The sequence below is a fragment of the Saccoglossus kowalevskii genome, chromosome 9 (assembly GCF_978046115.1).
Source record: "Saccoglossus kowalevskii chromosome 9, keSacKowa6.1, whole genome shotgun sequence".
Classification (NCBI taxonomy): Eukaryota; Metazoa; Hemichordata; class Enteropneusta; family Harrimaniidae; genus Saccoglossus; species Saccoglossus kowalevskii.
In genome coordinates this window covers 36,912,621-37,200,978 of record NC_140649.1, presented here as the reverse complement: position 1 = coordinate 37,200,978, position 288,358 = coordinate 36,912,621, and the positions used below count along the sequence as shown (strand labels likewise).

Below are 288,358 nucleotides of genomic sequence, written 5' to 3'. Positions count from 1 at the left end.
TAAAACTCCATATTGGTAAGTCGATGTGCATGACATGTCCAGTCATGTAAAACTCCATATTAGTAAGTCGATGTACTTGACATGTCCAGTCACGTGAAACTCCATATTGGTAAGTCGATGTGCGTGACATGTTCAGTCATGTAGAACTCCACATTGGTAAGTCGCTGTGCGTGACATGTCCAGTCATGTAAAACTTCACATTGGTGTTGATGTGCGTGACATGTTCAGTCATGTAAAACCCAATATTGTTAAGTCGATGTACGTGACATGTTCAGTCATGTAAAACTCCATATTGTTAAGTGGATGTACGTGACATGTCCAGTCATGTAAAACTCCACATTGGTAAGTCAATGTGCATGACATGTCCAGTCATGTAAAACTCCATATTGGTAAGTCGATGTGCGTGACATGTCCAGTCACGTAAAACTCCATATTGGTAAGTCGATGTGCATGACATGTTCAGTCATGTAGAACTCCACATTGGTAAGTCGATGTGCGTGACATGTTCAGTCATGTAAAACCCAATATTGTTAAGTCGATGTACGTGACATGTTCAGTCATGTAAAACTCCATATTGTTAAGTGGATGTACGTGACATGTCCAGTCATGTAAAACTCCACATTGGTAAGTCAATGTGCATGACATGTCCAGTCATGTAAAACTCCATATTGGTAAGTCGATGTACGTGACATGTTCAGTCATGTAAAACTCCACATTGGTAAGTCGATGTACGTGACATGTCCAGTCATGTAAACTCCACATTAGTAAGTCGATGTACGTGACATGTCCAGTCATGTAAACTCCACATTGGTAAGTCGATGTGCATGACATGTCCAGTCATGTAAACTCCACATTGGTAAGTCGATGTACGTGACATTTCCAGTCATGCAAACTCCACATTGGTAAGTCGATGTACATGACATGTCCAGTCATGTTAAACTCCACATTTGTAAGTCGATGTGCATGACATGTCCAGTCATGTAAAACTCCATATTGGTAAGTCGATGTACGTGACATATCCAGTCATGTAAAACTCCACATTGGCAAGTCCATGTACGTGACATGTTCAGTCATGTAAAACTCCACATTGGTAAGTCGATGTACGTGACATGTCCAGTCATGTAAACTCCACATTGGTAAGTCGATGTACGTGACATGTCCAGTCATGTAAACTCCACATTGGTAAGTCGATGTGTATGACATGTCCAGTCATGTAAACTCCACATTGGTAAGTCTATGTACGTGACATGTCCAGTCATGTTAAACTCCACATTGGTAAGCCGATGTACGTGACATGTTCAGTCATGTAAACTCCACATTGGTAAGTCGATGTAAGTGACATTTCCAGTCATGCAAACTCCACATTGTTAAGTCGATGTACATGACATGTCCAGTCATGTTAAACTCCACATTTGTAAGTCGATGTGCATGACATGTCCAGTCATGTAAAACTCCATATTGGTAAGTCGATGTACGTGACAAGTCTAGTCATGTAAAACTTTATATTGGTAAGTCGATGTACGTGACATGTCCAGTCATGTAAAACTCCACATTGGTAAGTCAATGTGCATGACATGTCCAGTCATGTAAAACTCCATATTGGTAAGTCGATGTACGTGACATGTTCAGTCATGTAAAACTCCACATTGGTAAGTCGATGTACGTGACATGTCCAGTCATGTAAACTCCACATTGGTAAGTCGATGTACGTGACATGTCCAGTCATGTAAACTCCACATTGGTAAGTCGATGTGCATGACATGTCCAGTCATGTAAACTCCACATTGGTAAGTCGATGTACGTGACATGTCCAGTCATGTAAACTCCACATCGGTAAGTCGATGTACGTGACATGTCCAGTCATGTAAACTCCACATTTGTAAGTCGATGTGCATGACATGTCCAGTCATGTAAAACTCCATATTGGTAAGTCGATGTACGTGACATGTCCAGTCATGTAAAACTCCACATTGGCAAGTCCATGTACGTGACATGTTCAGTCATGTAAAACTCCACATTGGTAAGTCGATGTACGTGACATGTCCAGTCATGTAAACTCCACATTGGTAAGTCGATGTACGTGACATGTCCAGTCATGTAAACTCCACATTGGTAAGTCGATGTGTATGACATGTCCAGTCATGTAAACTCCACATTGGTAAGCCGATGTACGTGACATGTTCAGTCATGTAAACTCCACATTGGTAAGTCGATGTACGTGACATTTCCAGTCATGCAAACTCCACATTGGTAGGTCGATGTACATGACATGTCCAGTCATGTTAAACTCCACATTTGTAAGTCGATGTGCATGACATGTCCAGTCATGTAAACTCCACATTGGTAAGTCGATGTACGTGACATGTCCAGTCATTTAAACTCCACATTGGTAAGTCGATGTACATGACATGTCCAGTCATGTAAACTCCACATTGGTAAGTCGATGTACGTGACAAGTCCAGTCATGTAAACTCCACATTGGTAAGTCGATGTACATGACATGTCCAGTCATGTTAAACTCCACATTGGTAAGTCGATGTACGTGACATGTCCAGTCATGTAAAACTTCATGTTGGTAAGTCGATGTACGTGGCATGTCCAGTCATGTAAAACTTCACATTGGTATATTGATGTGCGTGATATGTCCAGTCACGTAAAGCTCCATATTGGTAAGTCGATGTACGTGACATGTCCAGTTATGTAAAACTCCACATTGGTAAGTCGATGTGCATGACATGTCCAGTCATGTAAAACTCCATATTAGTAAGTCGATGTACGTGACATGTCCAGTCACGTGAAACTCCATATTGGTAAGTCGATGTGCGTGACATGTTCAGTCATGTAAAACTTCACATTGGTGTTGATGTGCGTGACATGTTCAGTCATGTAAATCCCAATATTGTTAAGTCGATGTACGTGACATGTTCAGTCATGTAACACTCCATATTGTTAAGTGGATGTACGTGACATGTCCAGTCATGTAAAACTCCACATTGGTAAGTCGATGTGCATGACATGTTCAGTCATGTAGAACTCCACATTGGTAAGTCGATGTGCGTGACATGTGCAGTCATGTAAAACCCAATATTTTTAAATCGATGTACGTGACATGTTCAGTCATGTAAAACTCCATATTGTTAAGTGGATGTACGTGACATGTCCAGTCATGTAAAACTCCACATTGGTAAGTCGATGTGCGTGACATGTTCAGTCATGTAAAACTTCACATTGGTGTTGATGTGCGTGACATGTTCAGTCATGTAAATCCCAATATTGTTAAGTCGATGTACGTGACATGTTCAGTCATGTAAAACTCCATATCGGTAAGTCGATGTGCGTGACATGTTCAGTCATGTAAACTCAACATTGGTAAGTCGATGTACATGACATGTCCAGTCATGTAAACTCCACATTGGTAAGTCGATGTGCGTGACATGTTCAGTCACGTAAAACTCCACATTGGTAAGTCGATGTGCGTGACATGTCCAGTCATGTAAACTCCTTATTGGTAAGTCGATGTACATGACATGTCCAGTCATGTAAACTCCACATTGGTAAGTCGATGTACGTGACATGTACAGTCATGTAAACTCCACATTGGTAAGTCGATGTACATGACATGTCCAGTCATGTAAACTCCATATTGGTAAGTCGATGTACATGACATGTCCAGTCATGTAAACTCAACATTGGTAAGTCGATGTACATGACATGTCCAGTCATGTAAACTCCACATTGGTAAGTCGATGTACGTGACATGTTCAGTCATGTAAAACTCCACATTGGTAAGTCGATGTACGTGACATGTTCAGTCATGTAAAACTTTATACTGGTAAGTCGATGTACGTGACATGTCCAGTTATGTAAAACTCCACATTGGCAAGTCGATGTACGTGACATGTTCAGTCATGTAAAACTCCACATTGGTAAGTCGATGTACGTGACATGTCCAGTCATGTAAACTCCACATTGGTAAGTCGATGTACGTGACATGTCCAGTCATGTAAACTCCACATTGGTAAGTCGATGTACGTGACATGTCCAGTCATGTAAACTCCACATTGGTAAGTCGATGTACATGACATGTCCAGTCATGTTAAACTCCACATTGGTAAGTCGATGTACGTGACATGTCCAGTCATGTAAAACTTCATTTTGGTAAGTCGATGTACGTGACATGTCCAGTCATGTAAAACTTCACATTGGTATATTGATGTGCGTGATATGTCCAGTCACGTAAAGCTCCATATTGGTAAGTCGATGTACCTGACATGTCCAGTTATGTAAAACTCCACATTGGTAAGTCGATGTGCATGACATGTCCAGTCATGTAAAACTCCATATTGGTAAGTCGATGTGCATGACATCTCCAGTCATGTAAAACTCCATATTAGTAAGTCAATGTACTTGACATGTCCAGTCACGTGAAACTCCATATTGGTAAGTCGATGTGCGAGACATGTTCAGTCATGTAGAACTCCACATTGGTAAGTCGATGTGCGTGACATGTCCAGTCATGTAAAACTTCACATTGGTGTTGATGTGCGTGACATGTTCAGTCATGTAAAACCCAATATTGTTAAGTCGATGTACGTGACATGTTCAGTCATGTAAAACTCCATATTGTTAAGTGGATGTACGTGACATGTCCAGTCATGTAAAACTCCACATTGGTAAGTCAATGTGCATGACATGTCCAGTCATGTAAAACTCCATATTGGTAAGTCGATGTGCGTGACATGTCCAGTCATGTAAAACTCCATATTGGTAAGTCGATGTACGTGACATGTCCAGTCACGTATAACTCCACATTGGTAGGTCGATGTACGTGACATGTTCAGTCATGTAAAACTCCATATTGGTAAGTCGATGTACGTGACATTTCCAGTCATGCAAACTCCACATTGGTAAGTCGATGTACATGACATGTCCAGTCATGTTAAACTCCACATTTGTAAGTCGATGTGCATGACATGTCCAGTCATGTAAAACTCCATATTGGTAAGTCGATGTACGTGACATGTCTAGTCATGTAAAACTTTATATTGGTAAGTCGATGTACGTGACATGTCCAGTCATGTAAAACTCCACATTGGCAAGTCCAGGTACGTGACATGTTCAGTCATGTAAAACTCCACATTGGTAAGTCGATGTACGTGACATGTCCAGTCATGTAAACTCCACATTGGTAAGTCGATGTACGTGACATGTCCAGTCATTTAAACTCCACATTGGTTAGTCGATGTACATGACATGTCCAGTCATGTAAACTCCACATTGGTAAGTCGATGTACGTGACATGTCCAGTCATGTAAAACTTCATTTTGGTAAGTCGATGTACGTGACATGTCCAGTCACGTAAAACTTCACATTGGTATATTGATGTGCGCGATATGTCCAGTCACGTAAAGCTCCATATTGGTAAGTCGATGTACCTGACATGTCCAGTTATGTAAAACTCCACATTGGTAAGTCGATGTGCATGACATCTCCAGTCATGTAAAACTCCATATTAGTAAGTCGATGAACTTGACATGTCCAGTCACGTGAAACTCCATATTGGTAAGTCGATGTGCGTGACATGTTCAGTCATGTAGAACTCCACATTGGTAAGTCGATGTGCGTGACATGTCCAGTCATGTAAAACTTCACATTGGTGTTGATGTGCGTGACATGTTCAGTCATGTAAAACCCAATATTGTTAAGTCGATGTACGTGACATGTTCAGTCATGTAAAACTCCATATTGTTAAGTGGATGTACGTGACATGTCCAGTCATGTAAAACTCCACATTGGTAAGTCAATGTGCATGACATGTCCAGTCATGTAAAACTCCATATTGGTAAGTCGATGTGCGTGACATGTCCAGTCATGTAAAACTCCATATTGGAAAGTCGATGTACGTGACATGTCCAGTCACGTATAACTCCACATTGGTAGGTCGATGTACGTGACATGTTCAGTCATGTAAAACTCCATATTGGTAAGTCGATGTACATGACATGTTCAGTCATGTAAACTCCACATTGGTAAGTCGATGTACGTGACATTTCCAGTCATGCAAACTCCACATTGGTAAGTCGATGTACATGACATGTCCAGTCATGTTAAACTCCTCATTTGTATGTCGATGTGCATGACATGTCCAGTCATGTAAAACTCCATATTGGTAAGTCGATGTACGTGACATGTCCAGTCATGTAAAACTCCACATTGGCAAGTCCATGTACGTGACATGTTCAGTCATGTAAAACTCCACATTGGTAAGTCGATGTATGTGACATGTCCAGTCATGTAAACTCCACATTGGTAAGTCGATGTACGTGACATGTCCAGTCATGTAAACTCCACATTTGTAAGTCGATGTGCATGACATGTCCAGTCATGTAAAACTCCATATTGGTAAGTCGATGTACGTGACATGTCCAGTCATGTAAAATTCCACATTGGCAAGTCCATGTACGTGACATGTTCAGTCATGTAAAACTCCATATTGGTAAGTCGATGTGCGTGACATGTTCAGTCATGTAGAACTCCACATTGGTAAGTCGATGTGCGTGACATGTCCAGTCATGTAAAACTTCACATTGGTGTTGATGTGCGTGACATGTTCAGTCATGTAAAACCCAATATTGTTAAGTCGATGTACGTGACATGTTCAGTCATGTAAAACTCCATATTGTTAAGTGGATGTACGTGACATGTCCAGTCATGTAAAACTCCACATTGGTAAGTCAATGTGCATGACATGTCCAGTCATGTAAAACTCCATATTGGTAAGTCGATGTGCGTGACATGTCCAGTCATGTAAAACTCCATATTGGTAAGTCGATGTACGTGACATGTCCAGTCACGTATAACTCCACATTGGTAGGTCGATGTACGTGACATGTTCAGTCATGTAAAACTCCATATTGGTAAGTCGATGTACATGACATGTTCAGTCATGTAAACTCCACATTGGTAAGTCGATGTACGTGACATTTCCAGTCATGCAAACTCCACATTGGTAAGTCGATGTACATGACATGTCCAGTCATGTTAAACTCCTCATTTGTATGTCGATGTGCATGACATGTCCAGTCATGTAAAACTCCATATTGGTAAGTCGATGTACGTGACATGTCCAGTCATGTAAAACTCCACATTGGCAAGTCCATGTACGTGACATGTTCAGTCATGTAAAACTCCACATTGGTAAGTCGATGTATGTGACATGTCCAGTCATGTAAACTCCACATTGGTAAGTCGATGTACGTGACATGTCCAGTCATGTAAACTCCACATTTGTAAGTCGATGTGCATGACATGTCCAGTCATGTAAAACTCCATATTGGTAAGTCGATGTACGTGACATGTCCAGTCATGTAAAATTCCACATTGGCAAGTCCATGTACGTGACATGTTCAGTCATGTAAAACTCCACATTGGTAAGTCGATGTACGTGACATGTCCAGTCATGTAAACTCCACATTGGTAAGTCGATGTACGTGACATGTCCAGTCATGTAAACTCCACATTGGTAAGTCGATGTGTATGACATGTCCAGTCATGTAAACTCCACATTGGTAAGCCGATGTACGTGACATGTTCAGTCATGTAAACTCCACATTGGTAAGTCGATGTACGTGACATTTCCAGTCATGCAAACTCCACATTGGTAGGTCGATGTACATGACATGTCCAGTCATGTTAAACTCCACATTTGTAAGTCGATGTGCATGACATGTCCAGTCATGTAAAACTCCATATTGGTAAGTCGATGTACGTGACATGTCTAGTCATGTAAAACTTTATATTGGTAAGTCGATGTACGTGACATGTCCAGTCATGTAAAACTCCACATTGGCAAGTCCAGGTACGTGACATGTTCAGTCATGTAAAACTCCACATTGGTAAGTCGATGTACGTGACATGTCCAGTCATGTAAACTCCACATTGGTAAGTCGATGTACGTGACATGTCCAGTCATTTAAACTCCACATTGGTAAGTCGATGTACATGACATGTCCAGTCATGTAAACTCCACATTGGTAAGTCGATGTACGTGACAAGTCCAGTCATGTAAACTCCACATTGGTAAGTCGATGTACATGACATGTCCAGTCATGTTAAACTCCACATTGGTAAGTCGATGTACGTGACATGTCCAGTCATGTAAAACTTCATGTTGGTAAGTCGATGTACGTGGCATGTCCAGTCATGTAAAACTTCACATTGGTATATTGATGTGCGTGATATGTCCAGTCACGTAAAGCTCCATATTTGTAAGTCGATGTACGTGACATGTCCAGTTATGTAAAACTCCACATTGGTAAGTCGATGTGCATGACATGTTCAGTCATGTAAAACTCCATATTGGTAAGCCGATGTGCATGACATGTCCAGTCATGTAAAACTCCATATTAGTAAGTCGATGTACGTGACATGTCCAGTCACGTGAAACTCCATATTGGTAAGTCGATGTGCGTGACATGTTCAGTCATGTAAAACTCCATATTGGTAAGTCAATGTGCATGACATGTCCAGTCATGTAAAACTCCATATTGGTAAGTCGATGTGCGTGACATGTCCAGTCATGTAAAACTCCATATTGGTAAGTCGATGTACGTGACATGTCCAGTCACGTGAAACTCCATATTGGTAAGTCGATGTGCGTGACATGTTCAGTCATGTAAAACTTCACATTGGTGTTGATGTGCGTGACATGTTCAGTCATGTAAAACCCAATATTGTTAAGTCGATGTACGTGACATGTTCAGTCATGTAAAACTCCATATTGTTAAGTGGATGTACGTGACATGTCCAGTCATGTAAAACTCCACATTGGTAAGTCGATGTGCATGCCATGTGCAGTCATGTAGAACTCCACATTGGTAAGTCGATGTGCGTGACATGTGCAGTCATGTAAAACCCAATATTTTTAAGTCGATGTACGTGACATGTTCAGTCATGTAAAACTCCATATTGTTAAGTGGATGTACGTGACATGTCCAGTCATGTAAAACTCCACATTGGTAAGTCAATGTGCAAGACATGTCCAGTCATGTAAAACTCCATATTGGTAAGTCGATGTGCGTGACATGTTCAGTCATGTAAACTCAACATTGGTAAGTCGATGTACATGACATGTCCAGTCATGTAAACTCCACATTGGTAAGTCGATGTGCGTGACATGTTCAGTCACGTAAAACTCCACATTGGTAAGTCGATGTGCGTGAAATTTCCAGTCATGTAAACTCCTTATTGGTAAGTCGATGTACATGACATGTCCAGTCATGTAAACTCCACATTGGTAAGTCGATGTACGTGACCTGTACAGTCATGTAAACTCCACATTGGTAAGTCGATGTACGTGAAATGTCCAGTCATGTAAACTCCATATTGTTAAGTCGATGTACATGACATGTCCAGTCATGTAAACTCAACATTGGTAAGTCGATGTACATGACATGTCCAGTCATGTAAACTCCACATTGGTAAGTCGATGTACGTGACATGTTCAGTCATGTAAAACTCCACATTGGTAAGTCGATGTACGTGACATGTTCAGTCATGTAAAACTTCATGTTGGTAAGTCGATGTACGTGGCATGTCCAGTCATGTAAAACTTCACATTGGTATATTGATGTGCGTGATATGTCCAGTCACGTAAAGCTCCATATTTGTAAGTCGATGTACGTGACATGTCCAGTTATGTAAAACCCCACATTGGTAAGTCGATGTGCATGACATGTTCAGTCATGTAAAACTCCATATTGGTAAGCCGATGTGCATGACATGTCCAGTCATGTAAAACTCCATATTAGTAAGTCGATGTACGTGACATGTCCAGTCACGTGAAACTCCATATTGGTAAGTCGATGTGCGTGACATGTTCAGTCATGTAAAACTCCATATTGGTAAGTCAATGTGCATGACATGTCCAGTCATGTAAAACTCCATATTGGTAAGTCGATGTGCGTGACATGTCCAGTCATGTAAAACTCCATATTGGTAAGTCGATGTACGTGACATGTCCAGTCACGTGAAACTCCATATTGGTAAGTCGATGTGCGTGACATGTTCAGTCATGTAAAACTTCACATTGGTGTTGATGTGCGTGACATGTTCAGTCATGTAAAACCCAATATTGTTAAGTCGATGTACGTGACATGTTCAGTCATGTAAAACTCCATATTGTTAAGTGGATGTACGTGACATGTCCAGTCATGTAAAACTCCACATTGGTAAGTCGATGTGCATGCCATGTTCAGTCATGTAGAACTCCACATTGGTAAGTCGATGTGCGTGACATGTGCAGTCATGTAAAACCCAATATTTTTAAGTCGATGTACGTGACATGTTCAGTCATGTAAAACTCCATATTGTTAAGTGGATGTACGTGACATGTCCAGTCATGTAAAACTCCACATTGGTAAGTCAATGTGCAAGACATGTCCAGTCATGTAAAACTCCATATTGGTAAGTCGATGTGCGTGACATGATCAGTCATGTAAACTCAACATTGGTAAGTCGATGTACATGACATGTCCAGTCATGTAAACTCCACATTGGTAAGTCGATGTGCGTGACATGTTCAGTCACGTAAAACTCCACATTGGTAAGTCGATGTGCGTGAAATTTCCAGTCATGTAAACTCCTTATTGGTAAGTCGATGTACATGACATGTCCAGTCATGTAAACTCCACATTGGTAAGTCGATGTACGTGACCTGTACAGTCATGTAAACTCCACATTGGTAAGTCGATGTACGTGAAATGTCCAGTCATGTAAACTCCATATTGTTAAGTCGATGTACATGACATGTCCAGTCATGTAAACTCAACATTGGTAAGTCGATGTACATGACATGTCCAGTCATGTAAACTCCACATTGGTAAGTCGATGTACGTGACATGTTCAGTCATGTAAAACTCCACATTGGTAAGTCGATGAACGTGACATGTTCAGTCATGTAAAACTTTATACTGGTAAGTCGATGTACGTGACATGTCCAGTTATGTAAAACTCCACATTGGCAAGTCCATGTACGTGACATGTTCAGTCATGTAAAACTCCACATTGGTAAGTCGATGTACGTGACATGTCCAGTCATGTAAACTCCACATTGGTAAGTCGATGTACGTGACATGTCCAGTCATGTAAACTCCACATTGGTAAGTCGATGTACGTGACATGTCCAGTCATGTAAACTCCACATTGGTAAGTCGATGTACATGACATGTCCAGTCATGTTAAACTCCACATTGGTAAGTCGATGTACGTGACATGTCCAGTCATGTAAAACTTCATTTTGGTAAGTCGATGTACGTGACATGTCCAGTCACGTAAAACTTCACATTGGTATATTGATGTGCGTGATATGTCCAGTCACGTAAAGCTCCATATTGGTAAGTCGATGTACCTGACATGTCCAGTTATGTAAAACTCCACATTGGTAAGTCGATGTGCATGACATCTCCAGTCATGTAAAACTCCATATTAGTAAGTCGATGTACTTGACATGTCCAGTCACGTGAAACTCCATATTGGTAAGTCGATGTGCGTGACATGTTCAGTCATGTAGAACTCCACATTGGTAAGTCGATGTGCGTGACATGTCCAGTCATGTAAAACTTCACATTGGTGTTGATGTGCGTGACATGTTCAGTCATGTAAAACCCAATATTGTTAAGTCGATGTACGTGACATGTTCAGTCATGTAAAACTCCATATTGTTAAGTGGATGTACGTGACATGTCCAGTCATGTAAAACTCCACATTGGTAAGTCAATGTGCATGACATGTCCAGTCATGTAAAACTCCATATTGGTAAGTCGATGTGCGTGACATGTCCAGTCATGTAAAACTCCATATTGGTAAGTCGATGTACGTGACATGTCCAGTCACGTATAACTCCACATTGGTAGGTCGATGTACGTGACATGTTCAGTCATGTAAAACTCCATATTGGTAAGTCGATGTACATGACATGTTCAGTCATGTAAACTCCACATTGGTAAGTCGATGTACGTGACATTTCCAGTCATGCAAACTCCACATTGGTAAGTCGATGTACATGACATGTCCAGTCATGTTAAACTCCTCATTTGTATGTCGATGTGCATGACATGTCCAGTCATGTAAAACTCCATATTGGTAAGTCGATGTACGTGACATGTCCAGTCATGTAAAACTCCACATTGGCAAGTCCATGTACGTGACATGTTCAGTCATGTAAAACTCCACATTGGTAAGTCGATGTATGTGACATGTCCAGTCATGTAAACTCCACATTGGTAAGTCGATGTACGTGACATGTCCAGTCATGTAAACTCCACATTTGTAAGTCGATGTGCATGACATGTCCAGTCATGTAAAACTCCATATTGGTAAGTCGATGTACGTGACATGTCCAGTCATGTAAAACTCCACATTGGCAAGTCCATGTACGTGACATGTTCAGTCATGTAAAACTCCACATTGGTAAGTCGATGTACGTGACATGTCCAGTCATGTAAACTCCACATTGGTAAGTCGATGTACGTGACATGTCCAGTCATGTAAACTCCACATTGGTAAGTCGATGTGTATGACATGTCCAGTCATGTAAACTCCACATTGGTAAGCCGATGTACGTGACATGTTCAGTCATGTAAACTCCACATTGGTAAGTCGATGTACGTGACATTTCCAGTCATGCAAACTCCACATTGGTAGGTCGATGTACATGACATGTCCAGTCATGTTAAACTCCACATTTGTAAGTCGATGTGCATGACATGTCCAGTCATGTAAAACTCCACATTGGTAAGTCGATGTACGTGACATGTCCAGTCATGTAAACTCCACATTGGTAAGTCGATGTACGTGACATGTCCAGTCATTTAAACTCCACATTGGTAAGTCGATGTACATGACATGTCCAGTCATGTAAACTCCACATTGGTAAGTCGATGTACGTGACAAGTCCAGTCATGTAAACTCCACATTGGTAAGTCGATGTACATGACATGTCCAGTCATGTTAAACTCCACATTGGTAAGTCGATGTACGTGACATGTCCAGTCATGTAAAACTTCATGTTGGTAAGTCGATGTACGTGGCATGTCCAGTCATGTAAAACTTCACATTGGTATATTGATGTGCGTGATATGTCCAGTCACGTAAAGCTCCATATTGGTAAGTCGATGTACGTGACATGTCCAGTTATGTAAAACTCCACATTGGTAAGTCGATGTGCATGACATGTCCAGTCATGTAAAACTCCATATTGGTAAGCCGATGTGCATGACATGTCCAGTCATGTAAAACTCCATATTAGTAAGTCGATGTACGTGACATGTCCAGTCACGTGAAACTCCATATTGGTAAGTCGATGTGCGTGACATGTTCAGTCATGTAAAACTTCACATTGGTGTTGATGTGCGTGACATGTTCAGTCATGTAAATCCCAATATTGTTAAGTCGATGTACGTGACATGTTCAGTCATGTAAAACTCCATATTGTTAAGTGGATGTACGTGACATGTCCAGTCATGTAAAACTCCGCATTGGTAAGTCGATGTGCATGACATGTTCAGTCATGTAGAACTCCACATTGGTAAGTCGATGTGCGTGACATGTGCAGTCATGTAAAACCCAATATTTTTAAGTCGATGTACGTGACATGTTCAGTCATGTAAAACTCCATATTGTTAAGTGGATGTACGTGACATGTCCAGTCATGTAAAACTCCACATTGGTAAGTCGATGTGCGTGACATGTTCAGTCATGTAAAACTTCACATTGGTGTTGATGTGCGTGACATGTTCAGTCATGTAAATCCCAATATTGTTAAGTCGATGTACGTGACATGTTCAGTCATGTAAAACTCCATATCGGTAAGTCGATGTGCGTGACATGTTCAGTCATGTAAACTCAACATTGGTAAGTCGATGTACATGACATGTCCAGTCATGTAAACTCCACATTGGTAAGTCGATGTGCGTGACATGTTCAGTCACGTAAAACTCCACATTGGTAAGTCGATGTACGTGACATGTTCAGTCATGTAAAACTTTATACTGGTAAGTCGATGTACGTGACATGTCCAGTTATGTAAAACTCCACATTGGCAAGTCCATGTACGTGACATGTTCAGTCATGTAAAACTCCACATTGGTAAGTCGATGTACGTGACATGTCCAGTCATGTAAACTCCACATTGGTAAGTCGATGTACGTGACATGTCCAGTCATGTAAACTCCACATTGGTAAGTCGATGTACGTGACATGTCCAGTCATGTAAACTCCACATTGGTAAGTCGATGTACATGACATGTCCAGTCATGTTAAACTCCACATTGGTAAGTCGATGTACGTGACATGTCCAGTCATGTAAAACTTCATTTTGGTAAGTCGATGTACGTGACATGTCCAGTCACGTAAAACTTCACATTGGTATATTGATGTGCGTGATATGTCCAGTCACGTAAAGCTCCATATTGGTAAGTCGATGTACCTGACATGTCCAGTTATGTAAAACTCCACATTGGTAAGTCGATGTGCATGACATCTCCAGTCATGTAAAACTCCATATTAGTAAGTCGATGTACTTGACATGTCCAGTCACGTGAAACTCCATATTGGTAAGTCGATGTGCGTGACATGTTCAGTCATGTAGAACTCCACATTGGTAAGTCGATGTGCGTGACATGTCCAGTCATGTAAAACTTCACATTGGTGTTGATGTGCGTGACATGTTCAGTCATGTAAAACCCAATATTGTTAAGTCGATGTACGTGACATGTTCAGTCATGTAAAACTCCATATTGTTAAGTGGATGTACGTGACATGTCCAGTCATGTAAAACTCCACATTGGTAAGTCAATGTGCATGACATGTCCAGTCATGTAAAACTCCATATTGGTAAGTCGATGTGCGTGACATGTCCAGTCATGTAAAACTCCATATTGGTAAGTCGATGTACGTGACATGTCCAGTCACGTATAACTCCACATTGGTAGGTCGATGTACGTGACATGTTCAGTCATGTAAAACTCCATATTGGTAAGTCGATGTACATGACATGTTCAGTCATGTAAACTCCACATTGGTAAGTCGATGTACGTGACATTTCCAGTCATGCAAACTCCACATTGGTAAGTCGATGTACATGACATGTCCAGTCATGTTAAACTCCTCATTTGTATGTCGATGTGCATGACATGTCCAGTCATGTAAAACTCCATATTGGTAAGTCGATGTACGTGACATGTCCAGTCATGTAAAACTCCACATTGGCAAGTCCATGTACGTGACATGTTCAGTCATGTAAAACTCCACATTGGTAAGTCGATGTATGTGACATGTCCAGTCATGTAAACTCCACATTGGTAAGTCGATGTACGTGACATGTCCAGTCATGTAAACTCCACATTTGTAAGTCGATGTGCATGACATGTCCAGTCATGTAAAACTCCATATTGGTAAGTCGATGTACGTGACATGTCCAGTCATGTAAAACTCCACATTGGCAAGTCCATGTACGTGACATGTTCAGTCATGTAAAACTCCACATTGGTAAGTCGATGTACGTGACATGTCCAGTCATGTAAACTCCACATTGGTAAGTCGATGTACGTGACATGTCCAGTCATGTAAACTCCACATTGGTAAGTCGATGTGTATGACATGTCCAGTCATGTAAACTCCACATTGGTAAGCCGATGTACGTGACATGTTCAGTCATGTAAACTCCACATTGGTAAGTCGATGTACGTGACATTTCCAGTCATGCAAACTCCACATTGGTAGGTCGATGTACATGACATGTCCAGTCATGTTAAACTCCACATTTGTAAGTCGATGTGCATGACATGTCCAGTCATGTAAAACTCCACATTGGTAAGTCGATGTACGTGACATGTCCAGTCATGTAAACTCCACATTGGTAAGTCGATGTACGTGACATGTCCAGTCATTTAAACTCCACATTGGTAAGTCGATGTACATGACATGTCCAGTCATGTAAACTCCACATTGGTAAGTCGATGTACGTGACAAGTCCAGTCATGTAAACTCCACATTGGTAAGTCGATGTACATGACATGTCCAGTCATGTTAAACTCCACATTGGTAAGTCGATGTACGTGACATGTCCAGTCATGTAAAACTTCATGTTGGTAAGTCGATGTACGTGGCATGTCCAGTCATGTAAAACTTCACATTGGTATATTGATGTGCGTGATATGTCCAGTCACGTAAAGCTCCATATTGGTAAGTCGATGTACGTGACATGTCCAGTTATGTAAAACTCCACATTGGTAAGTCGATGTGCATGACATGTCCAGTCATGTAAAACTCCATATTGGTAAGCCGATGTGCATGACATGTCCAGTCATGTAAAACTCCATATTAGTAAGTCGATGTACGTGACATGTCCAGTCACGTGAAACTCCATATTGGTAAGTCGATGTGCGTGACATGTTCAGTCATGTAAAACTTCACATTGGTGTTGATGTGCGTGACATGTTCAGTCATGTAAATCCCAATATTGTTAAGTCGATGTACGTGACATGTTCAGTCATGTAAAACTCCATATTGTTAAGTGGATGTACGTGACATGTCCAGTCATGTAAAACTCCGCATTGGTAAGTCGATGTGCATGACATGTTCAGTCATGTAGAACTCCACATTGGTAAGTCGATGTGCGTGACATGTGCAGTCATGTAAAACCCAATATTTTTAAGTCGATGTACGTGACATGTTCAGTCATGTAAAACTCCATATTGTTAAGTGGATGTACGTGACATGTCCAGTCATGTAAAACTCCACATTGGTAAGTCGATGTGCGTGACATGTTCAGTCATGTAAAACTTCACATTGGTGTTGATGTGCGTGACATGTTCAGTCATGTAAATCCCAATATTGTTAAGTCGATGTACGTGACATGTTCAGTCATGTAAAACTCCATATCGGTAAGTCGATGTGCGTGACATGTTCAGTCATGTAAACTCAACATTGGTAAGTCGATGTACATGACATGTCCAGTCATGTAAACTCCACATTGGTAAGTCGATGTGCGTGACATGTTCAGTCACGTAAAACTCCACATTGGTAAGTCGATGTGCGTGACATGTCCAGTCATGTAAACTCCTTATTGGTAAGTCGATGTACATGACATGTCCAGTCATGTAAACTCCACATTGGTAAGTCGATGTACGTGACATGTACAGTCATGTAAACTCCACATTGGTAAGTCGATGTACATGACATGTCCAGTCATGTAAACTCCATATTGGTAAGTCGATGTACATGACATGTCCAGTCATGTAAACTCAACATTGGTAAGTCAATGTACATGACATGTCCAGTCATGTAAACTCCACATTGGTAAGTCGATGTACGTGACATGTTCAGTCATGTAAAACTCCACATTGGTAAGTCGATGTACGTGACATGTTCAGTCATGTAAAACTTTATACTGGTAAGTCGATGTACGTGACATGTCCAGTTATGTAAAACTCCACATTGGCAAGTCGATGTACGTGACATGTTCAGTCATGTAAAACTCCACATTGGTAAGTCGATGTACGTGACATGTCCAGTCATGTAAACTCCACATTGGTAAGTCGATGTACGTGACATGTCCAGTCATGTAAACTCCACATTGGTAAGTCGATGTACGTGACATGTCCAGTCATGTAAACTCCACATTGGTAAGTCGATGTACATGACATGTCCAGTCATGTTAAACTCCACATTGGTAAGTCGATGTACGTGACATGTCCAGTCATGTAAAACTTCATTTTGGTAAGTCGATGTACGTGACATGTCCAGTCATGTAAAACTTCACATTGGTATATTGATGTGCGTGATATGTCCAGTCACGTAAAGCTCCATATTGGTAAGTCGATGTACCTGACATGTCCAGTTATGTAAAACTCCACATTGGTAAGTCGATGTGCATGACATGTCCAGTCATGTAAAACTCCATATTGGTAAGTCGATGTGCATGACATCTCCAGTCATGTAAAACTCCATATTAGTAAGTCAATGTACTTGACATGTCCAGTCACGTGAAACTCCATATTGGTAAGTCGATGTGCGTGACATGTTCAGTCATGTAGAACTCCACATTGGTAAGTCGATGTGCGTGACATGTCCAGTCATGTAAAACTTCACATTGGTGTTGATGTGCGTGACATGTTCAGTCATGTAAAACCCAATATTGTTAAGTCGATGTACGTGACATGTTCAGTCATGTAAAACTCCATATTGTTAAGTGGATGTACGTGACATGTCCAGTCATGTAAAACTCCACATTGGTAAGTCAATGTGCATGACATGTCCAGTCATGTAAAACTCCATATTGGTAAGTCGATGTGCGTGACATGTCCAGTCATGTAAAACTCCATATTGGTAAGTCGATGTACGTGACATGTCCAGTCACGTATAACTCCACATTGGTAGGTCGATGTACGTGACATGTTCAGTCATGTAAAACTCCATATTGGTAAGTCGATGTACGTGACATTTCCAGTCATGCAAACTCCACATTGGTAAGTCGATGTACATGACATGTCCAGTCATGTTAAACTCCACATTTGTAAGTCGATGTGCATGACATGTCCAGTCATGTAAAACTCCATATTGGTAAGTCGATGTACGTGACATGTCTAGTCATGTAAAACTTTATATTGGTAAGTCGATGTACGTGACATGTCCAGTCATGTAAAACTCCACATTGGCAAGTCCAGGTACGTGACATGTTCAGTCATGTAAAACTCCACATTGGTAAGTCGATGTACGTGACATGTCCAGTCATGTAAACTCCACATTGGTAAGTCGATGTACGTGACATGTCCAGTCATTTAAACTCCACATTGGTAAGTCGATGTACATGACATGTCCAGTCATGTAAACTCCACATTGGTAAGTCGATGTACGTGACATGTCCAGTCATGTAAACTCCACATTGGTAAGTCGATGTACATGACATGTCCAGTCATGTTAAACTCCACATTGGTAAGTCGATGTACGTGACATGTCCAGTCATGTAAAACTTCATGTTGGTAAGTCGATGTACGTGGCATGTCCAGTCATGTAAAACTTCACATTGGTATATTGATGTGCGTGATATGTCCAGTCACGTAAAGCTCCATATTGGTAAGTCGATGTACGTGACATGTCCAGTTATGTAAAACTCCACATTGGTAAGTCGATGTGCATGACATGTCCAGTCATGTAAAACTCCATATTGGTAAGTCGATGTGCATGACATGTCCAGTCATGTAAAACTCCATATTAGTAAGTCGATGTACGTGACATGTCCAGTCACGTGAAACTCCATATTGGTAAGTCGATGTGCGTGACATGTTCAGTCATGTAAAACTTCACATTGGTGTTGATGTGCGTGACATGTTCAGTCATGTAAAACCCAATATTGTTAAGTCGATGTACGTGACATGTTCAGTCATGTAAAACTCCATATTGTTAAGTGGATGTACGTGACATGTCCAGTCATGTAAAACTCCACATTGGTAAGTCGATGTGCATGCCATGTCCAGTCATGTAGAACTCCACATTGGTAAGTCGATGTGCATGCCATGTTCAGTCATGTAGAACTCCACATTGGTAAGTCGATGTGCGTGACATGTGCAGTCATGTAAAACCCAATATTTTTAAGTCGATGTACGTGACATGTTCAGTCATGTAAAACTCCATATTGTTAAGTGGATGTACGTGACATGTCCAGTCATGTAAAACTCCACATTGGTAAGTCAATGTGCAAGACATGTCCAGTCATGTAAAACTCCATATTGGTAAGTCGATGTGCGTGACATGTTCAGTCATGTAAACTCAACATTGGTAAGTCGATGTACATGACATGTCCAGTCATGTAAACTCCACATTGGTAAGTCGATGTGCGTGACATGTTCAGTCACGTAAAACTCCACATTGGTAAGTCGATGTGCGTGAAATGTCCAGTCATGTAAACTCCTTATTGGTAAGTCGATGTACATGACATGTCCAGTCATGTAAACTCCACATTGGTAAGTCGATGTACGTGACATGTACAGTCATGTAAACTCCACATTGGTAAGTCGATGTACGTGACATGTCCAGTCATGTAAACTCCATATTGGTAAGTCGATGTACATGACATGTCCAGTCATGTAAACTCAACATTGGTAAGTCGATGTACATGACATGTCCAGTCATGTAAACTCCACATTGGTAAGTCGATGTACGTGACATGTTCAGTCATGTAAAACTCCACATTGGTAAGTCGATGTACGTGACATGTTCAGTCATGTAAAACTTTATACTGGTAAGTCGATGTACGTGACATGTCCAGTTATGTAAAACTCCACATTGGCAAGTCCATGTACGTGACATGTTCAGTCATGTAAAACTCCACATTGGTAAGTCGATGTACGTGACATGTCCAGTCATGTAAACTCCACATTGGTAAGTCGATGTACGTGACATGTCCAGTCATGTAAACTCCACATTGGTAAGTCGATGTACGTGACATGTCCAGTCATGTAAACTCCACATTGGTAAGTCGATGTACATGACATGTCCAGTCATGTTAAACTCCACATTGGTAAGTCGATGTACGTGACATGTCCAGTCATGTAAAACTTCATTTTGGTAAGTCGATGTACGTGACATGTCCAGTCACGTAAAACTTCACATTGGTATATTGATGTGCGTGATATGTCCAGTCACGTAAAGCTCCATATTGGTAAGTCGATGTACCTGACATGTCCAGTTATGTAAAACTCCACATTGGTAAGTCGATGTGCATGACATCTCCAGTCATGTAAAACTCCATATTAGTAAGTCGATGTACTTGACATGTCCAGTCACGTGAAACTCCATATTGGTAAGTCGATGTGCGTGACATGTTCAGTCATGTAGAACTCCACATTGGTAAGTCGATGTGCGTGACATGTCCAGTCATGTAAAACTTCACATTGGTGTTGATGTGCGTGACATGTTCAGTCATGTAAAACCCAATATTGTTAAGTCGATGTACGTGACATGTTCAGTCATGTAAAACTCCATATTGTTAAGTGGATGTACGTGACATGTCCAGTCATGTAAAACTCCACATTGGTAAGTCAATGTGCATGACATGTCCAGTCATGTAAAACTCCATATTGGTACGTCGATGTGCGTGACATGTCCAGTCATGTAAAACTCCATATTGGTAAGTCGATGTACGTGACATGTCCAGTCACGTATAACTCCACATTGGTAGGTCGATGTACGTGACATGTTCAGTCATGTAAAACTCCATATTGGTAAGTCGATGTACATGACATGTTCAGTCATGTAAACTCCACATTGGTAAGTCGATGTACGTGACATTTCCAGTCATGCAAACTCCACATTGGTAAGTCGATGTACATGACATGTCCAGTCATGTTAAACTCCTCATTTGTATGTCGATGTGCATGACATGTCCAGTCATGTAAAACTCCATATTGGTAAGTCGATGTACGTGACATGTCCAGTCATGTAAAACTCCACATTGGCAAGTCCATGTACGTGACATGTTCAGTCATGTAAAACTCCACATTGGTAAGTCGATGTATGTGACATGTCCAGTCATGTAAACTCCACATTGGTAAGTCGATGTACGTGACATGTCCAGTCATGTAAACTCCACATTGGTAAGTCGATGTGCATGAGATGTCCAGTCATGTAAACTCCACATTGGTAAGTCGATGTACGTGACATGTCCAGTCATGTTAAACTCCACATTGGTAAGTCGATGTACATGACATGTTCAGTCATGTAAACTCCACATTGGTAAGTCGATGTACGTGACATTTCCAGTCATGCAAACTCCACATTGGTAAGTCGATGTACATGACATGTCCAGTCATGTTAAACTCCACATTTGTAAGTCGATGTGCAGGACATGTCCAGTCATGTAAAACTCCACATTGGTAAGTCGATGTACGTGACATGTTCAGTCATGTAAAACTTTATACTGGTAAGTCGATGTACGTGACATGTCCAGTTATGTAAAACTCCACATTGGCAAGTCCATGTACGTGACATGTTCAGTCATGTAAAACTCCACATTGGTAAGTCGATGTACGTGACATGTCCAGTCATGTAAACTCCACATTGGTAAGTCGATGTACGTGACATGTCCAGTCATGTAAACTCCACATTGGTAAGTCGATGTACGTGACATGTCCAGTCATGTAAACTCCACATTGGTAAGTCGATGTACATGACATGTCCAGTCATGTTAAACTCCACATTGGTAAGTCGATGTACGTGACATGTCCAGTCATGTAAAACTTCATTTTGGTAAGTCGATGTACGTGACATGTCCAGTCACGTAAAACTTCACATTGGTATATTGATGTGCGTGATATGTCCAGTCACGTAAAGCTCCATATTGGTAAGTCGATGTACCTGACATGTCCAGTTATGTAAAACTCCACATTGGTAAGTCGATGTGCATGACATCTCCAGTCATGTAAAACTCCATATTAGTAAGTCGATGTACTTGACATGTCCAGTCACGTGAAACTCCATATTGGTAAGTCGATGTGCGTGACATGTTCAGTCATGTAGAACTCCACATTGGTAAGTCGATGTGCGTGACATGTCCAGTCATGTAAAACTTCACATTGGTGTTGATGTGCGTGACATGTTCAGTCATGTAAAACCCAATATTGTTAAGTCGATGTACGTGACATGTTCAGTCATGTAAAACTCCATATTGTTAAGTGGATGTACGTGACATGTCCAGTCATGTAAAACTCCACATTGGTAAGTCAATGTGCATGACATGTCCAGTCATGTAAAACTCCATATTGGTACGTCGATGTGCGTGACATGTCCAGTCATGTAAAACTCCATATTGGTAAGTCGATGTACGTGACATGTCCAGTCACGTATAACTCCACATTGGTAGGTCGATGTACGTGACATGTTCAGTCATGTAAAACTCCATATTGGTAAGTCGATGTACATGACATGTTCAGTCATGTAAACTCCACATTGGTAAGTCGATGTACGTGACATTTCCAGTCATGCAAACTCCACATTGGTAAGTCGATGTACATGACATGTCCAGTCATGTTAAACTCCTCATTTGTATGTCGATGTGCATGACATGTCCAGTCATGTAAAACTCCATATTGGTAAGTCGATGTACGTGACATGTCCAGTCATGTAAAACTCCACATTGGCAAGTCCATGTACGTGACATGTTCAGTCATGTAAAACTCCACATTGGTAAGTCGATGTATGTGACATGTCCAGTCATGTAAACTCCACATTGGTAAGTCGATGTACGTGACATGTCCAGTCATGTAAACTCCACATTGGTAAGTCGATGTGCATGAGATGTCCAGTCATGTAAACTCCACATTGGTAAGTCGATGTACGTGACATGTCCAGTCATGTTAAACTCCACATTGGTAAGTCGATGTACATGACATGTTCAGTCATGTAAACTCCACATTGGTAAGTCGATGTACGTGACATTTCCAGTCATGCAAACTCCACATTGGTAAGTCGATGTACATGACATGTCCAGTCATGTTAAACTCCACATTTGTAAGTCGATGTGCAGGACATGTCCAGTCATGTAAAACTCCATATTGGTAAGTCGATGTACGTGACATGTCCAGTCATGTAAAACTTTATATTGGTAAGTTGATGTACGTGACATGTCCAGTCATGTAAAACTCCACATTGGCAAGTCCATGTACGTGACATGTTCAGTCATGTAAAACTCCACATTGGTAAGTCGATGTACGTGACATGTCCAGTCATGTAAACTCCACTATGGTAAGTCGATGTACGTGACATGTCCAGTCATTAAAACTCCACATTGGTAAGTCGATGTACATGACATATCCAGTCATGTAAACTCCACATTGGTAAGTCGATGTACGTGACATGTCCAGTCATGTAAACTCCACATTGGTAAGTCGATGTACATGACATGTCCAGTCATGTTAAACTCCACATTGGTAAGTCGATGTACGTGACATGTCCAGTCATGTAAAACTTCATGTTGGTAAGTCGATGTACGTGGCATGTCCAGTCATGTAAAACTTCACATTGGTATATTGATGTGCGTGATATGTCCAGTCACGTAAAGCTCCATATTGGTAAGTCGATGTACGTGACATGTCCAGTTATGTAAAACTCCACATTGGTAAGTCGATGTGCATGACATGTCCAGTCATGTAAAACTTCATGTTGGTACGTCGATGTACGTGACATGTCCAGTCATGTAAAACTTCACATTGGTATATTGATGTGCGTGATATGTCCAGTCACGTAAAGCTCCATATTGGTAAGTCGATGTACGTGACATGTCCAGTCATGTAAAACTTCATGTTGGTAAGTCGATGTACGTGACATGTTCAGTCATGTAAAACCCAATATTGTTAAGTCGATGTACGTGACATGTTCAGTCATGTAAAACTCCATATTGTTAAGTGGATGTACGTGACATGTCCAGTCATGTAAAACTCCACATTGGTAAGTCAATGTGCATGACATGTCCAGTCATGTAAAACTCCATATTGGTAAGTCGATGTCCGTGACATTTTCAGTCATGTAAAACTCCATATTGGTAAGTCGATGTACGTGACATGTCCAGTCACGTATAACTCCACATTGGTAGGTCGATGTACGTGACATGTTCAGTCATGTAAAACTCCATATTGGTAAGTCGATGTACATGACATGTTCAGTCATGTAAACTCCACATTGGTAAGTCGATGTACGTGACATTTCCAGTCATGCAAACTCCACATTGGTAAGTCGATGTACATGACATGTCCAGTCATGTTAAACTCCTCATTTGTAAGTCGATGTGCATGACATGTCCAGTCATGTAAAACTCCATATTGGTAAGTCGATGTACGTGACATGTCCAGTCATGTAAAACTCCACATTGGCAAGTCCATGTACGTGACATGTTCAGTCATGTAAAACTCCACATTGGTAAGTCGATGTATGTGACATGTCCAGTCATGTAAACTCCACATTGGTAAGTCGATGTACGTGACATGTCCAGTCATGTAAACTCCACATTGGTAAGTCGATGTGCATGACATGTCCAGTCATGTAAACTCCACATTGGTAAGTCGATGTACGTGACATGTCCAGTCATGTTAAACTCCACATTGGTAAGTCGATGTACATGACATGTTCAGTCATGTAAACTCCACATTGGTAAGTCGATGTACGTGACATTTCCAGTCATGCAAACTCCACATTGGTAAGTCGATGTACATGACATGTCCAGTCATGTTAAACTCCACATTTGTAAGTCGATGTGCATGACATGTCCAGTCATGTAAAACTCCATATTGGTAAGTCGATGTACGTGACATGTCCAGTCATGTAAAACTTTATATTGGTAAGTCGATGTACGTGACATGTCCAGTCATGTAAACTCCACATTGGTAAGTCGATGTACATGACATGTCCAGTCATGTTAAACTCCACATTGGTAAGTCGATGTACGTGACATGTCCAGTCATTTAAACTCCACACTGGTAAGTCGATGTACATGACATATCCAGTCATGTAAACTCCACATTGGTAAGTCGATGTACGTGACATGTCCAGTCATGTAAACTCCACATTGGTAAGTCGATGTACATGACATGTCCAGTCATGTTAAACTCCACATTGGTAAGTCGATGTACGTGACATGTCCAGTCATGTAAAACTTCATGTTGGTAAGTCGATGTACGTGGCATGTCCAGTCATGTAAAACTTCACATTGGTATATTGATGTGCGTGATATGTCCAGTCACGTAAAGCTCCATATTGGTAAGTCGATGTACGTGACATGTCCAGTTATGTAAAACTCCACATTGGTAAGTCGATGTGCATGACATGTCCAGTCATGTAAAACTTCATGTTGGTAAGTCGATGTACGTGACATGTCCAGTCATGTAAAACTTCACATTGGTATATTGATGTGCGTGATATGTCCAGTCACGTAAAGCTCCATATTGGTAAGTCGATGTACGTGACATGTCCAGTCATGTAAAACTTCATGTTGGTAAGTCGATGTACGTGGCATGTCCAGTCATGTAAAACTTCACATTGGTATATTGATGTGCGTGATATGTCCAGTCACGTAAAGCTCCATATTGGTAAGTCGATGTACGTGACATGTCCAGTCATGTAAAACTCCACATTGGTAAGTCGATGTGCATGACATGTCCAGTCATGTAAAACTCCATATTGGTAAGTCGATGTGCATGACATGTCCAGTCATGTAAAACTCCATATTAGTAAGTCGATGTGCATGACATGTCCAGTCACGTAAAGCTCCATATTGGTAAGTCGATGTACGTGACATGTCCAGTTATGTAAAACTCCACATTGGTAAGTCGATGTGCATGACATGTCCAGTCATGTAAAACTTCATGTTGGTAAGTCGATGTACGTGACATGTCCAGTCATGTAAAACTTCACATTGGTGTTGATGTGCGTGACATGTTCAGTCATGTAAAACCCAATATTGTTAAGTCCATGTACGTGAAATGTTCAATCATGTAAAACTCCATATTGTTAAGTGGATGTACGTGACATGTCCAGTCATGTAAAACTCCACATTGGTAAGTCGATGTGCGTGACATGTTCAGTCATGTAGAACTCCACATTGGTAAGTCGATGTGCGTGACATTTTCAGTCATGTAAAACCCAATATTTTTAAGTCGATGTACGTGACATGTTCAGTCATGTAAAACTCCATATTGTTAAGTGGATGTACGTGACATGTCCAGTCATGTAAAACTCCACATTGGTAAGTCAATGTGCTAGACATGTCCAGTCATGTAAAACTCCATATTGGTAAGTCGATGTGCGTGACATGTTCAGTCATGTAAAACTCCACATTGGTATGTCGATGCGCGTGACATGTTCAGTCACATAAAACTCCACATTGGTAAGTCGATGTGCGTGACATGTCCAGTCATGTAAACTCCATATTGGTAAGTCGATGTACATGACATGTCCAGTCATGTAAACTCCATATTGGTAAGTCGATGTACGTGACATGTCCAGTCATGTAAATCTTCATGTTGGTAAGTCGATGTACGTGACATGTCCAGTCATGTAAAACTTCACATTGGTATATTGATGTGCGTGATATGTCCAGTCACGTAAAGCTCCATATTGGTAAGTCGATGTACGTGACATGTCCAGTCACGTAAAACTACACATTGGTAAGTCAATGTACGTGACATGTTCAGTCATGTAAAACTCCATATTGGTAAGTCGATGTACGTGACATGTCCAGTCATGTAAAACTTTATATTGGTAAGTCGATGTACGTGACATGTCCATTCATGTAAAACTACACATTGGCAAGTCCATGGACGTGACATGTTCAGTCATGTAAAACTCCACATTGGTAAGTCGATGTACGTGACAAGTCCAGTCATGTAAAACTCCACATTGGTAAGTCGATGTACGTGAAATGTCCAGTCATGTAAACTCCACATTGGTAAGTCGATGTACGTGACATGTCCAGTCATGTAAACTCCACATTGGTAAGTCGATGTACATGACATGTCCAGTCATGTTAAACTCCACATTGGTAAGTCGATGTACGTGACATGTCCAGTTATGTAAAACTTCACATTGGTATATTGATGTGCGTGATATGTCCAGTCACGTAAAACTCCATATTGGTAAGTCGATGTGCATGACATGTCCAGTCATGTAAAACTCCATATTAGTAAGTCGATGTACGTGACATGTCCAGTCACGTGAAACTCCATATTGGTAAGTCGATGTGCGTGACATGTTCAGTCATGTAGAACTCCACATTGGTAAGTCGATGTGCGTGACATGTCCAGTCATGTAAAACTTCACATTGGTGTTGATGTGCGTGACATGTTCAGTCATGTAAAACCCAATATTGTTAAGTCGATGTACGTGACATGTTCAGTCATGTAAAACTCCATATTGTTAAGTCGATGTACGTGACATGTCCAGTCATGTAAAACTCCACATTGGTAAGTCGATGTACGTGACATGTTCAGTCATGTAAAACTCCATATTGGTAAGTCGATGTGCGTGACATGTCCAGTCACGTAAAACTCCATATTGGTAAGTCGATGTGCGTGACATGTTCAGTCATGTAGAACTCCACATTGGTAAGTCGATGTGCGTGACATGTTCAGTCATGTAAAACCCAATATTGTTAAGTCGATGTACGTGACATGTTCAGTCATGTAAAACTCCATATTGTTAAGTGGATGTACGTGACATGTCCAGTCATGTAAAACTCCACATTGGTAAGTCAATGTGCATGACATGTCCAGTCATGTAAAACTCCATATTGGTAAGTCGATGTGCGTGACATGTCCAGTCACGTAAAACATCATATTGGTAAGTCGTTGTACGTGATATGTTCAGTCACGTAAAACTCCAAATTGGTCAGTCGATGTGCGTGACATGTTCAGTCACGTAAAACTCCATATTGGTAAGTCGATGTGCGTGACATGTTCAGTCATGTAAAACTTCACATTGGTAAATCGATGTGCGTGACATGTTCAGTCACGTAAAACTCCATATGGGTAAGTCGATGTACGTGACATGTTCAGTCATGTAAAACTCCATATTGGTAAGTCGATGTACGTGACATGTCCAGTCACGTAAAACTCCACATTGGTAAGTCGATGTACGTGACATGTTCAGTCATGTAAAACTCCATATTGGTAAGTCGATGTGCATGACATGTCCAGTCATGTAAAACTCCATATTAGTAAGTCGATGTGCATGACATGTCCAGTCACGTAAAGCTCCATATTGGTAAGTCGATGTACGTGACATGTCCAGTTATGTAAAACTCCACATTGGTAAGTCGATGTGCATGACATGTCCAGTCATGTAAAACTTCATGTTGGTAAGTCGATGTACGTGACATGTCCAGTCATGTAAAACTTCACATTGGTGTTGATGTGCGTGACATGTTCAGTCATGTAAAACCCAATATTGTTAAGTCCATGTACGTGAAATGTTCAATCATGTAAAACTCCATATTGTTAAGTGGATGTACGTGACATGTCCAGTCATGTAAAACTCCACATTGGTAAGTCGATGTGCGTGACATGTTCAGTCATGTAGAACTCCACATTGGTAAGTCGATGTGCGTGACATTTTCAGTCATGTAAAACCCAATATTTTTAAGTCGATGTACGTGACATGTTCAGTCATGTAAAACTCCATATTGTTAAGTGGATGTACGTGACATGTCCAGTCATGTAAAACTCCACATTGGTAAGTCAATGTGCTAGACATGTCCAGTCATGTAAAACTCCATATTGGTAAGTCGATGTGCGTGACATGTTCAGTCATGTAAAACTCCACATTGGTATGTCGATGCGCGTGACATGTTCAGTCACATAAAACTCCACATTGGTAAGTCGATGTGCGTGACATGTCCAGTCATGTAAACTCCATATTGGTAAGTCGATGTACATGACATGTCCAGTCATGTAAACTCCACATTGGTAAGTCGATGTACGTGACATGTCCAGTCATGTAAACTCCACATTGGTAAGTCGATGTACATGACATGTCCAGTCATGTTAAACTCCACATTGGTAAGTCGATGTACGTGACATGTCCAGTTATGTAAAACTTCACATTGGTATATTGATGTGCGTGATATGTCCAGTCACGTAAAACTCCATATTGGTAAGTCGATGTGCATGACATGTCCAGTCATGTAAAACTCCATATTAGTAAGTCGATGTACGTGACATGTCCAGTCACGTGAAACTCCATATTGGTAAGTCGATGTGCGTGACATGTTCAGTCATGTAGAACTCCACATTGGTAAGTCGATGTGCGTGACATGTCCAGTCATGTAAAACTTCACATTGGTGTTGATGTGCGTGACATGTTCAGTCATGTAAAACCCAATATTGTTAAGTCGATGTACGTGACATGTTCAGTCATGTAAAACTCCATATTGTTAAGTCGATGTACGTGACATGTCCAGTCATGTAAAACTCCACATTGGTAAGTCGATGTACGTGACATGTTCAGTCATGTAAAACTCCATATTGGTAAGTCGATGTGCGTGACATGTCCAGTCACGTAAAACTCCATATTGGTAAGTCGATGTGCGTGACATGTTCAGTCATGTAGAACTCCACATTGGTAAGTCGATGTGCGTGACATGTTCAGTCATGTAAAACCCAATATTGTTAAGTCGATGTACGTGACATGTTCAGTCATGTAAAACTCCATATTGTTTAGTGGATGTACGTGACATGTCCAGTCATGTAAAACTCCACATTGGTAAGTCAATGTGCATGACATGTCCAGTCATGTAAAACTCCATATTGGTAAGTCGATGTGCGTGACATGTCCAGTCACGTAAAACATCATATTGGTAAGTCGTTGTACGTGATATGTTCAGTCACGTAAAACTCCAAATTGGTCAGTCGATGTGCGTGACATGTTCAGTCACGTAAAACTCCATATTGGTAAGTCGATGTGCGTGACATGTTCAGTCATGTAAAACTTCACATTGGTAAATCGATGTGCGTGACATGTTCAGTCACGTAAAACTCCATATGGGTAAGTCGATGTACGTGACATGTTCAGTCATGTAAAACTCCATATTGGTAAGTCGATGTACGTGACATGTCCAGTCACGTAAAACTCCACATTGGTAAGTCGATGTACGTGACATGTTCAGTCATGTAAAACTCCATATTGGTAAGTCGATGTACATGACATGTTCAGTCATGTAAACACCACATTGGTAAGTCGATGTACGTGACATGTCCAGTCATGCAAACTCCACATTAGTAAGTCGATGTACATGACATGTCCAGTCATGTTAAACTCCACATTGGTAAGTCGATGTACGTGACATGTCCAGTCATGTAAAACTTCACATTGGTATATTGATGTGCGTGATATGTCCAGTCACGTAAAGCTCCATATTGGTAAGTCGATGTACGTGACATGTCCAGTTATGTAAAACTCCACATTGGTAAGTCGATGTACGTGACATGTCCAGTCATGTAAAACTCCATATTGGTAAGTCGATGTGCATGACATGTCCAGTCATGTAAAACTCCATATTAGTAAGTCGATGTACGTGACATGTCCAGTCACGTGAAACTCCATATTGGGAAGTCGATGTGCGTGACATGTCCAGTCATGTAAAACTTCACATTGGTGTTGATGTGCGTGACATGTTCAGTCATGTAAATCCCAATATTGTTAAGTCGATGTACGTGACATGTTCAGTCATGTAAAACTCCATATTGTTAAGTGGATGTACGTGACATGTCCAGTCATGTAAAACTCCACATTGGTAAGTTAATGTGCATGACATGTCCAGTCATGTAAAACTCCATATTGGTAAGTCGATGTGCGTGACATGTCCAGTCACGTAAAACTCCACATTGGTAAGTCGATGTACGTGACATATCCAGTCATGTAAAACTTCATGTTGGTAAGTCGATGTACGTGACATGTCCAGTCATGTAAAACTTCACATTGGTATATTGATGTGCGTGATATGTCCAGTCACATAAAGCACCATATTGGTAAGTCGATGTACGTGACATGTCCAGTTAAGTAAAACTCCACATTGGTAAGTCGATGTGCATGACATGTCCAGTCATGTAAAACTCCATATTGGTAAGTCGATGTGCATGACATGTCCAGTCAAGTAAAACTCCATATTAGTAAGTCGATGTACGTGACATGTCCAGTCACGTGAAACTCCATATTGGTAAGTCGATGTGCGTGACATGTTCAGTCATGTAGAACTCCACATTGGTAAGTCGATGTGCGTGACATGTCCAGTCATGTAAAACTTCACATTGGTGTTGATGTGCGTGACATGTTCAGTCATGTAAAACCCAATATTGTTAAGTCGATGTACGTGACATGTTCAGTCATGTAAAACTCCATATTGTTAAGTGGATGTACGTGACATGTCCAGTCATGTAAAACTCCACATTGGTAAGTCGATGTGCGTGACATGTTCAGTCATGTAGAACTCCACATTGGTAAGTCGATGTGCGTGACATGTTCAGTCATGTAAAACTCCATATTGTTAAGTGGATGTACGTGACATGTCCAGTCATGTAAAACTCCACATTGGTAAGTCGATGTGCGTGACATGTTCAGTCATGTAGAACTCCACATTGGTAAGTCGATGTACGTGACATGTCCAGTCATGTAAAACTTCACATTGGTATATTGATGTGCGTGATATGTCCAGTCACGTAAAGCTCCATATTGGTAAGTCGATGTACCTGACATGTCCAGTTATGTAAAACTCCACATTGGTAAGTCGATGTGCATGACATGTCCAGTCATGTAAAATTCCATATTGGTAAGTCGATGTGCATGACATGTCCAGTCATGTAAAACTCCATATTAGTAAGTCGATGTACTTGACATGTTCAGTCATGTAAAACTCCATATTGGTAAGTCGATGTACGTGACATGTCCAGTTATGTAAAACTCCACATTGGTAAGTCGATGTACGTGACATGTCCAGTCATGTAAAACTCCATATTGGTAAGTCGATGTGCATGACATGTCCAGTCATGTAAAACTCCATATTAGTAAGTCGATGTACGTGACATGTCCAGTCACGTGAAACTCCATATTGGGAAGTCGATGTGCGTGACATGTCCAGTCATGTAAAACTTCACATTAGTGTTGATGTGCGTGACATGTTCAGTCATGTAAATCCCAATATTGTTAAGTCGATGTACGTGACATGTTCAGTCATGTAAAACTCCATATTGTTAAGTGGATGTACGTGACATGTCCAGTCATGTAAAACTCCACATTGGTAAGTTAATGTGCATGACATGTCCAGTCATGTAAAACTCCATATTGGCAAGTCGATGTGCGTGACATGTCCAGTCACGTAAAACTCCACATTGGTAAGTCGATGTACGTGACATATCCAGTCATGTAAAACTTCATGTTGGTAAGTCGATGTACGTGACATGTCCAGTCATGTAAAACTTCACATTGGTATATTGATGTGCGTGATATGTCCAGTCACATAAAGCTCCATATTGGTAAGTCGATGTACGTGACATGTCCAGTTAAGTAAAACTCCACATTGGTAAGTCGATGTGCATGACATGTCCAGTCATGTAAAACTCCATATTGGTAAGTCGATGTGCATGACATGTCCAGTCACGTGAAACTCCATATTGGTAAGTCGATGTGCGTGACATGTTCAGTCATGTAGAACTCCACATTGGTAAGTCGATGTGCGTGACATGTCCAGTCATGTAAAACTTCACATTGGTGTTGATGTGCGTGACATGTTCAGTCATGTAGAACTTCACATTGGTAAGTCGATGTGCGTGACATGTTCAGTCATGTAAAACTTCACATTGGTGTTGATGTGCGTGACATGTTCAGTCATGTAAATCCCAATATTGTTAAGTCGATGTACGTGACATGTTCAGTCATGTAAAACTCCATATTGTTAAGTGGATGTACGTGACATGTCCAGTCATGTAAAACTCCACATTGGTAAGTCGATGTGCGTGACATGTTCAGTCATGTAGAACTTCACATTGGTAAGTCGATGTGCGTGACATGTTCAGTCATGTAAAACTTCACATTGGTGTTGATGTGCGTGACATGTTCAGTCATGTAAATCCCAATATTGTTAAGTCGATGTACGTGACATGTTCAGTCATGTAAAACTCCATATTGTTAAGTGGATGTACGTGACATGTCCAGTCATGTAAAACTCCACATTGGTAAGTCGATGTGCATGACATGTTCAGTCATGTAGAACTCCACATTGGTAAGTCGATGTGCGTGACATGTGCAGTCATGTAAAACCCAATATTTTTAAGTCGATGTACGTGACATGTTCAGTCATGTAAAACTCCATATTGTTAAGTGGATGTACGTGACATGTCCAGTCATGTAAAACTCCACATTGGTAAGTCGATGTGCGTGACATGTTCAGTCATGTAAAACTTCACATTGGTGTTGATGTGCGTGACATGTTCAGTCATGTAAATCCCAATATTGTTAAGTCGATGTACGTGACATGTTCAGTCATGTAAAACTCCATATCGGTAAGTCGATGTGCGTGACATGTTCAGTCATGTAAACTCAACATTGGTAAGTCGATGTACATGACATGTCCAGTCATGTAAACTCCACATTGGTAAGTCGATGTGCGTGACATGTTCAGTCACGTAAAACTCCACATTGGTAAGTCGATGTGCGTGACATGTCCAGTTATGTAAAACTCCACATTGGTAAGTCGATGTACGTGACATGTCCAGTCATGTAAAACTCCATATTGGTAAGTCGATGTGCATGACATGTCCAGTCATGTAAAACTCCATATTAGTAAGTCGATGTACGTGACATGTCCAGTCACGTGAAACTCCATATTGGGAAGTCGATGTGCGTGACATGTCCAGTCATGTAAAACTTCACATTGGTGTTGATGTGCGTGACATGTTCAGTCATGTAAATCCCAATATTGTTAAGTCGATGTACGTGACATGTTCAGTCATGTAAAACTCCATATTGTTAAGTGGATGTACGTGACATGTCCAGTCATGTAAAACTCCACATTGGTAAGTTAATGTGCATGACATGTCCAGTCATGTAAAACTCCATATTGGTAAGTCGATGTGCGTGACATGTCCAGTCACGTAAAACTCCACATTGGTAAGTCGATGTACGTGACATATCCAGTCATGTAAAACTTCATGTTGGTAAGTCGATGTACGTGACATGTCCAGTCATGTAAAACTTCACATTGGTATATTGATGTGCGTGATATGTCCAGTCACATAAAGCTCCATATTGGTAAGTCGATGTACGTGACATGTCCAGTTAAGTAAAACTCCACATTGGTAAGTCGATGTGCATGACATGTCCAGTCATGTAAAACTCCATATTGGTAAGTCGATGTGCATGACATGTCCAGTCACGTGAAACTCCATATTGGTAAGTCGATGTGCGTGACATGTTCAGTCATGTAGAACTCCACATTGGTAAGTCGATGTGCGTGACATGTCCAGTCATGTAAAACTTCACATTGGTGTTGATGTGCGTGACATGTTCAGTCATGTAAAACCCAATATTGTTAAGTCGATGTACGTGACATGTTCAGTCATGTAAAACTCCATATTGTTAAGTGGATGTACGTGACATGTCCAGTCATGTAAAACTCCACATTGGTAAGTCGATGTGCGTGACATGTTCAGTCATGTAGAACTTCACATTGGTAAGTCGATGTGCGTGACATGTTCAGTCATGTAAAACCCAATATTTTTAAGTCGATGTACGTGACATGTTCAGTCATGTAAAACTCAATATTGTTAAGTCGATGTACGTGACATGTCCATTCATGTAAACTCCATATTGGTAAGTCGATGTACGTGACATGTCCAGTCATGTAAAACTTCATGTTGGTAAGTCGATGTACGTGACATGTCCAGTCATGTAAAACTTCACATTGGTATATTGATGTGCGTGATATGTCCAGTCACGTAAAGCTCCATATTGGTAAGTCGATGTACGTGACATGTCCAGTCACGTAAAACTACACATTGGTAAGTCAATGTACGTGAAATGTTCAGTCATGTAAAACTCCATATTGGTAAGTCGATGTACGTGACATGTCAGGTCATGTAAAACTTTATATTGGTAAGTCGATGTACGTGACATGTCCAGTCATGTAAAACTCCACATTGGTGTTGATGTGCGTGACATGTTCAGTCATGTAAAACCCAATATTGTTAAGTCGATGTACGTGACATGTTCAGTCATGTAAAACTCCATATTGTTAAGTGGATGTACGTGACATGTCCAGTCATGTAAAATTCCACATTGGTAAGTCGATGTGCGTGACATGTTCAGTCATGTAGAACTCCACATTGGTAAGTCGATGTGCGTGACATGTTCAGTCATGTAAAACCCAATATTTTTAAGTCGATGTACGTGACATGTTCAGTCATGTAAAACTCCATATTGTTAAGTCGATGTACGTGACATGTCCATTCATGTAAACTCCATATTGGTAAGTCGATGTACGTGACATGTCCAGTCATGTAAAACTTCATGTTGGTAAGTCGATGTACGTGACATGTCCAGTCATGTAAAACTTCACATTGGTATATTGATGTGCGTGATATGTCCAGTCACGTAAAGCTCCATATTGGTAAGTCGATGTACGTGACATGTCCAGTCACGTAAAACTACACATTGGTAAGTCAATGTACGTGACATGTTCAGTCATGTAAAACTCCATATTGGTAAGTCGATGTACGTGACATGTCAGGTCATGTAAAACTTTATATTGGTAAGTCGATGTACGTGACATGTCCAGTCATGTAAAACTCCACATTGGCAAGTCCATGGACGTGACATGTTCAGTCATGTAAAACTCCACATTGGTAAGTCGATGTACGTGACATGTCCAGTCATGTAAACTCCACATTGGTAAGTCGATGTACGTGACATGTCCAGTCATGCAAACTCCACATTAGTAAGTCGATGTACATGACATGTCCAGTCATGTTAAACTCCACATTGGTAAGTCGATGTACGTGACATGTCCAGTCATGTAAAACTTCATGTTGGTAAGTCGATGTACGTGACATGTCCAGTCATGTAAAACTTCACATTGGTATATTGATGTGCGTGATATGTCCAGTCACGTAAAGCTCCATATTGGTAAGTCGATGTACGTGACATGTCCAGTTATGTAAAACTCCACATTGGTAAGTGGATGTACGTGACATGTCCAGTCATGTAAAACTCCACATTGATAAGTTAATGTGCATGACATGTCCAGTCATGTAAAACTCCATATTGGTAAGTCGATGTGCGTGACATGTCCAGTCACGTATACTCCACATTGGTAAGTCGATGTACGTGACATGTCCAGTCATGTAAAACTTCATGTTGGTAAGTCGATGTACGTGACATGTCCAGTCATGTAAAACTTCACATTGGTATATTGATGTGCGTGATATGTCCAGTCACATAAAGCTCCATATTGGTAAGCCGATGTACGTGACATGTCCAGTTATGTAAAACTCCACATTGGTAAGTCGATGTGCATGACATGTCCAGTCATGTAAAACTCCATATTGGTAAGTCGATGTGCATGACATGTCCAGTCATGTAAAACTCTATATTAGTAAGTCGATGTACGTGACATGTCCAGTCACGTGAAACTCCATATTGGTAAGTCGATGTGCGTGACATGTTCAGTCATGTTGAACTCCACATTGGTAAGTCGATGTGCGTGACATGTCCAGTCATGTAAAACTTCATGTTCGTAAGTCGATGTACGTGACATGTCCAGTCACGTAAAACTACACATTGGTAAGTCAATGTACGTGACATGTTCAGTCATGTAAAACTCCATATTGGTAAGTCGATGTACGTGACATGTCCAGTCATGTAAAACTTTATATTGGTAAGTCGATGTACGTGACATGTCCAGTCATGTAAAACTCCACATTGGCAAGTCCATGGACGTGACATGTTCAGTCATGTAAAACTCCACATTGGTAAGTCGATGTACGTGACATGTCCAGTCATGTAAACTCCACATTGGTAAGTCGATGTACATGACATGTCCAGTCATGTTAAACTCCACATTGGTAAGTCGATGTACGTGACATGTCCAGTCATGTAAAACTTCATGTTGGTAAGTCGATGTACGTGACATGTCCAGTCATGTAAAACTTCACATTGGGATATTGATGTGCGTGATATGTCCAGTCACGTAAAGCTTCATATTGGTAAGTCGATGTACGTGACATGTCCAGTTATGTAAAACTCCACATTGGTAAGTCGATGTGCATGATATGTCCAGTCACGTAAAACTCCACATTGGTAAGTCGATGTACGTGACATGTCCAGTCATGTAAAACTTCATGTTGGTAAGTCGATGTACGTGACATGTCCAGTCATGTGAAACTTCACATTGGTATATTGATGTGCGTGATATGTCCAGTCACGTAAAGCTCCATATTGGTAAGTCGATGTACGTGACATGTCCAGTCACGTAAAACTACACATTGGTAAGTCAATGTACGTGAAATGTTCAGTCATGTAAAACTCCATATTGGTAAGTCGATGTACGTGACATGTCAGGTCATGTAAAACTTTATATTGGTAAGTCGATGTACGTGACATGTCCAGTCATGTAAAACTCCACATTGGTGTTGATGTGCGTGACATGTTCAGTCATGTAAAACCCAATATTGTTAAGTCGATGTACGTGACATGTTCAGTCATGTAAAACTCCATATTGTTAAGTGGATGTACGTGACATGTCCAGTCATGTAAAACTCCACATTGGTAAGTCGATGTGCGTGACATGTTCAGTCATGTAGAACTCCACATTGGTAAGTCGATGTGCGTGACATGTTCAGTCATGTAAAACCCAATATTTTTAAGTCGATGTACGTGACATGTTCAGTCATGTAAAACTCCATATTGTTAAGTCGATGTACGTGACATGTCCATTCATGTAAACTCCATATTGGTAAGTCGATGTACGTGACATGTCCAGTCATGTAAAACTTCATGTTGGTAAGTCGATGTACGTGACATGTCCAGTCATGTAAAACTTCACATTGGTATATTGATGTGCGTGATATGTCCAGTCACGTAAAGCTCCATATTGGTAAGTCGATGTACGTGACATGTCCAGTCACGTAAAACTACACATTGGTAAGTCAATGTACGTGACATGTTCAGTCATGTAAAACTCCATATTGGTAAGTCGATGTACGTGACATGTCAGGTCATGTAAAACTTTGTATTGGTAAGTCGATGTACGTGACATGTCCAGTCATGTAAAACTCCACATTGGCAAGTCCATGGACGTGACATGTTCAGTCATGTAAAACTCCACATTGGTAAGTCGATGTACGTGACATGTCCAGTCATGTAAACTCCACATTGGTAAGTCGATGTACGTGACATGTCCAGTCATGCAAACTCCACATTAGTAAGTCGATGTACATGACATGTCCAGTCATGTTAAACTCCACATTGGTAAGTCGATGTACGTGACATGTCCAGTCATGTAAAACTTCATGTTGGTAAGTCGATGTACGTGACATGTCCAGTCATGTAAAACTTCACATTGGTATATTGATGTGCGTGATATGTCCAGTCACGTAAAGCTCCATATTGGTAAGTCGATGTACGTGACATGTCCAGTTATGTAAAACTCCACATTGGTAAGTGGATGTACGTGACATGTCCAGTCATGTAAAACTCCACATTGATAAGTTAATGTGCATGACATGTCCAGTCATGTAAAACTCCATATTGGTAAGTCGATGTGCGTGACATGTCCAGTCACGTATACTCCACATTGGTAAGTCGATGTACGTGACATGTCCAGTCATGTAAAACTTCATGTTGGTAAGTCGATGTACGTGACATGTCCAGTCATGTAAAACTTCACATTGGTATATTGATGTGCGTGATATGTCCAGTCACATAAAGCTCCATATTGGTAAGCCGATGTACGTGACATGTCCAGTTATGTAAAACTCCACATTGGTAAGTCGATGTGCATGACATGTCCAGTCATGTAAAACTCCATATTGGTAAGTCGATGTGCATGACATGTCCAGTCATGTAAAACTCCATATTAGTAAGTCGATGTACGTGACATGTCCAGTCACGTGAAACTCCATATTGGTAAGTCGATGTGCGTGACATGTTCAGTCATGTAGAACTCCACATTGGTAAGTCGATGTGCGTGACATGTCCAGTCATGTAAAACTTCATGTTCGTAAGTCGATGTACGTGACATGTCCAGTCACGTAAAACTACACATTGGTAAGTCAATGTACGTGACATGTTCAGTCATGTAAAACTCCATATTGGTAAGTCGATGTACGTGACATGTCCAGTCATGTAAAACTTTATATTGGTAAGTCGATGTACGTGACATGTCCAGTCATGTAAAACTCCACATTGGCAAGTCCATGGACGTGACATGTTCAGTCATGTAAAACTCCACATTGGTAAGTCGATGTACGTGACATGTCCAGTCATGTAAACTCCACATTGGTAAGTCAATGTACATGACATGTCCAGTCATGTAAACTCCACATTGGTAAGTTGATGTACGTGACATGTCCAGTCATGTAAACTCCACATTGGTAAGTCGATGTACATGACATGTCCAGTCATGTTAAACTCCACATTGGTAAGTCGATGTACGTGACATGTCCAGTCATGTAAAACTTCATGTTGGTAAGTCGATGTACGTGACATGTCCAGTCATGTAAAACTTCACATTGGGATATTGATGTGCGTGATATGTCCAGTCACGTAAAGCTTCATATTGGTAAGTCGATGTACGTGACATGTCCAGTTATGTAAAACTCCACATTGGTAAGTCGATGTGCATGATATGTCCAGTCACGTAAAACTCCACATTGGTAAGTCGATGTACGTGACATGTCCAGTCACGTGAAACTCCATATTAGTAAGTCGATGTACGTGACATGTTCAGTCATGTAGAACTCCACATTGGTAAGTCGATGTGCGTGACATGTCCAGTCATGTAAAACTTCACATTGGTATTGATGTGCGTGACATGTTCAGTCATGTAAAACCCAATATTGTTAAGTCGATGTACGTGACATGTTCAGTCATGTAAAACTCCATATTGGTAAGTCGATGTGCATGACATGTCCAGTCATGTAAAACTCCATATTAGTAAGTCGATGTACGTGACATGTCCAGTCACGTGAAACTCCATATTGGTAAGTCGATGTGCGTGACATGTTCAGTCATGTAGAACTCCACATTGGTAAGTCGATGTGCGTGACATGTCCAGTCATGTAAAACTTCATGTTCGTAAGTCGATGTACGTGACATGTCCAGTCACGTAAAACTACACATTGGTAAGTCAATGTACGTGACATGTTCAGTCATGTAAAACTCCATATTGGTAAGTCGATGTACGTGACATGTCCAGTCATGTAAAACTTTATATTGGTAAGTCGATGTACGTGACATGTCCAGTCATGTAAAACTCCACATTGGCAAGTCCATGGACGTGACATGTTCAGTCATGTAAAACTCCACATTGGTAAGTCGATGTACGTGACATGTCCAGTCATGTAAACTCCACATTGGTAAGTCAATGTACATGACATGTCCAGTCATGTAAACTCCACATTGGTAAGTTAATGTGCATGACATGTCCAGTCATGTAAAACTCCATATTGGTAAGTCGATGTGCGTGACATGTCCAGTCACGTCAAACTCCATATTGGTAAGTCGATGTGCGTGACATGTTCAGTCATGTAGAACTCCACATTGGTAAGTCGATGTGCGTGACATGTTCAGTCATGTAAAACCCAATATTGTTAAGTCGATGTACGTGACATGTTCAGTCATGTAAAACTCCATATTGTTAAGTGGATGTACGTGACATGTCCAGTCATGTAAAACTCCACGTTGGTAAGTCAATGTGCATTACATGTCCAGTCATGTAAAACTCCATATTGGTAAGTCGATGTGCGTGACATGTCCAGTCACGTAAAACTCCATATTGGTAAGTCGATGTACGTGACATGTTCAGTCATGTAAAACTCCACATTGGTAAGTCGATGTGCGTGACATGTTCAGTCACGTAAAACTCCATATTGGTAAGTCGATGTGCGTGACATGTTCAGTCATGTAAAACTCCACATTGGTAAGTCGATGTGCGTGACATGTTCAGTCACGTAAAACTCCATATTGGCAAGTCGATGTACATGACATGTTCAGTCATGTAAACTCCACATTGGTAAGTCGATGTACGTGACATGTCCAGTCATGCAAACTCCACATTGGTAAGTCGATGTACATGACATGTCCAGTCATGTTAAACTCCACATTGGTAAGTCGATGTACGTGACATGTCCAGTCATGTAAAACTTCATGTTGGTAAGTCGACGTACGTGACATGTCCAGTCATGTAAAACTTCACATTGGTATATTGATGTGCGTGATATGTCCAGTCACGTAAAGCTCCATATTGGTAAGTCGATGTACGTGACATGTCAAGTTATGTAAAACTCCACATTCGTAAGTCGATGTACGTGACATGTCCAGTCATGTAAAACTCCATATTGGTAAGTCGATGTGCATGACATGTCCAGTCATGTAAAACTCCATATTAGTAAGTCGATGTACGTGACATGTCCAGTCACGTGAAACTCCATATTGGTAAGTCGATGTACGTGACATGTTCAGTTATGTAAAACTCCACATTGGTAAGTCGATGTGCATGACATGTCCAGTCATGTAAAACTCCATATTGGTAAGTCGATGTGCATGACATGTCCAGTCATGTAAAACTCCATATTAGTAAGTCGATGTACGTGACATGTCCAGTCACGTGAAACTCCATATTGGTAAGTCGATGTGCGTGACATGTTCAGTCATGTAGAACTCCACATTGGTAAGTCGATGTGCGTGACATGTCCAGTCATGTAAAACTTCACATTGGTATTGATGTGCGTGACATGTTCAGTCATGTAAAACTCCACATTGGTAAGTCGATGTGCGTGACATGTTCAGTCACGTAAAACTCCATATTGGTAAGTCGATGTACGTGACATGTTCAGTCATGTAAAACTCCATATTGGCAAGTCGATGTACATGACATGTTCAGTCATGTAAACTCCACATTGGTAAGTCGATGTACGTGACATGTCCAGTCATGCAAACTCCACATTGGTAAGTCGATGTACATGACATGTCCAGTCATGTTAAACTCCACATTGGTAAGTCGATGTACGTGACATGTCCAGTCATGTAAAACTTCATGTTGGTAAGTCGACGTACGTGACATGTCCAGTCATGTAAAACTTCACATTGGTATATTGATGTGCGTGATATGTCCAGTCACGTAAAGCTCCATATTGGTAAGTCGATGTACGTGACATGTCAAGTTATGTAAAACTCCACATTCGTAAGTCGATGTACGTGACATGTCCAGTCATGTAAAACTCCATATTGGTAAGTCGATGTGCATGACATGTCCAGTCATGTAAAACTCCATATTAGTAAGTCGATGTACGTGACATGTCCAGTCACGTGAAACTCCATATTGGTAAGTCGATGTACGTGACATGTTCAGTTATGTAAAACTCCACATTGGTAAGTCGATGTGCATGACATGTCCAGTCATGTAAAACTCCATATTGGTAAGTCGATGTGCATGACATGTCCAGTCATGTAAAACTCCATATTAGTAAGTCGATGTACGTGACATGTCCAGTCACGTGAAACTCCATATTGGTAAGTCGATGTGCGTGACATGTTCAGTCATGTAGAACTCCACATTGGTAAGTCGATGTGCGTGACATGTCCAGTCATGTAAAACTTCACATTGGTATTGATGTGCGTGACATGTTCAGTCATGTAAAACCCAATATTGTTAAGTCGATGTACGTGACATGTTCAGTCATGTAAAACCCCATATTGTTAAGTCGATGTACGTGACATGTCCAGTCATGTAAAACTCCACATTGGTAAGTTAATGTGCATGACATGTCCAGTCATGTAAAACTCCATATTGGTAAGTCGATGTGCGTGACATGTCCAGTCACGTCAAACTCCATATCGGTAAGTCGATGTGCGTGACATGTTCAGTCATGTAGAACTCCACATTGGTAAGTCGATGTGCGTGACATGTTCAGTCATGTAAAACCCAATATAGTTAAGTCGATGTACGTGACATGTTCAGTCATGTAAAACTCCATATTGTTAAGTCAATGTGCATGACATGTCCAGTCATGTAAAACTCCATATTGGTAAGTCGATGTGCGTGACATGTCCAGTCACGTAAAACTCCATATTGGTAAGTCGATGTACGTGACATGTTCAGTCATGTAAAACTCCACATTGGTAAGTCGATGTGCGTGACATGTTCAGTCACGTAAAACTCCATTTTGGTAAGTCGATGTGCGTGACATGTTCATTCATGTAAAACTCCACATTGGCAAGTCGATGTGCGTGACATGTTCAGTCACGTAAAACTCCATATTGGTAAGTCGATGTACGTGACATGTTCAGTCATGTAAAACTCCATATTGGTAAGTCGATGTACATGACATGTTCAGTCATGTAAACTCCACATTGGTAAGTCGATGTACGTGACATGTCCAGTCATGCAAACTCCACATTGGTAAGTCGATGTACATGACATGTCCAGTCATGTTAAACTCCACATTGGTAAGTCGATGTACGTGACATGTCCAGTCATGTAAAACTTCATGTTGGTAAGTCGACGTACGTGACATGTCCAGTCATGTAAAACTTCACATTGGTATATTGATGTGCGTGATATGTCCAGTCACGTAAAGCTCCATATTGGTAAGTCGATGTACGTGACATGTCCAGTTATGTAAAACTCCACATTCGTAAGTCGATGTACGTGACATGTCCAGTCATGTAAAACTCCATATTGGTAAGTCGATGTGCATGACATGTCCAGTCATGTAAAACCCCATATTAGTAAGTCGATGTACGTGACATGTCCAGTCACGTGAAACTCCATATTGGTAAGTCGATGTACGTGACATGTTCAGTTATGTAAAACTCCACATTGGTAAGTCGATGTGCATGACATGTCCAGTCATGTAAAACTCCATATTGGTAAGTCGATGTGCATGACATGTCCAGTCATGTAAAACTCCATATTAGTAAGTCGATGTACGTGACATGTCCAGTCACGTGAAACTCCATATTGGTAAGTCGATGTGCGTGACATGTTCAGTCATGTAGAACTCCACATTGGTAAGTCGATGTGCGTGACATGTCCAGTCATGTAAAACTTCACATTGGTATTGATGTGCGTGACATGTTCAGTCATGTAAAACCCAATATTGTTAAGTCGATGTACGTGACATGTTCAGTCATGTAAAACTCCATATTGTTAAGTCGATGTACGTGACATGTCCAGTCATGTAAAACTCCACATTGGTAAGTCGATGTGCGTGACATGTTCATTCATGTAAAACTTCACATTGGCAAGTCGATGTGCGTGACATGTTCAGTCACGTAAAACTCCATATTGGTAAGTCGATGTACGTGACATGTTCAGTCATGTAAAACTCCATATTGGTAAGTCGATGTACATGACATGTTCAGTCATGTTAAACTCCACATTGGTAAGTCGATGTACGTGACATGTCCAGTCATGTAAAACTTCATGTTGGTAAGTCGACGTACGTGACATGTCCAGTCATGTAAAACTTCACATTGGTATATTGATGTGCGTGATATGTCCAGTCACGTAAAGCTCCATATTGGTAAGTCGATGTACGTGACATGTCCAGTTATGTAAAACTCCACATTCGTAAGTCGATGTACGTGACATGTCCAGTCATGTAAAACTCCATATTAGTAAGTCGATGTATGTGACATGTCCAGTCACGTGAAACTCCATATTGGTAAGTCGATGTACGTGACATGTTCAGTCATGTAGAACTCCACATTGGTAAGTCGATGTACGTGACATGTCCAGTCATGTAAACTCCATATTGGTAAGTCGATGTACGCGACATGTCCAGTCATGTAAAACTTCATGTTGGTAAGTCGATGTACGTGACATGTCCAGTCATGTAAAACTTCACATTGGTATATTGATGTGCGTGATATGTCCAGTCATGTAAAACTCCATATTGGTAAGTCGATGTACGTTACATGTCCAGTCATGTAAAACTTCACATTGGTATATTGATGTGCGTGATATGTCCAGTCACGTAAAGCTCCATATTGGTAAGTCGATGTACGTAACATGTCCAGTCACGTAAAACTACACATTGGTAAGTCGATGTACGTGACATGTCCAGTCATGTAAAACTCAACATTGGCAAGTCCATGGACGTGACACGTTCAGTCATGTAAAACTCCACATTGGTAAGTCGATGTACGTGACATGTCCAGTCATGTAAACTCCACATTGGTAAGTCGATGTACGTGACATGTCCAGTCATGTAAACTCCACATTGTTAAGTCAATGTACATGACATGTCCAGTCATGTAAACTCCACATCGGTAAGTCGATGTACGTGACATGTCCAGTCATGTAAACTCCACATTGGTAAGTCGATGTACATGACATGTCCAGTCATGTTAAACTCCACATTGGTAAGTCGATGTACGTGACATATCCAGTCATGTAAAACTTCATGTTGGTAAGTCGATGTACGTGACATGTCCAGTCATGTAAAACTTCACATTGGTATATTGATGTGCGTGATATGTCCAGTCACGTAAAGCTTCATATTGGTAAGTCGATTACGTGACATGTCCAGTTATGTAAAACTCCACATTGGTAAGTCGATGTGCATGACATGTCCAGTCATGTAAAACTCCATATTGGTAAGTCGATGTGCATGACATGTCCAGTCATGTAAAACTCCATATTAGTAAGTCGATGTACGTGACATGTCCAGTCACGTGAAACTCCATATTGGTAAGTCGATGTGCGTGACATGTTCAGTCATGTAGAACTCCACATTGGTAAGTCGATGTGCGTGACATGTCCAGTCATGTAAAACTTCACATTGGTGTTGATGTGCGTGACATGTTCAGTCATGTAAAACCCAATATTGTTAAGTCGATGTACGTGACATGTTCAGTAATGTAAAACTCCATATTTTTAAGTCGATGTACGTGACATGTCCAGTCATGTAAAACTCCACATTGGTAAGTTAATGTGCATGACATGTCCAGTCATGTAAAACTCCATATTGGTAAGTCGATGTGCATGACATGTTTAGTCACGTAAAACTCCGTATTGGTAAGTCGATGTGCGTGACATGTTCAGTCATGTAGAACTCCACATTGGTAAGTCGATGTGCGTGACATGTTCAGTCATGTAAAACCCAATATTGTTAAGTCGATGTACGTGACATGTTCAGTCATGTAAAACTCCATATTGGTAAGTCGATGTGCATGACATTTCCAGTCACGTAAAACTCCATATTGGTAAGTCGATGTACGTGACATGTTCAGTCATGTAAAACTCCACATTGGTAAGTCGATGTGCGTGACATGTTCAGTCACGTAAAACTCCATATTGGTAAGTCGATGTGCGTGACATGTTCAGTCATGTAAAACTCCACATTGGTAAGTCGATGTGCGTGACATGTTCAGTCACGTAAAACTCCATATTGGTAAGTCGATGTACGTGACATGTTCAGTCATGTAAAACTCCATATTGGTAAGTCGATGTACATGACATGTTCAGTCATGTTAAACTCCACATTGGTAAGTCGATGTACGTGACATGTCCAGTCATGTAAATCTTCATGTTGGTAAGTCGATGTACGTGACATGTCCAGTCATGTAAAACTTCACATTGGTATATTGATGTGCGTGATATGTCCAGTCACGTAAAGCTCCATATTGTTAAGTCGATGTACGTGACATGTCCAGTTATGTAAAACTCCACATTGGTAAGTCGATGTACGTGACATGTCCAGTCATGTAAAACTCCATATTGGTAAGTCGATGTGCATGACATGTCCAGTCATGTAAAACTCCATATTAGTAAGTCGATGTACGTGACATGTCCAGTCACGTGAAACTCCATATTGGTAAGTCGATGTGCGTGACATGTTCAGTCATGTAGAACTCCACATTGGTAAGTCGATGTGCGTGACATGTCCAGTCATGTAAAACTTCACATTGGTGTTGATGTGCGTGACATGTTCAGTCATGTAAAACCCAATATTGTTAAGTCGATGTACGTGACATGTTCAGTCATGTAAAACTCCATATTGTTAAGTGGATGTACGTGACATGTCCAGTCATGTAAAACTCTACATTGATAAGTTAATGTGCATGACATGTCCAGTCATGTAAAACTCCATATTGGTAAGTCGATGTGCGTGACATGTCCAGTCACGTAAAACTCCATATTGGTAAGTCGATGTGCGCGACATGTTCAGTCATGTAGAACTCCACATTGGTAAGTCGATGTGCGTGACATGTTCAGTCATGTAAAACCCAATATTGTTAAGTCGATGTACGTGACATGTTCAGTCATGTAAAACTCCATATTGTTAAGTAGATGTACGTGACATGTCCAGTCATGTAAAACTCCACATTGGTAAGTCAATGTGCATGACATGTCCAGTCATGTAAAACTCCATATTGGTAAGTCGATGTGCGTGACATGTCCAGTCACGTAAAACCCCATATTGGTAAGTCGATGTACGTGACATGTTCAGTCACGTAAAACTCCATATTGGTAAGTCGATGTGCGTGACATGTTCAGTCATGTAAAACTCCACATTGGTAAGTCGATGTGCGTGACATGTTCAGTCACGTAAAACTCCATATTGGTAAGTCGATGTTCATGACATGTTCAGTCATGTAAACTCCACATTGGTAAGTCGATGTACGTGACATGTCCAGTCATGCAAACTCCACATTGGTAAGTCGATGTACATGACATGTCCAGTCATGTTAAATTCCACATTGGTAAGTCGATGTACGTGACATGTCCAGTCATGTAAAACTTCACATTGGTATATTGATGTGCGTGATATGTCCAGTCACGTAAAGCTCCATATTGGTAAGTCGATGTACGTGACATGTCCAGTCACGTAAAACTCCACATTGGTAAGTCGATGTACGTGACATGTCCAGTCACGTAAAACTCCATATTTGTAAGTCGATGTGTGTGACATGTTCAGTCATGTAAAACTCCACATTGCTAAGTCGATGTGTGTGACATGTTCAGTCATGTAAAACTCCACATTGGTAAGTCGATGTGCCTGACATGTTCAGTCATGCAAACTCCACATTGGTAAGTCGATGTACGTGACATGTCCAGTCATGTAAAACTTCATGTTGGTAAGTCGATGTACGTGACATGTCCAGTCATGTGAAACTTCACATTGGTATATTGATGTGCGTGATATGTCCTGTCACGTAAAGCTCCATATTGGTAAGTCGATGTACGTGACATGTCCAGTCACGTAAAACTCCACATTGGTAAGTCGATGTACGTGACATGTCCAGCCACGTAAAACTCCATATTGGTAAATCGATGTGTGTGACATGTTCAGTCATGTAAAACTCCACATTGGTAAGTCGATGTGCCTGACATGTTCAGTCATGTAAAACTCCACATTGGTAAGTCGATGTACATGACCTGTCCAGTCATGTAAAACTTTATATTGGTAAGTCGATGTACGTGACATGTCCAGTCATGTAAAACTCCACATTGGCAAGTCCATTTACGTGACATGTTCAGTCATGTAAAACTCCACATTGGCAAGTCCATGTACGTGACATGTCCAGTCATGTAAACTCCACATTGGTAAGTCGATGTACATGACATGTCCAGTCATGTTAAACTCCACATCGGTAAGTCGATGTACGTGACATGTCCAGTCATGTAAAACTTCATATTGGTAAGTCGATGTACGTGACATGTCCAGTTATGTAAAACTCCACATTGGTAAGTGGATGTGCATAACATGTCCAGTCATGTAAAACTCCATATTGGTAAGTCGATGTGCATGACATGTCCAGTCATGTAAAACTCCATATTAGTAAGTCGATGTACGTGACATGTCCAGTCACTTGAAACTCCATATTGGTAAGTCGATGTGCGTGACATGTCCAGTCATGTAAAACTTCACATTGGTGTTGATGTGCGTGACATGTTCAGTCATGTAAAACCCAATATTGTTAAGTCGATGTACGTGACATGTTCAGTCATGTAAAACTCCATATTGGTAAGTCGATGTGCGTGACATGTCCAGTCACGTAAAACTCCATATTGGTAAGTCGATGTGCGTGACATGTTCAGTCATGTAGAACTCCACATTGGTAAGTCGATGTGCGTGACATGTTCAGTCATGTAAAACCCAATATTGTTAAGTCGATGTACGTGACATGTTCAGTCATGTAAAACTCCATATTGTTAAGTGGATGTACGTGACATGTCCAGTCATGTAAAACTCCACATTGGTAAGTCAATGTGCATGACATGTCCAGTCATGTAAAACTCCATATTGGTAAGTCGATGTGCGTGACATGTCCAGTCACGTAAAACTCCATATTGGTAAGTCGATGTACGTGACATGTTCAGTCATGTAAAACTCCACATTGGTAAGTCGATGTGCGTGACATGTCCAGTCACTTAAAACTCCATATTGGTAAGTCGATGTGCGTGACATGTTCTGTCATGTAGAACTCCACATTGGTAAATCGATGTGCGTGACATGTTCTGTCATGTAGAACTCCACATTGGTAAATCGATGTGCGTGACATGTTCAGTCATGTAAAACTTCACATTGGTGCTGATGTGCGTGACATGTTCAGTCATGTAAAACCCAATATTGTTAAGTCGATGTACGTGACATGTTCAGTCATGTAAAACTCCATATTGGTAAGTCGATGTGCGTGAGATGTCCAGTACAAAAGCATTTTCCATAGGAATCCATGATAAACACATTATTCCATGGATAACTGGTACTAATACTCAAAATTCTCAATTTCTCATGACAGCCATATTTATCCGCCATGACACTAAATATAATCGTTTTAACATAGGTCACAGACGAGGTTTTTGAGATATGACAGACAGAATGTTTCTGTCATAGCAACAAATTGTAAATTGCTTGAAACACGCATTGTTGGTAAATTTGTGAAGTTGTTTTGTGGAAAAATTTATAATTTTGAACAACACAGTAACTCAACGCCACTTGCTGGGTTTCTGAGGGTGTTATTTTTTTGTGGCAGCGAACTTACTGTCGTTCATGAGATCACACACTAACGTTGATGTTGGCTTAAATCAAAATACGGAGATCGGAAATAAACAATTGTTTTTACTAGTGGGAAAAGTATAATCTCAACAATTTGTTAAATTTGTAATGTACGACTTTGGAATGTACGTTTTATTTCAAAACATGTATTTCATATGTTTAAAAAAGTCCCCATACTAGTATGGTCGACATCAATATTTGTCACTTTGCTGACGCAGTATGCCACAAGCAGCCTGCAAAGTTGGCATAACAAAATGTGGGAAAACTGGGTGAAAAAAAAACAGCGCCGTTTTTGGGGTTTGGCAAACAACCTAAACACACTCTACACGCATATTGTTATCAGAAGAATTTAGAAGTAACCGTGCTACATGTCGCCGTTTCCGACATTTTGTTCTTTAGCTTACCGCGCAATGTTACACAGCGTCTGATTAGCCGCCTATCAAACAGGCGCAAACAATCAAACTTTGTCATTTGTTTAACATAAAATACTAGTATATTGAGCAGATGTTATTGATTAAGACGATGTCTTACTGGTGGTCAAATAATTGTTGCGGTGAGAAACTGGTAGTACGAATGGAAAATAATTTTGATGCCCTTGTTCATTAGCAAACTTTGTCAGTGGTTAATATATCCTAAGACATTATTTGTGGTGACGCGACAGAAATATTGAACTCTATTGATCGCATGATTGACCGCTAAAAAATGTTCTTGATTAGTATAGATTCTTCCATGTAATTACTGTCTTTCTTCTCCATTAGGCCGTACGCTGATTCATCCATTATTTCCAGCACCAGATGCTTTGGAAGAAGACCCCGTGTTCGTACACATCACTTCCTTAGAACGTTCAGATGAATTCAAAACAATCCTGTCTAAATCTATTGCCGATGGGTAAGGAATTAAACATAGTGAATATCAAGCATTCTTTGGGCGCATTGATTTGTATAAACTGATGACAATCATTTGTTCATTTCAGAAAAAATTTTGAAATTATGGCGGTTTCATTCATTTCTACGAGGTCAATAGCACGAGGTGATTCTGCTACAGAGGGCGTGCTAACTACCAAATTGCCTTCAAAATATTACTGCAAAGCGGTAGGTTTGACATTGATTCGTTACGCCGACAAAATTAAAAAGCATTATCTTCTAGCAACGAAGTGCTTCGGTGAAAGGAATAAAATAATGGGTGAATAAATGCCGTAAATGGGTGTAAAATGTCTTAAATTGGTGAAAGCAACGTTGTTGAAACCAGTAATTAATTCGACAAATGTATTCGATGACAAGTACATTTTATCTACAGGTTGGAGGTGGAATACCGTATGTTGTATGCGCAGTGATTGCTGATGAAGATAGACAAACTAAATTGGGTTCATATACGCCAACAGGTACGTACATTCAGGTTTTCGAATTTGAAATATTAAGCGCAAATACGATGTGATTGATGATTTGCATATGATTCTCAAACGTAACCACATTATATTACGATACAGGGTTCATCATTATCTGTGGTCCTTAAAACATCGTACACAAATGTATACAAGATTATATTTGTTTGCAAATAAACGGGCTAAGATTTAATGATGAAATCAGTATACGTGTCTAGATATAATATGATATATATAAGTAGTGTAAAATAATTAAGTTTAACCCTGGTTATTTTGTTCAGTCTTGTTTTATGGAAATGTTAGTTAATCTTTGCTACTCTTCTAGTCAACGGGGCGCTTATTTGCATATGTAACAACTCGACCGTTCCATCTCATTGGCAAATGATATAACAAACCGATGATAAAATAGTTAACCAAGTAATCCTATTTTTAAAGAAAGTAAAATTTTCAAAACAGAACGTAGTCTGTGACGAGAACCGCTTAGTCACCATAAGCCCGCTGAACGTTTACTGTCCTGGTATTGTATTGATAGCACAAACACATAAATAACAAATATTCAATGTGTAGTAATTTTAATTTTAAAATGAGGGTATCGTCTCAATATGTTCTATGTGGGTTTGGAGTATCCATTCACCAGTGGCGGATCCAGAAGGGGGGCAAGGGGGCATGGCCCCCTTCAAACGCATGAAAATGCATATGGATTACGCATAGCATCGTCCCAATCGCACGGTCCCGTGTATTCGACCTATAGGCCTGGACCCCCTCCCCCAATACATTTTACTGGATCCGCCCCTGCCATTCACACATACACAAACGGGTTCACCAAATGTGCGATTCGTAGTTTTAACACATATCTTCATTTTCACGTTTGTAAAAACTCACAAAAAATAACAATTATTTACAGGAAATGACTTTATGTATCACAGAATTGACATTCTTGCACCTGAAAGTCGCTGTAGAATTAGGAACAAGACAGCTACTACAGGTTTGTAGTCGTGAGTTTGTGGGCACACAGCTATGCCCATGTGCTCATAAGACTGTGCCGATGATTAAACATTATATTATTCCGTCTTAAATTATTTATTATCAGTCAACAATTCTCTCTAAAGTGTATCAAAATTGTTTATATTCCTTATTAAAGTATTACATATGGCATCAACAAATAACTATACAAAAATACAAAATTGTATCTTTTTTGAGTAATTAGCAAAGCAATTTATGTTGTGTTTTTTTAAATGGTATGCATCAGAATATGCTAATTATCCGTGATAATACTGCGTACCCGTCTTATACCCACACAGCATGTGTAACCAGACACAGATTTGAGATATGCTGAGAGCTTACATCGTAGAAACCAACAGTAAACCACAATTGTCATGTTTGACTATTATAGTTCGGTGACCACTGTTGTGTTTATAAACAAATCATACTGTACACGTCAAGTTTTGGTGGTAGACAACTGCTTTACTATTACCTGCTGATATTTCAAAAAGGCGACACATCCGGATTACAAAATATAATGGTGTTTTGGCTTTTCCTCTACAGACCATTCTACAGTGAAGTTCAGCCCTGACGCCTTTAGAGACCCCAAGTATTATATATCAAATGAAGAAGACATAAATATAGTCCAGCTTTATACACAGTATATGAATGATATTACTGGTCATATTCCATCAGATTTGTTCAAGGTAAATAAGTATGGTTGTTTACAGGATGTGACTAATTTCGTGTTAAATTATTCGATAATAAAGAGCATTTTTATCCCGTTGTTACAATATAAAGGAATCCGTGCGAGCCGCAGTAGTTGCTACAGCCATAACCGAAGAAATATGGAAAAATGCATCCCAGTATGACTCAAGACAATTCATAACTGCGTATTTCATCGGCACAGATAATGGTGTTTTCCGAATATTCCCTGGTCAACAATTGGGCAATAGTTATGACCACGCAACAAGACCATGGTATAGTGCATTTCGATCGAATACTTTGTAATCAACACGAATAAATACATTGTTCTGTGGATTGATTATATGCAAAAATGATTATGAATATCGATGAACTATACTAACCATATTTCATATCCATAGGTATAAACGAGTGAAAGGAAACGTCAATAAACACACATTATCGATTCCATATAATGACGATTTCGAAAATGATTACGTTATCACTCTAAGCCACACAATCGTTGAAAGGTAAGAGTATTAATAGTTCAGATAAGTCACTAGAAACAATAAAGATGACTTATGCAAAACAGTGCACAACAAAATCAAAGTAGGAAAATGAGACGAAGCGATCGGCCTGCAAATTAATGAAATATATTTAAAATTACATATTATTATTGTAAAAAATTCTATACCACTTTACCAGTCATACTTGTAAATTGTACTATTATTATTATTTGCAGCTCAATATCAGATCAAGCAACATCAGATGAAATAAGGGCTGTTGTGGGTATAGATTTCACAGTGGAATATTTTCATCTTTTAGTAACTGACGGATATCCACAATGCGTCGAAAATCAGTACAGGTTTGCATTAATTAAATAGTTGTCATTAATACAGCATCCGAAGAACAAACCTTCTTTAGCCTTTCAACTCTCTGTAGAGCAGAGGCCACCGACAGTCTATTTCCACTCTCTTCTGCTCTGGGCTAGTCTGGTGATGGTTTGCCAGTTGAGCACAATCTTCTTCATTTTCTGTTCTCACGTTCTACGCCAGGTGTTTCTTGTCCTTCCTCTATTTTTCTTCCCCTGTGGATTCCATTGCAATTCCTTTCTAGTGATGGTTTCTGGCTCTTTTCTTAGTGTATGATCAATTCAAGTCCATTTTCTTTTCTTCAGCTGATTTGTGGGAGATATCTGGTTTGTTTGTTTCCAGAGCTCTTGGTTACTATTCCGGTTTGCCCACCATATTCCCAGTATTTTTCTTAGGCAAGAGTTTATAAAGGCTTGAATTTTTCTGTTGCATTCTGAAATTGTCTTCCATGTCTCTGATCCATATAACAATATTCTTTTCACATCTGTATTGAAAATCTTTATCTTTGTTTTCGTGGCTATCTCTCTTGACCTCAAAACTTTCTTAAGCAAATTGAATGCTGTCCTTGCCTTTCCAATCCGGTTTCTAATGTCTTGCTCTGTCCCTCCAGCTGTGTCGACAATGCTGCCTAGATATGTAAATGATGTTACTTCTTCTATCACCCCACATCCTAGTGTGATACTGTTTTCACTGGTGATTTTCACTTTCATCACATTTGTCTTGTTTGCATTGCAAATTTTTATAGCTTCTTCCACTAAACTTGATGTTTTCTTCTGCATTTGCTTGTGGGTATGTGACAACAATGATAAATCATTGGCAAAATATTTGAGTTGTTCTAAGAGTGTCCACTGTATTCCATTTCTCTTCTCTACTGTTGTTTTCCTCATGATTCAATCAATTGCTAACACTGTAAGAAACGGATATTTATGTGAAACTCCCCCTCCATGTAATCTGACATTGCATTCCTGTGTATGTGTTCTTGATGTGCTTGTTGTACTTGTCTGGAATTCCATAATGTTTCATAAGTTGCCATAGTGACTCCCTGTCTAGAAAGTCAAAAGACTTCTCAAAGTCTATAACATTGATGTAGAGAGAGAGCTTTTCCATTCAACTGACCGCTCTATGATGATTTTCAAGGTGGCTATTTGGTCTGTGCGTGATCTTTCTTTCCTGAAGCCTGCTTGCTGGTCTCTTAAAAGTTTATCCACCGCTGCCTTCATCCTGTCCAAAATAATTCTATTTAGCACTTTTCCCGAAATTGAGAGCAACATTATTCCTCTGTACTTCTTGCACTGGTTTAAGTCTCCTTTTTTAGGGCTGTGTATTCTTCCTTCCAATCAACTCCTCCAAGATTCTTGTAAAAAGTTGGTTAAGCATGTCAACAGATGTTTGTAAATACGCCTTGAGTGCTTCAGGTGGTATCCCATCAGATCCTGCTGACTTCCCATTTTTCAGCAACATGATTGCTTTCTTAATTTCCTCTTTGGTCGGTGGATCCAATGTAATAGGTAGGGATTCCTCTGCTGGTGGTATTTCTGTTGTTTCTGTAAGGAATGGTCTGTTTAACAATTCTTCAAAGTGTTCTACCCATCTTGTCATTTGGTCTTCTACTGTGGTGAGCGTGTCTCCATCTTTGTTTTTAATTTTTCAGGTGGTAATGTCTTGACAGCTAGAAGTTTTGTGATGTTGTATAACTTCATATCTTTTTGGTTAGCAGCTTCTTCCGTTCTAATTTCTAGTTTCTCGAAGTAATTTCTTTATCACTCTTTACATTTATCTTGACCTCTCTGTGCTTGTCCTATTCCTACTGAAACCATGCTTTAGAAGCTCTGGTTTTTGCAAATGTTAAGATGATTCTTGATTTTCTTCCTTTCCTCCATCCTATTCAGTGAAATCAAACTTTTATTCTGTTTCTGCTGTCTGCCTAGTTTCTCCTCACAGGTTTTGATCCATGTCTCTTTTAACTGACCCCATTGACCGTCTACTGTATCCTCTGTGTCTAAGTCTAAGAGCCTTGTACCTATTTCTAATTGAAATTTGGTATTGTTGCTGCCAATCTCTTGTCAATTTGAGTTTGTTTACATCACCATGGATTGCTGTTGGTGGTAAAAAGCCGCCAAGTAGGTCGCCACAAAGTATCCAAACTTACAGGACACAAATCGCCCTATCGCTAATAAAATGACATTTCATGTTCCAAATTTAATAGACTCTTGGTATTCAGGATATTCCACTGACCAGGTCAGCCAGTTTCATCTGAGGCTCTATTACCTCGAGTCCTAGTTCTGAATTCAACTGTCTGTGTTTCTGAAATCCAAGTTATCCAGCGGAGGATTAGCATACCAAGCTACACCAGAGCCCTGTTAGCCAGAATTATCTGTTTCCACCTCCCATGACGAGGACATAGGGCTTGGCTTTTGGAAGGACCAAAGAACAAACCTACCCAAATATTTATGTATGTGTGTGTGTGGTGGTGGTATTTTATTAACATTAATATAGTATCCCAGGGACAAACCTACCTAACATTGATATAGTATCCCAGGGACAAACCTACCTAACATTAATATAGTATCCCAGGGACAAACCTACCTAACATTAATATAGTATCCCAGGAACAAACCTACCTAACATTAATATAGTATCTCAGGCACAAACACAAACATATATATGTGTGTTATAATTAAGTGCGAAACTACACTATTGTTACCGGGTTGCCATATATTTTCCAGCATTGCAAAGTAACTTAAGAACTATTTTTAAATTGGACTGCTCCTGAAACAGAGGCCAATTGATAATATTTTGGAAAAGAACTGACTATAGTTACCATAGCATAATACAATAAGGAGAAATATTAATGATGATAATCAATGTAGGGCAGTTTTGCCTTTTAATTTTATTTGTTATGAATAATTGGGCATATCTAATCATGCATATACATTTTATTGAAGCAAACGTAGCTCACTGACAAGTACATTGTTTGACACAAAGGATTTTGATTTATATTTTTAGTTGTTTTGTGATGGATAGCAGTGGATACCTTGTGATACATAACGATTTCATTGAAGCAAATGGCGATATCAACATTGAAAACTTGCATATCACAGAGATTGAACCAGACATCGCACGGGATTTGATATCTAAAGGGGTCCTTATAAAATCACAGTGCGTCAACTTTCAAACAATCAAGCAACAAAACTATTACATAGTGAGTTGATTTCATACATAAATGTAAAACTAACTAAAACAAAACTATCACATGGTGAGTACTATAGTACTTTTGTACCAGAGTTTAACATCTATGCAATTATGTTCGGGCATAGGCGGAAAGACGGAGTGACATTGACAATTTGGCAGATAGTGATTCTTGTATGCGTTACCAACTATCGTACATATCGGGGACAAATGTATATCTTGGTATCATCAACAAAGATGACTGTCCAGAGACAAGGGAAACAAAGTGCATATGTGAAGTAAGTATTTATATGGTGATATGAAAGTTATATCATTTGAACGTGTTCAAAACATGTGGATACCATCCTTGTTTATTTCCAACATATCGAGAAACAAAGGTTACCTAGCAACGTATTGTACAGGTAATTTATATATGTATACTGCTATTAGAACCAACGAAAATTATTCAAAGATTATAGAATGATACGGAATCAACAAATAATATCGTGATTGACTTTCAGAGCCAGTGCCGGGATACAGAAAATACTGAATGTGAATGTCCCTGCCTGTCAGATGCTGTTTACGACTATTGTAATGACGAATTCCACTATACAAGGTATAGAGGGCAGGGTTGTCTGGTACTTATGCATGTATTACGCGAATCGGAGACTACTCAATACTGTTATTCGCCGTCGTGTCTCATTTATTATGTGATGATTTCGAATCCAAGATGCCTATTAGAAGTTATTGTGTACACGCTTGCATGACAGGCATTTCTACATTTTGCATGTGCAAGAAAGATATTCAGTCCTGCTTTCTGGTCATCCTAACTCTGTTATTGTTTGTGTTCTAGTGATAGCCATCCAGCTTGTACACCTAAAATTCGAGATTTGAATATTATTACACAAGCTGAATCGGATGTTTCTCACCTATCACAGTGTTTCGAAACACATTGTTCTGAGAAGCAAAATGCAGTGTAAGTATTCTATAAAAGGATTGGAATTTTTTTTATAAAAAAAACAAATGAAAACTATTATTATATTATACTAAATGTGCTGAAGCAATTATCACAGCTCTGATGCTTTGTGACACCGACAACAGGAAATAAATAAATACATTTTAAATAAATTGGACAGAGTATAATAAATACATATATTTTACTACAGAGTATAGTATAATCTATCTTTCAGAGAATGCAATGCTGCAGTTAACTGTGAGTGGTGCATGGATGGTAGTCCACGCTGCGAGGATAGTGTATACCATTGCAAACCACGTAAGTTATTTTGCATGATTTAAGTAATCGTTCTATTAGGATTTGTACAAAATAGTAAAAATGTCAATGTATCCCTGGATAAAGCTGTACTATAACAGACAATATTCTGTTTTACATTACTGATTACTGCACATACATTAAATGCACTTCAGTGTGATACAAAGATTGACCACGGCCAATGTTGACATACATATTTGCCGATCCGAAAACAGCATTGTTGGCTGGGGTGAAGCCCGGGTCAACAACTCGCTCTTCGGTAGCCCAATAAGGCCACTAAGATCGAAATAAAACGTGTGTTGTAAATAAGAAGTCATATAATTATTTTGAGGAAATAAATAGAAACAAAATGTTAAATGCCGTGCGCATTTGTAGTGCGGCGCCCAGGGACCAGTAGGAGCATTGAGTCGTGTTGTTCAATGCATAGATCAAGGTTTCAAGTAATTATATTTCCATTGAAAACTGGCATACAAATGTTAATAATAAACCCAAACTACGTACTTTTATTAAATTTAAATCTGAATTTTGAGAAAACATTACTTATCAAAAAATATGTCTAGGGATGAACATTCGTTTTTAGCACAGCTCCGTTTCGGTATACTTCCTTTGCGTATCGAAACGGGACGATATAGACATGAAACCGTTTGTAAATTATGTTTTTTAAATTTAACAGAAGATGGAATACACATAATTACTTGAGCATCTATTTAATGTACTTAGTATTTCCAGAAACCAATTTAATTTGTTAACTGATACAGAAAAAATAAGTTACTTTATGGTGAACCATGTTAGAGGGATAGTAAAATATATTACAAGATCATTTCAGAAGAGACGAGATATCCTGTTTGTGTAGTACATTAGTTGATATTATATTTTACAAGAAATAATACATACACTATCTTTATTTGACATACACTCTCTATATGTGAGTATATACATTCAAGCTATGTATTTATTTTCTTATTGTCACACGTCACTTTAATAAGCAATACTACTATATAAAATATACGCCTTTCAAAGCAATGAACGATACCTTGTTTAGCAGAACCTGTTTACATATTAAATGGAACCTATTGAATATAAACACAGAGTGAAAGCAACCATTTATAATATTTATATATTTAGATCACTATGCGTCTACGCAATGCCTGAACAAGTATTACGTGAGTATATTGACGGCAAATTTTGATGGCTGGCAGGGCTAATACTATTACTGAGGTTAAAAATATATATGTATATTATCATTATTATTCAAATAACTGGATACTGGAAAATATCACTAAACCAAGGTGTGAAATATAAATGACTGAAAATGTAAACATTTAACATAAACATAAATTGGTAGTTAAACATGAAGCTCTTTTTTTAATTTGAAATTTTGAATTTATGGACAAGTATTTTTCACTGTTTATATGCATGTGTTTTTTAAACATCATACGTGATTTACATTAAATTTGAAGTTCTGATTGAAGCAAACATAAAAGCAAATTGGACAGATTTATCAGGGTTAGGGAGTTTACTGACCATAACGCAAGGATAACAAGCTGGGGGAATATACAGGTATTACACTCTCATGAATAATATGTGAATCATCACGTAATAGTTAATTACTTATTAATAATATTGCATTTTTTGAACGTACATATCATTGTATTTTGCAGCTCATGTGAGCTCAGGACTATCTACTGGGATAAAAACAGGAATCGCCATCAGTGTGCTCGCAGCAATTGGGATTATTATTGTTGTAATAGTATTCATAGTCGTGAGACATCACAGGGAAGCTAATGTCTTGGATTATATAGACAAATACACGGATAACGAGTATGACGTCCCATCGGCGCCCCCGAAGCCTTCTGACGCCACCCCAGCAGAAGAGGATACTTTAAATTACGAGTTAGCCGAGGACTATATTCTACCCGATACTCATGATTCAAACTATGTCTATCATAACCATGAACACGATTCAGATTAAAATATAACACTTACCACGATGTTAAAGTGGGGAGTCGTCACCTGCGCATGCGTCAGATGGTCATAGCGTGTCATTGTTTACAAACAAGCTTCTACCCATGAGCCTTTGCGATTTTAGCGTGTGTTGTTATCGTCGTTTGGGACTCAATTCCCACGCGTGCGCAGGTGACGACACTCCCGCTTTAAACATCATGCTTAACAATATGGACAAAATGCAAAACCAATACTGTGCCTATAACGCAAACGATGTATTGTGTAATACCTTTAAATAAACATTCATTCGCAAAATCAAAGTAAAAAATATCTAAAAAACAAATATATATTCAGATACGTTTTTAATTAATTTATCACATGTATTAAAATACTCACTGATACAATAATATATGCTATTTTTGTTTTAAAAGTTTATCTGTAGCAGTTTTTCACTAAATCACACGTCAGTCTCTGTACAATGTAAATATAATAATGTATACGTATTTTAAAAGCTTCTGAAAACAGTCATTCTTAAATTATTGGGCATTTAAGCTATTTAAATTCACATGATATATTACAAGTGTAATTAAACAATGATTAATTAGTAATACAAATCCCAGATGTAATAAATGGTGTGACCAGCAATAATTATATAGTCAAATGTAAATGTACATAAATGTAACTATCTGTCATTGCTAATTAAATTTCACTTGACGGCACCACATAGCTGTACGCTACACTGCGTTCCTAATCACATTAGAAAACTGAAACACATTGAGTTGCACTCTGCTTATTGCAACACCATTCTCTTTCAACAATTATGCTATACATAAGGGACTGGACAGAAATTACGCGGGGAGGGTACATATTTTTCATGTAAGCGTTTGGGGGAGGGTAACTTTATTTTGTGCACACATAAAACCAGGGTCACTGTTTTCTGTGCATTAAATATAATGATTATAATATCCAAAAAATACAATAGAAACATTGTGTAAATTTACCAATTATAATGAAACAAACATTCATGTAAGTATTGTTGCTATATAACAGTCATGAACTCAACAAACATATTACTTAAATAAGCGGTGTTGACTAATACCCATGCAAACAGTAAGTGGTACAGCAAAATTAAAAGAAAAGCAATGTAAATTACACCTCAGCAACCACTGCTTAAAAATAGAGACAGGCAGACATGCAAAGCCAAGAACGACAGTCAGTGATGGGATTCATAACGAAACATGCAAAGTTGTTGAGCTTGCTAATTTCCTCAAAATATTAGTCTAAATGCAAGACAAATATTTTGCTGTTTTTTTGTATTGAATAGTGAAATTTTGTTATTATTATTTTTTTTATTTTTTCTCACTTTATTTTATAAGCATGCGTTCTAGCCATAAAATAGATGTTTTATATTAGACATAAACTTTTAGTTCTTACATGAACTTTTTTTAGAACAATTTGTTTTGCGTTTTAGTCATATATTTCATTTTTAGTTCTTTGTTGGCATTTTAGTGATTATGTGTATTCTTGTGACCATTTTCTTTCTATTTGGGATTGAGTTAGAGTCAATAAAGTTATTGTTAATCAGAATCCTCCTCTTCCTCTCGGTTACTGTTTCCAGTATCGCCCTCTGTGCCATTATTAACTGACTGTTTTTTCCATATCAAGTTAGCCATTTGTCACAGTTCTTCCATGAAGAAACTGGTGAGCAGCCACTAGGTTGCTACAAATCACAGTTACTCAATGGAAGGATATCCTAATTGTGATTAGCATAGCATAATGTTACCATTATTCCACAATACTTCCATGCAAGGACTGGGATGAGCATAACCCTAGTGTGTCGTAAATCACAGTTGGTCTTCCATCAAGGGAGTGTTTTGAGCATGACACTAGCTTGCCACAAATCACAGTTTCACAATGGATGGACTGTGATGAGCATATGCTAAGGATATGCATAAGCATGGTACTAGGTCGTCATAAGTCGCAGTTCTTCCATGGTGGGTCTGTGTTGAGCATGACACTAGTAAGTATCTATCAGGGGTAAATTCTCTTTCTCTCGGGGTTCTCCACACTGTCAGGGGGGAATCTCGTCTCGTCTCTCTATCTCGTCCCCTTGAGGTACGGGATCGGGAAAGTCACTTTAACTTTACAGTCAAATAAGGCACACACAACGAAATACGTTTCAACTCTCGTCTTAGTCGATCTTTTGGAGCACTCTATAAGACACAGCGCCCTGGGGAAAAGTCCCCAAGACTCTCACAAGGCCGAACCAAGACTCGCCCAAGACTGGACTCTCTCAAGGCTCGCCCCTGGACTGGACTCTCGGACTCAGACTGGACTCGACTCCCCAAAGCTGCGTCTGTCGTGGAGTATTCGCCAAGACCAACTCAAACTCTTTTTATTCATTTTCAAAACTCTAACCAATTACAAAGCAGTAAAAAGACTCTAAGGCGTAAACTTCAATCATAAAGCCAATCAAACTAAGTACTGAATACGTCATATCTTTTGATTAATCGTTCACTACATTAATAACTATGAATATAAACTGTCAGAATGAGTAGTCTAAAAAGCGGTGGTTATCTGGTAATTAGTTCCAAATCACTGAGCCAAGTTCCGTCCAAAACTTCAAATAGGCCTACACGATGACAGACATAACACAGCAATTCGCTAATAATCAGTTAATTAACTCGGTCAACAGATACGCGAAAACAAATTCATGACAATCACAAGCCCTTCGCGGGAAAACTGTGATAATCGTGATGGTACTATGTCACCATGTGTCACATATCGTTCATGGAGGAACCTTGATAACAATGACACTGTGAATCATAATTCAACCTTGGAGGGACTATGTTGAGCAAGGCAATACATCGCCCTGAATCAGAGCTCCTTCATAGAGAGACTAAGACAGGTGCGTTACTAGGTGGTCAAATCACAATTCTTCCAGAAAAAGATGTGATAAGCATGGCATGTAGTCGCCATTGATCATGGTTAAATCATGGAGGACCTCTTGAAGACTCAGATAAGTGTGGCATTAGGTTCATGTGAATCATTGTTATTCCATGAAAGGTCTATTATCAGCATGGAATGGGATCGCCATAAATCATAGCTTCTCAATGATGGGACTGTAATGAGCATATTACTAGGTCGCAATGACTCATGAGCATAGCACAAGATCACTTTAAATCTCCTCAAAGGAGAGACTGAGATAAGCCAGAAGCAGGGTCATGAATCACAGTTCTTTTGCACAATGTTGACATGAATTACATTGGTTTGCTGTGAATCGCAGTTCCTTCATGATAGAGCTGTGAGAAGCATGTCGTGGTCACAGTTCTTCCATGGAGATACTGTAATGAGTGTGAAACTCGTGCACAGTGAATCGCTATACCTCCATGGGGCGATTGGGAAGAGCATGGCAATTATGTTGCCATGCAATACAGTTCTTCCTTAGAACTATAGCTATGAATAGAACTGTAGCTATGAATCACTATTTCAATGAGTCAATATAGATCACAGTTGTTTCGTGTACTGGAACTGTAATGGGCTTGGCACTATAATCCTCCATAATTTTACTGTGATGAGCAACGGAATAGGTTGGCATGAATCTCAGTTCATCCGTAATGGAACTAATGTCATGAGGGATGCAGGCACCGTACAAGGAGACACTGCATTTCGCAATGGTATCACTCATTCAGAATTCTTAGGGGAGGGTATAAATAATTAACACATGCAGGGATGGATACCAACCGTTACGTTTTCAGCGTAATCATTACAAAATTGAGGGCAAGATCACGCTGTTACAATATAGGGAATAATTACTACGAAAATAATGCTGAATCTTTTTACTTCGACCGTTTTCCCAAAGACCCTAATAATTTTACACCATGAATTTTGATAGTATGTAAATAATATTGTAATAAAACGTGCGTATTTTGTGGTCTTTTATGTTGCATCATGGTAACAGTGTTGTGTAAATCTATGGCGATGCAACTCATTTTATTTCCCCCCAAAAGTCGTATACTGGCAAAGGTTATGAAAAGACTCCTCACCATCTTTCATTCGAATGTGGAAATGAAAGGGTATCCATTTTAGTTAAAAAGAATAAGAGTATAGACTTAATTTGGTGTCTATGTCATGAATTTGTTTTTGCGTATCTGTTGACCGACTTAATTAGTTGATTATTAGCTGAATTGCTGTGTTATGTCTGTCATCGTGTAGGCCTATTTGAAGTTTTGGACGGAACTTGGCTCAGTGGTTTAGAACTAATTACAAGATACCGTCGCTATTCTGACATCCGTAGTTATTAATGTAGTGAACGATTAATCAAAAGATATGACGTATTCAGTACTTAGTGTGATTGGCTTTATGATTGAAGTTTACGCCTTAGAGTCTTTTTACTGTTTTGTAATTGGTTAGAGTTGTGAAAATGAATAAAGAGAGTTTGAGTTGGTCTTGACGAGCACAGCACGATAGACGCAGTAGAGAGAGAGTGCAGTCCTAGAGAGAGTCGAGTCGAGCCCGAGAGAGTCCAGGGGCGAGCCTTGACGCAGTCCAGTCTTGGGATAGTCTTGGGTCAGCCTTGCGAGAGTCTTGGGGATTTTTTCCCCAGGGTGCTGTGTCTTATAGAGTGCTCGATTGACCGACTAAGACGAGAGCTGAAACGTATTTCGTTGTGTGTGCCTTATTTGACTGTAAAGTATAAGTGACTTTCCCGATCCCGTACCTCAAGGGGACGAGATATAGAGAGACGAGACGAGTTCCCCCCTGACAAGTGTGGAGAACCCGAGAGAGAGATTTACCCCTGATATCTATATTAACTCACAAGCAAATGTTGGATACAAATGGTGTCGCATACCACTCTGTTGAACTTGAGCCAAGTTTGCTTATACCTAATGAGATTCCTTCTCAGTTGTTTTCAGTCACATATTGTTCAAAGAATATAATCTGAATAAAAGTCCAAAGTCAAGCTAATTTTACTCCTGACAGGCAAACATCAAACACACATTGACAATCTAATTTGCTAATGTATAGTCTTTAATTTCTATTATGCAGGACATAACAATTAATTTCATAATGAAAAATTCATTTGAAAAATAAGATCTATATATTAAATATATCATTTGTATATTTCTCGATATTCAGTAGGGTCGAGAACATTCACAGTCGTAAATTTTAATCATTACTATTTGTCAACAATTGGCATCATTTGTATCATGCCTTAATATTGATATAGAGACGTTCAATGTGTTTCTATATTAGCCCCCCCCCCTTGATTGGCAAATCTGGTCATCTCATAAAACGACAAATCAGTGACTAGAAGACTTTAAACATTTAAGGTTAATTGGGGAAAACGTAAGCCGTGACTACTCAAAAGCCAGGCTTATATCATCTTCGTACTGTCATTGGTCTACTTTTGCAATGAGAAGATTTGTGTGTAACCATATAAAAATTATAACGACCATATAGGGCTTATAAAATTCACTCGTAATTGTTCTTGCTGTTACAAGATTCAATTTGTTATTACTAGGTATTCCCGCCATGTTGCTTTGACTGTTGTCGACGAATGCGGTGATACAAGAGAACGAATAGTGGTAATTATTCAATAACGTGTAAAGTAAAGTTGGAATACATATTGGTAGCAATTCGATTGTTGTGTCTCCATGTCCGACTGACACAAATGTGTCATTTCCAGCACAGAAGCTGAGCCTATTCTTCAAGCTTACTACAAGGCACACCTGGTTCCACAGTCCGTCATAGCACACTGACTAAATTCAGTTCGTGTGTAAAAGATATTAGAATAAGTTATACACCACAGATCTTTTAAACCTCATAACTCAAAACAAATGAAACGTGTCTCTATTGTATAAACAACAAAGAAAGTGTGTCTGACACATAGCAAATTATAAATTACAACCAGGCAACAGTTATACTTTGTGAATGTTACAAAAACTTTTATCGAAATAACAAGTCAACCATAAATGAATATAAATCGCCAACTACCAATTCTTTGCATAGCAAGGCATTCATCAATACATAAATCAGAGATTATTCTAGTTCACTGAGCAAATTCCAAATACACAAATCAACAACTATGAAAATTAGGTGCGAAACATTCCAAACTTTTTTTTGTTCAACGCAACAAAACGGATCTTAAAATTGTAGGTCGTTGAGGATTGTGAGGAATACGGTATGCCCCTCAGGTCAACGAACTATGTACAAATATTTATTAGAACAGCAGCGAACAACCCCATTATTATGTATGTGCCAAAACATGTGAAAGTGTCACTTACAATCTGATCAACACTACAGTAGCGGGAATTAGATACATTGCACAACAGTTATCAGTAATACCTTAAAAACATGGGTATAAATCTAAGTATTCCGTTAAAATATTGACATCTCAGTGGGAAAACTATTATAATGAAGCATAATTTCATCGGATAAGGAACTAGTCGAGAGTCCAATAGTTTTTAATTTTACATGTCAATGATGATATATAAACACTGGTGGTTATGTCTGATTGAGAAAAGAGGGTCAGGAAAGTCAGTACTTTTAGAAGTGCAGCACATGTCAAACGCTGAATAACTAGTGACATTCTCAGCCAATAGACGAAACCCGCATTGTTTACATCAGGGTTGTTATGGCTATCATAATTTTATACTTGCTATTATCTGTAATGTATTAGCTTAGTTTGTTTTATTTTATCTATTTACTGTTTTGTAACCTTTTATTCCTTCTTAAACTTTTGTAACCTCCGGGGAATGTGTAAGTGTTAATAAAATTATTATTATGGCTGGATGGCTCGTCAGGTTGAATATATGGGAAGTGGCTGGAACGGGGAATGGGTAACTCGCAAGGCAGTGAGTGGTACACTAGGATCGCTCGACACGTATACGCATCATTCAGTCATTAGGACATCAGTGGTATAGTACAACCAGGTTTTTATTACAACTTCAATCGTCGCCATAATCCCCCGGTCTTCTTCCCTTTTATCATGCTAGAACCCCCCCCCCCCATTTTTATAATCGTGTTAATCATTCAACCAATAGTCTTAATACTTTGCATGTGTTGTCATGACGGCATGTGGACTCCACCACTGAGGGCATCGCCCTATAGCGTCGTCATGACAACAGCATTGCAAGTTGCATCGACAACCGTTATATGGAGAAGTGGAACACTCGTCACATATTAACCTAGTACTATTTCTGTTGTCGCTTTCAATGAAATGCAATTCCCTCAAAAGTGCTGTCATGTCAATTAGGAAGATGTGTGAGGTTATTAGTTAACATGTTATTACATGCAGAATAATATAAGATATTTTTAATCTTTAAGATACTGACACAAAATTACCCTCTTCCAGCTATTTGCACGTAACTATCATAATTATATATGCTATGTTACATTTCACTTATAGTATGTGTTTACTCAATTTGGATCACAATGGTATGCATGGATTATAACAATGTTGAAAACCATAGTTCATTCCCCATAAATGGTGGACAAATTTATTAACACGTGAAACCTTGATTATTATTTACGAAATGAAAAAGAAATGACTAACGTGGCAAACAGTAATTACGTATCGGTCATGCCCTCTCGCCTAGACTTCTAAAATCATATCATAATTAAAATTATCACGTTATTTGATGGAAAACAACGCGAGGTAAATCGAGTAAGTGGAAGCATTCTAAACGCATTCACTCTCATTGGGACTTAGTCACTAATGCTATGACGTAATTTCCTACTTCCTGGTATCGAATGGAGTTTAACTTTAACTGACGCGGACACTCGACGCATTCAATATGTCGACTAACATACCGTATATGTTAGGGCTTATACTGCTATGTGGTATATGTGTTTCAAGAGCGGCAGATTTACTCAATGTTGAAATAATCAGTGGAAAATTAACGAAGTTAGCAGAGGAGAGTTTGAGTGCAACAGAAATACAGGTAAGTGCGTTGTATGCTACCAGTTACTGTGACACGATTACAGTAAAAGTGATATAGTATGTAGTTAAACGAAAACAGGAAGTAAAAGTAAAGAATTCGGTTACAGTTATTATGTTCAGTTACTATCATTGTGTATCAATGGCTGATAATAATATTTATTTTTATTCAGTGGGCGTTATTTAGTAACTGAGCAATAATTGGCTGGACATGTGAAAATCATCGCAAAGTAATAAAATCGAGAACAAAATAATCTGCAGGAAGTCGTCACAGGACATCTGAATTTGTCTCCATAAAAAAAAACATAACACGACATTCATGGGAGGATTGCACAAATAACTACACCCTTGCATTTCATGTGCGTAAACTTTATGATATATAGCTCCTGAGAAATCGTTTGAACTGTCTTTTCAAACGGCGTTTACACTACACGAGGAATTACATAGGATAATTGGGTCAACGGAAAACCCAGCGTTAAAAGTCTTTGTACGTGCGTAGACGCATACATATACACCCATATTGTTGTTCTTGTCTTCGGAAAGGAGGTCGTCACTCGGTCATTGTAATATAATAGCGTACTAGGCGTCCATTGAGCTCCGTAAACAAATATTTCTTAGTCTTTGTTATACACAAATTCCAAGTAACCGTGATGGTGCACAGGGCTTTCCAACCACAACGAAGCCCCTGGAGCGAGCACGAAGTGACAGAAGAGCAGACGTTTCTCGGCACCGAAATGTCACAGCTAGAAACTGAGCAACAAAAAATAAAAACAACCCTTACGATCAAACCATTTGTGAATATTAGTACGTTGTATATATTCTCGCACTTCTGTGACTTCTTGCTCCCCTGTGGTGAAATACTCAACTTAAATAGGACATCACGTGACTTATATTAGCATGTAGTAGAAAGTTAAAGAAACTGTGAATTTGTGTATTATATATATTATTATACATCTGTCACCGTAACGCCATAGGTTACAGCGTGCCGTAATTTTGCGGTATTTTACGGAGTATTTTCATCGTACCATATTAGGAAATGCGAATCCCAAATATGGAACTATTACGCGCGTAAGCGTCCTCTAATAATAAAAACAAAAATGGCTGCCACCAGAATTTAACCGGACTCCATACAAAACAGTTCGCTGATTCTGTTTTAAACTTTTTAGATTTCGGCATTCCCATGATGTATCCTTGGTAGGAAAAGATGTATAATAATAAGGTTATTACGAAGATACCTCAAAGTATGCACTCAGACAGTACGCTGTCGCATCGACCCCCGCTGCGCGCACAGGCGCTCGGAACGTTTCTTGGCTAATAAAAAATGACCTAAATGGGATCGGCATAGTTAGTCAGTCACCGGTACATTCCCCTACTACTCATATAATAACACAAGGTAGGAAAGCGTTGACACCATGACATCAAAACTTCCCGAAAATAACACGATTTTCCAAATTATATTTCGATCCGCTTCACACAACTCAAGCATGATATCGGTAGAAACACAGGGGCCTGACGATCTATTCGTCACGGTCTCAATACATGGACGTCTATGGGACCAAGCGATTACGTCCCGGTACAGGGCCTTGTTCTTGCTCAAAATAATAGAAATTATAGAATACAGTTTAGTAATGTAAAGCAAGCATATGTTATTAAATTTAATCATCGTGCACGCATGCGCAGATTGACACAACCTGAAGGCTGGTATCACAGAGAATAGAAATTGTCAAATTTCGTCATAAATGCGTAAAATCTGGAAAAATATATGATTTATATGTAATCGGACAACATTTTGCGATAGTTCAGTGTCTTGTAAGCACTCGTAACTGGTTTGGACAAGGTATTTTGTATTTTGAGGTGTGATTTTCGGCTGCTAGAAAAATGTGTGCACATTTTGTTTCCTCCCTTGTCTTATATAATTATATAGTGCAAGCTGATCGGCCGGAAACAAGTATTAGTGATTTTCGTGGTTTCGGAGCGTGATGATTAAATTTAATAACATATGCTTGCTTTACATTACTAAACTGTATTCTATAATTTCTATTATTTTGAGCAAGGACAAGGCCCTGTACCGGGACGTAGTCGCTCGGCCCCATAGACGTCCATGAATTGAGACGAATAGATCGTTAGGCCCCTGTGGACTTACATTACTTTTATTCGAACTAAAACGGGTTAAATCTTGTGAAAATCGAAACACCAGAGCAATATGAATAAACCCATCTACGCGGATATTTTGAAGCAGAGGCCCAAGCATGCGTATATGTTTGGAACTGCGCATGTTTGGAACTGGGTGGGTGTATTTCTTGACTGAATGTTTCTTGACTGAATTTTATTTTCTGTCACTGAGATCTTTGTTCATGTTTGACTTTAACAGAGACACAGAGAATTTCACATTTTGCTCTGTTTTTGGAGTAACTCACTGTTTTAGGTGCTATTGTCGCCTGCTACATATCCATGAACATAACACCTTGCGTGTAATACTTTGTGATATTTGGTGGAAAATCAGTTGAATTGCATGTTTGGGTGTTGTGCACTGGCCGAAAGTTCAGTAGTGAACTTGACTTGTGTGTTTGTTTGTTTATGGTATTATAATGCTAATTATCGTGGCGTTCACGTTAGTAATGAATGAAATAGATGCAAACCGTCGTCAGTGACGCATATTTATGTGATTCTTCAACCGTTTTTTTCGACGTGAAAAATTATTTGTTTTTCAAATCTTCTTTGCCGTTTATGTGCACGATGACTCGTAATAATTACCATAACAGCAAACGAAAGTGATTTATTATAGCAATTATTAGTATCATCATATGCGTATCGTTTTCAATGTTTGGGTCAAATAACAGATCGCCGAATGAGGGCGTGATTTCGGCACTAGCCAAGTCGGTCCCAAGTGGGTCCCGACTAACGTGAATGCAGCTGCTGTAATCTCTCTGCAAACACAAAGGATTACAAATTTCGACACGTACCGAGATCCCATGACGTGAACGCAGCAATTGCCTTCAAATAGGCAGAACATCACAGTATTGTTTTATTAGAGGGGTCGGCAAGGGGTATTTTCGTAAGCTGTAATCAATTGTTTTTATTTTCGTAATAATGTAATTTAAATAAATAAAAAACGTAAACTCGTAGACGTGGGCAAGGCGTAAAATGTAATCAGCTATTTTATTCGTTCGTAATTGGTACAAAGATATTATTTTTTGTAAGCGTATAAGCATTTTCCAAATAAAATGTCGTAATTCGTAAGCTATTTCTAATTTTGATTCATTCTTAAACTCAAATTATCAAAAATATCATGAAAATATAAAATGTAATTAGGAATTTGCTTTTTCTGTAAAATGTAAAAACCTATTGTTTACTGTAAATAGAATTATCATTTTATTTCATGTAAAAGCGTAAAATGACGTTTTTATTTCCTCTAATCTGTACCAGCTATCCCCACTTGCACCCCTCTTATTAGGTTAACCTTTGTATAAGTACACACTAATGCATAACTTTACAGGTTGTAAACAATGACAGTTTTCAAGGTCAGCCATTGTTTCGAATAAACACGTGACATTGGAACGCGGAAAATTGTCTGAAGTGTTTTCTAGGGGTAAATACACATGAAACTAGGCGTAGTTAACTGGGACCTTAGTTATAGCTGCTTTACTAAAATAAACAACAAGCGGCATTACAGCAGGGAAACACTTCAAGTTGGAGACCAACTCCCCCATCCCTAATCCTAACTCGGACCCTCATCCCAATCCACAAATTCATTTGAATAAGGGATAAGAGGGATAAGGTTAAAGGAATACTGTACGCATCCGTCAGTATCCATGAATGAACCATATACAACTATATATAACTAGCTAAATACATATATGAATGTTTCAAAATTACAGAAATAAAAATGAAAAAGCCTCCATTGCCATCCAAATAAATCACATTATTATTATTATTATTATTATTATTAGTAGTAGTAGTAGTAGTAGTAGTAGTAGTAGTAGTAGTAGTAGTAGTAGTAGTAGTAGTATTATTATTATTATTATTAGATATTAGACTGGGCCCTCAGCCCATAGCCATTTCAGCGAGGGTGAATGGCCGAGGGACTGTTATAGTTTGCAAGCGAAGTTACTTACAAGAGTGTGCCTGATTAGATATCCAGTCAGACCAATCAGATGACAACTTTTGTTTGACCGTTTTTTTTCGATCTATTCTTTGTACACATGCTTCGACTCAATTAGAAAGCTAAGCTTTGATATTAATTATGCAAGCAAAATTATTTATAGTTCAACTTACTGTTAATTAGTTAATAAATTGAAAATGTCAATGGCTTATCATCGTAGATGTTGTGGTTATTTCTACAATGGCAAGGGAGAGCTAATTAAATAAACAAATTAGGCCTCAGGGTCTTTTTGGCTACAATGTACCCCCCTTCTAATTATACAACAGATTTTTAAATTCTAGTATATATATATATATATATATATATATATATATTATAGCATGCATATATAAAGTGTACTTTGTATTCCAGGAACACTTCAATTCATTACCATTTCGGAACCTTCCATTAGACGGTGATCTCTTGATATCAAATGTAAGTATACACAGTGATATCCATTATCAGAGGCAAGTATGTAATAATGTATTATACTATTACACAGTGATATCCGTTATCAGAGGCAAGTATGTAATAATGTATTATACTATTACACAGTGATATTCGTTATCAGCGACAAGTATGTAATAATGTATTATATTATTACACAGTGGTATCCGTTATCAGAGGCAAGTATGTAATAATGTATTATATTATTACACAGTGATATCCGTTTTCAGAGGCAAGTATGTAATAATGCATTATATTATTACACAGTGATATTCGTTATCAGAGGCAAGTATGTAATAATGTATTATACTAATACACAGTGATATTCGTTTTCAGAGGCAAGTAAGTAATAATGTATTATACTAATACACAGTGATATTCGTTATCAGAGGCAAGTATGTAATAATGTATTATACTATTACACAGTGATATTCGTTATCAGAGGCAAGTATGTAATAATGTATTATACTATTACACAGTGATATTCGTTATCAGCGACAAGTATGTAATAATGTATTATATTATTACGCAGTGGTATCCGTTATCAGAGGCAAGTATGTAATAATGTATTATATTATTACACAGTGATATCCGTTATCAGAGACAAGTATTTAATAATGCATTATATTATTACACAGTGATATCCGTTTTCAGAGGCAAGTATGTAATAATGTATTATACTAATACACAGTGATATTCGTTATCAGAGGCAAGTAAGTAATAATGTATTATACTAATACACAGTGATATTCGTTATCAGAGGCAAGTATGTAATAATGTATTATACTATTACACAGTGATATTCGTTATCAGAGGCAAGTATGTAATAATGTATTATACTAATACACAGTGATATCCGTTATCAGAGGCAAGTATGTAATAATGTATTATACTATTACACAGTGGTATCCGTTATCAGAGGCAAGTATGTAATAATGTATTATACTATTACACAGTGATATTCGTTATCAGAGGCAAGTATGTAATAATGTATTATACTATTACACAGTGATATTCGTTATCAGAGGCAAGTATGTAATAATGTATTATATTATTACACAGTGGTATCCGTTATCAGAGGCAAGTAAGTAATAATGCATTATACTATTACACAGTGATATCCGTTATCAGAGGCAAGTATGTAATAATGTATTATACTAATACACAGTGATATTCATTATCAGAGGCAAGTATGTAATAATGTATTATACTATTACACAGTGGTATCCGTTATCAGAGGCAAGTATGTAATAATGTATTATATTATTACACAGTGGTATCCGTTATCAGAGGCAAGTATGTAATAATGCATTATACTATTACACAGTGATATCCGTTATCAGAGGCAAGTATGTAATAATGTATTATACTATTACACAGTGATATTCGTTATCAGAGGCAAGTATGTAATAATGTATTATATTATTACACAGTGATATCCGTTATCAGAGGCAAGTATGTAATAATGTATTATACTATTACACAGTGATATCCGTTATCAGAGGCAAGTATGTAATAATGTATTATACTAATACACAGTGATATTCGTTATCAGAGGCAAGTATGTAATAATGTATTATATTATTACACAGCGATATCCGTTATCAGAGGCAAGTGTGTAATAATGCATTATATTATTACACAGCGATATCCGTTATCAGAGGCAAGTGTGTAATAATGTATTATATTATTACACAGTGATATCCGTTATCAGAGGCAAGTATGTAATAATGTATTATACTATTACACAGTGATATTCGTTATCAGAGGCAAGTATGTAATAATGTATTATATTATTACACAGTGATATCCGTTATCAGAGGCAAGTATGTAATAATGTATTATACTATTACACAGTGATATCCGTTATCAGAGGCAAGTATGTAATAATGTATTATACTAATACACAGTGATATTCGTTATCAGAGGCAAGTATGTAATAATGTATTATATTATTACACAGCGATATCCGTTATCAGAGGCAAGTGTGTAATAATGCATTATATTATAACACAGCGATATCCGTTATCAGAGGCAAGTGTGTAATAATGTATTATATTATTACACAGTGATATCCGTTATCAGAGGCAAGTGTGTAATAATGTATTATATTATTACACAGTGATATCCGTTATCAGAGGCAAGTATGTAATAATGCATTATACTATTACACAGTGATATTCGTTATCAGAGGCAAGTATGTAATAATGTATTATATTATTACACAGTGATATCAGTTATCAGAGGCAAGTATGTAATAATGCATTATACTATTACACAGTGATATTCGTTATCAGAGGCAAGTATGTAATAATGTATTATACTATTACACAGCGATATTCGTTATCAGAGACAAGTATGTAATAATGTATTATACTATTACACAGTGATATCCGTTATCAGAGGCAAGTATGTAATAATGCATTATACTATTACACAGTGATATCCGTTATCAGAGGCAAGTATGTAATAATGCATTATACTATTACACAGTGATATCCGTTATCAGAGGCAAGTATGTAATAATGTACTATACTATTACACAGTGATATCCGTTATCGGAGGCAAGTATGTAATAATGCATTATACTATTACACAGTGATATCCGTTATCAGAGGCAAGTATGTAATAATGCATTATACTATTACACAGTGATATCCGTTATCAGAGACAAGTATGTAATAATGTATTATACTATTACACAGTGATATCCGTTATCAGAGGCAAGTATGTAATAATGCATTATACTATTACACAATGATATCCGTTGTCAGAGGCAAGTATGTAATAATGCATTATACTATTACACAGTGATATCCGTTATCAGAGGCAAGTATGTAATAATGTATTATACTATTACACAGTGATATTCGTTATCAGAGGCAAGTATGTAATAATGTATTATATTATTACACAGTGGTATCCGTTATCAGAGGCAAGTATGTAATAATGCATTATACTATTACACAGTGATATCCGTTATCAGAGGCAAGTATGTAATAATGCATTATACTATTACACAGTGATATCCGTTATCAGAGGCAAGTATGTAATAATGTATTATATTACTAACACAATGAGATTTTCGTTATCAGAGGCAAGTATGTAATAATGTATTATACTATTACACAGTGATATTCGTTATCAGAGGCAAGTATGTAATAATGTATTATACTATTACACAGTGATATTCGTTATCAGCGACAAGTATGTAATAATGTATTATATTATTACACAGTGATATCCGTTTTCAGAGGCAAGTATGTAATAATGCATTATATTATTACACAGTGATATTCGTTATCAGAGGCAAGTATGTAATAATGTATTATACTAATACACAGTGATATTCGTTATCAGAGGCAAGTAAGTAATAATGTATTATATTATTACACAGTGATATCAGTTATCAGAGGCAAGTATGTAATAATGTATTATACTATTACACAGTGATATCCGTTATCAGAGGCAAGTATGTAATAATGTATTATACTATTACACAGTGATATTCGTTATCAGAGGCAAGTATGTAATAATGTATTATACTATTACACAGTGATATCCGTTATCAGAGGCAAGTATGTAATAATGTATTATACTAATACACAGTGATATTCGTTATCAGAGGCAAGTATGTAATAATGTATTATACTAATACACAGTGATATTCGTTATCAGAGGCAAGTAAGTAATAATGTATTATACTAATACACAGTGATATTCGTTATCAGAGGCAAGTATGTAATAATGTATTATACTATTACACAGTGATATACGTTATCAGAGGCAAGTATGTAATAATGTATTATACTAATACACAGTGATATCCGTTATCAGAGGCAAGTATGTAATAATGTATTATACTATTACACAGTGGTATCCGTTATCAGAGGCAAGTATGTAATAATGTATTATACTATTACACAGTGATATTCGTTATCAGAGGCAAGTATGTAATAATGTATTATACTATTACACAGTGATATTCGTTATCAGAGGCAAGTATGTAATAATGTATTATACTAATACACAGTGATATTCGTTATCAGAGGCAAGTATGTAATAATGTATTATACTATTACACAGTGGTATCCGTTATCAAAGGCAAGTATGTAATAATGTATTATATTATTACACAGTGGTATCCGTTATCAGAGGCAAGTATGTAATAATGCATTATACTATTACACAGTGATATCCGTTATCAGAGGCAAGTATGTAATAATGTATATTATTACACAGTGATATTTGTTATCAGAGGCAAGTATGTAATAATGTATTATATTATTACACAGTGATATCCGTTATCAGAGGCAAGTATGTAATAATGTATTATACTATTACACAGTGATATTCGTTATCAGAGGCAAGTATGTAATAATGTATTATACTAATACACAGTGATATCTGTTATCAGAGGCAAGTATGTAATAATGTATTATACTATTACACAGTGGTATCCGTTATCAGAGGCAAGTATGTAATAATGTATTATACTATTACACAGTGATATTCGTTATCAGAGGCAAGTATGTAATAATGTATTATATTATACCAGTATATTGATGGTGTTAATCCATTGATTTGATTGGTCCAAACACAAAATTTGCATATGCAATCCATGGTATATTGGCTGATAATGCACGGCTAAACCAAGTGGCCCTGGAACATGAATTGACTACAGGTTTAATACGGAAATACATAAAACCGGTATTATTTGATTTTTAGGGAAATATAGTGGTTGAATTTTGGAAGAATATTAAAAAAAATACTGAATTAAAAACATCTGAAAAGTTATATAACTATAATATTGCTTTTTGTTAATGGTGGGATCCAAGTTGTGAGCGTCGGTCGTTGGGTGATTGTCGTTCGCCACACAAACCTAATTTAACCACCGTCCCTCAACACCGTGAGGTGCCTACACGAACGCCAGAATGCTATGTTCTCAATGTTGTTACTTTGAGATGGATTGCGAACTTCCAACAAAGAAAACATGATCTTTAAGTACAAGATATAATTGAGGGATTTAATGACATAAAAATGCAAAAAACTATGAGTCACAGGCAAAAATGTATGCCACCAATAACAACCGGTGTCCGGTAGCGGCAGCTGACAAAATTGCAGTGCACCCGGGTAATTGCCATCTGTTTCAAAAAACACGGGACAACGCAGGATTCGACGACGATATATGGTATTGTAATTCTCCACCATATGTAAATAAATTACAGGAGATGATGAAGATAATTTCGAAAGCTACAGATTTGTGACGAGTGTTCACCAACCACTGTATTAGAGCGACGGCGTGCAAAGTCTTTCGGCCGGAGTTGAGACAAGGCATATCATGTACGTGTCACAAAAACGATGCGAAAATCCGATCTTACACCATCAAACTTACCCCAGAACAATGACAAAACTTGTCAGTCATACTGTCACAAAACTTTGGTTATACCAAAGGTATCCAGGTCAGATGTTGGAACTGAGGTCGCTGTGCCGGTCGCCGTACATGATACACCGCGTCCCTCCGCGTCTCAAATTTCGGTCGAACCAAGTACCGCTGAACGTCAAATATCCACAGTTACAAGTAGTATGTTGAGTCACAAAACCGGTTTATTTCACAACTGTACTTTCAATGGGCAAATTACAGTCCAAATTGTACAAAAACCGGAATGAAAACGTGGAAAATCCGTTGTTTAAATGACCCAAACTGTACACGACCCTGTATTTCAAATCGCGTTGTGCGTCAGTAAAAGGTCAGAAAGGTCATCCTTTGTTATGCTAATTTGTGTGTTTACGCTGCTCTATTCAACGTGGATATGTTTCATTTTCATGTGGAATAAAAATTAGTTTGTATTCAATTTGAACTGTGTTGCGCATGTAATTTTTGTATGCATTCAGCGTACAACTACATACTATTCTTATAAATATTCATGTTCAAGGGCCATAATAATGATCTTTTAGTAGATGAAAGTAAACTTTTTTTTTACAAGTTTTATCGAATTGTCAATATACTGGTATAATATAATAGCAATAACCCCCGCCGAAGTTGGGTATACCACTTGATATTGCACAATTCACTCCATATATGCACTCGCCTGCGGCTCGTGCATATATGTCGTGAATTGTGCAATATCTCGTGGTATACCCGCCTTCGGCGGGGGTTATTGCTTAATTATACTATTACACAGTGATATTCGTTATCAGAGGCAAGTATGTAATAATGTATTATACTAATACACAGTGATATTCGTTATCAGAGGCAAGTATGTAATAATGTATTATACTATTACACAGTGGTATCCGTTATCAGGGGCAAGTATGTAATAATGTATTATATTATTACACAGTGGTATCCGTTATCAGAGGCAAGTATGTAATAATGCATTATACTATTACACAGTGATATCCGTTATCAGAGGCAAGTATGTAATAATGTATTATATTATTACACAGTGATATTCGTTATCAGAGGCAAGTATGTAATAATGTATTATATTATTACACAGTGATATCCGTTATCAGAGGCAAGTATGTAATAATGTATTATACTATTACACAGTGATATCCGTTATCAGAGGCAAGTATGTAATAATGTATTATACTAATACACAGTGATATTCGTTATCAGAGGCAAGTATGTAATAATGTATTATATTATTACACAGCGATATCCGTTATCAGAGGCAAGTGTGTAATAATGCATTATATTATTACACAGCGATATCCGTTATCAGAGGCAAGTGTGTAATAATGTATTATATTATTACACAGTGATATCCGTTATCAGAGGCAAGTATGTAATAATGCATTATACTATTACACAGTGATATTCGTTATCAGAGGCAAGTATGTAATAATGTATTATATTATTACACAGTGATATCAGTTATCAGAGGCAAGTATGTAATAATGCATTATACTATTACACAGTGATATTCGTTATCAGAGGCAAGTATGTAATAATGTATTATACTATTACACAGCGATATTCGTTATCAGAGACAAGTATGTAATAATGTATTATACTATTACACAGTGATATCCGTTATCAGAGGCAAGTATGTAATAATGCATTATACTATTACACAGTGATATCCGTTATCAGAGGCAAGTATGTAATAATGCATTATACTATTACACAGTGATATCCGTTATCAGAGGCAAGTATGTAATAATGTACTATACTATTACACAGTGATATCCGTTATCAGAGGCAAGTATGTAATAATGCATTATACTATTACACAGTGATATCCGTTATCAGAGGCAAGTATGTAATAATGCATTATACTATTACACAGTGATATCCGTTATCAGAGACAAGTATGTAATAATGTATTATACTATTACACAGTGATATTCGTTATCAGAGGCAAGTATGTAATAATGTATTATATTATTACACAGTGGTATCCGTTATCAGAGGCAAGTATGTAATAATGCATTATATTATTACACAGTGATATCCGTTATCAGAGGCAAGTATGTAATAATGCATTATACTATTACACAGTGATATCCGTTATCAGAGGCAAGTATGTAATAATGTATTATATTACTAACACAATGAGATTTTCGTTATCAGAGGCAAGTATTTAATAATGTATTATACTATTACACAGTGATATTCGTTATCAGAGGCAAGTATGTAATAATGCATTATACTATTACACAGTGATATCCGTTATCAGAGGCAAGTATGTAATAATGCATTATACTATTACACAGTGATATCGTTATCAGAGGCAAGTATGTAATAATGTATTATACTATTACACAACGATATTCGTTATCAGAGGCAAGTATGTAATAATGTATTATACTATTGCACAGTGATATCCGTTATCAGAGACAAGTATGTAATAATATATTATACTATTACACAGTGATATCCGTTATCAGAGGCAAGTATGTAATAATGTATTATACTATTGCACAGTGATATCCGTTATCAGAGACAAGTATGTAATAATGTATTATACTATTACACAGTGATATCCGTTATCAAAGGCAAGTATATAATAATGTATTATACTATTACACAGTGATATCCGTTTTCAGAGGCAAGTATGTAATAATGTATTATATTACTAACACAATAAGATTTTCGTCATCAGAGGCAAGTATTTAATAATGTATTATACTATTACACAGTGATATTCGTTATCAGAGGCAAGTATGTAATAATGTATTATATTATTACACAGTGGTATCCGTTATCAGAGGCAAGTATGTAATAATGCATTATATTATTACACAGTGATATCCGTTATCAGAGGCAAGTATGTAATAATGCATTATACTATTACACAGTGATATCCGTTATCAGAGGCAAGTATGTAATAATGCATTATACTATTACACAGTGATATCGTTATCAGAGGCAAGTATGTAATAATGCATTATACTATTACACAGTGATATCGTTATCAGAGGCAAGTATGTAATAATGTATTATATTATTACACAGTGATATTCGTTATCAGAGGCAAGTATGTAATAATGCATTATACTATTACACAGTGATATCGTTATCAGAGGCAAGTATGTAATAATGTATTATATTACTAACACAATAAGATTTTCGTTATCAGAGGCAAGTATTTAATAATGTATTATACTATTACACAGTGATATTCGTTATCAGAGGCAAGTATGTAATAATGTATTATATTATTACACAGTGATATTCGTTATCAGTGGCAAGTATGTAATAATGCATTATACTATTACACAGTGATATCGTTATCAGAGGCAAGTATGTAATAATGTATTATATTACTAACACAATAAGATTTTCGTTATCAGAGGCAAGTATTTAATAATGTATTATACTATTACACAGTGATATTCGTTATCAGAGGCAAGTATGTAATAATGCATTATACTATTACACAGTGATATCCGTTATCAGAGGCAAGTATGTAATAATGTATTATACTATTACACAGTGATATCCGTTATCAGAGGCAAGTATGTAATAATGCATTATACTATTACACAGTGATATCGTTATCAGAGGCAAGTATGTAATAATGTATTATACTATTACACAGTGATATCGTTATCAGAGGCAAGTATGTAATAATGTATTATACTATTACACAGTGATATCCGTTATCAGAGGCAAGTATGTAATAATGTATTATACTATTACACAGTGATATCGTTATCAGAGGCAAGTATGTAATAATGTATTATACTATTACACAGCGATATTCGTTATCAGAGGCAAGTATGTAATAATGTATTATACTATTACACAGCGATATCGTTATCAGAGGCAAGTATGTAATAATGTATTGTACTAATACACAGTGATATCCGTTATCAGAGGCAAGTATGTAATAATGCATTATACTACTACACAGTGGTCTCTTGATATCAGAGGTATTTATATACCGGTACGTTTATTTTAGTTTGAAGTAGTGTGCGATACGGTGATAACTGTGTTTTTAATTAGTATGTAATAGTTCATTCATATAATACAATAATTCTGTTAATTCCAGTTACAAAAGGCAGTAAATGAAATATTTCAGTCTAGCATAGAAGGAGTTCGGAATTTACAAAACGCCGTTAAATCATCGTTACCGTCTATGCCGAGTGATAGTACCCAACCAGAGTGCTGTCAACTCAACTTAGATGATCTAACATACAGTGAGAGGTTTAACAAAGATGTGAGTGGAGTGTTATTTAGTGTTATACCTACGTTACTAACACTATTTATTTATTTATTTATTTATTTATTTATTTATTTATTTATTTATTTATTTATTTATTTATTTATTTTATTTATTTATTTATTTATTTATTTATTTATTTATTTATTTATTTATTTATTTATTTATTTATTTATTTATTTATTTATTTATGAGTTTATTTATGAGTTTATTTATTTATGAGTTTATTTATTTATGAGTTTATTTATTTATGAGTTTATGAGTTTATTTATGAGTTTATTTATGAGTTTATTTATGAGTTTATTTATGAGTTTATGAGTTTATGAGTTTATTTATGAGTTTATGAGTTTGTTTGCATGGATGGTTCATTAAGTGGTCAACTAATAAAGTTAACTTTATTTATTTAGCGACCAATTTATCTAATTTTTCAAATAATAACTTTCAGATAAACGACAAATATGCTTGTGAAAGAATCTCCCCTATTGCTGCTACCAATCCAAAACGGATGCACGATGACGTCATTGAGGCAATGAACGTGAACTATGTACATTTAGAAAATATTAAATGGCAGCTGTACGGCAATGAAGATGGTGTGACTGCAATATATCCAGCTAATGTGCAAAATCACTGTGATATTTATGATAATAGATACAGGTATGTGGTTCTTATCTATATTTGAAAGCTGTTAGGACTGGCAAATGTAATAGTAATATGTGGTACTTGTCTATCTTTGAAAGCTGTTAGGACTGGCAAATGTAATAGTAATATGTGGTACTTGTCTATATTTGAAAGCTGTTAGGACTGGCAAATGTAATAGTAATATTTGAAAGATGTTAGGACTGGCAAATGTAATAGTAATATGTGGTACTTGTCTATATTTGAAAGCTGTTAGGACTGGCAAATGTAATAGTAATATGTGGTACTTGTCTATATTTGAAAGCTGTTAGAACTGGCAAATGTAATAGTAATATTTGAAAGCTGTTAGGACTGGCAAATGTAATAGTAATATGTGGTACTAGTCTATATTTGAAAGCTGTTAGGACTGGCAAATGTAATAGTAATATGTGGTACTTGTCTATATTAGAAAGCTGTTAGGACTGGCAAATGTAATAGTAATATGTGGTACTTGTCTATATTTGAAAGCTGTTAGGATTGGCAAATGTAATAGTAATATGTGGTACTTGTCTATATTTGAAAGCTGTTAGGATTGGCAAATGTAATAGTAATATGTGGTACTTGTCTATATTTGAAAGCTGTTAGGACTGGCAAATGTAATAGTAATATGTGGTACTTGTCTATATTTGAAAGCTGTTAGGACTGGCAAATGTAATAGTAATATGTGGTACTAGTCTATATTTGAAAGCTGTTAGGACTGGCAAATGTAATAGTAATATGTGATACTAGTCTATATTTGAAAGCTGTTAGGACTGGCAAATGTAATAGTAATATGTGGTACTTGTCTATATTTGAAAGCTGTTAGGACTGGCAAATGTAATAGTAATATGTACTGGTACTTGTCTATATTTGAAAGCTGTTAGGACTGGCAAATGTAATAGTAATATGTGGTACTTGTCTATATTTGAAAGCTGTTAGGACTGGCAAATGTAATAGTAATATGTGGTACTTCTCTATATTTGAAAGCTGTTAGGACTGGCAAATGTAATAGTAATATGTGGTACTTGTCTATATTTGAAAGCTGTTAGGACTGGCAAATGTAATAGTAATATGTGGTACTAGTCTATATTTGAAAGCTGTTAGGATTGGCAAATGTAATAGTAATATGTGGTACTTGTCTATACTTGAAAGCTGTTAGGACTGGCAAATGTAATAGCAATATTTGAAAGCTGTTAGGACTGGCAAATGTAATAGTAATATATGGTACTTGTCTATATTTGAAAGCTGTTAGGATTGGCAAATGTAATAGTAATATGTGGTATTATTCTATATTTGAAAGCTGTTAGGATTGGCAAATGTAATAGTAATATGTGGTACTTGTCTATATTTGAAAGCTGTTAGGACTGGCAAATGTAATAGTAATATGTGGTACTTGTCTATATTTGAAAGCTGTTAGGACTGGCAAATGTAATAGTAATATGTGGTATTAGTCTATATTTGAAAGCTGTTTGGATTGGCAAATGTAATAGTAATATGTGGTACTTGTCTATATTTGAAAGCTGTTAGGACTGGCAAATGTAATAGTAATATGTGGTATTAGTCTATATTTGAAAGCTGTTAGGACTGGCAAATGTAATAGTAATATGTGGTACTTGTCTATATTTGAAAGCTGTTAGGACTGGCAAATGTAATAGTAATATGTGGTACTTGTCTATATTTGAAAGCTGTTAGGACTGGCAAATGTAATAGTAATATGTGGTACTTGTCTCTATTTGAAAGCTGTTAGGATTGGCAAATGTAATAGTAATATGTGGTACTAGTCTATATTTGAAAGCTGTTAGGACTGGCAAATGTAATAGTAATATGTGGTACTTATCTATATTTGAAAGCTGTTAGGACTGGCAAATGTAATAGTAATATGTGGTACTTGTCTATATTTGAAAGCTGTTAGGATTGGCAAATGTAATAGTAATATGTGGTACTTGTCTATATTAGAAAGCTGTTAGGACTGGCAAATGTAATAGTAATATGTGGTACTTGTCTATATTTGAAAGCTGTTAGGATTGGCAAATGTAATAGTAATATGTGGTACTTGTCTATATTTGAAAGCTGTTAGGACTGGCAAATGTAATAGTAATATGTGGTACTTGTCTATATTTGAAAGCTGTTAGGACTGGCAAATGTAATAGTAATATGTGGTACTAGTCTATATTTGAAAGCTGTTAGGACTGGCAAATGTAATAGTAATATGTGGTACTAGTCTATATTTGAATGCTGTTAGGACTGGCAAATGTAATAGTAATATGTGGTACTTGTCTATATTTGAAAGCTGTTAGGACTGGCAAATGTAATAGTAATATGTACTGGTACTTGTCTATATTTGAAAGCTGTTAGGACTGGCAAATGTAATAGTAATATGTGGTACTTGTCTATATTTGAAAGCTGTTAGGACTGGCAAATGTAATAGTAATATGTGGTACTTCTCTATATTTGAAAGCTGTTAGGACTGGCAAATGTAATAGTAATATGTGGTACTTGTCTATATTTGAAAGCTGTTAGGACTGGCAAATGTAATAGTAATATGTGGTACTAGTCTATATTTGAAAGCTGTTAGGATTGGCAAATGTAATAGTAATATGTGGTACTTGTCTATACTTGAAAGCTGTTAGGACTGGCAAATGTAATAGCAATATTTGAAAGCTGTTAGGACTGGCAAATGTAATAGTAATATGTGGTACTTGTCTATATTTGAAAGCTGTTAGGATTGGCAAATGTAATAGTAATATGTGGTACTTGTCTATATTTGAAAGCTGTTAGGATTGGCAAATGTAATAGTAATATGTGGTACTTGTCTATATTTGAAAGCTGTTAGGACTGGCAAATGTAATAGTAATATGTGGTACTAGTCTATATTTGAAAGCTGTTAGGACTGGCAAATGTAATAGTAATATGTGGTACTTGTCTATATTTGAAAGCTGTTAGGACTGGCAAATGTAATAGTAATATGTGGTACTTGTCTATATTTGAAAGCTGTTAGGACTGGCAAATGTAATAGTAATATGTGGTACTTGTCTATATTTGAAAGCTGTTAGGACTGGCAAACGTAATAGTAATATGTGGTACTTGTCTATATTTGAAAGCTGTTAGGACTGGCAAATGTAATAGTAATATGTGGTACTTGTCTATATTTGAAAGCTGTTAGGACTGGCAAATGTAATAGTAATATGTGGTACTAGTCTATATTTGAAAGCTGTTAGGACTGGCAAATGTAATAGTAATATGTGGTACTTATCTATATTTGAAAGCTGTTAGGACTGGCAAATGTAATAGTAATATGTGGTACTTGTCTATATTTGAAAGCTGTTAGGACTGGCAAATGTAATAGTAATATGTGGTACTTGTCTATATTTGAAAGCTGTTAGGACTGGCAAATGTAATAGTAATATGTGGTACTTGTCTATATTTGAAAGCTGTTAGAACTGGCAAATGTAATAGTAATATGTGGTACTAGTCTATATTTGAAAGCTGTTAGGACTGGCAAATGTGGTACTTATCTATATTTGAAAGCTGTTAGGACTGGCAAATGTAATAGTAATATGTGGTACTTGTCTATATTTGAAAGCTGTTAGGACTGGCAAATGTAATAGTAATATGTGGTACTTGTCTATATTTGAAAGCTGTTAGGACTGGCAAATGTAATAGTAATATGTGGTACTTGTCTATATTTGAAAGCTGTTAGGACTGGTAAATGTAATAGTAATATGTGGTACTTGTCTATATTTGAAAGCTGTTAGGACTGGCAAATGTAATAGTAATATGTGGTACTTGTCTATATTTGAAAGCTGTTAGGACTGGTAAATGTAATAGTAATATGTGGTACTTGTCTATATTTGAAAGCTGTTAGGACTGGTAAATGTAATAGTAATATGTGGTACTTATCTATATTTGAAAGCTGTTAGGACTGGCAAATGTAATAGTAATATGTTGTACTAGTCTATATTTGAAAGCTGTTAGGACTGGCAAATGTAATAGTAATATGTGGTACTTGTCTATATTTGAAAGCTGTTAGGACTGGTAAATGTAATAGTAATATGTGGTACTTGTCTATATTTGAAAGCTGTTAGGACTGGCAAATGTAATAGTAATATGTGCTCAGACTGGTCAAGCTTAAACTTCATACATACATTATACATACATTATATCGGACATACAGACATGGATTTGTTTCATGACCCCTTCAAGATGAAATAAAAAAATCACTATTCCGGAACCAGATCAAAGTTGTGTCAAAATGGCCGACTGGCAGCCATTAATTTTTTTAATGAATTCAGTGGCGGATCTAAATTACCGACATGCCTGGACTGATTAATTTAAACTTCACACATACATCATATCAGACAAATCATGTGCTATATCTCTTACATGCCTGGACCAGGTGATATATCTGAATTTCAGATACTCATTAACTAATTTAAATCAAACTTTGTCTGTACAATGGACCATGGAACATGTTATTATGTTTCCTTATTAGATTCAGAATCCTCTGACTGGTCACCATATTGTTTTATAGAATGCTGTAATTCTGTGCATATTATATCAATTTACACTAATGTCATACTGTTACAAGCCATTTTTCGATTGACCATTTTGTTTAACTGATTTTGTTTTGAAAATGAATACAAAATCAGATAATGGTATACCTAGGCACGTCAATGTGTTGTGCATTTTGATGAAATTTGACAAACTGTTGTTCATTTTTGTCTCGCATATATGTTATGCATGCTGGACTGATTGACGTCATAAAAATACTATAACTAAACGGGGACTATGTCATTGACTATTGGTAAATGTAAGATTGTCTATTTCTTATTTTCAGACCATGGTACGTTGAAACCAAGTCACCTAACCCAAAACACGTTATCATAGTGATAGATAATAGTGGTTCTATGGTTACGGATTACAACGATAAGGCTTTAATTGAGTATGCAAAAGAATCGACTATTACAGTATTGAATACTTTGAATCCAAATGACAAGGTGAGAAATGACCACAGATTTATTAATCTACTCAAAATATAGAGTGGTCATGTGTTCGTGTTTTATCATATCTATAAAACAACCAATAATTACAAATGTGGAATTCTGGGCATTTGGTGAACATACTGGCCTTTTAATGTGAATTGCTTGAAGACATAAATGTGTTTTATATAATATATTTATAATTATAAATTTCAATTGACTGTTGAAAACAACTTGATCAATCACAGAGCTGTGACTCTCAAATAAATAACGGGCATTATCATTATATCATTATTATTTTGATAGCAAGAAGGTCTTCCAGGTTAAATGTTAAATATATATTTTAATTTTTGCCGTTGCGCTACTGTGACAGCGAATGACCAATGGGTGCCCGGCAAGCTGTTAATGCCCCTGTATTAAATAATACTGTAAAGGACAGTATATCAAACTGGTAATCGAGTCATCTACTGTTTTTATATTGTTCATTTGTATACATTATATTTTACGTATACGAGTGTATGTACAGAGAATTGGATAATCATAAGTAGCTGAAATATTATCGGTTATTTAACAGTGTGTATTCCAACTCCCAGTGATCATATGTATTTTTCTATTTTTTTTCTGAATCAGGCGCAAGAATCTCTTATTTACATATTGTATTGGATTAATGACTCACGATGTAAATAACATTTGTTTACATAAATCAAACTTATTGTGATTTCAGGTTTCCGTAATTACATTCTCTGATGACGTCACCCTACCTCCAGGAACTGACGGGCGAGGTTGTTTCAGAACAAACTTGGCACAAGCAACACCTCTAAATATTGACCACCTTGAAACTTTTGTGAATTCTGTCCCTACTGCAGGTAATATCCCACATAGTCCAACCAGTTGATAAATGTTTATATTATATTATATTATATTATAGAAAATTAAGCTTAATCTACCTTACGATATATCTGTCTTTAATTCTAGCAATGAAGTGCTACTGTGACGTCTACATGACGTATATTGGTGTGAGCATTTTCATTCAAATCGACAACTCTTGTTTGTGTCATTTATGCAAATTAAGTTGGTCAAGTGCAATAAAAAATACACTATTTTTGGAAGTTCGCCGCAGATAAAAACAATATCAAGGACGCTCCTTATACCCGCTTACATAACAAACATGCTTTCATTAGCGGGTATGACTTACATTTATTTGTTAAGTTTTGTTAAAATTTAAATTAAAAAAGTTTTAACAAACAATTTTAAAGACAGCTGACTTAACATCATACATAAAATACCGATAAACACCGCACAACTAAACAATGCTTTTAATAATTGTCAAAAAAACATTGCTTGAATACATGGAGACACTGAGAAAATAGAATCAAAGCTGAGAACATAACAACTCTTTAAGAATTATATAAATCTGGAAATGTATTCAAATCACCTCAATGACAAATATGCAAAAGATAAAAACTGGAAGACATGAAAGACCAAAAATTTCGTTTGAAAAAATAAATATATGCCACAAAACTTATCCATAGATGACAATGTTAGCATATAAGCAGTTTAAGAAAACGATAAACAAAGTCAGCGACTCGGCCTTTAAAATGGTGGATTTACACGCCACGAATCAACTGCATGTAAGTATTAAACCTGTGTGGTGCACACCCTAAAATAGAACTCACCACCAACAACAACAACAATAGAAAACGATTCATTGGCTCAATATGAGTGGTGATTGGCCCAAACAGGTAAGAGAGACGGCACCCACCTATAACATTATATAACCAGGTATGAATTTGTCCTTTTGGCCTTCGACCAACAATTGTCATTGAGATATGGACCATGCATTAAGATGTGGAATTTTTGAAGATGTAAAATTTTTAAAAGTTATTTAACAACACAAAACCCCCAAAATATCGTATTTATATTTTGGTAATTCTATCCTATTCTATTCTAATTTATTATATTTATATTATATAGGTGGGACCAAGTATAAAGAAGCTCTGAATACAGCATTTGATTTATTGAATGCTTCACGTCCAACTGATGACGAGAAAAGAGGTATGGTAACATGCATATAAACGACATTTCGATTAGTCTAGTCTATTTAAATTGCGTTTTGTGATTGGTTAAGACGCTGCAATATGCCTAGCATCGATAATAAGCTATTGTAATAGGCCTAGCATCGATAGTAAGACATTGTAATATGCCTATCATAAATAATAAGACATTTTAATATGCCTAGCATCGATAATAAGACTTTGTAATATGCCTAGAATCGATAATAAGATATTGTAACATGATATCATAAATAATAAGACTTTGTAATATGCCTATCAAAAATAATAAGACATTTTAATATGCCTAGCATCGATAATAAGACTTTGTAATATGCCTAGTATCGATAATAAGACTTTGTAATATGCCTAGCATCGATAATAAGACATTGTAATATGCCTAGCATCGATAATAAGACATTGTAATATGCCTAGCATCGATAATAAGACTTTGTAATATGCCTAGCATCGATAATAAGACTTTGTAATATGCCTAGCATCGATAATAAGACATTGTAATATGCCTAGCATCGATAATAAGACTTTGTAATATGCCTAGCATCGATAATAAGACATTGTAATATGCCTATCACCGATATTAGGCCATTGTAATATGCCTAGAATCGATAATAAGATATTGTAACATGATATCATAAATAATAAGACTTTGTAATATGCCTATCATAAATAATAAGACATTTTAATATGCCTAGCATCGATAATAAGACTTTGTAATATACCTAGCATCGATAATAAGACTTTGTAATATGCCTAGCATCGATAATAAGACTCTGAAATATGCCTAGCATCGATAATAAGACATTGTAATATGCCTAGCATCGATAATAAGACTTTGTAATATGCCTAGCATCGATAATAAGACTTTGTAATATGCCTAGCATCGATAATAAGACATAGTAATATGCCTAGCATCGATAATAAGACTTTGTAATATGCCTAGCATCGATAATAAGACTTTGTAATATGCCTAGCATCGATAATAAGACTTTGTAATATGCCTAGCATCGATAATAAGACTTTGTAATATGCCTAGCATCGATAATAAGACTTTGTAATATGCCTAGCATCGATAATAAGACTTTGTAATATGCCTAGCATCGATAATAAGACATTGTAATATGCCTGTCACCGATAATAGGCCATTGTAATATGCCTAGCATCGATAATAAGACATTGTAATATACCTAGCTTCGATAATAAGACTTTGTAATATGCCTAGCATCGATAATAAGACATTGTAATATACCTAGCTTTGATAATAAGGCTTTGTAATATGCCTAGCATCGACAATAGGCCATTGTAATATACCTAGCATCGATAATAAGACTTTGTAATATGCCTAGCATCGATAATAAGACTTTGTAATATGCCTAGCATCGACAATAAGACATTGTAATATACCTAGCTTCGATAATAAGACTTTGTAATATGCCTAGTATCGATAATAAGACTTTGTAATATGCCTAGCATCGACAATAAGACTTTGTAATATGCCTAGCATCGACAATAGGCCATTGTAATATGCCTAGCATCGATAATAAGACTTTGTAATATGCCTAGCATCGATAATAAGACATTGTAATATACCTAGCATCGATAATAAGACTTTGTAATATGCCTAGCATCGATAATAAGACTTTGTAATATGCCTAGCATCGACAATAAGACTTTGTAATATGCTTAGCGTCGATAATAAGACTTTGTAATATGCCTAGCATCGATAATAAGACTTGTAATATGCCTAGCATTGACAATAAGACTTTGTAATATGCCTAGCATCGATAATAAGACTTTGTAATATGCCTAGCATCGATAATAAGACATTGTCATATGCCTAGCATCGATAATAAGACTTTGTAATATGCCTAGCATCGATAATACGACTTTGTGATATGCCTAGCATCGATAATAAGACTTTGTAATATGCCTAGCATCGATAATAAGACATTGTAATATGCCTAGCATCGATAATAAGACTTTGTAATATGCCTAGCATCGACAATAAGACTTTGTAATATGCTTAGCATCGATAATAAGACTTTGTAATATGCCTAGCATCGACAATAAGACTTTGTAATATGCTTAGCATCGATAATAAGACTTTGTAATATGCCTAGCATCGACAATATGACTTTGTAATATGCCTAGCATCGACAATAGGCCATTATAATATACCTAGCATCGATAATAAGACATTGTAATATGCCTATCATAAACTATAAGACATTGTAATATGCCTAGCATCGATAGTAAGACTTTGTAATATGCCTAGCATCGACAATAAGACTTTGTAATATGCTTAGCATCGATAATAAGACTTTGTAATATGCCTAGCATCGACAATAAGACATTGTAATATGCCTAGAATCGATAATAAGATATTGTAATATGTCTAGCATCGGTAATAAGACTTTGTAATATGCCTATCACCGATAATAGGCCATTGTAATATGCCTAGCATCGATAATAAGACTTTGTAATATGCCTAGCATCGATAATAAGACTTTGTAATATGCTTAGCATCGATGGTAAGACTTTGTAATATGCCTAGCATCGACAATAAGACTTTGTAATATGCTTAGCATCGATAATAAGACTTTGTAATATGCCTAGCATCGACAATAAGACTTTGTAATATGCCTAGCATCGACAATAGGCCATTGTAATATACCTAGCATCGATAATAAGACATTGTAATATGCCTATCATAAACTATAAGACATTGTAATATGCCTAGCATCGATAATAAAACTTTGTAATAAGCCTAGCATCGACAATAAGATTTTGTAATATGCTTAGCATCGATAATAAGACTTTGTAATATGCCTAGCATCGACAATAAGACATTGTAATATGCCTAGAATCGATAATAAGACATTGTAATATGCCTATCACCGATAATAGACCATTGTGATATGCCTAGCATCGATAATAAGACATTGTAATATACCTAGCTTCGATAATAAGACTTTGTAATATGCCTAGCATCGATAATAAGACATTGTAATATACCTAGCTTCGATAATAAGACTTTGTAATATGCTTAGTATCGATAATAAGACTTTGTAATATGCCTAGCATCGATAATAAGACATTGTAATGTGCCTAGCATCGATAATAAGACTTTGTAATATGTCTAGAATCGATAATAGGCCATTTTAATATGCCTAGTATCGATAATAAGCCATTCTAAGATGGCTAGCATCGACATGCCTAGTATCACTGCAATATTTCAGCAGTATACTTAACAATGTGGTCTGAAAGAAGCATAGCATTGATGCAAATCATGTGACCTATCGGGTATCATTTTAAGACTGATGTATGCTCACTAATCCAAGAAGTAGCTAATTCAGAAATTATATAAAGTTAATTGAAATTATATAAAGTTAATTGAAATTATATAAAGTTAACTGAAATTATATAAAGTTAATTGAAATTATATAAAGTAAACTGAAATTATATAAAGTTAATTGAAATTATATAAAGTTAATTGAAATTATATAAAGTTAATTGAGATTATATAAAGTTAACTGAGATTATATAAAGTTAACTGAAATTATATAAAGTTAACTGAAATTATATAAAGTTAATTGAGATTATATAAAGTTAATTGAAATTATATAAAAATAACTGAAATTATATAAAGTTAATTGAAATTATATAAAAATAACTGAAATTATATAAAGTTAACTGAAATTATATAAGTTAACTGAAATTATATAAAGTTAACTGAAATTGTATAAAGTTAACTGAAATTGAATTATATAAAGTTAATTGAAATTATATAAAGTTAATTAAAATTATATAAAGTTAACTGAAATTATATAAAGTTAACTGAGATTATATAAAGTTAACTAAAATTATATAACGTTAATTGAAATTATATAAAGTTAATTGAAATTATATAAAGTTAACTGAAATTATATAAAGTTATTTGAAATTATATAAAGTTAATTGAAATTATAATACGATATGAATTTTATTCAGTACAATGGCCTATGGCCTATGGTACAATAAATCAAAAAATAGAAAAATACATACAGAGGGATTCCTTTAAATAATTGTTGAATCAAATAGTCACAACTGGTTAAGTAGATTGTCTCTTTGTTTAGAAGCGTAGAATACAAATTTAGCAATTTTAAGTACAGAAAGGTTGTCAAACTGCATTAAACGAAGAAATTTTTCGTAAGTCTGATTTGACAGATAAAATATAAGTAAATATTTTTTTTCTAAGATTTACATAACGTGGACATACAAGGCAAAAATGGTATTCATCCTCAACCAACCCTAAATTACATAATTTACAGATTCTCATATTCCTCGGTATGTTTAGTTAGATCAGATTCAACCCGAAGGTTGTGGGATGATGTTCTAAGCTGACATAGCGTAGAACGTAATATGTTGTCTTTTATTAAATGCAAATATTTTTCACATCAAAAATCGATCTTAAAATTTCTGTATTTATCGAGTTTAGGATAATTGTTGAGATCTGTAAACCAAGTTTGTTTATACATATCATGAACTCTTTGGGTGAATCATGGAAGGTACTAACGGAAGGAGCCACGACGCTATTGTTTTAGCTTTGCCCCATGATCGTTTGTCAATGTTTATTCACAAACATTGGTTCTGTTAGCTCTTAACACCTTCGTACAATGGGTTACGCTAGTCTCGAGCATTCGGTGATATTCGGAGCATGTTCGGAAGCGATAGACTAACCTCGCATGTAAAATTCTGAAAATGGCGTCTAGTTAGAATGCTGTTGTTTCCGGAGATCTTGGCGAACTTTAATGAAAAATTAGCAGACATAACATCGATTGGAGAAGAACTGATGAACTATCGTGAATCTGTTTGTATTTGTAACGGTGATGAGACTTAATCAATGATTGCCTGTGATAATAACGACTGCATTATTCAATGGAACCATTGTCATTGCGTGGGTTTGACGCCCGAAACTATTGAAATTTTCGACCACTGGGCATCAGCGAACACCGCCAGAAAAGATAGTATCAAAAGAAGGACATGCCTAGACACTTTCTCTGTGATAATATTTTTTAGGAGTCCTTAGGAATATTTGTTGTAGAAACTCGAAATCTTGTTCTTGTTACAGTTGCTAATAACTAAAACATGTGAAATCTGTGAAGTCAAACGTTAATCTGTTGAATTCCCTGTTGTGAAATACGTATTTTGACCTTTCACACCTAAACCAACCGACTGCGCATGTATAATGACCGTAGTTTCATAAGCGCATATATTTTATGGTCACATTTAAAACTCGTTACTTGTGTAAACAATCGCAAACTATCATCGACATCAAAGATGAGCCAGACAATGTCCTCATCAGGATCAACTTTGGTTGAAACAAAAGAAAATAAGCCTGTTAAGAAGCTTAAGTGGCCACTTGAGAGGCGTCGTGGCTCCTTCCGTTAGTACCTTCCATGGGTGAATAGAGACAAAAAGGAACAGTTATCTTCCACGCCTTGGTTTAACTAAACAAAAGTTAATTGAAATTATATCAAGTTAACTGAAATTATATAAAGTTAACAAATTATATAAAGTTAATTGAAATTATATAAAGTTAATTGGAATTATATAAATTTAATTGAAATTATATAAAGTTAACTGAAATTATATAAAGTTAACTGAAATTATATAAAGTTAATTGAAATTATATAAATTTAATTGAAATTATATAAAGTTAATTGAAATTATATAAAGTTAACTGAAATTATATGAAGTTAATTAAAATTATATAAAGTTAATTGAAATTATATAAAGTTAATTGAAATTATATAAAGTTAACTGAAATTATATAAATTTAATTGAAATTATATAAAGTTAATTGAAATTATATAAAGTTAATTAAAATTATATCAAGTTAACTAAAATTATTTAAATTTGAACTGACTCGACTATATATTAATTGTAGATCAAATGATACTATTTTTAACTGATGGGAAACCAGAAGATGACGTTTCTGGTTATTCAGAAAAATCTGAAGAAAAAGAGATCGCTCGGAATGCGGACATTTTAAGAACAATTATTACCAGAAATAGAGGGATGAATAACAAGGTTATTCTCTTTACTTATGGATTGGGAACAGGTATTTATTTCAAATCCAAATTCACGCTGTGACAGGTTCCACACATAACTTGATTGTCTGTTTATATTAAAGAACTTATTTGTGACAACGCTTCTTCTATGATGTCCAATTGTTCTAATTCACACCAATAGCTTTTTTAAGATTATATTTTTACACGCTTATGTCATGCACATTTGTTTATTACATAGAAGTTGACATGGATCTACTTGAAGCAATGGCGTCCCAAAATGGGAGTGCGTATGGCGTCGATACTTCTGTGGATATCCAAGAAACGGTTGTTTGACATTTATTATTTCTTACATAATAGAATGTTCATGTAATATTTATACTAAAAAGTATTTATTTTTGTTTCACGGATCGTGTAAAGAACGCCAAGCTTTAATGATAATAGTAAACTTTAAATTATTTGATATGATATTCTTCCTAAGGTTGGCCAAGCAATATTGGTAGATAATCCTGAAAATCTCCGTAGTAAGATGGCATCCTATTATGACCATTATGCAAATCCGCAAATCGATGTTCCTACGTTTTCAGTTCCACACCAAGGAGCATCCGGAATTGGTTAGTCTTCATCACCTCTGCTGTCGACTTCGTCGAGCAGAGCTTATCTTATTAGTGATTGTTTGTCGTCGTTCGTCGGGTTCACCCCATTTGTTTACTTTTCCGACTTCTTCTGGAAAACTACTTGTCTGATTGCTTTGATACTTTGTGTATATGTACCTTAGGAAGACCTCTTTTAAATTTGTTCATTCTGTGTTGATATCTTTAATTCTCTTATTTTGAATATTTTGGGTAAACAATTATATTATAGATTTATTGTTAAAAACCGCAAGTCCGATTGCTTTAATATTATATTCAGAATTGTTCGTTTTGTGTTGATATCTTTATTGTGTATTTGAAATGTGCATTTCTAACAGTGGAACTATTTCAGAGGCTGTTTGTTTATTTGTTTGTATTATTGAAATATTCTGTATAGTCACACATACTTTTTTTTTAACATGTATGTTAGTTGGTTAATTGTGTTGAATGACGTAGCAATATTTTCCTTTTACAGGATTATTAACGGTTGTGTCTCTACCGGTTATCCATAACAATAATTTCGAAGGAATAGTGGGAATAGGGATTACACTAGAGGACCTCTTTTCCGACGTAACATATTTTCGTCAGGGTGAATTATCATATTCTTTCATTTTTGAAGTTAGTTCCAAATTTGTTGGTGAGTTCTATAAACAAATGGTCATTTTACATTCAGTGACATCCTGTGTGTACGTGTTGATAGTGCGTGCGTTTTATATGAGTCCAATGTTACACGTAGTAGCATAAAAGCATGTGTTAAATGTGTATTCAAATTAGTATGACTACTCTACTACAATTTCGTGTCCTCTATGTCGTGTCCTCTGTGGACAATGCCTACTTAGATGTAAATAGTGAAAGAACGACTGTTTTCACATTGCTTTCACCAATCTGTGCCATACTGACATTACAGAAGCGCGTCGTTCCTAGAAGACGCGAAAGGGATACTACGTCATACACCTTGATTGATCAAATTTGTTTAATAATGTAGGATAGGGTTCGTTATCTGTTAGAGAATTGTATGCCCAAATATTAATTCGAAGAGGGGGCTACCAACTCATTTTATCATTTTATTTATTTATTTATTTATACACATAAAAATTAAAACTTTTTTATAATAGGCTATACCGGATTGAATGTCAATATTTGAGCCATGATAGTGTAATCTTTAAGCATCCTGGCAAGCGTCATAAATATTCATTTTTCTGTTACAGGTCGAACTTTATTGCATCCGCTATTGCCGGCCCCTAACACTGTTGACGAGGACCCCGTATTTGTACACATCACGTCGTTAGAACGATCGAATGAGTTTAGAACACTCTTAAACCATGCAATAATTGACGGGTAAGTTAATTAATGAACCAGTATCATAATTTTACAATAACATGTAATACAGTGCCATTTACATTTATTTTCTTTCAAATTGTAGCGACAATTTTGCAGAAACAACGGCATTTGTTTCTAAACGACCAATAGCCCGGGGTGACTCTGCCACTGAGGGTGTCCGAGTCGTAGACGAACCGTCACAGTATTTCTGTAAAGCGGTATGTTTTACCTTATATGTATATGAATATGTAAGCAGTGTGTACGTCATTGACAAATCATAATCCAATATATTCATCAACTATCATGATATCAAAGATATCAAACCACAATGTTAGAAATAACATTTCTCATCCATATTTGTATTGCATTTTGTTATTTTATCTGCATTAAAACAGGTTGGAGATGGAATCCCTTATGTTATATGTGTGGTAATTGCTGACAGAGATAAACAAACTAAACTAGATGCACAAACACCCACCGGTAAGTCCAGTTGACATGCTGGGGAACATCTAATAAGCGATTGGTGGGGAACATCCAATAAGTGATTGCTGGGGAACATCCAATAAGTGATTGCTGGGGAAAATCCAATAAGTGATTGCTGGGGAACATCCAATAAGTGATTGCTGGGGAACATCCAATAAGCGATTGGTGGGGAACATTCAATAAGTGATTGCTGGGGAACATCCAATAAGTGATTGCTGGGGAACATCCAATAAGTGATTGCTGGGGAACATCCAATAAGAGATTGCTGGGGAACATCCAATAAGTGATTGCTGGGGAACATCCAATAAGTGATTGCTGGGGAACATCCAATAAGCGATTGGTGGGGAACATTCAATAAGTGATTGCTGGGGAACATCCAATAAGTGATTGCTGGGGAACATCCAATAAGTGATTGCTGGGGAACATCCAATAAACGATTGGTGGGGAACATCCAATAAGAGATTGCTGGGGAACATCCAATAAGAGATTGCTGGGGAACATCCAATAAGTGATTGCTGGGGAACATCCAATAAGTGATTGCTGGGGAACATACAATAAGTGATTGCTGAGGAACATCTAATAAGCGATTGCTGGGGAACATCCAATAAGTGATTGCTGGGGAACATCCAATAAGTGATTGCTGGGGAACATCCAATAAGTGATTGCTGGGGAACATCCAATAAGTGATTGCTGGGGAACATCCAATAAGTGATTGCTGGGGAACATCCAATAAGTGATTGCTGGGGAACATCCAATAAGTGATAAACATGGTGAGGCTGAGTTAATATTATATGTAACAGACCCTACGATGGCATTTTGCGAGAAAGAAAAGTGGTAGCTGGCTTCTTAACCTGTCTTAAACACCGCAACATTAGGGTGTTTTGGCATATATGGACAATTTTTAAAAAAGGTGCCATTACACATGATCGGAGAAATTACCGCCGATCAAAACTGGCGTATCTTGAGTTACTCATTCACCCAGTAACTATGGCTGCACTCATTCACACAGTAACTATGGCTGCACTCATTTACCCAATAACTATGGCTGCACTCATTCGCCCAGTAACTATGGCCGCACTCATTCGCCCAGTAACAGTGGCTGCACTCATTCACCCAGTAACTATGGCTACACTCATTCGCCCAGTAACTATGACTGCACTCATTTACCCAGTAACTGTGACTGCACTCATTCGCCCAGTAACTATGGCTGCACTCATTTACCCAGTAACTATGGCTCCACTCATTCACCCAGTAACTATGGCTCCACTCATTCGCCCAGTAACTGTGGCTCCACTCATTCACCCAGTAACTATGGCTGCAGTCATTCGCCCTGTAACTGTGGCTGCACTCATTCACCCAGTAACAGTGGCTGCACTCATTCACCCAGTAACTGTGGCTACACTCATTTACCCAGTAACTATGGCTCCACTCATTCACCCAGTAACTGTGGCTCCACTCATTCACCCAGTAAATGTGGTTGCACTCATTTACCCAGAAACTATAGCTGCACTCATTCACCCAGTAACTATGGCTGCACTCATTCGCCCAGTAACTGTGACTGCACTCATTCGCCCAGTAACTATGGCTACACTCATTCGCCCAGTAACTGTGACTGCACTCATTCGCCTAGTAACTGTGGCTGCACTCATTCGCCCAGTAACTATGGCTGCACTCATTCGCCCAGTAACTATGACTGCACTCATTTACCCAGTAACTGTGACTGCACTCATTCGCCCAGTAATTATGGCTGCACTTATTCGCCCAGTAACTATGGCTGCACTCATTCGCCCAGTAACTGTGGCTGCACTAATTCACACAGTAACTATGGCTACACTCATTTACCCAGTAACTATGACTCCACTCATTCAACCAGTAACTGTGGCTCCACTCATTCACCCAGTAACTATGGCTGCATTCATTCACCCAGTAAATGTGGTTGCACTCATTTACCCAGAAACTATAGCTGCACTCATTCACCCAGTAACTATGGCTGCACTCATTCACCCAGTAACTATGGCTGCACTCATTCGCCCAGTAACTATGGCTGCACTCATTCGCCCAGTAACTATGGCTGCACTCATTTACCCAGTAACTGTGACTGCACTCATTCGCCCAGTATCTATGGCTGCACTCATTCGCCCAGTAACTATGGCTGCACTCATTCGCCCAGTAACTATGGCTGCACTCATTCACCCAGTAACTATGGCTGCACTCATTCGCCCAGTAACTGTGACTGCACTCATTCGCCCAGTAACTATGGCTACACTCATTCGCCCAGTAACTGTGACTGCACTCATTCGCCTAGTAACTGTGGCTGCACTCATTCGCCCAGTAACTATGGCTGCACTCATTCGCCCAGTAACTATGGCTGCACTCATTCACCCAGTAACTGTGACTACAATCATTCACACAGTAACTGTATCTGCACTCATATCCATTGCATCGATTGCTGTAAAATGTAAATCAAATCACAGACATCTGATATAATAATATGAGTAAAATTCAAATACTAATGAAATCAATACATATACCATCCATTTGTAAATTGTTTCACAGGAAGCGATTTTATGTACCACAGAATTGACATCAGTCATCCTGACAGCGTGTGTAGAAACGGCAAAAGAAAAGCGACAACAGGTCGGTATTAAATTGCAATCCCTTCCACTCTGCCTGTCTGTCTGTCTGTCTGACTATCGGTCAGACATATGTGTGATAATTAAATAAATGTGTACAATGAGAAGGCTATCATGAATTCGACTTGGACATAAAAAGCACAAGTGTGAAACTCAGCCCTATAAAACAGTGAAAAACTATTTAAAGTTTTCTATCCAAGACGATCAGTTAAGGGTATAACAAAATTCGAACACGTTCGTCGTCTTTGGATTGAATGATTACTAGGGTATGAGAACAACTACCTCATTGGGCAAAGAACTTACAACACATCCCCGGGTATTTAAAACCCAAATCAGTACTTCAGAGGGCGTGATTTACGATATGGAAAAGTTATTGTTAACATTCGTGTGCTTATTTTTTACTATTCATACAGTGCCAGGAAAACAATTAGAGATGCTTCAACTGCCAAATTAGCATAAATTAACATATGATTCGTAACCATAGTTCAGTAGAATTACGACTTCTCTGCAATTTTGACATACCAAGACCAATGCCATTTACTGTGCATTTTAATATACACCAATAGATCACTCTACTGTTAAGTTCAGCCCGAATGCATTTATTGAACCGAAAAAGTATGCTTCAGGGAAAGAGACTTCCGCCTTAGTTGAACACTATACTGAATATATGAATGACGTAACAGAAATTATTACATCAAATGTATTAAAGGTATGTGAAATATGGTTCAACGAATTCTTCAAATTCGCAACACATAATTGCGTATTACATGTTTTGAATCGAAGGAAACTGGCAATTCTATGTCATTATTGCAAAAGATTATAATATAGATACAGGACCACGCCTGCTTTACAACTTAATTTTACCGTCCTCCAAACAACACACTAAAACTTTCAGGCCAGCTGATGTTGGGTAATTATGGCCAGTAACACCATGGTCTGTCTCTCATTGAATGCAAGGCGGTCACTACTAGTAATTGGATACTCAGTCAGTCACTTAGCTGACCTATACATTCAGTACTTGCCTAGTACCGATTGTTGGATGGAAATCGTGGTGTCTAATATCAATAATCAAACTCAACTTCTATTGTGTTGAATGCCATTCTGATATATCGAAAATTACTTGTAAATTGGTGAGATTCCATCAATACCAAAGCAGGCCTAATTAAACTCCCCTGGTGAATGTGTCTACTATCGATGTAAAACATAAATATCTATTGGACAATTATCCGAGAATTCAAAATAAATCAGACTTCCATAGCTACTCTGTCTAAAATCAATCAAATGTAAAAAAAAACTTTATTTTCGTTATTACAGGGATAGTGCAGTGAAAATAAAATCCATCGAATATATCTTATTCCTATCTTTTACATTTAACTCATCAAAAAACACCCAAAAATTAATTCCACCTAAGATAAAATATTTTACAGTAATATATATGTATGAAACGTCGGTGAATATTGCAAAATAATTCAAAACCAAAGCCAGACTTGACATTCTTTATGACTTTGTTGAATATAGTGAATTATTCTTTTACATCGATATTAGACTGCACTTAAGTTGAATTTCTTTGAATCTTACATTTTCCATTATTGAGTAATTAATTGTGTAGTAATTGTCCCATAATAAAAATGATTTCATCTCCATGTAAAACTAAATTGTTTACAATCATAACCCTGTCATTTTGTGTGATGTTACCAGGAAAACATACGCGATACTGTAGTAGCTACCGCTAAAATAGAAGATATTTGGAAGGAAGCATCACGTTCAGAAGCTAATCAATACATAGCAGCTTATTTTATGGGCACAGACAATGGTGTTTTTAGACTCTACCCAGGCGAACGATTAGATGTTCATTATGACCACACCACTAGACCTTGGTAAGTGATGACATGGTAACTGTTAGATGGGAATTATGATTGACAGGATAACAGTTAGATGCGAATTATGACAAACACCACAAGAGCTTGGTAAGTGATGACAGGGTAACTGTTAAATGGGAATTATGACAAACACCACAAGAGCTTGGTAAGTGATGACAGGGTAACTGTTAAATGGGAATTATGACAAACACCACAAGACCTTGGTAAGTGATGACAGGGTAACGGTCAGATAAGAATTATGACAAACACCACTATACCTTGGTAAGTGATGACAGGGTAACAGATAAAAATTATGACAAACACCACTATACCTTGGTAAGTGGTGATATGTTAACTGTTAGATGAGAATTATGACCACACCACTAGAACTTGGTAAGTGATGCCATAGTAACTGTTAGATGGGAATTATGACCACACCACTAGACCTTGGTTGGTAAGTGATGACAGGGTAACAGTTAGATAAGAATTATGACCACACTACTAGATCTTGGGAAGTGATGACAGGGTAACAGTTAGATGGGAATTCTGATGAAATGGTAACAGTTAGATGGGATATATGACCACGTCACTGGACCTTGGTAAGTGGTGACATGGTAACAGTTAGATGAGAATTATGACAAACACCAAAAGACCTTGGTAAGTGATGACAGGGTAAATGTTAGATGGGAATTATGACCACACAATTTAAACACACTTAGCATGTCAAATGCTCTAGTTGTATAACAACACGACGGTATCACAACAATGTGTCTGTTGAACCTAATATGCATGTTGTTGATTACCTGGAAATATAGGTACAAAAGAGTCAAGGGCAACGTGGGAAAGAACGTTCTATCAGTGCCGTATAAAGATGCATTTGGCAATGGGTACATCATCACATTAAGTCGTACAGTCACAGTGAAGTGAGTAGAATAAAATTTGTTTTTATACCACGTAACACGTGAGTTTACCAACACACAAAATTGTTTCATTATACTTGGCATAGTAGACACATCCAATGTTAAATCATCACGTAGTTATTTCATTGTAGTTGGCATAGAAGACATTTCCAATGATGAATGATCACATAGTTATTACATAAACGTTGGCATAGAAGACGTGTCCAATGTTAAATCATCACATAGTTATTACATTAACGTTGGCATAGAAGACGTGTCCAATGTTAAATCATCACATAGTTATTACATTAACATTGGCATAGAAGACGTGACCAATGTTAAATCATTACATAGTTATTACATTAACGTTGGCATTGAAGACGTGTCCAATGTTAAATCATCACATAGTTATTACAATAACGTTGGCATTGAAGACGTGTCCAATGTTAAATCATCACATAGTTATTACATTAACGTTGTCATTGAAGACGTGTCCAATGTTAAATCATCACATAGTTATTACATTAACGTTGGCATTGAAGATGTGTCCAATGTTAAATCATCACATAGTTATTACATTAACGTTGACATAGATGACGTGTCCAAAGTTAAATCATTACATAGTTATTACATTAACGCTGGCATAGAAGACGTGACCAATGTTAAATTATTACATAGTTATTACATTAACGCTGGCATAGAAGACGTGACCAATGTTAAATCATCGCATAGTTATTACATTAACGTTGGCATTGAAGACGTGTCCAAAGTTAAATCATTACATAGTTATTACATTAACGCTGGCATAGAAGACGTGACCAATGTTAAATCATCACATAGATATTACATTAACGTTGGCATTGAAGACGTGTCCAATGTTAAATCATGATATAGTTATTTCATTAACGCTGGCATAGAAGACGTGACCAATGTTAAATCATCACATAGTTATTACATTAACGTTGGCATTGAAGACGTGTCCAAAGTTAAATCATCACATAGTTATTACATTAACGCTGGCATAGAAGACGTGACCAATGTTAAATCATTACATAGTTATTACATTAACGTTGGCATTGAAGACGTGTCCAATGTTAAATCATCACATAGTTATTACAATAACGTTGGCATTGAAGACGTGTCCAATGTTAAATCATCACATAGTTATTACATTAACGTTGTCATTGAAGACGTGTCCAATGTTAAATCATCACATAGTTATTACATTAACGTTGGCATTGAAGATGTGTCCAATGTTAAATCATCACATAGTTATTACATTAACGTTGACATAGATGACGTGTCCAAAGTTAAATCATTACATAGTTATTACATTAACGCTGGCATAGAAGACGTGACCAATGTTAAATTATTACATAGTTATTACATTAACGCTGGCATAGAAGACGTGACCAATGTTAAATCATCGCATAGTTATTACATTAACGTTGGCATTGAAGACGTGTCCAAAGTTAAATCATTACATAGTTATTACATTAACGCTGGCATAGAAGACGTGACCAATGTTAAATCATCACATAGATATTACATTAACGTTGGCATTGAAGACGTGTCCAATGTTAAATCATGATATAGTTATTTCATTAACGCTGGCATAGAAGACGTGACCAATGTTAAATCATCACATAGTTATTACATTAACGTTGGCATTGAAGACGTGTCCAAAGTTAAATCATCACATAGTTATTACATTAACGCTGGCATAGAAGACGTGACCAATGTTAAATCATCACATAGGTAATACATTAACGTTGGCATAGATGACGTGTCCAATGTTAAATCATCACATAGTTATTACATTAACGCTGGCATAGAAGACGTGACCAATGTTAAATCATCACATAGTTATTACATTAACGTTGGCATAGAAGACGTGACCAATGCTAAATCATCACATAGTTATTACATTAACGTTGGCATTGAAGACGTGTCCAATGTTAAATCGTCACATAGTTATTACATTAACGCTGGCATAGAAGACGTGACCAATGTTAAATCATTACATAGGTATTACATTTACGTTGGCATAGAATACGTGACCAATGTTAAATCATTACCTAGGTATTACATTAACGTTGGCATAGATGACGTGTCCAATGTTAAATCATCACATAGTTATTACATTAACGCTGGCATAGAAGACGTGACCAATGTTAAATCATCACATAGTTATTACATTAACGTTGGCATAGAAGACGTGACCAATGTTAAATCATCACATAGTTATTACATTAACGTTGGCATTGAAGACGTGTCCAATGTTAAATCATCACATAGTTATTACATTAACGCTGGCATAGAAGACGTGACCAATGTTAAATCATCACATAGTTATTACATTAACGTTGGCATTGAAGACGTGTCCAAAGTTAAATCATCACATAGTTATTACATTAACGCTGGCATAGAAGACGTGACCAATGTTAAATCATTACATAGGTATTACATTTACGTTGGCATAGATGACGTGTCCAATGTTAAATCATCACATAGTTATTACATTAACGCTGGCATAGAAGACGTGACCAATGTTAAATCATCACATAGTTATTACATTAACGTTGGCAGTGAAGACGTGTCCAATGTTAAATCATCACATAGTTATTACATTAACGCTGGCATAGAAGACGTGACCAATGTTAAATCATCACATAGGTATTACATTAACATTGGCATAGATGACGTGTCCAAAGTTAAATCATCGCAAAATTATTACATTAACGTTGGCATTGAAGACGTGTCCATTGTTAAATCATCACATAGTTATTACATTAACGTTGGCATTGAAGATGTGTCCAATGTTAAATCGTCACATAGTTATTACATTAACGCTGGCATAGAAGACGTGACCAATGTTAAATAATTACATAGGTATTACATTTACGTTGGCATAGAATACGTGACCAATGTTAAATCATTACCTAGGTATTACATTAACGTTGGCATAGATGACGTGTCCAATGTTAAATCATCACATAGTTATTACATTAACGCTGGCATAGAAGACGTGACCAATGTTAAATCATCACATAGTTATTACATTAACGTTGGCATAGAAGACGTGACCAATGTTAAATCATCACATAGTTATTACATTAACGTTGGCATTGAAGACGTGTCCAATGTTAAATCATCACATAGTTATTACATTAACGCTGGCATAGAAGACGTGACCAATGTTAAATCATCACATAGTTATTACATTAACGTTGGCATTGAAGACGTGTCCAAAGTTAAATCATCACATAGTTATTACATTAACGCTGGCATAGAAGACGTGACCAATGTTAAATCATTACATAGGTATTACATTTACGTTGGCATAGATGACGTGTCCAATGTTAAATCATCACATAGTTATTACATTAACGCTGGCATAGAAGACGTGACCAATGTTAAATCATCACATAGTTATTACATTAACGTTGGCAGTGAAGACGTGTCCAATGTTAAATCATCACATAGTTATTACATTAACGCTGGCATAGAAGACGTGACCAATGTTAAATCACCACATAGGTATTACATTAACATTGGCATAGATGACGTGTCCAAAGTTAAATCATCGCAAAATTATTACATTAACGTTGGCATTGAAGACGTGTCCATTGTTAAATCATCACATAGTTATTACATTAACGTTGGCATTGAAGATGTGTCCAATGTTAAATCATCACATAGTTATTACAATAACGTTGGCATTGAAGACGTGTCCAATGTTAAATCATCACATAGTTATTACATTAACGTTGGCATTGAAGACGTGTCCAATGTTAAATCATCACATAGTTATTACATTAACGTTGGCATTGAAGACGTGTCCAATGTTAAATCATCACATAGTTATTACATGAACGCTGGCATAGAAGACGTGACCAATGTTAAATCATTACATAGGTATTACATTTACGTTTGCATAGATGACGTGTCCAATGTTAAATCATCACATAGTTATTGCATTAACGCTGGCATAGAAGACGTGACCAATGTTAAATCATCACATAGTTATTACATTAACGTTGGCAGTGAAGACGTGTCCAATGTTAAATCATCACATAGGTATTACATTAACATTGGCATAGATGACGTGTCCAAAGTTAAATCATCGCATAGTTATTACATTAACGTTGGCATAGATGACGTGTCCAAAGTTAAATCATTACATAGTTATTACATTAACGCTGGCATAGAAGACGTGACCAATATTAAATCATCACATAGTTATTACATTAACATTGGCATAGATGACGTGTCCAAAGTTAAATCATTACATAGTTATTACATTAACGCTGGCATAGAAGACGTGTCCAAAGTTAAATCATCGCATAGTTATTACATTAACGTTGGCATAGATGACGTGTCCAAAGTTAAATCATCGCATAGTTATTACATTAACGTTGGCATAGAAGACGTGTCCAAAGTTAAATCCATTATATAGTTATTACATTAACATTGGCATAGATGACGTGTCCAAAGTTAAATCATCGCATAGTTATTACATTAACGTTGGCATAGATGACGTGTCCAAAGTTAAATCATCGCATAGTTATTACATTAACGTTGGCATAGATGACGTGTCCAAAGTTAAATCATCGCATAGTTATTACATTAACGTTGGCATAGATGACGTGTCCAATTTTAAATCATCACATAGTTATTACATTAACGTTGGCATAGAAGACGTAACCAATGTTAAATCATTACATAGTTATTACATTAACGCTGGCATAGAAGACGTGTCCAATGTTAAATCATCACATAGTTATTACATTAACGCTGGCATAGAAGACGTGTCCAATGTTAAATCATCACATAGTTATTACATTAACGTTGGCATAGAAGACGTGTCCAATGTTAAATCATCAAATAGTTATTACATTAACGTTGGCATTAAAGACGTGTCCAATGTTAAATCATCACATAGTTATTACATTAACGTTGGCATTGAAGACGTGTCCAATGTTAAATCATCACATAGTTATTACATTAACGTTGGCATAGATGACGTGTCCAATGTTAACTCTTCACATAGTTATTACATTAACGTTGGCATAGATGACGTGTCCAATGTTAAATCATCACATAGTTATTACATTAACGTTGGCATAGAAGACGTGTATAATGTTAAATCATCACATAGTTATTACATTAACGCTGGCATAGAAGACGTGTATAATGTTAAATCGTCACACAGTTATTACATTAGGCTGATAGTTGCTTTGACATTTTCTGAATTAAATTTGTATCCAAACTTTGTATTGTTGTTGTTTTCAAATTCAATATTTCAATGTGATTAATTAAAATGATTTAAATAATTTTCAGCAAAATACATATGTGTCTAATGATGTTTTGGTTACAAAACCAAATAATTACAGCAATGCTTGTAGTTGATCGAGTTTGTCAATAAATTCAGTATGTGTGTTTTACAGCTTAAATTCCGATCAGGAAACTGTCAATGAAGTAAGAGCTGTAATGGGAATCGATTTTACACTGGAGCATTTTTACAGTTTACTGGTTACAGGATACCCACTATGCATGGATGAAAAATACACGTAAGTGATCTTCACATTACTGTATCTCATCACTGACACTTGATATGCTTGATTTGACACCCAATGTTTCTAGTTTTTCTGTTATGCTTATATAGTAATGAATATTAATTTATTTGACACAAACGCTTTTTATATTTTTGTAGTTGTTTTGTGATGGATAGCAGTGGATACCTTGTGATACATAACGATTTCATTGAAGCAAATGGCGATATCAACATTGAACACTTGCATATCACAGAGATTGAACCAGACATCGCACAAGATTTGATAATACCTCAAGGGTTTCTTTCTAAATCAAAGTGTGTGAACCTTCAAACAATCAAACAACAAAACTATTACGTGGTGGGTTGTTTTTCTTTGTTGTTTTTCAGATGACATTTCAACACAATAAGCATTAAAGATTAAAATATTCTTTACAATAAGATTAAAATTACACTTTAATCTGATTTGACGTGATTAAGCCGGGATGTGATGCGTAATACAGAGCAATGTTGTCAGTGACAATTGTCTGAATTGTTGACATCTGTCAATCACTGTTACTATATTCTGACAAATGATTGACATCCAGGTCTGCTATAGTATAGATCAAGACTTTTCGAAAATGATTTTGAACAGTCCGTATCAACATCCCATTTCATGTTCTCAAAGTGCATTTCAAATGCGAAATTATATCAGTTTGATTAAAATTTGAAGGCAGTTTATTGTCTTGTCAGGTTTTCCATTTAACTAAGGGGTACTTTAGGCTCCAATGAACGTCATACAACCTCAAGCGATCAACACTGAAATTTAATCATTCTGTTCACAATTATATAATATATGGTCGCATGACGTTAGCAGGATACAAACCATGCGTGTCAGTGATTTATATTCTATTTCCATTTCATGGCGATATTTATCAAATTTGTCTTCGTCAAATAAAAAACGTTGGAGAATAGACATTTGAATAATGAATAATAAATTGATCGTTCATATACCATGTGACATCCAGCAACAAATCATGGCAGTTGTTTCTGTAGCTAATTAGCTTATCCAAATTGTGGTAAAATATTGATCAATATTATAATTGTTCTGGTTGCTAGGCTACCAGACAGAGTAATATTGATAATTTGGACGATGTCAACCCATGTAGGCGCTACCAAATGTTCAACATACCAAACACCAATGTATATCTTGGGATTATTGACAAATCAAAATGCTCGGACAATGACGAAACACCATGTGCGTGTGGGGTAAGTCATGTTGTATTGTAATATTGTTGTGTCTTGTGTGCTATCGACATTAGGTTGTAAATGTTATTACTATTAAGCTATTCGACCGAACCTGCCGATTTAACCGCTACCTGCCGATTTAACTTCTACTGCCGATTTAACCGCTACCTGCCGATTTAACTTCTACTGCCGATTCAACTGCTACCTGCCGATTTAACCGCTACGTGCCGATTTAACCGCTACCTGCCGATTTAACTGCTACCTGCCGATTTAACTGCTACCTGCCGATTTAATTGCTACCTGCCGATTTAACTTCTACTGCCGATTTAACTTCTACTGCCGATTTAATTGCTACCTGCCGATTTAACTTCTACTGCCGATTTAACTTCTACTGCCGATTTAACCGCTACCTGCCGATTTAACCGCTACCTGCCGATTTAACTGCTACCTGCCGATTTAACTGCCACCTGCCGATTTAATTGCTACCTGCCGATTTAACTTCTACTGCCGATTTATCTTCTACTGCCGATTTAACTTCTACTGCCGATTTAACTTCTACTGCCGATTTAACTTCTACTGCCGATTTAACTTCTATTGCCGATTTAACTGCTACCTGCCGATTTAACTGCTACCTGCCGATTTAACTTCTATCTGCCGATTTAACTGCTACCTGCTGATTTAACTTCTACTGCCGATTTAACTTCTACTGCCGATTTAACTGCTACCTGCCGATTTAACTTCTACTGCCGATTTAACTTCTATCTGCCGATTTAACTGCTACCTGCCGATTTAACTGCTACCTGCCGATTTAACTGCTACCTGCCGATTTAACTGCCACCTGCCGATTTAATTGCTACCTGCCGATTTAACTTCTACTGCCGATTTATCTTCTACTGCCGATTTAACTTCTACTGCCGATTTAACTTCTACTGCCGATTTAACTTCTATTGCCGATTTAACTGCTACCTGCCGATTTAACTGCTACCTGCCGATTTAACTTCTATCTGCCGATTTAACTGCTACCTGCTGATTTAACTTCTACTGCCGATTTAACTTCTACTGCCGATTTAACTGCTACCTGCCGATTTAACTTCTACTGCCGATTTAACTTCTATCTGCCGATTTAACTGCTACCTGCCGATTTAACTGCTACCTGCCGATTTAACTGCCACCTGCCGATTTAACTGCTACCTGCCGATTTAACCGCTACCTGCCGATTCAACTGCTACCTGCCGATTTAACTTCTACTGCCGATTTAACTTCTACTGCCGATTTAACTTCTACTGCCGATTTAACTTCTACTGCCGATTTAACCGCTACCTGCCGATTTAACTTCTACTGCCGATTTAACTTCTACTGCCGATTTAACTTCTACTGCCGATTTAACCGCTACCTGCCGATTTAACTGCTACCTGCCGATTTAACCGCTACGTGCCGATTTAACCGCTACCTGCCGATTTAACTGCTACCTGCCGATTTAACTGCCACCTGCCGATTTAATTGCTACCTGCCGATTTAACTTCTACTGCCGATTTAACTTCTACTGCCGATTTAATTGCTACCTGCCGATTTAACTTCTACTGCCGATTTAACTTCTACTGCCGATTTAACCGCTACCTGCCGATTTAACCGCTACCTGCCGATTTAACTGCTACCTGCCGATTTAACTGCCACCTGCCGATTTAATTGCTACCTGCCGATTTAACTTCTACTGCCGATTTATCTTCTACTGCCGATTTAACTTCTACTGCCGATTTAACTTCTACTGCCGATTTAACTTCTACTGCCGATTTAACTTCTATTGCCGATTTAACTGCTACCTGCCGATTTAACTGCTACCTGCCGATTTAACTTCTATCTGCCGATTTAACTGCTACCTGCTGATTTAACTTCTACTGCCGATTTAACTGCTACCTGCCGATTTAACTTCTACTGCCGATTTAACTTCTATCTGCCGATTTAACTGCTACCTGCCGATTTAACTGCTACCTGCCGATTTAACTGCCACCTGCCGATTTAATTGCTACCTGCCGATTTAACTTCTACTGCCGATTTATCTTCTACTGCCGATTTAACTTCTACTGCCGATTTAACTTCTACTGCCGATTTAACTTCTACTGCCGATTTAACTTATATTGCCGATTTAACTGCTACCTGCCGATTTAACTGCTACCTGCCGATTTAACTTCTATCTGCCGATTTAACTGCTACCTGCTGATTTAACTTCTACTGCCGATTTAACTTCTACTGCCGATTTAACTGCCACCTGCCGATTCAACTGCTACCTGCCGATTTAACCGCTACCTGCCGATTCAACTGCGACCTGCCGATTTAACCGCTACCTGCCGATTCAACTGCTACCTGCCGATTTAACTGCCACCTTCCGATTCAACTGCTACCTGCCGATTTAACCGCTACCTGCCGATTCAACTGCTACCTGCCGATTTAACCGCTACCTGCCGATTTAACCGCTACCTGCCGATTTAACCACTACCTGCCGATTTAACCGCTACCTGCCGATTCAACTGCTACCTGCCGATTTAACCGCTACCTGCCGATTTAACCGCTACCTGCCGATTTAACCGCTACCTGCCGATTTAACCGCTACCTGCCGATTTAACTGCCACCTGCCGATTTAACTGCTACCTGCCGATTTAACCGCTACCTGCCGATTTAACCGCTACCTGCCGAATTTCTGTTAGGATACGTGAAGACTGGCCCACAATATGTGTTATAACCATTAATAAATTGATTTGTTTAGTCACAGCCAATAAACTGGCCACAATGCATGTTATGTTCAAGGAACGTTATTGCTATATGCAAATAATAGAAAATATTAAGTTGCTTAGGGCGGGCATGCACATATAACACTCGAATCTTGGTTTTTACTGGTGAAAATTATTCACGATACGATATAATGGTCAATGAGTACCCTCTGTGAAATGACCTTGCCTTACTTAACTTTACCTAGACAGCGGAAGAATTGTTGATCTATCAAAAATTGCATGCAATTATCATAAATACATGACATATAGACTTCATTTTCACATGGAATAACAAAAAGTAAAATGTGGTAAAAAAATAAAATATTTTTTTCAGAGCAAATGTCAATTTGCGGAGAGCACTGAATGTGAATGTCCATGCGAGTCAGATGCTGATTATGATTACTGTGATGATGAATTTTACTACACAAGGTATGAAATGTTTGTTGTTTGTTTGTCGCCACCAGCGACCAGACCAGAACATCTATGATGTATGTACATCAAGTCTGCTGGATGGTCACAGACTGCCCATTTTTTCTTGTTGTTGTTGTTGTTGTTGTTGTTGTTGTTGTTGTTGTTGTTGTTGTTGTTGTTGATATTGTTGTTTTGTTGTACCATATCGGAGTTGAAATCGAATGATACATGTTAAATCTATTTATTTTTTCAGTGACAGCCTTCCAACTTGTACACCACGGATTCCTGACTTAAATGTTGAAACACAAACAGAAGATGACATATCTTGTTTACCACTATGTTTTCCTACAGATTGCAAAAACCGACACAACTCAACGTAAGTCTTATGGTTAATCTCCCCTTTACACACTGTCTAAAACATAATAACTACATTCAAATCTTTGAACTCCAAATTTCAACAATAATACAAGTGAGAGAATTAATACATATATACCATGTCACAAGTGAGAGAATTAATACAAATATACCATGCCACAAGTGAGAGAATTAATACATATATACCATGTCACAAATGAGAGAATTAATACATACATACCATGTGACAAGTGAAAGAATTAATACATATATACCATGTCACAAGTGAGAGAATTATTAGATATATACCATGTCACAAGTGAGAGAATTAATACATATATACCATGTCACAAATGAGAGAATTAATACATACATACCATGTGACAAGTGAAAGAATTAATACATATATACCATGTCACAAGTGAGAGAATTAATAGATATATACCATGTCACAAGTGAGAGAATTAATACATATATACCATGTCACAAATGAGAGAATTAATACATACATACCATGTGACAAGTGAAAGAATTAATACATATATACCATGTCACAAGTGAGAGAATTAATAGATATATACCATGTCACAAGTGAGAGAATTAATATATATATGCCATGTCACAAGTGAGAGAATTAATACATATATACCATGTCACAAGTGAGAGAATTAATACATACATACCATGTCACAAGTGAGAGAATTAATACATACATACCATGTCACAAGTGAGGGAATTAATACATATATACCATGTCCCAAGTGAGAGAATTAATACATACATACATACATACCATGTCACAAGTGAGAGAATTAATACATATATACCATGTCACAAGTGAGAGAATTAATAGATATATACCATGTCACAAGTGAGAGAATTAATACATATATACCATGTCACAAGTGAGAGAATTAATACATATATACCATGTCACAAGTGAGAGAATTAATACATACATACCATGTCACAAGTGAGAGAATTAATACATACATACCATGTCACAAGTGAGGGAATTAATACATATATACCATGTCCCAAGTGAGAGAATTAATACATACATACATACATACCATGTCACAAGTGAGAGAATTAATACATATATACCATGTCACAAGTGAGAGAATTAATACATATATACCATGTCACAAGTGAGAGAATTAATACATATATACCATGTCACAAGTGAGGGAATTAATACATACATACCATGTCACAAGTGAAAGAATTAATACATATATACCATGTCACAAGTGAGAGAATTAATAGATATATACCATGTCACAAGTGAGAGAATTAATACATATATACCATGTCACAAGTGAGAGAATTAATACATATATACCATGTCACAAGTGAGAGACTTAATACATACATACCATGTCACAAGTGAGAGAATTAATACATACATACCATGTCAAAAGTGAGGGAATTAATACATATATACCATGTCCCAAGTGAGAGAATTAATACATACATACATACATACCATGTCACAAGTGAGAGAATTAATACATATATACCATGTCACAAGTGAGAGAATTAATACATATATACCATGTCACAAGTGAGAGAATTAATACATATATACCATGTCACAAGTGAGGGAATTAATACATATATACCATGTCACAAGTGATAGAATTAATACATATATACCATGTCACAAGTGAGGGAATTAATACATATATACCATGTCACAAGTGATAGAATTAATACATATATACCATGTCACAAGTGAGAGAATTAATACATATATACCATGTCCCAAGTGAGAGAATTAATAGATATATACCATGTCACAAGTGAGAGAATTAATACATATATACCATGTCACAAATGAGAGAATTAATACATACATACCATGTGACAAGTGAAAGAATTAATACATATATACCATGTCACAAGTGAGAGAATTAATAGATATATACCATGTCACAAGTGAGAGAATTAATACATATATACCATGTCACAAATGAGAGAATTAATACATACATACCATGTGACAAGTGAAAGAATTAATACATATATACCATGTCACAAGTGAGAGAATTAATAGATATATACCATGTCACATACATATATACCATGTCACAAGTGAGAGAATTAATAGATATATACCATGTCACAAGTGAGAGAATTAATACATATATACCATGTCACAAGTGAGAGAATTAATACATATATACCATGTCACAAGTGAGAGACTTAATACATACATACCATGTCACAAGTGAGAGAATTAATACATACATACCATGTCAAAAGTGAGGGAATTAATACATATATACAATTAATACATATATACCATGTCACAAGTGAGAGAATTAATACATATATACCATGTCACAAGTGAGAGAATTAATACATACATACCATGTCACAAGTGAGAGAATTAATACATACATACCATGTCACAAGTGAGGGAATTAATACATATATACCATGTCCCAAGTGAGAGAATTAATACATACATACATACATACCATGTCACAAGTGAGAGAATTAATACATATATACCATGTCACAAGTGAGAGAATTAATACATATATACCATGTCACAAGTGAGAGAATTAATACATATATAATCTGTGTTAATGCTCAATTATGACATGCATTGACCAAGCTGACATCCCCCTTTCATATTTTGACACCTCCCATGCCACATTGTACTTCATGCAATATTTGCTCACATTTCGTCCTTCAGTCGGATTTACATTAATTAACACCAGACTGTTCATTCGCTTATCCGTGCTCGCATCCTTTTCAAGCATCAGTTCATTTTGCCGCATCGTACGATACACATCGTCTCAGCAGAATTCCTTGCTAAAGCATCTCAGCCATTCATTTTGTCACAAATACCAGTTTTTCTTCACAACATCCAGTTCCAACATGCCTCGAGGACGCGGAAGATCTAACACCAGCCGTGGCGGTCGCAAGTCTCAACGAAATCGTCGTACTCCAGCTCGCTTCCAAAATGTTGCGACCATAGACGTAACTGACTCACCTCCGCAAGAATCGTCAGCACACAATGGAGATCCCACTGTACTACAGTCCACGAACTTCCCCAGCGATGTCATCACAGTTAGCAGAAGCGAACTCGCAGATCTCGTTCGTAGCCTACAACAGCAAGGAAACTGTCAAACGCAGCCGAATAATATTTCGCAACCGCCGGCTGCTCCACAACTGTCGGCAAGCCTCGTGTCATCACGCGACCCAAGCCAAACAACGCCATCAAGTTCGACGCCAACTGACTCTCTCACAAATAACAGCCTTCCGATTACCTTGCCAATAGCTAGTCAACATAATGCGATCGTACACATTAATACCGCTCATCAAGACAATTCGATGTTTCAACAACTTCCAGCTACTACAAGCCAAGCATCGCTAGCTCACGCTAATCCTAGTCAACAAAGTTTTGCTACCGGGGGTCATTTCAACGCAACCAACATGGCCGCTCCCATACAACGTTTCGCCGGTGAGGGCATTCTCACTTCCGCTTCCGGTATCAACACTGCGACACAGGCGATGCCGATGATGAACAATGCCAGCATTGCAGTTCCTCCTATCATCCCACCTGCAGACTTGTTTTTACCATACGTCGACCAGCAAATACTCAATCAACTAGCAAACCGGGGTAAGTTTGTTGATTTGTCCGATTTACACCCTGACTCAAGAAAACCAAATGCCACCCAGATCTCAAACACCCGAGTGGCTTTGGACTCTGACGATCCCTCAGTCGCTGTTCTCTCAAAACATGCAAAAAAGAATGAAATTCGCGATTTAGCAAACTGGCTGGAATGTTGGTCAACATTTGCTGCCTATAGGGCACATTATTTCCCCATGAGGCTGTACATTTATTCAATTACCAGCGTCACATCGCCAGCCGAGCTCTTGAGTTCAAGCCAGAAGCATGGGTCACCTATGACAAAGAATTCCGTCTAGATTACTCACGTTACCCTGGCCTACGGAACTGGAGTTTGCCTAACAACCAACTTGACTACAAATTCTGTCAACAAAAACTCCATCTGCTCATTCCAACATGTCCTGACTGTCATCAGAAAGGTCATACCAAACAGGAATGCCAACGAAGCAGGAATCCTTATACATGGGTGAACGAATCTGCTGACAATTATAACAATACAGTGTGCCGTAATTTCAATCAAGATCGCTGCGAAACTCCATGCCGGTATAATCGTCTCCACATTTGTTCGTCTTGCCACTCTGCAGGCCACACTGCCACTAGCCACCGCGATACCGAGACGAAAAACCAGCTTTTTCGTGGCTACACACCACGACCCTTTCACGCCAATGATCATGCCAGCTCACGTGGTCGAAAATATGCACCCAAGCACACCTCTTAAGCTCGATTCCTTTGCGCAAGAACTGCACGATCACCCGGACAAATCATTCGTACATGTAGCAGCCATTTTATTTGACATTTCTCATGGGGCTAACCTTGGATTTCGCGGCAAGCACTACCCAAGATCTACACGCAACGCCAAGTCCGCTCGCATCAACCCCTCTATCATCACAGAATCAATCCAAAAAGAACTCAAATTTGGTCACACTATCGGACCATTTAAACGTCCTCCCCTCAAAAACTTTGTCTGTAATTCTCTTGGCCTACGGCCTAAGAAAAGTGGGGGTTTTCGCATTATCATGGATCTCTCCCAACCTACACTTGACAGCGTCAATGACAATATCTCAAAAGAAGATCATTCATTGGTCTACTCACGCATCGATGATGCTGTAGCCTTCATTCACAAGCATGGCCATGGCTCCTTACTCGCAAAAATCGATGTTAAACACGCATTTCGCTTATGCCCAGTTCGGAAGGAAGACTGGCACCTGCTCGGTTTTTTTGGGAAGGATGCTATTTCTTCGACCGTGTGCTGCCATTTGGGCTTCGCTCAGCACCATACCTCTTCAACCGCATTGCTGATGCCATTCACTGGATCGTTAGTCATCGCGCAAGGAATACGGATTTTCTACACTACCTAGACGATTTCCTGACAGTTGGACCGGCAAACACTAACGCCTGCCAGCACAATATGGATGTTATGCTGCAAAGTTGTCACCACTTGGGGGTACCCATTGCTACAGAAAAGGTTGAGGGTCCCTGCTCTGTCATCACCTTTCTAGGGGTGGAGCTTGACACTGTCAACATGGTTATTAGACTACCTAAGGACAAGCTTGCGGATCTACTTGTCAAGCTGCCAAGCTGGTTGACCCGCCATACATGCTCGAAACGTGAATTGCTCTCCCTCATTGGATGCCTCAGTTTCGCATGTAAGTGCATACCAGCCGGCCGCATCTTCCTGAGGCGCATGATTGATATCAGCATGACAGCCACCAGTCTTTCTCAAGTCATAACACTCACTGACGAATTCTGGCACGACGTTCAATGGTGGTGTGACTTCTTGCCATCTTGGAACGGCACAGCATCCCTCCTCAACCCAAACTGGATACCGTCCCCAGAATTCGAACTGTTTACAGACGCCTCAGCAACACTTGGCTACGGGGCATTCTACAAGGGTCATTGGTTCGCAAACACCTGGCCTACATTCATTACAAATGACCCTTTATACTCTATTGCCTGGAAGGAACTTCTACCAATTCTACTCTCTTCCTTAATTTGGGGCCACTTGTGGTATGGTCTTCGAATACGGTTTCACTGCGATAACATATCAGTTGTCCAAATATGGAAAAAAGGCTCCTCATCATGTCCACGGATGATGCAACTTGTCCGACTGCTGTTCTTCACTGCAGCATCTAATAACTTTCACGTCATGATCTCACATATCTCAGGGTTTAATAACGATATCGCTGACTCTCTCTCTCGCCAACAGATATTGCGGTTTCAACGACTGGCACCTCAGGCAGACAGGGTCCCAACCAAAACTCCGGACCTGTGCACCCTCTTAACGGCTCCGATGTGCGACGTAGTCCCGTCAACCTCACACAACAAGCCTGCCACTACATCAACCTGAGCATTGCACCAGGTACACGACGGACATATCATGCGGGACAAACTCGCTATCTTCTCTTCTGTCGCATGTATGGAATGAATCCTTATCCACTAACGCAACGCTCAACGATTCTGTTTATGACACATCTCGCAACATCGTCACTTACCTATGGCACGCTAAAAGTTTACCTCGCAGCTATCATCCGTGCACACATCGAAGCTGGCTTCACCTCATCAATACGCGACGACCTCCTGCTTCACTTCACTATGCAAGGCATTAAAAGACATCACGGCGTGCCAAATCGTGTAAAACTCCCAATCACCATTGCACTAATGCGAATGCTTAAGAACACCGTCGCAAACCATCCCACTATTTGTGACCATGACAAAGCTATGTTGTGGTCTGCCTTTACACTGGCGTTCTTCGGCTTCTTGAGAGTCAGCGAATTTGTCGCACCCACGTCAATGACCTTCAATCCACAACGCACTTTACTGACGGCAGACATCACGTGCAACACAGACCTCGTCATTGCGCTCAAGGCGTCTAAGACAGACCCATTCCGCCGGGGATGTAACATCATCATCGCACCCTCACAGTCATCGGTCTGCACCGTGCAGGCATACCAGGCGTACAAAGCACTACATAGTTCCGTCGCTCACCTACCCGCATTCCAGTTCGCCAACAGTAATTTCCTCACGCGGCAAGCTGTTAGCAACCACATTCGAGACCTTCTCACTCGCGCATCTGTACCAGATGTTAACCGTTACACTACTCACAGTTTCCGCAGTGGTGCAGCCACGACAGCTGCCGACGCAAATCTTCCGGACTGGTTGATCAAGGCACTGGGCAGGTGGCGCAGCGACGCCTACCAGACGTACATTCGCACACCCCCCAGCATCATCCGCTCAGTTCCGGGTCACTTGTCACTTGCTCTTCCTTAACTGTAATTTCGACATTTGTCTTGAGATTTCATTTCGTTTTCGTTACATGTATTTGCAGTGTATTTAGTTTAATGTTTCATCGGTCTAACCATGCTTTGTTTTATCCTATCGCGATAGACTTTGTAACACATCATCCTGCCTTTAAATTTGGGGGTTTCCACCACAGACCAAGCAGACTTTACACGGGTACCCACGCTGTCCATCCCCCTGGGGTTGTGAGTCTATCTGCAGGCTCCCGCCAGGGGGACGCCAGCCATGACGCCCGCCTGTACAGTCTCTGCTGGTGGAAGGTTGCAACCAGGTACCACGCGCTCGGCGTCATGATGCAATTCACAGGCGAGTCGCATCATGGAGCTGTTCGCTGCGACGCCTGCGTCTGCAATTCGCTCCCCCTTCCACTTTTGCCAAAACCTTGTGTCTTGTGTCATTTATTGAAGCATTAATAGTATGATTATGAATATAATTTATAATCTGTGTTAATGCTCAATTATGACATGCATTGACCAAGCTGACATCCCCCTTTCATATTTTGACACCTCCCATGCCACATTGTACTTCATGCAATATTTGCTCACATTTCGTCCTTCAGTCGGATTTACATTAATTAACACCAGACTGTTCATTCGCTTATCCGTGCTCGCATCCTTTTCAAGCATCAGTTCATTTTGCCGCATCGTACGATACACATCGTCTCAGCAGACCTCCCACCCACCCATTCATGCAAAGGTCTCTATATACCAATTTCTATACCATTACCGATCTCACTCAAGTGTAACTCATGTTTATCTGCTCATGAACAACCTTAGCAATAAACAGGAAAGGGGGTTTCCACCACAGACCAAGCAGACTTTACACGGGTACCCACGCTGTCCATCCCCCTGGGGTTGTGAGTCTATCTGCAGGCTCCCGCCAGGGGGACGCCAGCCATGACGCCCGCCTGTACAGTCTCTGCTGGTGGAAGGTTGCAACCAGGTACCACGCGCTCGGCGTCATGATGCAATTCACAGGCGAGTCGCATCATGGAGCTGTTCGCTGCGACGCCTGCGTCTGCAATTCGCTCCCCCTTCCACTTTTGCCAAAACCTTGTGTCTTGTGTCATTTATTGAAGCATTAATACATATATACCATGTCACAAGTGAGAGAATTAATACATATATACCATGTCACAAGTGAGAGAATTAATACATACATACCATGTCACAAGTGAGAGAATTAATACATACATACCATGTCACAAGTGAGGGAATTAATACATATATACCATGTCCCAAGTGAGAGAATTAATACATACATACATACATACCATGTCACAAGTGAGAGAATTAATACATATATACCATGTCACAAGTGAGAGAATTAATACATATATACCATGTCACAAGTGAGAGAATTAATACATATATACCATGTCACAAGTGAGGGAATTAATACATACATACCATGTCACAAGTGAAAGAATTAATACATATATACCATGTCACAAGTGAGAGAATTAATAGATATATACCATGTCACAAGTGAGAGAATTAATACATATATACCATGTCACAAGTGAGAGAATTAATACATATATACCATGTCACAAGTGAGAGACTTAATACATACATACCATGTCACAAGTGAGAGAATTAATACATACATACCATGTCAAAAGTGAGGGAATTAATACATATATACCATGTCCCAAGTGAGAGAATTAATACATACATACATACATACCATGTCACAAGTGAGAGAATTAATACATATATACCATGTCACAAGTGAGAGAATTAATACATATATACCATGTCACAAGTGAGAGAATTAATACATATATACCATGTCACAAGTGAGGGAATTAATACATATATACCATGTCACAAGTGATAGAATTAATACATATATACCATGTCACAAGTGAGGGAATTAATACATATATACCATGTCACAAGTGATAGAATTAATACATATATACCATGTCACAAGTGAGAGAATTAATACATATATACCATGTCCCAAGTGAGAGAATTAATAGATATATACCATGTCACAAGTGAGAGAATTAATACATATATACCATGTCACAAATGAGAGAATTAATACATACATACCATGTGACAAGTGAAAGAATTAATACATATATACCATGTCACAAGTGAGAGAATTAATAGATATATACCATGTCACAAGTGAGAGAATTAATACATATATACCATGTCACAAATGAGAGAATTAATACATACATACCATGTGACAAGTGAAAGAATTAATACATATATACCATGTCACAAGTGAGAGAATTAATAGATATATACCATGTCACAAGTGAGAGAATTAATACATATATGCCATGTCACAAGTGAGAGAATTAATACATATATACCATGTCACAAGTGAGAGAATTAATACATACATACCATGTCACAAGTGAGAGAATTAATACATACATACCATGTCACAAGTGAGGGAATTAATACATATATACCATGTCCCAAGTGAGAGAATTAATACATACATACATACATACCATGTCACAAGTGAGAGAATTAATACATATATACCATGTCACAAGTGAGAGAATTAATAGATATATACCATGTCACAAGTGAGAGAATTAATACATACATACATACATACCATGTCACAAGTGAGAGAATTAATACATATATACCATGTCACAAGTGAGAGAATTAATACATATATACCATGTCACAAGTGAGAGAATTAATACATATATACCATGTCACAAGTGAGGGAATTAATACATACATACATACCATGTCACAAGTGAAAGAATTAATACATATATACCATGTCACAAGTGAGAGAATTAATAGATATATACCATGTCACAAGTGAGAGAATTAATACATATATACCATGTCACAAGTGAGAGAATTAATACATATATACCATGTCACAAGTGAGAGACTTAATACATACATACCATGTCACAAGTGAGAGAATTAATACATACATACCATGTCACAAGTGAGGGAATTAATACATATATACCATGTCCCAAGTGAGAGAATTAATACATACATACATACATACATACATACCATGTCACAAGTGAGAGAATTAATGCATATATACCATGTCACAAGTGAGAGAATTAATACATATATACCATGTCACAAGTGAGAGAATTAATACATATATACCATGTCACAAGTGAGGGAATTAATACATATATACCATGTCACAAGTGATAGAATTAATACATATATACCATGTCACAAGTGAGGGAATTAATACATATATACCATGTCACAAGTGATAGAATTAATACATATATACCATGTCACAAGTGAGGGAATTAATACATATATACCATGTCACAAGTGAGGGAATTAATACATATATACCATGTCACAAGTGATAGAATTAATACATATATACCATGTCACAAGTGAGAGAATTAATACATATATACCATGTCCCAAGTGAGGGAATTAATACATATATACCATGTCACAAGTGAGAGAATTAATACATATATACCATGTCACAAGTGAGAGAATTAATACATATATACCATGTCACAAGTGAGGGAATTAATACATACATACCATGTCACAAGTGAGAGAATTAATACATATATACCATGTCACAAGTGAGAGAATTAATACATATATACCATGTCACAAGTGAGGGAATTAATACATATATACCATGTCACAAGTGAGAGAATTAATACATATATACCATGTCCCAAGTGAGAGAATTAATACATATATACCATGTCACAAGTGAGGGAATTAATACATACATACCATGTCACAAGTGAGAGAATTAATACATATATACCATGTCACAAGTGAGAGAATTAATACATATATACCATGTCACAAGTGAGGGAATTAATACATATATACCATGTCACAAGTGAGAGAATTAATACATATATACCATGTCACAAGTGAGAGAATTAATACATATACACCATGTCACAAGTGAGGGAATTAATACATATATACCATGTCACAAGTGAGAGACTTAATACATATATACCATGTCACAAGTGAGGGAATTAATAGATTTATACCATGTCACAAGTGAGAGAATTAATACATATATACCATGTCACAAGTGAGAGAATTAATACATATATACCATGTCACAAGTGAGGGAATTAATACATATATACCATGTCACAAGTGATAGAATTAATACATACATACATACCATGTCACAAGTGAGAGAATGAATACATATATACCATGTCACAAGTGAGGGAATTAATACATATATACCATGTCACAAGTGAGGGAATTAATACATATATACCATGTCACAAGTGAGAGAATTAATACATATATACCATGTCACAAGTGAGGGAATTAATACATATATACCATGTCACAACTGAGGGAATTAATACATATATACCATGTCACAAGTGAGGGAATTAATACATATATACCATGTCACAAGTGAGAGAATTAATACATATATACCATGTCACAAGTGAGGGAATTAATACATATATACCATGTCACAAGTGAGGGAATTAATACATATATACCATGTCACAAGTGAGAGAATTAATACATATATACCATGTCACAAGTGAGAGAATTAATACATATATACCATGTCACAAGTGAGAGAATTAATACATATATACCATGTCACAAGTGAGAGAATTAATACATATATACCATGTCACAAGTGAGAGAATTAATACATATATACCATGTCACAAGTGAGAGAATTAATACATACATACCATGTCACAAGTGAGGGAATTAATACATATATACCATGTCACAAGTGAGAGAATTAATACATACATACCATGTCACAAGTGAGAGAATCAAAACATGTATACCATGTCACATATCAAGCTGTTTGACAATTTATTTGCATAATCACATCAAAAAAAACTTCAAAATAATTCAAACGACCTGGGCTCCGCTATTTCCAAGAAAGATTACATATTCCCTGACCAATTTACTAAATAGTCTCGGAAACATTTACGTCATGTTTGAATATTTCGATTTGTTTTCATCAAACGGCGTTTTGAATGATGCATGTGATGGGAATCACGTGACTGAACACAAGTTATCCCTTATACTTTTGCTGGCATTTTAGGGGGGTGTTTCACGGACTACTTTGTTACTCCTGAATATGACTACAATTTGAAGCATGGATACCAAATTTATGATGGGTGTACAACATATTATCATCCACATGCTACATGACTACCGTATACTTGTAATGTATGCATCATTTGTTTTAGATATTGCAATGCGGCTGTTAACTGTCAATGGTTTGAAAATTCATTCTGTGAGGAAAGTGCATACCCTGATTTAGACGAATGTGGTTGTAAGTATTGTATAGTATGCATATTCATTGTTTATGAATTTGTCACAGAAAGCCTTGAACTATGACCCAACAATTCATCAGTCTTTAATGTTTCTAAGTTTGTTTATATGGAATTTAAACACGCGCTGCGCGGCGACTTCCACCCTTTAAAGGGCGGTGGTCGTCGCGCCGTGCCGCGCACGTGCAACATTTGTGTTGATAAATATTGATTGTCCCACAAACCAATGCGTTCTTTCAATATCTTCGATACCTTTCAATCACCTAAAAAGTACCCAATTAAAGCTTGGTAACGTCTCAGTTTGTTCTCGCTGGTCTGCGCAACAGTCGCAATCTTTGTTTATATGAGCCCATATCCCGCGCATGCGTGGCGGGACGACCACCGCCCTTTAAACTAATTGCTAAGTATCCATTTGTGTGAGTCACACACGCATATGCGTAGTTACGATTTTACTTTATTGAGATGTATGCAGCCTATGATTCAAGTCATGTATTATTGAGATGTATGCAGCCTATGATTCAAGTCATGTATTATTGAGATGTATGCAGCCTATGATTCAAGTCATGTATTATTGAGATGTATGCAGCCTATGATTCAAGTCATGTATTATTTGTTATAGCTGACTCGTCTGCAGGTGTAATCGCAGGAGTAGTCGTCAGTGTCATTATTGTACTTATTGTCGCTGCTGTCATTGTTGTCTTCATGTTGGTAAAATATCGACGGGAAAACTCTGATCTCACAGCACCGAACACTGCAGATGTGCAGCCATCAGCACCTCCTAAACGTGATCATCAGCCTCCACCGGAAATCAGGTTGTCTTACGTCAACCCATATCACTTAGACCGAAGCCAGAATCCTAGGTTGGATGGAAGTCATACTAATACAGGGGTGTATTCCGAAATATCCGAAAGACCTCAGTCAGCAACTCCTTCATACATTGAGCCTGTTGATGTTTGATTTAATACATTCTAATTAATGATTGATTTAATTTATGTGACATTTGTTTTGTATGCTTTGACTTTATTTTTGTTTTTTGTTTGAATTTACAAACAATAGTATAATTGCGAACCTAGTTTAATTCAATAGTTTGTGCTTTTACCGATATATTCATGGTTAATTTATTATAATTGAGATATGAATATTCATACTTTGCTGCTGTATATGATTACATGATGTGTCTGCATCATCCTTCATTACTTATCAAAATTAAATATTCCATTTGATTCCGCACTATACACTATTTATACAATTTTTACCCAAATTAACATTTGGTTGATTCATTTCATATTTACAAAAAATGCTATTATATCACATGAATGTAATTGTACAAATACTTGAACTTGGCCTGGCAGTACTCATGTGGTCTACAAATTAGGGGTGTTCTGTCAAATGTATGGTTGTATTGCCGGTCATTACACAATGCGTGAATCAGTATAATTGTTATTCATTTGTTCTCATAATGCATAATGATCTACCAATGAATATTATCCCAAGAACCAATAATGTGCTGCAGCATAGTCCAGATAGCTCAGTCTGTCAGGTCAACCATTGTATGAGCTACGAGGTCAAACGCACAGATCCATATTATAAGATATGAGTGTCTGAGCACACTTGCTTCTATGCTATCGATAAAGAGCCATTGCTCGAAACGTCTAGCTATTTTTAATAGTTATTTAGAACTACGATTACCAAATATTATCTTCAATATATCACACTTAAACTCATATCACTCGATGCATACAACCATCTAATGACATAAGGACGAAGTCTTATAAAGTCTTTGAACTATTGATGAGAACAAAGATTTGACGCGAGGAAACAAGTCAGACTCGAAAACAGAATATCTAGTCTATATAAAGTTCTTCTGATTGGTCAAGTACTACTGAGTGGGTTTTAATAACAGGTATAACACATATTTTTAGACTCCTCTTCTATAGCCTCAGAACACAGTATGTGAATAATACAACATATACAACCAAACACTTTATTGCAATTAGTAAAAAATAAAGTTCTAATTCGTATCTTAATACCAGGGGATATTGCTTTGCATTTTTGGATACCTAACTTTGAAAATATGGTTCAAATTTGACCACTGAGCATATATTAGTGCACGTGAAAAACTACACGTACTAGAGTGTATATATTGTAAACAATAACAATGTGAACTTTTGAACCATTTGATAAGTTTTACGCTAAAGGGACAATTTATGCGCATCACAGTGAATGTTGCGACTAGTGATACAATTAAGTGTATGCTTACATGCATGCATGTGTGTGTGGGTTTATACGTTGTGTATGCAAGCATAACTCGGGATAGGAAGGGAAAAGAAGGAATCATTTTACAGATTCAAAAGATTATGTTATCAACAATAATTTATGTGGAAAGGAAAATAGCTAGAAACTTAAACTTGGAACACAGGTTTCTCATTCAACCGGAAAGACGCAACAAATTCCAGGAACAAAAGATCAAGGTCACAGTGTGTGTTTATGTGTAATTATACATAGAAATGTAACTACATGGAATAAATAGCTATTGTAATAAATTGGCTCACATATTAAATGTTATAGTTAAGTTCACAGTATGAGTGTGTGTATAACTACAGGGGGAAATAGTCTATAGCCTTAAGACTTTTTACAGATGTGTTCCATGTGCAACTCAAAACAACTAGCTGCATTCACAGATCAAAAGTCGTGGTCACATTGTGCGTTTATGTTTGTTCAGTATTGGGATACAAGGGGAGAGCTAGCTATATATATCTTTAGTACAAAGGACAAATTGCCTATTTTTGTTCAATTTTTTTCCTCCGCACACATGTTCCTTTTGTGATCCCATACTTACATTTTAAGGTAAAGGTAATTAGTAATTGTATACATGTGTTTAAGGCTAATTTGTGACATCTCCTCTGATTTGCGAATGCTGTCTAGTTGAATTTTTTGAGGCAATGCTTCAGCATACGATTTTGTTTGTAAACACGAGAAAACGCGAGCGAATAATAGACCTGTGAAATGTGGAATCTTAGATCACCCCTACCGTATATGGACGCACTTAATGACCTGATATGTAAATCACGATTTTCATTCGTCAATCGCATGACTGCATTATATGTGGTGCGTAAGTTGGTAAGCTCATTGTGTAAAATTTGAATATCTAATTGCACCCAATGAACTCTAATAGGAGGGGGAGACTACTCGGTTTCGAATACCAACCTTATACAATACAACCTGTACCTTCCAATAAATTTGTCAACTAAAATAATTGCGATAAACTAGTAACCAAGTACTCTCAAGCACATGGTTGTGGTTTATGTAAACGACTCGTTGGAATGCGTGGTACTGTGTAATTATAAAAAACAGTGGTTACCATATATACGAGTAATTTGACCTGGAATTTAAATTTACTGAAAACAGTAATTTTATTTTCTTTCTCGTTGTTTTTCGGCAAGTCACATGACACTCATTCTCGATAATAAAAGACGTTCTAGCCGTCACTGAGCTACCCTGGAAACAACGATGGACTACCTATAATAAACAGCAAATAACACAACGAATAACCCCATTGAGTCATGAACTATGGCTGAATTCCGTACGCAAATGAAGGGAAAACATATAGAAAAAAAGTACCTTTGTAGATGCTAAACAAAAGTCTCATTGTACAGAGTTGTATCGCTGACAGTGCATGAGACGACCCTGGCGACCGACCTCAATGCAATAGGTGAATATTTGCTGCAAGGTGGTGCTTTCAAAGCATCGTATAAGTGTTTACTGAGTATCGGCCCAATTTAAACACAAGGAGTACACGGTATTCATATCACCTATGTGAAATATGTCAAATAGGTGTGGGGTGCTAACCTCTGCAATTACAAAGCGAATAAAACGCAATGTTAAAGAGCTTTTACGCAGTAAACATTGCAGGTCGAAACTCACGCAGTGTATAAGCGAAGGCGTAACTCAGTCGTATATATTTGGGTTTATACCACCACAACCAGCGATATCAAACTGAGGTTAGTTAACATATCTCATTGAATGTTGTGTGTCATACAGACTCGGTATAATGACAACCCACTGTTTTAATTTGACTTCTGTTGGTTCTAATCCAAGATTTCGAGTACACGGATATTGACACTGGTCTGTGTCTTATATGCAAGTATATGTAACCTACAAGTGTCCGTTTATATCACACTTTATTCGAATAAATACACGATGTCAAAAATATGTGGTCGTTTGCCATGGTTACGGTATACTGGTATATTATATTGATTATAAAAACCTCACTAAGTTTTGAGCTGGATTTTTTAATGATTTCTCTTTTCTATCAAGTATGTGTGTATTTCTAATCGTCGCCCTCTAAACTTTATCAGGATTTCTTTATTAGATTTGGATGTGGTCCTGACTGGGTTATGATGGAAGATACTAAAAAACCACTCTCCCTCCCCTCCCCTCTTTGGGGGGGGGCTGTTAATATTTTTGGATTTAACTGCATTATTCATTTCGTTTTCAGGTTGACGCCATTTCCCTACCATGGCGGCTCAGTCCGTAGACGATTTATGGGGATACCTGCATGGATATCTCCACGCACAGGCCCTCATGACCGGTTGTAAACTTCGCATATTTGACGAGCTGAAAAACGAACCGAAAACAGCCAGTGATATTTGTATCATCCTAGGGGCCGAGTTAGACGCAGTGGAGAGACTGTTAAACGCTTTAGTATCTTTGGGGGCGTTATCGAGAGTTTCGCCTGGCGACTTTGGCAGCAACGACGATAAGTTTATCAACTCCGATCTCTCAAGCAGGTACTTAACTACAGAGAGCCCCATGACACTGCGACCCTGCATACTGGTCGCTGATAAATATTTGTATGGTCTTGCAGGCAATTTGTCATTCGGTGTACGAGATGGAAATCCACAAGCAGAACGTGCGTTTGGAATTAGCAGTCGGAAGTTTTACAAAGATAGCGCCAAAAGCGATGATGAAAAGCTGCTTTTGTTGGCATCTATGCATTCTAAAGCTACCGTCTTCTACCGCGACGCGGCAACAAAATCGTTTGATCTGTCTCAATACAAGCACGCGTGTAACATCGGGGGAGGTACTGGCGCTGTTGCATTCGCTCTGGCTGCCGTCTACCAGCATATGAAAGTTACCGTACTTGATGTACCAAGCGTGGTGGAAGTTGCCAGTAAATTCACACCTGCAGACCCTTACTCCCATAACGTAACCTTTAAAGGGGGTAATATCTTCAAAGGCTCTTTTCCCGATGTCGACCTCTTTGTTTTGACGGATATCGTTCACAAATGGCCCGAGCAACGAATCAAACAACTTTTGTGTCGTCTGTTTGATAGCTTGTCAGCCGGTGGCGCTGTTCTAATTCTGGACTGCTTTCATGAAGACGACAAACGAGGGCCACTAGCAGCGTCAATGATGGGCTTGTTGATGTTGCTGACTTCCACCGAACGTTGTTTTCAGCGATCGTTTGCTGATATGTGCGACCTTCTGCGCAAGATCGGATTTGTTGAAGTTAAAGTAAAAAAGAATGGCGATATTGTACAATCTATGATTGCTACGAAACCGCCGATAGACAATGATGAACTAGATGTGCATTTATAATATGACGATGATATTTTATTCACGCTTACATGATTGTGATGGCCCATACGTCGTACGATATACCCGGGTTTCACTCACTGTAAACATGTCTTTGACTGGACGGTATCGAAGTAATTGTGTTGTCATTCTTTCCAGACTATATGTAACGTTTTCTGTTATGGTACCAATCAAATTTCTAATTAATATATTATGCAATATACTACAGAATAAACATCCATATTTCTTGAGTACAGAATATTATCATTCGTATAATATGATGATGATCTCTTCATAAAATTAATCAAATATGGTATAACAGGAAACATGTATGAAACTATGAAAAACATGTACAATAAAGTAAAATATAAAGTTAAATGTAAACAAGGTTTAACAAAACAATTTCAGTCCAATATTGGTGTTAAACAGGGATGTAATCTTAGTCCAACTCCCTTCTATCTTATTTTAAATGACCTGCCAAGTATTTTCAATACTGGTACCTGTGATTCTCCTTATTTTGAAAACTCACATGTCAGCTGTCTACTTCATGATGATGATATTGTGATACTTTCTAAAACTAAACAGGGGTTACAAACATGTCTTGATAGTTTGGCAATGTATGCTAAAAAATGGAAGCTTTCTGTCAACACTGACAAAACAAAAATCATAATTTTCAATAAATCAAACAGACGTCTAAATAATGATACATATTTTCTTGGAGGTAACGACTTGATACAGTTAAATCTTTTAACTATCTGGCATTAGTCATTAGTGCCAATGGTAGGTTTAAGGATGGCATAAAAAACCTTAAACATAAAGCTCAAAAAGCTCTGTTTTCAATGAAAGCAAAGCTTGGCTCAATTCAAAACATAAGTATATAAGTATCAATTCCCCTTTTTGACAAACCTATCAGACCCATCCTCGCTTATGGTTGTGATGTTTGGGGTGACGAGTTCTCCACTAAATCACGTTCAATTATATTATTGTCGGTATCTACTAAAGGTGTCACAACGTACACCGATTATGTATAGCGAGTTAGGCAGATACTCCCTAGACGTATTTATAAAAAACAAAATTACAGTCGGGCCATGAATTCTAATATTGTGTTACTCAAGGAAGTTTTTGTGGTTAACCGAAACGGTTAAAAGTAACTGGTATTTAGAAGTAACATCGTTATTGAAAAATATTCAACAATATCATTCAGTTAACAACTGTGATAAATTAACCTCGGCACAAATGAAACAAATTTATTTGGGCATCCAAAATTTATTCCTAACAAAATGGAATGGTGAGGTTTATAACATAATGATAACCGCACCAAAGCAAATGAAAAACAAACTGAGAACATATCAGCTAATCAAATCAGATTTAAACCTTGAGCCATATTCAAGCTATAAAACTTTGAACTGCGTAGTATACTTACTAAATTTCGTCTTAGTGACCATAGTCTCAAAATTGAAATGGGTCGTCATAAAAAAATCTCCTTAAAGAAGGACGGCAAGGGGGGGTGTTGCTGGTACAGGTTACCGGAAATAAAGACGGTATTTTATGTTTTTACAAGAAATAAAATGAAAGTTTCATTTACAATAAAAAAAAGAAAGGTTTTTACACTTAAACAGATAAAGCAAATTTCTAATTACATATTTTTATAATATTTTTGATAATTTGTGTTTAAGAATCAAAATTGCAAATTGCGTACGAATTACATTTAATTTGGAAAATGCTATATACGCTTACAAAAATAATATCTTTGTACAAATTACGGACGAATAAAATAGCTGATTACATTTTACGCCTTGCCCATGTCTACGAAATTACGTTTTTTATTTATTTAAATTACATTATTACGGAAATAAAAACAATTGATTACAGTTCACGAAAATACCCCTTGCCAACCCTCCTTAAACAACAGGCTTTGTGTCATGTATAACACAGGTCTAATTGAAGATGAAATGCACTTTCTGATGGAATGCAACAAATATAATGAGTTGCGTACCAATCTTTTCAATAAATCTAAGGATATGATCCCAGCATTTAAAAAATATCCTGCAGAGAAAAAAATTATGGAATTGTTACAGAATGAAGACATTATTATATCAGTAGCACAGTTCATAAGTAAAAGCTTTGAAGTAAGGAAGCAGAAATAATTAATGATAGTAAGTTTAAATCACCATGTACAAATGTGATACATCACCCGAAACGCCCTACTTGCAACTGAGCTAACATAAAAATTGGCCTCAAAATTGTTCCATCCTACAAAAACGATTTTATTTTTTTAATCAAGTCAAAAACAATCATGGAGTATTTGTAGTTCGTTTTTTTTTCTATCTAATCAAAAATAACAGAAAATGATGAAACAAACATCCAAGACGAGAAAATGGTTTGGCCCGAGTGAAAATATTTGCGTCAAATGAGGTCAATTTCAGGGCATGGACCTAGAACCAACTGCTATGCCATACTACTGTCCGATTATTAATTTGAATGTAGTCTGACGACATGATCAATGTTTATCAATTAAGTTTCAGTTGGGAGGTGGCGGGGTTGGGGAAAAAACTAAAGGAATTAAGTTTTTTATCCGACATTGAACTTTTGATGTTGTCCCTTATTATATTATATATATCGACTTAATGTGACTTGAATCATTGTATTAGTATATACTCGGTGCATAATGCTATATCGCATATTAATATTAGGCGTGACTTGGTGTCCGCAGATTAGTTTCCTAGGTGCGTCACTGTAGAGTTAGCTGGATAGGTTTATTCCACCATGTTATCGGGTTCGAACTGTCGGAATTCCACAGGTTTGGAAGACGTAAACATGACACTGTCTGGGTTTGAAAGTACATTCTGGGAATCGCTTAGTTGATATTTCAGCTCCTCAACAATATAATGTAATAATATACAAATAATATAATGTAATAATATACAAATAATATAATGTAATAATATACAAATAATATAATGTAATAATATACAAATAATATACAAATAATATAATGTAATAATATACAAATAATATAATGTAATAATATACAAATAATATACAAATAATATAATGTAATAATATACAAATAATATAATGTAATAATATACAAATAATATAATGTAATAATATACAAATAATATACAAATAATATAATGTAATAATATACAAATAATATAATGTAATAATATACAAATAATATAATGTAATACTGGTTATTCTATTCATAGAATAGTGCACCATTTGTCACTATAATAATATACAAATAATATAATGTAATAATATACAAATAATATAATGTAATACTGGTTATTCTATTCATAGAATAGTGCACCATTTGTCACTATAATAATATACAAATAATATAATGTAATACTGGTTATTCTATTCATAGAATAGTGCACCATTTGTCACTATAATAATATACAAATAATATAATGTAATACTGGTTATTCTATTCATAGAATAGTGCACCATTTGTCACTATAATAATATACAAATAATATAATGTAATACTGGTTATTCTATTCATAGAATAGTGCACCATTTGTCACTATAATAATATACAAATAATATAATGTAATACTGGTTATTCTATTCATAGAATAGTGCACCATTTGTCACTATAATAAAAAATACATGAATACTATCCAAATATTATTATTTTCGAATTAGTCAATATAAAATGTGTTGTAACTCTTATTATGAATATTAATTAATATTTGCTACACCAGATAATATCTTATAAAATGTATCCCCAAAGAAAGTATATATCATACAAACATAGCTTATAAGTCTTAATATATATACATAATAAGTATTTTGGTTTCAAAATTGCATCATTCCAAAAACTATGTGCAAAACAATTATGTTGACAAGGCTGTATATTCAGCTTTTCATTGATGCAAAATACATTATTATATCATTGTACATTTACGGGATATATGGTCACTATATCATTGTACATTTACGGGATATATGGTCACTATATCATTGTACATTTACGGTATATATGGTCACTATATCATTGTACATTTACGGGATATATGGTCATTATATCATTGTACATTTACGGGATATATGGTCACTATATCATTGTACATTTACGGCATATATGGTCACTATATCATTGTACATTTACGGGATATATGGTCACTATATCATTGTACATTTACGGGATATATGGTCACTATATTATTGTACATTTACGGGATATATGGTCACTTTATCATTGTACATTTACGAGATATATGGTCATTATATCATTGTACATTTACGGCATATATGGTCACTATATCATTGTACATTTACGGTATATATGGTCACTGTATCATTGTACATTTACGAGATATATGGCCATTATATCATTGTACATTTACGGGATATATGGTCACTGTATCATTGTACATTTACGGTATATATGGTCATTATATCATAGTACATTTACGGGATATATGGTCATTATATCATTGTACATTTACGAGATATATGGTCATTATATCATTGTACATTTACGGGATATATGGTCACTATATCATTGTACATTTACGGGATATATGGTCACTATATCATTGTACATTTACGGTATATATGGTCATTATATCATTGTACATTTACGGGATATATGGTAATTATATCATAGTACATTTACGGGATATATGGTCACTATATCATTGTACATTTACGGGATATATGGTCATTATATCATTGTACATTTACGGGATATATGGTCACTATATCATTGTACATTTACGGGATATATGGTCACTATATTATTGTACATTTACGGGATATATGGTCACTTTATCATTGTACATTTACGAGATATATGGTCATTATATCATTGTACATTTACGGCATATATGGTCACTATATCATTGTACATTTACGGTATATATGGTCACTGTATCATTGTACATTTACGGGATATATGGTAATTATATCATAGTACATTTACGGGATATATGGTCACTATATCATTGTACATTTACGGGATATATGGTCATTATATCATTGTACATTTACGGGATATATGGTCACTATATCATTGTACATTTACGGGATATATGGTCACTATATTATTGTACATTTACGGGATATATGGTCACTTTATCATTGTACATTTACGAGATATATGGTCATTATATCATTGTACATTTACGGCATATATGGTCACTATATCATTGTACATTTACGGTATATATGGTCACTGTATCATTGTACATTTACGAGATATATGGCCATTATATCATTGTACATTCACGGGATATATGGTCACTGTATCATTGTACATTTACGGTATATATGGTCACTATATCATTGTACATTTACGGGATATATGGTCATTATATCATTGTACATTTGCGGGATATATGGTCATTATATCATTGTACATTTACGAGATATATGGACACTATATCATTGTACATTTACGGGATATATGGTCACTATATCATTGTACATTTACGGGATATATGGTCACTATATCATTGTACATTTGCGGGATATATGGTCACTATATCATTGTACATTTACGGGATATATGGTCACTATATCATTGTACATGTACGAGATATATGGTCACTATATCAGTGTACATTTACGGGAATTATGATCAGGCTAATTTACCAACCTAGTATCTGTTTATACGACTGGTTTGGAATACTTTATGGAATATAATTTAAATATTCATAGCTTCACACCAACACCCAGATGGTAAACAACCACTTTGTATTTTTGTTTGCGAAATTCTCTCTTATACCAACTCATTGTCATGTTGCATTAACTGATAGTAGAGAACCAGACAACCTCCTCTACTTCATACATCAATGTAAAGCTGAGTTACCTGATACCCTGGGGGGTGGTTATTGGTTGGGGTCACGATGACACTCACAGGTTTGTCAAGGTAAGCAGTGGAAGAATGTGACCGAGGTACAACAATGCTTGAAGGGCAAGGACTATGTACTTTCTAGGCGACTCAACCACCCATTAAAACCATTCTTGTCAACGATAGCAACGGGCGTCGGAAAGTGTCCAGCATTCCCGGCTTGTATAATGCAACTGAAACAGCATATTCGATGCAAGTAACAGATTTGATAAACAATATCAACTTTACTTTTCGTCACCATGCTATCTCACGTCATACACGTCAACTAATTCCTATTCAATGTTTTCCCTTTTTAGCTCCGCTGTCGACTTTGTCGAGCGACGGAGCTTATCATACGAGTGATTGTCCGTCGTCGTCCGTGCCAATGTTTTACTTTTTCGACTTCTTCTTGAAAACTACAAACCTGAATGCTTTGATACTTGGCGTATATGTAGCTTGGGTAGACCTCTCTTAGATTTGTTCATTTCATGATTTTGGTGAATATTTTTGTCATTTTTGGTAAAAAGTGATATTTTCGACTTCTTGTTAAAAACCGTAAGTCCGATTGCTTTGATATTGCATCTATAGGTACTACGTGTGGACCTCTCTCAGATTTGTTCATTTTGTAATGATATCTTTAATTCTCTAATTTTGGTGAATATTTTTTACATTTTTGTTAAAAAGTGATATTTTCGAATTCTTGTTAAAAACCGCAGGTCCAATCGCTTTGATATTACATATATAGGTACTACATGTGTACCTCTCTCAGATTTGTTCATTTCGAGATGATATCTTTAATTGTCTAATTTTGGTCAATATTTTTGTAATTGTTGGTGAAAAGTGATATTTTCGACTTCTTGTTAAAAACCCCAAGTCCGGTTGCTTTGATATTGCATATATAGGTACTACGTGTGGACCTTTCTCAGATTTGTTCATTTCGTAATGATATCTTTAATTCTCTAATTTTGGTGAATATTTTTGTCATTTTTGGTAAAAAGTGATATTTTCGAATTCTTGTTGAAAACCGTAAGTCTGATTGCTTTGCTATTATATTTATAGGTACTGCAGGTAGAATTCTTGATGAAAATTCTTGTCCAATTGCTTATATAATATACATGTTGTTCATTTTCTAATTGTAATTGTCGCATACGACTTATTTACCACTCCCGTGTCACTGAGAATGTTCTAGAACCGTACTGTGTCTGGGTGGAATATTCTAGATTTTGTTTAGAAACTGGTTGAATAGGTAATATAACACTGTAGGAGGCAATGGAAGGTAATGGAACATTCTAGAAATTTGTAGTAAGTTCCAGACTCATTATGTATGCTGATGTAATGGTCTATTTATAGATGGTGTGGGTATATATATGGGAGTTGTTCAGCACTGAGATCAGATCGGAGATCTCGTTGAATTGTATTGGAGTTTAAGTATCTAGTTATTGGAGTAGTGGAGTTTTACCGCGTTATTGTACTTGATGTTTGCAGAGTATAATAATACCAGTACCAGTTGAAACCTCATCTGTTGGCTCCGTGTTCGTATTTTATCATCGCCGCCAGGGAAGTCTTTCTGTTACTGTTGCCATTTTGGTATTTGAACCATCACACCTGTACTATACCAATTACGGTAATATTACGTTGCGTGTGACATCTGGGGGATCGTCCGGGAACAGTGAAGGCATATAGAAGACAACATGGCCAGCGAGATGAAAGATATGTCGAAACAAGAGTTGATGGAATGGGCGGATGAACTGGGAATGACTGGAGAAGACAAAAGGAAATTTATTTTGGAGCAATTGAGTTCTCAGCGGGCTGACAGACAAGCGGCGAGGGAAGAGAGAAAGGCAAAAATGGAAATAGAAGTAGAGGTGAGGAAAATGGAGATTGAGGAAAGGAAGGAAAAGTTACGGCTGGAAGCGGAAGCAGAACAGCGAGAAAAGGAAAGGGAAGCAGAGGTAAGAAAAAATGGAGATTGAGGAAAGAAAGGAAAAGTTACGACTGGAAGCGGAAGCAGGCGAAAGAGAGAAATTGCAAATGGAAGCAGAACAGCGAGAAAAGGAAAGAGAATTTGATTTGAGGAAATTAGAGCTGCAAGCAGCAATGCCGGGGCTCTAACAGGCTAATTTTGGCGGTCAACGAAATGTGGTCAGTGATGCACAGTCACCAAAGTTGCCTGCATTTGTTGATGGTAAGGATGAACTTGATAGTTATTATTGCGGTTTGAGAGGTTTGCAACGAATGCGAGTTGGCATAGAGATGGATGGGCCACAAAATTGAGTGCGCTGTTGACTGATAGAGCACTGGAAGTATATTCCAGGATGTCTGAAACTGATGCAGTTGACTATGATCGTGTGAAGGTGGCGCTGTTGACAAGATACGATTTCACAGAGGATGGGTACAGGAAGCGATTCTGTGAAATTAAACCTGAAAGTTCCGAGAGTCCTGACCAGTTAATTGTGCGGCTTAAGAATTATTTTGCTAAATGGGTTGAGTTGTCAGGCACTGCAGCAACATATGATGGTGTTACCGACGTGATGGTGAAGGAGCAGTTTATTGGTGCCTGTACAAGAGATTTTGCAGTTTATCTTAAAGAAAGAGCACCCAAAGATTTAGATGAGTTGGCAGTAATAGCAAAGCAGTACCTAGTGGCACATGGTCGACAGTTATCCACAAAGGACCAGGTGAGGCATAACGATAATAAGACTGCCATTAGAAATACTGATGTGGGACAGGGTAGTAGTATCCGGTGTTATGTATGTCAGGGTGTTGGTCATCGAGCAGCACAATGTCCATCCCGCGTTACTGATGTCAACCATGACAAAGGTAAACAGTGCTCTCAGTGTGGTGACATAGGACATGTGGCTAAGTTCTGCCGTAGTGGACAACACAAGGGTCAAGAAAGAGAGAGTGTCAAACCCAGCACTACTACTGGTACAGCTGCAGTGGTTAAAGAGGAGTCTAATATCAGTGCTAGCTGTGCTGTTCAAATTGACAGTGATGTACCTAAAACGATTGAGAAGGACAATTTGTTGTTAGCATCGGGGGAGTAGTTAAAGGTTGTGAATGGTGCATGTATGGAACGGAGTGGCGTTGTGGAGGACAGGACTTTGGCTGTGGGTCAAGGGAAGGTTGGTGACACAGTTGTGACCATGTTGAGAGACACTGGGTGTAATGGCATTATAGTCAAGAAGAGCTTGGTACCAGATGACCAGTATACAAAAAAGGTGGGTCATATATTGATGGTTGATCGTACTGTAAGAAGGGTTCCAGTCGCCATGGTGGAAATTGATATGCCATATTTGAGAGGCACGGTTGAAGCATTATGTGTGCAGGACCCAATCTATGAGTTAATTGTTGGGAATGTGCCCGGAGCAAGACCACCAGATGACCCGGATCTAGTGTGGAATGTGAGAGGAGCAGTAACAACCAGAGCGCAAGTGAAGAAATTGGTAAGGTGAAGCCGCTCAAAGTGTGTGATGTAAAGACTGGAGCACATGTAACAAAAGACAAATTAATTGAGATTCAGCAAGCAGACACATCGTTGAAGAAGTATTATAATAAGAGAGAACCGGAAGTGAGAGGGCACCTTACAACCGAGTTCCAGGTTTATGGAGGCTTGCTATATCGTGTGTATCAGGATCGTTCAGTTCCAGGAGGCAAGACGGTATGTCAGTGGTTGTGCCGAAACTGTTGAGGACTCGTGTTATGGAGATTGCCCATAATTCAATATTTGGTGGAAACATGGGGATAAAGAAGACAGAAGACCGGAGTGTGACTAGCTTTTATTGGCCTGGGCTACGTCAAGATGTTACCAGTTTTTGTAGGTCGTGTGATGTGTGCCAGAAGACTGTTTCAAAGGGATCAGTTGTGAAGGACCCATGAGGTAAGATGCCTTTAATTGATATGCCATTCAAGCGTGTGGCTATAGATTTGGTTGGACCAATTACGCCAGCCAGTGATGGGGGTCATCGATACATCTTAACTATGGTGGACTATGCTACACGGTATCCAGAGGTGGTTCCACTTAAAAATATAGATACAGAGACTGTAGCTGAGGCGTTGATTGACTTTTATAGCCGATTGGGGGTTCCAGAAGAAGTACTAAGTGACATGGGGTCTCAGTTTGTGTCAGAATGCATGCAAGAAGTATCAAGATTGCTCAGCATTAAGAGACTGACGTCTACGCCCTATCACCCCATTTGTAATGGACTGGTGGAAAAGTTTAATGGTACTTTGAAGAAGATGTTAAAGCGGTTGTGCCATGAACAACCAAGGCAATGGCATCGGTATATTAGTGCTTTACTCTTCGCATATAGAGAGGTACCACAGGAGTCAACTGGTTTTTCCCCATTTGAGCTGTTATATGGTCGAACGGTTAGAGGCCCAATGAAGATCCTTAAAGAGTTATGGACCGAAGAGAGCGATACTCCTGAGATAGTTAATATTTACCAGTATGTGTTTGAGTTGAGAGATCGGTTAGAACAGACTTTAGAGATTGCTCGAGAGGAATTACAAAAGACACAAAACCGATACAAGTGTTACTATGATCGTAAAACGAAGAAGCGAGTGCTTAAGGAAGGAGATCAGGTGTTAATTTTGCTGCCAACTGACAACAACAAGCTATTGATGCAGTGGAAGGGTTCTTATGTGGTGGAGCAGGTAATAGGCAAAAACGATTATTGAGTGAGGGTAGGTGACAAAGTGAAGACGTATCATGTAAATATGTTAAAGTTGTATGTTGAGCGGGAGACGTCACCTCAACCAGATGGAAGTGAGACAAGTTACTCACCAAATATGGCCATAGACTTGATGAATGCTGTGTGCGCAGCTACAGCGGGGTGTAATGAGTCAGATGAAGAGAATGCTGTAGACGAAGATGATCTTCTAGAGTTAGGAACTTGTAAACCAAAGGAGTCAGGTAAAGATGTTCAAATTGGTACAGACCTGACAGAACACCAGAGGAAAGAACTGGTGGTTTTAGTCAATACCTATAATAAGATGTTTACTGACTTGCCAGGAAAGACCAAGATAATCAGTCATAAGATTGACCTGACAAATGATACACCAATATGATCTAAGCCATACTCACTACCATATGCAATAAGGGAGAACCTTAGGCAAGATATTGAAGATATGTTAAAAATGGGAGTAATCAGGAAGTCCACATCACCCTATGCGTCACCAGTGGTGATTGTAAAGAAGAAGGATGGATCGAATCGCATATGTGTAGACTATAGAAAATTAAATAAGGTCACTGTAACCGACCCTGAGCCAATGGTAACAACAGGGGATATATTTCAGAGACTACATAATAGTAAGTTCCTGTCGAAAATTGATTTAAGTAAGGGTTATTGGCAGATACCAGTAGCTGAAGAAGATATACCAAAGACAGCATTTGTTACTCCCAATGGAACTTATGAATTTTTAAGGATGCCATTTGGAATGAAGAATTCGGGAGCTACTCTGGTGCGGGGAATCAGGAAATTATTGTCAGGTATGGAGGGGGTTGGAAGCTATATAGATAACCTGATAGTTTATTCAAGCTGCTGGGATGAGCATGTACAAGTATTATCTGAGTTGTTACGAAGACTGAGGGCAGCGGACATAACAGCTAGACCATCCAAGTGTGTTCTGGGTGCAACATCAGTAGAATTCCTGGGTCATGAAATTGGACACAATTGGGTGAGTCCGAGTCATGACAACATGGGAAAAATTTGGGAAGCGCAAAGACCAGCGACCAAGAAAGGTGTCCAATCATTCTTTGGGCTGGTCAATTACTACAGAGATCACATTCCCTTATTCACAACTATTGCAGCACCCCTGAGTGATCTACTAAGGAAAGTACAACCTAACAAAGTTGTATGGGGAGAGGCCCAGGAGAAAGCATATAACACTTTGCGGGAATACTTATTGGGAAAACCAATTTTGAAGTTGCCAGACCCACAGAAACCATTTGTGTTGCGGACAGACGCGTCTCAGGTAGGAATTGGAGCAGTACTTATGCAGAATCATTGTGAGAAGCTTCATGCAGTTGCGTATGCAAGTAAGAAGTTATCCGATGCAGAAAAGAAATATTCAACTGTAGAAAGGGAATGTTTAGCCATTGTATGAGGCGTGAATAAATTTCGCCTATATTTAGCCGGTGTGGAGTTCATTTTGCAGACGGATCATAAACCATTGTCTTACCTGGATAAAGCCAAGTTTGCAAATGACCGAGTGATGAGATGGGCGATGACTCTGCAAGGATATAATTATCGTGTTGAGGATATTCCTGGGCGGGACAATGTGGTAGCGGACTACCTGAGTAGATTGATAGACTGAGGAACTTTTGCACAGTATAGTAGAATGTTATTTGTTTATGATTATATTTCATATTTTATTATATTTTACTGTATGTGATTTTTGAATTTATGTACTCAGAGCTTTATTGTTATCATATTCGTATTATTGACGTCGTTGCTAGTCATGTAATATTATATGTTATAATATTCTTGAGAGGGGAGGCATGTCGCATACGACTTATTTACCACTCCCGTGTCACTGAGAATGTTCTAGAACCGTACTGTGTCTGGGTGGAATATTCTAGATTTTGTTTAGAAACTGGTTGAATAGGTAATAGAACACTGTAGGAGGCAATGGAAGGTAATGGAACATTCTAGAAATTTGTAGTACATTTGTAAGTTCAAGACTCATTATGTATGCTGATGTAATGGTCTATTTATAGACAGTATGGGTATATATAGTTGTTCAGCACTGAGATCCGATCGGAGATCTCGTTGAATTGTATTGGAGTTTAAGTATCTAGTTATTGGAGTAGTGGAGTTTTACCGCGTTATTCCTCAGCTCCTGAGAGCGAGGTTATTTGTAGATATGCTGGTGATCGCCTCTGTGTTTCCGGAAGTACTATGGGGGATTGCATGATGGGAGTGGAAAGTCTTTTGATCGTAAAATAATTTTAGAAAAGTAAAAACTGGAGTGAGTGAGTGAAATGAAGGTTGGTTTTAAATATTAAATATCGTGGAATCTTGATGAAATAATGAAAGGAAACTGAAGTGATATGAAAGGGCAGTAAATGTAGCCAGAATGCAAGGTCAGATTCCGGGGTCAAAATACGTCACAATACATTCATCAAGGCGGTTGCTATGTGTCGGGTTCGGGTTTCGGGTTTCGTACTTAGACACACACCGTGTCTGAGATCGCCATCTACGACGACATTTACCAGTTACGCAGACTTCAAAATACATTATATGCGGTGTTGATACGGACTAATTGCCTACAACAGGTTTACATACACTGTATTCCAACGCCCGTCGTTACTCATATATACATATCCCACAATGCAACGCGGAAATGGCATCATTGTAAAGTGCCCCCATAACCACGAATTAGGTCACGCTCAGATTGACACCATACAATTAAAGGTTGACAATCGAAAGAAAAGAAGATGGAAATTGAATAGCATATATATAAACACAACTTTGTAAAACAAATCTAAAGAAGAAGTTAAGGAAAAAATACATTAATAAAAACATATCCCTTGAAACATACTTGAAAATGTCAAAGCAAAAAAATATATACAATGTAGCCCATAACTAGGTGCAGGATAAAATAATTTGCACAAGTCTACCCTCCAGAGTTTTTAATGGTCAAGCCCTCAGTCATTTTATTAGCTCCGCTGTCAACAAAGTCGACGACGTGGAGCTCTTCATTCCTCAGCTCCTGAGAGCGAGGTTATTTGTAGATATGCTGGCAATCACCTCTGTGTTTCCGGAAGTACTATGGGGGATTGCATGATGGTAGTGGAAAGTCTTTTGACTCCTCAGCTCCTGAGAGTGAGGTTATTTGTAGAAATGTTGGCGATCGCCGCTGTGTCTGCGGAAGTACTATGGGAGATTGCATGATGGGAGTGAAAAGTCTTTTGATCAGTAAAATAATTTTAGAAAAGCGAAAACTAAAGTGACTGCGAAATAAAGGTGGGTTTTAAATATTAAATATCATGACATTTGGATGTAATAATGAAAGGAAATTGAACTGGTATGAAAGGGCAGTACATGTAGCCGGAACGCAAGCTCAGAATCCGGGGTCAAAATACGTCACAATACATCCATCAAGGCGGTTGCAAAGTGTCAACAACTATGGATGAGGTAAAAGACTTGAAAATACATTAACCATGGTCAATAATCATACACAAAAAAATCCAATAACACTAACAACTATAAGGTAAAATTATGTTGATAAACTTTCCTAGACTGTTATATATATGCAATGAATCTGTTATTCCCATAATGTGCTCAAACATATCTTCTTTTGGTAATTTTAAAATATCATCATTGTACAATGAGTATTCCAAAAGTTGTTACATGCCTTTACAATTTCATCCAGTTTGCAGTCAAATAGAGCATCCATTTCATCACCAACAAACTGATCAGAATACAGTGTTCAAAATCTTTGCTCCGAGGGTTTTTTTTGGTATCTTAATTTTTCAATTGGTTATATATATATTTAGTATATATACTGATCGCGTCAATCATAAATTGTCTTAAATTGTTTACGTCATTTGTTATTGTTATGAGTAATCAGATGAGTAATATAAGATGGGAGCGTGTAAAGAGAGCATGTACATTTCTGAAATGAACATATAACCGATAATAAAAAGCAAGCGCTACTTGGCGCGTGACTCTGATTTCTCAGCTCCTGAGAGCGAGGTAATTTGTAGATATATTGGGAGATTGCATGATGGGAGTGAAAAGTCTTTTGATCAGTAAAATAATTTTAGAAATATGAAAACTAAAGTGACTGTGAAATAAAGGTTGGTTTTAAATATTAAATATCATGACATTTGGATGTAATAATGAAAGGAAATTGAACTGGTTTGCAGTTTGCGTGAATGGCCGGGGAGAAAAATTCATGCAAATTCTGTGCTTCAGTAACAGTATTTGCTTCTTCTTTTTTTTGTGCAATGGAAATTAATACAAGAAATGCTGCCAATAAACATGTCATTCTAGTACACAAAGCAACCCTGGGACGTTTATCTTGAGAAATTTGGAAGACGAAAATCCTCTGGGACAGTCGTTGTGAAACAATAGACATGCTTCGCCAGGGTATCAAGTTTATTTTGATTATTTGAAGATGGAAACTGCTGCTTTATGGAAGAGCAAAGTTCAATGTCATTGGCACAGTAATGACGTTTTAAGTGGGGTGACTCGCTAGAGAGTATTCTCTGTGACTCCAGACTTCTCATTTGGGTTCTGTCACCAAACTGTATGTTTTGACGACTCGTATGCACTTCTGGGACTTGTAATATTTTTCTGGAAACTGCATAGCAAATCACATATTTTCCTTATTAACTGTTCATAGTTTTTATTTTCAGTTTTATTATTCATAATTATTTACAGTAATAACATATTTTTCCCGATTGTGTGCATGACAGCTTTGCCCATACACAATAAGACAGGATGATATGTACGGATATGTGTGAGTATGTTTCATGGATTAATACCTCACTCCTTTGCTTCAATTCCAACTACATCTCTGGAATATCACTTGCTGTTTATCATCCATATTTTGATATCTCACAATGTGTCGATTGCGTATCTGGAAATGCTAACTACTATTTCGCAGAATTTGACCAGCCTTGCTTTTACCAGTCATTTAAGTCAATTCCCATATTTTCCTTCACAGTGAAGGTTAATGCAGATATATTGTAAATTACACAGAGGTAACATTACAATACATTTCCCTTCACATTCTCCTTTATTATATAACAATCTTTGAGCTGAGGCAGTTATGGTTCTATAACCATCACCAGTTGTCTTGTTGTACTTGATGTTTGCAGAGTATAATAATACCAGTACCAGTTGAAACCTCATCTGTTGGCTCCGTGTTCGTATTTTATCATCGCCGCCAGGGAAGTCTTTCTGTTACTGTTGCCATTTTGGTATTTGAACCATCACACCAGTACTATACCAATTACGGTAATATTACGTTGCGTGTGACAGTAATGTACATTGCTAACAGCGGAGCTATCTCAGCCGACAGGCTGCTTGTTATATTCACGCAAGTTTGAACACTGCTATTACAAGACTGGTATGAGTAGATACATTTGACGCGAAGTTATTCAAAAACTTATTCAGGTTTTCGGCTTTTGCCATGGTAACGGTGGACCAGGATTTTTCAGATTTTACCATGCAACTTGAGTGATGGTATTACCAGTCTACCAAGTATGAACAAAATTGGCCTAGGCAAAAAAATCACAGAAGAGTTTAAAAGCCGTTCCTGGTGAAAAGTTACCCCAAATTTGAGTTGGATGTTTTGGTAATGAAAAAAAGACACCAAAAAAAAAACAAATAGTAACTTTGTCTAAATTAGAGGAGATACATTTGGCGTGAAGCTATTTTTTGGCTGTTGCCATGGCTATGATGTCAAAAAAAAAATCACAGAAGAATTAATATGTGAAGACACTGAAAATCACACACGCACACAAAAGTGTTTTAAGGGCAATCCTAGCAGAGTAGAACGGAGCGGATCACCAATACACGTCTTACCATTGTTGTAACATTTGTTCAACTTTTAATATACATGTAGTTCCATTGAGTTTGGATTATAATACGTCTCTATATGGGGTTGTATTTTAATTAGAGTTTAATTAAACTCAATCACAATGCAATTCAACATAGAATTGCATTTTAATTCAAGTTTAATTAAATAAAAGTTGAATATCCTTCGCCTTAACATAGAATTGTTTGCGAAGCTTAGGTATATTACATTGTACCAGACTTTCCCTCTTTTCTTGCCCTAAGTTATACAAACTTGACTAGAATTTGATTAAATATTAATATAAATTATGAAAATAGTAAGGGTCGACTTGGTGAGTCTGTTGACGCTTAGTAGGTGTAGAATTAAATGACACCACAAATGCACACAGACACACTAACTGCAAAGACTCACTGTCAAAAATCAAGTCAACCTTTTCAGCATTTTAAGTCCAGACGCTGGACTTGTGGTCTGTTGAGCTAAACATTAGAAAAATATTCACTAAAAATTAAGAATTACAGTACTTCCCGATCATTTTAATATTTTTGGGTAGTTAATTTGCACAACTTTTGTGGAACAATCAAAACAAGCAGCCTGTCGGCTGAGATAGCTCCGCTGTTAGCAATGCACATGGCAATTAAAGAATAGAAGATATCCTTAGAAAATGAACAAATCTGAGAGAGGTCCACATGTAGTACCTATATGTATAATATATCAAAGCAATCGGACTTGCGGTTTTCAACAAGAAGTCGAAAATATCACTTTTTACCAAAAATTACAAAAATATTCATCAAAATTAGAGAATTAAAGATATCATTATGAAATGAACAAATCTGGGAGAGGTCCACATGTAGTACCTATATATGTAATATCAAAGCAATTGGACTTGCGGTTTTCAACAAGAAGTCGAAAATATCACTTTTTACCAAAAATTACAAAACTATTCACCGAAATTAGAGAATTAAAGATATCATTACAAAATGAACAAATCTGAGAGAGGGTCACATGTAGTACCTATATATGTAATATCAAAGCAATTGGACTTGCGGTTTTCAACAAGAAGTCAAAAATATCACTTTTTACCAAAAATTACAAAAATATTCACCAAAATTAGAGAATTAAAGATATCATTACAAAATGAACAAATCTGAGAGAGGGTCACATGTAGTACCTATATATGTAATATCAAAGCAATTGGACTTGCGGTTTTCAACAAGAAGTCGAAAATATCACTTTTTACCAAAAATTACAAAAATATTCACCAAAATTAGAGAATTGAAGATATCATTACAAAATGAACAAATCTGAGAGAGGTCGACATGTAGTACTTATATATGTAATATCAAAGCAATTGGACTTGCGGTTTTCAACAAGAAGTCGAAAATATCACTTTTTACCAAAAATGACAAAAATATTCACCAAAATTAGAGAATTAAAGATATCATTACAAAATGAACAAATCTGAGAGAGGTCCACATGTAGTACCTATATATGTAATATCAAAGCAATTGCACTTGCGGTTTTCAACAAGAAGTCGAAAATATCACTTTTTACTAAAAATGACAAAAATATTCACCAAAATTAGAGAATTGAAGATATCATCATGAAATGAACAAATCTGAGAGAGGTCCACATGTAGTACCTATATATGTAATATCAAAGCAATTGCACTTGCAGTTTTCAACAAGAAGTCGAAAATATCACTTTTTACTAAAAATGACAAAAATATTCACCAAAATTAGAGAATTGAAGATATCAACATGAAATGAACAAATCTAAGAGAGGTCTACCCAAGGTACATATACACCAAGTATCAAAGCATTCAGGCTTGTAGTTTTCAAGAAGAAGTCGAAAAAGTAAAACATTGACACGGAGACGGACGACGACGACAGACGACGGACGACGGACAATCACTCATATGATAAGCTCCGCTCGACAAAGTCGACAGCGGAGCTAAAAAGCTTAGAAAGAACTCCCGTGTGCCGAGAGTATTGGAGACACAGTAAAAATTAATTTGAAATTACTTGTACTTGAGATATTGATGGAAAAGCTGAAACTAATTATAGTTAAGTTACAAATTTAAGTGAAAAACTAATAAGGTCTGCACAATGTAACAGACAATCTATCAAGTTACATTGAAATGGAACAAGTCATTGTCAATGACACGTCCCCGTTCTGTTCATATTTGAGTGACATATACATTCAAAGCAGATCATGACCGAAATGCACCTGCATATGTACAACACATTGTACTAAATCTGAACAAAATCCATCCATGCATGACTGAGATCCGGTTCCGGAATTGTGAAAATACGTGATTTTGATGCATTTTCAGCCTTAAAATGGCCATCATTCAGCTATTGTTAAGCGGATCATGAAACAAATGCACATATCTATTTGTGACATGATATACCATGTGTGTGTGAAGTTTGAACTTGATCAATCCAGACATGTCTTGGATACGGATCCAGAACTGAATTCTTTAACAAAATGGCCGCCAGTCGGTCATTTCGAACTTGATCCGGAAAAAAAAAATGACGTGCATCAAGGTCCTATTATGTTTAATGTATGTACCAAATTTTAACGAAATCCGTTCATGCATAACTAAGATCTGGGTCCGGAATGATGAAAATGTGCGATTTCAATGCATTTTCGGCCTTAAAGCGGCCGCCATTTGGCTATCGATAATGAGATCATGAAACAAATGCACATACATATTTTTGACATGATGTACCTTGTGTGTGTGTGTGAAGTTTGAACTTGATCAATCCAGACATGTCTCGGATACGAATCTAGAACTGAATTCTTTAAAACAAAATGGCCGCCAGTCAGCCATTTCGAACTTGATCCGGAAAAAAAAGACGTGTATCAAGGTCCTATTATGTTTAATGTATGTACAAAATTGAACGAAATCCGTCCATGCATAACTGAGATCTGGGTCCGGAATGATGAAAATGTGCGATTTCAATGCATTTTCGGCCTTAAAGCGGCCGCCATTTGGCTATCGGTAATGAGATCATGAAACAAATGTACATACATATTTTTGACATGATGTACCTTGTGTGTGTGAAGTTTGAACTTGATCAATCCAGACATGTCTCGGATACGAATCCAGAACTGAATTCTTTAAAACAAAATGGCCGCCAGTCAGCCATTTCGAACTTGATCCGAAAAAAAAAAGATGTGTATCAAGGTCCTATTATGTTTAATGTATGTACAAATTTGAACGAAATCCGTCCATGCATAACTGAGATCTGGGTCCGGAATGGTGAAAAAGTTCGATTTCAATGCATTTTCGGCCTTAAAGCGGCCGCCATTTGGCTATCGTTAATGAGATCATGAAACAAATGCACATACATATTTGTGACATGATGTACCTTGTGTGTGTGAAGTTTGAACTCGGTCAATCCAAGCATGTCTCAGATACGGATCCAGAACTGAACTCTTTAAAACAAAATGGCCGCCAGTCGGCCATTTCAAACCCGATCCAAAAAAAGAAAATGACGTGCATCAAGGTCCTATTATGTTTAATGTATGCACCAAATTTGAACAAAATCCGTCCATGCATAACTGCGATCCGGGTCCGGAATGGTGAAAATGTGTGATTTTGATGCATTTTCGGCCTTAAAATGGCTGCTATTCGGCTATCGTTAATCGGATCATGAAAAAAATGCATGTGCATATGTCCCATATAATGTGTGATGTATACCGGTAAGTGAAGTTTGAACTTAATCAGTCCATGCATGTTCGAGATACAGGTGATCACGGACGCACGGACGCACACAGGGCAAAACATAAGTCCCCGTTTTCGGACTACGTCCGAACGGGGACTAATAATTAGTACTTAAGATATCACTGTGAAAGCTTAAAATTGATTAATTATGCAAATTAGGTAATTAATGTGTACAGATTTTAAGCCAAAATTAATAAGGTCTGTCTACTGTCCTAGAGCATCTATGTACAAAGTTTCATTGAAATGTGATTAGTACTTAAGATATCAGTAGAAGAGTCGAAAAATAATTAATTATGCAAATAAGGTAATTAATATGCAGAATTATTTACTCCAAATCTAATCAGGTATCTGCATAGTTCTAGAGGATCGATGTACCAAGTTTCATTGAAATGTGATGATTAGTACTTCGGATATCAGTGGAAAAGCCGAAAATAACTAATTATGCAAATTAGGTGATTAATATGCATGAATATTTATCCCAAAACAATCAATCTTTGCGTAGTTCGAGTATCTATGTACCAAGTTTCATTAAAATGTAATGCTCACAACTTGCAATATCAAAAGCTAAAAATTTATTAATTATCAAATGAGGTAAATAATATGTACTGATATTACCATAACAATTATCAGGTCCGTGGAGTGTCCTATGACATCTAGGTACCAAGTTTCATTGAAATGTGATGATTAGTACTTGAAATATCAGTGGAAAAGACGAAAATTTACTCATCATTATGCAAATTAGGTAATTAATATGCACAGATTTTCACCCCAAACTAGTCAAAACCTGGCATTAGTTTAGAGCATCTATGAACCTAGTTTCATAAAAAACCAAAGAGTCATTGTTTAGATATCAATGGAACGGCTCTTTTGCGGGTCGCTAACGATGTACTATGCAGTATTGATAATTCTAAGAATTCAGTTGCTCTCGTACTTTTGGATCTTTCAGCCGCTTTTGATACTGTGAATCACAGGATTCTCATCGATAGGTTGAGATCAAATTTTGGTTTAAATGGTCTCATCATCAAATGGTTTGAGTCGTATTTGAGTAACCGCATTCAAAAAGTGAAAATTGGAAATGTATTTTCTGATATGACGTCTATATTAGAAACCGGTGTTCCACAGGGCTCCGTCTTAGGGCCATTATTGTTCTCAATGTACATGCGTCCATTGGGCGAGTTATTGCGACGTCACGGCGTAAAATATCATTTTTACGCCGATGACACACAGATTTATTTATCGGTTTCTGAAGATGATCAAATTCGCGCCCGGGTGATACTTCAGACATGTATTCAAGACGTTAGCGATTGGATGTCTTGTAATTTCCTACTTTTGAATGTGTCGAAAACTGAATTTGTGTGCATGTCGTCTCGGAGATTCTCACAAGACTCGTGTCCTTTGTCTAGTATCGCAATTGGTGAAGAATTGGTTAGTGCTTCGTCAAGTGCTAGAAACTTAGGTGTCTTGTTTGATTCGCAGCTATCTATGGAAACACACATTTCTACTATTTGTAGATCTGGATATTCCCATCTAAGAAATATTAATCGTATTCGTAAATCATTATCCCAATCTGATACTGAAAAGTTGGTACATGCATTCATATCTTCTCGCTTAGACAGCTGTAATTCATTATTGTCTGGTCTCCCTGTAACTAAGATAAAACCTCTTATTCGTGTACAAAATGCAGCAGCCCGCCTTGTCACTCGTGCTCGAAAATATGACCACATTACAGACATTTTTATTAAACTTCATTGGTTACCAGTTGTACAAAGAATCAATTTCAAATTACTTTTACTAGTGTATAAATCTTTGTATGGTTTTGCCCCAAATTATCTATGTGAATTAATCGAATTTTATGTACCTAGTCGTAGTTTAAGATCTGAATCAAAGTTTCTTATTAAAACTCGTCAGGTGTGTAGTAAAAAGTCCAAGGTGTTATACAAAGACCGTGCTTTTGAAAATTTAGGTCCTAAACTTTTTAATGAATTACCTCTGTCTGTTCGTTCTAGTCCTTCAGTAGACATTTTTAAATCCAGACTGAAAACGCACTTATTTAAATGTGCTTTTAATATTTGACTGATTGTTTATTGTATCAGCGCCTTTGATCTTCATATGTTGGAATTGTTGCGCTTAATTAAATAAAGTTATTATTATTATTATTATTATTATTATTAATGGAACAGTCATGGAACAGCTAAAAATTTGCTAATTATCATGCAAATCAGGTAGTGAATATGCATGGTTTCTAACAAAACCTAATCAAATCTGCGCATTAGCCCAGGGCATCTATAACACCAAGTTTCATCCAAAACCGATGTATGGATCTTGAGATATCAATGGAACTGACGGACACACATACAGACACACTAACTGCAAAGACTCCAATTGTGTGCTTCACACACGGGAGTCATTAATCAAGTCAAACATTTCAGCGGTTTGAGAAGTAGCCCACCCTCGTCCATCCAGACTGCAGACACAGCATCATAGGCTATAGCTCAGCTGACCTACGATCTGTTGAGCTAAAAACCTAGATTCCATAAATAATCATTTATGTACTTATTTATGTATTTTGCGGTTTAAGATTTACTCACATGAAACATAACAAGATATACATTACAATATGTAACTTGAACTGCACCAAAATAACAATTTTTTTGTAAATGTAATGTAACTCATTTTCATACCTTGAAAAATAGATGGCAAATTGGGTATCAATAAAGTGTTCTCCAGAATAAAGTCATACTCAATTGATGCAGTATAATTTACACAGGAAATAAAGAATTACACTAGATGACGGATGTTATTTGGACGCTAAATGTTGAAGTAGCTGATAACAGTTGTGACACAACCATTGAGTAATTTTTGGAGTATTTGGATAGAATAATATGTGCGAGTCATAATACCACACTAACTGCACAATGGCAAAGCTGATAAAACAAGTTAAATTTTACTCATCATGAATGAAATTTACAATAGAGGAAGGTTAGGAATTTGGGTTTACTGGACTCGTGCATATCAGATGAGAGATCTTTTATGTTAAAGCAAGACTTAAGGTAAATTATTAGCTTCAGTTTTTCATTGCATACAGTCTATTATACAATTGAAACAAAAAAACAAAAACATTCAACTATGTATTGTGCAACCAGTTGAGTAAAATATTCCATATATATAATACATACAATTCATTACCAAAATTAGTGAATATACAAAATGATGACAACATAACCCAATGTACAAATGGAATAATAAATTACAGATACATATATAATTTTTCAATTTAAATTAAGTATTTCTCACCATGGCAGGATCTTGTTGAACTATTTAAATAATGCATCAAAAACAATAATTACTGAATAAATACCAATATTTGTAATAACAGTCAACAGTTATATTTTTTCCGAGAAACCAATAATACAATTTTGTTTAAAAATAGACAGGGTTATTTTCTACTACTGTCTACCTCAAATAGCAAGCAGCTTATGTACATCCAAGTAAAATACAGTAATAATAGATACTAAATAATATACACAGCCTGTTTTTGTATGTAAGCCTCAAACTTTGAAGCACAGACTACATACATGTACATTGGTGACATTTTCACATTGAAGATACAGCATGTAATTTTCAATACTGCTATTTGATACTGCACATTGAGGAATACAATGAACTGTGATTAATATTGAGCTAATGTCCTTGTAGCACACAGTATTTTGCTTGAAAACTCACTAGTACACATGTGCACTGAATGTTTTGGTACATACAATAATATCACATCAATATTAGTTTTTCACTGAACATATACTACTATTCTTACATATGTACTGTAGTATTCATTGTTACAACCTTGCTCAATAATATTGGTATTGACTGTAAAACTATGTAAATGAGAAAAAATAGTCCCTTTTAAAGTTGAGTTTTATTGGCAGTTGATGTAGAACATTATTTAATGTTATAGTTATGCATATTTGAATAGTAAAACCCCCAGAATATTTTTTGTACAAACAAGATTATCAAGAAATGTCTATGAAATAACCAAGCAAATTAGCCATGTATGCATGTAATAATACTTTCTAATCAGTACTTCCACAGTAAATTGTATAAATGAGCCACTTTCATAGTCTGATGCAGTATCAATGTCAAAACCAATGTGATGTACAGCTTACTTAAGCTGTATTGGTTTTCTTCAGAAATTGATGTTTCTATATCGTGTAGCTTTTATATCATCTAAAATGAATCAATGTTACATACTCTCTGGACGCTGATAGTCTGGGATGGAGATGGCATTTATTCATGGCATGCTAAACTACCTGCTGTATTTTCACTCTCTTCACTTGTGAAAATATAGCTGCAAAGTACATCGCATTAATAGTAAAAATAAGTTCCATACTCAAAAACCATCAGGACGAGGTCATGGGGGACTGTCATGGAAGTTTTTTAGTTCACAATAAATGATAGTTGAATGTGGTTCTCAAAATCTAGTATCAAACATCAATATTAAAAAAAAAATACCTATCATCATTCATATTGCAACTTTAACATTTTCATAGACATTGCATGCACAGAGTTTGAAAAAAAAAACTATGACAGTGTTACTCTAAACACAATCATTATCTGTAACCATAATTTGTACATGTACATGGCATTGTAGCTTTAACTCTTTCAATGCTGAAGTTAAATTATTTTTACCTTTCACAAACAAAAACAATTTTTTTGCCATACCTTTTCAAACAATTTCAAAACATGTAGGTAATGTGAAATAATGACTATTTTGTCCCAAATTAACAAAGAAAAGACATCAAATTGTCCAGAATGTTTCATCAGAAATACTGTATTTGAAAAAAAATAGAGTGAATACCTGGCATGTTACTTTGCATATGGACAATCAGCATTGAAACTGAAGCTTGTAGTCTTAGTACAATGAGCAGTGTGCCCTCTAACAAGACAGGTTTTGCAGTAAATATTGAGTCAAAATAGGAACCCCCATGCTGGAGCAGTCAGTCTTCAAGAAATAAATATAATTATACTGTATAAGAGACTTGAAGCACAAACAAAAATGTCTTGGTCCCTGATTTCCTTTGTGTTTACACATATTGTGTTAATAAAATGTGAATAATATTTTACCAAATTCCATACTATTGTAAAAGGATTTTTTGTTGCATCAATGACACACTAGTGAACTAAGACAACTACGTCAGTGGCGTGGCGTGTCATATCAGCTTAGAGGGCACACTGTCAATGACACACCAGTGAACTAGAACAACTATGTCAGTGGCATGTCATATTAGCTTAGAGGGCACACTGGCAATGACACACCAGTGAACTAGAACAACTATGTCAGTGGCGTGTCATATCAGCTTAGAGGGCACACTGGCAATGACACACCAGTGAACTAAAACAACTATGTCAGTGGCGTGTCATATCAGCTTAGAGGGCACACTGGCAATGACACACCAGTGAACTAGAATAACTATGTCAGTGGCATGTCATATTAGCTTAGAGGGCACACTGGCAATGACACACCAGTGAACTAAAACAACTATGTCAGTGGCGTGTCATATCAGCTTAGAGGGCACACTGTCAATGACACACTAGTGAACTAGAACAACTATGTCAGTGGCATGTCATATTAGCTTAGAGGGCACACTGGCAATGACACACCAGTGAACTAGAACAACTATGTCAGTGGCGTGTCATATCAGCTTAGAGGGCACACTGGCAATGACACACCAGTGAACTAAAACAACTATGTCAGTGGCGTGTCATATCAGCTTAGAGGGCACACTGGCAATGACACACCAGTGAACTAGAACAACTATGTCAGTGGCGTGTCATATTAGCTTAGAGGGCACACTGGCAATGACACACCAGTGAACTAGAACAACTATGTCAGTGGCATGTCATATTAGCTTAGAGGGCACACTGGCAATGACACACCAGTGAACTAAAACAACTATGTCAGTGACGTGTCATATTAGCTTAGAGGGCACACTGGCAATGACACACCAGTGAACTAGAACAACTATGTCAGTGGCGTGTCATATTAGCTTAGAGGGCACACTGGCAATGACACACCAGTGAACTAAAACAACTATGTCAGTGACGTGTCATATTAGCTTAGAGGGCACACTGGCAATGACACACCAGTGAACTAGAACAACTATGTCAGTGGCGTGTCATATTAGCTTAGAGGGCACACTGGCAATGACACACCAGTGAACTAGAACAACTATGTCAGTGGCGTGTCATATCAGCTTAGAGGGCACACTGGCAATGACACACCAGTGAACTAGAACAACTATGTCAGTGGCGTGTCATATCAGCTTAGAGGGCACACTGGCAATGACACACCAGTGAACTAGAACAACTATGTCAGTGGCGTGTCATATTAGCTTAGAGGGCACACTGGCAATGACACACCAGTGAACTAAAACAACTATGTCAGTGACGTGTCATATTAGCTTAGAGGGCACACTGGCAATAAACATCTAAACATCATCAAATATTCCACTTCCTCTCCCAGTTCTGGCAGAGTAACCTGAACTCCGTGTATTATTCCAGGAGTATCCTGCATATCGGGAATTACTTGATCTGTCAGCATTCACAGACAAGTCATCGGTGTAATCATTGACTTGGTTCTCACTGTAATCAACTGGCTCTGTTACTTTCAATAGTTCTACCCTGTCACTATCCGGCAGTTGTGAGTTTTTTGTAAATTTAGCTGCGAAGAAAATAAAAAATAAGTACATCTATTATATTCAAGATATCAGAAAATATGAAACATATTAGACCGTAAATACAGTGACAATCAAAAAAACAACTACGGTAGTCATCATTAATGACATAGTCCCGTTGTATTTAGGGGAAATGTTATTCATACCTAAGATAAAGTATTATGGCCAAAAAACAAGATGGATGCAAGTCTGTTGTATTTTATCTAATCACTAACTGATTGTTTTAGGCGAGGGTTCTCTGAACCCGCCTACTCACATAGTTCATACCCACCATAGACTCCGGTCAGTCAAAATGACTATTTTGAACTGTAGGCATTAATCAGCGCTTCTGCCGGTGACGGAGAGATAGAATCCAGGTCAGGGGAAGCCCCATGACCTCAAGATTCTTTTACCCCTTACGTCACGAACCCACGTGACCGAGGCCACCTGGCAGCGCCACAGGTAGCCGTCCTTCACTCTGGTTCCTTTCTCTCCGCCTCGAGGACTTAGACCAACGCGACGGAACGAGTGGGGAGGTTGGGGGGGACCCGGAGTCTATGGTGGGTATGAACTATGTGAATAGGCGGGTTCGGAGAACCCTCGCCTAAATTCACTACGTTCAATTACCCACCATAGACTCCGGTCAGTCAAAATGACTATTTTGAACTATAGGCAGAGTCAGACACCGATAGGTGGCGGGTTTTTCCGAGCAAACAGAAAAAAAAGGAGAATGATGAAAGACTTTCCCCCAGTCCGGGATGAAAAACAAACCCAAAAACCTAAGTTAAGACCCAAGAAGGGTGGTGTCTTACCTTGCCTGTGCTGTCCCAGAAGCAAGAAGCCAATGCTGCTGTGGTGACAGGGTTCGGTGTGCCCGAGAAAGCTAGACCCAAGCCGAACTCGGGGTGATAAGCTTGAAGTAGGACCGAAACAGTTCGCATGAGGGCGTAGGTCGACAGAAGCGAAACCTGGGAGCTTCCAGGAAGTGCTAGTGGAACAGACAATCTGCCCGCAAAAATGCAGAGACTGACTTATCGCCTATGCGCAGAGGCCCCTGCAGTCGTTCGGGCTGGGTCAGCAAACAAGGTCTGACCCGCTACGACGGGGCCTAACCTGAAGAGACCCTGCTCAATAGATTGGGTGTCTCCTAGGTAGTAGTTGATGAAGACGTTCTGCGTTCTCCAGAAGCCTGCCCTCAGAATGTGTTTGAGGGGGGCACCTGACGCTAGCGCTAGTGAGTTAGCAATCGCACGGACCTCATGTTCTTGTACTTGGTGTCTCTGCAAGGTCTGTGTTGAGGAGGATAGTGTATTATAGACCTCCAGTACAGTCGCAGTAATCCACCTGGGGATGGAAGTCGGGGAAACCGGCTTATCCCGCTTGTCAGGGCCGTAACACAAAAACATGTGTTTGGTTCCCCGTCTAGAAAACCTGGTACAGTTCTCGTAGCAACTCAGCGCTCGGACTGGGCAGAGAAGCAATTCCTCCTGATCTTCCGGACTGACAATATTTGCCAGCCGGGGGATGACGATCGGTTGAGGATCGTGTCCTGGGATTTGGTTCTTGGCGAGAACCCGATTCGTGTCTTAGTACAACTTGATCGCCCATAAAAGCGGCACAACCGTCCGCAAAGGATAGTGCGCGCCTAGCTTTGACCGGCGCCTACCTGAGGCGAGGGCCAGTAGGAAGACTATTTTCCACATCAAAAAATTGAGTGGTGCTGATTGAAGAGGCTCAAAAGGCGGTCTGCTTAGAGCGGACAACACAGCCGACAAGTCCCAGTTGGGCAGTTCCCTTGCATGGGGTCTCAGCGTCTGGAAAGCAGTAAATAGTCTCCTAATAGTAGGACAATCGGTTAGTCTTGTTCCCGTACGTTTGAATGGTGGGGCACAGGGCCGACCTGTAGCCAACGATCGTTGCGTAGGACAAACCCACTTCGTCAAACCGGTGGACGAAGGAGCCTGCTACCTGGCCAATAGAGGAATGGTATCGATCAATCTCCCTCCCGCTACACTAACCAGTGTATGCTCGCAGCCTAGAAATGTAGGCTGCATTGGTAGAATCCCTGTTCGCCCTGGCCAGGACGTTGGCAGCCCGCTCAGATAAAGCTTTTGTATGTGCGGGTCTAATGAGAGCCTCTATGCGGGTAAGTGATACCCGCTGGGCTCGTGGTAGTGCGCCGTCTGGTTGGGACGGCATGTCCGGTAAGTCCGGAAGCACTACTGGTGTTTCGACTATCGTTTCCGACAGAAGTGGAAACTCGGCCCTGTTTGGCCAATTGGGTGTGACCAATGATAATATGCAGGTGTGCACCTGTCGAAGTCTTCTCCGGTGCCCGGTGGACTAGCGGGGAGGGAGGAAAAGCATACACAACTAAGTGGATCCGCGGGGTAGCAAAGCGACCCTGGCCCAGGCTCCTGGAGTCAGCAGGAGTGTTGCGTACGTCGGGAGCTTGGTGTTCCGGGGTGCGGCAAATGGTCTAACCTTGGATCGTCCACAGCCGAAACAGCCTGGAGGCTACCCACTGGGGTATCAGCCACTCCGTGTTCTGGAGACGGAGTCGCCCTGAAAGGGCGTCACCAGACTGTTCCTCACCCCTGGAAGGTGGTGTGCGGTTAGCTCCACATTGTATTCCAGGCACCAAAGGAGGATTTTGCTCCGCTAGGACTGACAACGATGGGGAATGCGTCCTCCCCCCTCCTTCTTGAAGGAGACCACCGCTGCGTTGTCTGTGCGGAGCAGGACTCTGTGGTCTCGAACTACGGGTAGAAAGCGTGGTAGTGCTAAGTACACTGCTCACAGTTCGAGCCGGTTGATATGGTGGTCCCAAAACTATGCGGGAGCCATATCCTTGGGCTTGTTCGTCCAATAGATGCGCTCCCCAACCCTGGGGGGAGGCATTTGTTACCAGAGTCATACCTGCGGCGAGCGGGTCCAAGGGGGCCCCTCTGCCCGAGGTTGGTCAGTGACGACCACCAGGGCAGGGCTTCCTTCACTTGGTCCGAGATCGGAACTCGCTTATCTAGTTCCCATAGGAGAGCTCGGCGTTATAACAAGCGTTATACCGGGCGGCTGCGTAGTGCGGCCTGGGGAACGACCCTTCGAACCGAGGTCATCATTCCGATGATCCGCATTAGTTCACGGAAGGACACCAAGGGAACGCTGACTAGGCATTCGGCTAGGCTGCTTAGCGCTAAGCAATATGCTTGAAATAGCTAAGCCAAGCTTACCTCTGTGTCAAAACTCCATGCCCACGGACACCAACTGCGCGTTGGCTCGAGGTGGGACTTGTCGATTTACTAACGAGCCCAACTGGTGAAGTAAATCCTGTGTTAGCCTGATGCGTTTGGCTATTACCCCTTGCCCGGGTTGTTGGTAACCAGTAGTCTGGGTACGGATTGAGGTGTACCGACATCTGGTGAAGCAGCAGCACTACCTGTTTCATCCCTCTGGTGAACACGTAGGGCGCTGTGCCTAACCAGAACGGGGGGGAGGGGGGGGTGTGTGGCGAAGTTCGAATACTTGGCCCAGTGGGCGATTCGAAGGAGATGGCAACTCGCTAGGTGCATCGGTACGTGCAAGTAGGCCCCGCTTAAGTCTAGCGGGGCTAGCCAGTCAAAACGGTGGATGGAGAGAAGAACCCTGAATGGTGTCTCCATGTGGAACCGAGGGGCACGTACTGATTCAGTCTGTCTAGGTCCAAAACTGGACGCCTGCCACTTGTAGATTTGGTACTACGAACACATTTGGGTAGAAGCCTGGACTTAGTTCCGGCTGATGTACCCTGTGTATGGCGTCTTTCCCCAGCAAACTGCTACTTCCTGTCTGATTGCTTCCGCCTTGCAGGAGTCCCCTGGCAGTGCCCAACAGGGGAGACACTGACGGGGGGAAGTGGAGATTTCAGCGGTATGCCGTAAACGGATGTCACCACCTGGAAAGGTCCAGGTATCGGTCATCCGCCGTCTCCAAACCGGACTACACCGGCGCAATCTGTACGACAGGGATGTGTGGCCATGTGTTCGGCAGTTGCAAGGGGGGGGGGGGGTGCTCCCTTCCCCCATGAGGCGAGTTCCCCAAGGCCTGAAGTAGTCACTAAGTTGTGACCTGGCCACTCACCGAACACGTGCCTGTCCCCCCCGGTTGCAGAGGTGAGCGTCAAACATGCTTCCCCTGCTGCCGGGTAGACGTCCGCCCAGAGAGGGTGAGGAGCCACCACCTGGCTCTTACCTCCCTGGGGGCGCGTCACTACCCTTCCCTCCCATGGAAGGGTATAAGCACTTGCCTCCTGGCTGACTCTGGCTAGCGGACAACGCCCTAGGGCGTTGTGTTTTCTGTGCTTGGGGTGCCCTCCGCTTGCCCATGGCAGGACCAACTGGCTAGCGAATTCGATCTGAACCCTCTGATTCATTGCACTCCGAAGCTCCGAGACTGTACCCACCATTCCCTGAACAAAGAGGGTGGAGGGTGTCCAGTCTGCGTCACTGAGGTGGGGGACGTACCCCAGCTCAGCTTGTCGGTGAAAACACATGCGTCTAAGGCCGCGTCTCGTAGCACAGTAGTGGCCCTGGCCAAGCGAGCCAGGCAACACGAGGGGGTGTCGCACGTAGATGTGCGGTGGCCCACCAGTAAAAATGTTGTCTGGTCTAGGAGGCTGGTGCGTTCTGCCTCCAAGGTCACCAGAGTGATGGGCACGCATAATAATGCGCTCAAGCAACTCTGCCCTCAGGGCTAGATGGGTCGTCCTCAATTGGCAAAGACACCCATGGAAAGCGGCTATCCCCCTTTGCCCGGTTTGCCAAATTCGTGGTACCGGGGTCTGGGGAAGGAGACTTGGAATCTGGTTGGGGGCGTTTTGGTCTCATCCCACACTATGGGGTCTGATCCCGAAACACACCGACCGGGTAGCGTTTGGTCCAGTGGGAAGTGTTGTCTAACGTTATCCCCACCCGGGGGCCTTAAGCATTACATCCTCCGCGGCTGACCAACGCCGCCCATCAACACCGTTTTGCGTGCTCTGCGCCCCACTCCGCACTCAGACGGACAGGGGAGAGATGTGCCAACGGGGTTGCTTTGGATCCCGACGCCCGTGATCCCATAAGCGTTGAAGCAACCTTAGGTGGTCGCTTTAGGATCAAGGGTGGGGGTATATACATCGTATCACTGGGATCGATGATACTCCGCCTCACCCCAAAAGCGTGGCTCACCGAGTCATACAGATGGAAGACTCTGAGGGACCGCCCGGAGTACCGGCTGTATCCAACGCGTCTCCTTTAGCTTAAAATATGCGAGAGGGAGCGTGTTCGACTGTGCATCTCATGACGGTCGGTTCCCTCTGGGGACGCCCGTGGGTCGGTAAGAAAGGAGTCAAAACCCACAGCGGGGACCGGACACAAGGATAAATTCGTTACCGTTGTACCGTTACCGCGTGACGAACCCTAGCTGGCTGAAAGTTGGGGGGGTCAACGCGTGCCCTGCCCTGAAAGCCCTGCCCCGAGATCGGAGACTTGGCTGCCAGCACCCCGTTGACATTCAGTGCCCGCGGATCCAGAGAAGGACCGGTGCAATTAGCCTGAGCCTCGGCCACCCCCCAAAATAGTGGGAGAGCCGTGACTGGGAACGGGGGTTCCCTGGAAGAGACGTGTTTGAATGCAAACGTGCTTTCGTGTCTCTTCCTGCTTGCCCACCGAGGGGACACAGTGGAGACAGCTCGCTCCGACTGCGTCTGATCTACCCGGCCTGCCAGGGACGCAATTGCCCCGACAGTCCTTCGACCAAAGCCCTCAACTCGGAGGCAAACTCGGCGCCGTGCGAGGAAGGGTCCACGAAGAGACCCGTAACGGGCCCCATAGGAGGAAAGCCTCCAGGGGCACAGCCTCGCTGCAGCCGGTAAAATCGGGTAAAAAACACCGCCTGAAAAAACAGACTGTGAGGATGCCCTCCGATCAGCGGGGGAGACCGAGAAAATATTGGTACCTCCGCCGTCGGGCCTCTTACTCGACGTCCAGGTACATGAAGTACCGGTAGCCGAGCGTGAGGACTTTCCACTCATGGAAAACACGCAACTCACTTTAACCGATTTGTTTACTGGACGCGCGACCTTGCTGTGACGCGGTCAGTGTCAGCGATTTTGATGGCACTGAAAGAAAATCTCAGGCCTCAGAACTCTAGTGAAAAAAACACGCTTTCACGCAAAAAACCCCGGGTTCTATGCTGGTAGATTCTGAATAAACCACTGTACGGTCGGCTCGAAAGACGAGGAGACCGGAAGAAAAAGGCAGCGAGCCTTGGAGCTGTCATTACATCGATATATTGCTAAATACATTAAAAATAAAAGACAACATGCATGAGGGAGACGAATTACAGTTGTAAAAGGTACCGCCATGAAATCAACATGTGACTACGTAGTGGCGCCGGATTTTGATTTCTTTGCTGTGAAAAATACTACACACAAAGGGGAAAACGACACGAGGGTAAAAATGACAAGGAAAACTTATCCTACCAGCTACAATGTCGGATGCCAAGCAGCGGCAACAACCCAAGCCATAAATCCGGACAGGAAAAAAAGGCAGGCGATCCAGCAGAGCTCGCTAGATTTCATCTCCACTCGAGGCGGAGAGAAATTAAGAGTGAAGGACGGCTACCTGTGGCGCTGCCAGGTGGCCTCGGTCACGTGGGTTCGTGACGTAAGGGGTAAAAGAATCTTGAGGTCATGGGGCTTCCCCTGACCTGGATTCTATCTCTCCGTCACCGGCAGAATCGCTGATTAATGCCTACAGTTCAAAATAGTCATTTTGACTGACCGGAGTCTATGGTGGGTAATTGAACGTAGTGAATATGGACATGTATTACTACATGCATAATACCGTACTCGACCACGTTAGCACCCAGGGGCCTCAACTCGGAAAATTATGAATTTTTAGGGGTGGGCGCTTACCCGAGCACCCCCCTTGAAAAAGAATGCAAATGAAAATTTTGATTCATCATGTGACAGATTACGTCTTTGAAGGAAAATCAAATTACAAAACAAGCAGCCTCTCGGCTGAGATAGCTCCGCTGTTAGCAATGCACATTACAATTAAAGAACTGAAGATATCATTAGAAAATGAACAATATATATATATAAAAAGCAATGGGACAAATCTGAAAGAAGTCCACATGTAATACCTATATATGTATTATACATGTAAAAGCAATCAAACTTGCGGTTTTCAACAAGAAGTTGAAAATATCACTTTTTACCAAAAATGACAAAAATATTCACCAAAATTAGAGAATTAACGATATCATCACAAAATGAACAAATCTGATAGAGGTCTACATGTAGTACCTATATATGTAATATAAAAGCAATTGGACTTGCGGTTTTTAACAAGAAGTCAAAAATATTACTTTTTACCAAAAATTACAAAAATATTCTTTAAAATTAGAGAATTAAAGATATCATTACAAAATGAACAAATCTGAGAGAGGTCCACATGTAGTACCTATATATGTAATATAAAAGCAATTGGACAATTGGACGGTTTTTAACAAGAAGTCGAAAATATCACTTTTTATCAAAAATGACAAAAATTAGAGAATTGAAGATATCATCATGAAATGAACAAATCTGAGAGAGGTCTACCCAAGGTACATATACACCAAGTATCAAAGCATTCAGGCTTGTAGTTTTCAAGAAGAAGTTGAAAAAGTAAAACATTGACACGGACGACGACGACGGACAATCACTCATATGATAAGCTTCGCTCGACAAAGTCGACAGCGGAGCTAATTAGTTGCGACGTCATTGATTTTCACAATGAAGAAACAGAAATGATGACAAAAAATATGCACATTTTATTACAATATTATTTACGTACCCCCAGAATTTACGAAATTAAAAGCATTAGAGTCTGTTGGAACACAGTTGAAGTCAAAATTCGCATCATTATCTCCACTGACGAAGGTGTTGGATCGTACGCAAACTTTCAATGAAAATCACTTTCCGCCATGATGCATTTGCAGATTTGATCTACAGCAGCGTCCTTTGACCTAATGGGTCAAGGTGGTTATTAACCAATCAGAATGCTGTGTTGTAACGACGCAATTCTTTGGAAATTCGCGAAGACTTTCCGGTAACGCAATGCGGAAGTGAATTATCGATGTCTAAGTACGATCTGTTGGAATTGATTTCAGGGAATAAACGACATGGTTTTTCCAAAAAACTAGTAACTAGCCGTTTTACTTGTATTAACAGGTCATTGTCGAAGCATAGTTTATGCACACTTACCGTGGTCACAACATATTCACAGCGGTCAATATCCACGCTGTATCATATAAAAACGATTTACCAAGATTCATTACGCAAGACCAAGTTTCCAATTAGTTGCATTTTAAAGGGGTGGGTGCTTTGCCGAATGTGACCCCAAATATGAAAATTGCGCAAAAGTGGGGGGTGGGCGCATGCCTGGGTATGGGCGCTAACGCGGTTGAGTACGGTATATGCAATCAAATTGGATATACAAATCGCTGGTCATGTTACCAGGTGATTTGATATATGGTCACAAACATTGCTATTTGCTATTTCTAATATTTATGCAATTTTTGTATCCAAACTCCAGTATTATATTAAGTGTGTGCCAGCTAAACTGTTATGTTACCCCAATTTCTAACAAAGTTTTCATGTGGGAAATTAAGACACTTTACAATTTAATGAAATCAAAGCACAAGTCAAACATGAATGTGTACCAAAGTGACTAGCATACATTGTATCTTTGATAATATTTTACACAAATACATATAGTCATAATAATCTATAGTACATGCTAATACACATCTCAGAAAAATCTAAATCTTACCATTCATGAATTCAATGGCAACTAGACTCACTCATGTTATACTAAAAGATCCATGTACATTTTTTTTTCAGATTTATTAATTTTTGTTATTATTTTAATTTTTTGACTATAAATATTTAATAAGCCTTTAGAAAAAAAACATAGCCATGTATTATGTATGATGAATGTGACAAAAATATGAGACTGTACATGGGTATCATAGATAGTAGTATGGCCAAAAATGAAATGGCTGCCAGTCGACCATCTTTGATCCAATTGTGAAACAAATTGCCATAGACATGTATTATAACATGTAGAATGTATGTACCAAATTTGAATAACAACTGACAAAGCATGTCCACGATACCATATTTTCAAAAAACAAAAGGGCTGCTTGTCTGCCATTTTTTATCTGATTGTGAAGCAAATTGTCATGACCATAAAAATGCCTTAATTTGGTTTTTAAATAGAAATCACACATTGTAAATTACTTTACAGTCAAACTAAATAAAAATATTGATATTTCCACATATTGCAATATTGTAATATAGCATTGTAGCATAATTTTTTTGGTAACGAAAAGAATATAGTCTAAAAGAAGTTTCAAATAACTAACCTCTGGTATCATTGTAAGATTTTGTAGTTCCTTTGACAGTACCATTATCACTTTCTCGGTTATGACTGTATCGACCATTTTCACTCGAAGAATAGTCACCAGATGAGTAACCATGACCATTATTTGGACCATATCTGTTGAAAAATTCACGTCTTCTTGTCTCACCATCTTCTGCCCTTTGCCTCCGTCTTTTTTCTATAAAGCGTTAACAGTTGAATGATTTGTCAAGTGTATGCATGTAGAACACATTTATATATATAAAAGTTATTTCTAGATTTGACAAGTCAAAACTTTCTGCGCCTTTGACAATTTAAAATTCTGATCAAGAACAAAAAACAATGGAAAACAAGCCATGCATGGCACAGTCCCCGTTAGTTATCGAATTTAAGATATAAAGTTTTGTTTATAGTAATATAACTGGAATATAACCATGTCAGGAAATGATTATGATGATTGTTTAACATTAAAATGATTGACATTTGTATCTGATCATCAAACAAGTACTTGTTCATATTGAGAGATATTGCTCTGGAACAGCTATAATTAAAATCCATTTTGAATACATGTATACATCTATAACATGATGAATAAAGAATATATAAAATTTGAACATAATCAGTCAAAGCATGTCAGAGATATGGCTCTAGAAGCCCAAACATTAAAACATAATGGCCACCAGTCAGCCGTTTTGAATCCAATCTGAAAAATAAAATGACGTGCATCAGGAACCCGTAATTTCTAATGTATGTTATAAGTTCGAACCAAATACATCCATAAATGGAAGAAATGCTTGATATTTGATGATTTTTTAGCACAAAAATGGCCACCATTAACAGTCTGTCATTTCAATTCCAGATAGGATTGGGACCAGTCAACCATGATCCCAGAGAAACAACCACTATACACTACCAGTAAAATACATGTACACTAACCTCTTTTGACTATTTCCCTTCCTTCATCAGTGTAATCTTGTGTCATCTCATCCTCTCCAATGAACTGCTGGAATCCCAGAAATCCTAAACACCGACTACCTAGACTAAAGTAGGTAGCAATACACAGGACTACCACAGTGATTGGATAATAAATATAGAAACCATCAGCCATGAAAGGAAGTACATCCATATGACGACCCATAATCTACAATGAAATCAAGGAAATGGTAAAAACAATATTTAATTTAACACGCGTTCAAATGTTAGAATAAAGAAACTATACTTGTAAAACATGCCACCCTCTTTGACTGCCTTTAATCTATGGTAAATCATGTTACCCACTTTGAGTGCCTTTCATCTACTGTAAATTACATACCCACTTTGAGTGCCTTTAATCTACTGTAAATCATGTTACACACTTTGATTGCCTTTAATCTACTGTAAATCATGTCACCCTCTTTGAGTGCCTTTAATCTATGGTAAATCACGTTACCCACTTTGAGTGCCTTTAATTTACTGTAAATCAGTTTAATTTGGCCCAAATAATTATTCACAAATTTTACAATTCAGGGAAAATGTATAACAGTAAGAATGTATTTGTAGTTCAATTTGCATTTTACTTGGATATATAGAATTAACTCTTTCCTGAAAACATGCAGCTTGATACAATAGCTGTAACAAACTTGTGTCATACACATTATCAACAAACTGTAGTTTGGAAATTAAAATATTCTTCAGTAAATTAGCTCTCTCAAATAAAGCACACTCTTGACAAATTCCATCAGAGGATAGCTTTCTGGATGCAATCATATGGTGGGCATATATTCAAAATGAGCCTCTACCAATATATGAATTTAATCACAGGCACTGACAAAGTACATGTATATATATTACATGTCACTAGATAAAGGTAGTACTCACAGCAGTAAAAGAAGTCTCCAGCATATTTTCATCTCCTGTAATATGGCTGTCTAAATGTATCAGACCCAGGAAGTTGAGACATAATGGTGGAGTCAGTCGGCAAAATAAACTGAGGAAGAGACAGTTGACAAATCAGAAATTACAAAAAAAAAACAGCTCAATGTAGATTAAAGTGTCATAGTCATCAAGCAGTGTGATTGAATTTTGTGTGTTTTACATGTGATGTATACATGCATTATATCAAACATGAAGCAACCCATTGCAGCACTTTAACATAATAAGTTGTTTCCATAACAGATGCAGATATTTTTTTAAACAAGGGAACAGGGGCGTAGAGCCCACATGCCATGGCTATGCACCCCTTTACCCTGGGGAGCAGATCTTCTGGCAACCATAAAATTCTGATTGACTAGGGATCACATGTGGCCACAGTCTTTAACTGTGACCTGCCTGATAGTAATTTTGGCCCCAAGAACGGCATAGAATGCTCCATTTTAACTTATTATCAAAAACTCCACATCCTGGTAGGGAGAACTCTATCTCCCCCACTCGGTGGCGCCACTGAATTGCAGTGCTATCTCTTGCAGTTTATTTCTAAAAAAAAAAAGCTGAGATGCAAATAATACAGGGGAAAATCCTATCACTTAGAATACATAATTACATAAATGTAGATTAGACCTGATGAATTATCTATGGTAGTGAGTAATTGATAGGCATTTAGTCTGTATATATATGATGTGAACAAATAAATGTAGATTAGGCCAGATGAATTATCTATGGTAGTGAGTAATTGATAGGCATTTAGTCTGTATATATATGATGTGAACAAATAAATGTAGATTAGGCCTGATGAATTATCTATGGTAGTGAGTAATTGATAGGCATTTAGTCTGTATATATATGATGTGAACAAATAAAGTATTTTATATGCTATCAATACACTGCATGGGATCAAATATGATGCTTGAACCAAACATAATTTTAGGTACTAAGTAAATGATTTGAAAGAATAAGAAAACAGGAGCCACCAACTAACTGAAGAATACTTACATGGCAGAGAAAAGTAAGCTGTTCTCATCAGTCTGGTGGTGGTCAGCTAAATAATAATAATTAAACACTCTAATCTTAAATATAGGATAATATGCACACACACTCATATAGGCTATGGTTAGAAATGACGCAAGCTGAAATGGAAATACACATAATAAATATCATTGTTATATAGTATAGGTGTTATTCCAGATAACATAGTATGAACAAATCCTGCATTGTGTCCATGTGCATGTCACTTTGCAATTCATAACAGATAAAGGGACATATGCTGTAACTTTTAATTTTTTCCATTCTTAACTGTACAATCCATCAAGTTTATGTCAATAGCTATTTTAAATCAGAAAAATGCATGTGAATATGCATGACATGATGTGTAATGCAGTTGTAAAGTATGATTTCAATCAGTCAATACTTGTCAGAGAATATGGCTTTGTAACAGCATCCCGCCATTCAGCTATCCTTAATTGGATTATCAAATGAATGCATGCATATGAGTATGACATGATGTATAATGTAGCTGTAAAGTTTGACTGCATTCAGTTAAGGCATTTCAGATATATGGCTCAGGAACCACATACATTAAAACAAAAATGGCTGACATCAAGGTAACAAATTAGATTGTAATGGCTCTGGACAAACAGACGCACACGTGCATGTACGCGTGCACAGACAGACAGACAGACAGACAGACAGACAGACAGGCAGGCAGGCACAGACAGACAGGCAGGCAGGCAGACAGGCAGGCACAGACAGACAGGCAGGCAGGCACAGACAGACAGAAACAGACAAGACCCAATTTAATAGTTCAAGTTTTCTTTTGTTCAAACAGGAATTAATTAATTACATTGCTGGATTAACATAACCAAATAGTCTGCCTTGAATTTGCATGACATACACAATTCATAGTGTATGCAAGATCCTCAATGAATTTAGCAAAGAATGATGAGAGTGGCCATTTAGAACTACAGCTATGACACTATGCCAGAATCAAACTTCAAATTATTTCATTACCCCTTACCTCAATGTAGAAATAACTGTAGTTGTCAGCAGCCAAGTTCACAAATATAGCAAACAGTGAGAGAATAGGATTTTTGTTGAAAAACACAACTTCTGACCAGATGACAGCCACAGAGAAGATAGATAATACAATAGCCACAAAACGTAGTACCCAGGGGGAAAATACAGTTTTCCAATACCACTCTATCTTCGGAGTGTATAGTGATCCAAACAGGCTTCTTTTGCTGGTACTTTGGAAGGTGTGTTTGAAATACCTGGAACAGAATATATTATTATTAGTTGATAAGAATGACATTAAACACGAGTGTGTAATTTTGATATAATGTAAGATCAGATGACAATTGAAGTGTGTGATGTCAAAATATGTGATAAGTCCACTGGCTAATATTAATAAGGTCAAGAAGCCACAATGATGACTAAATATCTCTAATTGTTAATTGTAATCTCTAATTTGACTGCACTCCTTTTTATATCCCTCTCCTTCTCAATAAATCAGTTGCAAACTTTACCCAGCATGCTATTTCCACCTAGCATCAGACTCACACAGGAGAGGCGTCCTTTCATAAACATGTACATTTTTTCAATGAAATAGCTAATTCTATCACTTAGGACACTTTCATTCACAAATTCAAGGGAATAGACAAATTCTAATATAAATTTATTTTCTCAGAGAGATTGTACTGAAGAAAGAGTTTTCACTATAAATCAAAGACAAAAATTCCATATTTTACATAATTTGAAAACTATTGTAACCAAGTGTAAAACATTAACATTGACAGATATCTGCCCCTGTTGAGGGACAAATCCAGATATACACTCATTTACACACATGTGGTAGTCAATTTCACCAGAAAGAGACAAAAACAAATGCCAGAATTTGAATGGCATGATAAATACTTCAGTCATGGGTAGTTTCCAAAACCTGGATCTAGTCCTGCTGCTACTAAAAATCATACATTATCATTATGAGCATGGCATGAAAATAATTGAGACATGTCACTTACCCATCACCATTGAGAATATTCTTTTCTACATCTTCCAACTCAAAGGCCCGTTCCAATAACTTACACCATTCAAAATAAGTTCTTCTCTCATGCATTACAGCATATATAACCTTACTGTGCAGTTTAACCAGTGTTCTCTGTGTAGGCATCTCTATGTCATTGCTACCATAGTCTTCATAGTCATCCATGGTTCGCTTACTAACCTTCTCTTGAAACTCCTCTGGACATTTGGTCATTATAGTATCTATGTGTTTGTGTAGCGGGTGATTATAACGAATGGCTTCTGCTGCTTTCTTTATTTCCTGAAATTAATGTGCACATAACAAATCATAAGAGAAAAATTCTTATTGTGTATAAAGAAAATACTAATCTACCTCCTACCTCATTATTATACACCTGACAGTACATCCAAATGTTCACTAAAGCAGTATATTATGGCATTCTACTATTCACTGGTCGATATGATTACTTGTAATACTTTCGTGTACACTTGCAATATTTCTCGCAATACAATCATTTCACCATAGACACCATAACCCAATGATGAGATGACGATTTTGTCATTTTCTACATGGATTCAGACTATAATTTCTCAAAATATCACCTGGTGTGCTTATTTTCTCAAAGTATTCAATAAAAGGATGTTTAATTTTTTTTAATTAGGTCTGAACCGCTTTAAAATAGGTCTTGCATGTCATTTTAAAGAAACATAAGAAATATTATCACATATTGCATAATAATTATAACTTGTACAATTTACCAACTACACTTAATAGCTATCACCACTTCTCCCAATGTGTGGAAATTATGTATTGAGATTATTCTCAACAAAATGCCACATCTAGTGAGTGTCACCAGTGCTCAGTTCATGGGATAAGACATCAACTTACATCCAGAATATCTTCCAAGTTTTCTTCTGCTTCAGACTTTTCAGTGCTAAGCTTTGCAATTTGAAAGTAAGTGAAAGAGAGTTGGTGACCTTTCTTGGCAGCATTCCAATACTTTCTTGGTACCTCCACCAATCCGTATCCAAGTAGCAGAACTAATAAAAACAGACCCCAAGTGTTGCTAGCGGTTACCAAGATGATAGATAACTTCTCACTGGCAAGAAATAAAGTAGTTCAAGAATATACAGTTAATAAGACATCACCTTTCGTCAGTTGCATATGGTGCAATTTATATAACCAATAGCTAAGACTAATATGATAAATTATTTAGTAATGTTAGTAAGCTAAACATCAGTCATCACCTGGGTGCCTGATTCTAAAATTTCCATGAAACAAGAAACAAGAAACAGAGAATTTGTTTACTGGTCTTAATACATGTAGCATATTTCAAGTTGCACTATGCATATAACCTAAGTTAAAGTACAGTATACATGCATGTATGACGATTCACGTGTTTATCAGTTCAAATAGAAGACAGACATCAGACATACTTACCCATCTAATTTGATATCAGGTCTTGCAGCGACATAGATAAGTAGCACACCAGCAATAAGAAGATAACTGCCATAGTATATAGCATTCTCTATTAATGCAGATTTCAGTTTACCACGTACAGTGAATTCACCAGCCCTTGAATACGACTGCATCAATGGACAAATAATCCTAAATGAAAAACAGGAAAAAATAAGTTGGTACCTACATTCAGATGGTGTGATGTTTATGATGAAGCAAGCATTTTGTACAAATGATCTGAACATGTACAGTGAACCTCAAAATAACAAGCCATGCATGGCACAGTCCCCGTTAGTTATCAAATTTAAGATATATAGTTTTGTTTATAGTAATATAGCTGGAATATAACCATGTCAGGAATATGATTTTTTTAACATTAAAATGATTGACATTTGTATCTATCGTCAAAAAAGTACTTGTCCATATTGAGAGATATTGCTCTGGAACAGCATTCAAAATCAGCCATTTTGAATACATGTACAGTACAGTTCTCGCGGAAGCTTTGGCTTTTGTGGCATCATTGTCGCATGCGCATGGCTTCATTGTCGCCTCAGCATCGCATCATTGTGGCATCAGCTTCGCGTCATTGAAAATTGAAGCTGTGTTCGCCTCGCTATTTTGTGGCATCATCGTGGCCTCAGCTTCGCAGTCTCATGGCATCAACATGGCATCAGCTTCAAAGTATTGTGACATGAGTATGACCTCATTATTTTCACATGGAAAGGCAGTAGAGAAAAAACACATGTACAGAAGTTCGATATGTAATCGATTTGAAATTCAAAGCGGTAAGGGGAATAAAATAATATGACCAAGAGTAAAATGACATTTTAAAAAGATATCTTGTTTAATTATTTAATGTTGCGAGTATTGGGTACCAAAAACTATGTGAAGTACATTGCAATCTGCAAGTTGACTAGTGTCATATTGACTGCAAGGAAAAACGTGATAAATTTAAATCACACGATGCAATCGTCGTTCGGATACAACACAATTTGCTATACGAAATGAAACTGTTCTTGTTATAAAATTACCTTATTTTCGTTCATTTTATTTGCTGGTAAGAGAACAGATTCAGATTCCTCATTTTTGTCGTATTTTTCTGTGTTTCGTTTAGTTTTAGCCGAGTTTGATCCCATGCCCGGACTACTAATACATGCAAAACACGCGAACGCCACCTGGCGTTGTCGCCTGCCATCTTGATACAAAGTTCCAAAACAAGTGCGTACATTTCCAACTATGATTGGATGGTTGTGGTGGCGTCGGTCTGGCAAAATTTTACATCCAATTTTCAAAATTAAGTCACGATAAGTGACCTGAGCTCGATCTATACGTACTTTAAAAGTATTCTCACCAAAAAATATTTTCGAATAAAAACGAGCCACAGGCCTGGTAAAAAATCGAATAGCACTTGACGTGCAGAAATAATTTATTGGGCTTCAGAAAAAAAAGTGTTCATTTAGTTGTAGCCGTAAATATTTGGTGACCAGTCGATGAACAATTTGAAACTCATTATACACACGGAAGTCCTTCGATACTGAATATCATCGACCCCAATCTGGTTTACCTTATTTCCCAACTTGCAAAACTGATTTGTATCTCAGCCCAGTTTTTCTTTTTTTCTTTTTTTAAACTGAGGTCAAATCCCAGACGTTAGTCAAAATATACCGATGTTTTTCAGTGAATGATTGTGAAGCCTGTCACAGCACAGTGAATCGACGCCGGAGATTAGACAGTACGACGACCCTTCAATTAGCGTCAAATATGCTTTGTTACAACATCATTGATTTGCTGAAAGTCACCTGATCGGAGCACGACCTAGGTCACAGAACCATATTTGTCCGTATTATCAACGGGACTTTGCGAGAGAACCACACCCACATTTTCAACCATTTTTAGCGCGGAAGTTGCCAACAAATGTCGAAAAACTCGTGAATTTTATGGATTTGAATAAAATAAAGCTAGCGATTGGTAAGCCTGGTTAATAATATATCCCCCGATGCTCTTCGAATTTTTTTAATTTTATTTCAAGGCGAGAAATGAATAATTGAAGTTCCATCGATTTCAAGGCGACTGTTTCACCGCGACAACTCTATGCTGTGTTGTAGTTTCACGAGGTAAACAAATATATATAATAAATAGTACATGTTCAATTATTTGGTTTTACAGTCCGCAAATTACGGGACATGATCCCCATGAATTACGATAAATAAATGCTGATTGTGTTGAATAATGGACGTCGGGACTGTTTGGAGAAACCAACGGGGATCGATATTCCAAACAAATTATTGGGATACTGTCGGTAGACATTTGAAACAAATGAAATTATTAACGAAAGACGAGAATTTTCCAGATATTTACGAACATACTGTCACAACAAATATATGCAAAATTGACAAATACTCAAAGAGATATTACGTTTTATTTTAGCCTTAAAAATATTTTCTTTCACTCAGTCCATGCGTGGGACTTCTATTTAGCCACTTGGTCCTTCGGCTTGTGTTTCCTTGGGGGAAATAACAATAATTATACAAATCGTAAACTCAACACAGTCAGGAAAAGAAACCCGGACAACCATGTCGTACTTCTGTTGAAATACATTTTGTAGCAGTGCGTCACGTCAGAATATTGTTTAATATAAAATAGTCAATCCCAGCCAAATCTAGGTCAAAGGGTCAGATTGCGTGCATATAATTATAGATAGTTAAAACAAAAAGTATTTGAACTTTTGATGGTTGTTTAACATCTATGCACGGTTACTAAACTAGTAACCGTGATCTATGAAAACCAGAAAATTGTTAGTAGTCCGATATTTTGCACAGTTGAAAATAAAGCGGAAATTCAACAAGCGGTCGCAAAAGCGAGCGATTGAAAAGCGGAAGCGGTCAAGAGGTTTGGGGGAAATGAGTACAGTACTTCTTTGTTTGATGAAGCGATGCTGATGCCACATTGTCGCCATAATGAGGCCACAATGAAGCGAAGCGATAACCGCCTAACTTTTTAATGTCGCGACATTGAAGCGATGCTGAAGCCATAACAATGCCATAATGATGCGATGCTGAAGCGAAGGTGAAGCTGAAGTGAAGCCAAAGCTTCCGCGAGAACTGTACTGTATATATATAACATGATGTATAACGAATATATAAAATTTGAATATAATCAGTCAAAGCATTTAAAAGATATGGCTCTAGAAGCCCAATCATTAAAACAAAATGGCCGCCAGACAGCAATTTTGAATCCGATCTGAAAAATAAATGATGTGCATCAGGAACCTGTAATGTCTAAGATATGTACCAAGTTTGAACGAAATCCATCCATAAATGCTTGATATTTGATGATTTTTTAGCACAAAAATGGCCACCATTTGGCCATTTTGAATAATATCGTCAAACCAATATATCTGTCTATCTATGACATGATGTATAATGAATATTTAAAATTTGAACATAATCAGTAAAAGCAGGTCAGAGATCTGGCACGAGAACCACATTAATTAAAACAAAATGGCTGCCAGTCGGCCATTTTGAATCTTATCTGAAAAACAAAATTATTTGCATCAAGGTCCCATAATGTCTAATGTATATACCAAGTTTGAACAAAATCCATCTGTTAACTGCCGAGAAATGCTTGTTTTTGATGATTTTTAGCACAAAAATGGTCGCCATTTGGCCATCTTGAATCAAATCGTGAAACAAATTGACGTGCATATGTATACAATCATGTATGATGTATGATGTATGTGTGAAGTTTGATTGTGATTGGTCCAGGCATTTCTAAGATACAGACGCACGCACGCACGCACGGACACACAAAGGTCAAAACATAAGTCCCCGTTTTCGGACTGCGTCCGAACGGGGACTAAAAAGAGAATGTGAAAATGACTGAGAAAATTAGGAGTTGAGTTTGTGAAGAATTTGTTATTGTATTATAGGCATATATCAAAGAAGAAGGGACGGCAAAAGGTTGACAGTTCTGGACAGTTTACAGATGGTTTAGTTTAGAAAGGTTCAGTAGATGCATGATTTGAAAATGTAATAATTTTAATTTAAAAATTGATATTAACTGGTAGACTAACTACATGCATATGTCAACCATTATTTGGAAGCTAGAATCCTTCCAATCCTCACTCAAATATCCCAAATGAACTGGACATTGGACCAGAGTGTGTCCACCAACCACAGCAGTATGGTACAGCACTAGAATGAATTACAATCCCCCTCCTTTTTTGACTCAGGGTTTCTACAAAATCAGTCCTGTTAGAGGGTACACTCATGTTATACACCATTTTGTATTTTAATATCAAACAGGTTGCTCAGTATTCTTACCATGTAAGTATCTGTGATGTCCAATAAACAATAATCCACATATCAGGCAGTATGCTTGATGGTACATAACTCCATGGTCTTCCACAATCTTTTGATATATCTCTGCGTACAATAGATGTCAGTTCTAATACCAGTGTGGAATTCTCTGTCGTCACATCAGTTGGCAGTAAGTTACTCACGGCAAGAGATGTAGATTTATTCTCACTTGGGCTGGAGTAGAGGACATCATACTCAGATTTATTGAGAGGAAATGCAGTTGTCAGTTCTTCACGTTTCTCATGGTCATAAATGCACTGCTTGTATATTGTCTGAAATGATATAACAAATTGAAAACAAATCAGATATTTTAAAGCATCTTTACTTACTAGTACAAAATTACCTTTAATAATATATATTGATATAATAAATATAAATAATAAATAATTAAATGTTTCCTTTTCTATTGTGAATTTAATGGATGCGTATGAGTCAGTAATGTCCATGTTGTCAAATGGCAAACAAACTTGCTGGAAATTAGTCAACTTTTGTTGATGTACAAAAACACAACTGTTCAGTGTACCAAGTTTGGAGGTACATGTATGTATGGGGGTCTAAAAACTAACTCTGCGACGCGATTGTGCGACTTGCCGAATGTCAATTATTGCACTCTGCGACAGGATCCCAGTGTCACTCTGCAAAGAGCACGATTCCCATTGGTTGGTGGGTTGAACAGCGCGAATCTCAATGGTCGATCGATGTAAGGGTACACAGCATGCCTTATAGAAATGTTATTTCGCCGACTGCTCGCAAACTATGGTAAACAAGTATTTACCGACGACATGCCGCACGGTTCGGTAATCAGCAAGTATTTAACATTGATTTATTAACATGTATAACGATCCCCCAGAGGGGGTGAGAGGGGTTACAAAACACATACACGTTGATGTTGGGTGCCTTATTACGGTGTAACACCAGGGAGCTGTTAACATTAACGCCATCTTGAAGTTGTAAGGCTTCGTCCGCAACTATGCTCATTAGCATAGGCGGCAGCTTCAAAGCGAGTAGAGCGCGAAGTACGTTTCACACGATGTTACTTTCTTTTTTTTTCATTAGCAAGTATATATTCATGACTTTGAATTCCCAAATAAAGCGTGTAGCGGGTCAAACTGTTTCTAGGCGTTTTATTAAGAATATTAAAAGAGGAAAAACGTAAAGCTGTGTGAATGGATTGAAACTACTGCTGAAGATGGAAAACTCCTAGTAAAACGGCAGTGTCAACGGAAAATTAGATGAGTGCACGCTCTCTGCATAAACGGAAACGATGGCTTTGTTTATGTGGCCGATGTTGACGAGCAACAGATTTCCTGTACTCACTTCCTCATCTGATAACCGGCCCTCAACGGTCTCACGTATGGGTGTCGTCATCTCGCCTTGATGCGAATATTTCAGCCTAATCGTCCCCTTCGAACCACTCGCGAGGTTGGTCATAATATGCACAGGGGCTTGTCGACTGACCGCGAAAGCCCCTAGGCGAGAACGAATTTCGCGGTCAGTCAACAAGCCCCTGTGCATATTATGATCTAGACGTGCTTGCTATCTGTTGCGATTCTGATGAAAAATTCTTGAAAAATAAATATAAATTGCATAAACGAGGGGTGAACGCCAAAGTCCTGTAATTTTGCATCGGAATCACAACAGGCTGCAGGCAAGTCTAAATTAGTAAATATGACCCTGAGTTGCAGATTTTTCTATGCCTCGTCTATCATTGGTGTCTTTGCTTTCTTTCTTTTTATCGCCATTGCGTTAGTAAGATTGTGTTATTAAAATAGAATATAGACTTAAAAAATAAAACGATTTTTCAGACGAAGTCTTGACTGATAATAATGCTGACAATGGACGTTAGATAAATATGCATTGTTTGCGACAGGAAGCAACAGAGTATAACCGGTAGTATACATACATATGGTATAAACATTGTGCAAATATTAACGAAACGCGTATGGTAGTAGTGTTAGTGTTTGAGCACTGGTCTTTCCGCAACATTTTAAAAGATCAATATGGACCACCGAAATTTGGCGTTGATTTAAAAAAATAAACCATAATTTTCAGTAATACTGACTTCAAAAATTATGATACAAAAATAATTACATTCATACTATGAACCAACACCGTTTTTGTTTGCTTTTCACAACTGTATTTAATTTCTGGTGGTTAAAATACCAGCTAATCGATGGTGAACCACAAGTTTTGAGTCCGTTTATGATCTAAACGAAGGCAGACGATTGCAAACATCTGCTGTCATGGCAAAACTTTGCACGTCGTGAATGATTTTTTTTTTCTCTGCATGCAAATATTTTCCTTGATGCACTCAACAAAGTCAAAACAGACGTACAACATTCATTGCAGAACGCGTGAAAAGTACTTCGCGTTCCACTCGCTTTGAAGCTGCCGCCTATGCTAATGAGCATAGTCGCTGTCTTCCATGTGCTTGCCGATCACCGAACAGTGCAGCATGTCGCCGGTACATAGTGTTTACACACTTTTTTTACCGTACCTTTTTTTATAAGGCCTGCGGTGAACATCGACCATTAGGACTCACGCTGTTCGACCAACCAACCAATAGGAATTGTGCTCTTCGCAGAGTGACACTGCGATCCTGTCGCAGAGTGCAATAATCGACATTCGGCGAGTCGCACAATCGCATCGCAGAGTTAGTTTTTAGACCCCCATACATACATGAAGTTTGGGCCTAACTGGACTGCCAGTGAGCAGAACTGTGCAAAACAGATAAATACTGTAGATCACGAAAAAATAGAGTTGTATCTTTGTAAATGCACATAATAAGTAAAAATTACCAAAATTAAGTATTTTTGATGTATTAAATAGCCACCAGTCTGGCAATTTTGAACAAATCCGGAAAGATAATGGATGTGTCTCAGTAAGGCAACAGATGTTATAAGTCTGAACAGAATCAGCACAACTCTACAATGTATACACATAAAATGTAGGTTGTTGTTGTCAACCATTTTGAAGTATCATATGACAACAAAATCAAGAGTATATGTATCTCATCAATGAACCCCTGAAAAAATACAATGGACAAACTCAATCTTTGTTAATTAAGACAGATTCCCACTAACTGGCCCTATTCTTTTGTTCTTTAGTAACCAGAAAATTACTTACTGAATGGTTGTCGCCGAACATGATACGTGTATTTAAAATGTCTGACAAAGCAAACATGCACAATTTTTTTTTTACTCTGCCTAATAGCAACAATTTGGTATTATGCATTTTTAAAGCTATTTATCTACCTGTTAAATCATCGTGAAATATTTGAGATATCACTGGAAATAAAACAAGTCATTGAAAATGACACAGTCCCCGTTAAATTTTTGAAAGTTCTCTTTGCTGCTCGTCATATTAAAGCGGAGGGGTTGTCGCAAGCATGTCCTTGAAACTTGAGTTCCAAGTGGCATATACAACAGATTGTTTATTTACATCAAAACAAGTGTTCCGTCTAGTAGAGTAATATGGCCAAATTATAAAAACAGCCATTATTCGGCAATCTTTGATCTGATTATGAAACACACTGATATGTATGATGTATGTGCCAAATACAAATGAAAATGGTACATAAATTGTGGAAATATAGTAGTAAGGCCAAAAAGTCAGATGGCTGTCAATCGGCCATCCTTGACTAGATTTTGAAACAAATTGTCATGGACATGTATCCTAACATGTATCCTAACATGTATAAAGTACATGTATGTGTCGAATTTGAATGAAAACTGACAGAGCCCGTCCAAGATACCGCATAAAAAAACAAAACAAGATGCCTGCCAGTCGACCATCTTCGATCCAGTTGGACGGTCAGGACATGTATCCTAACATGTATGATCTATGTACTAAATTAGAATGAAAACTGACAAAGCATGTCCAAAATACGACATTTTTCAAAAAACAAGATGGCTGCCAGTCGGCCATTTTGACTCGAATCGCTAAACCACTGCATGTGCATATGTCCCACATAAAGTACTAGGCACATGCAACGAATGAACGGAATCGGTCCGAGGGATTCTGAGATATGACTCCGTACGGACACGCGGCACACAGACGGACGGAGACCAAATTATAAGTCCTCGTTTTCGGACTTCAGCCGAACAGGAACTAATAAAAAGGAGCCAAAGGTGTCTGCTTCATTGTTGATAAAACTTGTACTAAGATGCAAAGTAGGTGGAATATTATTAATTTTATTTAATAATATAAAGTGCATTCAAAATAAATATTCTTTTTGTTGACAGCTGTTAGATAGGAATAAAAAAACAAGACAGGTTGCACCAATTTTCATGAATCACTGCCCATGTACATCGATTTTTGAATACTTAATCCTCACAATATGCAATTTATTTTCACTGACTGGGGTAACTCAGTTAAATAATATCTTCATTCTACTTGCCTATCACTGACTCAAATCCTGATCTCTAAAAGCTAATTATCACAACTCTTTGTTAGAACAGACTGCACTTTTCTCCTTACAGAGAATTTTTCAAACCTATAGAACCTTAGTTTCACATTTATCAAGCCAATGTTCTGATATCAGCAGTTATAGCCAGTACATGTACCATATGTACATGACTCATCAAAGTAGTTTAATCCTATCTAGTTATATCTGCAAAGATCAAAACAATACCAGTACAAGAATGTGCCACGCATACTGCATTTCCTGTAACATGACAAAATACATTTATCCATACTTACTTGTACAGATGTATACAATCACTGTATTTCCTTTATTAGTAGCGTATACGTTCACACAAAATGACAGAGGTACGTCTATTGTCCAAAGTTTCTATTTCTAAGTTTAATTGGGGTCTTAATTGGGACAAAATCAAAGAGGACCATTTTCTGCCTTGGTTAGAAAATAAGTGATGAGCAAAGTAAGATTTATTAATTGGAAAGCCATAACAGCAGCCTATGAACTACCAATATTTAACATATCCAGTGAGACATTTTCGTTTTACATTGTAACCTTAGGACATGAAACCAGCTGACACCATTACAGGCAACCCCATGTGGTGAAACAACATAATATTTAATTTTCAAGACACTTTACACTGTATCATGTGATGCTGATAACAAAAGATTTGATGACTCGTCATTTGCAAGTTATGAGCACAAACACCGTTATTCAATGTTCAAATGAAAATATCAACTGTAGAATAAAAAGATTTTTCACAATTTAGTCTAGTAAAATGAATTAAAATGCTAAATTTAGAATGAACCAATGAACCAAATATAATTTAATTTTGTCATCAATCAGCTCCAATAAAATATTCATTCCAGAATTGGGTTACAACATGGGATATTTTCTCTCAAAAAAAATTTGTATTTATATAATTTTTTTAAAATTGTATTTATATTTCAAATCTATCATGTACTGCATACATATGTAACACATAATTTATACTGCATACAAACAGAACATATAAAAAAAAAACAGAGTTAAAGTGAAATGAAAAATTATTATAACCTCCTCACTAAACCTAAAAGTATGAATTAATATTCAAAAGTTGTGAAAATTAAAACTTTCCGAAACGCGACTAAATTTCCGAAAGTAATCCGGACGCTATTATATGTAGATTGATAATATAGAGAAGTGTCATATATTTTAATTAATTAAGGTATAGATGAAGGTTCATGGACATTTATATTTTTTCCTGATATAGAGGCATGTTCTTCAATTAGGTCACACCAAAGATGAATTTTGAATTTTGTAGTACAATACAACTGCCTATTTACTTATATGGATCAAATGAATTGCAAATTTGAAGTAAGAATTACCAATTTCCCCAAACAAAATGGCTGTAGTCAGCCAACATGAATACAATTGTCAAAAAAAAATAAGTTTGCAGCCTTGTGAAACAATTGAACGTCTCTTTACCAAATTTGAATAAATTTAGTAATTAAGTTCTCTCATTCTCCAATTATAAGCCAAAACTAGCACTTTTAGAATTGCTCCTGTTATCACTAAAAGATGTAGCTCAGTGGAAGAAGGAATAGATGAATACAAAAGTTAAGCAAATTATGTATAGATATAGTTCATCAGATCAATTTGCTACGGAACAATTTTTTTAAAAACAACAATAAATGAAAATGTAAATGTAGAAATTTGTTCACATTCTAAAAAAATGCAATAGCAAAATTAAAAAGCCTTTCTTTAAAAGAAAACAGTAAACAAACTAATGAATAGTGCATTTGCTTTATAATACATATTGTTTGGAAGTATCATCATGTAGAGGTACATATACTGTTAGTGTTCCACTTTTGTACGTGTCAGAAAATTTTAAAGTACTTTACCATTTTGCTTACAGAGATAACCCGGAGAGATAAGTCACGAAATAATCTGATAATCACACCAATACATCATTAATGTTTTTGTGGGCCATTGCTGATATAAAAAGCACAAATATTACACGAAGCAGTACACATGAATAAAATTCATAGAACGCAATGACGGTATCAGGTTAATTTATTTGAATAACTAACCCAAATACGCACCAATATCAAAAATTGTCAGCAGTCAAATGTGTTTATCAGCCGTGAAGATTCAGGAACACCACAAAAATATACACATGAGATAATCTTTGCAAGAGAAAACTGTTACATCATGAACTACTTAAAAAATGTTCAAGCTGCTTTGGGCATCGTTATAAACCTGTATATCAGGAAAACATATACCACATGAGTGAGCTAGAAGCAATACCAGGATAACATGGTCGAAAAACATATAAACAATAAAACAAAGTTGTCAGCTGTTTCGACAGTCGTGCCACACCGGACCACGATGCCAGGTTCTGTTCTGTACAACTTCAAAAAACGTAGACACCATTACAAATACCGTACTCATCCAACTTAGCGCCCAGGGTACAAGGTACGTTTCTAGATTATTAACTAGATATAAGATTTGTTTATGCACAATAATCATGGTAATCGATATCCATGCTGTATTATATAAATTTGATTACCAGTATTCGGAAAAATCAAACAATGCTCAAAAAGACCAGGTTTTATATTGAGACATTTTGGAAAGAATGGGCGCTTAGCCTGAAAATAGAAATGCCCCAAGAGTTGGGAGATGGGCACTTAGTAAATCATGGGTGCTATGTCAGACGAGTAAGACATGTACAGCAACACATCACCAACCAGTCATATAATCGTAGGCCACAAATGATTCTGCAACACTGCTGTAGGAAACATTTGTTTATGTCTCATATATTTCAACAGATGCATTTTTGAGCTGAAAATTTGAGAATTCCAGTTAAATATAGTCTCGGTATGATCAAACAAAATTTTACCAAAAATCAGCCATTTGCAAAATTCTATGTCAAGTGAGTGCATTATGGGAAAAACATGAGCTGTGCATGTGCAGAAGAAAAACTAGCAAGCTGGTATGCGCGCAAAGAATGCTGGGAACCCAAAAAAAACAGAAGCATGGATTTTCCTAAAACATTCTCCCAAAGAAAGAAACCGATCTAAATTAAGAGTTTCAGTGCTGGTTCTGATACTGTTTAAAACTTGCATCAAGGGCAATATGTACTGAACAGTGTCAAAAAGAATTCAACTCAGATAATAATTAAGCTAAATAATTATGCACATATTATCAACAACACTTGTAGTCTTACAATTGTTCCATAGTATACATGTACATGTATGACTGTTAATGTGAATCTAAGCACCAGTTAGTTCTTGTAATACAAGTATCAAGGAAACAAGAATTTCATTCGTGTGCAAATTTTTCTAATTAACAGGTCTTCACCAGTCTAATAAGATCTTATAAATTTCAGAGATTCTTGAGATATCACATTATAAAAATCACATTGAACAGCACCAACAACATCGGCACTTGTTGTCTGTCAACAAAGCTAATGACCAAAAATAAGTATTTGTCTTACACAAAATACATATTAAGCACTGGATGTGTGTCAATAAGACAACAGGTATTACAAACATTCAAAGTTTGAACACAAGAATTCAGCACATCTCATGTACACACATACATGTAAAATGTATGTTTTTAGGCCTTTTATGGATCCAATATGACCACCAGTCAGCCATTTTAAATCTGATCAAAGAAAGAAATTGGAAGAATACATGTGCCATTAGCTATCAGCTATGTACCAAGTTTGGAAAGAAAGGGTTAATGACCCTCTGAGAAAAGGTGACGTTGATTCTATGTGAAAAAATAAATTTGCAATTTATCAATTTATTATCTATCTCTATAATAATAGACAGACATTTGATAATAATGCTACAAAAATACCTTAATTAACTTGTTGTTTCCTGCACATCAAAAGAATGGTAAATACATGTTTTGAGATGACGCAGTATACTTCTTTACTCATTACGCTAGTGTACACGAGGTCAACAAGGTCATAAATTAATTTTCTATTGTGAAATAGATAATATTACTTCAGCTGTGACTGCATATTTTCATCACAACAAACCTTCATTTTTATAAATATTAATATCAACTGAATCCTACCAGCCTCTCAAAAAGTAGTGTGCAACAACGTCATTCGTAAATGGTTATTGAGGAACAACATGTTTGATGTGAATCCATATATAAAATACACTGTTTACAAAAAATCATATTACAACCACCCTTTAAATAATTATCAATTTACCTAAAACTAAAATAAGAGTGGGTTTCAATATGGTATATAAATTCTAGAAAATTTTAAACATAGGTGAAAACATTGATTTAAGATGACTCATCTTTTTTTAGTTAAGTTAATGAATTAGCATACTTACGGATGACACGTCTAGCGGCAGAATGAAGATAATAATGAAAGAAAAATACCAGGAGACAAAGGTTGCTAAGGTTACTACGACATGCTGCTTCCTCCAGTTACCATAGCGATGTAAAAGATAAGCTGATAAGATGAAAACACAGATAATCTCTACAGCAAGAGGACCAACACTCATGACTGTGTTTTACTCATCCATGAGTTAATATTCTAGTCATTCTCAACTTCACTCTATTTAGAATCTGCAAAGAAGAAACATAATATATTTTTGAATACAAATTATGTATTTATATTTAATATTTCCTGTTGATTTTTTTTTGGAGGAGAGAATCCAGGCATACACCCACTTCTACCCATGCAGAAGTCAGAATTGCCAGTACCAAAATACTATACCAAAGTACCAAATACTATAAGAATTCTCGAGAAATGGCATGACAAATAATTTTGTAATGGTTGGTATTGCAGTATCAAAGCCTATATTCACCCCTGTGACACATTTATTAACACTGATGAATCATGCAGATTTTTGTTTAAAATAATACATTTTTGATGTTATGAAGATTGTTCAGCTATGAATAATTGTTCAGGAAGTGAGACAACATTAAAATCCCGTTTAGATGCAGTTACTTATTAGGTAACATCAATATGTATAGTTCATCTCTGTAATTACAACGCCACATTGCGATGAACAGCACCATGGTATGAATTTTAAAATTGATAATAAACTACTATATCAACCCCAGTACAAAACAACAACAATCAACTTGATTGAACTCGATGAAAACAAATAATGCTGCATTGGCTTTGGGAACGAGAAACGATTCATGTCCTGCGATGACGGTGAAATAACAAATTCACGAGTTATTATTCAATGAATCATCACATACACCACCATCATCACGACCTATACAATTCGGAAGTAGTGATGAAGATAACGTCATATTTGTTTATAGAAAATATATGATATTCCATACTCTGGTAATTACCAAATATTCAATATTTTTTTGTGAAATCTGCTCAATCCAATTTTCAAAATTATTCCTCAATATTTTACATGGGAAAATAACAAAACAACCCACCTGCAGACGTGGAACAGAAAAACTAAATTTTACATTCGTTTCTGCACATGCGCAAATTAACTGACACGTTAGTGTGTTCGTAAATCCCTTCTCTGTTTTGAGATCATCTCAAAAAAACTTTCTCGGATGGAGTTATATCCAGAACAGCTAGAACACTAGAAAATCCTTTGAAACTCGTAAGTTAGGTACTACCAGTCATAATAAAACAGGTCGCTCCAGCAATAAAGAACTTAACTTCGTTGGGGTCAAAGGGCAAAACGGGGTCAAATGTCATTTTTTCTTTCAGCGGCACGAATCTCATGCTGGCTGCGTTATCCGTCAATTTTAACTTTTGGCAGGTGTAGGGGTTTCGACCGTATTTATCAGGGGGGTTTTGTCTTGCAAACTAATAGAATGTACTCAAATGGCGTAAAACGGGCAAAGACGGCAGAGGAAAAGCGAGAAAAGGAGCGTATGCAGAAGCGTCTGATTTGGGTTGACTGTGAAATGACAGGTCTTGAAGTTGACACTTGTCGTCTGATAGAAATTGCTGTGGTTATAACAGAGGGCGACCTCAGCATCGTCGAAGAGGTATTTTGAAATTTTTATTTGATTTCTTTTATTCGTAACCAGTTGATAACGCCCATCACCATATGGAGTTGGGTAAATTCCAATTGTATGCAGATTTAAATGTGCAATGGCGATTTATATATTTGTGATGGAACCAGCCCTGAATTTTATTTTGGGGGGGGTGTCTCTTTTGTTGTTGTTATGGGAATATATACTTCCACAGGAATTATTTATTTACTAAACATTTGCTAGAAATGGCAGTTTTGTCATTTAAATTTATTTAAAAAACAAACAATAAATAATACTTATTTACACTGAATCTCACTAAAGCGTGAACTTTTTTTGGTAAGAGTCCTTAGGGCCCCTCACCCATAACTCTAATTCTAACCCTGCCCCTACAGTACCCCTCCTCCATTTCAATTGTATATACCCTCTTTGGGTCGCTTATAATTATTTGGTGGGGCATATTGAATTACATTGTTGGGGGGGGGGCTGGAGTGTTAGGGTTCAGGTTAGGGGTGAGGGGGACTTAAAGAACTCTTATGATGATGTGGAATTAAGGGTAGTATTCATCTGCTAAGGCATTGTTTGCTTCAAGTTGTTTCCAGTCGTCATTAGAAATTATAGAAGTTGTATACATGCCTAAGTAAAATTCGGTGGAAGAAAATCAAAAATATAACATACATTGTACTCTTTTTGACGATGCTCCTCTGATCTATTATTTTATTCATTGGCAGCTGTAGGTATTTTTTACCAAATATTGATTATTATTCTTCAGATGATTGTTTTATGTGTGATTAAAGGTACAAAGTACACTTTGTTCGAATCACTATGTAACAGCATGCATTAAAAATTTGTTTACCATTTCTCAATCAAACGTAGAATTGCATCATCTTACTAATTGTTCATTCAAACAAACCAAATTAAGGAATAATTATAAAGTGATGGATTGTGGCTGTTACATTATTTTTAAAAATACATCATCCATTTTGTGAGCCTTTATGGAGTGTCACATAAACAACAAGATCAAAGTCATGAACTGTTGATTTTTAAAGCAAATCTGGTTATTATTCAGTTTTAAACTTGTCAGTGATCAATTGAAACAGACTTTTTATATTGACTGGATAGGAAGTAAAGACTTGACAACAAATAGATTGTACATTTAGGGCCATAATGATTGGTGATGCAAACAGTTACCATAATATATACTGGTAGATTATTTATATCCTGGTGTGATGATCTCCAATACTCACCAGCTATGGCATTTTTTTTTTACTTCACTCCTAACTTTGAAAAATATGAAAGCCAGACCTCATTTTGTAGTCCCTACTAGTGTTATTGAATAGTTCAAATGACGTTTGATTTTATAGGGACCAACAATTGTCATACACCAACCTGATGAGATTATAAACAACATGAATGAATGGTGTATACAACACCATGGTGAATCAGGACTCACTGAAGCTGTCAGGAAAAGCAAGATTTCACAAGAACAAGCTGAATATGAGGTCTTGTCATTTGTCCGTAAACATACGCATCCTGGAATGTGTCCTTTAGCTGGTAATTCAATCCATTGTGATAAGGTCTTCCTTGATAAGTATATGCCGAAGTTTATGGACCATTGCCATTACCGAATAGTGGATGTCAGCAGTATCAAAGAAATATGCAGGTGAGTATATGTCTACAGCAATAGCTCTTTCACAAGACGCATAAGTCACACATCCTGGCACTTTTTGGGGCATTGATGACATATAACAGCAATGATAATGTCATGTTAACTGTTTTCAAATTTCAGCAGATTCTTGCATTTGGTGAAGGGAAGGGAATATGAGAATATTTATTGTTAGTACCGCCGGAAATTAAACTGCCCACCTCATCAGAAAGTACCAGGATGTGTGATCTTTTGGAGATCATGGCCTATGGTTAATCATTTCCTCCCTGTTAGATGTTTTTGATATCTGGAAGGTAATTTGACTTGATGCCTTAAAATTATTTTTCATTCTGATAAGTTGTGCTATTGGTAAAACTTGCAAATGTGTTGACTTAACTATCGTATAATCTCTTTAATGGGCATCACTCTATTTTAGGCGTGAAAGCCATCTGCCATGTTTTTTCCATACACAAAGGTTGAAAATGACATGATTTTCTTTCTAATCAAGAAATTACTTTAGAATACTTTATTTTCGCTTGGAATTTATTTTTGCTATTTTCGCTGAAGGGATGATTCCATGAAAATAAAATCCACCGAATATACTTTTTTCCTATATTTCACATGACACTCATCAAAAATCAGTGAAAATAAATTCCATACAAAACGCCCAAAAAGCCTTTTCAGCAAAAATTAATTCCAGCGAAAATAAAGTACTGTAAAGGGGTAATTATTCACTGGGTTTTAATTTAGCTTATTTCGCTGACTGGAAAAATGCGCTAAATTAAAACACAGTGAATATGTAAAATTTAGCATAGAACACATTATCTAAATGACGAAACCGTGAATTTAAAACCCACTGAATATGCCTGAAATGGTAAATCAGTGAAATTTAAACCCAGGGAAAATTAGTCATTTTACAGTATTCCACAGTAGTTGTTTTTGAAAGATAAACTGAACGGTGATAACGTCTCACTGTTGAAACAAAGTTTACCCATTCACGCTTGGCCACAATAAACAAAGTACTCTTGAATAGGTGTTGATGACTACAGAAATCCTAATCTAGGCATCAGTAAAGATTGAAATGTTCAAAAAATTGATCCTTAATTAGAGATTATAAGGTACCCCCTTTGGTTGTAATTTGCCATACATTCAGTGTTTAACCTCTTACTTAACTATAACAAAAACTTATGGCATTGTTTTCCTGATGTCCCCCTGTTAAATTTACATGTAGCTTATCAGTTGATTTGTCTGGCTTAGTAGATCACTAGATTATATTTAATTATTTGATGGGTTTTAATTTTGCTATTTTTGCCAATACGTAAAAATTACTAGCAATAGAACTCTACCAAGTTTGTGAACTTAAAACCCAGTGATTTTACTCAGTGTCAAAATACCAGTAGTAAAATTAAACACCAGTGGAAATAAATGGTTGTTCGGTACCAGTGAAATAAGTGCAGTTAATAAATGAATAATCTAGTGTTATTATACAGTATTGACATATTTCATGTTTACTGTATTACCTGGTATGTGTTTTTCTGTACAGGCGATGGTATCCTGATGTATACGCTAAATCACCAATAAAGAGGGCTGAACACCGAGCTATTGATGACATTAGGGAAAGTATCAAGGAACTTCAGTATTACCAACAAGCCATCTTTAAGAATCCTGCACATGTGACTATTCCTTTCTACGGTGACAAGACAAGTACAAAATGAAAACCTGATCTTCTAATAAGTACTTTATATCCTGTACTTATCTGACTATACAATATATGGTGCATACATAGAGGGTGCCTTTCTGGTCTTAGAAATTTTGTTATTAATCATTTGCTCTATGTTAAATTCCATTATGTATTTACACTTTATTGTTTTTGCATTATTTAGTAGTAGACTTATACCCAGGTAATATTGCTATTTCTTTGCTAATTTATATACATTCTGAGATATTATACGATAACCACACAGATATTAGGATGCATTTATAATTGGATTGCATGATGTATACAATTACAATGTGTGATTCAGTCAGAGCACTCGATTGTACAAAAAGTCTTAATTTTCAAGCCATTACCTCAGTAAGATTGAGTACAAAAACAAGACAAGCACAAGGTGTATTTACTTGATTGTAAATGTCATTAATGTAGAGAAAATAACAATATGCCATCTAGGTGAGCTCTACACATTTTCTTTCAGTGGTCATTTTGGAACATGTATCAGTTTTCCCAGTATTTTTACTGCAGTACCGTAATCTGATTTTTCAAGGATAGGGCTTTACTTTGGTGGAATGAAACATTAATGTTAGTTTCATTCCCTGGATCATGTTGAATTTAGTGAAAAAAAATACTGTTTTACGTTGAAAAATATGTTGAAATGACTCAGTTTCCAATCGGTGATTTCTGTTGAGCTTGCATATTGAGTAAAAAGGCACAGACCATACGTCTGCTGCAAAAATAGATTGATTTGAACTTGAAATTTTTGTTTATAGCCCAATATTAAAATGTTGATCTTTTAGATGAGAATGTGGCATTGAGATCAAAATTCACCATTATCAAATCTGTGTACAAAATATCACATTTAAATATCAAAAAGATACTTTGTCAAATTCTATGAGATGTTTAGACACCACTACAACACTATGACCTTTGTTTGTCTTGTTTTTACATTCAATTTCATACATATCAACAGTGAAAAGAAAATAGTTTATTCTTATAGATGTGTTTGTAATTAGTAACATGCAAACACAGAACTACTGTTTTCTTCAAACACTGTATTTAAATATTCTAAAGAGGATACAAATGTATATGGGATGAAATCCAGATTTGAGGCTTGCTGGAAACCTACATTACTTTATTCTATTAATGGGTCATTAACTGTGTTTGTCAATTTGTACAGGCAATCCACAGAGACAGCATGAAAATTATGCGTGGTCACATGACCTATCCATATGCTTATAGGCATACAGATTAGAAATAATATTGTTACATGTATATGATCTTCACGTTATCAGTGAGGTAAAAGACTTTCTCCAGGAAAGGGGTATCTAACGAATATTGCAAGCCACAATATTAATTTGGCTCCGTATTGCCAGTTACATTGCTTCTAATTTACAAAAGCTCATGATTCTCCTTCAAATTGTAGACTCATGTGTAATCATCAGTTTTGTGAAATATTACATGTATATTGTGAGCATCTGATTGCTGCATTAAGTTTGTGTTTCCCATGATACCTGCAACTTTCAAGCAAGCACTGTGACACATGTTTGCACTGCATTTACTTATTTCATGTCCATGTCCATCAAAGGAAGTGAGCTGTAGATATAGTCCCACTTGTTCAGGTTCCAGAAACTAATGACTGCCATAACCTGGTGTCCTCATTTTGTAGGAACAATGCCATCCAATATGGAGTAAAAAAGAAAACTTCATAGATCAAAGTCTTCTCCTATTTTTAGTTCCATGCTATCAAATAGCGTACATTGCATTGTTTGGCAGATATTTACATTTACACACGTTGATACATGTAGTAAAAGCACATTGAATGCATCTACCACTTACTGCCTTGTCCAAGTTTATTTTAAAATATTTTTGTGGAAGAACTAACATGAAAAATAGATTTGTTTTCAACCTGGGGGTGCTGTCCAAAATGTGTATACTGGTTCTCGATATTAAAGATTATTTCTAAAATTGTTATGATTTTTTTTCCATATTGATCTGCTTAAACGGGAAAGACGATAAATTTTACTGAATTCATTAGAGCAGTGATTTGTTTTCACAGCTGGTAAAATCAAATTTTATTTTTACATTCTGCACAATCTAGTAAGATTCTTTGTGCTGGGCCAATAGCATGGTTTCAGTTTTGAATACTATTATACAAACAAAACAGACAATTTACATTACATAAAACAGGGTATGATGGTATCTACTCATTGGTATATGGAAGTACTTGCATTAAAATTGTGGAGAGAAAAAAAATCTACAATTCACTGCTGAACAATATTAAACATAGAATTCTATAATGGCATTACAAGTTGATAGTATGTAACCAAGATGAGCACATTGCTATCAGTAGTTAATCAACTTTTTGACGGTTTCTAGTGTCAAATATGGTTTTCAATTATATCAATATGTAGCAGCCTTGTTTAATGTCCTGATGAGCATTATTACTTGTTCAATGAATACAACTGCACCAAAACAAATGTATACTCAAACAAAACTGCCATGTGACAAGATGATTTCTATACTTTAGTCTTGGATTATTATGCAAGATGTGCATGAATATTGTCAATCTTTCAGTTTTATTGTTTAAACCTTTGTGAATTCATATACATGTAATAAATTTACATATCACATATTTGCAGTCTATAGTAGTATAACTCAAACATGAATCGTGAAATTTTATATATGTCACATACTTCCAAGCTTCAATACAAGAATGATCTCTTTCAATGTACAACTTTAAACATAAATTTTTGTTGTCTTATATTATACAGTTGGGATATATTTTGGAATGTGTCAAAGGTTTTATTTATCTATGTAACAAAAGCTAAAAATTTTGCATACTAACTTTTAGACAAATAAGAGATGACTGCAAAATACAGTATATGTATTATTTTAGTTGTGACACATTCTTTGTATATATACTGTTTAGAGCGATGTTAAAATTACTACGCATACATGATGTCACCGTATTGTCTTTATTTCTTGTTTTATTTTATAAATATTCTTGGGAGCAAGGCACTTTTCTGACAATTTTTACAACCACAAAAGTGTAATTTATGAGAATTTAAAAGAGCAAAATCTACTTTAGTTTTAAGATTACCGATGAAAATATTTCAACATACACAGGTTTTTGGTAAAAAAAAATACCATTTCAACTTCTTTTTGAAATCTACCAGCTCAATCTCTTAATGTTAATTGGTATGGAGGGTGAACCTCTTTTGGATTTGTTTATTTTGTGAAAATTTTGAGCGAATATTTTGGTAAAAGATGCTTCTTGAAATCTACCAGGTAATTTGCTTTGCATTGCTACTTGGTATGGTTTATAACAAGATTGCAATTGCCATAGCAATAAATATATAAACTACCATAGTTGTCATATATCACTGTATATAACATTAACAACTTTGTTTTGAGGAAGACTGATTGTTTGGATGTACGAAAGGATTGGGAGGTATTCTCCCATTACATTAACCCAAGTTGTCGATACTATTGTGATTTTTCAATGATAAAGCATTGCAAGTGAAACTAATTGGAGGAGTATTTCTGGGTTAATCCCAATTTCATGGAAAAGTGCCTTGCTGTATGGGCCCCCCCCCCCCCCCCCCGAGTGCACACATGTTCACAATCATAAGGCGAGTCACCTGCTTCAAATATAACAGCATAAATACAAGGAAACAAAACTACAACAACTGCAAGTGGGTTTCAAGTTGAAGGTATAATTTGACTCCTGGAAATGCATTAAAATGCCTGTAAGGAGAAACAACCCCAAATTCACCTGAATAATATTTACTAGCAGTAAAAATCCATGGCTGTCTAACACCTTTTGTTGAATCAAAGGCAAGTTGGAATAATTAAACATTTGAAACTACTGCTACTGATCAAACCGACAGCTAATGTTATATTTGCTGATTTGCTGACACAAAGTGGTTTTGAAATCCTCAAATTCCCATAAATTTCTTGCAAACTATGTATTCTATTAGAAGTACATCTCCGATAGAAGTGCATATAAAATAATAGTATTTGTTGTATACTAAATCATTAAAATGATTGACCATAGAAACATCGGTCATTTACATAAACACATGTACCTTAAAACCATTAAATTTCACTGGCACTTAATTTCACCATTCAATGTTTTGAGCATCTTCACTGGGCTTTAAGTTCACGCACTTGGCAGGGAAAGATTGAGTTCCTTTGTTATATGTTCATGTGGATTTAATTTGGCGGTCTTTACAAATCATCAAAAATTACAAAATTAATAACCAGTGAATAATTGATGCATTCCCAACATCTGCAGTGTGTATAGGTTCACTAATGAACCTTTTTTTTTCTAAAAGTTCTGTTAAAAATGACTGAATTATTTTTTAAACTAAAACGTGTATCTCATCTTTACCAATGTCCATTAATATCTTCATTCATGTCCACACTATGTTTCTATGTTCATCTCTTCACTTGATTTCCTTCATTTTATTCTTAGCATTAACCTCTTCCAGATCTTCAGTTCTCTCATTTTCAGACGTAACATGATTAGTTGTGGTGGAATCAGTGACAATTGATGTTGTTTTTCTGGCAACTGTAGTTTCACCATCTTTTTCCATCTCTTCACTTGACTTCTCTGACTTGAATACCTTCATTTTATTCTCAACTTCAGTTCCCTTCTCAATCTCATGTTTCCCCATGGGTGAGTCTGTGACAGGTGATACCGTTTTCGGAACCATTGCTTCGCCTTCTTCAGTGAAAGATGATGCAAGTTCTCTGGTAATGGGAGATCCATCATCCTCAGTAGCTGATTTGCTGTCACCTTTCATGTATTCTAAACTTTGAGATTTAGCCTCTAAATCAGCAAGTTCTTCTCTTACACCAGTAAGAATGTACCCAAGTAGGTTCTTTCCTCTCCACTCTCTTTTAATCCTGGATTTGGGATTATTTTCAGCGAGTCCAATCCCCCATATTCTGTCAACTGGGCTGGCTTCGACCAAAGTTTTGCCTTCAGTTTTAAAAAGTTCTTTCTTCAAATGAGGATTCTGGGAGAACTGAAAACAAATCAAAGAAGGCATTGGAGGCAAAATTTGATGAGCATCGTATCACAATTTACAATCTATTTAAATAAATGCACAGAAATGGAATTCAACATCGCATACATGTAAGTACTCTCAGAAATGAGGTCCAGAACATTTGGTTACCTGAAATACTTAGTTATTGTTTGTCGAGTTGTAATTCACTGTAAAATTACCTGCAGTACTTAGTTACTGTGTGTTGATTTGTAATTCACTGTAACATTACCTGCAGTATTTAATTACTGTGTGTTGATTTGTGATTCACTGTAACATTACCTGCAGTACTTAGTTACTGTGTGTTGATTTGTAATTCACTGTAACATTACCTGCAGTACTTAGTTACTGTGTGTCAAGTTGTAATTCACTGTAACATTACCTGCAGTACTTAGTTACTGTGTGTTGATTTGTAATTCACTGTAACATTACCTGCAGTACTTAATTACTGTGTGTCAAGTTGTAATTCACTGTAACATTACCTGCAGTACTTAATTACTGTGTGTCGAGTTGTAATTCACTGTAACATTACCTGCAGTACTTTAGTTACTGTGTGTCAAGTTGTAATTCACTGTAACATTACCTGCAGTACTTAGTTACTGTGTGTCAAGTTGTAATTCACTGTAACATTACCTGCAGTACTTTAGTTACTGTGTGTCAAGTTGTAATTCACTGTAACATTACCTGCAGTACTTAGTTACTGTGTGTTGATTTGTAATTCACTGTAACAATACCTGCAGTACTTAGTTACTGTGTGTTGATTTGTAATTCACTGTAACATTACCTGCAGTACTTAATTACTGTGTGTCAAGTTGTAATTCACTGTAACATTACCTGCAGTACTTAATTACTGTGTGTCGAGTTGTAATTCACTGTAACTTTACCTGCAGTACTTTAGTTACTGTGTGTCGAGTTGTAATTCACTGTAACATTACCTGCAGTATTTAATTACTGTGTGTTGATTTGTAATTCACTGTAACAATACCTGCAGCACTTAATTACTGTGTGTCAAGTTGTAATTCACTGTAACATTACCTGCAGTACTTGGTTACTATGTGTTGATTTGTAATTCACTGTAACATTACCTGCAGTACTTAGTTACTGTGTGTAAAGTTGTAATTCACTGTAACATTACCTGCAGTACTTGGTTACTATGTGTTGATTTGTAATTCACTGTAACATTACCTGCAGTACTTGGCTACTGTGTGTTGATTTGTGATTCACTGTAACAATACCTGCAGTACTTAGTTACTGTGTATTGATTTGTAATTCACTGTAACATTACCTGCAGTACTTAATTACTGTGTGTCAAGTTGTAATTCACTGTAACATTACCTGCAGTACTTAATTACTGTGTGTCGAGTTGTAATTCACTGTAACTTTACCTGCAGTATTTAATTACTGTGTGTCAAGTTGTAATTCACTGTAACATTACCTGCAGTACTTGGTTACTATGTGTTGATTTGTAATTCATTGTAACATTACCTGCAGTACTTAGTTACTGTGTGTCAAGTTGTAATTCACTGTAACATTACCTGCAGTACTTGGTTACTATGTGTTGATTTGTAATTCACTGTAACATTACCTGCAGTACTTAGTTACTGTGTGTCAAGTTGTAATTCACTGTAACATTACCTGCAGTACTTGGTTACTGTGTGTTGATTTGCAATTCACTGTAACATTACCTGCAGTACTTAGTTACTGTGTGTCAAGTTGTAATTCACTGTAACATTACCTGCAGTACTTGGTTACTATGTGTTGATTTGTAATTCACTGTAACATTACCTGCAGTACTTAATTACTGTGTCAAGTTGTAATTCACTGTAACACTACCTGCATTACTCAGCTACTGTGTGTCAAGTTGTAATTTTACTGTGTGTCGAGTTGTAATTCACTGTAACTTTACCTGCAGTACTTTAGTTACTGTGTGTCGAGTTGTAATTAACTGTAACATTACCTGCAGTACTTAGTTACTGTGTGTCAAGTTGTAATTTTACTGTGTGTCGAGTTGTAATTCACTGTAACATTACCTGCAGTACTTAGTTACTGTGTGTTGATTTGTAATTCACTGTAACATTACCTACAGTACTTAATTACTGTGTGTCAAGTTGTAATTTACTGTAACATTACCTGCAGTACTTTAGTTACTGTGTGTCGAGTTGTAATTCACTGTAACTTTACCTGCAGTACTTTAGTTACTGTGTGTCGAGTTGTAATTCACTGTAACATTACCTGCAGTACTTAGTTACTGTGTGTCAAGTTGTAATTTTACTGTGTGTCGAGTTGTAATTCACTGTAACATTACCTGCAGTACTTTAGTTACTGTGTGTCAAGTTATAATTCACTGTAATTTTACCTGCAGTACTTAGTTACTGTGTGTTGATTTGTAATTCACTGTATCTTTACCAACAGTACTTAATTACTGTGTGTTGATTTGTAATTCACTGTAACATTACCTACAGTACTTAATTACTGAGTGTTGATTTGTAATTCACTGTAACATTACCTGCAGTACTTAATTACTGTGTCAAGTTGTAATTCACTGTAACACTACCTGCATTACTCAGCTACTTTGTGTCGAGTTGTCATTCACTGTAACATTACCTGCAGTACTTTAGTTACTGTGTGTAGAGTTGTAATTCACTGTAACATTACCTGCAGTACTTAATTACTGTGTGTTGATTTGTAATTCACTGTAACATTACCTACAGTACTTAATTACTGTGTGTTGATTTGTAATTCACTGTAACATTACCTGCAGTACTTAATTACTGTGTCAAGTTGTAATTCACTGTAACACTACCTGCATTACTCAGCTACTGTGTGTCAAGTTGTAATTTTACTGTGTCGAGTTGTCATTCACTGTAACATTACCTGCAGTACTTAGTTACTGTGTGTAGAGTTGTAATTCACTGTAACTTTACCTACAGTACTTTTTTAGTGTTTGTTGATTTGTAATTCACTGTAACAAAACCTGCAGTACTTAATTACTGTGTGTCAAGTTGTAATTCACTGTAGCATTACCTGCAGTACTTGGTTACTCTGTGTTGATTTGTAATTCACTGTAACATTACCTGCAGTACTTAATTACTGTGTGTTGATTTCTAATTCACTGTAACAATACCTGCAGTACTTAATTACTGTGTGTCAAGTTGTAATTCACTGTAACATTACCTGCAGTACTTGGTTACTGTGTGTTGATTTGTAATTCACTGTAACATTACCTGCAGTACTTGGTTACTGTGTGTCAAGTTGTAATTCACTGTAACATTACCTGCAGTATTTAATTACTGTGTGTTGATTTGTAATTCACTGTAACAATACCTGCAGCACTTAATTACTGTGTGTCAAGTTATAATTCACTGTAACATTACCTGCACTATTTAATTACTGTGTGTTGATTTGTAATTCACTGTAACAATACCTGCAGTACTAGGTCACTGTGTGTTGATTTGCAATTCACTGTAACATTACCTGCAGTACTTAGTTACTGTGTGTCAAGTTCTAATTCACTGTAACATTACCTGCAGTACTTAATTACTGTGTGTCAAGTTGTAATTCACTGTAACAATACCTGCAGTACTTAATTACTGTGTGTCAAGTTGTAATTCACTGTAACATTACCTGCAGTACTTGGTTACTATGTGTTGATTTGTAATTCACTGTAACATTACCTGCAGTACTTAGTTACTGTGTGTCAAGTTGTAATTCACTGTAACATTACCTGCAGTACTTAGTTACTGTGTGTCAAGTTGTAATTTTACTGTGTGTCGAGTTGTAATTCACTGTAACATTACCTACAGTACTTAATTACTGTGTGTCAAGTTGTAATTCACTGTAACATTACCTGCAGTACTTTAGTTACTGTGTGTCGAGTTGTAATTCACTGTAACTTTACCTGCAGTACTTTAGTTACTGTGTGTCGAGTTGTAATTCACTGTAACATTACCTGCAGTACTTAGTTACTGTGTGTCAAGTTGTAATTTTACTGTGTGTCGAGTTGTAATTCACTGTAACATTACCTGCAGTACTTTAGTTACTGTGTGTCAAGTTATAATTCACTGTAATTTTACCTGCAGTACTTAGTTACTGTGTGTTGATTTGTAATTCACTGTAACTTTACCAACAGTACTTAATTACTGTGTGTTAATTTGTAATTCACTGTAACATTACCTACAGTACTTAATTACTGTGTGTTGATTTGTAATTCACTGTAACAATACCTGCAGTACTTAATTACTGTGTGTCAAGTTGTAATTCACCGTAACATTACCTGCAGTACTTAGTTACTGTGTGTCAAGTTGTAATTCACTGTAACATTACCTGCAGTACTTAGTTACTGTGTGTAGAGTTGTAATTCACTGTAACTTTACCTACAGTACTTTTTTAGTGTTTGTTGATTTGTAATTCACTGTAACAAAACCTGCAGTACTTAATTACTGTGTGTCAAGTTGTAATTCACTGTAGCATTACCTGCAGTACTTGGTTACTCTGTGTTGATTTGTAATTCACTGTAACATTACCTGCAGTACTTAATTACTGTGTGTTGATTTGTAATTCACTGTAACAATACCTGCAGTACTTAATTACTGTGTGTCAAGTTGTAATTCACTGTAACATTACCTGCAGTACTTGGTTACTGTGTGTTGATTTGCAATTCACTGTAACATTACCTGCAGTACTTAGTTACTGTGTGTCAAGTTGTAATTCACTGTAACATTACCTACAGTACTTTTATAGTGTTTGTTGATTTGTAATTCACTGTAACAAAACCTGCAGTACTTAATTACTGTGTGTCAAGTTGTAATTCACTGTAGCATTACCTGCAGTACTTGGTTACTGTGTGTCAAGTTGTAATTCACTGTAACATTACCTGCAGTATTTAATTACTGTGTGTTGATTTGTAATTCACTGTAACAATACCTGCAGTACTTAATTACTGTGTGTCAAGTTATAATTCATTGTAACATTACCTGCAGTACTTTAGTTACTGTGTGTCAAGTTGTAATTCACTGTAGCATTACCTGCAGTACTTGGTTACTGTGTGTCAAGTTGTAATTCACTGTAACATTACCTGCAGTATTTAATTACTGTGTGTTGATTTGTAATTCACTGTAACAATACCTGCAGCACTTAATTACTGTGTGTCAAGTTATAATTCACTGTAACATTACCTGCAGTATTCAATTACTGTGTGTTGATTTGTAATTCACTGTAACAATACCTGCAGTACTAGGTCACTGTGTGTTGATTTGCAATTCACTGTAACATTACCTGCAGTACTTAGTTACTGTGTGTCAAGTTCTAATTCACTGTAACATTACCTGCAGTACTTAATTACTGTGTGTCAAGTTGTAATTCACTGTAACAATACCTGCAGTACTTAATTACTGTGTGTCAAGTTGTAATTCACTGTAACATTACCTGCAGTACTTGGTTACTATGTGTTGATTTGTAATTCACTGTAACATTACCTGCAGTACTTAGTTACTGTGTGTCAAGTTGTAATTCACTGTAACATTACCTGCAGTACTTAGTTACTGTGTGTCAAGTTGTAATTTTACTGTGTGTCGAGTTGTAATTCACTGTAACATTACCTACAGTACTTAATTACTGTGTGTCAAGTTGTAATTCACTGTAACATTACCTGCAGTACTTTAGTTACTGTGTGTCGAGTTGTAATTCACTGTAACTTTACCTGCAGTACTTTAGTTACTGTGTGTCGAGTTGTAATTCACTGTAACATTACCTGCAGTACTTAGTTACTGTGTGTCAAGTTGTAATTTTACTGTGTGTCGAGTTGTAATTCACTGTAACATTACCTGCAGTACTTTAGTTACTGTGTGTCAAGTTATAATTCACTGTAATTTTACCTGCAGTACTTAGTTACTGTGTGTTGATTTGTAATTCACTGTAACTTTACCAACAGTACTTAATTACTGTGTGTTGATTTGTAATTCACTGTAACATTACCTACAGTACTTAATTACTGTGTGTTGATTTGTAATTCACTGTAACAATACCTGCAGTACTTAATTACTGTGTGTCAAGTTGTAATTCACCGTAACATTACCTGCAGTACTTAGTTACTGTGTGTCAAGTTGTAATTCACTGTAACATTACCTGCAGTACTTAATTACTGTGTGTCAAGTTGTAATTCACTGTAACAATACCTGCAGTACTTAATTACTGTGTGTCAAGTTGTAATTCACTGTAACATTACCTGCAGTACTTGGTTACTATGTGTTGATTTGTAATTCACTGTAACATTACCTGCAGTACTTAATTACTGTGTGTCAAGTTGTAATTCACTGTAGCATTACCTGCAGTACTTGGTTACTCTGTGTTGATTTGTAATTCACTGTAACATTACCTGCAGTACTTAATTACTGTGTGTTGATTTGTAATTCACTGTAACAATACCTGCAGTACTTAATTACTGTGTGTCAAGTTGTAATTCACTGTAACATTACCTGCAGTACTTGGTTACTGTGTGTTGATTTGCAATTCACTGTAACATTACCTGCAGTACTTAATTACTGTGTGTTGATTTGTAATTCACTGTAACAATACCTGCAGTACTTAATTACTGTGTGTCAAGTTGTAATTCACTGTAACATTACCTACAGTACTTTTATAGTGTTTGTTGATTTGTAATTCACTGTAACAAAACCTGCAGTACTTAATTACTGTGTGTCAAGTTGTAATTCACCGTAGCATTACCTGCAGTACTTGGTTACTGTGTGTCAAGTTGTAATTCACTGTAACATTACCTGCAGTATTTAATTACTGTGTGTTGATTTGTAATTCATTGTAACATTACCTGCAGTACTTTAGTTACTGTGTGTCAAGTTGTAATTCACTGTAGCATTACCTGCAGTACTTGGTTACTGTGTGTCAAGTTGTAATTCACTGTAACATTACCTGCAGTATTTAATTACTGTGTGTTGATTTGTAATTCACTGTAACAATACCTGCAGCACTTAATTACTGTGTGTCAAGTTATAATTCACTGTAACATTACCTGCAGTATTCAATTACTGTGTGTTGATTTGTAATTCACTGTAACAATACCTGCAGTACTAGGTCACTGTGTGTTGATTTGCAATTCACTGTAACATTACCTGCAGTACTTAGTTACTGTGTGTCAAGTTCTAATTCACTGTAACATTACCTGCAGTACTTAATTACTGTGTGTCAAGTTGTAATTCACTGTAACAATACCTGCAGTACTTAATTACTGTGTGTCAAGTTGTAATTCACTGTAACATTACCTGCAGTACTTGGTTACTATGTGTTGATTTGTAATTCACTGTAACATTACCTGCAGTACTTAGTTACTGTGTGTCAAGTTGTAATTCACTGTAACATTACCTGCAGTACTTAGTTACTGTGTGTCAAGTTGTAATTTTACTGTGTGTCGAGTTGTAATTCACTGTAACATTACCTACAGTACTTAATTACTGTGTGTCAAGTTGTAATTCACTGTAACATTACCTGCAGTACTTTAGTTACTGTGTGTCGAGTTGTAATTCACTGTAACTTTACCTGCAGTACTTTAGTTACTGTGTGTCGAGTTGTAATTCACTGTAACATTACCTGCAGTACTTAGTTACTGTGTGTCAAGTTGTAATTTTACTGTGTGTCGAGTTGTAATTCACTGTAACATTACCTGCAGTACTTTAGTTACTGTGTGTCAAGTTATAATTCACTGTAACTTTACCAACAGTACTTAATTACTGTGTGTTGATTTGTAATTCACTGTAACATTACCTACAGTACTTAATTACTGTGTGTTGATTTGTAATTCACTATAACAATACCTGCAGTACTTAATTACTGTGTGTCAAGTTGTAATTCACCGTAACATTACCTGCAGTACTTAGTTACTGTGTGTCAAGTTGTAATTCACTGTAACATTACCTGCAGTACTTAATTACTGTGTGTCAAGTTGTAATTCACTGTAACAATACCTGCAGTACTTAATTACTGTGTGTCAAGTTGTAATTCACTGTAACATTACCTGCAGTACTTGGTTACTATGTGTTGATTTGTAATTCACTGTAACATTACCTGCAGTACTTAGTTACTGTGTGTCAAGTTGTAATTCACTGTAACATTACCTGCAGTACTTAGTTACTGTGTGTCAAGTTGTAATTCACTGTAACATTACCTGCAGTACTTGGTTACTATGTGTTGATTTGTAATTCACTGTAACATTACCTGCAGTACTTAGTTACTGTGTGTCAAGTTGTAATTCACTGTAACATTACCTGCAGTACTTGGTTACTAAGTGTTGATTTGTAATTCACTGTAACATTACCTGCAGTACTTAGTTACTGTGTGTCAAGTTGTAATTCACTGTAACATTACCTGCAGTACTTGGTTACTATGTGTTGATTTGTAATTCACTGTAACATTACCTGCAGTACTTAATTACTGTGTGTCGAGTTGTAATTCACTGTAACATTACCTGCAGTACTTTAGTTACTGTGTGTCAAGTTATAATTCACTGTAATTTTACCTGCAGTACTTAGTTACTGTGTGTTGATTTGTAATTCACTGTAACTTTACCAACAGTACTTAATTACTGTGTGTTGATATGTAATTCACTGTAACATTACCTACAGTACTTAATTACTGTGTGTTGATTTGTAATTCACTGTAACAATACCTGCAGTACTTAATTACTGTGTGTCAAGTTGTAATTCACCGTAACATTACCTGCAGTACTTAGTTACTGTGTGTCAAGTTGTAATTCACTGTAACAATACCTGCAGTACTTAATTACTGTGTGTCAAGTTGTAATTCACTGTAACATTACCTGCAGTACTTGGTTACTATGTGTTGATTTGTAATTCACTGTAACATTACCTGCAGTACTTAGTTACTGTGTGTCAAGTTGTAATTCACTGTAACATTACCTGCAGTACTTAGTTACTGTGTGTCAAGTTGTAATTCACTGTAACATTACCTGCAGTACTTGGTTACTATGTGTTGATTTGTAATTCACTGTAACATTACCTGCAGTACTTAGTTACTGTGTGTCAAGTTGTAATTCACTGTAACATTACCTGCAGTACTTGGTTACTAAGTGTTGATTTGTAATTCACTGTAACATTACCTGCAGTACTTAGTTACTGTGTGTCAAGTTGTAATTCACTGTAACATTACCTGCAGTACTTGGTTACTATGTGTTGATTTGTAATTCACTGTAACATTACCTGCAGTACTTAATTACTGTGTGTCAAGTTGTAATTCACTGTAACATTACCTACAGTACTTAATTACTGTGTGTTGAGTTGTAATTCACTGTAACATTACCTGCAGTACTTAATTACTGTGTGTCAAGTTGTAATTCACTGTAACATTACCCGCAGTACTTGGTTACTGTATGTTGATTTGTAATTCACTGTAACATTACCTGCAGTACTTAGTTACTGTGTGTCAAGTTGTAATTCACTGTAACATTACCTGCAGTACTTAGTTACTGTGTGTCAAGTTGTAATTCACTGTAACAATACCTGCAGTACTTGGTTACTGTGTGTTGATTTGTGATTCACTGTAACAATACCTGCAGTACTTAGTTACTGTGTGTTGATTTGTAATTCACTGTAACAATACCTGCAGTACTTGGTTACTGTGTGCTTAACATTACCTTTTCTAAACTTGCCCTCCTCACTATATCCTGGCAGCTGTCATTCCAGAGGGTCTGATCAAAATTTCTCACTTTTCTACCCAAGGCCTTCATTTTTCGTGGATCCGTTGTTTTCAGTACCTCACCAGCAGTCTCATCATCACCAAATAACACTGAAAAACACAGAAAAAAATGAAATCTTGATTAAGGATGAAAATAGTTACATTTTATCAAAAGGAATCACAAATTCATTTTTATATGAAACCCATATTTCTTGCCTTTCTTCAGAATTTATAGCTACATATAAAAATGTCAGTAACAAGAATTTAAATTAAGGGGAGCGTAGGAAATAAAATGGGCGGTGCATTGCGGTCATTGCCATAACATAAAAACATAAAAATAAAACATAATGGCTGCCAGTACGCTATTTTCAATCAAATCACAAAAGTTTCTAATGCATCCCTCATTATATAGATAGAGAGAGCAAGTTAATGTTTTTAACAAGCTGTCAGCAATGCACGTTTCAATAGAAGATAACATCACAAAATTAACAAATCTGAGAGAGGCCCACCTGTAGTATCTACATATATATGTATAATATCAAAGAAATCGAAAGTCAAAAATATCACTTTTTACCTAAAATTACAAAAATAATCACCAAAATTAAAGAATTAAAGATATCATGAAATGAACAAATTTAAGTGAGGTCTACTCCCCAAGGTACTTAGATTCACAGTCAATTCGTCCCAATTCACATTCGTCCCAACACATTCGTCCCACAAGTCGACTCGTCCCAATTCACATTCGTCCCACGAGTCGATTCGTCCCAATTCACATTCGTCCCATTTCACATTCGTCCCATTTATTTAATTTTTGGTCAGCATTACGATCTTGAGCAGGGTCAATTTCTATGCCAACTGTTACTGACACGCTAATTAATAACTCCACGTTGCATGTACGATGTATTTGTATTTATTAACTAATAACTCTACGTTGCATGTAAGGTGTATTTGTATTTATTTATTAACTAATAACTTGTACGTTGCATGTACGGTGTATTTGTATTTATTAACTAATAACTCTACGTTGCATGTAAGGTGTGTTTGTATTTATTACCTAATAACTTGTACGTTGCATGTACGGTGTATTTGTATTTATTAACTAATAACTCTACGTTGCGTGTACGGTGTATTTGTATTTATTAACTAATAACTTGTACGTTGCATGGACGATGTATTTGTATTTATTAACTAATAACTCTACGTTGCGTGTACGGTGTATTTGTATTTATTAACTAATAACTTATACGTTGCATGTACGATGTATTTGTATTTATTAACTAATAACTCTACGTTGCGTGTACGGTGTATTTGTATTTATTAACTAATAACTTATACGTTGCGTGTACGATGTATTTGTATTTATTAACTAATAACTCTACGTTGCATGTACGATGTATTTGTATTTATTAACTAATAACTTCTACATTGCGTGTAAGGTGTATTTGTTTTTATTAACTAATAACTCTACGTTGCGTGTACGATGTATTTGTATTTATTAACTAATAACTTGTCCGGTGTATTTGTATTTATTAACTAATAACCTGTACGTTGCGTGTAAGGTGTATTTGTTTTTATTAACTAATAACTCTACGTTGCATATAAGGTGTTGCATATAAGGACGAATCAACTTGTGGGACGAATCGACTTTGGGACGAATTAACTTGTGGGACGAATCGACTTGGGACGAATCGACTTGTGGGACGAAACGACTTGGGACGAATGTGATCTGGGAGGAATCGACCGTCCCCCGGTACTTATACACCAAGTATCAGGTTTGTAATTTTCAAGATTAAGGTAGCGAGACTATTATTTGTGTTGAAAATTACGATTTTCACATTTATTTATTAATTGATGAAATGCACCATAAACTTTCATATGATAAAGTCAATATAACATAGAATGTCATGTAAGTTGGTTAAAATATAGATTTTCTGAAGGGAAGCAAGGCAGCCTCAGTAGTGTTTTCCAAAATCAACAACACAGGTTAATCTGTGTGCCTATAAGTTTCAAAGATAAACTCAAGACAAAGCAATGTTAGGATGTGTTATCAGTAGCTATCTGACACACAATGAGTGTTTCCAAACATTTGAGTGGTTTGTCTCTGCCCCTGTTTGTTTCACAGATTAGTCATTTGCATATGAATGTGTCAGACACAAGGTCACACAGCCACTGAAAAAAAATCATTGATTTTGGTGTTTTCATATGTCGAATTTATCCAATTATAGCTATCCCATTCCTTTATTTTTTTGGTTTCCAATAGCCTTACACATTTGGATGTCCCTACACATGGTAAAACAGACCTTGATGGGAAAACAAATTGATTGTGCCGATAAACAAGCTTGAAAATCTTTGCTGTTACTTCATGGACGTTTTCTAGGAGTTTATGTTTTTCAAAATACAAGGTCTTTAACAAAAAATAACGTATACTTATTGTCGTCGGATTAACACCAAATTTTCACAGCTTTAAGGTGACAATGAGAGGAACTTGAATGTGTCCAGACAAACTATTTCATCGATTATTTACCAACGAGTTGTGGTTTGAGTTGGGGGCAATGCGACTAAAACAGTAATTGAAATTCAGGACACTATTTTTTAAAACGCGTTGCTTGAATAAAACTAACCAGACACATTCAATTTACCAGACTATTGAACAACTAGGAAAAGTGAAAAAAATACTTCTTATCGGAAGCATAAATGCGTAATTATTTTTTTTACAGAAAAAGTAATTTTTCACCTTTGATTGAGTAACGCGTCGTAGATTGCAGATACGGGCATGCAAAATACACTTGTGAAAAGCTTGAAGTCTGGCGATTCTAAAAATATATACTTTCCCGGGTCTATTTGTAGTCATTTAGACACAATTAGAAGATGAAAACAAGTATGCAAATAATAGTCCCGCTACCTTAAGTCGAAAAAGTAATAAGTTTTTTAGTGACCTTACTGTTGATATCTCCGGAGACAGTGTTGGGTCTAATAAATATACGTCAGACAAAGTCAATCAAACATTACCGATAATATTTTAAATATTATTTACCTGCTTTCTGATGCATCATGTACTGTTCGGCACATGAATACTTTATCCCTTCTACGGTGAACTCACTGGGATGCCATTGACTGAAAGGGGACTGTATCTTCCAAAAGAAAAAGTACGACTCTGGGATTCGGGCGGTCGCCATGTCATCTGATTCGATAGTTTCTGGACTTTTACTTGTGTTACTGTGATTATTCTATGTACAACTCAAGCAACATTTCAGATGTTGTGGTAACAAAGATCGCCACCGGTTTGTTTCCTTGGGTTGTGCAATGTCTATTTACTTCCGGGTTCGACTCTCGGCTTTTCTCGCGCGATGTTCTTTATCTTCGCGATACTTTGTGTGCACTTGATTGGGTACGATGGCAAGATGGCGGCAAAAACGAAGACAAGGAAATGTCGGAACAATGTGAAATGCTCCCAGATTGACGACAGTTCAAGCGAAAGTAAATCTCAACGACACAGGTAAGGCGTTTAAACGATGGTTATATGATTGATTCGTGACATTTTGAAGTATGTGACGAACTACTTGTATTTAAAACAAATTTAGCCTGCACTTTTGAATTGAATTTTTGATTGGCGTTCCAATGGAATTTCTCGCTCGCGCTTTCTATTAGCGGCTTGGTTTGTGCAAGAAACGCCAGTCGGGGATCAAACTTGCACACAGCTGAAAGTAAGTTTAAGTTCTACTTTTATTTAAGATATACCCAGCTGTTGATGACAATATCGCTGCCATGGCCAACAAAACACAAATGGAACAAGCTGGTGACTTGGATTGCAAGAAGTTTATCTAAACAATGACTATACTGCGAAGTAATTTATCATAATGTACTTCTATTGTAAATAGCATCTAGATAGGTTTGGTTGGATGTATTTTATATATACATATAGTGCATATCTGAAAGCATGACAGGAATTTCTCTAGTGAAGACAAACTTGGTTGATAAACAACATGTCTTGTTGCGATCAATCTGATTGAAATAAAATTTATTGTTTGAGCTTCTGAGCATAATTTTTTAAATTTACGCTGATCAATCTACTTGCCATCCATCATCCTGTTTTAAATTTACGCTGATCAATCTACTTGCCATCCATCATCCTGTTTTAAATTTACGCTGATCAATCTACTTGCCATCCATCATCCTTTGAATCATTGGTTGCAATCACGTCATCTTAGCAAATCAGACTCGAATATGGATGTGTGCACGTTTCTGCTAACATAATTTAAATTATTTATTAACTCGTAACCTACAGAAAGAAGTTAAAAGTTACAAAAGAAAATAACAAATAAAAATTAATCAAATTATAATGGCTAAGAGTTTAAAGCACAGCCAAAAACAGACTAAATTGAAATTGGTAACGAAAAAAAAAAAATATATATATATATATAAAATACTATAAGCAGAATATAAAAACAAAAACCCAAAGAACACGTAATAATATATGCACTGCTATGGATAGAACTAATCATAACGTGCCTACGCAAGTGGGAGGTGAATAGACTTCCTAACCTTTCCTCACAACTTTTTCCAACTTTTCAACAAGCCCTAGCAAATTAAATTCACTGGCAACAACAATGAATTGTAATGAGATGACAGCTTTATTGATGCTCTATTTTGTTTCAATGTTCACACCTTGAACAGTAGTATCTAGCATTGTTGTTAGTGTGTCACTGTGAGGTTTTTGGATTTTCCATCTAAGCATAGCATAAACATGGTAGTACACTGAACAGTTCTGGCAAAGTCATTTTGATACCCAATTTTGTATACTTATATCCAAAAGTGGAGATACAAAACATTTTATGTGTATTTACTGTAAAACTGCTATGATCTAGTTTCAGTAAAAAAGTGAAATTACAGCATGACAACTCCACTATGCTTCTTTAGAAGGGAGTTGTAAAATTTAGTAATTTAGTCCTTACTGCAGTCAGTCTTTCACTACAGATAGGACAGTGTCCTATGTAGGTGTATGACAGTTTCAATGTGACTTAAGTGTTTCCTATTCAGTTAATGATACACAAATCACAAATTGATATAATTGTGATTCACTCAATTTAGTGTTTGTCCAGAATGAGGTAAGGTCCCATAAATAACATGTTGATTTTGTAGTAGTATGAGGAAACCCTTGTATGAAAAAATTCTTTGAAGTTACAGCTCTGTGCCATTAACTTAAGTTTGTTTGTTCAGTAAATGATTCATTACATGTACTGTTTGCTTGATAATTGACATACAACTTTACCTATCTTTTATTTTTTTGTAGGAAAAGAAAAAATGACATGGATATTTTGACTCAGCCTGTTCATTTAACTTGGGACGTTGATGAGTCTTCTAAAATGACAATCTACAGCGACATGGGTGTTGGTGAATTGTTGTCTGCCACTGATGAAAATCACAATGAAAACGAGAATGAAGAAAATACTGATGGTCCAAATGGGAGCCAGTTTGTCACTCCATCGGAAAGTATTGTTCCTGCCTCCTCAGTTCTGAGAAATAGTCCATTAAAAGTGAGTATTAATGTTGTCGGCAAAATTATGTTTGAAGTCCTTTGAACATAGTTTTTGTTTAAATATAACCCTATAAAGATGACCTAATTTGAGAAAAATATTGTTTTTGATACAATTGCATAGTCATTTTGACCTTGCACATGGCTTACATGTATGTCACATGAAATGTTGTGTGAAAACAAAGGGTCAATCGTCACTTAATTCATTGAAATGTGAGAGGCCATCAGAGAAGGGCTTAACTTTTCAAGGTGGCGACACACACCCTGGTACATTTACTCTGTAAGTTGTCATCTTGTACTGTTATTCCTAAGGTCCACTCGACAAAACTTGATTTCAATATTTGGCGACCTGAAGACTCATTTTTTCACTTCATGTGATGTAATATATGTTAGTATCAGAGGAATCTCACTTGAGGGCACCCTTCTTTCAACAGAGTGTATTTTGTCTCGTTACCGATTACGTGGTGTTTGGAGTAACATCTGGTCCACGGCTATTGATTAAACATGTACATCTGTCCCATATCTGGTATGCACAGCTTTATTGGTGTTTGCTACAGAGATATTATTTAAATCATTGAAGGCCCTTCTGCACTTTCCTCTTCGTTTTTTTTTTTTTCTAGATTGAGAGCAGACTTTGCTATTACCGTACTCGATCGCGTTAGCGCCCAGGGGCCTCAACTCAGAAAATCACTTTCTGCCATTATGCATTTGCATTTGACCTGCAGCAGCATCCTTTGACCTAATGGGTCAAGTTGGTTATTTACCAATCAGAATGCTGTGTTGTACTGACGCGATTCTTCGGAAATTTCCGAAGACTTTCCGGTAACGCAATGTGGAAGTGAATTATCGATGTCGAAGTACGATCTGTTGGAATTGATTTCAGCGAATAAACGACATGGTTTTTCCCAAAAACTAGTAATATTTACCACATTTTACTTGTATTAACAGGTCATTGTCGAAACGTAGTTTACGCACGGTTACCGTGTTCTACGCATTTACAACATGTTCACAGCGGTCAATATCGACGCTGTATCATATAAAAACAATTACCAAGATTCGTTATGCAAGACCAAGTTTTAAATTAGTTGCATTTTGAAGGGGTGGGCGCTTTGCCGAATGTGACCGCAAATATAAAAATTGTGCAAAAGTGGGAGGTGGGCGCTTGCCCGGGCATGGGCGTTAAGGCATTCGAGTACGGTACATCCATTTAGGGTCAGCGTTTTAAGCATTGTTATTAACGAGTACGACATCGTCACCCTATATTCATTGTTGTCATGAGAACTGCAGACAGTATGAGACCAGATCTTTCCATCCGCGTAAACTACACTAAGTTAATACACTAAGTCAATAAATATATTCAAGAAAAAAAACAGAATGAAGATAGCTCAAGCGTATCCAACAACCATGTTTACATCTCCATTTTTAAAGTGACCTGACTTGCTGGTCATGTGACAATCTAATTGTGAAAATTTGTGGTATACGAATACTAATTAGGGCAGTTTGCACCCTTAACTGCTTAAAACAGGAGGTGCAATTTGGCGCAATCACACTGTAGTAAATAAATAGCATATATCTACATTCGTTGTGGTTTTTAGACCATTCAGTGTTTCGCATATCATGAAAACCATATATTGATTTCTGTATACGCCGAAAACATCGATGAAAAAACATAGGTCAAAAATGCTATTTACAACCGTTAAGATTCAGTGCAGTGTGAGTGATGAGAGTATATCGTCGACGATGCCCCTTGTTTGGATGATAGTTTTATTTCAAATTACACAAAAGTCTGTGAACAATCTGCTTGATGTTCCTGTGACAATTGTCCCATGATTTGCCAGTGCAGCCCCGTGAATACATGGACGAAAATGTTTCCACCACCACCCTACGAACTCAAGATTGCATACTCCAGCATCCAGACTTTGAAATAATTTGCACGCACAGTGCAGTACTGGAAACAGCACTTATTAGACAGTTGGGCACAAAAAAAAATGCCTGTCTCGATCAATCACACATCCATAATGTTTGTATGTTGATACACTTGTAAATAACATTAACGTAAAAGTCGAAACAACCTAGGCTAGAAGTCAGTTCACCAGTCCAGCCAACTATGGCTCCCTAAGTTGCTTATATTTAATCAGATACTATTTCGTCATCATGCTTTGTTACCTTACCTGTTTATACCTCATGAGGGCGTTTTTTTATGGCAAGATGGTGCAAACGGAAGTCCTTCGCAGGTTTATGGTTTCTCATATTTAAATCATCATAACTCTGAAGATAATCATTTATTTTATTTTATTTTAAATTTATAATCCATGTACATGACCAAAATAGGCTCTATTTAGTTCCCCTTTAATGTTTTCTGTAAGTTTTTTAATCAATGTTTTTGTTTCGATTGTTGCAGCCTCAGTGTAGCAACAATACTCGCCACCATAATGAAGTCAATAACTATAAATACAGTGGTGTAGTGACACCAAAAGTTGCTGAACATTTACAGGCTACATGTCTACGTCTGTGGCCAGCGTCTACTCCAGGCACAGGTAAGTCGGCAAATATATCGGGTCCTGCTACCCTTGTTGGCAACATTTGCCAAATGGCAAAATGGATACCTTCTAGGTTTTATCCAGGTGTCCCAAATGGAAATGTTGAATGTCTACTTTTGGTCATCATGAAAATTTGCTTTCCATCATGCCTGTTGACCTTTTGGCCTACCTTTTTCACAGACTGCAACCTATCTGCCGTTGGGGACACACTAATCATAACACTATGTCAAGACAACTGAAATACTGCATTCTGAGTAAATCCGTACTGGTTGAGGTAGCACACAAGCTGCCATGACGTTCAGTTTCCACTACAGCCAGGCATTTTTTTAGACAGTTCAGTTATTATTGTTGTCAATTATCAGAAAATCCTCTATAACATTTGTTGCCACTATTTTTGCACTAATATCAAATGAATTACTTTATAATAATGATTTTCTTGTTTACCACCAGTCCCCTTTTTTACCACAAATTAGCAAAATAGTTCTGTTTATAGTCTGCACCTTTTCTTCAGAAGATTAGGGCAAAAATAGACATTTTTTCGGGTGAAAATTGACACATATTTTGTCTATTGGCTCCGAAATTAGAATACATGTATAAGAAAAAAGTGCTGAAAAATTTGGCCGAGAAAATATGGTGGTGAAAAGGTTAATCAATCAGATGCAATTCTGAATATGATTCATTATATCACTAATTTTAATTACTCATTTAAGAGTTAGGTTTAGACAATCTCTTCAGATGTTTTTCAAACCATACTGATCTTATCAGCTTTTCATACACATTGCCCTTGTCAATTATTTAGATAAGAAAGGAGCTATTTGTGAGGTCTGTTGATAAGTTTTTTGTTTGGATACAGAAATAAGCATGGGTTCATTGTAGTTTCATTTTTATTGTCATAGTTGCAATTCTTTGTTTTTGCAGATTATTTTAGTCATATGTCAGATGAGATTGTTTTAAATGTTTTCAAATGGTTACCCCTGACAACCATGGCAAAGTGTGCTAGAGTCTGTCGCCGCTGGAGTTCACTTGCGTAAGTACATATACCTGAAGTATGTGCTGTTCGTTGATCAATTAAAACAATAAGAATTGTTTATTTTGCTCTATTATGAAACAAGAGTTGTTATACAAGTTGTTTTATCACAATTGAACATGTGAGTAAGGGAACAAACTGATTTCCTCTTCAGTTTTGATGAATCCCTGTGGAGAAGACCTTTTTTGACTGGAAAGACTTTTAAAGATGGTCAAATTGGGAAAATCTTTCTCCGTGGAATGACAGCTGGCAAGTTTACCAAATCAGATATTATTGGGCCAGCATATGATAGTAAAGATTTGGCTGATTTAAAAAAAGAAGAAGACGTAATTATACTTAGAAGGAAATCAAAGAAGTGAGTATTATATTTCAACTTCACTGCATTTAAAAATGTTATTATAGTTGATTCAATCATTCATTCAAAGCTGTACAAATAATAATTTTTCAATAATTCTTTTTAGTCCCCGTTCGGACGTAGTCCGAAAACGGGGACTTATGTTTTGCCGTGTGTGCGTCCGTGATCACCTGTATCTCGAACATGCATGGACCGATTAAGTTCAAACTTCACTCATACATCACATATTATATGGGACATATGCACATGCATTTTTTTCATGATCCGATTATCGATAGCCGAATAGCAGCCATTTTAAGGCCGAAAATGCATCAAAATTGCACATTTTCACCATTCCGGACCCGGATCTCAGTTATGCGTGGACGGATTTTGTTCAAATTTGGTACATACATTAAACATAATAGGACCTTGATGCACGTCATTTTTTCTTTGGATCGGGTTTGAAATGGCCGACTGGCGGCCATTTTGTTTTAAAGAATTCAGTTCTGGATCCGTATCTGAGACATGCTTGGATTGATCGAGTTCAAACTTCACACACACAAGGTACATCATGTCACAAATATGTATGTGCATTTGTTTCATGATCTCATTAACGATAGCCAAATGGCGGCCGCGTTAAGGCCGAAAATGCATAGAAATCGCACATTTTCACCATTCCGAACCCGGATCTCAGTTATGCATGGACGGATTTTGTTCAAATTTGGTACATACATTAAACATAATTGGACCTTGATGCACGTCATTTTTTTTTTTTTTGGATCAAGTTCGAAATGGCCGACTGGCAGCCATTTTGTTTTAAAGAATTCAGTTCTGGATCCGTATCTGAGACATGCTTGGATTGATTGTGTTCAAACTTCACACACACAAGGTACATCATGTCACAAATATGTATGTGCATTTTTTTCATGATCCGATTAACGATAGCCGAATAGCGGCCATTTTAAGGCGGAAAATGCATCAAAATTGCACATTTTCACCATTCCGGACCCGGATCTCAGTTATGTGTGAACGGATTTTGTTCAAATTTGGTACATACATTAAACATAATAGGACCTTGATGCACGTCATTTTTTTTCCCGGATCAAGTTCGAAATGGCCGACTGGTGGCCATTTTGTTTTAAAGAATTCAGTTCTGGATCCGTATCTGAGACATGCTTGGATTGATTGTGTTCAAACTTCACACACACAAGGTACATCATGTCACAAATATGTATGTGCATTTTTTTCATGATCCGATTAACGATAGCCGAATAGCGGCCATTTTAAGGCCGAAAATGCATCAAAATTGCACATTTTCACCATTCCGGACCCGGATCTCAGTTATGCGTGGACGGATTTTGTTCAAATTTGGTACATACATTAAACATAATAGGACCTTGATGCACGTCATTTTTTCTTTGGATCGGGTTTGAAATGGCCGACTGGCGGCCATTTTGTTTTAAAGAATTCAGTTCTGGATCCGTATCTGAGACATGCTTGGATTGATCGAGTTCAAACTTCACACACACAAGGTACATCATGTCACAAATATGTATGTGCATTTGTTTCATGATCTCATTAACGATAGCCAAATGGCGGCCGCGTTAAGGCCGAAAATGCATAGAAATCGCACATTTTCACCATTCCGAACCCGGATCTCAGTTATGCATGGACGGATTTTGTTCAAATTTGGTACATACATTAAACATAATTGGACCTTGATGCACGTCATTTTTTTTTTTTTTTGGATCAAGTTCGAAATGGCCGACTGGCAGCCATTTTGTTTTAAAGAATTCAGTTCTGGATCCATATCCAAGACATGTATGGATTGATCAAGTTCAAACTTCACACACACATGGTACATCATGTCACAAATAGATATGTGTATTTGTTTCATGATCTGCTTAGCAATAGCTGAATGATGGCCACTTTAAGGGCAAAAATGCATCAAAATCACGTATTTTCACAATTCCGTAACCGGATCTCAGTCATGCATGGATGGATTTTGTTCAGATTTAGTACAATGTGTTGTACATATGCAGGTGCATTTCGGTCATGATCTGCTTTGAATGTATATGTCACTCAAATATGAACGGAACGGCGACGTGTCATTGACAATGACTTGTTATTTTTTCCCAGGTGTGTAAGAGTGCAATACATAGATATGTCACAGTGCCATGTAAATCCTAATTCATTAGCCGATCTATTACAACCATGTCATCAGTTACGTAAACTATGTCTGGAGTGTTGTGAAGTCAATGACAGAGTGCTGCATAGTTTGACTCGGTCACCTGATTTAGAAGTGTTAAATCTGTGTATGTGTGCTGGGATTACTGCACAAGGCATCACAAAGTTCTTGAACAGCTGTCAAAAGTAGGTTTAATAAAATTGTATATTGAGTGAAACGTGTGTTAAAAAAAAAGAAGAAAGATTATGAAAATGGATTTGGTTATATAAATACGTTCACAGAGAAAAGAATGGGAAAGGTTGTTCGATTAAATAGGTTTTTGGATTACACACATTTCCATACATGTATAAAAAATTAGCTGTGGCTGACTTTTTATTTTAATTGATTCATTCGGTTTACCGGACATAGTGAACAGGAATGTAGAATATTTGTGAAAACATTATGTAATCATTGTCTTTTAAAAGTCTTTAATTCCATTGTTTCAGTTTAAAATCTCTGAATATTTCCTGGACTAGCTTAGACAGGGTGACCTTAGTGGCAGTTGTCAATCACTTACCCAATACACTACAGAAACTTAACATCGGGGGATTTCGACATTTATTAACTGATGATGGTAAGTGCTGAAGCATAACAAAAATAATCTAGTGATAAATTAATGGATGCTGCATAGTGAGTCACATGCTATCAATATCATACAAATCTTCTATTCCATTGTTTGCTGTCTACTAGCAGTACCTTTTATTCCAATGTTTGCTGTCTAGTCACAATACCTTCTATTCCATTGTTTGCTGTCTACTCGCAGTGCCTTCTATTCCATTGTCTGCTGTCTACTCGCACTGCCTTCTATTCCATTGTTTGCTGTCTACTACCTTCTATTCCATTGTTTGCTGTCTACTCGCAGTGCCTTCTATTCCATTGTTTGCCGTCTACTAGCAGTACCTTCTATTCCATTGTTTGCTGTCTACTCGCAGTGCCTTCTATTCCATTGTTTGCTGTCTACTCGCAGTGCCTTCTATTCCATTGTTTGTTGTCTACTCGCAGTACCTTCTATTCCAATGTTTGCTGTCTACTCGCAGTGCCTTCTATTCCATTGTTTGCTGTCTACTCGCAGTACCTTCTATTCCATTGTTTGCTTGTACCTTCTATTCCATTGTTTGCTTTCTACTCGCAGTACCTTCTATTCCATTGTTTGCTTTCTACTCGCAGTACCTTCTATTCCATTGTTTGCTTTCTACTCGCAGTACCTTCTATTCCATTGTTTGCTTTCTACTCGCAGTACCTTCTATTCCATTGTTTGCTGTCTACTCACAGTACCTTTTATTCCATTGTTTGCTGTCTACTCGCAGTGCTTTCTATTCAACTGTTTGCTGTATACTATAAGGACTTGTATTCTCAATATTCTCAAGACACTCAATTCCAAAATATTTCAGAATATTAAATAGTCTTTTCATCATTTCTATTGTCTTCTCCTTTGTACAGAAGTAATAATGATATGTCTTGTTTTTTCATCATTTCTATTGTCTTCTCCTTTGTACAGAAGTAATAATGATATGTCTTGTCTTTTCATCATTTCTATTGTCTTCTCCTTTGTACAGAAGTAATAATGACATGTCTTGTCTTTTCATCATTTCTATTGTCTTCTCCTTTGTACAGAAGTAATAATGATATGTCTTGACTTTTCATCCTTTTTATTGTCTTCTCCTTTGTACAGAAGTAATAATGATATGTCTTGTCTTTTCATCATTTCTATTGTCTTCTTCTTTGTACAGAAGTTATAATGATCGGAGTACGATGTCCCAACTTGGTGGAACTAGACCTCAGTGATTCAGCCTTATTGAGCTCTGTGTCCATCCACTTTCTGATGGACAGGCTGTGTAATTTACAGTTTTTAGCTCTCAGCAGATGTTACAATATTCCTATCTCAACTCTTGTGTAAGTATGAACACCCTGTATAAACCTCTATTTCCCCTCAAAGCGCTCTCTAGTGTTCTCAAATGCTCAAAATTCAATGAAATGAACAAAAGAAACTTTTTACGTCACTGAAACATAACAAAAACTAATCACTGGTATTCTTTTTTAAATGAAATTATAATTATGCTGTTTAATTCAGGCCTTTTCTTCTGAAAATGGCCAACAATCCAAAGATAGCTACCACTGAAAAATTTGTTTTGTCAGAAATGTGTGTGGATAAGTACACCAGTCGTCATTTTTCACAATTCCTAAAAAAGACGGTGTTTGTTTTACAGGCAATTAGGTGCTATGCAGTGTTTGGTAGCCCTAAACATCTTTGGTTTGCTCCAAGATGCTGGTCTTCAGAACATCAAAGCCAGTATGCCACGTGTGGAAATCAACCGTTATCCTTTCTCAAGCATTGCCAGACCTACAACTGGACATCGCAGGAAAAGTATCTGGGGAATTAGATGTTATGAGTGAAAAAAAAACAAAAAAATGTTCCCATGAGTACTATGCATTGTCCCATCGTTCCTCTTCTTGACAATACTTTGTTTACTGATGCATCTTTACAGTGACCATAGTTTTGGTAGTACTATATGAAAGCTGTTAATCATTGTCAACTTTAAACATTAAGGTTGTATTGTCAGCAAAACTTAATTCAAACTCAAATCTAAAAATGTTGGTTTTGCACTGATCGAAAGCTGGTGTATTTCACAGTTTATTATTGGTCTTTGCTTACAGTAAATTCCATTCTTCATTGCTGTTCGGATTCTACTTTGTGTGTGCGCTAAACACAACTAACTTAGGAAGTACTGAAATTATTTTTCGCTGAGAGATTCAATGATTCAGTTAAAATAAAATCCAGTGAATATACCTTTTTTTCTATATTTTACATTGTCAATAATCAGTGAAAATAAATTCCATACAAAACACCCAATAAGTCTTTTCAGCAAAAATGTAATCCAGCTAAAATAAAGTATTTTTCAGTATATAGTGTTGAAATTTTATTCAAATGCAATGGTAACTTGATTAAAATAATTCAAAAGGAATCAAACTAATAGCTATGTAGGAAACATCCCAAGAGTATAGTGGGGCTCAGACCAATTTGAAAAAAAAATTGATATAAAATGCTTCCCATCCAATATTTATTTTGTAATCTGTCTTTGAATATCAGAAAATTTATGGCACCCTAAGATAGTGAAAACTGAATCTCAACCAAATCCACAAAACTTCTGATATGAATATCTTGCAAATAGCATCATAGTAATAGTATTCATCACGGTACACAGGTTTTAAACCAAATTTTTCTATCAATATAACATTAAAAAAATAGATAAGATAAGTTTGACTTAATTCATGGCATAAAAATCACTAGCCTGACTGTTCTATAAACTACAAAAGCGTTGTCTTATGACATGAACCGATTTTGTAGCATAATCTAAACAAATGACACTATTTGTATGAAATATTAATATTTGTAAATATTTTATTAATTTATACTTTTAAAATGTTATATGATGTTTCTTTTCTTCGTTTTAATTCTATTTTTCTTTTTAAGATTTAACTGTTCAGTATTAAACATTAATTATTTTAGGAAAAGGTAGTACTCAGGTGTTTAAAACAAGTTAGGTCCATTTCATTTAAAATACAGAACAAATAAATCACACACTGACTCATAAGGGCTCAGCAGAGTTCTTGATAAAAACATAGATTATGATTTTGAAAGTATCTAGAATTTGTACTGTTTAATTCATAGGATATTTGTACTTGACTGTAATGCATGTAATGAATTTATAGTCAGTTACAAATGTACATGTAAGAAAGAAAGGTAATTCATGTGCACCGTATTTGCCTCTGTTACACTAACTAAAAATAGTTCATGTATTGTATTTGCTTTGTTAGAAGTGCATCTCCAAAAATTGCATTCATTTTATGTTGCTCCATTAAAATATCACCAATTTTAACTTAAAGACACACCTCTGTCATTTACATATAGTAATTTCTATACTAAATGCATGCTCCTCTGATATGCTATTAACAGTTTTGTAGACACTGAACATGGGTTGACTTGAACTCCCTCGGTTGCATATCATATTTGCTTTTCGCAACCATCATGTTATTCCGTTCTCAGCAACTCGTAGACTTGGTCCTTATTCAAAGTCAGAAAATGGACTTATGATTGATCTTGCCAATTACATGCACTCGCACCTTATCTTGGCCATGCCTGGACATGGTATTTTCAAACTTCTCACCCACATTATACATTTTGCAATACATTGTATATGCACGTGTATTTGTTTTATACTATACATTTCAGGATGGTCAAATGGTGCCCATGTTGGTGCTAAAAATTCATTAAAATCAAATAGCTATGGTATTTGAGTATGATCTCAGTCCTATATGGGTGAATTTCTTTTACATTTGGTATGGGACCTTGATGCATTTCATTTTTTTTATCAGATTCAAATTGACTATTTTCTGGCCATTTTGTTTTGATTGCTGTCCCAAAGCCACATCTCATGCCATTTTAATGTGAAAAATGCACGAAAATCAAGCATTTTTTGACATCCAGGAACCAGATCTCTGTCATATATGAATGTTTTGTTCAAACATTAGGACCCAGATTTTTTTTGTTCAGGATTCAACTGACTTGTCTTAATTGATTGCAGTCAAACTTTACACCTACATTACACATGTGCTAGGGTATCATCTTTGCCAGTGAAGTTTTATTAATTCCCAGTTACCTCACTGTTGTATCTTGGCAAAATGTCAGTAATAAACCTGTTTTCACTGTAAATCAAATCAAACAGCCTGTGCTCTGATGCCTTTCAAAGGTAAATCAATTGCTGATAGAGCAAGTGTGTTAGCTTCCAAAATTTAAGTTTAATAATGAATTCAATTTATAATCAAGTGTTAAACGCACATATTCCAATTCAGGTAGTGAGGTACTACAAGATATTGCATCTAGTCATATTCCAAATAAATGATATGGAGTTAATTTAACATGTAACTGCACATTTTAATTCTTACATTTCATGCTAATTAATGTGTAGATTCAGTGGATAATAAGTAAACTAATATCAACAATTCTTATCCATCCAAATCTTATTTTAAAGTACTACTACCCGTATATTTTTTAGACTTATTGAACTTATTGATGATTTTAATGACAAATAAGCTCTTTGATATGTATCAAGACTGTTAAAAATTTGGAATTGTCATTCTGTTTATTGTAATTGTATAGAAGAAATAAAAATTTGTTTTTTCACTTCTAAGTATTTGTGTGGTTGAACGAATAGTGGCACCATAGAGTGGTTGAACGAATAGTGGCACCATAGAGCAGTAGTTATCAGACAGAGCTGGCAACCACAGGGTTGCGAGTTTGAGTCTTGGTTACATCCTAATGCTGTATATTTGGGCAAAGTACTCGGTACACACAAGTGAAATGGGAACCTGGTATGAAATGTTGGCACCTAACCCATGTGTGCCTGTATGTAAAGGCAGGTCTGGCAAACAAGACTTAGTATAGGTCAACTAACCAAGGTAATAATGTGCACCACTTTTTGATTGGCTTTTGTCTGTCACAAATTCATGGGCTGATTTTTCCAGAACTTCATTCATAGTTGTTATTTGATGGTATACATTTTTTTTTATCAGATTTGACACCAAAAGCAGACAGGCAGAGTAATGATTGTAAATCAAAAACTTATTTAGCAGCAAAGGGTGGATACAATTTTTGTATGAGCAAACCTATTAGTATGTTTTAGAATTAGGTGCAACTGAATGCAATTTTTTATGAGTATATTTTTATTATATTATTGATAATTTAAAATAGACTGGTTGATGTATTTGGTATATATTTAAGTACACGTGTCTTTTTGAGAGAAATGTTAATCCTAGAACAACCAACTTGTCAAGTGTGAATGTATATAACATGTCACAAATGAATGAATAGGCTAGTTAACTGGAATGGAACCACCAAGCCAGTTTATTGTGTCCTTGACAACGTTCTGGATGAACCAATTTCAGAGAGAAACCAGTGTAAGAGGAGAAAAATCATGATGCTCATACCTTGTCTATTAACCTCCGCTTCCACTGACAATGCAGATCAAGATCTACAAGGGTTATTTATGGGAAGCTATGTCTAGCAAACCACAGCAGGCCAAATCCGGCCTGGTTTCTCAATGATGACATTGTTAATCAAGTCCTGCTCCAAAATATATGTGCTTACAGGATATCGGAGGCCCCAAAAAAAAAGGTTCAGTCCTCTGTGCATCTCTGGTCAGTAATTTAGTGTGAGGCGCACCACAAGGAGCTCTTCATTAACAAATCCACAAGATGATATCCAACAGATATTATGGCACAACTAGTAAAATCCAACAATTGGTTTAGCTTTTGATTGCAAAACTGAGGGTAACCAGAAACAGTAGAGGAGGGCTTTTGTACTCCAGCTTTGGCTTTTTTGGCATCCCTAGACTTCTTCCCAGTGCCGATTCACTTCACCATTTGTGGCCATAACAACAGCTGGCAGTCAAGCCACCCATTTAAGTGACCGAGTCTCTGGCCGAAGTCGCATTTCATGGGTGTATTGTGCCTAACAACCAACCATTTAAAATATACCACATTCCACTGGCACCTTACAGAAATGTGATGCTTATCCTGAAGCTGGCCATACTGCTATATCTTTTCATTCCAGCACGTGTCATAAATGGATACATGTTCATTTTGTGATGGCTGCATGTCTGGCTTGTGGGGATACATGTCCATGATGGTTTTACTGTTGGTAATCTTCTTTTTTTGGCCATTATACTATATCTCTGATGACCACAAGGATCCCTGCGCATAGGCGATAGAGCAGTCTTGGCAACAGATTTGTGTGGAGAAGTTTCTCCTTTCGGCCTATGCCACTATGCAGAACTGTTTTGGCCTCTGCCACTATGCAGAACTGTTTCGGCCTCTCATTTTAGGAATGCTAGTTACCCCCCAAATTGGGTTTGGGTCTAGCGTCCTCTGGAAATGTCGACCCTGTCACCCTACCAGCAGTATGATTTTACTATGGGGACGACACTGACAAAGTGAGACACAGTTTTTCACTGGCCTTAGCTAGGTAGTAGTCATAAGTAATATTTGTCCCAGAATGGGACACCCTTCTTTTTGAGTACTTTATTTTTTGTTTAACCCGGAAACCACCACCTCTCAGCATCTGACTCTACCTACAGTTCAAAATAGTCATTTTGACTGACTGGAGTCTATGGCGGGTAATTGAACAGAGGGTTTTCAAATGCCTATTCACCTTGTTCATATCATAGACTCCAGGTTGCTCACAACAACCCCACTTTTCGTAGCGATTGGCTTTAAAGGCCCAGGTATACTATAAATATGCTCCTAAACAATAGGGATTATTTCCTTGCTTGTTACGCTGTAGTAAACAGCTCCAGTAAAAACGCGTTTTCTCAAACTTACAGGTCTATTATGTCGTGCCAAAGTGGATGCATGTGACTATGAATATCACAGCAGTGACTCTGTGTAGTATTTATGACAATAAATAGTGTACTAGTATGAGCTGAGATTTTGGCAGATAAAAGTAAAAAACATGAACCGGGGAAAGGGATGCGCGACTAATCTTGAATAATTACTACTGTCAATCAAAGTCACGTGATGTTGGACCAATGAAACAGGATGCGTCATAGGCTATACAAGTGATTAACACCATGCATTATAATAGCCACACCTCCAATTCACACTTGCCTGGGGCAAGTGAATTGGGCCTTTAAGTCCTCGTATACGGAGAAACATAAGAGTGAACGTAAGACAAGATGGTGCCAATCTCTTGACCTTGGTCATGTGTGACGTGGAAGAAAATCTATGGGGTCTATGGTGGGTATGAACTAAGTGAATAGGCTGGTTGAAAACACTCTGCCTAAGTTCAAAATCTATGTGTGAGTCTATGGTGGGTATGAACTAAGTGAATAGGCTGGTTGAAAACACTCTGCCTAAGTTCAAAATCTATGTGTGAGTCTATGGTGGGTATGAACTAAGTGAATAGGCTGGTTGAAAACACTCTGCCTAAGTTCAAAATCTATGTGTGAGTCTATGGTGGGTATGAACTAAGTGAATAGGCTGGTTGAAAACACTCTGCCTAAGTTCAAAATCTATGTGTGAGTCTATGGTGGGTATGAACTAAGTGAATAGGCTGGTTGAAAACACTCTGCCTAAGTTCAAAATCTATGTGTGAGTCTATGGTGGGTATGAACTAAGTGAATAGGCTGGTTGAAAACACTCTGCCTAAGTTCAAAATCTATGTGTGAGTCTATGGTGGGTATGAACTAAGTGAATAGGCTGGTTGAAAACACTCTGCCTAAGTTCAAAATCTATGTGTGAGTCTATGGTGGGTATGAACTAAGTGAATAGGCTGGTTGAAAACACTCTGCCTAAGTTCAAAATCTATGTGTGAGTCTATGGTGGGTATGAACTAAGTGAATAGGCTGGTTGAAAACACTCTGCCTAAGTTCAAAATCTATGTGTGAGTCTATGGTGGGTATGAACTAAGTGAATAGGCTGGTTGAAAACACTCTGCCTAAGTTCAAAATCTATGTGTGAGTCTATGGTGGGTATGAACTAAGTAAATAGGCTGGTTGAAAACACTCTGCCTAAGTTCAAAATCTATGTGTGAGTCTATGGTGGGTATGAACTAAGTGAATAGGCTGGTTGAAAACACTCTGCCTAAGTTCAAAATCTATGTGTGAGTCTATGGTGGGTATGAACTAAGTGAATAGGCTGGTTGAAAACACTCTGCCTAAGTTCAAAATAAAGGATACAGTTGTGGTTGTTTAAAATTATGTATTGGTGTTGACATACTGTGTTTGCCGACTTTGTTCACCACTCTACATTTTAACTTTGCCAATACTAAAATGCAACTGTGTCACTGCCTGTTCTAGGATTCATCATCTTTCCGATGTCAATGACATTTTTTTTTCAGTGTATGATATCTTGTATACCAATTTCGCATACCAGAGCTACCACTGCTTGTTCCATAATGTTACAATCTGCCTGTTCAAAAGAAACTGAGATATTCTACATTCCTACTCCAGTAATGACAAGCTTGTGATTATGTGTGTAACCTTGATTGGATTAATATAATGCAGATTATATCAATTATCTATTTAATACTTTCCATTGTTTCTGTTTATCTTATCTATTCTCAGATATCCTGCATTTGTGAACATTGATGTGCTAGTCATTTTTTGAAGCCAATTTTTAAAAGATTATTTGCTCATAAATTAGAACCTGTTCTAACATATGTTCACAGATGCAGTAGACTTGATAGATAAAACCAAGAAACAGCAATCTTGGCCAGAAATACATCACAACATATATATGGCCAGCTGTTCATTGTCACACGCAATGTAATATTACCGTAATTGGTATAGTACAGGTGTGATGGTTCAAATACCAAAATGGCAACAGTAACAGAAAGACTTCCCTGGCGGCGATGATAAAATACGAACACGGAGCCAACAGATGAGGTTTCAACTGGTACTGGTATTATTATACTCTGCAAACATCAAGTACAATAATGCGGTAAAACTCCACTACTCCAATAACTAGATACTTAAACTCCAATACAATTCAACGAGATCTCCGATCTGATCTCAGTGCTGAACAACTCCCCTATATATACCCACACTGTCTATAAATAGACCATTACATCAGCATACATAATGAGTCTGGAACTTACTACAAATTTCTAGAATGTTCCATTACCTTCTATTGCCTCCTACAGTGTTATATTACCTATTCAACCATTTTCTAAAAAATATAGAATATTCCACCCAGCCACAGTACGGTTCTAGAACATTCCCAGTGACACGGAAGTGGTAAATAAGTCGTATGCGACATTCATTTAGTAGTTCATTGCATGCCTGACTGTTGGAGATAGAGTGGATAGGTTAAGAGTTGATAAATTATTGAGAGAAATGTACGGTAGATATTGTTGATGTATATGTCAACTTTGATCAGTATAAACACTTCTGCAATTAGAATACAACTGTACAAACTATATACGGTAAGTATCTGTAGCCTACATGCAGTTATTCCTCCACAAGAAGTCATTATTATTATATCACAGTTTTTGCAAATTGGGGTCATGTAATTGATATAATCTGTACTGCACGAGAAACACTACATACTTCTTAGCTGTGTGAGGAGCAACACTACATACATCTCAGCTATGTGAGGAACAACACTACATACTTCTCAGCTATGTGAGGAACAACACTACATACTTCTCAGCTATGTGAGGAACAACACTACATACTTCTTAGCTGTGTGAGGAGCAACACTACATACATCTCAGCTGTGTAAGGAGCAACATTACATACTTCTCAGATGTGTAAGGAGCAACACTATACATACTTCTCAGATGTGTGAGGAACAACACTACATACTTCTCAGCTATGTGAGGAGCAACACTACATACATCTCAGCTGTGTAAGGAGCAACATTACATACATCTCAGCTGTGTAAGGAGCAACACTACATACTTCTCAGATGTGTAAGGAGCAACACTACATACTTCTCAGATGTGTGAGGAACAACACTACATACTTCTCAGCTATGTGAGGAGCAACACTACATACTTCTCAGCTATGTGAGGAGCAACACTACATACATCTCAGCTGTGTAAGGAGCAACACTACATACATCTCAGCTGTGTAAGGAGCAACACTACATACATCTCAGCTGTGTAAGGAGCAACACTACATACATCTCAGCTGTGTAAGGAGCAACACTACATACTTCTCAGCTGTGTAAGGAGCAACACTACATACTTCTCAGCTGTGTGAGGAGCAACACTACATACTTCTCAGCTGTGTAAGGAGCAACACTACATACATCTCAGCTGTGTAAGGAGCAACATTACATACTTCTCAGCTATGTGAGGAGCAACACTACATACATCTCAACTGTGTGAGGAGCAACACTACATACTTCTCAGCTATGTGAGGAGCAACATTACATACATCTCAGCTGTGTAAGGAGCAACACTACATACATCTCAGCTATGTGAGGAGCAACACTACATACTTCTCAGCTGTGTGAGGAGCAACACTACATACTTCTCAGCTGTGTAAGGAGCAACACTACATACATCTCAGCTGTGTAAGGAGCAACATTACATACATCTCAGCTGTGTAAGGAGCAACACTACATACTTCTCAGATGTGTAAGGAGCAACACTACATACTTCTCAGATGTGTGAGGAACAACACTACATACTTCTCAGCTATGTGAGGAGCAACACTACATACTTCTCAGCTATGTGAGGAGCAACACTACATACATCTCAGCTGTGTAAGGAGCAACACTACATACATCTCAGCTGTGTAAGGAGCAACACTACATACATCTCAGCTGTGTAAGGAGCAACACTACATACATCTCAGCTGTGTAAGGAGCAACACTACATACTTCTCAGCTGTGTAAGGAGCAACACTACATACTTCTCAGCTGTGTGAGGAGCAACACTACATACTTCTCAGCTGTGTAAGGAGCAACACTACATACATCTCAGCTGTGTAAGGAGCAACATTACATACTTCTCAGCTATGTGAGGAGCAACACTACATACATCTCAACTGTGTGAGGAGCAACACTACATACTTCTCAGCTATGTGAGGAGCAACATTACATACATCTCAGCTGTGTAAGGAGCAACACTACATACATCTCAGCTATGTGAGGAGCAACACTACATACTTCTCAGCTGTGTGAGGAGCAACACTACATACTTCTCAGCTGTGTAAGGAGCAACACTACATACTTCTCAGCTGTGTAAGGAGCAACACTACATACACCTCAGCTATGTGAGGAGCAACACTACATACTTCTCAGCTGTGTAAGGAGCAACACTACATACTTCTCAGCTGTGTAAGGAGCAACACTACATACATCTCAGCTGTGTAAGGAGCAACATTACATACATCTCAGCTGTGTAAGGAGCAACACTACATACTTCTCAGCTGTGTAAGGAGCAACACTACATACTTCTCAGCTGTGTAAGGAGCAACACTACATACATCTCAGCTGTGTAAGGAGCAACATTACATACATCTCAGCTGTGCAAGGAGCAACACTACATACTTCTAGCTGTGTAAGGAGCAACATTACATACTTCTCAGCTATGTGAGGAGCAACACTACATACTTCTTAGCTATGTGAGGAGCAACACTACATACATCTCAGCTGTGTAAGGAGCAACATTACATACATCTCAGCTGTGTAAGGAGCAACACTACATACTTCTCAACTGTATGAGGAGCAACACTACATACTTCTCAGCTGTGTGAGGAGCAACACTACATACATCTCAGCTGTGTGAGGAACAACACTACATACTTCTCAGCTGTGTGAGGAGCAACACTACATACATCTCAGCTGTGTGAGGAACAACACTACATACATCTCAACTGTGTGAGGAGCAACACTACATACTTCTCAGCTGTGTGAGGAGCAACACTACATACTTCTCAGCTGTGTAAGGAGCAACACTACATACATCTCAGCTGTGTAAGGAGCAACACTACATACTTCTCAGATGTGTGAGGAACAACACTACATACTTCTCAGCTGTGTGAGGAGCAATACTACATACATCTCAGCTGTGTGAGGAACAACACTACATACTTCTCAGCTATGTGAGGAGCAACACTACATACTTCTCAGCTGTGTGAGGAGCAACATTACATACTTCTCAACTGTCTGAGGAGCAACACTACATACTTCTCAGCTGTGTGAGGAGCAACACTACATACATCTCAGCTGTGTGAGGAACAACACTACATACTTCTCAGCTGTGTGAAGGGCAACACTACATACATCTCAGCTGTGTAAGGAGCAACACTACATACTTCTCAGCTGTGTGAAGGACAACACTACATACTTCTCAGCTGTGTGAGGAACAACACTACATACTTCTCAGCTGTGTAAGGAGCAACACTACATACTTCTCAGCTGTGTGAAGGACAACACTACATACATCTCAGCTGTGTGAGGAACAACACTACATACTTCTCAGCTGTGTGAAGGGCAACACTACATACATCTCAGCTGTGTGAGGAGCAACACTACATACTTCTCAGCTGTGTGAGGAGCAACACTACATACATCTCAGCAGTGTGATGAACAACACTACATACTTCTCAGCTGTGTGAGAAGCAACACTACATACTTCTCAGCAGTGATGAACAACACTACATAGTTCTCAGCTGTGTGGAGGACAACACTACATACTTCTCAGCTGTGTGAGGAGCAACATTACATACATCTCAGCTGTGTGATGAACAACACTACATAGTTCTCAGCTGTGTGGGGAGCAACACTGCCTACTTCTCAGCTGTGTGGGGAGCAACACTACATACTTCTCAGCAGTGTGATGAACAACACTACATACATCTCAACTGTGTGAGGAGCAACACTACATACTTCTCAGCTGTGCGAGGAGCAACACTACATACTTCTCAGCTGTGTGAGGGACAACACTACATCCTTCTCAGAAACAAAATCCATCAGAATCCATATCATTGATAAACTATGGGCAACACAACTTTTTTATTTGGTTCATGAATTTCAACAAAATGTACGAGACCATACAGCTTTGAAGAAACAATCTGACAGAATAGCTGTGCTGTATTAGTACTGTTTAATTTAGTTTCAAAAAAAACAATCACAATTTATATTACATGCAAAATATTGTACATTCCATTTTACAATGTTGGGACCTGCAACCCAGTCAGTTTTGCCGAACTGCTCAAGGTGATTGCCTATTGCTCATTACATAAATAGAGTAGCTTCCACAACTATGCACATATCTACCATCGTACATCTGCGCAGCAACAAACAAATTTCATTTTTAGAAAGAGGAAAAAAGTAAATTCTCACAAACAAGGAAAGATTCATCATACAACAACTACCATATACATGTAGTTTGCGCTATCAGTACCGGTAATGCATACACACATGTAAATGACAGGTGTATCATTTTAGTAATCTAACAAACCATAAATGCAACTGTTGGAGCAAATTATATGGTATCACATTCCTAATAATGCTCAGACATTATCTTATACCCATCAAACCTTATGCTGTGTCAGAAGATGCAGGCTTTTCAAAGATTATAACTAAAGTACATTGCTGTATACAATAAATCTTGCACTGTTTACTAGTGGTATTACTTGTACATAAATCATTTGATTGTTGAAAGGGCATTTCAAAAGTTCTCCACAGCAGAAATTATTCTTGCGTGTACATTTTTAAATTCCTCCCCCAAAGTTTCCAATTATTTTAAGACAGTTTGTAAGTTAATGTTCGTACAAATAATGTTGCCTGAATCTTTAAAAATCAGCGTTCAAACATTCAGTTTTAACATTTTTTACAATAACTGAATGCTAATATCTAAAACAGGCTGAAAATAATTCCTCAACCAATCAATGAATTTACTATACACAGCTTATGACAATAACTATACCTTATGTCTGATAAATACAAGCACATTTTGGGGTTAAATTAATCAGAAAAAGTTACAAAAAAAGAAGAATACAAAAGACAACATGGTTCGCTAAAAATATTGTAATGACAAATGGAGTATATGTTGGTTTGAATTGAATTGAATTGAAAATGAGTATAAATCATAAATTAGTCAATTATTGAATACAACATACATGTACATATGCTGTATCACAAAGATATCACATTTTATGTGACACTACATGTAGTAAACTTTATAGATGTACTGAGTTATATTTATGAATCTCATCCAACAACAACAAAATCTAAAAGACATGCCTCAACATTCGCTTCTACGCTTCTCTCAACAATTATTTTATAAAAGTAACAGAAATCAATACAAGTGTCAATGCTACATGAATGCTACTCATTTATGCTTGCAATGCACATACTATGAAACTGCTTATTCAAAGAAAGTAGAGAAAATCCATTACAAATTTACTATATTGTATCTATAATATGCATTTTCCAATAACTGAACAGCCTTAAAAATTGCTTTAACAATTAGGTCTTAATATTATTTTTCTCACACAAATTTTAGACATCTTTTGAGGACAATTAGATGTCAAACATGTTTGTTTCATAAAAAAGCTTCCAGGTTTCTGTGTTATGTGATGTTTTTGACAAAATACATCATCATATCCACTATTTTCTACCTTGTTTTTAGTGAGTCAAGTGGTGATAACTAATACAGATTAAAATATATATCTAACTTGGCAGCTAAATGATTGAAATTATTGCAAAAGCTTCAGCAGTTAAGAATGCAGTCACTGTGGATGTTTTGATGTCAGATTATACAAACTACTGATGTAATCAGATAATATCAAACACAGAGCATACATCAAGTACTGGGAACAGGAGAAGATGCAGTTTTGCAAAACAGAGTGGTATATATTTACAAATTCCAGAAACCCAATCCCTATAATACAAATCTACAAAGCCAAAAGGCAAACACCAAAATAAATATGAGATTGCAAATAAAGATGGCAGCACCAATTAATAATTCAATTTGTAAATAAATAATGGTTTCAACTTTATGTTATACAGTACTATTACCGTGATGCGGAAAACAATGACAGCATGTTATACAGTATTATTACCGTGATGCAGAAAACAATGACAGCATGTTATACAGTATTATTACCGTGATGCAGAAAACAATGACAGCATGTTATACAGTATTATTACAGTGATGCAGAAAACAATGACAGCATGTTATACAGTATTATTACAGTGATGCAGAAAACAATGACAGCATGTTATACAGTATTATTACAGTGATACGGAAAACAATTACAGCATGTTATACAGTATTATTACAGTGATGCAGAAAACAATGACAGCATGTTATACAGTATTATTACAGTGATGCAGAAAACAATGACAGCATGTTATACAGTATTATTACAGTGATGCAGAAAACAATGACAGCATGTTATACAGTATTATTACAGTGATGCAGAAAACAATGACAGCATGTTATACAGTATTATTACTGTGATGCAGAAAACAATGACAGCATGTTATACAGTATTATTACAGTGATGCAGAAAACAATGACAGCATGTTATACAGTATTATTACAGTGATGCAGAAAACAATGACAGCATGTTATACAGTATTATTACTGTGATGCAGAAAACAATGACAGCATGTTATACAGTATTATTACTGTGATGCATAAAACAATGACAGCATGTTATACAGTATTATTACAGTGATGCAGAAAACAATGACAGCATGTTATACAGTATTATTACAGTGATGCAGAAAACAATGACAGCATGTGCATATTCAGTTATGAACCTTCTTTCAAAACATTTATCAACAGATAAGAAAACAAAAAAAGAAATTTGCTGATTTCCAAGACATTAGACATCTAAATGTTATGTAATAATTTCAAACAGATAATCTACAAATTCTGACTACTGTAAAATACTTTATTTTCGCTTGGAATTAATTTTCACTGAAAATAAAATCAAGTGAATATACCTTTTTTTCTATATTCAACTCGTCGGAAATCAGTGAAAATAAATTCCATAAAAAACACCTAAAAAGTCTTAATTCCAGCTAAAGAAAATATTTTACTGTAGTTTTTTTTTTCCAGAATGGGGCACAGTTGCTCTATAGATCAGTCTTGTTTGCACAAGTACTGCAAAGTATAAAGTATAAAGGTTGTTTCATAGACAGCAATGGTGACATTAATAGTAAAATCCTTACATTCATGTTTGGATATCTTGGACATTTCCTTCACTGTCAACATTGAATACAATAATATGCATGACTAGTGTAGGAAACACGTTTTGAGATGGGCCTATAACAGAACTGTATGACGCCAACTAGCTAGTACAATGGGAGAATAGATATTTCATTGGGAGCTAGCAGTTAAATAATTTTCATACAATTTTTAAATATTTATTAATCACCTGGCATTAAAAAACTTATGTCATGCACCAAAAAATATTTCAGTTATTAAATTTGTAATGCCCCTTAATTTACCACCAATCATACAAACTGCTGTCATTTGCCAATCAGATTGCAACACACACACAAATTTAGTTTGAACTAAATTTTCTGACATTTCAGAAACTTCTAGTCAAACTGCAGAATTGTATCTATACAGATATGGCTACATTGCTCAATACAACACTCAAATAGCACCCTTAGATAGGCAACAACAAACTATAAACTGTACTTACTGTCAATTTTCACTGCTAGAACCATTTCTGATTTTTTCTTTTATAGAGAGGCATTCATAACGAGATTTTCTGATTTTTCAAGAATTTTGCAAAAACTTGCGGGAAAACAAAATGGTGAACAATTCTTACAAGTAGTGTAGAATCTCCAAAACAATCAAAAATGACCACAACATACTAACACCAGAGACTGTCATCTCGTAGGTTCTTGCAGTTTATGTCTGTTTCTTATTTTTGAGGCTGGTATCTGAGGCTATCGTGAAATCGTATTTTAATTTCTATTAAGTTGAAGTTTTCTCTGTGATTACTTTATCTAAGTCATATAGTACATCCAATATACATCCCATTGACCAAGCCTGGGTTGGACAACTATCTGTACATTTAACCCCATCTTTATTAGTCAATTCAGGCAAACCACGCCATGGTGACTTCTCCATTTCCACCTGGTGAGCAGAAAGAGTCTGCTGGATAAACTGTACCGTCTTGTCCAATAGATCTGGCTTATCTTTAGCGAAGTGAAGTTTAGCACGAAGGAAGTAACCCATCAACCAAAGCCACTCCTGTAACAATAGGGTAAATTTAGTAAATCATACTACATATGGTTTCTAACATAAAGTATAATTTCTAATACTGGAACCCTAACAGTGGTAAGGTAAGTGCTTTGTGTTTGCATGGTTAATAAATGTAATGTTTTAATTATACATGTAAGAATGTTCTTGCAGCTCTTTACTTACTGGTCCTTGGTGGTAATTGAATCCTTTAGCCTTTTTACCATCATGGCCATCATATGCATTGTCATAATTACCATCATAGGCCCAATCACTGCAAATATAAAAAAGTCATTGTCAGTCCCCGTCCAGGTTTTAGTGACTGTCAACAATTAGTACTAAATATTTATTTACACTCGTGTGTCAGACATGATACAAGGTGGAGCTAGCTTATTCTTGCAATTTCTTCTGTTATTCTGCCATTTATAACACATTTTCAGCATAAAAATGATGATCAGCCATTCTGAATCAGATTCTAAAACAGATGCATGTGCAAATGTTTTGCATGATCTATGTATAAATTTTCAACATGATCAGTCCAGTCATGTTAGCAATATGGCTTCAAAAACAGCATTGTTAAAAACAAAATGGCCAACAGTCAGCCATTTTCAATCCAATGTGAAGAATCAAAGAAAGCTTAGAAAAAACTCCTGTGTGTATTGTATTGCAGACATATTAAAACTAATTCATAATTGAAGATTAGCCTTTCAAATAAGTAGCTTGGAAACTAATATTTGTCTGCTATTTGAGATGTATAATGTGAAAACATTAGTATGCTTGAATTTCAATTCAAAACTAATCAGGTCAAGTTTCAATATGTGACGATTTATTCTCAAAAGAATCAGAAAGCCAAAAAGCAAATTATAATGCAAATTAAGTAATTATTATGGATGTATATAAACCCAAAACTTATTAGATCGTCGCATTGTCTTATTTATGTACCAAGATTCATTGATATAAGATAAGTACTTGAGATATCAATGGAAAAACTAAAAATTAATAATTATTATGCTAATTAGGTAATTAATATTAACAGATTTTAACCCAAAACTTGGCACATCTGTGCATTGTCTTACAGTATCTATGTACCAAGTTGCATTGAAATGAGATGATAAGTACTTGAGATATCAGCGAAAAAAAAATGAAAATTAGTTGATTAATATGCACAGATATTAACCTATTAATCAGGTCTGTGGGTATCATAACTTACTCTGGGTCCAGTGTCTTCATTCCCAAAGGTCCAAGTAAATATTTCTCCATGACTTCTAAGCTGGTCAAAGCATTTTCAGGTGTGAACAGCTCAGGTGCCTGCATAATTAATTAATTAAATAAAAGCTTAAAAATTACTTCTACGTGCTAAGAATATTGTAGGCAGTTATTAAAAGCATGGAATAAATATATCGGAAATACTTAAAAATTAAATTCTGTCAGCTGTCTATGGATGCAAACTGTGAAAGCAATCTTATTGAAGGTATCAAACATAATATCAAAATGAAAGTAATAATTGATAGCTTTGTTACCTCTAAGCATTATTTAAATGCAACCCATTAGAGAATTGAAGATATCATCACTACATGAAAAAAATCTGACCTATATGTATAATTTGAAAGCAAACAGACTTGCGGTTTTTAACAAAAAGTCGAAAATATCACTTTTAAACAAAAATGACAAAAAGTATTCATCAATATTAGAGAATGGAAGACATCATCATGAAATAAATTATCCTAAAAGAGGTCTACCCAAGGTACATATGCACCAAGTATCAAAGCAATCAGTTTTTAAGATGAAGTGGACAGAGACAATAAAGTCAACAGCAGAGCTAAAAGTATAATTATATTTGTGAAATTTTATGCTTAATACTTTAATATGACTTTCTTGAAAAAGATAGAAAAGTTACTTGAAAAAAACACTAGCTGTTATTGTGACAGTGATTTCATTCCGAATATCCACTCACCAGCACCATTGCAATTGCAAAATTTGGTCTGAGTTGGTAGTCAGCCCAGCACTGAGATGACCCAACACAGTCTTTGTAAATACCACTCTTATTAACCAGTTTATTAGTAACTTTGTTTATGTCAATTGGAATCCAGAAATGCTTCTCAAAATTATCTTGTATCAAGTCATTCCAGTCTTTGTAAGTCAGCTTGACAGGTTTACCTTTGGAAAGGAATAATTGTATAAAAACAGTAACTGATATAAGGCCATGTTGAGATAAACATAATAGAATATGTCTATGTGTTCACGTTACATTACATTGAAATACTGCATGATTCATTAAACTTTAAACAGCTATGTAAATATTAAGGTATACCATTTGTCCATATTTTGTCATCATATATCATATTTTTACATTGCATTGTCAGTTGTAGAGAAATATCAACACTGTCATCAGAAATGTGCTGAAGAAAACTGATGAAAACTGAAAAAAACTGAATATAGTATAGTATACCATATAGTATACTGGTGAAGTAAATGCCAAAAAAGTGGATAATGTCAAAAAAAGATTACGTACCATTGACATATCTTGCTACACTGTCATAAGGATATAACCCACGCTCATACAGCTCAACAAGCCATCGCAATGCAGATTTGCATAAACCAACTAGCTCCACAGCAGAACCATCTCTGAATATATAAAAACATGCATTATGAATGCCAAAAATCAGGTTGCATTCTAAAGACAAGCAGCCAGTCGACTGAGATAGCTCTGCTGTACATTTCAATTAAGAACTAAAGATATCATTAGAAAATGAACAATATGTATAGTATCAAAGCAATCAGGCTTGCTGTTTTTAACAAGAAGTTGAAAATATCACTTTTTATCAAAAATTACAAAAATATTCATCAAAATTGGAGAATTGAAGATATCATCATGAAATGAACAAATCTGAGAGAAGTCCACATGTACCGGTAGTACCTATATATGTCATATCAAAGCAATCAGACTTGCTCTTTTTTACAAGAATATTACTTTTTACCAAAGATGACAAAAATATTCACCAAAAGTAGAGAATTTGAGATTTTGACATGAAATGAACATATCTTAGAAAGAACCATCCAAGGTACTTGCATATCAAATTTGAAAACATTCTGACTTGCGGTTTTGAAGAAGAAGTTGAAATTGTAAAGTTGATGACGACAACGGACAATCGACTTTGTCTACAGCGAAGCTAAAAATAAACCATAATAACAATTTACTTGAGGTGCTGAGGTTAAGTTTTGAGTTTCACTAACCGTGGTGTTGCTGGTTTCCCTTTAGTTCCTGCTGTACATGATTCACCCATTTTATCCATCCATGTTCCACAATTGCTGCCACTGCCACCACACACAAATCCAGTTTCCTTGTCAACACAAATTTTGACATCAAATCCTACAAAATGTAAATAATTATTTATTTATTCATGTTTGCAAAATAATAGTTTGGAGGCATAATCCATAAAAGTCTAAAGAACCAGAGTGAAATTTTCACTGCTACAAAACGAGAATTCTGCATAATTTTGACACGACCCAATTACTGATAGGAAGTCATATCACTTATCACAGGAAAGAAAGAACTGGTTGGACAATCCTCCTATCAAAACCTATTACTCTCTGTCACAAAGACAGAAACAGTATCATCCTATGGAAATTTATTTTGATAGGAGGAATCTACTACTATCTGTAGTGGAAACACTAACATATATACAGAACACCCAATTGGTAAGACACCATAAAATGATTGACCTAAAATAAAGCCATGCATAGCACATTTCTTGTTAGTTATCAAATGTAAGTTATATAGTTTTGTTTATAGTAATATAGTACAAGTACTTGTCCATATTGAGAGATATAGCTCTGGAACAGCATTAATGAAAACAAAATGGCTACCGGTCAGCCATTTTGAATCGAATCGTCAAACCAATACATCTGTATATCTATGACATGATGTATAATGAATGTTGGGGGGACAATTTGATACTGAATAAGTATCTGGGACTCGGTCGTTAAACTTGGTCCCCACGCTAGGTTCGAAATATTTAACTTGAGTTTCACCGGGGGTACTGCCGCATCAAGGTCCCATAATGTCCAATGTGTGTACCAAATTTGAACAAAATCCATCTGTAAACAGCTGAGAAATTTTCAGTACAAAAATGGCCGCCATTCAGCCATCTTGATTCAAATCAGGAAACAAATTGATGTGTATAATATAATGTATGATGTACATGTATGAAGTTTAAATGTAATTGGTCCAGGCATGTCTAAGATACAGGTCTGGACACACGCATGGATGCACAGACGTACTGGCCACACAGACACACACACTGAGGTCAATCCATAAGTCCTCATTTTTGGACTGCATCTGAACGGGGAACAATAATGTGTATGTTTGGTGGTCTTGGCGGAACGTAATTTAAAGTAGTCAGTTTCAGACTGATTGATGCCCAGACCAGACCAGTGGTAACATTGATTTCATGAGAGTGTGATATTAACAGTTAATGTTTTAGAATATCTATGTACCTTCATTTGACATGTTTCTATCTAGTCCAAATCCTGCATGTCTTTCTCTAAAGTTGATACCCTGCATGTGTTTCTGCATCACTTCTTGAATTATATCTACTAACTGTTTTTCCTGTTGAGTAAATCAAACAATAAACATGTAGTGAAAATTATCTGCCACTCTGGCTGCTATATTCTCTCTTTAAAAATATTTCATGCTTTCATTCAAGAATGGTCATGCATAACACACTTTTAGGACAGCAATTTCCTTACGAAAACATTTTGAATTATGAACTACAATTTGTATGTCCATTGCCCATTTTCAAATCTAAAAAGGCCACCAAAGTCTTGCTTAAAAAGTCCAGCCAGACAACATAATGGTAATAGATTAAAGACCTCCACAAATGTTCTCTGAATATGTAACTTTTCATTAGTAAAGGATTACGAGTTTAAAGTTTTAAAGTTTAAAGTTTATTAGAAATCCTGTCAACTAAATGCTGTTTTACAAGGAGCCAGTTAAAATATTACATTAATATGGGTAGTGTGATGGCTACTGTCATTTGTGAAGGCAACATGTCACAATGTTATACTGGATTGCCAATCACCAGACATCCTTTCCGTAAGAAGTAATATTCATGACAACTTAAGGCAGACATTTTGACACTGTCTAGATTGTATAGATTATGTCAAAACAATTTTGGAAATTTAACTGCTGCACTGTTAGGATGGAAATATAATTGTGAAAGATGTGTGACCTTTAGGGAATCATTTGAGACAGCACTTTCATAACAGTTAACCTCCACTTCAGTAAATATGAAAATACTTTATGTGTACCGTACTTACTGAGAATCCTGCTGGTTGTGGTTCAGAATCATCATCTGGGAATATCCTGGATACAGGCATAGATAATATAGCAGTGCCTTCTGGTACCATATTACAGTAATCTTGGATGGCTTGTAGCCAGAACCAGACAGCATCTCTAGCATTGAATCTAGCATGTGCACCTCCACCAACAAGATTGGGAATCAGACCATGGCGAAGGGTTCCAGCAAATGCCAGAATCAAATTCCTGCATAACAGACAAAGACTAAATATGTTAATGTTGCGACAAATGCGAGTAGGGGAACATTTCAGTTCTTCTGTTTTTGATTGATCTTTACTACATGCAATTGAAAACAAAAACATTGCCTGTCATGAAAAAACTATGACCAAGCATAGGGATGAAGTTCAATTTTCTACTTGCTTTAAGACATCAATGATATCTTATCTTTTTGGAAAATAGCAAAAATGTAAAATAATGGAATGATCAAGAGAAATAATGACTTGTACTTGTTGAATGTATCTTCAATTAAATTTCCAACCAATCAGCGGCGGAATTCTTGTATTACTAGAATCTATTTCTGAGATAACAGGATGAAGCCAATTGGAAACTTTTCTGTTTGCATTATTGTTCAATTTTTTGTGATATCCTGGGATGAGTATATTAATTTGGCATTGGAAAGATTAGGTTATCCAGGAATCTGTGACTAGTTTGTTTCCCAGTTGACATAGGTCTGTTCAATCATGCATGAACTGGGTTCTCCCACCAGGCCATGTAATATGATATGCTAATTGCAGCTCATGAGTATTATTAGCAACACAATTAGTTTGTTTTTTCTGACAACTGTGAAAATTAAGTGGTTTACAATATTTGATTACCTGGCAACTTCATATCTTCCTGTCACTAACATCAATCCACGAAATGCAATGAAAGTATCCCTCCCCCAGCACCTCATCACACCTGTAGCAAAGTGGGGTAATCCAGCTGCCATGGAAACAACACACTGCTCTCTTCTCCCTGTCTTTTCATTGACAGCTGTTGGGACATCTTTCAAAGATGGTGACAATGACGGCATTGGAGATGTTTTCACAATACCACACATCTGAACTGATCCAAGAGATAATGCTCGCACAAATGAAGATCCTTCATATACAAAACTAGACAGGATAGACAAATGAATAATTGTATAAATAATTGTATATTCACAACACAGAACAATATATATTTGATAAAATAAATTTGTTGTCAAATAAATTTATCATCATCCCGTAAAATGTCTATAAATTACAATTATTGAGAAAGTGCACTAGTCATAAATCACTTAATGTTTATTGTACATTATGTGCAATCACTGTATTTCAGTATAATAATATTTTCAAAATAATTGCCAAATATTATTAAAACATGGCATATCTATTAAATAACGAATACAAATTCATAGTGGATATGAATTAGACTGGATGCTAAGTGTTTATCACATCCGACTTAGGATACAAGTTTTAAAATATCCTGGTATGCATCAATACTTGACTAAATAATAACATTATACAGACCCATGTATATATCATTTGATAACACTAAGTCAATATACAGACCTACATAATGTATATATCATTTGATAACACTAAGTCAATATACTGATGTGCTTTCAGTTTAGTTTAGTTTAGTTTAGTGTCAGTTAGGCTGTATATTGTGACTAACAAAATATTTGTTGCTGCACCAATCTGGTTTTATTTAATTCTCATCTTTTCTGATAGTATCACTCCAGTACAGATAGTACATACTAATGTATAAAAAGATTGTGTCTGTCATAGAAGCCTGCAGCTTGGCTATATATATACTGATTATAAAAAGCACAACTAAACAGAAAGAGATAATACTATGAACTGCCTTTAATAATAAACTCATGTCAAGACACAGCCCTCATTGTTCAGTAGTGAAAAAATCTGAAATGAATTCAGAATGAATACATGTTTATATGGGTTATATAAATAAAGGTGCTTGATTGCAATCAGTCAAGGCATATCTGCATTTCTAATGTATTTAGTTAATACAAAATATTAATTTCAAAACTATTACGTGTTTTTTTTAGTAGTCAGCTGGGTCGAAACAAAAAAAATACAACAGTGAGTAAATGTCTCTCTGAGTTTCTATTTATAATATAATAGTTATGTTGGATTTGTTACATTACAACCATCTTGGGGGGGATTTAGGAACAACCTAATTGTTAGTTTGAGGTTTTGGACAGATTATCCACCCAAGTGTGCTTTTTTAGTCTATACAAAAGTTTAAATCAATATCTTACTGTCAATTGTATGTGAGAAGAGTAACTATATAATTTGATAAATTTTTACATAGTGAAGCCATATTTAGGCAAAAAAAAGAACTGTTTCTGGTTGTTGTGTGCATCAGTTCTAAAAGCCACGCTCAGCAGTTGTTGTTTTTTTATTTGAAACAAAGTGAAAAATAAGGCAGGGAAGGAGTTCACATATGTGCACCTTCCTGAAAAAATTGTGCATTGTTTTTGAAGAATCTTTGGACCAGATCACAGGTTTTTTTTCAGCTTCAGTCCATGGACAATTTAGAACTAATCCTAGGACGGGCTGGTTTAGGCTAGACAATGAACACACAATGAACAACCTCTGACTGCTTTTTCCACCACTATGGAGGTGTTATATTTCTAAATTAGGTTTATGATCAAGCAATGTCCAAGGGGTTAATCAATATCTTACTATTGATTTAGTGTGAGGAAAGTACAGCTAATTGTAGTAAATCAGTAACCCACCACAAGTGATGTCAATACCATCTTTGAATGAAATCAGGCAAGACATGCCTGATAAACAGTTGATGACATACCCATGATATCTTTGGGGCAAAAATGGTTACCAGTCGCTCAAAGGTCAACAATAGAAAATCTAATCAGATTTTGGAAGGTATTAATATTACTGATACTAGCATTTGGTTTTAATGATCAGCCGTGTTAAAAGACAATTTTAAGTGACATTTCCACTAATATCTTAACAAATAAGTGATACATGTAAAAATCAGACTTGACCAAAATCCTAAACTGGTTATAATATATTCGAGTTTGAGTCATTGTAACCACAAGAAATTTTCTCTTCATTCACCTTTTCAATCATCTATGATCATGTTAGCAAGATACACAATATTAAAAGAAATAGCATTTTTTTTAGCCCTTTCTCAAACCCAGGTTTTTTATTTATTTCACCATATGTCACAAGCCAACAATTTGAGATATGTCCACCATAAGAACTAGTAAAAACATTCTAATACTAACAAAATGACCACAATCCAATGAACTATAATCATCATTTTCTTGAATAATAGGCTTATATTTTCCAGGTTACAATTGGATGCAGTATTACTCTTTTCTATTTTATGTCCAAATATACCTTGGAGCAATTATTAAAAACCAAATAATCCCACATTTGTATGTATCTTTCTGTAACTTCTTTGTAAATGTTGAAAAAATAATTGATTTTATGATTACCATGCTAATGACAGCTGAAAATATCAAGTGAAAGAAAGAAAGCCTCATGTATAGGTAACCATGACAACAGGATGGTTTTTTTTGTCATGTGATTATCTGCAGCGTTCTCACCTTGACATTCTCTTCCAAGTAGAGTCTAATAGAATAGCGTAAGCACCAACCATTATAGCGTCAAAATATGAGGGTATAAGATAACGAGGAAGATCACTTAATGGCTGAAACACAGCTTCAAACCATTTACCAAGCTGAGGGCAAGAACATAATATGATGGATATAGTAAAACAGTTTACATAGAGTTTGGTTTGGGTTTAGAAAATCTTTCTCCTTCACGCATGATGTAGTATGCATATGATGAATGCATGTAATAAAAATCATACAATTTCAGTATATTTTTATGATTATTAACAATCGTATGCGTAATGTATATTTTCATTACAAAGTACATAATAATTTGGACAATTAATGGAGATTTGATGTTTGTATTACTACTTGTATTTTGCAATATTTCTATATTACATCAAAACAGCCAATACTTACATCTTTTGTTCCTTTGAAAAACATCAATCTTTTGGCAAAATAACCAGGTAACCAATCACCTTGGCGTAAATTCTCACACAATGGATGGCCAAGGTCATTCTTGGGTCGTATCTCATTTAATATTGACATCAAACCTACAAGTGAAAGTAAAACAAGTCATTGAAAATGACACAGTCCCCATTAAATTTATTAAAGTTATCTTTGTGCTCGTCATATTAAAGCGGAGGGGTTGTCGTGAGCAGGTCTTTGAAACTTGAGTTCCAAGTGGCGTATACAACATATTGTTTATTTACATCAAAACATTTTAAATGGTTTCTGAAGAAATAACCTTCTGTTATTCAAGCAATAATATATATCCACAAACATTGTACAACTCAATCAATTCTTAATACATTAATTGCTACACCTACCTTGCATGCCACAGTAAACAAAAGAGCCATAATCTGGGATATGATAAGCACCAAAACCATTGCCATCATCCCTTTCCTCAGAGTCACAACGATACAGAACACGATTCATGTCAGTCAGTGTCAGCTTGGAAGCAATGCTACGGAAGTCCATAGCACGGTTCTGACGGAGGTTACCACTCATTGATCGGACACGGAATCCAAACTGAGTAACACAGGAACGAATGAATGACACAGCTGTCCTTGCACTGTTTTTAAGTGACACTCTGTAGGAAATAAACATTGTTTGTGTAAAGTTCATGAATCCATTCCTTATAAATTTAAAGATGTGGGTGTAGAAGCAATCAGGTTATGTAAAATAAGCATCCATAAAACACATATGACATTGCGCCAAAGGGCATTGTGGGGGTAAAAAAAAAAACATAGTTGAACTCTGGTGACCTTGCCCTTTGTTATATAATATAATTCCCTTTATCATAGTTTGTTTCAATATAAATATGCATTGTCATAATTAATTTTGAATACAAACAAGTTTTGGGGTTGAACCAACAGTGGGGAATCAGTCTACCGAATGTCCTTAAAAGATGTAAATATCTTACAAAAACATTGGTGCCTTATTTGTTTAATTATTTTAAGGAACATAATTTCCAGCTTTATTGAAAGTAATTGAGATATTTTAGAATAAAAACAAATGTCTCATTGCAAAAAAAAAGTGGTGCATTTAGATGTGAATAGATTCATAAAACATGCAAGATAACAGAAAAATTTAGCTGGCTTTAGTTCAAGTATTTTGTACAGGTGTCTGTCAAAAATGAATGATTCACTGAGACAAATATGAACTGCCTCATTGTGTGACTACTGTATTATATGAAAAGTACAAAAAAACACCCTTTATGAATAGCTATCATGTTGCAAGCTCTGCTTTGTATGCAAATCAACTTAAATAGTTGGTGTCCAGTGGAGGGAGAAGTCAACAGTACTGTTGCCTCCTGAGAAACTACATCTTCAAACACTGCAATCTCTGAAGTGCGTTTTTAAACTAGTATTATAAAAACTCTATCATTCTGTTCTAATAGCTGAAACATATTCCTGTGAGTTTTCATTTGTCGAATGAACTGTTTGTCAAATACAGAATACATATATTTTAGAATAATTTTCTTTTTAAAATGTGGATGAAATGTTTTGCTTTTAATGTATTTTTTATGTATTGTTTTTGATTTGATAACTTTTGACTGAACAGATTTTCTATTAGCTTCAGATCTTGATCAAAGTTTGGCACCCAGTTCATAGCAGTGCTTATATTGATTTTCTGACATCTTGTTTTCTGTAAAGATTTTATTGGTAGGTTTGCAAATGTGTATCAGACTGTGCAATCTCTCCATGAGTTGGTTTTGAAACCCAGTATGGGATTCTGAGATACATTACCAAGGATATTATTACAAGATAAATCATTTGCTTCATTGAACACATACAACAATGCATATTTCCACTGAGATCAGTGACCTTTGATGTGTATCACCAGTGATCAGTCAAGTAGAAACAGTCAAAATATTTTATCAGATTTTCTCAATTTTTGCATGATATTTTCATACAGGACATCTGTTGTTCAAACTCAGAGAAGACTTTATACTGATGAATAAGGTGACCAAGTTTGATAAAGTTTGGAATAGAATTAGTAAAGTTATTATGCACACAATAACAATTATTAACGACGACGACAACGCCAGACAAAATTTTTCCCTTAATATACCTTACCCTTCCATCTTTGATGGTACGGGCAAGGTAAAAATCATGGCGAAAAGTTGCATCACATCGAGTTTGTGTAAGATTAAAAATATTTGACAATGAATTTAATGAAGAAGATCTTGTCTTTAACCGTTTTTCCACAGACCCTCATAGTTTTTATATCATAAATTCTGATGGTATGGAAATAATATTGTAGTAAAATGTGCATTGTGTTTCTTCATGGTAAAAAGTGTTTCAATAGTATTATTCTGGTTACACACAATATGCAATATTTTGTCATCATACATACCTAGTAAAATTGAAACAAAAGTCCATTCAATTGAAATGACTTGTAACAGTGAATTTTACTGAAGTCATATGTGAATTATATTTTATATTATATCAGTGGAGACTTTCAATGTGTTAAAGAGAAATTGGTACAAACTTATACAGAAGAAACAAGTGAGGGCACCACTCTATGGGTTTTATGCAACACCTTTGCCAGTTGTACAAATATACAGAATACACTGACCTGAAGGCAATGACACTTCCTGGTGGAAAGTTGATGAAATCCACTTCCTGTACAGGTGAGTTAGGATCACCGTCATCAGACAACTCACACATACTACTACCATACAATTGAATGTGTTCTTGAATATGTAAAGAGAAGTTACTCAGACCATTTATGTGAGATGAACTCTTCACATAGGTACTGTTTTTCTGCACAGGTCTAGCCTCAAATATTATTTCCTCAAGATGACCTGAAACAGATACAATTGATTATTACAATAGAAAACCTGTTCTGATACCAGTAAAGACTGAATTGAACCAGATAGAACCTGTTCTGATACCAGTAAAGACTGGAGTGAACCAGATAGAACCTGTTCTGAGTTAGCTTCTTAGCAAACAAAACCTAATACATGTAATAAATTACCTGGAATACATAATGGTGGTACATGTCCAGTATATCCAGTGTTGTAAGGATGCTGGAATGCTGTTCTGGCGACTAATATCACAGATTGATGATTGGATGGGCAGTGGCGAGTGATGGCTACGATATCTTGATCTACCTGATCAACATACACCTAAGGTGGTAAACAAAAATTACTCTTCAAGTCCTGATACAAACTGTAGTTAGTTTAGATTACAATGTCACAACATCAAAAGTTGATTCAAATTTGCCATCATAAAAGTCAAAATAAAAGCACAGTTTTAAAATTGAACAAGTTAATGTCAATGACAGTCCAGTTCAGTTATTTGTGACTGTGTCAACTATAGATGAACATTGAAAGATGTATATAGATTACAGTTAAGTGAGTGGCGAGTATTCAGCATTTTAAAAGTGTCAAAATGACATGTTCTTGGAATAACAACATTCTTATATTACATAATTGAATCCACACATAAACCAGTTGAAAAATAAAACTAAAATGGCCACCAGTCAACCAGTTTGAATCAAATCACAATTTTGAATGAAATTGTGTTAGGCCAATGAGAAACAGTTTATGAAAATGTAGTTGGGATTGTGGGAGACAAAAATAGTCACCAGTCTGTCAAAAGTCATCAAAACAAAACAATATGCCAGAGTATACTATTATATTGTCTTTCTACCTACTTTCACAAAATCAGTTGAACGATGTCAGATAAATGGTTGTGGAGAAAAGAAAAAACAAATGGCTGACAGTCAGCCATTTTAAAACAAATCAAGAAACAAAATAAGATACATCGGTAACCACCATGAGTGATGTCAATATCATGTTTGAATGAAATTGCTCAAGGCATGTCCGAGAAACAGTTAATGACATGTTCAAATGCTGATTTTTGGTGGTTTTTTTTGAGACAAAAAATGGCCACAAATTAATCAAAAGTCAACCAAATGAAAAAACAAATCAACCTTTGTACAGAATCCGCCCAGGCATGTCAGATGATAGAACCACAGACAGGTGGATGCACAGACAGACAGACAGACAGACAGACAGACAGACAGACAGACAGACAGACAGATAGACAGACAGAACCTAAAACATACATGTATAAAGTCCTCATTTCAGAATTCATCCGATGGAACTAAATACAACTGAACATGAAAATTCATAAACTGTTAGGTGTCACAAGAAGCATGCCAGCCACTGTTTTTAGTGTTTTAGAATTATCAATAGGTTTTAGCAGTCGACTTCAGTGATGCAATGAAATATGAATACCAAGTTCAGATAAACAATCAGGGCAATGGAAATTATAAATGTTAGAAAGATGATTTTGAACTTGATGCCATGTTTGACTTTCAGCCAGTGTAGACTTTTCAAAACTGGTGTGATGTGATCAGGTTTTTTAGTCTTACAGCAGCATTCTGAACAGATTGCAGCCAGTCTAAATGACCATGAGGTATTCTATATAAAAGTGAATTGCAATAATCCAGTCTGGATGGAAATAAAATGTATGTTACAGAAATACTTAATTTTGATGAATTGTAACATTAAAATGGCTGCCACTTGGCCATCTTGAATCAAATCATCAAACAAATACATGTGCTATACGCAATAATGACGCATGCTGTATGTATAAAGTCTGAATGTAATTGGTTAAAGCATGTCAGAAATACGACTCTGGGAGAGCGTATGTTAAAACAATATGGCCACCATTTTGAATACGATCTAAAAAACAAAATGGTGTGTATCAAAGTCCTATTATGTTCAATGTCTGTAACAGAAGGACAGAAATGCTTGATTTTGATGAGTTTTATGCATAAAAGTGACTGCCATTCGGCCATTTCAAATTGGATCTTGAAACAAACAGACCTGCATATGTGAGGTCTCACCTGACAGAGATCAAACTGTATGTTACTGTTTTGTCCAAGCGGAAATTAATTAACAAGATAAACGTCCCAGGGTTGTTTTGTTTACTAGAAGGAAATGTCCTTTGACAGCATTACATTACTTCCATTGCACAAAAAGCAGCAAATACTCTTACTGAAGCACAGAATTGGCATGATTTTTCCCGGCCATTTACGCAAACTGCAAATCAAGACTTTTATCGCATCCATAGTTGTTGACAGCCGATGGATGATGATGGATGTATTGTGACGTATTTTGACTCCCGGATTCTGACCTTGCATTTTTGCCACATTTACTTTCATACCCGTTCAATATCCTTTCATTATTTCATCCAGATTCCATGATATTTTATATTTAAAATCAGCCTTTATTTCACAGTCACTCAAGTTTTCACTTATAAAATTATCTTACTGATCAAAAGACTTTTCACTCCCATCATGCAATCTCCCATAGTACTTCAGCAGACACAGCGGCGATCGCCAACATATCTACAAATAACCTCGCTCTCAGGAGCTGAGGAATAAGAATCACTTATCTTTATTAGAATCACTTATTCAAGTGTTCATTAGGCTGAAGTTTACCTGGTTAAAATCAGCAGCTCCCAAGGTCTGGTGGAGCACATTTAAAGCTCTTTTGCCAGCCATTATACCAGACTTCAAATTGACTTCACTGCCTGAACCTTTGGCAACATTATCATTCCATGATGTATACAGACGAGACTCAGTAACAACATCAATCTGCAAAACAAAATGACATATCATCTATCATTATTGTCACGGTGCACAAAGCAGTGTGTGTATGCAACAATACTGAAATATCAATCTCTTTGGTTGCTAGGCTACCATGACGACAATAGTACCAACATTATAAGCAAAAATGTTTACAATCTGTTCATCACAAATGTGTAGATTTCTGGAGAGATAACCGTACTTATCCGGGTATAAGCCCAGGGTCCTGAACATGGAAAATCGTCAAAAAGAAGGGGTGGGTGTTTGTCCGGATATCCCCGGCAAAAACAACGAAAAAACGCGAAAATTGGCAACACGCAGATCGAACTGTGACAGGGAGAAAAACGGCAAATAAAACATGAACAATAAAAATAAATGAACAATATGCAGCATTAGAAGTGTAACAAGAAATAATTTATTGCTTAGAATGTGACAAATATTAAAACCAGAAATAGTAAAAATCGACAGTGAACTTTGAAGATTCATTTGAATTAGAATATCCCCGTTGACAAACACGCCGCCCCATACGCGTGAATTATTTCCGGTTTCGACTATTACCGGATCAACAGCCATACAAGATCAATAATAATTTACGCAGTAAAATTACGAAAGTTCATAGTTGTTAGAAAAAAAAACCTTCTAAGATCTCTATTTGTACGTTCTTTGCTATCTTCATAAAAGTCAAAACCCTGTCAAGATTGAACTAAAATCCCTATACATTGTAGCTTCGTCTTGAAGTTTGTCGATGTCGTCCCACACAATTTGGACTTAGCACATCATGGAGGTAAATTCAACATCGCTTTTTTATCAGACTAGGCGTTCGTTCATCAATCATGGTGAAAGTTACCTTTCAGCAAGTTATATGGATATCGCGGTAGGCTTGAAATAGGAAGATTTTTTTTTCCAACGACAGAAGAATAGTTTCCATGAAATGCAATAGCTGTGATGAAAGATGGTAAAAAAGTTGGCAAAATTGCTGAGCCCAGTTATGGATTTGCAAATATTTTATAAAGCCAAAAAATAGTGCTTTAAACCACTCTCCCAGGTACGGGTTGCTACAATATTGCAACATTGGTTTCATTGTCGGCGCCGCTAACTACGTAAACAGTGGTGAATGCGCTGCTCTATTTAAGTCACAGCTATTTCGCGTTTACTCCTCGTTTTACGCAATTGACATTTATTTTTCAAATTTTGTTATCAGAATCAAAACAAACCGCAAGGAAGTAAACTGTTAATACAACGAACAAAAATAGGTTTTTGTTTTTTTATTTAATTACAGGTGTAGAAAAAACACCCCTGGGCGTTTTTGCTAGGATATGACCTCAACTCCTTTTTTTTTATCAAAAGTGGGGGGGTGGGCGTTTGTCCGGGCATGGGCTCTTAGTCGGATAAATACAGTAATAATACAAGCTTCAGTTCAAAATCTGCTTCTTTATGCCTACAAGGCAGGATAAATAACCCAATACAGTATAAAGGATATATCCATACATATGTCTATGGGGAAGAACACTGATCATTCCTTATCAGCAAATTTTGTTTCCTGAAAATGTAAAACTTTATTTTTCTATTATAATACTAATTTATCAGAAAATGTTATTAACTTAGTTATCGCATAAATTGAGTGTATAACATCTGCAATAACTCACCTGGTGTGGTACAAGTTCATCATACCCACGGGTACTACCAATAGCACAACTAGCCATGGCAACAATGGCGGCGCTGGGAAGACTATCATATACAGATCGGGTCTGAAAAATATATATGAACAAAACAATTTACATGCAATCATTTCAGAAAAATCAAGACAAAAACTTTCTGTATTTTTCTGAATGTCGCCATGTTTCAAAAAGACATAATGTGACACTTTCCATTTGTCATCACGCAGATGACTAATTCTGTATAAACAAAGACTGTATGGTGATCATATCAACCAATGCTTTAAGAGATGAAACAGCGTCCGGATTACTTTCGGAAATTCCGTCGCGTTTCGGAAAGTTTTAATTTTCAAAACTTTTGAATATTTATTTGTGCTTTTAGGTTAGTGAGGAGGTTATAATAATTTTTCATTTCACTTTAACTCTGTTTTTTTCACCCCTCAGACCCCTTTAAAAAGTCACTTCTGGCCATTATAATGGCCACTATTATCTTAATGGCCAGAATATTGACCAGATTTTTTTAAGTGGCCAAAATATTTACCAGTGTTTTTAAAATGGTGGTTTTAATGACCCATGTTTTTTATACTGGTCAGAATAATTACAATTGCTTTTTAAATGATGGAGTTGATGACATTTTTTTTTGATGGGCAGTATAATGGTCATTTTATTTTTCATTACATACATAACATGACCAGTATTTTTGTTCATGTCACTAATATAATGGCCCAGAAAAAAAACTTCTATCTCGTGTGAGTCAATATACGTGTGGGAATTTATTTTTCCAAGTTTTACTGGCGCTTGCAAGTACACTTAAATGAAATTTCGCGAATAATGCCTCGATCCCCAGTGAAATTTTATCGTAACGCTGATGCCAGTGACTGCTGGTGGACTACATAACCTGCGGAGTATTTAGATGGTGTTGAATCATAGGACGATTGCAGTACTGCAACTGGCACATCAAGGTATGAATTTGTAATTATTTTACAATGACTTCAATACAATATTAGATACTTTTGTTGCTGTTTATGTAGCAGGATAGTTTTTTGGGGCTTTAGTTTTTGTTTTTCAAAAATTATATAAATTAAAAAACACTGTGGCATTTGCTTTATGTACTATCATACCTATTTTTTGGAAAAAAATAAATGCGCAATTTTTTGTTCAGTCATGGCTCACTGTGTAAGTACTGTTTCATTATCATTCATAATTGTCAAACAACAAGCTCAAGTAGGTGTTAATGAGGATTAACTCCTATGTTTGTTAATACAAGAAAAGTATAAACAAAGGTTATTTCCAACTCCTGAAATCTGCAAAAAACATCAACGTAAATTTGTTTCCATTCATGGCAATGTTTCCAAATTATTAATATAATTTAACTGACTGCAAAATGTTTTTGTTTTTTTTAAATTTTCAAAGATTATGTATATTGTTTTTTTTTTCTCTTCAGACAATACCAACAATAGTGTACTGTACATTGAGAAATCTAATTTAGTAACCATGTATGAACTATATATATTATGCCCATAACGTCAAATACCATACAGAATCCCTTTTTCCTGTAAACTAGTATAAGATGATATATGCCCACAGTGTGCAACAGTTTATTTTCTTTGCGCACAAAAAAAACTGCCATACTCAAAATAACTTTTAATTTAGCATGGATTTAAACTAAATTTCAATTAAATCTAATATTCTTTGCCCATCTTTGAGCCTAATTTGATTTGAATGAGTTGTAGAAATCAATATAAAAGGGAAGTGAACCTAAATGTATGCACCTAAGGAAGGAATAAACAGAAGACACTTATTAGTAGTATTCATGCAGAGCTCTTCAGCAAAGGCTAAGGGGTCCAATACCTTAGCCTGTGCTAGAAAAAAATTGCATGAACACAGGCTAAGAAATACTAAGTACAGAGTAAATCTGGTCAGTCCAGAGCCTTAGCACAGGCAAAACAAGACATGCATGAGCGCTTAGCTCGGCTAAAAAACCCATTGTATTCAATGTTCATTTAGGAGATTTACTACTATATTCATAACTTTTTATTTCGGTGTGCCATTTCCTGCATGACAATCAACGTTAACACTTACAGAGAAATTTACTCAAGAAGAAAATGAACTGATGATGAGACTGTGCTACTTCCTGTTATTCTGCAATTTGCACTTTCTGAATTTGCTTTGGTATTGTTTTATAGCTGTAGAACTAACCTTCCTAGTTACTCTAACTGAGCAATCATAGTTAAAATTTCTGAAGATTTTGCTTATTCTTAATAGATTTGGGCGTTCCTTACCCCGTGCTAACCATCGTTTCCTTCTGTGCATGAACTCAAACATACGAGATTAGCTTAAATCTTAGCCCGTACATTGTGTAGCATGAACACTACTATTGAAGATCCAGGGGGCAAATGGGTGAAAATTAAACAAATTATAATGAAGGTGTAATATGCAGTCAGTAAAAGTCTTGGGCGTTTCTGGGTCCATCAAATTGATCATGGGTACTCTGGCTCAACTTGGACAAAAAAATATTTAGTCTATATAACGGGAACAGGGGCATGCTACCATGGGTATCCCTTTCAAGTAAGCTTAGTTATAATCCTCTACCAAATTAACACCTTAGAGAAACTGATAATAAATCTATGTCAACACCACTGTTACATCCTCTCCTGTTTCATAAGCCAAACATGGCTGCCAGGGAGTAGCTACACAAAATGAGGCAATTTTGTGGTTGGAATATAATCAGAAAAATTAAATTTGATCAAAATAGCCAAGTCCATTCTATTGATGCGAGTGAAATTAAAAATTAAGTTTTTATTCCACTATGAAATCAGGAAAGGGAAACAAAAATGGTAAGTTTTCTCTGCAAGGAAACAAAACTGGCTAAAAGTAAACAATGACCTGTGAAAATTTGTGTCATTATAACAAGTGGATTTTTCATCATATTTAGAACAGATATAGCATAGTGCACTCGTTATACACTGACCAATGGGAATACTAGTAAAAACTGTTTCAGATGTATAAATCTTCTAGGGAGGTTATAACCCACATTGCACATAGGATACTGGATTTTCTTTTGTCTCAGACAGAAGTTGCATGTCCCTGTTTTCTAAGGTCTATGCTTAAATCATAACCATCTGAATACCATTATATCATTTTTCAAATTAAACTGTTTTTATATTTTTAATATCATTTTCTTGATTTTGAAAAAAAATATAGAAACAATATTACACTTACCATAATTACTCTATTAGCAGCACATGCGCTTAGGTAAATTACAGGGATCTTCAATGGTCGAAATAAGTAATATTTTCATGATTTAGTATCCACAAATGTAATTTTAGAGCAAATATGGTATTGTATTGGATCATAATTATAATACAATTATTTATTTTGTGAAAGTACCAGGGGATCGATGAAGTTGTACATTCATGGTGGCATTCCCATTGTGGAGGGACTCCATAATTTTGTATGTACACAGCTTCCTATTTTGAGAGACAAAATCATGCAGCTGCATTGTTACATAACATTCTTTTGTCTCTTGTCTTGTAGGAAGTTAAATCCCCCTATTGTTCTCAGAAATTAGGTTCCCAAGTACAGCAATGTACTGTCCTCGTCTCTCAAAAGACAAACTGTGTGTATATATGGCACAACCCCTTAATATATTCAGTTAGGAAACAATTTGATTTTATTTTATTCTGTTGTCTAGATGCATTTTTCGATATTTATATTTTTTCAATCAGAATGTACCGGGTATCATTTTTTGGAAGTATATCTGAGTTGCATAGGGGAGAAATTAACATATCACAAGATGTCATTTTATCGACATTGCTATTTGTGAGGACAGAAATATGCCAGCATACACAGACACCACAAACATTTGTTTCCAAAATTGGTTACAAAGTGTATTAATTAAAAACTGATCATTGTAAGCTAATAGCAAACTGAATTATTTTTTGCAGATAATAATATAATTTATAAAAAGGAAAAAACTATATATATGGGACATAAGATGTTGAAGAACCAGGATTTATGGACGTTAAGGGAAGAAAAAAGTTTAACCAGTATTGATGGATGCAATGGTTTAGCATTTACATGTTTATCAGTTTTACGCTTGCACACAGATTTTGAAAGTTCCAAGTGTGTAGAGTCACTGTACATTGCTTTCCATAATATTGAAAAAATCCTGCAGAGATCAATAATCGGAAAAAATTTGACATTTCTACATCTTGGAGAAAAAATATTTTACACTAGAAAAAGAATAGCACAAAAACAAAGAGGAGAAAACACATTTTGCACAGCCCCCTCCTTAAGCTAATCGCCTCTCAAGAAAACTTGATAAATATCTGGAGGAGTATGACATTGCAAACCTAAAATACTATTATCCACTAAAACAGTCTCTATGGCTGTGCACTACATCAAAAACAAAAGATGGCATACTTTTAGTATTGCTTACATATACTTGTTTTGTTTAATGTTTTCATTAATTATTCAATTTCTGTACTTCATGTGTTTGTACACTGAGCTGAATAATTAAGATGATGTTTTGAAGCAATGTTTTAACCCCCTCCCTCCCCATATGACTTTTTTATTTTGCAAAGCTGTACCTCCCAGATCTTTAGTTGTTTATGCATAGACGGTCTTTGGTTATAAATTATTTACTTTCCAGTCATTTTTTGAAGCGTAAGCCTTTGTCATACTTTCGGCTGTGGTGACTTCCTGTCACTATGCTTTTGTTTCCCTTTGGTTAGCTAAACATAAACGCTTGTTAAAAATCACACTTGGAAGTAAGAGGTTCTAATGGAATAGCAAGCAATCTAATCTATTCCTGAAATTGTTAAATTATATATAGTGTTATCTGGAAATGTAAAAATAAACTTCTAGAAATGTGTTATTCAGTTCAAAAAATAAACTGGTTGCATGCAGAATCCCAGAGAAACAATTGCATGTACATGCAGGAATAGACGGATGTTGCAGCAGCAGAAGTTTGGGCCTGGACATTTCAGTCGCATTTTTAAAATGATTTTAAATAATGTACGTATTCTTAACAAACTGTTACATGAGAGGGGGCAGAGCATGAAATAATATTTTAGTTTTGGAAACTATACAAAGATGTGTGTTTCAGTTCAGTAATTCAATACCTTTGATAAGCCATTATTAATAGCACACTAAGGGTTAGATTTGAAAAGATTCCTAGTGAGATTGGTGCATTCTTAATTAAAAAAAAACTTAAAAAGTTTTACTGCTACTAAATTATACATATGTTCGGTATAATTTATTGTAAAACATTAATGTTGTTGTGAAAATAGTTTTATACAAAACAGTGAAAATTTGCCTTGTATGTGTTGCCAGTGATATGCTAGTTTCCATTGTTATTTAAATGTACTCATCAGGGAGGTAATCCATTACTAAACATCGCTGATCCACAGTAGTCTGGTTTCAGGCTACACCAAGTCACAGTCCTTAGAGGGACTTTGACCAAGTGCAGGCTAAGATTTAAGCTAATCCCAAATGTTTGCATATCAGCTATACGCAATTGTGTTCACTCACAGGAGGGCCCAACAGTTATAGCACAGGCCACAGTGTTGAGGGTCTGTGCACTGGCTAAGAACACCCATGGAGGTATCTCTTTTCTACCTCCATGGAACACCCAAACTTGTTTCCCAAGGGAAGCAGCAATTATGAACAAACAAATAAACAGCAATGGTACAGTGCCATAACTACGCTGTTAACCAAAATAAACCAACCACAAATTATCGAACCAACCACCATATATTTTTCTCCTTTAATATTTGTTTTTTCATTCCTTTTCCATGTTTTATTGATTTATAATGCTTATTTTTTGTTATTAATATCACCAGTTTTTTCAATTGTTTTTTTTTTTAAACCATTGTGGTGCTTCCGATACAAGTTTGCTGATAGTTGATAGAATGGAATTTTTGTGACGTTGATTGGTACACTCAGAAGCAAAACATCACATGTGCAAATTTACATTACACCCCAAAATCCCATGCGCACGCATGCGAAACACCATATCTTCGACTTCTGGAGAAGTCATCTGCTAGTATCCCACCAGTCATCACTCCGTACATGCTTCCACACTGATTGGGTCGCTGTAGTAGAGCATACAACAACTCCAATTTGGTTCGCTGTCTACGACATGCACTAATAAAACTCTGCATTCTGTAACGTCGTTATATACTGTTTCTGTGCATCCAAATAAATCGGTCCGTCTTTGCTCGCTTTTTGGTGCACGTCGCTTCATAAATTTGAACGAAACATGTCAGCAGCAGAAATTTCGCGTTCGTAAACAGCTGCTTAACAAAGTCACCGACTGATGGCACCCCTTAGCCCGTGCTAAGGACTGGCCCTCCCAATGCGTGGTCTAGTCAAAATGCAAACATCAGCTTAAATCTTAGCCAGTACTTCATGTAGCATGAACATTACTATTGTCCAGCATTATAATACCGTGAACAAACAAACATGCCATTCACTGCTAAGTCAGCTAGCTACACACATGGAGCGCTATGCTAGACCCCCCCCCCCCCATATAACTTACTGAACCACCCAACACCGTTTTGTACACATGCAGTAGTCATGGAATATTTTCACAGATAGTTTTCATATCGCATTAAACCATTCATAATAGCAGAATATAAAAATGAAGCAGAGCATCATGGGTATTTTTTAGTTGATTGTGTCTAAGCCACTTTAAAATCACCTTCCATCTACCCTTCCACATAAACTTCTACAGTTTATAACACACATTATGAAAAGTTACTGATTAAGTATTGCAATGTAAAATGTTGTAGTTTGGGTGTATTTGAAGACTGAACTTTAGTTTTTTGTCATTATTAAAATGGGAATTTTGTTTATGTTTGAGCTTAACCCCACTCATAAAGACAGGCTCTTTTTTCGGATTAATAACTCGCTGTTTATGTGACTTTTTGGAGTAACTCCCTGTGACTTTTTGGAGTAACCAGCTGTTTATGTGACTTTTTTTGGTGGAAAGTCAGTTGCTGAGTATTTTGGGGGTTATTAATTAAAATTATTATAACCTCCTCACTAACCTAAAAGTATGAATTAATATTCAAAAGTTGTGAAAATTAAAACTTTCCGAAGAGCGACGGAATTTCCGAAAGTAATCCGGACGCTGTTATGAATGTAATCATGAGCATACTTTGTCATATTCATATAATAACCTTACTGTTATACATCATTTTCCTGCTTGAAGTCATAAATGCCATTAAAAAAAATTTAGAAGACGTGTGCCTGTGCCATTTGTGTTCAACGATATGATTCTATAACTACATTGTTGTCTTAATATCTGATCTGAGCAACATAAAATATTTGAATGTGATGTAAACATGACACACAGTTTCCAAATAAAGACTTCAATAACACTTTCAAACACGTTTGTATGTGGTTTTACAAATTTTTTGCTTCAAAATCTTGCACAATATTTAAACCTGTAGAGATGCCACATTGTATAAACAGTACTGAGTTGATGCTTTACCTCTATTGGACATTTATTGTCATGAGTGACATCCATGAATAGTGCATGCGCCATCGATGGTACAAGTGGTCTTGCAGGCGGTGGCAAAAATGAACCAACAGGATCACCACCATAACGATAAACTAAACGTCCTTCCTCATGTGAATCCCATGCATTCATTGCCTCTGTAATTTATTTACAAAATAAATAAAATATTAATATCAATCTCTGCCGCATCAAAAAATTAAGCATGAACCCCTGTGTTGTGTTCATTGGTAGTCAATCTCTGTGTTCAGTTGAAGTCACATGTCCCCCAAAGGGCTCCATGCATATTGTCTAAAATCTTAAAATTACAGTCTGTAAATGTGTTATATCAATTGCACATGAGCTGCAGTATAAGCCAAAAAAGTTCAGACTACCTAGACCCTCAGAAAGTGGTCAAATAGCCACTTCCGGTTTAATTTCAATCCAATATGGCTGCTAAACCAATGGACCAAACAAAATTTTGAGAAGACAGGTGCACTAGTTTACATTAGGAGCTAATGTTAACTCGTGCACCTGTCTTTCCAAATTTTGTTAAAGTTTGAGAAGACAATTGGACTAACAATAGAAGCCTATAAGCTTCACTTGATTTTGATTTAAGTTGACAGTAGAGCTAAAAGAAAAGATAAAATGTGTAAATTATAGACAAGATGAAAAGATGAAAAGTTGACTCACCTCTTATAAGTGAATTGATACCTAGTCTGTTTACAAAGATGTTGTCAATATGTTCAGATTGTGTAAATAACTCAGCAACCACATACAAATCTGGATTGATCTGACGAGCTGCATCTAACATGTACTGGAAGACATTATGTAGAATGGTGCTAAGTAAATAATATTTTTATCAGTTACATTTTTATATCTTGTGTATTGAAAAAGAAGTAGACTAAACAACTTACACAAAAATCTTATAATTTGATTTTGAACCTGGATTTTCTTTTTTATAGCTAAATGTTGAAATGCTGAGAGGAATATTGCATTACTTCATCAAAATTGACCATAATCAAATAACACATTATTAAGCATGAATATATTCTAAATATACTTGTATTTGTCGAATTTCATACAATGTTTTGACACTACTAGGACCTTTGTCCTGTTTTACGGTTCTATTTCATGCATATCACGGGATCTAGCAGTGAACAGAAAATGATATATTTGGTCAAGAGGAAAGAAATTTAGAATGCATGGATACCCACCTCAGCTACATGTATTGGTGTACTGTGACAATTATCAATTCTAACACCATGAAACAATGAGGCAGTCTGCTGACTATAATTAAGCATATGCTGCCACAGATAGGGACAGTCCTCAGGTTTGTCACCATAGCGTAACTTTATGCTATCTCCCCAAACAATCAGTTCTCTCCTTATATAGACTTTAGAGCCAGGTTCAGCAAAGTTCTTGAGAGGATCATCTCCCATTACCCAACCATTGTGAGCTTGTAAATATACTGCTTTGTCACTCTCCATCAAAGCCTCTTCTTCAATAATGCTTGTGTCTTCACCATAATGTAGAAAATACCTTTAATAAAGAAATTTACATGCAATTATTTAAAGAAAATAAAACATTTTGTAAAATCTGACATGCAATGCCATATTTGCTCAATGCTCATACACTATATATGTACATGTAAATAAAACAGATGTGTCTATACTTGAACTAAGTCATATTTTCATGTAACTGTGGGTCCATAACTCTTCTTGAGTCAGTCTTTTGTCTTTGTGATGGTATTTTAGTCATTTCTGATACATTTGATGTACCTTATATTATATTATATTAGGATTTATCATCATAGACTAGCTATGGTTTCTCCCATAGACTTGTGTAATACAAAAGTGCAACACAAAACAGTATCACAAATAAAAATCAACAAAAGTAGAAGAATTTCTCGCATAACGTCATTGACAGTATTGCCAATCAATAATGAGTTTATTAAACTATGTTCTTTTCCCCTCAAGATTTAGTGTACATATATCTCTGATGGTAGCCATTTTTTTTTTCAGGTAGAACAAGGACATTTAGCCAAGTAATTCTGTCATCATTTGACCTCGAGAAAATGGCTGTAACTAGAGTTACGTATGGTTTAGCAAATCCCTCAAACAAGAACAAAAAAAAACAATTTCAAACAGATCATTTTTGACGCATTGTTTTCGTTGGTGAGTGTTTAAAGATGTTATTGATTGGTGATAGTTTTGATTGCGCAATATGAGGAAATAGTGTACTTTTATCAACTTTTATTTGTGGGGTCATTTGGTGATGCATGTTTGTATTACGCAAGTTTAAGGGACCATAGCTTTTCGATAAAATGTCAATATACAAAAACAACAACTTTAAGAACACCAAATGTATAAGGAATGATAAAAATACCATTACAAAGACAAAACACTTACAAATGAAGAGATATGGATCCATAGCTAATATTCATTGTCCAGTCGAACATAAATTTTTGGGTTTATATATACTTCTATTTGGAGATGCACAATGAGGCAGTCATAGAGCAAAGAACTCGCTGATTTGCAAAAAAATCTAATTAATTATTTCTGTTGAATTAGCATAACATGCATTTGATAGATATATACAAGAGTTTTAAAATCATCACGTTGAATGATGCAACAAACATGTTATTATGTAGGGCATCAACCATTTTACATGTATAACACAATGAACTGATTCTATGGCATATATATTAGTACATGTACTTACTGTGGAACTAAGGAACAAGTCTTGGAGACGGCTCCATACTTGGAACTACTAGTACATGTACTTACTGTGGAACTAAGGAACAAGTCTTGGAGACGGCTCCATACATGGAACTACTAGTACATGTACTTACTGTGGAACTAAGGGACAAGTCTTGGAGACGGCTCCATACATGGAACTACTAGTACATGTACTTACTGTGGAACTAAGGGACAAGTCTTGGAGACGGCTCCATACATGGAACTACTAGTACATGTACTTACTGTGGAACTAAGGGACAAGTCTTGGAAACGGCTCCATACTTGGAACTACTAGTACATGTACTTACTGTGGAACTAAGGAACAAGTCTTGGAGACGGCTCCATACTTGGAACTACTAGTACATGTACTTACTGTGGAACTAAGGGACAAGTCTTGGAGACGGCTCTATACATGGAACTACTAGTACATGTACTTACTGTGGAACTAAGGGACAAGTCTTGGAGATGGCTCCATACTTGGAACTACTAGTACATGTACTTACTGTGGAACTAAGGAACAAGTCTTGGAGATGGCTCCATACTTGGAACTACTAGTACATGTACTTACTGTGGAACTAAGGGACAAGTCTTTGAGACGGCTCTATACATGAGAATATTAGTACATGTACTTACTGTGGAACTAAGGAACAAGTCTTGGAGACGGCTCCATACATGGAACTACTAGTACATGTACTTACTGTGGAACTAAGGGATGAGTCTTGGAGACGGCTCCATACTTGGAACTACTAGTACATGTACTTACTGTGGGACTAAGGAACAAGTCTTGGAAACGGCTCCATACATGGAACTACTAGTACATGTACTTACTGTGGGACTAAGGGACAAGTCTTGGAGACAGCTCCATACTTGGAACTACTAGTACATGTACTTACTGTGGAACTAAGGGACAAGTCTTGGAGACGGCTCCATACATGGAACTACTAGTACATGTACATAGAGTGGAACTAAGGGACAAGTCTTGGAGATGGCTCCATACTTGGAACTACTAGTACATGTACTTACTGTGGAACTAAGGGACAAGTCTTGGAGACGGCTCCATACTTGGAACTACTAGTACATGTACTTACTGTGGAACTAAGGAACAAGTCTTGGAGACGGCTCCATACTTGGAACTACTAGTACATGTACATAGAGTGGAACTAAGGGATGAGTTTTGGAGATGGCTCCATACTTGGAACTACTAGTACAAGTACTTACTGTGGAACTACGGGACGAGTCTTGGAGACGGCTCCATACTTGGAACTACTAGTACATGTACTTACTGTGGAACTAAGGAACAAGTCTTGGAGACGGCTCCATACTTGGAACTACTAGTACATGTACTTACTGTGGAACTAAGGAACAAGTCTTGGAGACGGCTCTATACATGAGAATATTAGTACATGTACTTACTGTGGGACTAAGAGACAAGTCTTGGAGACGGCTCCATACATGGAACTACTAGTACATGTACTTACTGTGGGACTAAGGGACAAGTCTTGGAGACAGCTCCATACTTGGAACTACTAGTACATGTACTTACTGTGGAACTAAGGGACAAGTCTTGGAGACGGCTCCATACATGGAACTACTAGTACATGTACTTACTGTGGAACTAAGGGACAAGTCTTGGAGATGGCTCCATACATGGAACTACTAGTACATGTACTTACTTTGGAACTAAGGGACAAGTCTTGGAGACGGCTCCATACTTGGAACTACTAGTACATGTACTTACTGTGGAACTAAGGGACAAGTCTTGGAGACGGCTCCATACTTGGAACTACTAGTACATGTACATAGAGTGGAACTAAGGGATGAGTTTTGGAGATGGCTCCATACTTGGAACTACTAGTACAAGTACTTACTGTGGAACTACGGGACAAGTCTTGGAGACGGCTCCATACTTGGAACTACTAGTACATGTACATAGAGTGGAACTAAGGGATGAGTTTTGGAGATGGCTCCATACTTGGAACTACTAGTACAAGTACTTACTGTGGAACTACGGGACGAGTCTTGGAGACGGCTCCATACTTGGAACTACTAGTACATGTACTTACTGTGGAACTAAGGAACAAGTCTTGGAGACGGCTCCATACATGGAACTACTAGTACATGTACTTACTGTGGGACTAAGGGACAAGTCTTGGAGACAGCTCCATACTTGGAACTACTAGTACATGTACTTACTGTGGAACTAAGGGACAAGTCTTGGAGACGGCTCCATACATGGAACTACTAGTACATGTACTTACTGTGGAACTAAGGGACAAGTCTTGGAGATGGCTCCATACATGGAACTACTAGTACATGTACTTACTGTGGAACTAAGGGACAAGTCTTGGAGACGGCTCCATACTTGGAACTACTAGTACATGTACTTACTGTGGAACTAAGGGACAAGTCTTGGAGACGGCTCCATACTTGGAACTACTAGTACATGTACATAGAGTGGAACTAAGGGATGAGTTTTGGAGATGGCTCCATACTTGGAACTACTAGTACAAGTACTTACTGTGGAACTACGGGACGAGTCTTGGAGACGGCTCCATACTTGGAACTACTAGTACATGTACTTACTGTGGAACTAAGGAACAAGTCTTGGAGACGGCTCCATACTTGGAACTACTAGTACATGTACATAGAGTGGAACTAAGGGATGAGTTTTGGAGATGGCTCCATACTTGGAACTACTAGTACAAGTACTTACTGTGGAACTACGGGACGAGTCTTGGAGACGGCTCCATACTTGGAACTACTAGTACATGTACTTACTGTGGAACTAAGGAACAAGTCTTGGAGACGGCTCCATACTTGGAACTACTAGTACATGTACTTACTGTGGAACTAAGGGACAAGTCTTGGAGATGGCTCTATACATGAGAATATAAGTACATGTACTTACTGTGGAACTAAGGAACAAGTCTTGGAGACGGCTCTGTACATGAAAATATTAGTACATGTACTTACTGTGGAACTAAGGAACAAGTCTTGGAGACGGCTCCATACTTGGAACTACTAGTACATGTACTTACTGTGGAACTAAGGGACAAGTCTTGGAGACAGCTCCATACTTGGAACTACTAGTACATGTACTTACTGTGGAACTAAGGAACAAGTCTTGGAGACGGCTCTGTACATGAGAATATTAGTACATGTACTTACTGTGGAACTAAGGAACAAGTCTTGGAGACGGCTCCATACTTGGAACTACTAGTACATGTACTTACTGTGGAACTAAGGAACAAGTCTTGGAGACGGCTCCATACTTGGAACTACTAGTACAAGTACTTACTGTGGAACTAAGGAACAAGTCTTGGAGACGGCTCCATACTTGGAACTACTAGTACATGCACTTACTGTGGAACTAAGGGACAAGTCTTGGAGATGGCTCCATACATGGAACTACTAGTACATGCACTTACTGTGGAACTAAGGGACAAGTCTTGGAGACAGCTCCATACTTGGAACTACTAGTACATGTACTTACTGTGGAACTAAGGGACAAGTCTTGGAGATGGCTCCATACATGGAACTACTAGTACATGCACTTACTGTGGAACTAAGGGACAAGTCTTGGAGACGGCTCCATACTTGGAACTACTAGTACATGTACTTACTGTGGGACTAAGGGACAAGTCTTGGAGACAGCTCCATACTTGGAACTACTAGTACATGTACTTACTGTGGAACTAAGGGACAAGTCTTGGAGACGGCTCCATACATGGAACTACTAGTACATGTACTTACTGTGGAACTAAAGGACAAGTCTTGGAGATGGCTCCATACATGGAACTACTAGTACATGTACTTACTGTGGAACTAAGGGACAAGTCTTGGAGACGGCTCCATACTTGGAACTACTAGTACATGTACTTACTGTGGAACTAAGGAACAAGTCTTGGAGACGGCTCCATACATGGAACTACTAGTACATGTACTTACTGTGGAACTAAGGGACAAGTCTTGGAGACGGCTCCATACTTGGAACTACTAGTACATGTACTTAATGTGAAACTAAGGAACAAGTCTTGGAGACGGCTCCATACTTGGAACTACTAGTACATGTACTTACTGTGGAACTAAGGGACAAGTCTTGGAGATGGCTCTATACATGAGAATATAAGTACATGTACATAGAGTGGAACTAAGGGATGAGTTTTGGAGATGGCTCCATACTTGGAACTACTAGTACAAGTACTTACTGTGGAACTACGGGACGAGTCTTGGAGACGGCTCCATACTTGGAACTACTAGTACATGTACTTACTGTGGAACTAAGGAACAAGTCTTGGAGACGGCTCCATACTTGGAACTACTAGTACATGTACTTACTGTGGAACTAAGGGACAAGTCTTGGAGATGGCTCTATACATGAGAATATAAGTACATGTACTTACTGTGGAACTAAGGAACAAGTCTTGGAGACGGCTCTGTACATGAAAATATTAGTACATGTACTTACTGTGGAACTAAGGAACAAGTCTTGGAGACGGCTCCATACTTGGAACTACTAGTACATGTACTTACTGTGGAACTAAGGGACAAGTCTTGGAGACAGCTCCATACTTGGAACTACTAGTACATGTACTTACTGTGGAACTAAGGAACAAGTCTTGGAGACGGCTCTGTACATGAGAATATTAGTACATGTACTTACTGTGGAACTAAGGAACAAGTCTTGGAGACGGCTCCATACTTGGAACTACTAGTACATGTACTTACTGTGGAACTAAGGAACAAGTCTTGGAGACGGCTCCATACTTGGAACTACTAGTACAAGTACTTACTGTGGAACTAAGGAACAAGTCTTGGAGACGGCTCCATACTTGGAACTACTAGTACATGCACTTACTGTGGAACTAAGGGACAAGTCTTGGAGATGGCTCCATACATGGAACTACTAGTACATGCACTTACTGTGGAACTAAGGAACAAGTCTTGGAGACGGCTCCATACTTGGAACTACTAGTACATGTACATAGAGTGGAACTAAGGGATGAGTTTTGGAGATGGCTCCATACTTGGAACTACTAGTACAAGTACTTACTGTGGAACTACGGGACGAGTCTTGGAGACGGCTCCATACTTGGAACTACTAGTACATGTACTTACTGTGGAACTAAGGAACAAGTCTTGGAGACGGCTCCATACTTGGAACTACTAGTACATGTACTTACTGTGGAACTAAGGGACAAGTCTTGGAGATGGCTCTATACATGAGAATATATAAGTACATGTACTTACTGTGGAACTAAGGAACAAGTCTTGGAGACGGCTCTGTACATGAAAATATTAGTACATGTACTTACTGTGGAACTAAGGAACAAGTCTTGGAGACGGCTCCATACTTGGAACTACTAGTACATGTACTTACTGTGGAACTAAGGGACAAGTCTTGGAGACAGCTCCATACTTGGAACTACTAGTACATGTACTTACTGTGGAACTAAGGAACAAGTCTTGGAGACGGCTCTGTACATGAGAATATTAGTACATGTACTTACTGTGGAACTAAGGAACAAGTCTTGGAGACGGCTCCATACTTGGAACTACTAGTACATGTACTTACTGTGGAACTAAGGAACAAGTCTTGGAGACGGCTCCATACTTGGAACTACTAGTACAAGTACTTACTGTGGAACTAAGGAACAAGTCTTGGAGACGGCTCCATACTTGGAACTACTAGTACATGCACTTACTGTGGAACTAAGGGACAAGTCTTGGAGATGGCTCCATACATGGAACTACTAGTACATGCACTTACTGTGGAACTAAGGGACAAGTCTTGGAGACGGCTCCATACTTGGAACTACTAGTACATGTACTTACTGTGGGACTAAGGGACAAGTCTTGGAGACAGCTCCATACTTGGAACTACTAGTACATGTACTTACTGTGGAACTAAGGGACAAGTCTTGGAGATGGCTCCATACATGGAACTACTAGTACATGCACTTACTGTGGAACTAAGGGACAAGTCTTGGAGACGGCTCCATACTTGGAACTACTAGTACATGTACTTACTGTGGGACTAAGGGACAAGTCTTGGAGACAGCTCCATACTTGGAACTACTAGTACATGTACTTACTGTGGAACTAAGGGACAAGTCTTGGAGACGGCTCCATACATGGAACTACTAGTACATGTACTTACTGTGGAACTAAAGGACAAGTCTTGGAGATGGCTCCATACATGGAACTACTAGTACATGTACTTACTGTGGAACTAAGGGACAAGTCTTGGAGACGGCTCCATACTTGGAACTACTAGTACATGTACTTACTGTGGAACTAAGGAACAAGTCTTGGAGACGGCTCCATACATGGAACTACTAGTACATGTACTTACTGTGGAACTAAGGGACAAGTCTTGGAGACGGCTCCATACTTGGAACTACTAGTACATGTACTTAATGTGAAACTAAGGAACAAGTCTTGGAGACGGCTCCATACTTGGAACTACTAGTACATGTACTTACTGTGGAACTAAGGGACAAGTCTTGGAGATGGCTCTATACATGAGAATATAAGTACATGTACTTACTGTGGAACTAAGGAACAAGTCTTGGAGACGGCTCTGTACATGAAAATATTAGTACATGTACTTACTGTGGAACTAAGGAACAAGTCTTGGAGACGGCTCCATACTTGGAACTACTAGTACATGTACTTACTGTGGAACTAAGGGACAAGTCTTGGAGACAGCTCCATACTTGGAACTACTAGTACATGTACTTACTGTGGAACTAAGGAACAAGTCTTGGAGACGGCTCTGTACATGAGAATATTAGTACATGTACTTACTGTGGAACTAAGGAACAAGTCTTGGAGACGGCTCCATACTTGGAACTACTAGTACATGTACTTACTGTGGAACTAAGGAACAAGTCTTGGAGACGGCTCCATACTTGGAACTACTAGTACAAGTACTTACTGTGGAACTAAGGAACAAGTCTTGGAGACGGCTCCATACTTGGAACTACTAGTACATGCACTTACTGTGGAACTAAGGGACAAGTCTTGGAGATGGCTCCATACATGGAACTACTAGTACATGCACTTACTGTGGAACTAAGGGACAAGTCTTGGAGACGGCTCCATACTTGGAACTACTAGTACATGTACTTACTGTGGGACTAAGGGACAAGTCTTGGAGACAGCTCCATACTTGGAACTACTAGTACATGTACTTACTGTGGAACTAAGGGACAAGTCTTGGAGATGGCTCCATACATGGAACTACTAGTACATGCACTTACTGTGGAACTAAGGGACAAGTCTTGGAGACGGCTCCATACTTGGAACTACTAGTACATGTACTTACTGTGGGACTAAGGGACAAGTCTTGGAGACAGCTCCATACTTGGAACTACTAGTACATGTACTTACTGTGGAACTAAGGGACAAGTCTTGGAGACGGCTCCATACATGGAACTACTAGTACATGTACTTACTGTGGAACTAAGGGACAAGTCTTGGAGATGGCTCCATACATGGAACTACTAGTACATGTACTTACTGTGGAACTAAGGGACAAGTCTTGGAGACGGCTCCATACTTGGAACTACTAGTACATGTACTTACTGTGGAACTAAGGAACAAGTCTTGGAGACGGCTCCATACATGGAACTACTAGTACATGTACTTACTGTGGAACTAAGGGACAAGTCTTGGAGACGGCTCCATACTTGGAACTACTAGTACATGTACTTACTGTGAAACTAAGGAACAAGTCTTGGAGACGGCTCCATACTTGGAACTACTAGTACATGTACTTACTGTGGAACTAAGGGACAAGTCTTGGAGACGGCTCCATACTTGGAACTACTAGTACATGTACTTACTGTGAAACTAAGGAACAAGTCTTGGAGACGGCTCCATACTTGGAACTACTAGTACATGTACTTACTGTGAAACTAAGGAACAAGTCTTGGAGACGGCTCCATACTTGGAACTACTAGTACATGTACTTAATGTGAAACTAAGGGACAAGTCTTGGAGATGGCTCTATACATGAGAATATAAGTACATGTACTTACTGTGGAACTAAGGAACAAGTCTTGGAGACGGCTCTGTACATGAAAATATTAGTACATGTACTTACTGTGGAACTAAGGAACAAGTCTTGGAGACGGCTCCATACTTGGAACTACTAGTACATGTACTTACTGTGGAACTAAGGAACAAGTCTTGGAGACGGCTCCATACTTGGAACTACTAGTACAAGTACTTACTGTGGAACTAAGGAACAAGTCTTGGAGACGGCTCCATACTTGGAACTACTAGTACATGCACTTACTGTGGAACTAAGGGACAAGTCTTGGAGATGGCTCCATACATGGAACTACTAGTACATGCACTTACTGTGGAACTAAGGAACAAGTCTTGGAGACGGCTCCATACTTGGAACTACTAGTACATGTACATAGAGTGGAACTAAGGGATGAGTTTTGGAGATGGCTCCATACTTGGAACTACTAGTACAAGTACTTACTGTGGAACTACGGGACGAGTCTTGGAGACGGCTCCATACTTGGAACTACTAGTACATGTACTTACTGTGGAACTAAGGAACAAGTCTTGGAGACGGCTCCATACTTGGAACTACTAGTACATGTACTTACTGTGGAACTAAGGGACAAGTCTTGGAGATGGCTCTATACATGAGAATATATAAGTACATGTACTTACTGTGGAACTAAGGAACAAGTCTTGGAGACGGCTCTGTACATGAAAATATTAGTACATGTACTTACTGTGGAACTAAGGAACAAGTCTTGGAGACGGCTCCATACTTGGAACTACTAGTACATGTACTTACTGTGGAACTAAGGGACAAGTCTTGGAGACAGCTCCATACTTGGAACTACTAGTACATGTACTTACTGTGGAACTAAGGAACAAGTCTTGGAGACGGCTCTGTACATGAGAATATTAGTACATGTACTTACTGTGGAACTAAGGAACAAGTCTTGGAGACGGCTCCATACTTGGAACTACTAGTACATGTACTTACTGTGGAACTAAGGAACAAGTCTTGGAGACGGCTCCATACTTGGAACTACTAGTACAAGTACTTACTGTGGAACTAAGGAACAAGTCTTGGAGACGGCTCCATACTTGGAACTACTAGTACATGCACTTACTGTGGAACTAAGGGACAAGTCTTGGAGATGGCTCCATACATGGAACTACTAGTACATGCACTTACTGTGGAACTAAGGGACAAGTCTTGGAGACGGCTCCATACTTGGAACTACTAGTACATGTACTTACTGTGGGACTAAGGGACAAGTCTTGGAGACAGCTCCATACTTGGAACTACTAGTACATGTACTTACTGTGGAACTAAGGGACAAGTCTTGGAGATGGCTCCATACATGGAACTACTAGTACATGCACTTACTGTGGAACTAAGGGACAAGTCTTGGAGACGGCTCCATACTTGGAACTACTAGTACATGTACTTACTGTGGGACTAAGGGACAAGTCTTGGAGACAGCTCCATACTTGGAACTACTAGTACATGTACTTACTGTGGAACTAAGGGACAAGTCTTGGAGACGGCTCCATACATGGAACTACTAGTACATGTACTTACTGTGGAACTAAAGGACAAGTCTTGGAGATGGCTCCATACATGGAACTACTAGTACATGTACTTACTGTGGAACTAAGGGACAAGTCTTGGAGACGGCTCCATACTTGGAACTACTAGTACATGTACTTACTGTGGAACTAAGGAACAAGTCTTGGAGACGGCTCCATACATGGAACTACTAGTACATGTACTTACTGTGGAACTAAGGGACAAGTCTTGGAGACGGCTCCATACTTGGAACTACTAGTACATGTACTTAATGTGAAACTAAGGAACAAGTCTTGGAGACGGCTCCATACTTGGAACTACTAGTACATGTACTTACTGAGGAACTAAGGGACAAGTCTTGGAGATGGCTCTATACATGAGAATATAAGTACATGTACTTACTGTGGAACTAAGGAACAAGTCTTGGAGACGGCTCTGTACATGAAAATATTAGTACATGTACTTACTGTGGAACTAAGGAACAAGTCTTGGAGACGGCTCCATACTTGGAACTACTAGTACATGTACTTACTGTGGAACTAAGGGACAAGTCTTGGAGACAGCTCCATACTTGGAACTACTAGTACATGTACTTACTGTGGAACTAAGGAACAAGTCTTGGAGACGGCTCTGTACATGAGAATATTAGTACATGTACTTACTGTGGAACTAAGGAACAAGTCTTGGAGACGGCTCCATACTTGGAACTACTAGTACATGTACTTACTGTGGAACTAAGGAACAAGTCTTGGAGACGGCTCCATACTTGGAACTACTAGTACAAGTACTTACTGTGGAACTAAGGAACAAGTCTTGGAGACGGCTCCATACTTGGAACTACTAGTACATGCACTTACTGTGGAACTAAGGGACAAGTCTTGGAGATGGCTCCATACATGGAACTACTAGTACATGCACTTACTGTGGAACTAAGGGACAAGTCTTGGAGACGGCTCCATACTTGGAACTACTAGTACATGTACTTACTGTGGGACTAAGGGACAAGTCTTGGAGACAGCTCCATACTTGGAACTACTAGTACATGTACTTACTGTGGAACTAAGGGACAAGTCTTGGAGATGGCTCCATACATGGAACTACTAGTACATGCACTTACTGTGGAACTAAGGGACAAGTCTTGGAGACGGCTCCATACTTGGAACTACTAGTACATGTACTTACTGTGGGACTAAGGGACAAGTCTTGGAGACAGCTCCATACTTGGAACTACTAGTACATGTACTTACTGTGGAACTAAGGGACAAGTCTTGGAGACGGCTCCATACATGGAACTACTAGTACATGTACTTACTGTGGAACTAAGGGACAAGTCTTGGAGATGGCTCCATACATGGAACTACTAGTACATGTACTTACTGTGGAACTAAGGGACAAGTCTTGGAGACGGCTCCATACTTGGAACTACTAGTACATGTACTTACTGTGGAACTAAGGAACAAGTCTTGGAGACGGCTCCATACATGGAACTACTAGTACATGTACTTACTGTGGAACTAAGGGACAAGTCTTGGAGACGGCTCCATACTTGGAACTACTAGTACATGTACTTACTGTGAAACTAAGGAACAAGTCTTGGAGACGGCTCCATACTTGGAACTACTAGTACATGTACTTACTGTGGAACTAAGGGACAAGTCTTGGAGACGGCTCCATACTTGGAACTACTAGTACATGTACTTACTGTGAAACTAAGGAACAAGTCTTGGAGACGGCTCCATACTTGGAACTACTAGTACATGTACTTACTGTGGGACTAAGGGACAAGTTTTGGAGATGGCTCCATACTTGGCACTACTAGTACATGTACTTACTGTGGAACTAAGGAACAAGTCTTGGAGACAGCTCAATACTTGGAACTACTAGTACATGTACTTACTGTGGAACTAAGGAACAAGTCTTGGAGATGGCTCCATACATGGAACTACTAGTACATGTACTTACTGTGGAACTAAGGGACAAGTCTTGGAGACGGCTCCATACTTGGAACTACTAGTACATGTACTTACTGTGGAACTAAGGAACAAGTCTTGGAGACGGCTCCATACATGGAACTACTAGTACATGTACTTACTGTGGAACTAAGGGACAAGTCTTGGAGACAGCTCCATACTTGGAACTACTAGTACATGTACTTACTGTGGAACTAAGGGACAAGTCTTGGAGATGGCTCCATACATGGAACTACTAGTACATGCACTTACTGTGGAACTAAGGGACAAGTCTTGGAGACGGCTCCATACTTGGAACTACTAGTACATGTACTTACTGTGGGACTAAGGGACAAGTCTTGGAGACAGCTCCATACTTGGAACTACTAGTACATGTACTTACTGTGGAACTAAGGGACAAGTCTTGGAGACGGCTCCATACATGGAACTACTAGTACATGTACTTACTGTGGAACTAAGGGACAAGTCTTGGAGATGGCTCCATACATGGAACTACTAGTACATGTACTTACTGTGGAACTAAGGGACAAGTCTTGGAGACGGCTCCATACTTGGAACTACTAGTACATGTACTTACTGTGGAACTAAGGAACAAGTCTTGGAGACGGCTCCATACATGGAACTACTAGTACATGTACTTACTGTGGAACTAAGGGACAAGTCTTGGAGACGGCTCCATACTTGGAACTACTAGTACATGTACTTACTGTGAAACTAAGGAACAAGTCTTGGAGACGGCTCCATACTTGGAACTACTAGTACATGTACTTACTGTGGAACTAAGGGACAAGTCTTGGAGACGGCTCCATACTTGGAACTACTAGTACATGTACTTACTGTGAAACTAAGGAACAAGTCTTGGAGACGGCTCCATACTTGGAACTACTAGTACATGTACTTACTGTGGGACTAAGGGACAAGTTTTGGAGATGGCTCCATACTTGGAACTACTAGTACATGTACTTACTGTGGAACTAAGGAACAAGTCTTGGAGACAGCTCCATACTTGGAACTACTAGTACATGTACTTACTGTGGAACTAAGGGACAAGTCTTGGAGACGGCTCCATACTTGGAACTACTAGTACATGTACTTACTGTGGAACTAAGGGACAAGTCTTGGAGACGGCTCCATACTTGGAACTACTAGTACATGTACATAGAGTGGAACTAAGGGATGAGTTTTGGAGATGGCTCCATACTTGGAACTACTAGTACAAGTACTTACTGTGGAACTACGGGACGAGTCTTGGAGACGGCTCCATACTTGGAACTACTAGTACATGTACTTACTGTGGAACTAAGGAACAAGTCTTGGAGACGGCTCCATACTTGGAACTACTAGTACATGTACTTACTGTGGAACTAAGGGACAAGTCTTGGAGATGGCTCTATACATGAGAATATAAGTACATGTACTTACTGTGGAACTAAGGAACAAGTCTTGGAGACGGCTCTGTACATGAAAATATTAGTACATGTACTTACTGTGGAACTAAGGAACAAGTCTTGGAGACGGCTCCATACTTGGAACTACTAGTACATGTACTTACTGTGGAACTAAGGGACAAGTCTTGGAGACAGCTCCATACTTGGAACTACTAGTACATGTACTTACTGTGGAACTAAGGAACAAGTCTTGGAGACGGCTCTGTACATGAGAATATTAGTACATGTACTTACTGTGGAACTAAGGAACAAGTCTTGGAGACGGCTCCATACTTGGAACTACTAGTACATGTACTTACTGTGGAACTAAGGAACAAGTCTTGGAGACGGCTCCATACTTGGAACTACTAGTACAAGTACTTACTGTGGAACTAAGGAACAAGTCTTGGAGACGGCTCCATACTTGGAACTACTAGTACATGCACTTACTGTGGAACTAAGGGACAAGTCTTGGAGATGGCTCCATACATGGAACTACTAGTACATGCACTTACTGTGGAACTAAGGGACAAGTCTTGGAGACGGCTCCATACTTGGAACTACTAGTACATGTACTTACTGTGGGACTAAGGGACAAGTCTTGGAGACAGCTCCATACTTGGAACTACTAGTACATGTACTTACTGTGGAACTAAAGGACAAGTCTTGGAGATGGCTCCATACATGGAACTACTAGTACATGCACTTACTGTGGAACTAAGGGACAAGTCTTGGAGACGGCTCCATACTTGGAACTACTAGTACATGTACTTACTGTGGGACTAAGGGACAAGTCTTGGAGACAGCTCCATACTTGGAACTACTAGTACATGTACTTACTGTGGAACTAAGGGACAAGTCTTGGAGACGGCTCCATACATGGAACTACTAGTACATGTACTTACTGTGGAACTAAAGGACAAGTCTTGGAGATGGCTCCATACATGGAACTACTAGTACATGTACTTACTGTGGAACTAAGGGACAAGTCTTGGAGACGGCTCCATACTTGGAACTACTAGTACATGTACTTACTGTGGAACTAAGGAACAAGTCTTGGAGACGGCTCCATACATGGAACTACTAGTACATGTACTTACTGTGGAACTAAGGGACAAGTCTTGGAGACGGCTCCATACTTGGAACTACTAGTACATGTACTTAATGTGAAACTAAGGAACAAGTCTTGGAGACGGCTCCATACTTGGAACTACTAGTACATGTACTTACTGTGGAACTAAGGGACAAGTCTTGGAGATGGCTCTATACATGAGAATATAAGTACATGTACATAGAGTGGAACTAAGGGATGAGTTTTGGAGATGGCTCCATACTTGGAACTACTAGTACAAGTACTTACTGTGGAACTACGGGACGAGTCTTGGAGACGGCTCCATACTTGGAACTACTAGTACATGTACTTACTGTGGAACTAAGGAACAAGTCTTGGAGACGGCTCCATACTTGGAACTACTAGTACATGTACTTACTGTGGAACTAAGGGACAAGTCTTGGAGACAGCTCCATACTTGGAACTACTAGTACATGTACTTACTGTGGAACTAAGGAACAAGTCTTGGAGACGGCTCTGTACATGAGAATATTAGTACATGTACTTACTGTGGAACTAAGGAACAAGTCTTGGAGACGGCTCCATACTTGGAACTACTAGTACATGTACTTACTGTGGAACTAAGGAACAAGTCTTGGAGACGGCTCCATACTTGGAACTACTAGTACAAGTACTTACTGTGGAACTAAGGAACAAGTCTTGGAGACGGCTCCATACTTGGAACTACTAGTACATGCACTTACTGTGGAACTAAGGGACAAGTCTTGGAGATGGCTCCATACATGGAACTACTAGTACATGCACTTACTGTGGAACTAAGGGACAAGTCTTGGAGACGGCTCCATACTTGGAACTACTAGTACATGTACTTACTGTGGGACTAAGGGACAAGTCTTGGAGACAGCTCCATACTTGGAACTACTAGTACATGTACTTACTGTGGAACTAAGGGACAAGTCTTGGAGATGGCTCCATACATGGAACTACTAGTACATGCACTTACTGTGGAACTAAGGGACAAGTCTTGGAGACGGCTCCATACTTGGAACTACTAGTACATGTACTTACTGTGGGACTAAGGGACAAGTCTTGGAGACAGCTCCATACTTGGAACTACTAGTACATGTACTTACTGTGGAACTAAGGGACAAGTCTTGGAGACGGCTCCATACATGGAACTACTAGTACATGTACTTACTGTGGAACTAAGGGACAAGTCTTGGAGATGGCTCCATACATGGAACTACTAGTACATGTACTTACTGTGGAACTAAGGGACAAGTCTTGGAGACGGCTCCATACTTGGAACTACTAGTACATGTACTTACTGTGGAACTAAGGAACAAGTCTTGGAGACGGCTCCATACATGGAACTACTAGTACATGTACTTACTGTGGAACTAAGGGACAAGTCTTGGAGACGGCTCCATACTTGGAACTACTAGTACATGTACTTACTGTGAAACTAAGGAACAAGTCTTGGAGACGGCTCCATACTTGGAACTACTAGTACATGTACTTACTGTGGAACTAAGGGACAAGTCTTGGAGACGGCTCCATACTTGGAACTACTAGTACATGTACTTACTGTGAAACTAAGGAACAAGTCTTGGAGACGGCTCCATACTTGGAACTACTAGTACATGTACTTACTGTGGGACTAAGGGACAAGTTTTGGAGATGGCTCCATACTTGGCACTACTACTACATGTACTTACTGTGGAACTAAGGAACAAGTCTTGGAGACAGCTCCATACTTGGAACTACTAGTACATGTACTTACTGTGGAACTAAGGAACAAGTCTTGGAGATGGCTCCATACATGGAACTACTAGTACATGTACTTACTGTGGAACTAAGGGACAAGTCTTGGAGACGGCTCCATACTTGGAACTACTAGTACATGTACTTACTGTGGAACTAAGGAACAAGTCTTGGAGACGGCTCCATACATGGAACTACTAGTACATGTACTTACTGTGGAACTAAGGGACAAGTCTTGGAGACAGCTCCATACTTGGAACTACTAGTACATGTACTTACTGTGGAACTAAGGGACAAGTCTTGGAGATGGCTCCATACATGGAACTACTAGTACATGCACTTACTGTGGAACTAAGGGACAAGTCTTGGAGACGGCTCCATACTTGGAACTACTAGTACATGTACTTACTGTGGGACTAAGGGACAAGTCTTGGAGACAGCTCCATACTTGGAACTACTAGTACATGTACTTACTGTGGAACTAAGGGACAAGTCTTGGAGACGGCTCCATACATGGAACTACTAGTACATGTACTTACTGTGGAACTAAGGGACAAGTCTTGGAGATGGCTCCATACATGGAACTACTAGTACATGTACTTACTGTGGAACTAAGGGACAAGTCTTGGAGACGGCTCCATACTTGGAACTACTAGTACATGTACTTACTGTGGAACTAAGGAACAAGTCTTGGAGACGGCTCCATACATGGAACTACTAGTACATGTACTTACTGTGGAACTAAGGGACAAGTCTTGGAGACGGCTCCATACTTGGAACTACTAGTACATGTACTTACTGTGAAACTAAGGAACAAGTCTTGGAGACGGCTCCATACTTGGAACTACTAGTACATGTACTTACTGTGGAACTAAGGGACAAGTCTTGGAGACGGCTCCATACTTGGAACTACTAGTACATGTACTTACTGTGAAACTAAGGAACAAGTCTTGGAGACGGCTCCATACTTGGAACTACTAGTACATGTACTTACTGTGGGACTAAGGGACAAGTTTTGGAGATGGCTCCATACTTGGAACTACTAGTACATGTACTTACTGTGGAACTAAGGAACAAGTCTTGGAGACAGCTCCATACTTGGAACTACTAGTACATGTACTTACTGTGGAACTAAGGAACAAGTCTTGGAGATGGCTCCATACATGGAACTACTAGTACATGTACTTACTGTGGAACTAAGGGACAAGTCTTGGAGACGGCTCCATACTTGGAACTACTAGTACATGTACTTACTGTGGAACTAAGGAACAAGTCTTGGAGACGGCTCCATACATGGAACTACTAGTACATGTACTTACTGTGGAACTAAGGGACAAGTCTTGGAGACGGCTCCATACTTGGAACTACTAGTACATGTACTTACTGTGAAACTAAGGAACAAGTCTTGGAGACGGCTCCATACTTGGAACTACTAGTACATGTACTTACTGTGGAACTAAGGGACAAGTCTTGGAGATGGCTCTATACATGAGAATATAAGTACATGTACTTACTGTGGAACTAAGGAACAAGTCTTGGAGACGGCTCTGTACATGAAAATATTAGTACATGTACTTACTGTGGAACTAAGGAACAAGTCTTGGAGACGGCTCCATACTTGGAACTACTAGTACATGTACTTACTGTGGAACTAAGGGACAAGTCTTGGAGACAGCTCCATACTTGGAACTACTAGTACATGTACTTACTGTGGAACTAAGGAACAAGTCTTGGAGACGGCTCTGTACATGAGAATATTAGTACATGTACTTACTGTGGAACTAAGGAACAAGTCTTGGAGACGGCTCCATACTTGGAACTACTAGTACATGTACTTACTGTGGAACTAAGGAACAAGTCTTGGAGACGGCTCCATACTTGGAACTACTAGTACAAGTACTTACTGTGGAACTAAGGAACAAGTCTTGGAGACGGCTCCATACTTGGAACTACTAGTACATGCACTTACTGTGGAACTAAGGGACAAGTCTTGGAGATGGCTCCATACATGGAACTACTAGTACATGCACTTACTGTGGAACTAAGGGACAAGTCTTGGAGACGGCTCCATACTTGGAACTACTAGTACATGTACTTACTGTGGGACTAAGGGACAAGTCTTGGAGACAGCTCCATACTTGGAACTACTAGTACATGTACTTACTGTGGAACTAAGGGACAAGTCTTGGAGATGGCTCCATACATGGAACTACTAGTACATGCACTTACTGTGGAACTAAGGGACAAGTCTTGGAGACGGCTCCATACTTGGAACTACTAGTACATGTACTTACTGTGGGACTAAGGGACAAGTCTTGGAGACGGCTCCATACTTGGAACTACTAGTACATGTACTTACTGTGGAACTAAGGAACAAGTCTTGGAGACGGCTCCATACATGGAACTACTAGTACATGTACTTACTGTGGAACTAAGGGACAAGTCTTGGAGACGGCTCCATACTTGGAACTACTAGTACATGTACTTACTGTGAAACTAAGGAACAAGTCTTGGAGACGGCTCCATACTTGGAACTACTAGTACATGTACTTACTGTGGAACTAAGGGACAAGTCTTGGAGACGGCTCCATACTTGGAACTACTAGTACATGTACTTACTGTGAAACTAAGGAACAAGTCTTGGAGACGGCTCCATACTTGGAACTACTAGTACATGTACTTACTGTGGGACTAAGGGACAAGTTTTGGAGATGGCTCCATACTTGGAACTACTAGTACATGTACTTACTGTGGGACTAAGGGACAAGTTTTGGAGATGGCTCCATACTTGGAACTACTAGTACATGTACTTACTGTGGAACTAAGGAACAAGTCTTGGAGACGGCTCCATACTTGGAACTACTAGTACATGTACTTACTGTGGAACTAAGGAACAAGTCTTGGAGACAGTTCCATACATGGAACTACTAGTACATGTACTTACTGTGGGACTAAGGGACAAGTTTTGGAGATGGCTCCATACTTGGAACTACTAGTACATGTACTTACTGTGGAACTAAGGAACAAGTCTTGGAGACAGCTCCATACTTGGAACTACTAGTACATGTACTTACTGTGGAACTAAGGAACAAATCTTGGAGATGGCTCCATACTTGGAACTACTAGTACATGTACTTACTGTGGAACTAAGGGACAAGTCTTGGAGACAGTTCCATACATGGAACTACTAGTACATGTACTTACTGTGGAACTAAGGGACAAGTCTTGGAGACGGCTCCATACATGGAACTACTAGTACATGTACTTACTGTGGAACTAAGGGACAAGTCTTGGAGATGGCTCCATACATGGAACTACTAGTACATGTACTTACTGTGGAACTAAGGGACAAGTCTTGGAGACGGCTCCATACATGGAACTACTAGTACATGTACTTACTGTGGGACTAAGAGACGAGTCTTGGAGACGGCTCCATACTTGGAACTACTAGTACATGTACTTACTGTGGAACTAAGGGATGAGTCTTGGAGACGGCTCCATACTTGGAACTACTAGTACATGTACTTACTGTGGAACTAAGGGATGAGTCTTGGAGACGGCTCCATACTTGGAACTACAAGTACATGTACTTACTGTGGAACTAAGGAACAAGTCTTGGAGACGGCTCCATACTTGGAACTACTAGTACATGTACTTACTGTGGAACTAAGGGACAAGTCTTGGAGATGGCTCTATACATGAGAATATAAGTACATGTACTTACTGTGGAACTAAGGAACAAGTCTTGGAGACGGCTCTGTACATGAGAATATTAGTACATGTACTTACTGTGGAACTAAGGAACAAGTCTTGGAGACGGCTCCATACTTGGAACTACTAGTACATGTACTTACTGTGGAACTAAGGGACAAGTCTTGGAGACAGCTCCATACTTGGAACTACTAGTACATGTACTTACTGTGGAACTAAGGAACAAGTCTTGGAGACGGCTCTGTACATGAGAATATTAGTACATGTACTTACTGTGGAACTAAGGAACAAGTCTTGGAGACGGCTCCATACTTGGAACTACTAGTACATGTACTTACTGTGGAACTAAGGAACAAGTCTTGGAGACGGCTCCATACTTGGAACTACTAGTACAAGTACTTACTGTGGAACTAAGGAACAAGTCTTGGAGACGGCTCCATACTTGGAACTACTAGTACATGTACTTACTGTGGAACTAAGGGACAAGTCTTGGAGACGGCTCCATACATGGAACTACTAGTACATGTACTTACTGTGGAACTAAGGGACAAGTCTTGGAGACGGCTCCATACTTGGAACTACTAGTACATGTACTTACTGTGGAACTAAGGGACAAGTCTTGGAGACGGCTCCATACTTGGAACTACTAGTACATGTACTTACTGTGGGACTAAGGAACAAGTCTTGGAAACGGCTCCATACATGGAACTACTAGTACATGTACTTACTGTGGGACTAAGGGACAAGTCTTGGAGACAGCTCCATACTTGGAACTACTAGTACATGTACTTACTGTGGAACTAAGGGACAAGTCTTGGAGACGGCTCCATACATGGAACTACTAGTACATGTACTTACTGTGGAACTAAGGGACAAGTCTTGGAGATGGCTCCATACATGGAACTACTAGTACATGTACTTACTGTGGAACTAAGGGACAAGTCTTGGAGACGGCTCCATACTTGGAACTACTAGTACATGTACTTACTGTGGAACTAAGGAACAAGTCTTGGAGACGGCTCCATACATGGAACTACTAGTACATGTACTTACTGTGGAACTAAGGGACAAGTCTTGGAGACGGCTCCATACTTGGAACTACTAGTACATGTACTTACTGTGAAACTAAGGAACAAGTCTTGGAGACGGCTCCATACTTGGAACTACTAGTACATGTACTTACTGTGGAACTAAGGGACAAGTCTTGGAGACGGCTCCATACTTGGAACTACTAGTACATGTACTTACTGTGAAACTAAGGAACAAGTCTTGGAGACGGCTCCATACTTGGAACTACTAGTACATGTACTTACTGTGGGACTAAGGGACAAGTTTTGGAGATGGCTCCATACTTGGAACTACTAGTACATGTACTTACTGTGGGACTAAGGGACAAGTTTTGGAGATGGCTCCATACTTGGAACTACTAGTACATGTACTTACTGTGGAACTAAGGAACAAGTCTTGGAGACGGCTCCATACTTGGAACTACTAGTACATGTACTTACTGTGGAACTAAGGAACAAGTCTTGGAGACAGTTCCATACATGGAACTACTAGTACATGTACTTACTGTGGGACTAAGGGACAAGTTTTGGAGATGGCTCCATACTTGGAACTACTAGTACATGTACTTACTGTGGAACTAAGGAACAAGTCTTGGAGACAGCTCCATACTTGGAACTACTAGTACATGTACTTACTGTGGAACTAAGGAACAAGTCTTGGAGATGGCTCCATACTTGGAACTACTAGTACATGTACTTACTGTGGAACTAAGGGACAAGTCTTGGAGACAGTTCCATACATGGAACTACTAGTACATGTACTTACTGTGGAACTAAGGGACAAGTCTTGGAGACGGCTCCATACTTGGAACTACTAGTACATGTACTTACTGTGGAACTAAGGGACAAGTCTTGGAGATGGCTCCATACATGGAACTACTAGTACATGTACTTACTGTGGAACTAAGGGACAAGTCTTGGAGACGGCTCCATACATGGAACTACTAGTACATGTACTTACTGTGGGACTAAGAGACAAGTCTTGGAGACGGCTCCATACTTGGAACTACTAGTACATGTACTTACTGTGGAACTAAGGGACGAGTCTTGGAGAGGGCTCCATACTTGGAACTACTAGTACATGTACTTACTGTGGAACTAAGGGATGAGTCTTGGAGACGGCTCCATACTTGGAACTACTAGTACATGTACTTACTGTGGAACTAAGGGATGAGTCTTGGAGACGGCTTCATACTTGGAACTACAAGTACATGTACTTACTGTGGAACTAAGGAACAAGTCTTGGAGACGGCTCCATACTTGGAACTACTAGTACATGTACTTACTGTGGAACTAAGGGACAAGTCTTGGAGATGGCTCCATACATGGAACTACTAGTACAAGTACTTACTGTGGAACTAAGGGACAAGTCTTGGAGATGGCTCCATACATGGAACTACTAGTACATGCACTTACTGTTGGACTAAGGGACGAGTCTTGGAGACGGCTCCATACATGAGAATAATAGTACACATACTTACTGAGGAACTAAGGGATGAGTCTTGGAGACGGCTCCATACTTGGGACCATCTGGTTGAGTGAAATGATAACTTGCACCACATATGACATTATTGATAGCATGTTTAATATCTTCAAGAATACCATAATCAGCGACACCATTCAACTCATACAGTTTGTTTCTGAAATCAGAGCAGCAAAGGTCGAGGCGTTCTTCCTCAGTTTCTGCTTCCTTTCTGCAGTAAACAAAAACAGGACATCAATCGTAAGAGCCTTTTAGATTTATACTGTTGGTGATATGTCATGTCTAGTCACTGATCATGAAATTCTATGATTATGGACATTGTCAAGGAATGCCACATACATGACTAATTATTATGATCATACATAATTCAACAAACCCTTTATATACGGATAGTTCCTGTAATGCCTCATTTGCATATAATTAACATATTCACACTTTGAACTATAGGTCAGTTGTAAGTCAGCCATTAAGTTTCATTTTTTTTTTTAAACTCAAATCCTAATTTGTTGGGTTAAGCACAAAATCAAACACAATTTTACATTCATTTATATATCAATGTTTTGTTTCATACAATATATTTGGTGATATGTTTGTCACTTGCTGGGCCCCATTGATACATTCCTCTCAGTAACATTACGTAACTAGTATCAATCATGAGAGGAAAATTGTAAATTACACAACTTGCTAAGTTGTGTCAATGTTAAAATTCTTGTGTTTTGATAAAAAAAATCCATGTAGTGAAAATTAATTTCTGTATGTGAGAATGGATGGATCCAACACTGAAACTCCCCCAAGGTCCAATAAAAAAAGGTGATCACTATTGCCAATCACACATAGTGGCAACTTTTGTAGGGCTGTTACACAAGTTCACATGAGGAAGGAATATTTGATTTTATCTAGCCATGATTCAATACTATATTTTATTACATGAACCCAATGTAATGAGCATTTAGTTCTGTTTCAGAAGCACCTGTCTGAGCAAGTCTGTCTTTCTGCAGAAGATTATTAGATTAGAGAAAAGATTTTATATATTTTTTTTTTATTATTACATTGGAGCAGGGAGCTCTCATTACATCTCCCTGATTGCAGTTGCTCCTCAAAATAACGTTAATCATAATGGTTATCTTGGATTCATAAAAAACTTATTGGGCAAGGTGTTGAAGATCACTTTTGTAGAAAACAAATTTCAAATCTTGGTTTGGCTGTCATAATGGCATATATAATACATTTGTCATGACATGTAAATTACAGTACATGTATAAGTGTTTTATATTATGAGGGTGCATGCTGACTGTTACTCAATCCTGCATCTTATCTCATCTCACCTTTGGGAGACGTCAGCTGAAGGGACTGATGATTTGATTAGAAAAGGCACCCTTTTATTTGAGAAATGAATGTTGTTGTTTGAGAAAAGCTGCCAGTTGTAGTCGAAAAGATTTACTTCAAT

At 37.2% G+C, this 288,358-nt stretch overlaps 8 protein-coding genes across 9 annotated transcripts in view; 5 read left to right on the top strand and 3 right to left on the bottom strand.

Moving 5' to 3' along the window:
* Positions 1 to 50,450: 50,450 nt before the first annotated feature.
* Positions 50,451 to 62,703, top strand: LOC102808217 (VWFA and cache domain-containing protein 1-like). Its single transcript, XM_006816240.2, has 14 exons — positions 50,451 to 51,704; positions 51,790 to 51,907; positions 52,113 to 52,197; positions 53,102 to 53,182; positions 53,743 to 53,885; positions 53,980 to 54,158; positions 54,285 to 54,392; positions 54,605 to 54,727; positions 57,741 to 57,936; positions 58,052 to 58,201; positions 58,424 to 58,518; positions 58,756 to 58,878; positions 59,093 to 59,175; positions 60,834 to 62,703. The coding sequence occupies exons 2-14, from the start codon at positions 51,806 to 51,808 to the stop codon at positions 61,142 to 61,144; spliced, it is 1,779 nt and encodes a 592-aa protein (XP_006816303.2). The 5' UTR covers positions 50,451 to 51,704; positions 51,790 to 51,805; the 3' UTR covers positions 61,145 to 62,703.
* Positions 62,704 to 68,867: 6,164 nt separating this feature from the next.
* On the top strand, positions 68,868 to 129,999 carry LOC102806361 (VWFA and cache domain-containing protein 1-like). 2 transcript variants are annotated; one of them, XM_085503472.1, is made up of 25 exons: positions 68,868 to 69,062; positions 73,572 to 73,634; positions 83,153 to 83,320; positions 83,769 to 83,977; positions 88,815 to 88,974; positions 89,681 to 89,822; positions 90,931 to 91,011; positions 96,955 to 97,128; positions 97,317 to 97,402; positions 97,557 to 97,689; positions 98,183 to 98,344; positions 98,916 to 99,045; positions 99,131 to 99,245; positions 99,423 to 99,507; positions 102,067 to 102,147; positions 102,710 to 102,852; positions 103,842 to 104,020; positions 104,818 to 104,925; positions 110,352 to 110,474; positions 110,618 to 110,816; positions 111,554 to 111,703; positions 114,782 to 114,876; positions 115,112 to 115,234; positions 127,356 to 127,441; positions 128,059 to 129,999. In XM_085503472.1, the coding sequence occupies exons 1-25, from the start codon at positions 68,916 to 68,918 to the stop codon at positions 128,394 to 128,396; spliced, it is 3,480 nt and encodes a 1,159-aa protein (XP_085359598.1). In that variant the 5' UTR covers positions 68,868 to 68,915; the 3' UTR covers positions 128,397 to 129,999. The 2 variants fall into 2 exon arrangements, with proteins under 2 accessions (XP_085359598.1, XP_085359599.1); XM_085503473.1 differs by lacking the exons at positions 127,356 to 127,441; positions 128,059 to 129,999 and adding an exon at positions 121,065 to 121,284.
* Positions 130,000 to 131,323: 1,324 nt separating this feature from the next.
* LOC100370726 (acetylserotonin O-methyltransferase-like) lies at positions 131,324 to 133,275 on the top strand. Its single transcript, XM_002738550.3, has 2 exons — positions 131,324 to 131,440; positions 131,938 to 133,275. Exon 2 carries the CDS (start codon positions 131,958 to 131,960, stop codon positions 133,038 to 133,040), a length of 1,083 nt encoding a protein of 360 aa, XP_002738596.2. The 5' UTR covers positions 131,324 to 131,440; positions 131,938 to 131,957; the 3' UTR covers positions 133,041 to 133,275.
* A 22,777-nt stretch (positions 133,276 to 156,052) lies between these two features.
* On the bottom strand, positions 156,053 to 189,902 carry LOC102809420 (G protein-coupled receptor-associated protein LMBRD2-like). The gene is made up of 12 exons (XM_085503471.1): positions 189,841 to 189,902; positions 188,766 to 189,003; positions 179,976 to 180,283; positions 175,636 to 175,803; positions 175,084 to 175,294; positions 174,194 to 174,495; positions 173,191 to 173,443; positions 172,170 to 172,303; positions 171,120 to 171,228; positions 170,199 to 170,403; positions 169,267 to 169,461; positions 156,053 to 159,842 (listed from the first exon to the last, which is right to left on the bottom strand). Exons 2-12 carry the CDS (start codon positions 188,937 to 188,939, stop codon positions 159,610 to 159,612), a joined length of 2,292 nt encoding a protein of 763 aa, XP_085359597.1. The 5' UTR covers positions 188,940 to 189,003; positions 189,841 to 189,902; the 3' UTR covers positions 156,053 to 159,609.
* A 199-nt stretch (positions 189,903 to 190,101) lies between these two features.
* Positions 190,102 to 197,119, top strand: LOC102800626 (putative oligoribonuclease). The gene is made up of 3 exons (XM_085503470.1): positions 190,102 to 190,410; positions 191,760 to 192,058; positions 193,584 to 197,119. The coding sequence occupies exons 1-3, from the start codon at positions 190,108 to 190,110 to the stop codon at positions 193,753 to 193,755; spliced, it is 774 nt and encodes a 257-aa protein (XP_085359596.1). The 5' UTR covers positions 190,102 to 190,107; the 3' UTR covers positions 193,756 to 197,119.
* A 331-nt stretch (positions 197,120 to 197,450) lies between these two features.
* On the bottom strand, positions 197,451 to 211,828 carry LOC144350892 (protein irg-1-like). The gene is made up of 3 exons (XM_085503469.1): positions 211,539 to 211,828; positions 208,464 to 208,615; positions 197,451 to 198,787 (listed from the first exon to the last, which is right to left on the bottom strand). Exons 1-3 carry the CDS (start codon positions 211,678 to 211,680, stop codon positions 198,203 to 198,205), a joined length of 879 nt encoding a protein of 292 aa, XP_085359595.1. The 5' UTR covers positions 211,681 to 211,828; the 3' UTR covers positions 197,451 to 198,202.
* A 1,970-nt stretch (positions 211,829 to 213,798) lies between these two features.
* Positions 213,799 to 225,354, top strand: LOC102801733 (S-phase kinase-associated protein 2-like). The gene is made up of 8 exons (XM_006824013.3): positions 213,799 to 214,038; positions 216,439 to 216,574; positions 217,496 to 217,604; positions 217,759 to 217,959; positions 220,078 to 220,311; positions 220,612 to 220,739; positions 221,896 to 222,058; positions 222,373 to 225,354. The coding sequence occupies exons 1-8, from the start codon at positions 213,811 to 213,813 to the stop codon at positions 222,557 to 222,559; spliced, it is 1,386 nt and encodes a 461-aa protein (XP_006824076.3). The 5' UTR covers positions 213,799 to 213,810; the 3' UTR covers positions 222,560 to 225,354.
* An 8,304-nt stretch (positions 225,355 to 233,658) lies between these two features.
* LOC102803842 (glycogen debranching enzyme-like) overlaps positions 233,659 to 288,358 on the bottom strand; it is an 86,837-nt gene continuing 32,137 nt past the window's right edge. Inside the window, exons 7-26 of the mRNA XM_085503468.1 lie at positions 286,910 to 287,122; positions 263,299 to 263,623; positions 262,775 to 262,898; positions 262,079 to 262,242; positions 254,569 to 254,670; positions 252,776 to 252,931; positions 250,298 to 250,448; positions 249,896 to 250,124; positions 247,642 to 247,904; positions 247,232 to 247,365; positions 246,806 to 246,939; positions 244,062 to 244,340; positions 243,207 to 243,432; positions 242,385 to 242,496; positions 241,122 to 241,257; positions 240,400 to 240,512; positions 239,842 to 240,044; positions 239,098 to 239,195; positions 238,074 to 238,161; positions 233,659 to 237,899 (exon numbers count right to left, since the gene is read on the bottom strand). Of these exons, the coding sequence (XP_085359594.1) occupies positions 237,621 to 237,899; positions 238,074 to 238,161; positions 239,098 to 239,195; positions 239,842 to 240,044; positions 240,400 to 240,512; positions 241,122 to 241,257; positions 242,385 to 242,496; positions 243,207 to 243,432; positions 244,062 to 244,340; positions 246,806 to 246,939; positions 247,232 to 247,365; positions 247,642 to 247,904; positions 249,896 to 250,124; positions 250,298 to 250,448; positions 252,776 to 252,931; positions 254,569 to 254,670; positions 262,079 to 262,242; positions 262,775 to 262,898; positions 263,299 to 263,623; positions 286,910 to 287,122 (3,529 nt within the window). The 3' untranslated portion in view covers positions 233,659 to 237,620. The remainder of the gene's footprint in view (positions 237,900 to 238,073; positions 238,162 to 239,097; positions 239,196 to 239,841; positions 240,045 to 240,399; positions 240,513 to 241,121; positions 241,258 to 242,384; positions 242,497 to 243,206; positions 243,433 to 244,061; positions 244,341 to 246,805; positions 246,940 to 247,231; positions 247,366 to 247,641; positions 247,905 to 249,895; positions 250,125 to 250,297; positions 250,449 to 252,775; positions 252,932 to 254,568; positions 254,671 to 262,078; positions 262,243 to 262,774; positions 262,899 to 263,298; positions 263,624 to 286,909; positions 287,123 to 288,358) is intronic.

What these genes read in the sequence shown, in the direction of transcription:
- LOC102808217 (XM_006816240.2), top strand. Translation starts at nt 51,806, where the DNA reads ATGGCGGTTTCATTCATTTCTACGAGGTCAATAGCACGAGGTGATTCT. An exon ending in GGGTTCATATACGCCAACAG is followed by an intron (nt 52,198 to 53,101) that starts GTACGTACATTC and finishes AATTATTTACAG; the next exon opens with GAAATGACTTTATGTATCAC. An exon ending in AGCCACACAATCGTTGAAAG is followed by an intron (nt 54,393 to 54,604) that starts GTAAGAGTATTA and finishes TATTATTTGCAG; the next exon opens with CTCAATATCAGATCAAGCAA.
- LOC102806361 (XM_085503472.1), top strand. Translation starts at nt 68,916, where the DNA reads ATGTCGACTAACATACCGTATATGTTAGGGCTTATACTGCTATGTGGT. An exon ending in GACCACACCACTAGACCTTG is followed by an intron (nt 104,021 to 104,817) that starts GTAAGTGATGAC and finishes CTGGAAATATAG; the next exon opens with GTACAAAAGAGTCAAGGGCA. An exon ending in GATGAATTTTACTACACAAG is followed by an intron (nt 114,877 to 115,111) that starts GTATGAAATGTT and finishes TTATTTTTTCAG; the next exon opens with TGACAGCCTTCCAACTTGTA.
- LOC100370726 (XM_002738550.3), top strand. Translation starts at nt 131,958, where the DNA reads ATGGCGGCTCAGTCCGTAGACGATTTATGGGGATACCTGCATGGATAT.
- LOC102809420 (XM_085503471.1), bottom strand. Translation starts at nt 188,939, where the DNA reads ATGAGTGTTGGTCCTCTTGCTGTAGAGATTATCTGTGTTTTCATCTTA. An exon ending in ACTTGGAAGATATTCTGGAT is followed by an intron (nt 174,496 to 175,083) that starts GTAAGTTGATGT and finishes CATTAATTTCAG; the next exon opens with GAAATAAAGAAAGCAGCAGA. An exon ending in ACAGTTATTTCTACATTGAG is followed by an intron (nt 172,304 to 173,190) that starts GTAAGGGGTAAT and finishes TTTCCATTTCAG; the next exon opens with CTTGCGTCATTTCTAACCAT.
- LOC102800626 (XM_085503470.1), top strand. Translation starts at nt 190,108, where the DNA reads ATGTCATTTTTTCTTTCAGCGGCACGAATCTCATGCTGGCTGCGTTAT. An exon ending in ACCTCAGCATCGTCGAAGAG is followed by an intron (nt 190,411 to 191,759) that starts GTATTTTGAAAT and finishes TTGATTTTATAG; the next exon opens with GGACCAACAATTGTCATACA. An exon ending in AGTATCAAAGAAATATGCAG is followed by an intron (nt 192,059 to 193,583) that starts GTGAGTATATGT and finishes TTTTCTGTACAG; the next exon opens with GCGATGGTATCCTGATGTAT.
- LOC144350892 (XM_085503469.1), bottom strand. Translation starts at nt 211,680, where the DNA reads ATGGCGACCGCCCGAATCCCAGAGTCGTACTTTTTCTTTTGGAAGATA. An exon ending in CATGATGCATCAGAAAGCAG is followed by an intron (nt 208,616 to 211,538) that starts GTAAATAATATT and finishes TGTGTTTTTCAG; the next exon opens with TGTTATTTGGTGATGATGAG. An exon ending in GGAGGGCAAGTTTAGAAAAG is followed by an intron (nt 198,788 to 208,463) that starts GTAATGTTAAGC and finishes ATTTGTTTTCAG; the next exon opens with TTCTCCCAGAATCCTCATTT.
- LOC102801733 (XM_006824013.3), top strand. Translation starts at nt 213,811, where the DNA reads ATGGATATTTTGACTCAGCCTGTTCATTTAACTTGGGACGTTGATGAG. An exon ending in CGCCGCTGGAGTTCACTTGC is followed by an intron (nt 217,605 to 217,758) that starts GTAAGTACATAT and finishes TTTCCTCTTCAG; the next exon opens with TTTTGATGAATCCCTGTGGA. An exon ending in TTCTTGAACAGCTGTCAAAA is followed by an intron (nt 220,312 to 220,611) that starts GTAGGTTTAATA and finishes CCATTGTTTCAG; the next exon opens with TTTAAAATCTCTGAATATTT.